Source organism: Chiloscyllium punctatum, chromosome 39 (assembly GCF_047496795.1).
Source record: "Chiloscyllium punctatum isolate Juve2018m chromosome 39, sChiPun1.3, whole genome shotgun sequence".
NCBI lineage: Eukaryota > Metazoa > Chordata > Chondrichthyes > Orectolobiformes > Hemiscylliidae > Chiloscyllium > Chiloscyllium punctatum.
In genome coordinates, this window is record NC_092777.1 from 21,814,542 (window position 1) to 22,102,899 (window position 288,358).

At 41.4% G+C, this 288,358-nt stretch overlaps 1 protein-coding gene across 3 annotated transcripts; it reads right to left on the reverse strand.

Moving 5' to 3' along the window:
* Nucleotides 1-32,374: 32,374 nt before the first annotated feature.
* myocd (myocardin) lies at nt 32,375-161,010 on the reverse strand. Of its 3 annotated transcripts, none has more exons than XM_072558304.1 (14): nt 160,272-161,010; nt 146,569-146,634; nt 115,628-115,683; nt 91,160-91,235; nt 88,838-88,999; nt 74,754-74,929; nt 67,560-67,691; nt 59,251-59,507; nt 57,201-57,354; nt 51,901-52,908; nt 49,126-49,218; nt 41,675-41,803; nt 41,008-41,083; nt 32,375-38,711 (listed from the first exon to the last, which is right to left on the reverse strand). In XM_072558304.1, exons 1-14 carry the CDS (start codon nt 160,324-160,326, stop codon nt 38,146-38,148), a joined length of 3,006 nt encoding a protein of 1,001 aa, XP_072414405.1. In that variant the 5' UTR covers nt 160,327-161,010; the 3' UTR covers nt 32,375-38,145. The 3 variants fall into 3 exon arrangements, with proteins under 3 accessions (XP_072414405.1, XP_072414404.1, XP_072414403.1); XM_072558303.1 differs by lacking the exon at nt 160,272-161,010 and adding an exon at nt 151,021-151,249 and having other exon boundaries at nt 41,008-41,062; XM_072558302.1 differs by lacking the exon at nt 160,272-161,010 and adding an exon at nt 151,021-151,249.
* Between the last annotated feature and the right edge of the window lie 127,348 nt (nt 161,011-288,358).

Below are 288,358 nucleotides of genomic sequence, written 5' to 3' on the forward strand. Positions count from 1 at the left end.
TGTGACTGGTTCATACTCATGAAGTTTCTGACTTATTGCTTAAAAGGCATAACTCACTGCAATGGATGAGGGAAATAAACTAGTTTTCTTCAGGCTGGAGATGTTTTATTCACTGCAGAGAAAAGGATAGCTCCTTCCTATCTGGACATCTGATGGTATTAAATATTCACACCTGCAAGCTGATAGCTGCCCAGGAGACAATCACATAGTTGTTGGCAGGTAGAAGGCCTTAGTCATCAATAATTGTTCACCAGTCCATAGACCAATCAGTGACTTTATGCCAGCCAAATATTTCTTCATACACAGACCTGGCTCCAGCTCACTTTAGTAACGTCCCCCACTGCTTAAGAAAACAGCAATGCAAACAGCACTTACAATGAGCATCAGCTAACTCGCTTTTAATAAGGAGGGCAAGCCTTTCCACAATCCTTGTTTTTTTAAAACAGTCTTTTTTCCCATTTCAGTCCATAATCAAAAATCCATAAAAATAAGATACAATCAATGCACCTTGTAGATCCATGACATGTAGTGTAATGCTGAGAGATTTTGTAATATCTATTTCAAATACATTAATATTGGAGAAAAATGTATTAATCTGCTCTCTAACCTGTACCACTCAATTTTGTATTGAAAATTGTGGCAGAATATTTTAGAAAATAACTGAGTTCACCGAGAGTATGATCAAAGAACCCAAGCAAAACTAGAGTCAGAAGGAATCCAGTGGAACACTTTCCGTTGATTGGAGTAATATCTGGCACAAAGGAATACAGTTGTGGTTGCTAATCATTTCAACCTCAGGACATTGCTACAGAGATTCTTCAGGGTAGAATTCTTCTAATCAAACTGTTCAGTGCTGGAGCAAAGTGGGACTAAAACAGGGACCTTCTGATTTAGAAGTGAGGACTTTACCACTGTATCACAAGAGCCCCTGAGTTCCTCAGGTTAGTGTCCTCAATGTAATCATCTTCAGTTGCCTCATTAATGATTTTCCCTCCATCATAAGCTTAGAATGTTTGCTAATGATGCCACAATATTCAGCACACTTTGCATGTCCTCAGCTACTGAAACTTTCCAAGTTCAAATCCAGCCAGACTTGAATAATATCCAGTTTTGGCTGACGAGTGGCAAGGAACATTTAAGTCACACAAATGCTACACAATGACCATCACCAACAAGAGAGAATCTAACAGCTGCTCCTTGACATTCAATGGCATTACCATTACTGAATCTCCCACTATCAACATCCTGGTGCTTTCATTAACTAGAAACTGAACTGGACTAATTAAATAAACACAATGGTTACAAAAGCACGGCAGAGGTGAGAAATCCCACAGCGTGTATTTCACCGTGTGACTCCTCACATCCTGTCTGCTATCCACAAGGCACAGATCAGTAGTCTTGTGGAATACTTTCCACTTGCCTGGATGAGTGCAGTGCCAACAAAGCTAAAGAATCTCGACACCATCCAGAACAAAGCAGCCACTTGATTGACGCTAGATCCAGAAACATTCACCTCCCCTCTACAACCAAACCACAGTAGCAGCAGTGTGTACTATTTATAGGATGAACTGCAAAAATTCACCAAGGGTCTTTTGACAGCACTGTCCACACCCATGGCCAGTAAGGTCCCCTTCAAACCACTCACCATCCTGACTTGGAAATATATTGCTATTCCTTCACTGAGGCAGCATCAAATGCCTGGTATTCCCCTTTTAATCCTCTTGAGGGTACACTTATGGTTCAAGAAGGCAGTTCACAACAGTCTTTCAAGAGCAGCAAGGGATGGGCGAGAAAAGCTGGTCCTGCCAGGGATACCCATATCCCATGAATGAATAAGAATGTTGCTGAAGCTTTTAGTCTTGCATAAATACAAAATGTTCAAATATTAAACAATCATAACAATAAATATTACAGAAAAAAAGGGTGCTGATTGTTTTAGATCTTACCATGAACAAAGTAGCAGGGAACAATAGGTTCCCAAACTCTGGGTAATTCTAAAAGTTCTCAAGTCTTCAATATATTCCTTTTATTTTGGAGAATGTTTCCTGTGTATGAATGTATGTAACTTCAGACTGTGACTGACTATCTTAAATTGATTGTTAGTGTAGCTACTGGCACATAGGATTGATCAGCAAGTGCGACCAGGTAGTGCAATCACAGGTAACAGGGGACAATTGTGTTTGGGTTTTGAAAGCGTAGGCTGATTGGGTACAAACTGTTTTTTGCCTATTATGAACAACAGAATGAACAATCTGTTGTTGGGTTGTGTGGCCTGAATGACTAGCATTGCACTGGCACTGAAATCCAATTTTGATGTTGCTCAATTACGTGGTACATTAAAACTCGCTGCGTACTGGCATTAGCTTCCTTTAATGGAAAATACAGCTCCAGTAGCTGCTGCATTGTGTCAGCGTGAATCAGTTTCTTTAACCTGTTGTTCAAATTTTAAGCAGAAGAACAAAATTAAGCAGAATAAGCAATATTCTGACCAATATTCGATGACTTCTTTGATAACTGACTGAATTGGAGATTTTTATTAACCAACGTAAAACATTATCCACCATGACAAACCAATATTAGAATTTGGAAATAACAGTCAGGACAAAACAATTTCAATGCTGTTGCTTTTCATTTCCTCTACGTCAATGAGTCCGATATTCCATGCTACCAATCTAGATGTGCCTGCTAAGATTTACTGCAAGATTATATATATTACAGTGAGTCATTCATATGTAACATTTATCTTCATGATATGAAACATCCTTTCCACAACTCTCCGCAAATGTTTGGTTTTATGGATGATTCGCTTTATTGGTTTAAACAGTTGCATATTTGAGGTACAGGTCAGATGAAAATTATGGTTTTGACAACTTTTTGATTAATGCATAGAGCTGCTAACCATATGAAGGAAAGCAGATAATAGTCTTATCCTCCATGCAAGGCACAAGCTATGTCTCATTGTGTTATGATCATATAAACAATCATCTTTAGTAATGTGCTCGTTCCAAAACATGACAAAGATCTAGTAATCCTGTATAAAACATACCATTGTGGTATGCATATAATGCTGCAAAATAGAGTCATAGAGTCATAGAGTCTTACAGCATGGAAACAGACCCTTCGGTCCAACCCGTCCATGCCGACCAGATATCCCAACCCAATCTAGTCCCACCTGCCAGCATCCGGCCCATATTCCTCCAAACCCTCCTATTCATATACCCATCCAAATGCCTCTTAAATGTTGCAATTGTACCAGCCTCCAGCACATCCTCTGGCAGCTCATTCCACGTACCACCCTCTGCGTGAAAAAGTTGCCCCTTAGGTCTCTTTTATATCTTTCCTCTCTCACCCTAAATATATGCCGCCTAGTTCTGGACTCCCCGACTCCAGGGAAAATAATACCATCATTTCATACTGTGCCCCAACACAGTGATTTTCAGTATAATTCATATGATAATTCACCTTCAGCTCATCTAGAGGCCCAAAAGATTTGCAATTGTACTTTTGAACTGGTGATTTTGAACAAAAAAGGACAACATTTTGTCCAATACTTCCATCAAATGATGATCAGAAAATAATACCTGCTGGGAATTGTAAATTGACTGCACATTGTCAATGCATTAACCAGAGTAAAAACTTTATATTCATTACGTGGCCCGTGTGACTGTCAACTTGTATCCCACGAAAGTTGGCAGTGACGGGTGTAGCAAGGGCTCTGGCAGCCACAAAACTAAATGAGTCCCCATTTAATGTTTAAACATCACATACTATAAGTGATAACAATCATTAGGCAATGATTATCAAGTCTCCAATCTAACACTAGGGTTTGGAAGACAGCTACAAACTGTGAGAGCTTCCCCTGAACTGATCTGTATCAGTTCAAAATAACATAAAAGTTCAGTTCCAAATGGTCTCTTGAAAAGCTGGAAATGAAACAATGCTTCAAGTATTCTGGAGGTTATTGCATTTTAGTATATTTTGAAAAATGACATTAATATTTTGTGCCACAGTACTATGCTTTACTCAGAATTCCCATATCATCATTTTATTTCAAATTAAACAATTTCCAAAATTATGTGACCATGCCCGTATGCTTCAAAATATTTTCTTTTCAAGATAGAAACATGCAAACAGAGCAACAAGAATAAGCCATTCAGTTCATCAAGCCTGACTTGCTACTCAACATGATCATGGCTGATCAAACATATCATTGTCTTTTACTCACCCCAACCTGATCCCTTAGGCCACTGGCAATTAGAAATCTGTTAATCCCTACCTTCAGCGTATTCAAATATCTTGAGCTTCTCCAGCCCTCTGTGGCAGAGAATTCCAAAGTTTCACAATTCTTCAAGTAAAATCATTTTTCCTTATCTTGAACCTTACTGGCATCCCCCCTACTTTTAAAGTGCACCACCCCCCTCACCTCCCCACTCCCCCGGCTTTTACCCACCCAGGGGAAGCCTCTTACCTGCATATCTGATTAGATTCCCGAAACAGGCCCTTCGGCCCAACAAGTCCACACTGACCCTCCGAACAGCAACCCACCCAGACCCGTTCCCCTACATTTACCCCTGACTAATGCACCTAACACTACAGGCAATTTAGCATGGCCAATTCACCTAACCTGCACATCTTTGGACTGTGGGAGGAAACTGGAGCACCCAGAGGAAACCCACACAGACACAGGGAGAATGTGCAACCTCCACACAGACAGTTTCCCGAGGTGGGAATTAAACCCAGGTCCCTGGCGCTGTGAGGCAGCAGTGCTAACCACTGAGCCACTGTGCCACCCCTAATATCTTTAAGTATTTTGTAAGTTTCAGTGAGAGCACCTCTCATTCTTCAAAATGCTACAGAATACAGGTCTAGCTTGTCCAATGGACTCTTCATTGGTCTTTTCTGCATCCTGAGAACAAACCTAGTGAACCTTCATTAAACCCCTTCTATGACCAAACTACACACGGAACTCAAAGTGCTATCTGACCAAACTCCTATATAATAGAAGCAATGCTTCACTATTTCTGTGCACCAATCCTCTTGCAATAAAGGCAAACTTTGTATTAGTTTTCCTAATAGCTTGCTGCATTTCCATGTTCGCCTTCAGTGACCTATCAACAGATATCTAGATCCCTTCATACATTTACACTTTCCAACCTATAACCAAATACTCTGCATATTTGTTCCTACAAATGGTTAACCTCACATTTTTTCACATTACATTCAATCTGCTATGTTATTTCCCATTCATTAAACCTGTTCAAATATTCTTGAATCTGCTTTACATCTCTCTCACAATAAATATTCCAGATTAGCTTTGAATCAGGTACAAAAATGAAAAAAGAGCTATCATCAATCGACTTATGCATAGCCAAAGAGCTTCAATGAATTTAAGATAAAGTTGTCTTGTGAATTGTAGATGGAAAATGTGGTGTTAATTTTAGTGATAACCCAGAAATAAAACTGTGCTTCAAATGTAAAATGTAAAATTTATGCAAAATATTTACAAATATTCATTTGGTAATGCAGAACCTGAATATTGCTGAATACAGAGATACTTTGCTTAAACTTTTAATTGTGCACTCATTAGGGCAAATACAAAAATTGGAATTTCAAAGGACCACAACAATTCATTAAGCAAGAGTGAAGGATGCTTACTGGCACAAAGTGCATGGCTGGGCTTAAGTTCGTATTGCTAATAGTGCCATCATTATCCAGATGTCAAAATTCCACATAGCTGCTTAGAGATTCCAGTTTTGATTGCTAAATTCCCGAGAAACAATTAATACATATTCTGTCTCTATCTCAAGGTGAAACAAATCTGATTTTGGGTCGTGAGGTAGGATTCTGGGTAATCCAAGATGGAGGACTGGAAGAAATGTGGCTGTAAGAGCTGCTCCTTTTTAAAGGTATTTTATGTGTTGGAGCTGATTTTCTTGAATTCCAGGGGCAGTATTTATTGTTTTATAAGCAGTTGCATTGTTTTGGAACCTTGGGGGGAAAAGGAGGAAGAGAGACAAGGATAGTGACCACATGGTTATTGAGAGAGAGAAAGAAACCTACACTGCATCTGCAGAGCTACTGCCTTTGCTGTTTGAGTTCAAGTATTTTGGGACATCAGATTGCATCTAAGAAAAATGAAAAAACAGCAAAATTCACAGCTAATCTTGGAGGAACCTGTATGGGACAGCTAACAGCACAGGAACAGATAAGTGCATAGTTTTTAATGTGTAACCTTGCTGCCTTTTTAAAATACTGAATAGAGTGAGTTCATTTTGCTTATATATGTTTTATAGAGATCTGTCTCTTGTTTAAAATTTTTAAATATAAGACATAGGTACTCGGTTAACCTGGAGCTGTTTTTTTTGGAGCAGTAAGACCAAGCTATTTTCTGGGTCTGCAGATTGGTAAAGTGCAAAAATCTTCCTGATATGCTGTTCCTGTCCGATGTGGGAAATTAGGGAGAGTTTCCATGTTACTGATGATTATGTCTGTTGGAATTGTCTTTGGTTGTGAATCCTGTCAGATTGCATGGATCGATTGGAGTGGCAGTTAGAGGCAATAAGGAATTTACAGAAGCTAGATGGTATTATAGATGAAAAAAGTTGCAGATACAGTCAGGTAGATGGGCTACCACCAGGAAAGGTAGTAGAGGCAGGCAGGTAGTGCAGGAGTCTAATGTGGTTATCCCCATCTCAAACAAATATGCTATTTTGGAAAATGTAGGGGTGATGGACTCTCAGGGGAATGTAGCACGAACAGCCAAGTTTCTAGTACTGAGATTGGCTGGAATGTAATGAAGGGCATTTCAGGTTCCAAGCGGTTGATTGTGATCAGGAACTCTCTAGTCAGATGTACAGACAGATGTTTCTGTAGCTGATAGCAAGAAATCCGAATGGTGTGTTACCTCCCTAGTGCCAGGATCAAGGATATCTCAGAGAGTGCAGAATATTCTCAAAGGGGAGTGGGACCAAAAGGAGGTTGTTGTACACATTGTAACTAACGACATATGATGAGATTCTGAATGGAGAATTTAGGAAATTATAAAGGAGGTCCTCGTAAGCAGTAATATCTGGATTACTCCCGGTGTTACAAGCTAGTGAGGGTATGAATAGAAAGATAGAGCAGATAGGGCTGAGGGGCTGGTGCAGGGGAGAAGGGTTGACATTTTTGGATCATTGAAATCTCCTCTGAGGTAGAAGTGACCTGTACAAGAAGGACGGATTGCACCTGAATTGGAAGGGGACTAATACACTGGCAGGGAGATTTGCTAGGACTGCTTGGGAGCATTTGAACTAGTAAGGTGGGGGTTGGAGGAGTGGGACCCAGGGAAATAGTGAGGAAAGACATTAAACTGCAACTGGTACAGTTGGGAAAAAGAACAGGTCAAACAGGCAGGAACAAAGCAAAGAACAAAGTAGGACTGATAAATTAAACTGAACTTATTTCAATGCAAGAGGCCAAACAGGGAAGGCAGATGAACTCAGGGCATGGTTAGGAACATGTGACTAGGATATTATAGCAATTACAGAGATGTGGCTCAGGAATGGACAGGACAGGCAGCTTAATGTTCCACGATACAAATGCTACAGGAAGGATAGAAAGGGAGGCAAGAGAGGTGGGGGAGAGATGTTTTTGATAAGGAGTAACATTACATCTGTACTGAGGGAGGATATTCCTGGGAATATGACCAGGGAAGTTATTTGGGGGGAACTGAGAAATAAGAAGGGGATGATCACCTTATTGGGATTGTGCTATAGACTCCCCAGTAGTCAGGAGGAAATTGTAAGGAGATCTCAGTAATCTGTAAAAATAATAGGGTGGTTATGGTAGGGGATTTTAACTTTCCAAACATAGACTGGGGCTGCCATAGAGTTAAGAATTTAGATGGTGAGGAATTTAAATATGTAGAAGAGAATTTTCTGATTTAGTACCTACTACAGAAGGTGCAAAACCTGACCTCCTCAGGGCAAGTGACTGAGCTATCAATGGGGGAGCACTTTGGGGCCTACGATCATAATTTTACAACAGTGATGGAAAAGGATAGACAGGATCTAAAAGTTAAAGTTCTAAATTAGAGTAAGGTCAATTTTGATGGTATTAGGCAAGAACTTTCAAAAGTTGATTGGAGGCAGATGTTTGCAGGTAAAGGGATGGCTGGAAAATGGGAAGTCTTCAAAAATGAGATTACGAGAGTCCAGAGACAATACGTTTCATTAGGCTGAAAGGCAAGGCTGGCAGATATAGGGAATGCTGGATGACTGGAGAAATTAAGGTTTTGGCTAAGGAAAAGAAGGAAGCATATGTCAGGTATAGACAGCAGAGATGGAATAAATCCTTAGAAGAACATAAAGGCAGTAGGAGTATACTTAAGAGGGAAATCAGGAAGGCAAAAAGGGGACATGAGATAACTTTGGCAAAAATGGTTCAGGAGAATTCAAAGGGATTTTATAAATACATTAAGGACAAAAGAGTAACTAGGGAGAGAGTAGTGCCCCTCAAAGATCAGCAAGGCAGCCTTTGTGTGGAGCCACAGGAGATGGGGGAGATACTAAATTAATATTTTGCATCAGTGTTTACTGCAAAGAAGGACATGTAAGATACAGAATGTGGGGAAATAGATGGTGACATCTTTAAAAATGTTCATATTACAGAGAAGGAGTTGTTGGATGTCTTAAATTTCATAAAGCTGGATAAATCCTGGGTACCGGATCAGGTGTATCCCAGAACTCTATGGGAAGCTAGGGAAGTGATCGTTGGGCCTCTTCTGAGATATTTGGATCATTGATGGTCACAGGTGAAATATTGGAGATTGGCTAACGTGGTGCCACTATTTAAGAAAGGTGGTGAGGAAAAGCCAGGGAACTATAGATCGGTGAGCTTGACTGTGGTGGAGAAAATCCTGAGGGACAGGATTTTCATGTATTTGGACAGGCAAGGACTTATTAGGGATAGTCAACATGGCTTTGTGTTGTGGGAAATCATGTCTTACAAACAAGACAGAGTTTTTTGAAAAAGTAATGTAGAGGTTTGATTTGGGCAGAGGAGTGGATGTGATCTATATGAACCTCAGTAAGGCATTCAACAAGGTTCCTCATGGCAGATTGGTTAGCAAGGTTATATCATATGGAATACAGGGAGAACTAGCCATTTGGATACAGAACTGGCTCAAAGGTAGAAGACAGAGGGTGGTGGTGGAAGGTTGCTTTTCAGACTGGAAGCCTGTGATCAGTGGTGTGCCAAAAGGATCAATGCTAAGTCCACTACTTTTCATCATTTGTATAAATGATTTGGACCTGAACATAGGAGGTATAGTTAGTAAGTTTGCATATGACACAAGAATTGGAGGTTTGGTGGACAGCGAAGAATGTTACCTCAGAGTACAACAGGATCTTGATCAGATGGGCCAATCATCTGGGAGATGGAGTTTAATTTAGATAAATGTTAGGTGCTACATTTTGGAAAGGGAAAACAGAGCAAGACTTATACACTTAATAGTAAGGTCCTGAGGAGTGTTGCTGAACATAGAGACCTTGGAGTGCAAGTTCATAGTTCCTTGAAAGTAGAGTCGCAGGTCAATAGGATAGTGAAGAAGGCATTTGGTATGCTTTCCTCTATTGGTCGGAGTATTGAGTATAGGAGTTGGAGGTCATGTTGTGGACATTGGTTAGGCCACGTTTGGAATTTTGTGTGCAATTATGGTCTTCCTCCTATAGGAAGGATGTTGTGCAACTTGAAAGGACTCAGAAAAGATTTACAAGGATGTTGCCAGGGTTGGAGGGTTTAAGCTATAGGGAGAGGGTGAATAGGCTGAGGTTGTTTTCCCTGGAGCATCGGAGGCTTCTAGAAGTTCATAAAATCATGAGGGACATGGATAGAGTAAATAGACAAGGTCTTTTCCTTGGGTTGGGGGTGTTCAGAACTCGAGGGCATTGGTTTAGGGTGAGAATGGAAAGATTTAAAAGAGACCTAAGGGGCAACTTTTCATGCAAAGGGTGGTACGGGTATGAAATGAGCTACCAGAGGAAGTGGTGGAGGCTGGTACAATTACAACATTTAAAAGGTATCTGGATGGGCATATGAATAGGAAAGATTTAGCGGGATATGGGCCAAATGCTGGCAAATGGGACTAGATTAATTTAGGATATCTGGTCGACATAGACAAGTCGGATTGAAGGGTTTTTTTTTCATGCTGTACATCTTTATGACTCGGTGACTGGAGCACTTTGTGATTCATGTTGACTGTAAATAGTTATTGATGAAGAGATCCAGCAATGCCTCTGGTGTGCTAGCACAGCCTTCAGCCACCTGAGGAAAAGGGTGTTTGAAAACAACAGCATGAGATCCAACACCAAGCTCATGTTTTACAGAGATCTGGTGGTTCCCAGTTTCCTCTGAACATTGACTGTCTACAATAAACACCTCAAGGCAATGAAACAGTACCATCAACTCTACCTCCGCAGGATCCTGCAAATCCACTGGGAAGAAAGACATACCAACACCAGCATCCTTGACCAGGTTAACATCTCCAGCATCGAGGCACTGACCACCCTTGGTTGGCTACGATGGCATCCACATGACCAACACAAGACTCCCCGAGCTGGTGCTCTACTCCCAGCTCCAAAACAGCAGCGAGCCCCAGGCTGGCAGAGGAAGCACTTCAGTGATATCCTCAAGGCCTCACTGGTAAAGTGGGGCATTCCCACAGACACCTGGGAATCACAGGCCCAAGACCTTTTAAGGTGGAACAGGAGCATCTGAGTAGGCGTCAAGCACCTGGAGCAGAATTCAGGTGAAAACAGCAAAAGGAGCGCTCTACCATCTCAACAACCCACCTCCTCCTTCCTGTGACCACCATCTGCCCCAAAGTTAACAGAGCCTGCGGTAGCCACATCAGTCTGTACAGCCATCTACAGACTCACCCTGAGAGTGGAAGACAGTCATCATTATCTGCGAGGGACCACTGATGATGGTAGATAGAAGACCATGACGTTAAGAAGTAAAATAGTCTAATTTTGCTTCCATCCCCATAACTTTAAAGCAAAACAAATCACTTAATCTGTATCTGCAACCTTTTTGACTGTGGAACCCCAGATATTCCTGGGGATTGGAGTACTGCAGCATTATGATTCAAATATTTGCTTTGACTGTTGCAACATGGAGATTAAGGAAGGGAGATTCTGGGTCCTTTTAGGAAATTCACATTAATCTCCAAATGGTCTTCCCACGTCCAAAGAAATACACGCTGCTATTTACAATTCATTACATGGAATTTCTCCCTCTGATTACCACTCCATGGACTGTAAATGCAAGATGTAAGGATCAGTAAAGTTCGACAGTCTATGATAAGTTAATGATTTTCTGTTGGGATATTGGTCGAGTGTTAAATTAGACCTCAAATTCTTGTGATGGAACTGAAAAATAACATTATTTCCAGGAAAACACGGGTATCACACTTTGAAATGCTTAGATCAATACCAATATCAGTGGCCAATTAAGGAGATTGTGTACTTTGACAATGTATGAGGCCCTAACCATACTTATGCATAAGTCATAATATTGATGGGGATAGTAAAGTAAATTGGATGAAAAATAGTTTTGAATCATTGAGTTTTACAGCACAGAAAGTAGCCTTTCATGTCCATACCAGTCATCAACCATTGATCTATTCTAGTCCTATTTTCCAGCACTTGGCCAATATCCTTGCATGCTGCGACACTTCAAGTGATCATTGAATGCTTCTGAAATGTTGTGATGGCTCCTGCCTCTACCATCCTTTCCATCAGTAAGTTCCAAACATGCTGGTGACAAAAAGTCTTCCTTAAGTCCCTCTAAACCTTTTGCCCTTTACCTTAAATCTATGCCCCTTCATCATTAATACCTCAACGAGGAGGAGAAGTTTCTTCCTCCATACATTATCCATGGCTCTCATAATTTTGTACACCTCAATGAAATCCTCTTCAGCCTTGTCTGCTCTAACGGAAACAACTCCAGTCTATTCAGCCTCTCTTCATAGATAAATTGCTCCATTATGGTGAATCTCCTCTGATACCCTTTCAAGTGCAAACGTGTTCTTGCTATCATGTGGCAATCAGAACTGCAAACAGTACTTGAGCTATGGCCTGGATAATGTCTTATACACCTCCATCATAACCTCCTGGCTCTTGTATTCAAAGCTTCTACTGAAAAAGGTAAGTATCCCATATGCAGAAGGCATATGGGATACTTACTCTGCATATGGGATTCTTTGGTGGGCGGCACGGTGGCACAGTGGTTAGCACTGCTGCCTCACAGCGCCAGAGACCTGGGTTCAATTCCCGCCTCAGGCGACTGACTGTGTGGAGTTTGCACATTCTCCCCGTGTCTGCTTGGGTTTCCTCCGGGTGCTCCGGTTTCCTCCCACGCTCCAAAGATGTGCAGGTCAGGTGAATTGGCCATGTTAAATTGTCCGTAGTGTTAGGTAAGGGGTAGATGTAGGGGTATGGGTGGGTTGCGCTTCGGTGGGGTGGTGTGGACTTGTTGGGCCAAAGGGCCTGTTTCCACACTGTAAGTAATCTAATCTAATCACCTTATCCACTTATCCTGCTCCCTTCAAGGATCTAAGGGTTTGCACACCAAGGTCCCCTAATCTTCTGGACTTCTTAGGGTCCTACTACTACCTTCTTCCCAAAATGCATCAACTCACAGTTTTCAGGATTAAATTCCATTTGCCATTATTCTTGCATCTGACCAGCCCATATGAACATAGGAACAGAAATACACCATTTAGACCCTTGAGCCTATCCTAACATTCAATAAGATCATGGCCTAACTGCATAAGCCTGTCTTGAGCCTATATCCCTGGATATCCTTGCTTAATTAAAAAAAATCGATCTCAGATTTAAATTTAACAATTACATTAGCATCAACAGCCATTTGGGGAAGAGAGTTCGGAACTTCTATTACCTTTTGAGAGTAGAATTCCTTTCTATCACCTCTCCTGGATGGTCTGGCTCTAATTCATAGACCAACTTCCGCAACCCCCCCACCCCCCCAGTTCTTAAATTATTTCCACTGGTTGAAGATTCATCTTTATTTACTCTATCTTTTCCTATTAATATTGTGAAGACCTTGATTAGATTACCCCTTAACTTTCTAAATGCTACAGAATAAAGGCCTAATTTGTCTAATCTCTCCTCACTATTTAACCCCTGAAGACCAGGTACCATCTTTGTAAACCCTCATTGAACTCCCTCCAAAATCAAAATATCCTTCCTAAGGTGTGACACCCACATTGGCTCATAATACTCTAAGTTTTGTCTAACTCATTGTATAAAGTCTGCATTCCAATATTTCACCTCTTTAGAAATGAAGGCCTGTTTTCCATTTGCTTTCCTGACTATATTCTGCACCTGTTTGTGGCATTTTGAAGAGTTATGCACCTGAACCCCCAAATCTTGCTGGACATCCACTGTATTTAACTTTGTTAAAAATACCCTGATCTATCATTTTTCAGTCTGTAATGGATAACCTTACACTCACTTATATTGATATCCATCTGCCACAGCTTTACCCATTCATCTAATCAATCACTATCCTCTTGTAATTCTATGCTGTCATCAATGCTATCTACAATACTATCCGATTTTATGTTCTTAGCAAACTTGGATATTTGACTTTTTATGTCATATCCAAGCTGTTAATGAATATCCATATAATCCTGCAGTCTAAGTGTTTCCTCCTTATTAATTATTACACCACCAATTTTCATGTCATTGCGAACTTACTGATCAAACCTGTTAGATTTGTGTAGACTACAGACAGTAAAGGACCCAGCACTGAATTCTGTGATGTACCATCAGACACAGGCTTCCAGTCACAAAAACAACCTTCAACCATCACCATCTGCCTCCTATTATTAAACCAGTTTTACATCCAACTTGCCAAATTACCCTGGATTCCATGGACTCTTAGCACTTCACCAGTTTCCCGTGAGAGCTTTTCAAAAGCTTTACTGCAGTACATGTAGGCTACATCCACTGCACTTCCCTCATTGATACATCTAGTCATCTCCTTGAAAAACTCAATCAAACCTGATGGTGCTCCCCAAACCCCCTCCCCCCTGCCAAGCCATGTTGATGATCCTTGAGTAATCATTGCATCTTCAAGTGGAGGTTAATTTTGTATAGTTCCTTGGTTTCTCTCTAAGATCTTTCTGAATAATGATACTTTATTAAATGTCTACTGTATACGTCTCCTGTGTCCAGAGAGGATTTAAAAATTAATGTCATGTCTCCAGCAATCTTCTCTCTTGCCTCCCACAGCAACCTCTCATCTGGGCCTGGAGACATATCCAATTTTATTCTCATTAGAAATTTAATAAATATTCCCTCTTAATTGCAGTATTTTCAAATATATCACAATCCTCTTCCCTGCTTTTGATCCCTATCATTTTTCTCTGTTGTGAACATAGATGTAAAACACTCATTGATGTCCTCCAGTTCAGTTTGCCACTTATATCTCAAAGACAGACTCTATTGTTTTCCTGGTCATTCTCTTTCCCCTAATATAATTATAAAATGCCTTTGGTTTTTGCCTTATTTTACCTTCCAGTGTTTTCTCATAATATTCTTGCATATGCCCTGATAAGCGCAAGATGAAAATGTTTGACAAAATTTGTCTTTTTATTAACAATGCTCAAGTAATTAATCAGCTCTTCCTAGTTCTATATCTTAATTCTTTTCTCTTTCCACGCAGTTTCATTGTATGGTTTCAGAACTGATAATTCCCTACATCTCATAAAGTATCCTTGCCTCTCTTTAATCATTTTAAAGTCTGTATCTGAGAGGTTTTGATTGTAACTATACATTTAACAGAAGTGACAGCTTCTGGAATAAGAGAGGATGTTGCAAATTGAATGATATAATGGTTCAGTATAAGAAAATAAAGACTAGTAGGGATCAATGATCTGAATTTGATTGGGCATGTGTTACCAGGACAGATACCCATGGGGCAATGCAGTGATTAAGTGTACATTTCTTAAATGGTTGCCTCATTTATTTTTGGCATGTGAATTTTATGTTCATCAAATGGGAAGGATTTGCAAGGATGTGGGCTTGGAGTAGGCCGGTGGGACTAGTTCTGTTTAGGATTATGATCGGCATGAACTGGTTGAATTAAAGGGTCTGTTTCTGTGCTGTATGACTCTATGTTCTGCACAACCAAAATGTCCTTATAGAGGCTTTTATAATCAAGAGGGACTTAGATAGGATAAATAGACAACATCTTTTCCCTGGGATGGGGGAGTCTGGAACTAGAGGGCATAGGTTTAGGGTAAAAGGGAAAAATTTTAAAGGGACCTAAGGGGCAACTTTTTCACACGGAGGGTGGTGCATGTATGGAATGAGCTGCCAGGGGAAGTGGTGGAAGATGGTACAATTCCAATACGAAAAAGATATTTGGATGGATATATGAACAGGAAGGGTTTAGAAGGATATGGGCTAAATGCTGGCAAATGGGACTAGATTAGGTTAGAATATCTGGTTGACGTGGATGAGTTGGACCAAAGGGTCTGTTTCCATGCTGTACATCTCAATGACTCTGTGACTGTTTGCAAATTTACTGGGTATCAGATGCAATGGAAAGTTGATAGGAAAGCTAGCTATCTGCAGGCTGAAACACCCAATAACAAATGTTTTGAAAGGGCCATCATTCAGCTGCCAAAATGTAAATTTGTAATTTCTAGACTTTTGTGTTTCATAAGCTCTGCACTTTTGTCATGATCAGTTGCTGCATCTTATAATAGTCCAAGTTACTCAGAGTAAAACTGAAGTTTATAACCAGGTACAAACTGCATTACTTTCCCTTGCTGTGGTGTGTGCAAATGAGTGCTGTTGGGACTCAGTGGGCTGATTGCAATGATGGAATTTGGGGAAGAGTTTTGATGGTAAAAATGCTTACCATCCATTTGTCTTGCTCCGTTTGTATGCTGCTGAAGTGCAGACAACAGCATGGAATTCAACTCCTTCAATTTGATATAAATCATAAACTAACCTCACACTTTAACCTGTGACTCATCATGAGCAACACCATGGGTGATCCAAAAGGAATATGATGGAATTAACTCGATATGAATGTAGCACTTGTCTGAGAGATCCAACATGATAGAGCTTCAGGCTGCTGTTTCATTAAATTAAGAGAGCTGTCTGTATCAACCTTTGTACATGCCACACTACAATTCCCCTTTCAAGACCAAAACAATTCAATTTTGGAATATAAACCATCGCTGTATCAAAAAAAAAACATCCATCAAAAAGTAGGAATGTTAAGACAGATTGTGGGATAGAGCCTGGAAATAGGGAACAGAGCCGAGAGATGCAGAGATCAAAGCTACAAGATAATAGAGCAATGCCGGGAATAAGAGTTCAAAGCTGGGATATTACAGATTTATTTTCAAAAAAACGGAAACAAAAGAACATATGAACAAAAAGAGAAAGACCACGCAGAATTCATTGGAAAGATGCACACAGAGCAGAATTTTATCTGTGTACGTTAGTACCAGTGATAATACACTGCATACTTCCATATCTTGTCAATCAGAAAAGTTTATTTAATTGAATGACATAAAAATTCAAGTTTCTAAGTATTCATTACATGGCTGTAATGAGTTTCCACTAGGTTGTTACACCAAGTGCTAAAAGTACTCGCATGTGGGACCACACAGACTGTTGTAACAAAAAGATCTTTAATTGGAGAAAACATTTTAAAATAAAATATTAAAATAGCATAAAGTCCAATTGAGAACCTCCAACATATGCTTTGGAAAACATTAAGTTATGAACAGCTGAAATACTGTGAAGCCAATATGTTTTTGACCATTTCTTGCTGATGTGAGCTTAAATTTAAAGGGGTACGTTTGTTCTCATGCAAACAACATGGTGTTTAGAATTAAATAAATGGATTAACAGCACAAATACAGGTCAATGAGTTCAATCTTACACCCCTTAGGGAGATATGGTCATAAGGAGATCAAATGGGAATTAGATGTTCAGGGACGTGTGACTTATTGAAAGGACCGAAAAGGGGAAGCCTGTTGGAACAGTTTGGTTAGAATGGGATGGAGTAACTATAATAGCAAGACATGATCTTGGTCTGGAATATGTAGAATTCGTATGTGAAGGTAAGAAATACAACAACATTAATAACTGGCAGACACCCTAACAGTAGCTATGCAGTTGAACAAAGAATAAATCAGGAAATAATGAAGGCATATGAAAAATCTGCAGGAAATTAATTGAGTGAGTGTAATCTTCTTTTGGATTGGGAAAATCAAATTGGCAAAGGTGGCCATGAAAAAGAATTCATAGACTCTATTTGGAAGATTTTCCTAGAACAATATATTTTGGATTCAATTAATGATCAGACTTTTTGAATATGGTAATATGTGTACTGAGGCAGGTTTAAGAAATGGTCTTAGGATAAAAGATCTCCAAGAGACCAGTGACCACAACATAGTAATATTTAGCATTCAGTTTGAGAGGAAGAAACATGAGTTGGAAACAGCTGTCCTCAGCTTAAATAAGGAATCAGGGCAGACTTAGCTGGAGTGGGTTAGGAAAGGTGTTCAGCAGAAAAGATGATTGAGGAACAATGGAAACATTTAGGGTAATAGCTCTTAGCAAAAATCCATTCCAGTGAGGAAGAGGGATTCTAAGATGGGAATAAACCAACCATGGTTAACTAGGGAAGTTAAAGATAGCATCAAATTGAAGAAAAACATATAAAATAGCAAAGATTAGTGGTAAGCCAATAGAATAGAATAAGAAACCAACAAAAGATGAACAAGAAAATAATAGAGAGAAAGCAAACTTAAATGGTAAACTTGCAAATAATATCAAGAGTTTCTTCAAACATGCAAAAGGGTAAAGAGAGATCCAAGTGGACAAAGGTTTCTCAGAAAATGAGGTTGGGAAATAATAATGGGAAACCAGAAAATGGCAGCAGAGTTGAAAATGTTTTCCATCAGTCTTCATTGTAGAAGCATTCCAAAATTACTAAATATTCAGGGGGCAAAAAAAGAGGAGAGGAAATAAATGCGGTGGCTACCACTAGAGAAAAGGACTGGGAAAGCCAACATAGCTAAAGACTGATAAGTCCCCTGGACCTAATGGGATGCATCCTAGGATATTAAAGGAAGTAGTTACAAATACAGAGATGCACTGGTAGTAATCTTCCAAGACTCCTTAGATTCTGGATAGTGCCAAGTGGATTGGAAACCTGCCAAGTATCACCTCTGTTCATGAGGGGAAGGAGACAATATATTATAGGCCAATTAATTTAACAACTGTTTGGGGAAAATATTAGAACCTGTTATAAAAGAGAAAATGTTGTGGCTCTGTTCGCCGAGCTGGAAATTTGTCTTGCAAACGTTTCGTCACCTGTCTAGGTGACATCCTCAGTGCTTGGGAGCCTCCTGTGAAGTGCTTCAGGTCGTAATGACACGACCAGCTATCCTTACTGGCCACACACACAGACGACAAGCAACATGAATTCGACTGGGACAACGCTACCATTATAGGGCAAGCCAAACAGAGAACAGCCAGGGAATTCCTAGAGGCATGGCACTCATCCACAGACTCTATCAACAAACACATCGACCTGGACCCAATATACCGGCCACTGCAGTGGACAGCTTGAACTGACAACCGGAAGTGGCAGAGACAGGCCACTGTAAATACCGGAGAAAACAGCACAGAAGCGCTTCACAGGAGGCTCCCAAGCACTGAGGATGTCACCTAGACAGGGGACGAAACGTTTGCAAGACAAATTCCCAACTCGGCGAACAGAGTCACAACAACGAGCACCCGAGCTACAAATCTTCTACCAAACTTTGAAAAGAGAAAATAGCAGAGCATTTAGAAATATGTAACATGATCAAGCAGAGTCAACATTGCTTCATGAAGAGAAACCAGGCCTGACAAATTTACTAGAAAATGTTGAGGAAATACCAAGCAGGATAAATAAAAGGGAAGCAGTGAACAAAATATATTTGGATTTTCAGAAGGTATTTGATAAGGTACCACACATTAAAATAAAATAAGAGCCCATGGTTTGGAAATAGCATACTAGCACAGATAGAGGGTTGGCTAACTAATAGCAGACAAAGAGTTGTGGTAAGGAAGGGGGATATTTTCAGAATAACAACTTGTAAGTAGTGGTGTGCCACTGGGATCAGCACTGAGACCCACAGTTGTTTACAATACACATTAATGACTTGGATAAGAAAAGTGAATATATTTTAGCTGAATTTGAGGAAGATACAAAAATAAGAGGAAGATACAAAAATAGGTGGGAAGGCAGGTGGAAAGAATGACACCAAGAGTCTGTAGAGGAATATTGACATTAAACTAATGGAGAAAAACCTGCAAGAGGGAATACAATGTTGGAAAATATGAGGTTATGCTCTATGGCAGGAATAACAAAGAAACCAAGCGTTATTTAAATCAAGACTGCTGAGAGCTGCAGCAGAGCGGGATTTGGGGTTCCTCATGCATAAATCACAAAAAGACAGCATCCAAGTTCAGCAGATAATAGGGAAGGCAAATGGATCATTGGCCTTTACTTCAAATGGAACAGAGTATAAAACTAGGGAGGTCTTGCTAAAACTGTACAAGGCACTAATTAGACCACATCTGGAATGTATAACACACACAATAACACTTTTCTCTGTATCTCAAAACATGTAACAACAATAAATCAAACTCAAACTCAATATAGTTTTGGTTCCTTTATCTAAGGAAACATATACCAGTATTGGAGGCAATCCAGAAAGGGGTCACTCAGTTGATCTTGGGTATGGAATGATTGTCTGATGAAAAAAGGTTGAGTAGGTTGGTCACGACTCATTAGTTTTTATAAGAATAAAAGGTGACCTTATTTAATAATACAAACTTCTCAGGGGAGTAATTCACATTGTGGATGCAGGGAGGTTGTTTGCCATTGTTGGGAGAGTTTGGGATCAGAAGGCATAATCTCAGAGTAAGAGACACCCAGTTAGGACAGAGGTGAGGAAGGATTTCATCTCCTAGAGGTAAATTTGTATAGAGCTGCCAGAGGGAGTGGTGGAGGCTGGTACAATTGCAACATTTTAAAGGCATTTGGATGGGTATATGAATAGGAAGGGTTTGGAGGTATATGAGCCGGGTGCTGGCAGGTGGGACTAGATTGGGTTGGGATATCTGGTCGGCATGGACGGGTTGGACCAAAGGGTCTGTTTCCATGTTGTACATCTCTATGACTCTATGACATGGGGTTGTAGAGGCTGAGTTGTTAAGTATTTTCAAGGCTGACATAAACAGATCAATAAAGAAGCAAAGGGAAAAACGGGGAAGTGAACTTGAGAATGATCAGATCAGTTGGGATCTGACTGAATGGCAGAGCAGTTTAAATGGGCTGAATGGCCTACTTCTGCTCTTACAACTTACAGTCTTATAGATTTTAGTCTTACATTATTAGAAACGATATAACAGGACGGAAGGTGGTGAAAAAGTTTTATGTCACTGCAGCATCCCACTGGCTGCAATATATTCTAACCGCAGCCAAGACAAGGCAGTCTTAAAAATTTCATATTTAAATATGGAACAAACCTAATCATCCAGGTGGCTACTGGTTAACAATATAGTATGTACATTCTGTGGCTCAACCTGGTCAAATTAGCTCTTCACAAGTATCTTTGGCAGGTCTCCTTTTTGCCTGACGTGACATTACTTAAAATGCAGCAATATAATTCACATCTGTTGGCTTTAAACTACTTTCAGCACATACTTATGGAAGTAGTTTAGAAGTGCCATAATGTGATGCTGACTGTGGTATATCTAAGTCAAACCCATATGAACCATGATTAACTGGGCCATATTGAAACTCACGTCCCAAAGAAAAATTTGAGTGGGAGCAGCGGCCGAGGAAAAGCGAACCCGGGAGACTACAGCTAAGGTAAGACAGTTTGTTTCAAAATTACTTACCTGTAGCGGGCAGCGGAAGTGAGGTTGGAGCGCATAGCTGGGCGGGAAGGTAAGTGATTATTATTTGAGTGGGTGTGTTCTAGACCCCAGGCCCTACTTTCGTAGGGCCTCCCTCCCACCCTCCTCCTCTAACCTAACTTTAAAGTCCACAGGTTATTGACTCAGTGTTCTTGTTTTTGGAGACAAAGTGTACAGTCATGGCAGCGCAGGCGGTGGAATGTTCCTCCTGCAGGATGTTTGAGGTAGGGGTGACCACTGATACTCCTGCCGACTTCGTCTGCAGGAAATGCAGTCAGATCCTGATCCTCATCGAACGAGTTAGGGAACTGGAACTGGAGCTGGATGAGCTGAGGATTATTCGAGAGGCTGAGACGGTGATCGATAGAAGCTACAGGGACATAGTTACGCCGGAGAACAGAGGTAGCTGGGTAACAGTTAGAGGTGGGAAGGGGAAGAAGCAAGCAGTGCAGGGTTCCCCTGTGGTCGTTCCCCTAAAAAATAAGTATACAGCTTTGGAAACTGTTGGGGGGGACAGCCTTGCAGGTGTAAGCTGCAGTGAAGGGGTCTGTGGCTCTGAGACTCAGAAGGGAAAGGGGGAGAAGAGGAGAGCGCTAGTTATAGGGGACTCTCTAGTTAGAGGGACGGACAGGCAGTTCTGTGGACATGGGCGAGACTCTCGGATGGTTTGTTGCCTCCCAGGTGCTAGGGTCCGAGACGTCTCGGACCGTGTCTTCAGAATACTTAAGGGGGAGGGTGTGCAGCCAGAAGTCGTGGTACACATTGGCACTAACGACATAGGTAGGAAGAGGGGTGGGGAGGTCATTCAAGAGCTCAAGGAGTTAGGCTGGAAGCTAAAAGCTAGGACAGACAGAGTCGTCATCTCTGGGTTGTTGCCGGTGCCACGTGACAGAGAGGCAAAGAATAGGGAGAGAGTGCAGTTGAACACGTGGCTGCAAGGATGGTGAAGGAGGGAGGGCTTCCAATATTTGGACAATTGGACTGCATTCTGGGAAGGTGGGACCTGTATAAACAGGACGGGTTGCACCTGAACCAGAAGGGCACCAATATCCTGGGGGGTAGGTTTGCTAGCACTCTTCGGGGGGGTTTAAACTAATTTGGCAGGGGGATGGGATCCGGACTTGTAGTCCAGCAAGTAAGCTAGCTGTGTGTCAGGATGCCCAAGACTGTAGGGAGGCTGTGGAGAAGGTAGCACTGACAGGGACTACTTGCGGACACAGAGATGGGCTCAAGTGCGTATACTTCAATGCAAGGAGTATCAGAAATAAGGTGGGTGAACTTAAGGCGTGGATCGGTACCTGGGACTATGATGTTGTGGCCATCACGGAAACATGGATAGATGAGGGACAGGAATGGCTATTGGAGGTTCCTGGTTATAGATATTTCAGTAAGATTAGGGAGGGTGGTAAAAAAGGAGGGGGGGTGGCATTGCTAATTAGAAATGGTATAACGGCTGCAGAAAGGAAGTTTGAGGGGGATCTGCCTCTGGAGGTAGTATGGGCAGAAGTCAGAAATAGGAAAGGTGCAGTCACCTTGTTGGGTGTTTATTATAGGCCCCCCAATAGCAGCAGAGATGTGGAGAAACAGATTGGGAAACAGATTTTGGAAAGGTGCAGAAGCCACAGGGTCGTAGTCATGGGCGACTTCAACTTCCCAAATATTGATTGGAAGCTCTTTAGATCAAGTAGATTGGATGGGGCGGTGTTTGTGCAGTGTGTCCAGGAAGCTTTTCTAACGCAGTATGTAGAGTGTCCAACCAGAGGGGAGGCCATATTGGATTTGGTACTCGGTAATGAACCGGGACAAGTGGTGGGCTTGTTAGTGGGTGAACATTTTGGTGATGGTGACCACAATTCTGTGACTTTCACCTTGGTTATGGAGAGAGATAGGTGCGCACAACAAGGAAGATTTTACAATTGGGGGAAGGGAAATTACGATGCTGTAAGACAGGATTTGAGGAGCATACGTTGGGAGCATAGGCTGTCAGGGAAGGATGTGGTGGAAATGTGGAACTTTTTCAAGGAGCAGGTACGACGTGTCCTTGATATGTATGTACCGATCAGGCAGGAAAGAAATGGTCGTGTGAGGGAGCCTTGGTTGACGAGGGAGGTTGAATGTCTAGTAAAGAGGAAGAAGGAGGCTTACATAAGGTTGAGGAAACAGGGTTCAGACAGAGCAGTGGAAGGATACAGGATAGCCAGAAGGGACCTGAAGAAAGGGATTAGGAGAGCTAAGAGAGGGCACGAAAAATCCTTGGCGGATAGGATCAAGGATAACCCCAAGGCATTCTATGCGTATGTGAGAAACCTGAGAATGACGAGAACGAGGGTAGGTCCGATCAAGGACAGTAGTGGGAGACTGTGTATTGAGTCGGAAGAGATAGGAGAGGTCTTGAACAAGTACTTCTCTTCAGTATTTACGAACGAGAGGGACCGTATTGTTGAAGACGAGAGTGTGAAACGGACTGATAAGCTAGAAGAGATACCTGTTAGGAAGGAAGATGTGTTGGACATTTTGAACAACTTGAGGATAGACAAGTCCCCCGGGCCTGACGGGATATATCCTAGGATTATGTGGGAAGCAAGAGAGGAAATTGCAGTACCGTTGGCAATGATCTTCTCGTCTTCACTGGCAACGGGGGTGGTACCAGGGGACTGGAGAGTAGCGAATGTTGTGCCCCTGTTCAAAAAAGGGAATAGGGATAACCCCGGGAATTACAGGCCAGTTAGTCTTACTTCTGTGGTAGGCAAAGTAATGGAAAGGGTACTGAGGGATAGGATTTACGAGTATCTGGAAAGACACTGCTTGATTAGGGACAGCCAGCACGGATTTGTGAAGGGTACGTCTTGCCTTACAAGTCTTATTGAATTCTTCGAGGAGGTGACCAAGCATGTGGATGAGGGTAGAGCAGTGGATGTAGTGTACATGGATTTTAGTAAGGCATTTGATAAGGTTCCCCATGGTAGGCTTATGCAGAAAGTCAGGAGGCATGGGATAGAGGGAAATTTGGCCAATTGGATAGAAAACTGGCTAACCGGTCGAAGGCAGAGAGTGGTGGTAGATGGTAAATATTCAGCCTGGAGCCCAGTTACAAGTGGAGTTCCGCAGGGATCAGTTCTGGGTCCTCTGCTGTTTGTAATTTTTATTAATGACTTAGATGAGGGAGTCGAAGGGTGGGTCAGTAAATTTGCAGATGATACGAAGATAGGTGGAGTTGTGGACAGTGAGGAGGGCTGTTGTCGGCTGCAGAGGGACTTAGATATGATGCAGAGCTGGGCTGAGGAGTGGCAGATGGAGTTCAACCCTGCCAAGTGTGAGGTTGTCCATTTTGGAAGAACAAATAAGAATGCGGAATACAGGGTTAATGGTAGGGTTCTTAGTCAGGTGGAGGAACAGAGGGATCTTGGGGTCTATGTACATAGTTCTTTGAAGGTTGCCACTCAGGTGGATAGAGTTTGTAAGAAGGCCTATGGAGTATTATCGTTCATTAGCAGAGGGATTGAATTCAAGAGTCGTGAAGTGATGTTGCAGCTGTACAGGACTTTGGTTAGGCCACAGTTGGAGTACTGTGTGCAGTTCTGGTCGCCTCACTTTAGGAAAGATGTGGAAGCTTTGGAGAGGGTGCAGAGAAGATTTACCAGGATGTTGCCTGGAATGGAGAGTAGGTCGTACGAGGATAGGTTGAGAGTTCTCGGCCTTTTCTCGTTGGAACGGCGAAGGATGAGGGGTGACTTGATAGAGGTTTATAAGATGATCAGAGGAATAGATAGAGTAGACAGTCAGAAACTTTTTCCCCGGGTACAACAGAGTGTTACAAGGGGACATAAATTTAACGTGAAGGGTGGAAGGTATAGGGGAGATGTCAGGGGTGGGTTCTTTACCCAGAGAGTGGTGGGGGCATGGAATGCGCTGCCCGTTGGAGTGGTAGAGTCAGAATCATTGGCGACCTTTAAGCGGCATTTGGATAGGTACATGGATGGGTGCTTAATCTAGGTTAGAAGTTCGGCACAACATCGTGGGCCGAAGGGCCTGTTCTGTGCTGTATTGTTCTATGTTCTATGTTCTATGACAGTGTGAGAAAACCTTCACCTTAATAATAACACCATTTCGTCTTTTAGGGTAAAATGTTTTTAATGGAAATCTGTTTAATGCTAAAGATTAATTCACACTTCGATATTATTTTGACTGATTGCGCAGAACTCATTCATTTTGTCTTGACGCCCACACAAAATGAATGCAAACTGGAACTTGTATGCTTTTTGAGAGCAAAAAGCAGCGCCAAATCTTACTAATCACCTCAAGCATCTTCATTGTAATCTATCCTCCAGTGCAACATCACAAAAGTGTTATCCATCATTTAATAGATTCCAGAGAGGTAACAAAGACCTGACCCTGTTCATTTTTAAAAGAAACTGGATGCACGGAACCTTGTTGGTACATTTTTCAGTTGTTGAATGTTTCATAATATCTTGTGAATAGCTGGGTGAATTTGATAATGTTATGGGTTAATAACATTTTACTGATGGAATAGTGTATGTGAAACAAGAAAGTATATTTAACTCACTCATAAACATACATAGATGGCCCTCAGTGTTATAATCTGCTGTTTGTTACTTTTCATTATATTAAGCATGTTTAAAGGAATTATTCATGTCTTTCCATGAGCCCTCATGTGTTATAATAAACTTATAAAGAAGGTTGGTGGACCATTGCCTTTGTCTGATATTTTATTGTGACAGTCTGTGCAAAGTATCTTACACTGCTTGATTGACTTTTCATCAATGCTATGCCACGTGATTAAGGCATAGTCCCGGTTAGAAGAAAATTACCGAATCATCCCAGGTAAAATTTCTTATCCGCACTTTTAAAACCAATTAGGGAGCAGCATCAAATTTCATGGTAGGGTGATGGAAGCAACTGTACTTTGAAGAGGAAATAGGTCACCTAGACAAGAAACACTTTTGGAAACACCGACAAATTCAACACTCACTTCAATAATGAAATTCTGATTTCTCTAGTTTGCTTGTGTGTTGTGCAAGGGGTTAGCATTTCACTCCCCTATCATTCATCACTGAAAGGAGACTCACTTTGCTTTGGAGATAGAAATCAATACAAGTTGCCTGCTACGTTTTTCTGTGCAGCTGCATTGTCTGATCGTTTGCCAATGACTTGATTAGTTGAACCAGATTTGTAGTTTTTTCTATTCAGGGGTCAATCAGAAAAGCAGCCCAAATCCTTAATTATTTCATATTATTTTCTTTTATCCCTCTATAATTCATGAAAAATTAAGTACCAATTAAATTAAAAATTAATATCAATATAGGTCTCACATATAAATGATAATTGAATTGTAAGTTACAATCAGCTCCTTTACAGTGGGCCAAACTGTGATTGAAATTTGTAACAGACTAAAAATCTGTAGTGCCAATTTTCAGTTGGGAGGGAGAACAATTTTTTAAAATTCTGTCAATGCATTGTCACAAATTCTACCTTATTCTGTTTGCAAGGATATAATGGCTGAAGCAACTCCATCCCTGCTGTTAGCAATATTTTCAAACCTGATCTTCTTGCACAGTTATTTGCTTGCTTCTGATGTAATTCTGAAGATATTCTAGTCACCCATTGCATTTGGGTCTATTTCCAGCTGCCTAGACTAGTCTTGCCACTGGACCAGGTTGGGCTGGGGCAGGAGAGTAAGGCGAGATATGCAGTACTCTCCCTCACTAAAATCCACTTCACCTTTAAGTTATGTATATTCTGATTCTGTCATCCATTATTTATCTGTCAGAAGATCAGTGGTAATGGATGAATGATGTAGCAATTGATGTATATCAACAGACAGCTGTAGCAATGAACCTGCAAACAGGAAGATCAGGTAAAAGAGATGTTTTACACTGGAGATAAGCAGAAGTGGATTTCAAAAGCCCCTGAGTGACTGAATAGCCCTTTTCTAAGGAATATTTTCCAATTGCCTTAATGGGTGCAGCTCCAACGACACTCAAGAAGCTTGGCATTGTCCAAGGCAAAGTGACCTGCTTGATAGGTACCCGATTCACCACCTTCAACATTCACTCCCTTCACAACTGACACACAGTGGCAGCAGTGCGTAAGAGCTACAAGATGCTATGCAATATCTCACCAAGGTTCATTTGGCTCTACCTTCCAAACCTTGTACTACCTAAGAGGACAAAGGCAGCATATGCTTGGGAACATCGCCATCCACTAGTTGCCTCAAAGCCACACACCATCCTGACTTGGAAATATTTTGCCATCCTCTCAGAGCCGCTGGGTCAAAGTCCAGGAGCTCCCTCCCAATGACATTGTGGTTCTATCTATATCAATGAACTATAGAAGTTCAATTGTTCACCACCACCTTCTTGTGAGTAATCAGGGCAATTTCACTGGCCAAATTATTCTTTTTTTGAAAAGCTCCAGCCCAGCTCTTATGGAGTCAAATGAAGAACTACACTTAGGAATATTGTTAAGAATTTTGTAGTCCTGGGAGAAGCCTCCCCAAAGTCACTGCACTGACGCAAATATAAAAATATATATTTGGTTACCTTCAAAAGCAAACATACATCAGATAAAGCACAAGAAGGAGAAGATCTGAGCCAGGACAGCCAAAACTAGATTGTCTCTGGCGTTCAGTCTTATGGTGACAAAACCATTCCTGGTGCAAATCAGTATTAGCTGAGCACACAATATCTGCTGGAAGAGACCAAATGTTGCATGGACCTGTTTTCCAATGATTGCTACAATTTTGGCCTTAGGAACAGGACAGAGAGAAGTGAGGCCATATATCAGCCTGCTCTGGGACAGTCCTCCCTCCCAGCCAAGGATTTCAATCTGAACCTATCAGCAGTGGCTAGGTTCACTTCTTTTAGTGAAACTCTCTCTCTCGGGCTGTCTATATTGACAATGGCACACATACAAAAGTTTTCAAAGAATGATTAGTGCAGCCAGAATACCAATATCAGTCTGGGAATGAAGAGAGGGATATAGGCCAAGTGAGGAGGTGGGACTAGTTTAGTTTGGGATTATAGTCAGCATGATCTGGTTGGACAGAAGGACCTGTTACTGTGTATGACTCTATAATTCCCTGGGTTGGCTGACAGAGCCTGTATTCTAAAAGCTCCACTTCTGAAAACAGCATTCTACATTTTTTCTGCATATGGGGGTGGAAAGGAGAGCTGATGTGGGCAGGGAAGATGGGGAAAAGTTGCAGTTTTCATATTGTGATTCACAGAAGTAACTGTACTTTAAAGTTCACTTCCTTCTGTCAAGTCTAGTCAGACAGGCTTTAGTCTTTTCAGAAGAAAAGTATAAAGTTGTCAAAGTTCTTTGGAGAAGGAGAGGACCAGTTTGGTTAGGTTTTGTTAAGAGTAGATATGATTGTTCATATATAATGGATAAACTTATTGGTACTATCAATCTGTCAAGTGAATCATCAACCTGTCAGGTTATTTTAAATCTCCTCATTTTTAATTTTTGTTTTGAGAAAGCTTTTATTTTCACAAAAGGTTATTGCAATATATTTCATGATCTGTTAACATAAAGCGGAGGAACTGTGACTGATACCACAACCTATCATTATCACAGCATGATGCACAGCAGTTCCCAGTTTTATTGAGAGCTACAAGTGCTTATGAAATAGGCTTGTGATACGATTACTTGTTACAATAACAGATTTTAATTTGTGAAAGGAAGTTAAACGTGGTCAATTAGTTTTATCCATGAGACTGCTTATTTTAAATAGTGAATTATTCATTACGAACTGAGGATGTTATCCTTTTTCATCACAGCATGCATCTGAGGTAAGGGCATAAGGATAAAGGGTGGGTGCAGGGACACATGGGTGGACAGGAGTTGGCATGGAAAGCATGGGGAGGGACAATGGGATTGGGTGGAGGTGAAGGGTTGTGAGGGAGCGAGAGCTGAAGGGATGTTTTCAAAAGCTGGGATGAAGTCCAATGGCATTGAGGCAGACCAATTGGACATCTTGCTTCCAGATCCAGAAGTCCCCAGGATCTGCTTCCCGAGGGAACACACCTGGCCCTAGTCATCACTCAGCTCCTGGAACAAAGTTCCAACTGTCTGGCGTGCTTTTTCCTGAGCCGGGTTTGCAGAACTAGAAATTCTCCTGACTCTGCGCTCCTGACATGGGAATAAATTCCAACCGTATTTCCATTTATTGGCATTTGGTTACAAATTAATCTAAGTACATTAAATATAAAAATGTTAGCAGGTAGATGTTTAAAGCATTTTCTTGAGATTCTTTTGCTTAACACCAGAATTAAAACAACAATGTAATGAAATGTGTTAACTCTCCCATTGAATTGAAAAGGATACACGCTATATGAAAACATGAACATGGTCACCTTTGACCGGAAGGATGAAAAGACAGAAGATATAGGCCTGAATTTCCACAAAGGTAGAAAGGTGAAAGACTTTTTATAGCATCCTTTCCAAAATGAAATTAAACACTTTTTAAATGTGGTCAAGGACCTACTAGGATTTGTTACCTCACACCTTATTGATGATGATATCCTGAGGACCTTCTGGTTCAAAGATAGGGACAATACAATTGTGCCACAATGCAGTGTGGTCACTATAGGCAGATGAAACATTTTGTGCGATGTAGGTTCCCACAGAGGCCAGTGAACCAGATAATCTGTTTCAGTTATGTTGGTTGATGAATAAATATTGGCTATAGGCCAATGGGAGATCTGCCTTGCTGTTCTTTGAAATAGTATGAGAGATTTTTTGCATCCACCTAAGAGAGCAGATGAGGTTTTTTTAAAATATTTAATTGATAAACTTAAATGAGAGACCTGAGAAGTGTATGTGAAATGTAACCAAATGAATTGATTGTATCTCTTCATCTCTCTTTACAGAAAACAAACACTGCGGTTAAGGATCTTGCTCTATTCTAAATAACTCAACTGTTATCAATAGAGGAGTTGCTGGAAGTTCAGATTGGTCTGGTTTTGGCTCTGGAATCTGACGGACAAATGTCAATCGTGTAGCTTACCAACAGCTGGAGAAGAAGGGAAGATATGACTCAAAATTATGATTTCCTGCTTAGGGATTCATCACGCTTTTGGTAGTGGGCAGTGTTTTTAACACTTTATTGCCACCCTTTAATTAATGCAAGGAAAGATTTACAGAATGACTTGCACGACCTTACCACGTTCTGAAGTGCATTGAGGTATTCATGCCATTGAATTACTTTGGCATGTAATCACTGTTGTTCGACATGAAACCATTCTAATTTATTCACAAAGTCCCAGCAAGGAAGTAGTTACAATGGCAGTGTATGCTCTGGTAGTAAACGTCCAAGCTTGTGGAAAAATGCCAGAGGATTGTAATGCCCTTATTCAAAAAGGGGAATGAGAAGCAAGTTAGCAATAGGCTAGTTAGCATAACATCTGTCATTGGGAAAATGTTAGAGTCTGTTAGAAAGGATCTAATATCAGAGTATTTAGAAAGAAATGATCCAGCAGGGTCAACATGGCTTTATAAAGGGCATATCATGCTTGACAAATTTATTATAGGTATCTGAGAAAGTACCAAGCAGGATAGATAAAGGAGCAATCAAAGTTGATGTAATATCCAAAAGGCATTTGATATGGTTCTGCAGATAAGGCTACTTAACACGATGCCAAAGTATTGGGGATAGCATGTTAGCACAGATAAAGGATTGGCTAACGAAGAGAAGGCAGAAAAGGGATCAGGGCTAGATCCACAATTACATACACCATACAGTAATGACTTGGACAAAAGTGAATGTACTGTAACCAAATTGGTTGATGACACAAAGAATAGGTGGGAAGACACGTGGTGAGGATGTGAGAGATTCTATCAAGGGATACAGACAGGTTAAGCCAGTCGACAAAAGAAAATAGAATATAATGTGGGAGAATGGAAGAGTTGAATGTTATTTTAATGGAGAAAGACTGCAGAGGGCTACAGCACAGAGGGATTCGGGGGTCCTCGTGAATGAATCACAAAAAAGCTAGCATTCAAGTTCAGCGGGATGGAAATATGGAGTACAAATAGAATGTTGCCTTTTATTTCAAATGGAATCATAGAATCCCCCACATGTGGAAGCAGGTCATTTAGCCCAGAGAGTTCACACTGAGCCTTGTGGAACATTCTACCCAAACTCCTATCCTCCCCCCGCCACCCCCCCATCCTCCACTCCCCCACCCCTATCCCCCACCACCACCTCCGTCCTTGTATTTCCCATCTTGTCTACACATGCCCAGATACCATGGCTAATCCACGTAGTTTGCACATCTTTGGATACCATGGCTAATTTACCTAACCTACACATCTTTGGACAGTGGGAGGAAACCAGAGCACCCAGAGGAAACCCATGCAGACATGGGGAGAATGTGCAAACTTTACATGGACCACTGCCCGAGGATGAAATTGAACCCAGGTCCCAGTGCAGTGAGGCAGCAGAGCTAACCACTGAGCCACTGCATTTTTAAAATTGTGAGGTCTTGCTAAAGTTGTCCAAGATACTAGTTAGACTACATCTGGACAACTGTGTGCAGTTTTTGGTCCCCTTATTTAAAGAAAAATATCCTGGCATATAAGGCAGTTCAGAGAAGTTTCACTGGTTGATCTGAGGTATAGAGGGATTGTTTATGAGCAGGGGTTGAGTTGGTTGGGCTTGTACTCATTGGAGTTTAGAAGAATTAGAGATGACCTTATTGAAACACATAAGATACTAATGTGGGGGCTTGACAAGTTAGATGAGGAAAAGTTGTTTCCTTTTTTTGACTGAGTCTAGGGCCAGCTGACATAACCTCAGAATAAGTGGTCATTCATTGAGGACAGATGAAGAGGATTCTTTCCATCAGAGTGTAGTAAACCTGTGGAATTATTTACCTGAGTAGGCTGTCAAGGCATTAGGAATAATGAAGATTGAGATATACAAATTTTTCATCAGCAAGGGAATCACCAGTTATGGGGAAAAGGCAGGAACGTGGAGTTGAGAATTATCAGTTCAGCCATGATCTTATTAAAAGGTGGAGTTGCTTCATGGGTCTACTTCTGCTCCTTTGTCACATGGTCTAAAAGATTGTGGTTTTGATGCCTTAAAAATAAAAGCAGGCTGATTGTGATAGTTTATTTATAACTATAAGCTTACAAAACAACTTTCTTTCTACTACACATCTCAGTTCATCGGATTCCATGGTCATGAGGTTCTTTGGAACAAACGTACATTTGTGCTCCATTTCTCCTGCTGTTTACTTTTAATGAAAGCAGACAACACTTGACCTAATGTCAACATGATCTTGGTTGAAGAAGGATCTCAAAAAGAAAAGGTAAGTAAAACTAAACATCGGTTGTGTCATGATATTCAATTTATTAAGAACACCCAGTTCAAAAACATTTTTTTTAATGTTTATGTAGCTTTTCTTTTAATATTTTGGCTTCTAAACTATTGCCGTTATATACACAAAGCAAAATTTCTGTTGTGTTAAATGGTACACCATGAGAAAATACATATATTTACAAAGTGCAAAAATAAGGCATATATGAATACAGAAAGAATTTAGCCCACAGGATTGGTCAAATGACTCTTTGAGGCAGTTTGATATGGTGGTCATCTTGTATTAATGGGCTGTTGCTCCCTACATTAGTCTTGATTGTCAACGTGAAACACTGTGCTCTAGATGGCTTTTCAGCAAGAATTTGAAAACCTGATCATACTTATTGAAGGCAGGTGCTGCTGTTAAGTTATGAAACAGGTTAAATCTTTCAATATCTAAAAGGAAATTCCCTTCGGTCTCATTTCACATGAAATCTTTTGTGGGATGTTTAACTCAAAAGGCAAGCAACACAACTTACACTTGCTTAAGTTCCGGAAGTTGGGAATTATTCATTTTATACAAAACATCTTGTAAGTTAACATGCCACCAGGTTATAGTTCAACAGGTTTATGTAAAATCACAAGCTTTCAGAGTGTTGCTCCTTTGTCAGGTGAAGGACAATGGAGGAGCACTCTGAAAGCTTGTGATTTTACATAAGTCTGCTGGACTATAACCTGGTGTCGTGTGACTTCTGACTTTGTCCACCCCAGCCCAACATCGGCATCTCCACATCAAGTTAACATGCTGCATCCTGTGCTTGGGGCCACCTAGGTATAAATCTCTTTGGTGTACAGCTGTACTGCATTACAAGAGGCAATCACAGATTTCAACAAGCCCTACAACTCTGAATCCTTATGCTCCTAGCCCTTTGTGAGAGGAACTCTGCAGAGACAAGCACATTAGAGAAAGGCCATTAATGTTATCAGCCTAGGAGCTGTGTAAGGAAAGCCAAAGGTAAAAGGTAAAGGATAGTAGGTAGCAGAAGAATAAAAAAAACTGTCACACTCTGACTTGTCCAATATAATTTTTCAGTATTTACTGCAAATAACTTTGTGAGCATTTTAAGATGCCCAGTAAAATTTAATGCACAAAAGGCAACTCTAGAAGTTGTAGTTGTGATTTTTGTACAAATTAGTTGTCCAATAAGAGGCAGATCCAGTTTCCCTAGCAGCTCAATTCCATTCTTGCACATAAAACCCCATGTAAATCTGTGACTTATCACTAGATTTGAAACCAATGGGCTTATTTTAAATCTTGGCTGTTTTGACCAGAGCAGTTTTGCTACAGATACTGGTCTGGACATATCGGGGTAGACTTTGGGCTTCTTTTTATCCCACGTGATGACTTCAGATTTGATATGTAAAATATTTAGTGAACAATTTCCCAGATAACAGTTTGGCTATACAGATTCGAAAGCTGGAATTCCGATCACACCTCTTTATCTTGATGCAATAAAAAGTAGCATGCAAGCTGCAATTTTACACAGGCAACATATTGTGCACTCTAATTGTCAATTCTGATTGGGTGATACTGATAAAATGTGTGCATAGAGGGCATCTAATAAGTGGCAGACTTTACAGGATTAAGGAAGGAAAAGATACCATGAGTCAAGCCATGATGCCCTGATGTAGTTCCTATGCACTATCTCTGAAATGGCACAAGCCTCTGGTATGATCAGCCAACACCAGGAAAAGTAATTAACCTTTGGATGGGTGCATAACTTCGTTTCAATTGAAGAGCCACCACAAATTATGGACAATGAAGTTCAGTGCCTTTATAAAATGATTGTATATTTTGTGCCTTTTATGAAGCAGAGCTGGATTAAGCTGCAACAGGAAGACAAGACATCAAGAATATTGTTGCAGGTACAGTCCCATTGAGGTTTTCTTGCTTGGTTCCAAAAGGTTTCACATCCTTTGCTCCTTGAGCTGAGGAACCAAGAAGGGGAGAGCGTGCTTAGTAAGGGATGGTGAGTGACAGTCTTGGCAATGTGATACCTGACTAAGGCTGATCAGCAGTATAACTGAATACTGTTGCTGTTTTACCAGGGATGTGGCTAGAAAGGGCAGGCTTTTTTTCTGATTGGAAGACTGCTCATTCAGCTCAAGTTGGATCTGCAACCAAATACTCAGTTCATTTGAGTCTGATTTGACTTATGTTGGGAAGCTTAATCATGCTTTTTGCTGGTAAGCTGTTTCAAATTGTTTTTTGTTTTAACTTGAGTAGTACCTCTATTAGGTTTGGCTTACCATAACCTCTATATAGGTTCTTTGAGCTGAAAGAAAAAGGGACAGGACCTTACAGGGTGAGATAATGCACAGCACATCAGAAATAGAAATTACTTATGTGGATTTCTGAATATGTTGGTTTGAAATAATGTAGCTAATATAAATATTTTACTTTAAAGAATCAATTAGTTGCTATCTTTTACTGCCAATTATGATTCCATTCATATTTTTTGAGGTGGCTCAACTCGCTCTTCTTACAACCATTTCTAAACAGTTTCTTTGAATACGTAGGCCTAGAATTTGCAGTAGCAATCACTGTGAAACAATCAGCGTAATTCCACTGAAACTCCCAGCAATTGCAGGGGTCTGCAAGTACACAGAATAATATGGAAATCCAGAATGTGCTGTCTGCAATAGTTTGCGTCACCAAATGTTGCCATTTTAACTGCAGTCAATGGAAATCCGTTGAATTAACAAGAAATTCCACAGGCTGTTGGCTTCATCGTAAAACTCTTATACCTTATTGAATGTAACTGTGTTTTTAATGGCATCATTTCATAACTAGTGCACACCAGAATCAGTGCCCTAAAAAACAGTTAGATTTTGGGGAATGTCAATATTTTCTATTCATATAAGCAATTCCTAGTTTATATTTTTTTCTTTTTGAAGCTTGTATTAGCTTCAATCTCAATTCATCATAATCATTTACTTTGCTTTCAGAAAACTTAACTCATAAAATATTAGGTGTGTTTAACTTCCTAGCCTACTGTAGGAGAATATTTCAACTGTATTGGCTATTTACTTTCTTGTTGACATCATTATAGTTTACACCAAGACATTCCCTGGTGCTAGATTTGAACTGTTGGCTGGAAAGGGAAGACCATGTCACAGACATCACTGGTTCTTGTGGGCAGCTTTCTTTGAAGTCAGTGGGGTATGCCCGCCCATAGAAGGGACCTCAAAACCCAGACCATAATTTGACATTTTTGCAGGTTTTTGCATGTTTAGTAAATTTGGATGGTCTGATGATTACCTACTTTGTTCCATTTGCTGAACAATTTTGATATTTCAGGATTTGGTTTTAATATAATAGAAGGGGTGGGGTGCCACCTTAAAAGAATGTTCTTTTGAAAAAGTGATTTGGTCAATATATTTCTAAACCGGAAAAGCATCATAATGGCAATGCACAAACAAATACATTGTAATGCTGGAGGTGAACAAATTTTGATTGTTGTATTCCTGACTAGGAGGTTACAGTAGGAGAACATGTGTTCTCAGTATTGCTGCTCAAGCCAAGACATTTCTTGATTTCAAAACTTCACCTGCCTATTTGTTTCTTAGTCTGTCGTCGCTCAGAAGATCAGCTTGCTGGCCTTTCAAATAGTGCAAAGATGTGCAGGTCAGGTGAATTGGCCATGCTAAATTGCCCATAGTATTAGATGCATTAGTCAGGGTTAAATATAGGGTAGGGGAATGAATTACTCTTCGGAGGGTCAGTGTGGACTTGTTGGGCTGAAGGGCCTGTTTTCATACTGTAGGGAATCTAATTTAAATGCCATGTGCCTCATCCAGTTTACAAGCAACCACTGTCATATCATAGAGTCACTGCTCACACAAGACAATGTATTAGCATTGGAATGGGATATACTATATGTAGATTAGAATGATCATTTATATCTTTACGGCATTATTGAATCAAAAGGCATTTCAAGAAATATTATTGATTAAGTGGGAGGAGAAATAACAAACTTGGACCGTGGAGTGCTGCTCTTGGGTTGATGTACATTTTAAGATGATTGTTTATCCCTTTCAATCATTCTGATTCCTGTCATCCATTCTTCAAAATGATCTGTACATTTTACTGACTGTTTGAAGGATACTGTGCACATCATCAGCAAAGAGGTAAACTAGATAATCATAAGGAATGACAGGTGAAAACATTGTGAGTATTAAGTACTCATTAACTGCATAATATCTTTACTTCTTAAAAAAATCCTTTTGAAAATATTGAACTAATTAGGGTGAATAGGGCAATATGAATTTTATATCAGCCACACAATGACTAGAAAGGGGTAACAAGCAAATCCTTTGACAAAGATCTTCCTCAAACTTCACAATACTGACCTGGCCAGGGATTTCTGAATGGTATGTTATTCCAAGCAAACAATGTGAAGCTTTTGTCATTTAGATATAATTGCAGAAAGGGATAATATAATATACAAAATAGTATGAAAATACTTTTTCTTTTCTGAGCACTTCCTTGCTTTGAATAAAAATTACCAAAAATAAACTATTTTCTTTACACTAAGACAAGGGTTGATGCAGGTGATGTCTATTTTCAATTCATTATTGTTCCCTTTCAAATTGATGTTTCATTTACTATTTTTTTCAGTTATGGGCCTCAAGATTACTTGTGGAAAATATAAAAAAATAGTTTTGTTGGTCAGTTCCCGAGTTAGTTGTAAAACAATTGCATATAATGCCAAGCCTGATGCTGGCTTGCTACTGTGCAATGAACTCAGGTTTAACATTTTCCTATGCTTGTAGGGAGTCACAACTTCAGCACAAATAATATTTTTTTTACCTTGGTTTTGTTTTCTTTACTTTACGTATAAAATGATTGCATAAATTGCCACGTTTGGCAAATTGATACCCTTTTTGGGGGTGTGGGCACAGGGGAGGAACAGGGGTTGACATGTTGCTTCATCAAATATCAAACATTACCTCTTTCCTCCAACACCCTCAAACACTACCAAGTCTATTAAAAAGCATCTGTAATGCAAAGCAATATGCTGCACAGTTTCATAAACTTAATAATTTTTGAAAATACTACCAAACATCTGCATGGAATGGCTTCTAACAATTTAACACCTAAAAAAAGTCTAAAACAAGGCAAACAGTGACAACTCCTCTACTGTTAACTGTGCAAAGTGAACCATAACATATTCACAATACAAATAATCAAATACTTGCATAAAGTAGTGTGATCTTGCAAATGCAGTTCAGAAAAGATGCCAGTATTGTAATACTTTTCAATACTCGGGACAGCAAATATTGCTTGTCTAGTAAAGAATCCTTTTCTCGATAAAAGTTATAAAAAGTCTTGCAAAAGATAAGGGCAAATGTAGACTATGTACAAAAGGTATAATGCAGATTGTGTGCACAAGGCCAGAATGAGAGTTGGCCAATATTCTCAGTCCTTTTAGACCTTTCCTGCCAATTCAGTCGGATTTAGACGTAGACTCTTTGGCAATGGATTTTATGTTCACTTTGCTTCCAGTAAAACATGGTGAACGCAGTTTATAAAGCTTTTAACTCTTTCAGTAACCTGGATATTACTACATGCAACAACCATATAATCATCTTATGGTTGATCAATTGGATCATTTCATTAACTTTACCTTTGCCAACATGACTTCTGTGATTGGTATACCTTAGCAGTATACTTGCATTTTACTTAACACCGCAATTCGAATGATGCCAAATGTACTTATAGTTTGTAGCCCACTCAGCCTATTACCATTGTAAATTTATGGTTGTGTTTAAGTTCAGGTCTGTAACATCCAGGAAGTCTGCGGAGAAGATACTTGGTGTGGTGGAGCCAGCAGGTCCAAAGCCGGCTGCTGAGCTAGGTGGTGTGAGATCCAACCAGTCCATGTTCTCTAAGGGAGTTTCTGTAAGACCTAGGTTCATAACATGGGCATGCGTGGGAGAAGGGGACATCTGGGTATCCATTGGTGACAGGGGATTCTCCAGGATATCTCGCGTGTTCAGCATGTCCTCTCGGGAGTTACCAGAAAAGCCCTCAGCCACGTTGTCGAGCTGGGAATCTTCACTGCCAATTTTCAGCAGTGCAAGATCATTGCCGCGATTCAAAGAGCTGCGGGAATTCATCAGGGCTTGTAGCTGACTGTCGCTGTTGCTGGTGCAATGGTCAAACGATAGCTGGGGAGGAGACATATGGCTAAAAGGACTTGATGAAGTCCTAGGCACAGATACAGTGGAAGTTCCTGATGATACTGTGATTTGAGGCAGTGATTTCTGAGCACAGTGATGATCATTTTTTGCATTAGGTGGCATTTCTGAAAAGGAGACAAGTTATAATAAGAAAATACACCAATAAATAAGGTTATTACTGATGGGAAAATATGAATCAGGAATGATAAGAAAATCAGAAAATTTGTTATTTTAGAAGAATGCTTTTGAGAGGGGCTAAAACTTCATACATAGTTGATTTTGTAAATAAACTTGAATATTAGATGGGCTATAACAGTTTCAAAGATTCACTGTTGAAATAAAATATGTTTCTTAAATAGCATGTACAATGCCTACAATTAGATAATTTTTCATGCCTTTATTCATACACAGAGCAGAATTTAGTACAGGCAGTGAATGGGTGAAGGTGGGGTAAATCCACTGTTGGAGAGCTGGTGAAAGTCCAGGGTGGGAAACATGATTGTGTTAAGTGCTAGTCAGTGATGGGCATTCCCTGGGATCAAGAGACACAGTGGCAGAAATCCCATCCCTGACACCTGCCAGCAATGCACTCACCAGAGGTTCACAATCAGGATCAGTGAAAGGCCCAGGATGCAGGTGGCCATGGGGGTTTTGGGGGAGGAGTGGGGTGTAGAATGGCGCATATGAGGAGGGAGTCCCAGGGTGGTGTGAAGAAAGTGCAGAAAGGTAGTTATCTGATCCTCTCCATCGTTCCTCCCTGATGTCCCCATCGTTTATTGAATAATGGATCTAAGGACTTTACAGATCTTGCAAATAAACATGCCAGAGTTTGCTTTCCACACTTTTCTGATGGTGACTGCCCTGCCTGTCACCAACAGTGAGGGGGACTGGGTACTTTAAGGGTGTCAGTTGTGCTGGGGCAGGAAGGCTGACTACGAACCTTGAGGGGCCCCAAACACCGCCATCCCAACTGCAAAAGGGCCACCCCAGGGAAGGGCGTTAAACTTCAGCCATGGCTGAGTATGATTGTAGTTTTTCACGACTGGCATAGACCAGAGTATAACTTAGCCTGTGCTTTTCAAGACATTATCTGATCCATTTTGTGGACGGGTGCACAGGCGTAACCTGCCAAAGCTTAATTAGAAGTTAATTGTTACAGAAAGTTGTGTAGATTGACAGTTGCCCATAACTCTTCATGGCAGGTCATTTAATCTTAAAATCCTGTAAGCAGAGAAGATGGCCGTTCAGTCCATCAAGGCAATGCAGCACCTATGATCTCCAATTTGTTTGATTTCTCTGCTGTTTCCCCAAAGATGAATAATTGTTTTTATTTCTTGTTGCATAGCCAAATTTCTTTGTGTGGTCAGAAAAATCAGCCGAAAATTACTGTTTAACCCATTTTCTCTTTAAAATGTTGTCTTAAAAGTGAGATGAATGGGCACTGGATGCTAGAATCTCTATGTAGATAAATAAATGCTTTGATAACATTATCATGGAAATAAATAATGAGTACAAGATAATTTGTAATTGCTAGATCTTTCAATCTTTCAGTCTGATCAGATTTCTTTACGGGTACTTTTGATAACATGCACCACTCTTGAGAATGTCTGCTAATGTGCTGTCAAGGGATAGTTGCTCCTAAAATATAGACTTGTCTAGGTACAAGATGCACTCTTCAGAAGAAGCAAAGCATCCTCTCCATTGTCAGTGATATTTGATTATTTTGTGATTCAAATCACAATGAATTTTTAGGTTTTTATAACTTCATTCATGGATGTGGGTGTCACTGGCTAGACCGGCATTGATTGCCCAGAAAGCAATTAAGAGTCCACCATATTGCTGTGGGTTTGGACGTAAATGCAGATAAGGATGGCAGACTTCCTTCCCGCAAAGGCGTTAGTGAACCAGATATTTTTAAAAAGAGAATTGACAGCGGTTGCATGGTTACCTTTAGACTTGTCTTTTATTTCAGATTTTTATTGAATTCAGAAGTTACCACCTGCTGTGATCGGATCCAAACTCATGCCCCCAAGAATATTAATGTGGCTGTGGATTACACTGCAGTGACATTACCGCCACACCAATTTCTCTTCCACTGAATTTATCGTGTACACCCACAATGAAGCGTGGCTCCGTAAACCTGCCCTGTCGAGTGTGCCACATTTAATGGGGTCCACAATAAAGGCGAGGAAATATTGCATACCATACTCATCTTTGTTTTAAATTAAGTTAAAGGAAGAAAAATTAATGATACCAGTTGCCTAATATCCAATTAGAAGCCATTAGCTTTTTTAAAAAAAATGAGCAATAGTGAATTTTGAAAAGATAAATTTGTCAGATTTTACAAAGGAAGAGAGCGAGAGCTTATGCTCAGTGACTGAATAATTTTAGAGTATCCATTATCAAGGTAACAATTCTCACCTCCACTCTCAATCAGCACGTCCAATAGATCGTCCATCTGGCTTCTAGACATTTGCTGCAGATATACAAGATTAAACTACATAAAGTAAGTCTCAACCAAAATGTATGTTTATAAACAATCGGCTGACTGTCACATATTGACCAGAATATAGATGTGATCAGTCCATTTTAAACAAGATTCATGGTCACACAACTTAATAGAAACTAAGGCTGCACAATTTACAAACCTTATAAAGCAACACTAAAGTACACAATAATCTAAAAGTAGTTTAAATAAAACTTTCATGCTATCACATGTATATTTTGAATGTCACAATTTTCATTTTACATATTTATAACTGACAAGTAAAATCTCAGTAGAAAAATCAATAGGATTTTCAAAATGCTGTTCTCAAAAACTGGGATAGTATCCTGGAACTGCTGCTAAGAAATGTCGATTAAAAGCAGCATGAAAATAATTAAAAGAATCAATAACAGTAAGCTATAGTTACATAACTATGCCTGCTACAGAATGAGTTGATACATGTACCATCCATTTAATGGATATGTAAATGTAGTTCATTGTCACATGAAATCTGTAGTTTGTATTTCATTTAAATAAAACAAGTTCAGCTTCCTACAAGCAAATGCTCAAACTACCTCATGATAATCTTTCATTATTTCTTACCTGTTTCACTGCATCTTCATAAGAAGGAGGTTGTTTGATCTTGTTAAGGGTTGAGTTTGAACTACAGAATGGAGTAGTATTGATGACAAACTTTTGGCCAAGTTGATTTGCAGAGTTGGGAGCATTCATCTAAATAAACAGACCCAACAGAAACATACTAAGATTATTAACGAGTACTAACAAGTCCTTCTATCTAAAAAAAAATTGAACTTATTTATTACTGGGGACATACCACATAGCAGCCAAACAGATTACCCAAGGAGGGTACTGCTTGTCTGTAGTACTTCAATCAGATATCCATTTCACCAAGTAGTGATTTGTCTCTCTATTATGCTGTTTATTCACTTATTGCCTGGATGCTAAATTCACCAATTCCTCAAATTTCTGAAAGTCATATTTCCAGCAAATCAAGTATTGGACAAAAGAAGAGTTTAAGGGTTCATCTTGTTTAGTTCAACTTTACGCAACTGGTTTAAAAAAAAACAAATTCTCGATAAAAATGGAGGATTGCAGCTTTGCTACTACATTTTTGCACTGTCATTTTAGCTTTAGGGAAATGTGCAAGTAATGAGAGTAAATCTGGAGTTTTAAACTGCTTTAAGACAGAACAGAAGGTAAGAAGAGTGATAGCAGATGGTGGGATGGGTGTAGTTGACAGGAGGTGGTATGGGAGGAGGTGGTTGGAATGATGGCGGTATGGGGGTGTTTCTTTGTGATTGAGATTACAATATGGTGATTTCTGATTTCTCGGGGTTGACACAGCAGCATGAATGATTACAGGGAACTCAGTTCCCCACATGAAATATACAAGTGGTAGATGCACACTTGATGGCATGCCTCATCAAATTCCAGTCTATGATGAATGCTGGTGCATTGTCTAGCATTGATGCATGAAAAATATACCAACTTACAGCTGACAAAGGAAATTCCATGTAATCCATTGCAGCTTCTCATTGGTATTCACAATGACACTCTTACAAATCACTTAAATATCTATCTCCTCAAATAAGAGAACAGATATTATTACTGTGAATTTTAACATGTCAAATGCATTGGTCTTAAAACTGCATGGTCATGAATAGTGTGTTAAGATTGGAGGGTAGCTATTTCCAACTCTACAGTGTGTTATAATCCCAGTTGTTGTTAGTATTGAAAGTTGGATGCCATATTGAAAACAGGCTTGCTTGATTCTAAGGTAAGTCGGTTTTTCACTCGGTGTTTATCTCACTTCTCTTCCACATCTCTTTTGGGCATGCCCACCATGAAGAATTCCTGCTCCTCTCTCCAACAGGATTTCCATTTCAATCTTTTTTTCTTGTTCACCATCATTAATTTCTCCTGTGGCTCCAGAGGCTTGACAAGGCACATACTAAAACCCGTTTTGTTCCTCTATGACTGCCTCTGGCTCGGACTCATCCCATGTAGATCCTAACTGAAGTTTCATCCTTTGTGATTTGAATCTATCCAGCATCATGGGTAACTCCGTGATGTTCAGCTGCTCTTGCTGCATCCTGAGATCCACACTCAGTGCCCTGCATTTTCAAATGTGTACTCTCGACGTCCCCCTCCATCAGTATCACATCTGTCCTGACCTTCCACTCTTTGATCTTGAACGTTTTGTCCTCAGAATAGGTCAGAGGTTTATCCCTTTGCACCCAAACCTTAATAAATATCAGGCACGACATGCTGGTGAACTGTGCTGTATGACTCTATGACTCTTCTTCTGTTGCCTTCGCCTCTGTATCCATTTCTTGGAACAAGAGTCCTCTCCGTGTGCCACAGACCCTTTCACCCACCTCCAACACTCTTCATCCACCTGGACCGCTCTCTATTGGTCATCTCAACTTCTCTGCCCTCTCACCCATTCCAACTTACACCCCCATGGACTGACTGCACTCTGTGCTGTCTAATCCAATCCTGTTATTAAGCCTGCTGAAAAGGGTGGTGCTGTTGTTGTCTGGTGGGCTGACCTCTACATTGCAGAGGCTGAGCTCCATCTCTCAGATGCCTCCTCCTATATCCCTGTGGACCATGACTCCACCATGGCACATCACAGTGTCCACAATGGTCACTAACCTCATTTCATCTGGCGGTCTCCCCATCCCCACTCCTCCCACTGCCTCCAAAGTCTTCCAACAGGTCGCTTCTACCTCCTTTACAAAATCCACAAACAGGAATGCCCGGGCAGGCCCACTGTTTCCACTTGCTCCTGCCCCACAGAACTAATCTCTTCCTACTCGATTCAGTTTTTCTCAGCTTGTCCAGATCCTTCCCAGTTACATCTGTAATTCCTCTGGTATTTCATGTCAGCTCCGAATTTTCAGCTTGAGGGCTCCAGCTGCCTCCTCTTTAACAAGGACGTGCAATCCCTTTCCACATCCATCCTCCCATCAGGATAGTCTCAGGGCTCTATGGTTCTTCCTGGAAAATAGGCCTGATCCATGACTACCCTCCTCTGTCTGACCGAGCTTGTCCTCACTCTGAACAATGTCTCTTTTGGCTCCTCTCACTTTCTTCAGGTCAAAGACGTGGCCATGGGTACCTGCATGGGCCCCAGTTAAGCCTGTCTCTTTGTGGGCTGCATGGAACATTCCTTAATCCAGTCCTACTCTGGCCCCTAAACACTATTCTTTCTCCGGATTATTGATGATATCATCAGTGCTTCTTCCCTCTATCATCCTGAATTGGAAAAGTTTTCCAACTTCGCTTCCAAATTCCACCCGCTCTCACCTTCTCCTGACTCTTCCCTTCCCTTTCTTGACACCTCAGTTTCCATTTCTGGGGATAAGCTGGCCACCAACATCCACTACATAACCAGTGACTCCAACAGTTACCTTAATTATATATCTTCACACCCTACTTCCTGTAAAGTCATTGTTCCATTCTCCCAGTTCTTGTGTCTCTGTCGCTTCTGTTCTGATGATGCTAACTTCGACAAGGAGGCCTCTGAAGTTCCCTAGCTGAGATTCCCCAGGACCGTAGTTGACAGAGCTGGGTCTGACCCATTTCTTGCACTTCTGCCCTCACCCCTCTCTTTCCTCCGGCAACAGTGATAGGTTCCCCCTTGTCTTCACCTACTGTCCCACCAGCATCCGCAATGAGAGTATCATTAGCCACCATTTCTACCACCTCCAGCAGGATGACACCACCCGACAGATATTCCCTTCCCTCTCCTGGTCAGCCTTCCACAGGAACTGTTCCTGATCCACTCTTCTTCACTCCCAGCATACCCCCACAGCCTCACGGCACCTTCCTCTGCAACCGTGGAATGGTGTAACACTTGCCCATTTACTTCCTCCCTCCTCAGTATCCAAAAGCTCAAACACACCTTCCAGGTGAAGCAATGCTTTACCTGCACTTCACTCAACCTGGTCTACTGCCATTCGCTACTCACACTGTGGTCTCCACTACATTAGGGAAACAAAGCGTAGACTGGCCGCTTTGCAGAAACCTACGTTCAGTCTGCAAAAAGGACTCTGAGATTCCAGCTGTCTGCCACTTCAACACATCACCTTATTCCCTGGCCAACATCTCCATCTCAGGTTTGCTGCCGTGCTCCAGTGAAGCTCGACACAAGCTGAAGCAACAGCACCTCATTTTCCGCCTGGGAACTCTACAGCCTTCTGGACTCAATATCGAGTTCAACAATTTTAGGGCTTGAGCTACCTTCTACCATGTCTTTACCCCAACCCGCATGGTCTGCCATTAAATACTACCCATTGTTAGCCACTAACTGTCCACATTAGCAGCCATTCATTCTCCTAGGCTGACTGTTATCCACTCCCTTGTCCAACTATTCTTCTCTCTCTTTGGGCTCTATTTCCACTTATTGTTTACACCTCACCCTATCTTCAGTATAAAAGCAAACTTTTTCCCAGCTAACTTCAGTTCTGAGGAACGTTCTCTGGACCCGAAAATTTAACTCTGATTTCTCTCTGCACATGCTGCCAGACCTGCCGAGATTTTCCAGCAACTCCTGTTTTTGTTGCTTGATCCTAACTTTGTTTTTATTAAAACTGCGGAGGCCAGATACTGAACACATGCACAAGAGACTGTCAGTTTACTTTTAGCAAAAAGAATAAAATATATTTTAAAAAAGAGATGTGTTAACTATATTATGTGAGGCAAAATAAAAGGTTGAAACAACTCATTACAGACATCAGAAAATAAATCCAATTAACTTTTTTAAAAACTCATTCATAGGATGATGGTGTCATAGCCAGGCCAGTACCTATTGCCTATCCCTAATCAACCAGAGGTCAGTTTAGAACATAGAACAGTACAGCACAGAACAGGCCCTTCAGCCCACGATGTTGTGCCAACCACTGATCCTCACGTATGCACCCTCAAATTTCTGTGACCATATGCATGTCTAGTAGTCTCTTAAATGTCCCCAATGACCTTGCTTCCACAACTGCTGCTGGCAACGCATTCCATGCTCTCACAACTCTCTGTGTAAAGAACCCGCCTCTGACATCCCCTCTATACTTTCCTCCAACCAGCTTAAAACTATGACTCCTGTGTTAGTCATTTCTGCCCTAGGAAATAGTCTCTGGCTATCGACTCTATCTATGCCTTTCATTATCTTGTATACCTCATTTAGGTCCTCTCTCCTCCTCCTTTTCTCCAATGAAAAAAGACCGAGCTCAGTCAACCTCTCTTCATGAGATAAGCCCTCCATTCCAGGCAGCATCCTGGTAAACCTCCTCTGAACCCTCTCCAAAGCATCCACATCTTTCCTATAATAGGGCGACCAGAACTGGACGCAGTATTCCAAGTGCGGTCTAACCAAAGTTTTATAGAGCTGCAACAAGATCTCATGACTCTTAAACTCAATCCACCTGTTAATGAAAGCCAAAACACCATATGCTTTCTTAACAACCCTGTCCTCTTGGGTGGCCATTTTAAAGGATCTATGTACCTGCATACCAAGATCCCTCTGTTCCTCCACATTGCCAAGAATCCTATCCTTAATCCTGTACTCAGCTTTCAAATTTGACCTTCCAAAATGCATCACCTCGCATTTATCCAGGTTGAACTCCATCTGCCACCTCTCAGCCCATCTCTGTATCCTTTCAATGTCCCGCTGCAGCCTACAACAGCCCACTATACTGTCAACGACACCTCCAACCTTTGTGTCGTCTGCAAACTTGCTAACCCATCCTTCAATCTCCTCATCCAAGTCATTAATAAAAATTTTAAACAGTAGAGGCCCAAGGACAGAGCCCTGTGGAACACCACTCACCACTGACTTCCAGGCAGAATATTTTCCTTCTACTACCACTCGCTGTCTTCTGTTGGCCAGCCAATTCTGTATCCAGACAGCTATGTTCCCCTGTATCCCATTCCTCCTGACCTTCTGAATGAGCCTACCATGGGGAACCTTATCAAATGCCTTGCTGAAATCCATATACACCACATCCACAACTCGACCCTCATCAACTTTTCTAGTCACATCCTCAAAGAACTCGATAAGGTTTGTGAGGCATGACCTGTCCCTCACAAAGCCGTGTTGACTGCATTTAATCAAGCTTAATGATTTCCAGATGGTCATAAATCTTATCCCTCAGAATCCTTTCTAACACCTGGCAGACGACAGACGGGAGACTGACTGGTCTGTAATTGATGGGGATTTCCTGATTTCCTTTCTTGAAGAGAGGAATTACATTTGCCTCTCTCCAGTCCTCAGGTATGACTCCAGTGGAGAGCGAGGATGCAAAGATCTTCGCAAGTGGTGAAGCAATTGCATTTCTCATTTCCCAAAGCAGCCGAGGACAAATCTGGTCTGGGCCTGGCGACTTGTAAATCTTAATGTTTGACAAAATTTTCAGCACATCAGCTTCCTCTATCCATGTTTATATAAATGATTTAGGTGAGAATATAGAAGGCATGGTTAGTAAGTTTGCAGATTACACCAAAATTGGTAGCAATGTAGACAGTTTTCTAAGATCACAAGGGATCTTGATCAAATGGGTTAATGGGCAGAAAAATGGTAGATACAGTTCAATCTTGATAAGTGTGAGGTATTGCACTTTGCTACAACAGTTAAGTTAGGGCTTGTACAATTAATGGTAGGGCCTTGAATAGTGTTGTAGAACAAAGGGACCTAGGGATGCAGGTACATAATTCTTTGACTTTTGCATCACATACAGAAAGGGTGGTTAAAAAGGCATTTGGCATGCTTGCCTTCATTGCTCAGTCCTTTGAGTATAGGAGTTGAGAAGTCATGTTGATGCTGTACCGGACATTGGTGAAGCCTCTTCTGAAATGCTGTGTCCAGTTCTAGTCACCCAGTTATAGGAAGGATATTATTAAGCTGGAAAAGGTTCAGAAGAGATTTACAAGGTATGAGTTATAAAGAAAGGCTGGATAGGCTGGGACGTTTTTCATTGGAACATAGAAGGTTGAGAGGCGACCTTCTCGAAGTTGATAAAATAATGAGAGGTATGGATCGAGTTAATGGTTTTTTGTCTTTTCCCTCAGATGGGGATTTCAAAACTAGGAGGCACATTTTTAAGCTGTGAGGAGAGATTTAAAAAAGCCATGGGGGCAATTTTTTTTTACACAGAGAGTGGTTTGTGTGTGGAATGAACTTCGTGAGGAAGTGGTAGGAGTGGGTACAATGACAATGTTTAAAAGACATTTGGATAAGTACATGAATAGGAAAGGTTTGGAGGGATATGTGCCAGAAGCAGGCAGGTGGGACTAATTTAGTTTGGGATTATGGTCAGCATGGTTTGCTTGGACTGAAGGGTCTGTTCCTATGTTATATGACTCTATAACATCGCTGTATCTCTGTGGTCTCACATAGGTCAGACTAGGTAAGAACAGCAGATTCATTCCCTTAAAGACATTAATGGGCCAGATGAGTTTTCCCAATGATCAACAATGGTTTCATGGTCATTGTTAGATGTTTAATTGAAGTCTATTCTTATTCAGTTCAAATTCCATTATCCGTGATAGCAGGAATCAAACCTTGGTCCCCCGAGCATTACCTGGGTCCCTGGATTAAGTCCACTAGTGATTATACCACTGGGCCGCCACCTCCCTAACATTACTCCTTTTATCCTATCCAAATCTTCGTAAATGGTTTGCACTGTTTCCACACTAAAGCTCCCTGCTCAGAATTGGTCTGTAATCAGTTTTGCTTTGGTGAATTTCTATGCAGTCACTAGATGCTTTTCTCTTCATCTGATGGTCTCTCCCATAGACTCTTAAAACAAACTGCAAACTAAGCTATTAATTTATTTTCAGAGCAACTGAAGAGTTCTCTAAACCCAATGTCAGGCAACCTTTTATTCTCTGGCATACACCACACACTGACGAATTCTTAGTTTGTCTCTGCATGCCATTGGGCCCCTCAGGGCCTATGGTATAAATTAATACTCAAGCTGATTTGCAAAGTACCCTAAAGTAGTTTCCTAGGAAATTAAGCCTTTAATTATAAGTACCTTTCGGAGTATCTGCTGTCGTATTATATGTTGTTGGAGCTGTTGGAATTGTGGACTGCCATTTTGGTGCTGAGGCTCCTGTCCCTTTGTGGCCTATAGTAAAAGGGATAGTGAAGACATTTAAAGTTATTCAAAAGTGATTCTTTAACCTGGCAGATTTTCCAACTTATCATTCTCAACAAATGGTAACATTTTCAAAAATCTATGCCAAAAATCTATAAAAAAAATGTAAAGCCAGTTGTTACAGTTGCTTCAGCTGTATTTATGGTTGCTTTTCTGCAATAATTTATTGGCATTGATATATGTGTTTTATGTAGAAGCTTATGTAATATAGAATCTGACCACAAGTACAAGCATTTGAATGATTACAACTTCGTTCCCAAATTATGCAAAGTGAAAAAACAATGATCACTCGATTTTACAGGTTCCAAGAACGTGTGCGATTTTGTTGATACATCAGGGGACTTGTCACCTGACGGAAGAGCTGCTGCAAGACTTTTACTGTCTCTTTCTCACCGATCAGGCAGAGGCGAGGCCATCAGCCTTCCTCTGGGATCAGGACCCCAGCAAAAGCAGCCGGCCAATGGGAAGCCACTTAAGGCTCAACAGCACCATGGAGGGGCTGTCGCTGACAGCACAAGTACGGCCCAACAATCCCAATGTCAAGGAGGAACTAGGACAAAGGGAAAGGATGTGCTGTGGAGTATGGGAGTTAATATCAGAAGCAGTAGGTCAAGCCTTTTAGGTGGTCTATGATTGTCCTCTTCAGGCCTTCGCGAGGTGCCACAATGGGATTGTGAGCATAAGCCTTTCTGTTCAGATTCTACTGGTGTTTTACGTATGTCATCATCCTACATAATTAAATGGTTTTCTCCTCAACGTCCATCCCACTGCTTAAGCTAACTACCAGAGTCTGTCTCTTATTATAATAAGCACCTTGAGCCTAGTATGCTTTTGCTATTATATAAGGGAGAAAGCTTTAGGAATAGCACTTGTCAAACTTCAGTCTCTCATTTAGATTAGATTAGATTAGATTACTTACAGTGTGGAAACAGGTCCTTTGACCCAACAAGTCCACACCAACCCTCCGAAGAGCAACCCACCCAGACATTTACCCCTTCACCTAACATTATAGGCCAATTCACCTAACCTGCACATCTTTGGACTGTGGGAGGAAAACAGAGCACCCGGAGTAAACCCACCCAGACACGGGGAGAATGTGCAAACTCCACACAGACACTTGCCTGAGGTGGGAATTGAACCTGGGCCTCTGGCGCTGTGAGGCAGCAGTGCTAACCACTGTGCCACCGTGTTTATACTGATTAATACAGGCAATACTGATTAATCCAAGTTGTAATCTGACACTACGTGCAGAGTAAAGCTCATTAAAAACAGAAAGAAATAGGATCAGCAATAGACCACACAGCTTCTCAGGACTGCTCTGCCAGGCAACACAAGCAATATTCATCTTTTACCGCAACTCTTTTTTTCTTCAACTAACCATGTCCCCCTGATGCCCACAGAGATCAAAACTATCCCAATCTTAAATTTACTCAATGTTGGAGCATTCACAACCCTACAGAGGAAGAGAATTCTAAAACCCTGAGTGCAGGTATCTCTACTCTTCTCAGTCATAAATTATTGACCTCTGAACCTGAGGCAGTACCCCTCTGGTACAGATTCCCAGCCTGGAGAAAGAACGTCTCAGAGCCTGCCCTGCCAAGTCCCTTCATTGTTGTGTTCTTTTCAATGAAGTCATCTCCCATGTTTCTAAACACCAGACAGTATAGGTCCAATTTTCTCAGCCTTTTATCATAGGACTATACTGTCATCTCAAGCATCAAATTAGTGACTCTTCACTGTTCTGCTTCCAAAGCAAATTACATCATTCCTTAGATAGGTTTCTCTCTCTCCACTTTGTCCCATCAAGCATTCCAAGGGCGGGTACAATATAGTGGATTTGAAGCAGAACTTCCTTTATGCTTTCCAACCAAACATGCATTAATTAGAGCATATTTTTCTTTATTCTTCTCCGTCCAGGATATGGGCATCACCACGAAGGTTTGATTCCCATGCCCAAAGTGCCCTTGAACTGAGTGACTTGCTAGGCCTTTTCAGAAGGTACTGAAGCAACTACATTTCTGTGAATCTGAGTCACATGCAGGCCATGACATGAAGGTGTCAGTGTTGGGCTAGGGTGGACAAGGTCAGAAGTCACACAACACCAGGTTATAGTCCAACAGGTTTATTTGAAGTCACAAGCTTTCGGAGCGCTGCTCCTTCATTAAACACTTCATCTGACGAAGGATCAGTACTCTGAAAGCTTGCGATTTCAAATGAACCCTCTCTAGCTTAATAATATCCTTCCAATAACAGGGAGACCAGAACTGGAGACAGTACTGCAGAAGGTGCCTCACCAACACCATGAACAACCTCAACACAATGTCATCTTTACTGAGGCTAGTTTTCAATTCTATATTTATTAAGTCAATTCAACTTATATCCCCTGAACAAGAGCCTTGGCCTGTGGTTTAATGGTATTACCATCTCCCTATCCTTGCAATTTATAAACTTCCTTTTGAATTGATGAGCCTACCTGAGTTTGTTGAAAAGCTTTATATGCTTTATGTGGTGACATTGTAGTTGATAATGGAAAATGGTTCATGGTTTTGGCCATGTTTATTTGCTAGGCCCCTGTGCGACATGTGGCAGGAACTGAGCCAACATTCCAAAACTACAAAATATCCTGCAATCCACAGCACAGTTGACCTTTACCTGCATCTTGAGTTGGCTGCTGCAAGTGGGAATGGACTGAAGCTGATGGGGTGAAACACTGCGGCCGTCTCCATTCTGGGGGGCGGGCGACACCGGCAGGAGGAAATGATTGTTGGGAGATGGGGGAAGGCTGGCATGCTGAGGGCTGCTGGTCAGGCCTCCCACTGGAGAATGCTGAGGGGAGCACTGTGGACTCAGAAATGGTGGGGACCTCACTGCACTGTGCTCTGCAGCTTCCACGCACGCCTGACTGGTCGCCATTCCCGATGGGGTACCGGATGTGTTCAAACTCTCTGTAGAACTGTTGCTGGATGTGGAGGAGATCATATTTCTGTCATTCACCTGCTGTGCTGCAAATGGGCAACTGGACATCAGGTTTTCCTGCTTAACAGCTGCACTGAAGAGTGCCTGGGAGGAACCCTGTGGGTCATGCTGATTATTCTGTTTCTGCTTCTGAAGCTGTATCTTCAGTTCCTCCACTTGCTTTTGCTCCATGTGCAGCTTCCAAGTCAGCTCGTCGATAACTTTCTGCTTCTCCATGAGCATTTTGTCCTTCTGGGTGTCAAAGCCGTCCAGTTCCACCTGGACGCTGCCTCCATTCATGCTACTCATCAGGCTGTCTTCGGCACTCAGGTGAACCGGGGAAGACACAGGCACGTCGCTGAAGGTGTCCGGTAAACCACTCAAGTCGGATCCGGTGACAGAGAGATCGGACGACGCCGGTGAAATGGGAGGCGTTGAACTGGTGCTGCCAAACTGGTAAAATCCATTCGGCAGCACCGTGGTCGCGGTCTGAGTCTGAAAGGTTGACAGCGTGGTCACGGGAGTCATCGGGAACGTCGCGGCCGTCATCTCGCCGACCGAACCCGTGGAGCTGGTGCTGGTACTGCTGGCCGGCAGGGGGCTGCCCTTCGGGTCTTGGAACGGTTTCAGCCGCTTCATGAGGGCAGTTTTCGTACCAGACACTGGGAGACCTCGTATTCTCAGCTGCTGCCTTAACTCTGAGACCTGCATGGTGAAGAAAGAAAGCCCAAATCATGCAGAGTTCATCCTAGACTGCATCAGTAACAAACAACTGTATCCACTAACCCTATTGATTGAGAAAATATATGATTTTGCTTTTCTGGCATGGAAAGGAAAGTACAAATATACACTTATAAAGAGTCTTTCAGATGCTAAAGGTGTTACAAGGCACTCCAGTAAGTTGTTTGGAATTGTAGTCACAGTATTGGTGTAGCACTGAGAGAAAAAAAGTGTTCATAAAGTGGTTAAAACTAACTTTTGGAAACTTTTCAAGCCGCTTTAATCAACTACTTTTGAAGTGAGTACACTCCTGTTTTCGTGGGAAAAGGTGACAGCAAATTTGGGCCTAGCCATGTACTGCAAACTGTAATAAGACAAACAACCGAATAATTTTATTTTGCAGTGAGAACACTCAGTTTCTCCAAAAATGTCATGGATCCTTTAATTCTCACTTGAAAGGCCAGGTAGAGCCTTCCTTTAGTCATTCAAAAAGATTTAGGTGGGTTCTGAATCCAGACAAGAAGTGATGCATTTTAATCAGTAAAAACGCACTTTTTTTTCTGAAGGGTACCCTTGGCAAGACATGCAAAAGTAGGACATGCGGCTTTTGCTCTGCAATTGTCCAAAATCATTGAATTTAATGTCGTAAGTAACATTACAATTGATACCTTGTACAGTTATACGGCATGTTTATGAATGGCCATATACAACCCAGACTTCATAACAAAAGGTCGACTGCACTGGAACGTTCAAAGAGATGTTTTGGAATTTTCAATAACTGATGTATGGTTGGCAACACTTCCAATTGTTCAAGGTCAATCCAATGACAATTGTGGTTCATATCATAGGGGGACCCCATTATAACAAAGCTGAGCTATCAGTGGGGTTATTACAAAGCTGAAAATAGACCTCCAACTATATTGAGATTGAACTGACCAATTTTGTCTCTGTAATGAACTATAATTCTTGTCAGTTAGATTTTCAGCACTGGGGTACACATTGCTTTTCTGGGACCAAGGTTGTACTTTGGATTTTTAAAAATAATCATTTGTATTTTAACTGTTGAGACACTTCTCGCCTCTGAATCTTGCTTTGCTTATATAAAAAGTTTATATTTGGAGAGGTGTGTTTGTATGGTTCCCCTGATAGCTTCATGACTAATTGCAATGCCCAGAGTATAAATGAGTCAGCAGGATTAATCCCTGCATGATACGGTGGCACTGTCAGTTTATTTACAGAGCAATATTTCTGTATTATCCAGTTTAGGATGCAATCCAATGCATACAATCCATATGCAGTAAGTTGCAGGAGCCTGCAGAGGGATCTCTTTCAGGGAAGGTGCAGTTCAGCATAGTCTAGTTGGAAGTTGCATGCTGTAAATTAAAGGGAATATTTAATAGGTTGCCAAAGGTTGCATTAATTATTGTTTCCATGAGGTTTGCATGATTTATTTCCAGGTCAGTTCTGTAAATAATTTACAATCACTGCCTTGGTTGAGTGGGCTGGATGAAAATGGCTGTCTAAGTACCGCTGAAAACTTTCTATGCAAAATGCCAGCAAAATCTTTATAACCTTCCCATTAAGAATACTTCTCAAGACAGTTTACTATTCTTTGTGGCCAAGAGTAACTTTAGCAATGTTGCAGTGAATGCCAAGCTTGTCAGTTGGATATAGACAAAAACATAGCTCATATTAATCAGTGTCACCAGGTTATGTCATTCATGCTCCTACTTTATTCTGGCTTGAGTGGTAAATACAAGTACATCAAGTCTGGCTAGCTAACCAGCTGTATAGGGGTGTAACTTTTATGTGATTCTATCATTGATATCCAAAGTAATACATAAAATGAGATGTAATGTACAGGTAAGCTCCAATGAAACAGAACGTAATTTTACGGAAGTGTAAATTCCTTGGCACAACAGCATCTTCGCTTATGCCATTCATTTACCAGGACAAACCAGTAATACTTGCAAATGAATGTACTGGTCATAGTGGAGCTCCACTTGGAAGTCTACAAGATGAGCCAGTATGTGTCATTCACCGGTTTTGCTGGTTTTTCCTTCCCGGTTGCTGGAGCCCACCAAAACAAAGCTTGTTAAAAAATGACTAAGACAACTCCAGTGTGCTATGTTTCCATTTAAACATAATGCGTATGTATGTCAAATATACAGAACTGAATCCCTTGTGGCACTTTTGATAGTTGAGGAAGCAGTTTGACTTGTTGTTGTGCTTTCCATTTAGAGGAACGTGTTAAGGAAGCAATGAATACAAAGCATTATAAAGACATGATCGGTGTTAATAGAGCAAATAAAGAAGACTTTTCCTCATGGTGAGAGTGGTGTAAATGTAGTAGCTTCTGATGTTATGAAATGTTTTAAACATATTACACAGAATTGTTTAAGGGGAGTTTTAGAGGGGCATAGTTGCAGTTTAGCAGCAAAATAAATTGTGATGTACAGCCTGGTATGTTGGTCCTCATCAAACAGTATAACCTCTGGCTAACTGAGAGATGATTGCTCATTGCAAAAGCTAAAAAAGAAAAACATTGGGAATCTCCACACAGAGAAAGAAAAGCAAACACTGCAATCAATGCATCACATTCTTACTGTGTGCAGGAAAACTGCTGGAGCATTAGTAAGCTCAACCACTTATACTTGGCTTTCCAAAGAACGTTTTTCATTCAGCAATGTTGCAGTGAATGCCAAGCTTGTCAGTTGGGTATAGACAAAAACATAATTGAAATAGCTCATATTAATCAATTAGTGTCACTAGGTTATGTCATTCATGCTCCTACAGTAACAGTGGTGTCAGTGTGGTACATCACTTTTGACTGTCAATCTGAATAACTACCTTTAACCCTGTCTCTCATGATTTCTCTTAAGTAGCTAGTGGCTATAATGTCTGCTGGTTGTTGTCTCACTGTTTATTTTCTAACCCTAGTCATGAGTCAAATTATTGAAAGGCTTCATAGAAGACCTTTTGCAAATCTAAATATACCTTTACTATCATCCTTACCTAGCCTTTCTGTTACTTCTTCAAAAAATTCTGTAAAGTTCGGAAATTATGATCTTGTCTTCTGAAATCAGTGATGATCACAGATCTGTGTTATATTTTCAACTTCCAAATATTTTTCCACTAAATGTTTAGGAAGGATTTTATTGTCTTTTCTACATAAACATGAAATCTAATTGCTTTAGAGCTCCCAGACCTCTTCTATTTCCCTTTTCAAATACAGGAATTATTTTAGCTGTCTGCCAGCCCTCTCGCATTATATACAAAAAACAACAAAAATCTACTACGTCTTAACTAACTTCCTTTAATGTCCATCATTGCAATCCATCCAGTCGTGTTCAGCTGTTCAGCTTTTCATTATTTATCTTTTGTTCTTATGTCATGACAACAGAAAGAGAGGTAATCATGTCCACCACATTAACCCCCTGGTAAGTATCAAGGTGAAATAATTAATTAATATTCCTGTGATTTGTCTGTTGCAATTACATAATTTTACAATAACTAGAACTTTTAGTTTATAAAATGTTCTGGGTGCTGTGATTTTAAATGTGTGGTATATGAAGTGAAGATTGATCTGGACAGCCTTTCAGAGAGGTCTCCACTTACAGATCAAGTGGCAAGTCTGCAAGGTGGTGAGAGTTGTTTACACCGAGTATCATAATGACCTCTCAGAATATCGCTTGTGGTAATGGGATGCTGGTCAGCATCTTGGAAGAGGGTTTGACTTTATAAACCAGGAGCCGGGCATGCAGAAGGGGGCTGACATCACTTGTGTAATCCCCCCACATGCTCCTACATTGTTCTGGCTTCAGTGGTAAACACAAATACACCAGGTCTAGCTAGCTAACCAGAAAAATAGGGGTGTAACTTATAAGTGATTCTGTCATTGATACCCAAATTAATATATAAAGTGAGATATAATGTACTTGTAAGCTGCAATGCTGGGTTTCTCCAGTCTCTTGATGGAACTGAAGTGGAGAATTTGCACAAATCCTTGTGAAATGGCACAATTGACCATTTTTAGCTGTTTATGTTATTTTCTAAGGTCTTCACTGCTATCACCTCCCATCTCATACCTCCACCTACTCCCTGTCCAAACACAATGGGGTGTCTTTGTGAACTTACAGACTGGGAAATTCGGCTTTGTTTGAACACTTTTTGCAGTCATAAGAAAATGAGATACCATCTTAACATAGTTGAAATGTATGTAAATTTTTAATTGCCAACAACCTAAAAGTTAACATTGTATATGGGATTGAACATACTTTTAAGTCATCCAGATTGGATGGAAGAGGTCCCAATTTCAAAGGAGAGCCACTGGTTTGACTGGACATTGCAGACTTCATTGGGGTCAAACTGCTGCTTGAGACAGTAGTCGTTGAAGTGCAAGTGTTTCGGGAAAGCTGCTCACCAGACTGCCTGTAAAAACATTCAAAGCATTCATTGCAGGCTTGACACCATCCAGGCCAAAGCACCGCCCCACCCCCACCCCCACCCCCACTCCACCATTCACCCTCTTAAACATTTCCTCCTTTCAACACTGACTCATGGTGATGGCAGTGCATGCAGTTACAAGATGTGCTGTAGTAATTTGCCAAACCTCCTCCTAAAGCACCTTCCAAAGGTGCATGGAAACATTACCATCTACAACTTCACTTCCTAGCCTCATATACATTATGATTTGGAACTGAATTTCTATTTCTGCATTGTTGCTGGGTCAAAATCCTGGAACTGCCTTCCTAACATTACAGTGGCACGTACCTACACTAAATGAGACATTCTTCAAGAACTGGCTCACCAATGTATTCTCAAGAGCAGTTAGGGATGGACAAACCACGTATCGCATACCTCATGAACTAATTAAAAAAAAGTTACTTTGCCAGTAGCCAGGCTATTTAATGTGCAAGTCAGGTGTGAAAATCAAATAAGGCCCATATATTAAAAAAAACTGCAGTTGTGACCCTATCTAACTGAAAGATAACATTGATGAACACCAGACATATTCTTGGTCTAGATTAGAGTGGGGCTGGAAAAGCACAGCAGGTCAGGCAGCATCTGAGGAACAGAAAAATCAATGTTTCGGGCAAAAGCCCTTCATCAGGAATGGTGGCCTCATTCCTGATGAAGGGCTTTTGCCCGAAACATTGATTTTCCTGCTCCTCAGATGCTGCCTGACCTGCTGTGCTTTTCCAGCCCCACTCTAATCTAGACTCTGATTTCCAGCATATGCAGTCTTCACTTTTGCCTAGCAGACATATTCTTGTCATCTGCGAGAGGGCTACTTTGATCTGGTTATCAAAAGGTTATAGTATACAAGAACTACCAAGATTCAACTATTGTTTTGCGAAATACTGAAGCGTTGGGACACGATGGAATCGAGTTACAACCAAAGCATCGACATGAAAGGTTCACTTGAAGACTCAACATCAGTTCAGGTACGTTGTGGTAGATTTTCAACTCAGTTCACAGGCATCAAACTGTCATTGTGGATGGCACTGAAAATCAAGCGCTTGCTATAAAGGGTGGCCAGAATGCTAGCTTTACATCCAGGTGGGAGGTTCAGAATCTGTCACTTTATTTCTGAAGGCGTGCATTTTAACATGCCGTGTCTTGCTAATGATCTATTTACTCTTTTTATTTCTGTCTGATTAATAACATGTCAATGAACATGCCCATTGTTCTTAACCTCAATTATATGTTTCATGTCCTACTAATTTCCAGTTTCACAATGACGTGGAATGTAAGATGGGAAGCTCTGCTTCAAAATATCACAGTCAAAGAGTAATTGTAAAGGCTACAATATCCTGCTTCTTTACTTGCTCTATATAGCATGCATAAAACTGTGAGAAACTGTGATCTACCAATGGAGACTGCAAAAAAGCTGAACTTTCTCAGTGACAGTAGACCAATAATTTTAAACTTCCTGATGAAGGACTTTTGCCCGAAACATCAATTTTTCTGCTCCTTGGATGCTGCCTGGCCCGCTGTGCTTTTCCAGCAGCTCTCTAATCTTGATTCTAATCTCCAGCATCTGCAGTACTCAACTTCACCCAATGTGTTCAATTCATTCACATGAGTTGTATGACCCTTTGATCTTTTCCTTATAAATTCTGTGTCTAAGGTCTTCCTCTCTCACTAACACCTGACAAAGGAGCAGCATTCCAAATGCTTGCATTTTCAAATAAACCCGTTGGACTATAACCAGATGTCATGTGATTTTTGACCTTACTTCAAAGCTAGTGAGATAGTGATGAGGAGAGCAAAGCTAAAAGCTCAAAAGACATTCAGCGATTTTCCAAGCTTCAGCCTACTCACTTGAGAGATGTGGCCAGAATGTTCTGATAATTATAATGATGCTGTTGATGGTGCTGCTGCTGGCTTAATATCTGCAGCTGGAGGAAGAGCTGTTGTTGCTGGAGCAGCCTGGCATAGGCTGAATCCATTGGAGGTGGGGATTTCTCTGGCTTTTGATCTGGTGGAATGTACTGGTGATACTTCAGTTTCTTCACCTTTGGTTTTGTATCCTTTGGCTTCTTGTGGCGCTGGTTTTTTCCATCGGGAGATAGTTTGGTCTAAATTTTATGGAAGAAATGAAAGGGAATATTTCAACTTTTTACATGTTAAGCCATGCAATAAGCAGATGCAAGAATATGAAATTCTGATTTATTCTTCCTGTTGCAAAAAAGAATCTGTTTCAGCTGTAGTTTGACGTGGAGATCTATGAATTCAATGTGACATTTGAGCATTTTACAATTTTCAGGTGGCAACAGTTTGAAGTCTATGACAGGTGAACACATGCCTCTCGATGTGATGGTAAAACATTTAAGACTACAAACAACTGGTTAGGATAAAATCGGATGTCTCAAAGAATGGTGCATCCGGGGTCTAGTGAATCTCATTGATAAATCCAATGATGAATTCACACTACAGGCTTAGCAATATTGTAACGCAGCTCTGTTTTTACTCCAAAATCTAAGCTTGCATTGAATAAACTGGGCTTTAAGGTCCAAATACATGGCAGGCTTAAACAGAATAAGTCTCATTCATCAGGCATTCTGCAGTCTCTTATTTTAAAAATCTGGTATCATGAAGGTGTAATTTATCACATCACCTTTTCTAAGCTTTTCAGACTATGCTACACCTTGATCTTTTATGTAAATTTCTTAATAACTTAAATGCAGATGCTCAAACAAAGCAAACATTTTTCAACAAATCCTATTTTCTTTTGGACCTAATTGTTGCGAAAGTCATTTTCCTTTTTTTTAAAAAAAAATCTTCACTTTGCCAGTATGCTTCATGCACAGATGTAATTCATGATAATTTTTGAAAGGAAAGTGATTTGGGTCAATTGAAAACAAAAAAAAACTTTCTGTTCTGAGAGATTGTGCTTGACAATGCAGTATTCTGGTACTTATAATCATACTCAAAAACCATTGTGAAGGGATTGAATGGAATGAAGTAACAGATGGGTGCCAACCCTGCAGGAGGTTCTAAAGAATAAAAAAAAGTCTGGTTATTATTAATAAATTTGAATCTGTTTTTCAACATTCCAACCCCAGCATGCAAAAGAATCCTCAAAGAATTAAAAATTGTATCAAAGATAAATTTTCAAAGCACAGCATCCTCAAACATTTTGCAACACACTGAAAAAATGCAGGACAGCCAATAAGCTGATATGATATGTGCGGTTGGTTGCAATGTGTTAATACAGCAGGATTATTGTTTGAAAAATAACATATCAAAACTTGCTACCTTGTGATGTTAAATTCTTTTGAAAGTAATTAGTGCTGGATTTTCTATCCAACCAAAAGTCTCTTGTTGTTCAACAATGCAGATGAATACACGGTACAGTACATTTTATTGTATGCATAAACTTTTGTTATGTACATAAGAGGTACAGTTAGTAAGTTTGCAGATGATACCAAAATTGGAGGTGTAGTGGACAGCGAAGAGGGTTACCTCAGATTAAAATAGGATCTGGACCAGATGGGCCAATGGGCTGAGAAGTGGCAGATGGAGTTTAATTCAGATAAATGTGAGGTGCTGCATTTTGGGAAAGCAAATCTTAGCAGGACTTATACACTTAATGGTAAGGTCCTAGGGTGTGTTGCTGAACAAAAGAGACCTTTAAGTGCAGGTTCATAGCTCCTTGAAAGTGGAGTCGCAGATAGATAGGATGGTGAGGAGGGTGTTTGATTTGTTTTCTTTTATTGGTCAGAGTAGTGAGTACAGGAATTGGGAGGTTGTGTTGCGGCTGTGTGGGACATTGGTTGGGCCACTGTTGGAGTGTTGCGTGCAGTTCTGGTCTCCTTCTTGTCAGGGAGGGTGTTGTGGAGCTTGGGGGGGTTTGGGGGAGATTTACGGGGGTGTTGCCAGGGTTGGAAGATCTGGGCTGCAGGGGGAGGCTGGGCGGGCTGGGGCTGTTTTCCCTGGAGCGTCGGAGGCTAAGGGGTGACCTTGCAGAGGTTTGCAGGGTTATGGGGGGCATGGATGGGATGGGTGGACGGAGTCTTTTCCCTGGGGTTGGGGAGTCCAGGGCTGGAGGGCGTGGGTTTGTGGAGGGGACCTAGGGGGCGGCTTTTTCATGCGGAGGATGGTGCGTGTGTGGGGTGGGCTGCCGGGGGGTGTGGTGGAGGCTGGTGCAGTTGCAACATTTGGGAGGCATTTGGATGGATGGATATATGGGTGGGGTGGGGGTTTGCGGGAGTGTGGGCCGAGTAATGGTGGGTGGGGCTGGATTGGGTTGAGGTGTCTGGTCGGCATGGATGGGTTGGACCGGGGGGTCTGTTTCCATGCTGTACATCTCTATGACTTAGATGTTAGTCACAGCACAGAAGCAGGCCATATGGCCAAGCAAGTCCATGCCAGTGTTTTGGGTCCACCAGTAACTCTTTTCTCCTTTCTTTGTCCACCATATTAGGAAATCCTCCTATTCTTTTCATCCTATGTATTTATCTAACTTTCACACAATTGCCACTATTCTAGTTATCTCAACTATTGCTTCTGGCAGTGAATTCTACTTTCTAAGTAGTCAGTGCATAACCAAATTTCTCCTGTGTGTCTACTGGTTTTAATATTGATTACCTTTAATATATGACCCCTAGTTCAGATCTACACTGGAAATGGAAACATCTTCGTTATGTCCACCTTAACAGAACAGTTAGAATATAAACAATTAGGTGGCAACTGGCAGATTGCAAAACTATTGGCTAAAGAAAACAGAGATTAGGAGTTTTTCTGGTGAGCAAAAGGTTGGAAGTGGTGTTTCATTATGTTTGGTTCTGACACCATGTTTACAATGAGGGTGTTTATCAGGTCACCCTCAAAAAGGGCTTATGCCCAAAATGTCGATTCTCCTGTTCCTTGGATGCTGCCTGACCTGCTGCGCTTTTCCAGCAACATATTTTCAGCACCCTCAAAAAGTCCCAGCCTGTTCAATTTTACGCAAAAACTTTAATTACTAGTTTCAAAATAATCGTGCTATTAAATATATTTTACATTTTCTCCAGTCCTTCTTGAGTTTTTTAAAAATGATATGGAGATCAGAACTATTTGGAGTCTTTCAAATGTAGTAAATCAAATTTCTATAGACATTTCATATTGCCAATTGTACACATATGTTGAAAATTTATGAATGGATTTCTGAGTTCTATTATCTTCCTTTGCTGTATTAGCTAACCTCTACCAATTAGTTGCCACCTGCAAACTTTGAGATTGTACTTTCAATTTGTTTCCAATTGACTATCCCAGAGTGCAGTGGATGCTGGGACATTAAATATGACATAGTACGATGTTTAATTAGTAATGGGTTGAAGGGTTTTGGAGACTGGCAGGAAAGTGGAGTTGAGGCCAATGAAAACAGCCATGATCATATTAAATGATGGAGCAGGCTCAAAAGGCTGAATTGCCTACTCCTGCTGTTAGTTCTTATATTCTTATGAATCCAAATTGTTAATGTAATTGATGAGTAACAGTAGTCTCAGTATCGAACCTTGTGATACATCACTTTTGACTGTCTGTCAATCTGAATAACTACCTTTAACTACCCTGTGTCTCATGATTTCTCTTAAGTAGCTATTGGCGATAATGTCTGCTGGTTGCTGTTTCACTGTTTATTTTCTAACCTTAGTCATAAGTTAAATTATTGAAAGGCTTTATAGAAGACCTTTTGCAAATCTAAATATACCTTTACTATGATCCTTACTCAGACTTTCTGTTACTTTTTCAAAAAATTCTGTGAAGTTCAGAAATTATGATCTTGTCTTCTGAAATCAGTGATGACCACAAATCTGTGTTATATTTTCAACTTCCAAATATTTTTCCACTAAATGTTTAGGAAGGATTTTATTGTCTTTTCTACATAAACATGAAATCTAATTGCTTTAGAGCTCCCAGACCTCTTCTATTTCCCTTTTCAAATACAGGAATTATTTTAGCTGTCTGCCAGCCCTCTCGCATTATATACAAAAAACAACAAAAATCTACCACGTCTTAACTAACTTCCTTTAATGTTCATCATTGCAATCCATCCAGTCGTGTTCAGCTGTTCAGCTTTTCATTATTTATCTTTTGTTCTTATGTCATGACAACAGAAAGAGAGGTAATCATGTCCACCACATTAACCCCCTGGTAAATATCAAGGTGAAATAATTAATTAATAGTCCTGTGATTTGTCTGTTGCAATTACACAATTTTACAATAACTAGAACTTTTAGTTTATAAAATGTTCTGGGTGCTGTGATTTTAAATGTGTGGTGTATGAAGTGAAGATTGATCTGGACAGCCTTTCAGAGAGGTCTCCACTTACAGATCAAGTGGCAAGTCTGCAAGGTGGTGAGAGTTGTTTACACCGAGTATCATAATGACCTCTCAGAATATCGCTTGTGGTAATGGGATGGTGGTCAGCATCTTGGAAGAGGGTTTGACTTTAAAGTATTAACCGGGAGCTGGGGATGCAGCAGGCGGCTGACATCACTTGCCTAATCTCCCCACATCAGAAAAGGTTTGAGGCACCTGGTAAATGAAGGAAGGCTTTAAAGCACCCATATACCATTCATATCAAAGGATAAGTTTAAAAATTACAGATAATTAATTTACATTTCTCTCTGGGAAGAGGCCATGTGTGAGACATTACTTTGGAAATGATTATGTGAGTTAACAATGTTTTGCTTAGATATATATCAACTGTTTTGGTCAAACTTGAGGAAGGCACTGAGAAACCCACAAGCAGGCCTATCAGGAATAAAAGATGTTTCTAATTTTGAGTCACGATGCAAGTTTACACATAAGGCCCATGTTCAAACTGGGGAATTCTAAATCCATGAGCTATCTAAGAAGGGCTGAGGATTTGCTGAGCACAATGCTTATAGGAGAAACGTTAGGACACTCTTCACTTTAGAAAGAAACTGGGAGTAGGAAAATATCCACAATGAAATGTTGTAAGCAGAGATAAACTCTAATTCAGTTCTGGGAGAATTCAGTAACTCCAATGTAAAAGTGGAGTTCTTGATTGAAATTAAAAGTAAATGGATATAGTTTAAAGTAGTTGTGTGATTCTTATTCGTTGTTAAAAGTTTTTCCTTTAAAATGTGATTCTTGTTGTATGGTCTTTTTAGTTAATAAGTGGGAATTCAAATGTTTCTTTTAAGAAGTTACTAATGTCTCTGGAGACTGTAACAATGTTATTATCTCTGTGTACATTCCTTGGTAACACTAAACCTGTAGTGAATTTTCTTTTAATACTTAACTCTATTGAATATTTGATTTTTTTTAATAGTGCTTGGTAATTGAATATTGTAGTTTCTCTTTGTTTTCCTGTTTCTGTTTTAACCTCTTCTTCATTTGTCCTATTTCTTTATTCATTTAACTCATAGTCAGTCATGACTAGTTAGATAATTCTTGTTTTTGATGGGATATATTTCTCCCAGAGTTGACTGATGATCACTTTAAATGTTTCCCATCATTATATTTCTCTCTTTCTTACTAAATCGTTAAAGTTTACTTTTCTAGTTCTATGCTCATCTCTTTAAAAATCAAGTGATTTTCAATTTATTGCCTTGATCTTAAAGTACATTTGTCCTCAATACTCTTTATCTTTGTGTTAATCGCCAGGACAAAATTGTAAAGGGTTTTAATAGAGTTGAAAGGTCATGCATATAAGATAGTAACCAAGAAAGTCAATGATAAACCCAGAAGAAATGTTTTTATGCAAACAGTGATAAAAGTGATGAAACTCAATACCACAGGGAATAGTTGATGTGAACAGTACAGATGCATTTGAGTGGAAATTGAGTGGATATTTGAGGGGATGGAGATGAATAGTAATAGTAATAGATTTAAATGATGAAAATGGGAAGAGTGGAGAATAAACACTACCATGGACAGGTTGGGCTGAATGGTAAGTTTCTCTGCCATATATTCTATGTTTGCTATGTAATCCTATGTAGGTGCACCGCTGCACTTCTCTTACCTGTTCACATTTCTCATCACTATGACTTTTTTTTGTTCGACTTTTTATGTGCCACATAACAAGAGTCTGTAAACATTGTCAAGTGTTTATGTCCTGCACCCTCTTTCGCTTCCTTTGGCAAATATTAAATCGTTTGTTTCAGATTTCCCTACCATTTACTTTTCTAGATGGTTAAGTGCAGCATGCTTCCAAGTCACAAAATGTTTCTTTTTAAACTTTTCATGATTCATGAAAAAGAATTATCAGGTATTTTTTTTTTGGGAAACAGGACGTGATAGAGAATGGAACCTTTGGAATCAACGCATTACATGCTTTTCAGATGCTGTTTCCATTGTGAGACTGTGCCTGGGAATGAATCAAATACCAATTATGCTTTTACAGGATACTGAGTCATGGCAGTGTGAATGCTAAAAGGATGTCTCTCCTTGTAGAATAAGAGTAGAACCAGGAGACCGAGTTTGAAATTATGCATAGCGCAGGGATGAGGAAAAATCCTCTCTCTCAGAGGATTATGTGTCTTTGGGGCATCCTTCTCCAGAGAATATGGCAAGTAGAATCACTGAATATTTTTGGGGAAGAGCTAGATTCTTGACTAACAAAGTACTCAAAGGTTATTTGGGATAGACAGAAATGGAGGAGGTGAAGCCACAGTCAGATCAAACATGATTCTTTTCAATAGTGGAAAAGGCCGGACTACTCCTGCTCTTATTTTACATGTTCCTATGTAAAGGATCACAGAATCCTCTGTTTGGAAGCAGGCCATTTGGCCCATCAAGTCCATACCGACTCTCCAAACAGCATCCTACCCAAACCCACTTCCCTATCCTATCCCTGTAACCCTGCACTTCCCATGACACAGTATTCACCCAGCCTTCACATTCATGGATGCTTTGGGCAATTTCACATTGCCAATCTTCCTAACCAGCATATCCTTGGACTGTGGGAGGAAACCCATACAGACACAGGGAAAACGTGCAAACTCCACACAGACAGGGTTGAATCGAACCAGTGTCCCTGGTATTGTCAGGCAGCAGTGCTAACCACTGAGCCACCATGCCACTCTGACAGGGATGAACTGAGATTTTGTGCCAAACACCTTTCACCTCCTAACAACAAAAAATTGCATTTTATACCTGTTCTCAGGCCCCAAGGTGTTCAGTGGAAATTTTGTATTGAAATAAAATTTGACAGCTGTATCAGGAGGGATTTTAACAAGAAAATGCAATTGACTCTATGGAGCAGCTGAACATAGAAAAGAAAGAAGGCAGGGAGATAAAAACATGGAGACGTTTCACAAGGCAGTTCCAGAGTTCAGGTTTTAGGGAGCTGAAGACACAGCTTCCATAAGCTCAGCAACTAAAATTACGGATGTATGAGAGGCCAAAACTGGAAAAAAAGCAGAGATTTGGAAGGTTATAGGGCTGGAAGATGTTACTAAGATTGGGAGTGACAAAGTCATGGAAGGATTTGAAAACGGCAGTGAAAATTTTAAAATCAATGTACTTCCAGACTGGAAGCTAATTTTGGTCAATGATTATTGCTGTGATGCGGAAATGGGATTTGATGCGAGTTTTGGATGACCTCAGGTTTACAGAGGGTGGCAGCTGGGATGCTGTCCTGGAGAAGTTGGAAGAGTGCTTTCTGGAACTTACAAAAGCATTGATAACAGATTTGGTTGCACATTATATTAACCCATACCAGCTTCATATCAACCGGAAACCAGGCCACTGACAGTCTAAACTTATGTAAGCAGTACAACCTGTGTCTGATTTTAATGGGAATTCCAACTTGGACCAATCCAAAATTTCAGGAAATCAAAAGACTGAACTGGGAAGGTCAAAAACCTACAGCAGTATGAATGACAGCAGATCTTGTGAAAGAAGAAACAAACATGTAAAAGCTGTGAAAATCTTTAACCCTCAGCGGAAGGGAACAGGAAGGCGAATATTTTTGTAACTATCCTGTCGCAAATAATTAAAAACATCATATTGACATTTTACTGAGTATATCTGTCTTTTACATCCTTTCCACACAATTACTCCATTGTAACATTACGGTTTTAATTTCCCATTGAAATATCTCATTAAAGTAAGTTTGATTGCTTTATCTATTATGCTCTGATGATAATTCTCATTGGAGATCGATCCAAACTTACTTTAACTATAGCTGGCACTGGTATTGGTGTGCTAATCTGCCCATTCAGCTGCTTTTGGCTTCCTGGCTGGTTGATCTGGTTGTTAGATGTAGTCCTGTTTAGATCACACTGCTGGGAGAGGTGAGGCAAATACTGTAAAAAATAACAGAAAAAATTACTTGGCTGCATGCTTTGTGGTTATTCCTCCATTTTCAGATTTGACTCTGATAATAATAATCTCTTTGGTTGTCCACATAATCCTTGAGCACGAGGAAAAGATGCTTTGATACTGCATCATTTTTAAAAATATGCTCTGATATATCACGTTTGCTGACACATGGGGTTGTTCCTTATTCTGGGGACAACTTGATATTTATCTAAGGAGTGAAGGATGATCAAATTTTTTTATCTTATACAGCCAAGTCTAAAACACTTTGAAGGCTAAATTAATCTTTAGCATTTCACAATGGAATCATTAGTCCATCATTAGTCAATGGAATGACTGATTCATCTTTTCGGCATCTCTGCTGCTGTTCTCCTCCACTAGTATTTCCTCAAACACTATGATGGATATCACCCTAACATCAAACTCCTCAATAGCCAACTGCTAAGGTATGGTTTATTACAATGCAATCAGCCCTATTTATTCAAATTTCTTCTTTACTAACAAAATAAAGCATTGTTACCATTGTAAAGGATTCTGAAAGTATCCCTGGTGAGGACAGCAAAGCTCAAATCTGAATAGAGTTTTGAACTAAGCACCAAGGGTGAAAATCTGCATTGACCTAGCACCTTACAACGACAGCTGTATGTTCCAAAGCACTTTACAGTTTACAAACCAATAAGATGATGGTAGCATCCAGTGACATACTTAATTTTTCAAATTTCCAGTTCTCTTGGCTGAGCTGACAAGTTGCTGCTGATAAATTACAACTGCACAATTAAATTTGTAATAGTTATCGTGGAGAAAAATGTGAAACAACATAAAAAAAGGAACGTTTCATAGTTTGAATTCAAATTGAGCTTTGCATATTGTGTGCTTGAGAGCTTGGTCGGCTCCTCAATCCTGGATCCACAAAACACAGACAAACATACATCAAGCTACAAATTCAAAATTATAAACGCATGAGTGAAAAATGTACACTGCTTTGAAGAGTTATTTTGATTGTTTTAAAATCTCAGTTGTGTGACCATAGCTCTACAAAAGACCATTTAGAGGATTATTATAAAGCCTGAATAGATCTTCATCAGTAATACCCCTAATGCTGCAGATGTGAACGGCATGTTGTTTTTAACAAACTCATAACACACGCACGATAAAGGCAGTTTCATTTTTCACCCAGTTCATTTCACCATTCCTGTCTTTAATCTCAGCTATTCGCTTTTTTAATTCATTTATTCTTTTCTTACATTTGTTCTCTCATGTACATTTTGGACAGAGGGTGAGGTATAGATGGAAGCACTTCATAGACATCAATCAATGCTGATTGACTTTTTAAAAAGCAATCCTTTTGAAAATCTTCATTCAAACCTTCCCAACTGATCTCCAGGAGTAACCCTGCACACAGACTTAAAACAAACAGGTTTCCTCTGCATTATTCGTAAGATAATCTTAAACTGTCAGTAAGGATTGAGAAGCAAAATCTCTTGAGAGATCCAAACAGCAAAGGGCTGGAAAATCATGACATTGACAAGTCATCCAGCAATCCATTTCTAAGACCTGTCGCTGTTCAAGTGGAGCCTGCTCTACATTCCTGGCAATTATATACTTATGACTGTTTGACAGTCATTTATAGCTGAAAACGTTTGCAACAAAACTGTGAGCTGCAAATGGTTTTTTGACCTTGCAAATACTTTTCAAACAGTCTTGCATTTGCCAAACTAAGAGTAAGCACATGTAATTGGACCTTTCAGATACATAGAGCTATCTATCAGATCAGATGGCTTCACTTAAATGTTCAGACACGTGAAACCAATAATAGTTTATCAGTCTCATGCCACAAACTACAATTGCTGGCACATTGACAATTGTGCCTGGAAAATCATCATGCCCACTGCCAAGTGCACCAGATATTGGTATGAAGAGCCAGAGCTGCTGCCAAGAAACTGTCACTTTCAGTTCGACAATCATTCAGCAAACACAGGACACAGTAATGATCATTGCTCCCACCTGCAGTGTAATATTAATTTACCAAATACAAAGAATATGGAGACAACATCGTATAGAGCTGACAGTAGATCAAAATTCATTTGATGGAGATTTTACACAAAGCTATGTAATGTCTCTGTGCCTAGGTTTCTGGACAATGTACATACAGATATTATTGTACGTATATATATCAGTTGAGTACATTATATACATGGACTCTATATACATAGAATATTTGTAAGTACAATACAAAATACAGTGCTCCAGCACAGGGAAATCAATATCTTAACTTGGATGCAAATGTTCAAATTTTGGCCTCTCTGTAACATTGAACAAATTCTGACCATTCCTCACATATATTTATATATTGTTCAACTCTGGAATGTGTAATATGTAATTGTAATGTATGCAATCCATACTGAGATTTGTTGACACAAGAATGCATTCTGTATGTGCACTTTCTAAGGTCATACAGTGGATTCACTGTTGGACTACAACCTGGTGTTGTGTGATTTTTAACTAAGGTCATATAAGATGACAGAAATTGCTATGACCTACTCATGGGCATTTCTATGATAGCAAGGATTTCAAAGGTCTGACAAGCTCTTGCAACGATAAATTATCAAACAAAATAATAGTTAATACATAATCTTGGAAAGAATTCAATCTCCCAAAATCAGAGAAAATATAACATGTTCCTTTACAACAAAACACTTTCAAAGCAGTTGATTACTACCCTATGTATTGATGACAATGGCTGTAATTCTTTGGTTAAAATACTGCAAGCACCCAGCACATGAAGTTTTTAGAGTGTCAAAACACTGTTGCAATTTGTTGAAGGAAGAGATTTCCCATGAGATCTGAATCATGCATAAATTGCTGGACAAATTGTGCTGCTACACTACCAGCCTTGTGAAAATTGCATCATGCCATGAACCTCTCCATGTGTTATGAAACTGGTCCATTTACACTGTTAAAATGAGTTGAATTTGTTGTGGAAATCTGGAACTGGTACTCAATATACAGGCCCTTATAATGGCTAACTTAATGGTTTTGCCATGACATTCCAACTCACTGGTCCAGAAGGGAACAATCAAAATCCTGTAATCCTATAGAAAACGGATTGGATTCCTGCCTTGATTCATTGAGACATAGTATTTTAGACCAGGGAGGATATGCTGGAACTGTATAAAAATTTGGTAAGACCACGGCTGGAGTATTATGTTCTCGAATCCACGTGATAGGAGAGATGTGATATCTCTACAAAAGATGCAAAGGTGATATGCCAGGATATTGCCTGGGCTGGAAAATTTCAGTTATAAGGAGAGATCGGACAGACTGGGGTTGGTTTCCATGGCACAGAGGAGACTGATGGGGGATATGATTGAGATGTATAAAATTATGAGGGACATAAACAGGGAGCAACTTCCCCTTGATGGAGGGATCATAGAACAGGAGTATAGATTCAGGGTAAGAGACAGGAGGTTTAGAGGGTATGTGAGGAAAATCTGTTTCACTCAGATGGTGGTGGGAATCTAGAATTCACTGTCTGTAAGGGCAGTAGAGGCAGAAAACCTCATAACATTTAATAAATATTTCGATGCCAAGGCATTCAAGACTGGGAAATGGGACAAGAAGATAGAGGTTCTTAAAATTTCAAAAAATGATTTCTTTGCAATTTTCCTCTCCGTCTCTTTTCATAATTTTGTTGTACAATTTTTATTTCCCTCTCTGTATTTCTCTTTTTGTATCAAATTTGGCTCTAATTCCTTCTACTTTCCTCACTGTATTTTCTATTTATTCCTCTCCATCACTGAATTGGTTTCGGGGGATAATCTTGTTCAAGTCGAAAAGGGTGGTGCTGGAAAAGCGTAACAGGTCAGACAGCATCCGAGGAGCAAGACAGTCAACATTTTGGGCATAAACCCTTCATCAGGATAATCTTGTTGTTCACTAAGATCCTAGATGCCTGTGTATTTCCAGAATTGCGTATTGGGAAAGGAAGAAAAATCTAACAAGTGGAATATTCCGTCAGATGACCTATTCCACTTACTCTTGCCTCTAATTGTTTCTTTTTTGCGATTATGTGAAACCCTTATAGCACATTTTATCAATAAAGTTATACATTATTCATAGAGTTTTACGATCCATTCATCCCTGCCTTCCCTTCTGTTTCAAAACCCAGTCATTACAATGAAGGTCCACAGGGCATTTACATCAACCTGCTGCTGTAATCCTGGAAGCAGACTGGTGCAACCTCTGGGAAAGTGACAGAAGTGTCAGTTTCCATTGTGGAAACCTGCTCTGAGACTCTCCCCTTAGAGCTATGAGAAAAGGTCCTCTTTGATACGTCAAGGGTTCACATCCTGGACTTGGATTATCCAAGGCGAAAGTGAAGACTGCAGATGCTGGAAGCCAGAATCTAGATTAGAGTGGTGCTGGAAAAGCACAGCAGGTCAGGCAGCATCTGAGGAGCAGGAAAATGGACGTTTCGGGCAAAAGCCCTTCATCAGCTTTACCCGAAACGTAGATTTTCCTGCTCCTCGGATGCTTCCTGACCTGCTGTGCTTTTCCAGCACCACTTTAATCTAAACCCTTCACAATATCCAAGTCAATACAGTGATTCATTGTATTAATTCACATACAGATTCATGATTCACTCTATGTTCTTTCCTCAACATCTTGGCTGGATCTGTCCTGAACTGAGGTCATCGGCCCTTCTGCACTGCTTAGTCATTTAAAAGAACTATCTGAAAAGTGAGTTTTGGCAGGCTTCTCAAAGTTTTCCACTAGATCAGTAGATAAGTACAAATATGTACAGTCCTTTGGTCCACCTTTCTTCCAGAAACATCCTACATTCCTTCCATTCCACTATCTATATTTCTTAAATAATTCAAAGGTTTTTCACTTGCTTTACTGTGAATTCCATTTTATGTGTGAAGAACAGTTTCCTGACTTCAGTCTTAAATTTATTAGTAATCATTAATTTATGAATAAAGATTCTATTTCAAGACTGCGAGAAATTATTCAGATAGGCAAAGCAAGAAAAATACATTTAATTTTAAATTTCAAGACATTCAAAGAAACAATTTATGATTTGAAGGAATAAGGCTTCACAGTTTTAGTTATTCCCTTTTTGGGTCAGAAATGGCATTGCAGAGACTCACATTAATGAATGTGAATTACTGTGGTGAACTTAATTCATTTTAGCCATTTCTTGAAACACATGGGGAGTTGATAACAAGATACCATTTTTGGGAGGTTAATTGCAATGCAGTACAAGTTGACATATTCTCACATTCAGTTGAAAATAACTACCTACATTTACCTTATCATACATTATTCTATATGCCCCTACAAGATCATTCAAGTTCAAATTTCTCTAAGATTTTTCATATGTCAGATATCAAGTACCTTGAATCATTGTTATGCTGCTTTTCTGAACTTCCTACAGCTACCTTGCTTGTCCTCTGGAATACAGAGACAAACAAGTATGGTCTGAAAAGAACACTGCTTAGTTATTGAACATGTCTTGTAGTCGACCGATTTGAAATACACAGCTCAGCATGCTATTTGCTTTAGCACTGCACAGAAACATGAACAAGAATAATCTTGCATTGAGATTTGCATTGAGACCGTGGTGTCCTTGGCGGTAGATTAATGAAAATTTTCTAAACACTGCAATTTGAATGCAAGGCTGTGACAATGAAGTGTATGCTCCTGTATGGCCATTTTAGTTCATCAGTATAGAAGTGGCATCTGAGACATTGGTAAGGTTATTTATTTGCTGTTGCCTTGATGACTGAATGGCCAGTTTTGAGGGCGTTATGAGTTGGCCATATTGTATTAACTAGAGTCAGTTTTTTAAAAAATCAGGTCAGGCAGATGTGGCACGCTCTCTTCTGGTGAACCATTGGGTTTCCAAGGCAACCTAGCTATTTGAATGGTTATTTTCTTCAGGTCAAATACTACAAGAGGCATGGAAAGCAATTCCACTACCTGTCAAAATGCAACCTGGCTGCTCAAATTTACTTCCATTAGAATTATTACCACACAACAAAACACTTTTGAAACATCAACCTGAATGTTCAAAGTAGTTACAAAACCCTCAGTAAGGAAACAGCCCAGGAAGAGATCATGGATTTGCTTCAGTTATAGAGTCATAGAGATGTACAGCACAGAAACAGAACCTTTGGTCTGACCCATCTATGGCAACCAGATATCCTAAATTAGTCTAGTCCCATTTGAGTTATAAAATCAGGTCTGTATCACCTCTTGATAATGGACACTGGAGCAATGTATATTTGTGCAAGCTTATATATAGATGCAAAACAGTGCTCATTCATCTAAATGTTGGCTAACTTCTGATGCTAATAAATGGCCAATTAAATCTCTGATGATACCAGGAACCACGGAAGGTGATGGCCTGGTGGTATTATTGCTAGACTATTAATTCAGAGTCCCCAGGGCTCCTGGGTTCCAATCTCATCATAGCAAATTATGGAGTTTGAATTCAATAAAAATCCAGAAATTAAGTGTCTAACGATGACCGGGAATCAATTGTCGGAAAAACCAATAAGACCTGCCGATATCCTTTAGGGAAGGAAACTACCATCCTTACCTAGTCTGGCCTCCACGTGACTCCAGACCCATAGCATGTGGTTTACTCTTAACCTGCCCTTTGGGCATAAATGAGAGCCTAGCCAGCGATGCCCTCATCCCGAGAATGAATAAATAATCAGAAGCAAGCTAAATTCAAACAAAAACTCTCTGTCTTTTTTAATCACTTAGAAACTTGAGCACATTGAAACTTTGCTTCACGCTACATGTGGTGACAATATTAGAATTTGCTACAAATGATTTGCTCAAATTCAGTCTGATTGATTTCAAATCTAACTTACAATCTCATTTACAAAACAGCAAAACTAAAATCTTTTCACACTGGCATCAAATATGAGTACAATTAATTTATTAAATTATCCATGGTATGAAAGGTACCAAGCAAATTTGTTGCAAACAGAGAAATAATCTTGATCCACTATTTCAGGCAAAAAGTGGTAACCTACCTGTATTGTAGTAGTTGCTAGTGGTGATGATGACTCTGTGAATTTTGGCTCAGATGGCGAACTCTCTGATCCCTGGGATTCTTGACTTCTGGGTTGCTCTGGAGACAGTGCATCATTGCTGCTATCCTCCTCAAAGGAAAATGTATCAGGGGCTTTTGGGAAATTAACTTGGCCAACTGTTGACAAAGGAAAAAAATCACAATGTCAGCCACTTGTTTGCACAATGTCAGATGCAGTTTGAATTTTTGATGTGTGTATTTTCTTTCGGGTTTCTAATGAACCAAGCAACAGCTTCTGAATGTAATAAAATGAAATACCTTGAGATATGCACTTAAAGGTGCCATTTAATTGTATTGACATCGAAGGCAAATTCAATAACAAAACTGAAAGGCCAATTCTATTATTTCTGGGGGCGGCAAGGTGGCTCAGCAGTTAGCACTGCTGCCTCACAGCTCCAGGGTACCAGGTTCGATTCCAGCCTCCAGGCGACTGTCTGTGTGGAGTTTGCACATTCTCACTGTGTCTGTGTAGGTTTCCTCCCACAATCCAAAGATGTGCTGGCCAGGTGAATTGGCTATGCTAAATTGCCCTTAGTGTTAGGTGCATTAGTCAGAGGGAAATGGGTCTGGGTGGGTTACTCTTTGGAGGGCTGCTGTGGACTGTTTGGGCTGAAGGGCCACTGTAGTGAATCTAATCCAAAAAATTATTATAATGATTTCCTTGTGGTCCCACTTAGTATGTAACAAACAGGATTGCCTAAAAACAGTGCAAAATAATGCATTAATTTCACAGTACATAATGTTTATAGAATCACCTTATTAAGTTATTGCCTTAGAGCACTCTGTCATCCACTGGTTTTAATGCGTCCATGAGGTTTTAATTTTATGGTTCAGTGTGGAGTCTCATTCTGAAATTACTGAGACTCCTGACCCATGTTACATGTCTCGACTTTGAGACAGGAAGTGAACTAGTCATTCAATGCTACCAAAGTTTGATGACATTTACACCCAATGTGGTATCACTTGTGCCAGTTTATTGAAAAGTAACTCATGGTTCTCAAAGTTGCTTTCCTTCTCTTTGGAACTGTATAGCATTTTTAAAAAATGAATGTGGGCAATTTATTTCACTTAAAAATGCTCACAGAGTTATTTAAGGATGTCAGCAATTAATGTACAGAAGCATACTAGAGATATATTTTCATATGAGGTCAGAAATGTATTCCTCACACACCCTTTTTTCCCCCTGCTTATGATTAAAGATGGTGTAAGGCACGTGGCATCAGCCTTTGTGTCCAATGCAGTAAGCTGATTTGTATACACAGCCTGATGCCAAAGTATATCATCCTGAGCTTGATGCGTGCTTTTCCAATTGTCCAACAATTATTTTAGTAGCGTGTGGGACTGCACTTGGCAGCCTCACTCTAATACTGAGAGGGGTTTTTTTTGAAAATACAAATACAATGGTATGTGCTGATGATAATTGTCATTTTACAATATTTAATAACAGATTTGAAACCAAAACAACACTCCTGATGCACAGTAAGAAACTTTAAATGAGAAAGTGTGACTGTAAATATTTATATGTAAATCTGATATGAACAAATATTGGATTATTTTCACAAATATTTGGTCTGAGGTCAGGAATGCTATACATTTTTACTCTTTCACCCGATATTAAGTATTTCCTCAGTCAATTCTCCACTCGGGACAGATCTTGTATGCCAGACAGTCAGCACTCTGTTGTTCACACAATTTGTTTGAACGTCTTCTGACATTCATTCAACGAACAAAGTTTGCTTCATTGAATCTATAAAAAGAATGACCTATGAACCACAAGGTGATATTTGTAAGAGACTTTTATTAGACATGGATTTCAATCTACTTTGTGGACAAGATAAAGCATTGTTAAAAACAAAATTAAACCCATTATAAAATAGAAAAAGTTGCCAAGCTCATAAGGCAACAGAATATATGTTTTCATAACAGAGGAGTTTTAAAGCTTTCTAAAATATCTTTGTGGAGACTAAGGAATGTGCACTGCTGTAATGGGACATCATTATTTTTAAGATAGATATATACAAAAGTGAACTCATGAAATGACTCATACTAAGTGTTATTACATGCCCTGCTTGTTGTCATTCACTCGCGCAGACAGCAGTGAATGGTCATGTCTATACAGACTTGACAAAATGCTTTTACTACAGAAAGAACACAATGTTCCTGTGGCAAAGACTGAATCATAGAATGAAGTCATTTGAAGGTTTCCTTTAGCCATGCTCTGTTACTATCAGAGTGCATAAATTGCTAGGAAGTTTTCCAAGATTATGGGATCACACTGACAATAGCTCTTGACCTCGGAGGTCTCCTGATAACTGAAGTGTTGAGAAATGGGACTATCTTGACATAGCCAGCTGTAGCTGTTGATGGGGGCAGAACATTAGGTAATGGAATGGACACTGTACCTTGCCATGTGATCTGACAAACAGCAATTCTGGCATTTATCATTCAGTCACACACTTAGTCAAATACAACAAAGGGAAAGCAACAGCACTTCAGTGAAGTTTGGAGGAGAGAAGTTTTTAATTCTGCCACATAACCATCCTGTCAGTATCTAACTGACTGTTGGTTTGTACAATATAATCAAAATGTTATCTGACACCTAAATGTCCTATGATAGCACCTTATGCCTTAGACAGATCTTCAGAAACAAGCAGTTTTTCAAACAGTTGTTCTTGTTGCAACAGTAGAAACTCTTCTATTAATACTAATAAATTATTAAATAAACCAAAAGAACCATTTACAGGCAGGAGAAAATATTTACTGATTGAAATACAACAAGAGGTTGTTATTGTGGTAAAGTGTGCATTGAGTATAGGATTTGGGTAGTCATAGTGTGGCTGCACAAGACAATGGTTAGACCACATCTGGAAAACTGTTCAATTCTGGTCTCCTTGCGATAGAAAGGATGTTGGTAAACCTGAAAGGGTTCAGAAAAGATTTACAAGGACGTTGCCAGGATTGGAGGCTTTGAGCTAAAGGAAAAGGCAGAATAGGCAGGGCTATTTTCCCTGGAGCGTCAGAGGCTAAGGGGCTAAAAAGTTTCTAAAATCATGAGGGGCATGATTTTATAATCAATACCTTTTCCCCAGGGTAGGGGAGTCCAGAACTAGACGGCATAGGTTTAGGGTAAGACGGGAAAGATTTAAAAGAGACCCAAGGAGCAACTTTTTCATGCAGAGAGTGGTATGTGTATGGAATGAGCTGCCAGAGGATGCGATGGAGGCTGGTCCACTTATAACACTTAAAAGTCATCTGGATGGGTATATGAATAGGAAAGGTTTGGAGGTATATGGGCCAAAAAATGCTAAATGGCACTGGTTAAATTGAGCTTATCTGGTTAATATGGATGAGTTAGACCCGAATAATCTGTTTCTGTACTATACATCTCTGTGACTCTAAAACAATTTGTGTTGTTTGTAAATCAAGTGCAACAACACTATGGCCTGTCTATTCATCTGTATCAAATTTTAAAATCTTCCTTTGAACACAGAATCAAAATACAATTTGTGACATGGTTTGGACATTGCACTGTGTCACAGACACAACAGTCCTTTGTTCGAACCTGCCCAAGACTAATGGATGAATAGTCTACTTAGTGGTTGGTTTGCCAACCCTCCAGGATAATCCTGGGCTCTCCAGGGATTTCAGATTGGTCTGAATATCTCTCAAGCAACTCAGAGAGGAACAGTAAATACAAGCATCACAAAAAAATGTTGTCTTCTCTTCTTCTGAGGTTATGAAGTGTCATAATTGGGGAAAATAGAAACTTGACTGAAGTTGGACAGTTGCAATTTGGAGATTGTGTGATGACAAATCCAAACAGAGTTGGGATGAACAGTATAAGAGATGGAAATGTGCCATTCAAGTGTAGGAAGAGGGCATGTTCCTGAGGTTATATCTGAAGTACATTATTGGTGCACAGGAGAATGAGCTCACTTAGGAATCTTTGGTGGACATCTGAAATGGAGAGTAGTTCATTCCCCATTATTAACATCCCTTAACTGTATAAGACTGTATATTTTATGGCCTTAGTACAATATTAATCTTTAAGAAAGAACAGAAATATTGGTCAGACTGCTGTAGACGCCCTATATTAGCTGGTTCACTGACACTTTGGAAGAGTGTCTTTTGTACGACTCATGCTTATCTGAAGCCCATTTCACCCCCGATGGCTTGTGCCTGCAACTCTGCAAATGACTGCGCTCCAATAACGCAAAGCAAACAGCATAGCAGATGGTCAACATGGCTTGGCAATACAAACGTGTAGACACATATGCTTTGGGTTTGTCACTGTCACTCTTATTTAAAGATGTCCTTTCACATGATTTATACATACTGGTGCATTACATGCTACAGAAAATATTGGACAGCAGTATTTATGGACTGATAATATAAAACAGAGGGCTCTCATTACAGACACTGACATCTAGAGGCATGCAGGCATACTTTGAGAAGCAAAAGGTCAAAGCTGTTAACTATAAGAAAACTGTGAGGCTCACTCCTGGGTTCCAATAGTAATATTATGGCAGCTATTGCATGGCTTTGAATACTTCTATCACTGCAGGAGGAACTTTACTTGTCTGTAAGATCGGTAATATCAATCTTCTAGTTTTCCTAGTCTGATACTTTGCCCCACTTTTACCCATTAATGCTTATTTTGATAATGGGGTCAAGCATTTGAGAACAAACTGGAGGCAACCTTCTTTTTCTTTATTCACTCATGGGATAGAAGTGTCTCTGGCTAAGCCAACATTCATTGCACATTCCTTATTGCTCTGGAGACAATAGTGGTGAGCTGCCTTCTTGAACTGCTGCATTCTTTGGGGTGTAGGCACACTCACAGTCTGGGATTTTGACTCACCAACAGCGAAGGAATGACAATATTAGTCCTAAAATCAGATCAATTACTAGAGTGCATCTTGTAGATGTTCTGCATTGCACCACTGGGTCTCTTTGGTTGAGAGGAATGAATGGGGAAGGTGGTGAGTATAGTGCCAATTAAGCGGGTCGCTTTGTGCTGGATAGTGTCTAGCTTCTTGAATGGTACTGGAGCTGCACCCACCCATGCAAGTGAAGAGTATTCAATCACACTCAGACTTGTGCCATGTTGACAGTAGCTAGGCACTGGGGATACAGGAGTGGAGTTCTTCACTGCAGAATTCCCAGTCTCCAACCCATTGTCACAGCCGCAACCTTTATATGGTTGGTCCAGTTAAGCTTTGGGTCAGTGATACCTCCTGGAAAGAACTGAGATATTTCATGCAAGAAATTCCCTTTCCCTCAATTTCTTCTTGCATAACATTCAGTGTTTTTGACTGAAGCATGAAATATCGACATGAGCAGCTCATTGCTGTCTCTTTCAGTTTAGGCAGTGAATGTTGGTGAGCTGTATAACATTGGGAATATTTACATTCAAGCTCAGTTTGTTCCCATGGAACATGCAAAGAATTGAACAGGGATCACTGCATTAGTGACCATGAAAGGCAATCTTCACTGATGTGTCCTCTTATAGTGCGATAAAGCATCCAGTTCTGATAACTTCTAGCATGTGAAGGATCAAACCTGTGAACCAGTAAGTGTGAACCAATAAGACCCCAAGAAATTAACTTACTCACTGAGTCACATGGGAGTTGCAGAACTTTGTTTAACTTTGAGAAGCAAGTTCGACTTATGTCAGCTAAATAAGGCACTGACGGTGATTACTTAGTATTACATAATTCAATTACTATTATCACATCTTTAAAATATTACAAACACTTAGTGAAAAATGCTCAATTAATCTCTGGCTCAGTAAACAAGAACCAGAGCTAATGATAAGTTAATGTTTTATTAAATCATGATAAACTAAATGGGATTGAAAATATCTCAATTGTCTATCAATGCTTCGTTGAGAAACAATCATCTATACGATGTGAAGGTGATGGGTGCCATACTTTGCCTATCTTCAGCTGAGCCAATGCATAAGTGTACTTTGCCACAGGAGCCTGTGAGTCTGTTGTAATCTTTCAACATAATGGATTCAGCCTCTGCGCTGGACTTTATCCTTCCAGGCTCTGTGCTGAAGGTGCTGACAAGGACCTGGGTATAAACAGCTTCTGATTCACCCTCCAGCTATGCACTGGATATCAGCAAACAGCCAGCTCCACATCTATCTGCTACCTCAAATTACAGTTCAATTCAAACATCATATCTTATAAACTTGGCAGTGACATGGACATTAGTTACGGTTAAAACTGTCCGTATTGTGAACCTTTTTAATTCTGGCTTGAGGATTAAGCCAGTGTAATTTATTCAGCCTCCTTGTGATTCATTGCAATCACAACTCAAGTATCCTGCACACAGTCTCTAGAATACAAATTATTTCATTCGTCCATGTGTTGTGGCATACTGACCAACAATGTAATAAATATTTTGAAGAGATCTTACCAGAGGCTCTTTGCATCTACTACTGTCACCTTCCATCAGTTAAAGAAACAATGAATTGATGAAATAATGAAAACAACATTGATCACCAACTGCATTCTTCAAAAGCCAACACCGAGCAATTTTCTATTCTCTTCAATGTCACTGACACTTGATTCCTTTAAGTATGCAAGCAAAATGGTCACTGCACAATAAAATAATTTCTTTATGGCCCCCTTATCTAATATTAGCCATATACATCATGGATGTTGCTCAAGAAGACTGCATAATTCCATGGATATAATAATGTCAGTGGGTCAGCAATAGGCTTGTAATGGTGAGAAAGAAAATGCAATCTCAAGAGGTAATGTAGTGGCTGGTTCAGGAATCTTGTTCCTCCACCAGTTTGAGGGCAGTACTGATAATCACTGTGGCCCTGTACAATTCTCAGTCCCTGCAAACCCATTTTTCCTCCTGGGACAGTCAGATCCTTTGCATGTAAAAGGTAACACTTACCCCTTCTCCATCACCAGCCCCTTATAATGCACATACAAGAGCGTGTTCATTTTAAACCATGCTCGAAAGTCAATCCTTTAACATGGAAGCTATTACAATGTTTTATAAAAGACAGAAATATATATGTGTACTTAAGGGCTTTTACCAGAAACATCAATTTTCCTGCTCCTCAGCTTCTGCCTGACCTGCTGTGCTTTTCCAGAATCACTCTAAGCTTGACTTCAAAAATACCCATATTGTGATTTGCAGAAAACCAACAACACACTACGATGTGATATAATATGGAATTGAAAATGGCTTTTTTGCTTAACAAATTAACCCCTACGCAACACAATGGTACAACACAGCTAACAATCCCGCACAAACTAAGACGATCTGTGCTTATTAACTTTAAAGAGCTGAAAATTGTGGAGTCTGAAGACCAGTGGATGTAGTGGTTAACCTTTATTTTATGGAGCATATCACTGAAAATGCACAGGGTAGAGCAAGATACAAATAATGACTCAAAAGCAAATGTCTCCAAAATACAGTATGTGCAAGATATGAAAACAGAACACAGGTGGCACGGTGGTTAGCACTGCTGCCTCACAGCGCCAGAGACCCAGGTTCAATTCCCACCTCAGGCAACTATCTGTGTGGAGTTTGCACATTCTCCCAGTGTCTGTGCGGGTTTCCTCCGGGTGCTCTGGTTTCCTCCCACAGTCCAAAAAATAGGTGAATTGGCCATGCTAAATTGCCTGTAGTGTTAGGTGAAGGGTAAATGTAGGGGAATGGGTCTGAGTGGGTTGCTGTTTGGAGGGTTGGTATGGACTTGTTGGGCCGAAGGGCCTGTTTTCACACTGTCAGTAATCTAATCTAATCTAATCAGAACACTGACATCCATTCATCACCACCAAACATGAATTGTAACCAGGGAAGAATTCCACATGAAAACCTGCAAGAGAAAAGATACAAGCTAACGTGACACCATCAGCAACCCCAAAGACCAATTTCCTTCAAAACAGATGAAACAAGAGGCTTGGGATGGAATTTTCCAGGTGATGTTGGGGCCTCATCTGTGCTGTGCATCCCATTGGGATGTGCTGTCAGCAATCTGGTTTTCCTTGAGCTCAATGAGCAGACAATTGCAGGCAAGGCACTTGTGGTTTTCTGAAAAGCCACCTGTACAGGTGGAAGTTTTAATAATGGTGCAGGATCAATCCAAATCCCTTCTACCGTGATGATTCAGAGATACAGAACTAAAAATCAAAACTGCACTTTTAAATGCCTGAGTTTTGCTGCTATAATGCAGAGCAGAGCAGTCCATTTGCTGGTATAGAGATCCACCTCTACATCTCAAATTGTTGATGGCAAAAGTCAAATAATCATGGGGAGGCTGCCATGTTGTGTTGGCAGTGGTATCTGATAGCTTGGGTCAACTACATTTGATGCCAATATCTATATAGATCTTGCTGTGACGTTATAGTGTATCCCAAGACATATAATTTGACACTACACAAAAATAAATTGTTTGTTCTGCTGTTCATACTTTGAATTCTGCCTAAACAGCTTTTGGGATAAGTTTAGAACAATAGCTAAAACAATAACATCCCCAGCTGAGGATGTGTAAGGCCTCAATTCCCCAAGTGTAAGTAAGTAACAGGCATGAGATGCAACTTCAGATTGTAGACCTATAAAAAATAAGGGGAAGTACTATGTGTGGTCCTTTATAAAAACGAACACACTCCACAGACATGTCTAATCACATGTTACCGTAACTGGGATTTCTACCCCTCAACAAGTAGGTGGGTTCAGGTTGGCTGGGAGGTTGAAATATTAAAAATATATTTCGCTTTCAACCGGCCAAATTCTGGCTTTCTTGAGATAGGAGAAAGGTCAGCAACCTCTAGATTATAATGATGCCGAGTACCTCATTGTTAAGCACTCCTTTCAATTAATTCTACATTTTCTAAATCTCAAGAAAGCCAGTGGGTCAAAGGATAGAGAAGTTAAATGCTTTTCCCATTCTCGATTCAGATGACTTGTTTAACCAACTTAGATTGATCAGACCCTTCCAATCTTTCTGTGATCTCTTGTGTCAGAATAGGGTGAATTTCCAAGGTATTTTCCCCAGGGTAGTGAAGACCAAATCTAAAGGGCCCAGGTTTAAGGTGAGAGGGAAAAGATATAAAAGGGACTTAAGGGACAACTTTTTCACGCAGAGGGTACTGTGTATATGGAATGGGTTGCCAGAGATGTGGTGGAGGCTGGTACATTTGCAACATTTAAAAGGCATCTGGATGGGTTTATGAATATAAAGGGTCTAGAGGGATATAGGCCAAATGCTGGCAAATGGGACTAGATTAATTAAGGGTATCTGGTCGGCATGGACGAGTTGAACTGAAGGGTCTATTTCAGTGTTGGACATCTCTATGACTCGGTGACCTCTTTAATTTGATCTGTCCCTGTCCTTCCTCAGCAGCTACCTCTCCTCTGAACCCTCTACACCCCTCCTCCGACCTTTCTGATCTCTCTCTCCCTCCTCTCAAACTCTGGTCATGACCTGATATTGAATGTCAACCCCTCAGCTCAATGGCATAACTGCATCTGGAAAACAAATGTTAGCATTCATTGTGCCCTGCACTAAATTAGGTGGGGCATGGAGGTAAAATCACTCCTTCGAGTTTCCCAAACTCCAATCAGCAGCATCTCGATTTCTCTCAACGATCCTATTCACTCACTGAAGATCCAGCCCACTTTCTGCTCCATCTTTAAGCCAAAACCTCCTGATGTCAGTCATATATTTGCCTATTAATAGATTCAACCCATGCCCCATCTCCCCACCCTTGAAAATTTGCTGGAATATTAAATAGGATTTATGATTCCCATTCACTGTTTTACATTTGTCTGTAAGATAATCTCTTAAATGATCTCATTCTCAGTTTTTGCTAGGAACTCAGTCCTTGTGCTATCCAGCAGCAGAAAACAGGGAAACTGAAAAATGAGATATACCGGTCCACGTCGTCAAAATAGAGTCATAGAGGTTTGACATCATGGAAGGAGATCCTTTAGCCCATTGTGTCTATGCTGGTCATTAAATATCCATCCATTCTAATTCCATTTTCCAGCACTTGGTTCATAGCCTGGTGGGTTATGGAGTTTCAAATGGATGACAGTCTCAGGTTATTGGTTCTTAACTGTTTTGACGTTCTCAGTTTTATGACCTAAACATGTTGTCTTGTGTCTTGATAACCAAATTCCATGGCCAGGATTTTCCACTTTGCAGCCTAAGTTTGGGGTGGCATGGGGGTGTTGGTGGGGTGTCTGTGTATGTTCAGTGGCAACAAACTCTCTGCAAAGCTACACCCTGCCCACACCAACAAGAAAGCTCACCAAATTGAACTCCAATTGCTGGCTCAAAGTTGATGATCCAGCTGTTCACTGAATCACAGGGCCCAACATTGAAGACCTGCTATTCTAAAAACTGCTGGACTTTGACTGGTCAATACCTTCTGGGTCCTAGAGATTGTTTGCTGAAACCTGGTCTTCATTGAATCCAAAGGTACAAAAGACAAGCCTTTTTCATTCTGGTCTGGCAAGATGATGTCATGGAGAGAGAGGAGTTGGGATGATTTGGAGGCCAGGGGAGGGGCTGACCTTCAGCGGCCCCTATCTTGCTGCATCCTTGAAATCCTTCCCCCTCCCCCATGATGGGGAAAATGGAGGCCTCCTTACTAACCCAGCCAGCATATTGCCCGGTTCCAATTGGGAAACCAGCCACTGCCTGCTGGAAAGGTGGGCAATTAGGCTAGTCATCTGTTGAAGCCCTTACATGGCTGTTAATTGACTATTTAAGGACTTTAACTGTTGGTGAATCAAGAAGATCCCAAATGGACCTTCTGGCCTTGCTCTAAATGCAGAGGTGGTCAGAACGGGCTGAGTTTCTCTCCAGGGCCAACTCACCCAACCTATTTGCCTTTGTTGCTACCTTACTCGCTATTTCTACGGAGGGGAGAACTGCACCCATCATAATTCATGACGTTACAAAAGATCTTTACCATAAATGAAATAAACTGAACAAGTAGTCACTGATGTGTATTTTCTTTACAAAATTGTCTTAAGGTAAATTTCTGAACCACACAGTTGTTACAGCACATATATAGCCACTTGGCCCATTGAGGTTGTACCAAATCTCTGAGTGAACAATTAACCTAGTAACCCTAACCTTAGTTTTGGTCCCTTTAATCCTGTTCATTCTTCTCTTTCAGGTTCCAGGCCTTTGATTTTTAAGACCTTGACTGAAACCCACACTCAGGCACAGGATTCCAGACCTTAACCACTTGCTGCATGAATTTTTGCTCCATGTAACTAATGCTTCTTTTGCCAATTAGTTTGAATCTGTATTGTCTCACTCTCAACCCTTTTACTAATGGGAATAGTTTTTTTCTCCATGTCTACTGTTCAATTTAAAGTTGACCTGGATTTGTGATTCTTGCAATAAAGTGGGCGCAGTTTTATTATCTTCCTTTCTTCTATTCTCTCATGAATACACTGACATATTCCTCCTCTCTCCAAGCCACTGAGTCTCCACTACTCCCTGAGGATGCTAACTTGCCCCAGACCTCCTGAGGGGGTGGGCTCTTCCTTTGACTTGATCCCATGAATACTCACACAAAATGGGCATTAATTGTTGCATTGAAACACAGTTCAGAATATTTAATTGTGGGAACCACCACTGTTAAAAACAATCAGGTCCCCAATGAACACCCATGTATATAGTACATACACCAAAGGATGTCAACCAGTAGCTACAATTTTGATTTTGTCCCTTTCCAGTCTGAGCACTGAGACCAACTCTTGTTTGCTCCCCTTGCTGGCAATGGTTCACTCATATCAGGGTAAAAACTAGGGCTGCAGATGCTGGAAACCAGATTCTAGATAAGAGGGGTGCTGGAAAAGCACAGCGGTTCAGGCAGCATCAGAGGAGCAGGGAAATCGACATTTTGGGCAAAAGCCCTTCATCAGGAATAGATGCAGAGTGCCTGCAGGGTGAAGAGATAAATAAGAGGAGGGTGGGTGTGGGGAGAAAGTAGCATAGAGTACAATAGGTGAATGGGGTGGGAATGGAGGCGATAAGTCAGGGAGAAGGTTGGGGGAAGGTAGCAAAGAGTACAGTGGGTGAATGGGGGTGGGGATGAAGGTGATAGGTCAGAGAGGAGGGTGCAGTGGATAGGTGGAAAGGAAAATAGGCAGGTAGGACATGTCATGGGGACAGTGCTGAGCTGCAAGTTTGGAGCTGGGGTGAGGTGGGGGAAGGGGAAATGAGGAAACTGGTGAAGTCCACATTGATGCCCTGGGGTTGAAGTGTTCCAAGGTAGAAGATGAGGCGTCCTTCCTCCAGGCATCGGGTGGTGAGGGAGCGGCAGTAAAAGAGCACCAAGACCTCCATGTCCTTGGCTGAGTGAGAGGGAAAGTTGAAATGTTGGGCCACGGGGCTGTGTGGTTGATTGGTGCGGGTGTCCCAGAGATGTTCCCTAAAGCGCTCTGCTAGGAGCCGTCCAGTCTCCCCAACATAGAGGAGACCACATCGAGAGCAATGGATACAATAAATGATATTGGCGGATGTGTAGGTGAAACTTTGATGGATGTGGAAAGCTCCTTTAGGACCTTAGATGGAGGTGAGGGAATAGGTGTGGGCACAGGTTTTGCAATTCCTGCGGTGGCAGGGGAAGGTGCCAAGACGGGAGGGTGGGTTGTTGGGGGGCGTGGACCTGACCAGGTAGTCATGGAGGGAATGGTCTTTGCGGAAGGTGGAAAGGGGTGGGGAGGGAAATATATCCCTGATGGTGGGGGCCAGTTGGAGGTGGCTGAAGGTTAGTAGGGTGGAAGGTGAGCACCGGGGGGTTCTGTCCTTGTTACGGTTGGAGGGATGGGGTCTGAGGGTGGAGGTGCGGGATGTGGACGAGTTGCGTTGGAGGGCATTTTTTACCACGTGGGAAGGGAAATGGAAATCTCTAAAGAAGGAGGCCATCTGGTGTGTTCTGTGGTGGAACTGGTCCTCCTGGGAGCAGATACAGCGGAGGCCATATCACTCATATCAAACTGGAGACCAAATCTAGTACCATCTTTAACATCTTGGTTCAGTAGCAATGATATATTTGTCATTAAGTCATCAATAAGAAATGACAGTTCTCCAACACGTCCTGCAACTTGCATGCTTTGGCATTTTCCAGATGTTATCGACATGAAATATGAAATCATGGATAATACTCTGATCATTGTTGAGTTTTTTCTTAGAAGTTCAGATAGAACAAATATCTAGTTCCAAGATTCCTTGTGTAGGCAAAATGTTGGAACTGGGTGCCAAAGTTATCACAAGACAATGGAAAAAAACAAATTTTGCCAAATTACACTCGCACATTACACCGTCAATGTGATTCAACTGGCACAAAATTACTGAATAGGTTAGATTAATGACAGCGGAACACATGTGGGTTAAGTGATGCTTCCATCATTTGATGAATTTTATATCAGGAAAAGCAAATTTATCATAAGATGTCTTCCAAATAACATTACAAGTTGCCAATCATAGGGGTTCCAGGAAAATTACTTCAGTGAACTTTTATGAGCGTGACAAAGGCAAAAGATAACGGTAAAAATAGTGCAAACGCAGTGCTAATGGAAAATTAAAACCGCTTTCATTGGGAAAACAATCCATTTTTTTAAAGAAAACCTTGTTGATCACATTTGCATTATATATCCACCAAAAAAAAACATAAATTGAGAGTTCCTAATGATCTCAGGTACCGGTTAAAGTTGGAAAATAGAAGTAGTGATGCTACTGAACATTTATTAAGAAAATTTCAGCAAGTGCCTGAAAAACAGCATCACTAGAGGCAACAGCTCTGTTAACTTCTCTTTTCATTTCCAAATTGCTGACAATATTGATAAAAAAAAATCAAGATCTCAGAGTTTGGGGCATAACTTTGTGAATTCTCACGCACAGCAGCAAACAAATCTGTTCACTTTAGCATGAATCTTACTGAATATAGAAGACACCAATGCATAAATCACGAATAGTAACTGGACAAATCCCAAACCAGGATCACGGGCGAACTTTATAAATACCATTGATTGCTTCTTTGACGGCTGAATCTACAGGAATTATGTTCTTCTTCACGAGTTCCAAGGGTCCAGGTCTTTGGGCTATCTTCTCATTAAGATCATCAGCCAGCCTCGCCCTCTTGAGTTTCATTTGAGTTGCTTGGAGTGTACCCTCTGCAGCAGTATCTATTGGACCAAAAGACAAATTTAGCAACAATCATTTGAGAAAAAAATGTCCATTTTATGCTGGCTTTAGGAAATTTCCACACAAGTAATCAATCTAAAGCAAACCTTGTATCTGAATGTATTACCAGTGGCGATTTCAGTTGCTCAGTGAAGTGCAGTTAGACAATTGTGTGAAAACATTGAGCTATTGCTAGGTCTGACCTACCAGCTTCTACACCCATTGTTAGTCAGGCTCCAACAGTTTAGCACTAGGATTGAAAACCCTCCAAGATTGTAAACAAGGTTTCAGGAATTTAAAACTAATATCAGGGAAACGGATGAGAAACCAAGGAGAAAAATCATCTTTGAATATTTCTATTTTCATAATAATTTGTAAGTTCATAAGGTACTGGGGCAGAACTAGGCCATTCAGCCCACCGAGTCTGCTCTGCTATTTGATCATGGCTGATATGCTCCTCACTCCCAATTTCTTACCTTCTCTTCATAACCCTTCAACCCAATACCAATTAAAAATCTGTCTAACTCGTCCTTAAATTTACTCACGGTCCCAGCATCCAGTGCACTTTAGGGTAGCGAATTCCAGAGATTCACAACCCTTTGGGAGAAGTAATTTCTTTTTAACTCTGTTTTAAATTTGCCACTCGTTATCCTAAAATGTGACCTTTAATCCTAGAATGCCCCACAAGAGGAAGCATCTGGTCCATGTCTATTTTATCCACACCTTTCATCATCTTGAACACCTCAATTTGATCTCCCCTCATTCTTCTAAATTCCAGAGAGTACAGGCCTACACTCTTCAATCTCTCTTCATATGACAAGCCCCACATCTCTGGGATCAATCTAGTGAACCTGCTCTGAACTGCCTCCAATGCTATTACATCTTTCCTCAAATAAGGAGACCAAAACTGTGCAGTTGTATTGCATTAGTTATAAAAGATATCACAGATGACGGGGATTTAAAAGAAAGGGTGATTTGTCTCAAAAGGCAGTTGGAATTGGTAGATCAGCCTCCTGGAATGTGTCCACTGACTAGTTAACAACTCTCTGTAATGCCACCCCTCAGACAATCCAAGTGTTAGAACGGATGAGGTTAACCTGCTCTTTGATTAATTCTCATTTCTTGGGCAAGTTGGTAGTGTAGTGGTAATGTCTCTAGACTAATAATCTAGGTGGATTAACAATTAGATGGAGATAGAGTCCAAGGAGAGAGGAGAACAGTTGGATAGAAAAAGGAGTGGATATTGAGCAGCTAATGGGGATTGTTAGTGGCTAACAATGAGTTGTGTGTAATAACAGACTGTGTGATAACAAGGCGGAAGTTAGAGTCAAGATTAGAGTGACCTGCTGTGCTTTTCCAGCACCACTCTAATTTTGTGTGATAACAAGGCCTGGTCTATGGACATGGGAGAGCTCAAATCCTAAAGTTATTGAACTCAATATTGATGCAGTGTTCCCAAGTGGAAAATGAGGTGCTGTTTTTCCAGCTTGTGCTGAGCTCCACTGGAGCACTGCAGCAACCCTGAGAAGAGATAATGGTCAGGGAATGGAATAGTGTGTTGAAGTGACAGGCAACTGGAAGCTCAGGGTCTCTTTTGCAGACAGAAGTCTTTTTAGGTGCTGGTTAACAGGTTGAGATGGTAGGCCCTGTTGGAATGGTGGCTATTAATGCACAGCTAACAGGTTTGCTGCTAAGTTAGAGTTCATTTGGCTATTTCAAGTTATCAGGCCCTCTGGCTTACGCATTGCCTATTCACACTCCAACTTATGCTTTAATGCTGCTAGCCATGTGAGAAATTGCCTGCTGTCCTTGGCAGACAGTGGCAGGTCTCTTTACTGTTGCTGCCTGCTTCTGCCCCTGTTGTTCCTGCTGAGTCCCCTCATGTCCAACAAGGGCATTTAATTTAAAACCAGCAATGTGTAATCAAACATTCGACGTGACCCAGAATTCAACTGGCAGTGCTCAACTCAATATTGATTTGTAAAACAAGCCCATGTTTTCAAAATAGCCAAGCCAGCAAAGATACTTTGACCCCCTCCCCACAATAAATACCCATCTACAATGTAACAGGAGATACATTACTTGGCATTTAACATTTTTGAGTTATATTCTGATGGATACTGTTACAAAACCTATAATGCTACAGAAGATTTGGTACTTGCCTTGTAGGATATGCATATTAACCAGATCTGCTTTCTCAGGTCTACTCCGTATCTTGTGTTTTAAGTAGTCTTCCGTCTGTAAATCAAAGAATGTTATTGAGTTTTAAGTTTAGAAAGTGCAGGCTCATTAAAACAAAATCACAAAGCATAATGTGGTATCAAATAGTCCAATCTATTGAAGAGTTTAGGAACATCTTTTGTTGAGTACTCAAAAGTACCCATCTGTATGAACAAAATGCAAGTCTTCGAAGAAGTTTGCAATTTAGCATTACAAACAGCTGAATTGCTGACTATATATTCATCTACATGTGTTCTTTTGAAGTGTACAATCATTTATACATATATCACATCATACCCTTATCACCTGACAGATTGTCCATGAACAAGCATTTGATTTAATGAAATACAGACTCCTTGGGCTTACGTTCAAATATTAACAGTTACTTGCTGGCGAGCTGTTTGGCAGACATGAAACCTTGCAGCTTGGGGAGTTGCAAATTGAACTTGAAAAAAGACTCTTTCGATCAATTTGAGATGACACAGCCTTTCATCATGGAAAAAGCAACCTATTTTTGTGCTTGGGCAAAGATGAGAGATTTGTGTCAGTACTCCAGGCAGAAATTAAACAAGCATAGACTTGTTGCAGCTAACAGTCCTCACTTTCTCCTTGTTGCAGCTAACATCAGCATGTGGTCTAACTGTGAATAACAGACTGTTGAATAGCAGGAGAAGTATCCTTCTGCCTCCTCATAGACTTTAAGTTCCTGGTAATTGGTGTGACCAGCAAAGGTGACATCAAGGACATCATCCTTCATTACTCATGTGTTCATGATGAAAAGCTTATGCTCGAAATGTCAATTCTCCCGCTCCTCAATGCTGCCTGACTGGCTGTGTTTTTCCAGCACCACACTCTTGGGCTCCATTCTAGCAGCCAATCAGAGTAGTCTTATCAGAAACCTGATTGTTGAACACATCTAAGGGTGAGAACACCCTACTTTCTCCATTTCATGGACACCACAAAGTGAATGAGATGGTAAAACTGTTACATGTCTTACCTAGACCACTCACTCTGAAAAAGCTGCTCAAGAAAATGGGTTCTTTAGAATTTAGACGGTTAAAGGGTGATCTGATCACAGTCTTCAAGATTTTAACATAAAACGACAAGGGAGATAAAAAGATAATCTGTTTCCACTAATTGAGGATTCTTGAACTGGGGGCATAGCCTGAGAATTAGGGCCAGACCATTCAGGAGGGATGTTAGGAAACACTTATACACAAAAGATGAGGAATGTTTGGAACTCTCTTCCACAAATGGCAGTGGATGCTGGATCAGTTGTTAATTTTAACTCTGAGACAGGGTAAATGCTTGTTAAGCAAAAGGTATTAAGAGGTATGGAGCAGGCTCAAGGGGTTGAGTGGGTTACTCCTGTTCCTCTGTATTTTCCCAGACCCTGAAGGATGTGGATAATGCCAAGTCAGTTGGTCGAACCTGGTGAGATTCTCAAAAAAAAAGATTCTCACATCGAGGGAAAAAAGTCTGATATCTGTAAGTAGGTTGTAAACACCAAGATGAGATACTCACTAGTGAGTGGCAAGAGGTCTATTTGCAGGAATTTCCATCTCGCCAAGACCTAATCTCACTATATTTTATAAAGTGCTTCCCATTCTCCTATGTTCCATAGAGAAACCAGACATCAACTGTTCCCTACACAAAAGTCAGGGCAAGTATGTGGCTGCTCTAGCTTTTGCTCCTTGGTCAATTGGGCCTCCAACTTGGTCATTTGGGCCTCCAATCATCAACACCTCAGGGCACGTTCTGTGGGCAGTGACTGGGGGAATGTGGAGGGGTTAATTGACACAAGCACCCTGACATCAATGGGGTGCACAACTGATTGGCATGGCTGTTATACACATCCGTGGTTGGGGCTGTGTGTTGATCCAAAGCAGCCTATTACTTCACCAGCCATCATGAGGCAGATGATAGGCCTCCTAAATTGGGATTTAATCCAATGTTTGGATTGGCCTGAGGTGGCCTTTCAATATAGTCCAGGCAGAGCGTGCTGCACAATCCTTGCACGTTATGCTTGGTAAAGGTGATGTGTTAGACACTGAGACAGTAACAGCAGTCTTCCGAGGAGGAAGACGAGGACAGTAAATAGGAAGAACATCACCTTTGCCATAACAGAGTGCTGCAGCATTGAGTGCAATGAGCCCAGTTAGAATTTAATTGCCACCCAGTTCAAAGGGATGTGAGAGTGATCACAGAATCCTTATGAGGCAGGCCATTTAGCCCATCAAGTCCATACTGACCCTCTAAAGAGCATCTCATCCACACCAATCATTCCCCACTCTATCCCTGTAACTCTGCATTTCACAAGGCTCATCCACATAACCTGCAAACCCCTGCACTATGGGCAAGTTAGCATGGCCAATCCATCTAACCTGCACATCTTTGGACTGTGGGAGGAAACCAGAGCACCTGGAGTAAATCCATGCAAACAGACAACATGCAAGCCCCGCACAGATAATCAACTGAGGCTGGAATTGAACCTAGTCCCTGGTGCTGTGAGGCAGCAGTGCTAACCACTGGGCCACCGTGCCACCCAATGATCATTCATGGTCAAATCATTGTTGTGCAAAAGGCAAGCAGCCCCTGTTTGTTTCCAGAGGCTAATGCAGATTTTTCTTTGTATTTTTCTTCTTTTCTGGTGTTGCTGAATAAAAGTGAACATTTCTGACTGTTTGAAGGTTTTGCCTTACATAGGGTTCTAACATGGTGTGGTACTTAGAAGGTTTAGCTTCACTCCTGTAGCTGTGGTTACAAGGTCAGTCTATCAAACATGGGCTATAAATAGCATTTCTGAATTTGATCTTGCCTTTGCAATGAAGTGTTCCTGTGCCAACTCCATGCCCTCAGAAGGTTTTTGGTTTCATTACAAATATGAGATAGTTCATAAGAGCTCACAGAGGGAAACCCTCCAGGAATCTCCACAAAATTGACATTTGTTGGTAAATTCAGTCCCATCTTTCGCTGAATGTTTCTGATTTCTATTGCATCGCTGACTTTTATTTGGTATTTCCAGACATGAGGCAGAATGGGCAATTTAGTGGCCAGAAGGTTTGCACATTGCTGTGTTGCCATCAAGAGCTACAGAACCACTGGTGAGACACTAGAAAATGCTCAGTAGCCATATATGATTTATCCGAAATGGTTCAAATGGTTAAATATAGATAAGCATTTGAATCATTGATTCATACAACAGAGTATAGTTGTTCGGCCCATTGTCATCAAACTGGCTCGTTTGTATTGCTATCCAATCACTCTCTGTTCCTGTGACAATCTTCCATAGACCTGCAAGTACTTTTCAGGATCTTCAAAAGTTGCCCCATGGCATAGAGCCATAAATAGATTTAAAGGTTTCTCATTATGATTACGACACAAAGGAAACTTGACATGAATATGATTCTGAGAAATCATGAATTGTGGTTGAGGACCAGTATTTGGGGAGGGAGCTTTACTGTCTAAACTATAATACAATTGGTCAAAATATTTGACTACACAACCAGTAAAGCATGACATGTTCTTTTGATGTTCATTCTGACCAGAACTTGCAATTTTAGACTATGTCTGACAAAGGGACATAGAGTCATACAGCATAAAAACAGATCCTTCGGTCCAACTCATCTATACTCGATATCCTAAACTGATATAGTCTCATTTGCCAGTACTTGGCCCATATCCCTCTAAACCCTTCCTATTCATATATCCATCCAGATGCCTTTTAAATGATGTAATTGCACCAGCCTCCACCACTTCCTCTGGTAGCTGGTTCCATACGCACACCACTCTCTGTGTGAAAGAGTTTCCCCTTAGGTCCCTTTTATGTCTTTCCCCTCTCACTTCAAACCTATATCTTCTCGTTCTGGACTCCCCAACCCTGGGAAAAAGACCTTGGCTAGTCACCCTAACCATGCCCCTCATGATTTTATAAACCTCCAGGGACAAGTACAAGAATGGTAATGCATTTTTTTTTTAATGACGACACTTGCAAATTCTGGTGGTATTCATTAGGACAATTTTCAAAATATAAGATTTGGAGTTACAACTTGGCTCATAAGATCAACCTGTTAAAAAATATATAGAGGAGGTGCTCTATTCAGGGTCACACATCTCCTTCTAGGTCAATTTAGCAACTTGAATGGGTTGAGACTGTGACTGTTCCAGAGTAAACTGGGGAAATCTTCCCATGGGTGAAACAACAGCCAATCAGTAGGAGGTGTTCAAAAATACTTTAATGTGATACAAAACCAATTGTACCCCTAACGCGTAAGAGCCTGTCATAAAGAAAATAACCAGGGATAACTGAACAGCTTACAGATGACACAAAACTAAAAGGAAAAACACACAATTGTAAAATAGCTCAGAGCTTTGTGAATGGGCGATTTATACGAACAACAAAGGATGACAAAAAAAAGGAGTTACAAAAATTAATCATGAAAGAAACATGCAAGTGATATCAAAGTCAACATGAAAATTCATTATTAGGTTGTAATAAGGAAAAGTGTGTGGTTAAGAGCAATGTGCTTCTTCAAGTTTAATAAATGGTGACAGGAAACGAAAATTTTTAAAATTATGGATATAATAAAGCAATTTTTTCCATTGATCATTACAGTGGAGAATGAGGCTATTATGTTTCAAGTAAGTTAATATTGAATCAGGAATGAGGACTCAGCAAAATTAACATAAGCAATTAGTAAAGAAACCAATGGCACAAAAGAGTTAGAAATTCTCAGGACTAGATGGTTTTCACCTTTGAGATTTAAAGAAAGTCGGTATGGATACTCCAAGAATGGTCTTCTAAAGTTCTTCAGATTCAGAATCTGTTCCTTTAGGCGGTAAAGTGCAAATAACACTCTGTTATTTAAGATTAAGGGTGAGAGAGGGCAACAGGGACATATAGGTCAAAGACAAATCTGAAAAGGAAACAAAACGTGACAGAAAAAGTCAATAGGTCTGGCAGCGTGTGCAGAGAGAAATAGAGTTAACATTGCAGATCAGGTGATCTTTCATGAGAACTTTAGCATTAATGAACTCATAATTCTAGGCTACTAATTTTAATAGTTATCAATTAATAATTCTAACTTCCACAAGTGGGAAATTGCTTTGCTCTACATTAAGGGTAAGATGACTCAATTAAAGTTTTCAGCTGATCAGGAAGAGCCAAAATTTGTGAAGTATTGATCCATTATAGGTTTTAGTTATCCTTTGTTTGCCCAATATTTGAAGAAGAAATCATACTTTAGGTTTGGAAGGATAAGATCTGGTTTGGTTATAACTTGCCATGCTGTTTGATAAGACTACCTTGACTGTTGTTCAGAGAAACACAAACTTGACACCGAAGGATACGAGTAGGAAAGTCTTACTGCAGGGTCCAGGTGAAACCACATCTGGAGTACAGTGAGCAGTTTTGGTCCCCTTACTTAAGGAAAGATATCATTTAATTGGAGGCAATTCAGAGAAGGTTCATGAGGATGATCCCTCGTACGGAGGGATTATCTTTGAGCAAAGATTAAACAGGTTGGGACTCAACTCACTGGAGTTTAGAGGAATGAGAGATCATTTGTTGAGAGTTGAGAGAGATAAATTTGTGATCAGTAGGGGAATCAAGAATTACAGGGAAAGAGCAACAAAATAAACATGAGGAATGCCAGATCAGCCATGATCCAGTTGAAAGGCAGAGCTGGTTTGATGGGTCAAATAGAGTACTCCTGTTCCTGTTTCTTATGGTCTTATGATCACTTTAGTGCAGCCATAGAGTTGACCCCACCTGAATACTTTGGTCCCTGGCTAATTAGTTCCTAGGTCTTTCAACCAACGCAACAAAAAAAAACATGGTCATGCCTAATGATCATAATTACATTCTTGAAGAGGTGACCAAATTTAGCAGAAAGTGAATGTCTAATATTCAATGGGTTTCTAAAGCTATTTCATAAGAGACATTTAAAGTTAAAGCTCATGGAATTGAAGGCAAATGATTGACCTGATCAGGAATGTGATTGAGCAGCAGGAGACAAGGAATAGAGATGACTGGCAGTAAGTAACCAGCAGCATTCCACAGGATTTTGTGTTACGACTTTAACAACTAGTTAATAACAATTTAGATAATGGTACAGGGCCACAAATCCAAGCGTGTTGATATCGCAAAGAAAGTTGACACTATAAGTAATGTCTGCAATGAGATACTGATGAATTAAGTGAATGAACAACATGGTGACCAATAGGTTTTGCTACAGGCAAAGGTGAGACTTTATTAGAATGATATCTGGCATCCTATATTAAATGGTGGACTGACAGTATACAAACTAGGTTTTACTTGCTGAAATTTAGAAGGTGATTTGATTGAAATGTTCAAGATGTGAAGAAGAAAAGAATAAAGGATAGAGCAAGTGGAAGTATTTCCCCCTGTTAGAAATCTAGGACCAGAGGAAATGGTTTAGGGGCACATATTTCAAAAGCTGCTTCCACCTACAAAGAGTGAGAAAATTCTGAATTCCTCCTTTGCAAACTGATGGTTGGTCAATCTCAAATTTAAAATCTAAGATTGCTAGATTTCTGCCAACCAGAAGTATTAAGGGATATAGGTCTATCAAGTCAGCATGAACGATGGAACAGATAGGTAAACAGCCTCTTCTGGGTCCTATGTTTTCCACCTCTTCTGAAAAGTAAATATTGTCATGTAAAATATTGTACATAGTAAAATTAATCCATACAAGACACTGTGGAAGAACAGATTTATGAGCCCATCCATGTCTTTGTAATACATATCATGTGTTAAATGGGTAACTACCAGCTGTTCTTTGGATGGGCTTAACATTTTAATTTCCTGCCTTAATTATTCATTTGAATTCTGCTTTGAAGATGATGGAAAAGTAACAATGTACTGAGGAAAATAGACCAATTACAACTGCAGATCAATGTTTGTCTTTATTTCATGTGTGATATATTTATGTTTAAAAATATTTGATGTTCCTGTTGCTTATGCAATAATACAACAGGGTCCGTAAACACTTAATATTAAGCTACACCATCTGATCTGAAGTTGTATAGGCAGTACATAATATTGGATTCAGTTAGTGTGCCCTTAAATTCGACTCTCATCCTAGAATTATACATTCACTTCATCATACCTCTACTGGCTGTTTGGTCTATCTAACTCATTCACTCTTCTCCTCCTATATCCCTACAAGTTATTCCCTTTGAAGTATTTATCTGATTCTGGTTAGGTGAAGAATACATTTATTCCTAATTTGTGATCATCGTTTTATGCACAAGACTGGACATTCTATCAATTTTCAGCCAAAACTTAATTGAGTGGAAAACAGCAAGATGGTGAACTAAGTTTCAAAAGCAATTCAGATAAATATTTGAAGCTGAATAACCTGTCGGGATATCGGGAGAGAAGAGCAGATGAATTAGATAGTTCTTTCAAACAGCTAGCAGAGGCATGATGCAGAGAGTCTATTATTCTAGGATGAGAGTCGATTTTAAGGTCACACTAATTAAATACAATATTATGTACTGCCTATACAACTTCAAATCAGATGGTGATGCTCAGTATTCAATATTCTATAGACCCTGTTGTGTTATTACAAAAACAACAAGAGCGTCAAATATTTTAAAATACAAATATAATCACACATGAACTGTAAGCAAACATTGATCTGCAGTTGTAATAGATCTATTTTCCTCAGTACATTGTTACTTTTCCATCATCTTCAAAGCACTATTCAAATGAATAATTAAGGCAGGAAATTAAAATGTTAAGCCCATCCAAAGAACAGCTGGTAGTTACCCATTTAACACATGATATGTATTACAATGACATGGATGGGACTTATGATATGGGCTCATAAATCTGTTCTTCCACAGTGTCTTACATGGATTAATTTTACAATGTACAATCCACTTATAATTATATCAAGATGCATTTGCCTTTTACAATATTTTGTGGTTTGTCATCAAATCACACAACTATACATTCCTATAAATGTATGAATTTGGAGCAGAAGTTGGCTATTCAGCCCCTCGTACCTACTCTGCCATTCCAAAAGATGACGGATCCATTGTTATTTTGAATTGCACATTGCCACCCAAGTCTGATAGATTTTTGTTAGGCAATGGAATGAAAAATTAACTATCCCTATCTTGAAACATTTGATGACCAAGCTTTTCCCACTTTGATGCAGAGTTCCAAACTTGCAAAACCCTCTGAAAAAGAAGTCTCATCTCTATCCTAAAAGGGTGATCAATATTTTTAAAAGAACATCCCCTAGTTCTGGACTCACCCACAGGAGGAAACATTGTTTCCACATCCACCTTGTCAAGACCATTCAGGATATTATATACTTCAATCAAGTTGGCCATCACAATGAAAGCAAGACCAGCCTGTCCAACCTTACTTTATAAGACAGCCCTCTCATTCCAGTGCTTAAAGCAGTAACCTCTGCTGAACCACAACCACTGCACTTACACGCTTTCTTCAATAAGGAGACCAAAAGGAGGGTGGCACGGTGGCTCAGTGGTTAGCACTGCAGCCTCACAGCACCAGCGACCTGGGTTTGATTCCTGCCTTGGGGAACTATTTGCGTGGAGTTTGCACAGTCTCCCAGTTTCCTACCACAATCTAAAGATGTGCAGGTCAGGTGGGTGGGCCATGCTAAATTGCTCATAATGTTAGGTGCATTAGTCAGAGGGAAATGGGTCTGGGTGGGTTACTTTTTGGAATGTCGGTGTGGACTTGTTGGGCCAAAGGGCCTGTTTCCACACGGTAGGGATTCCAATCTAAAACTGCATCCAACATGATCTAACCAGTGCCTGTAGAACTGATGCATATGCTCAATCTCCTCATAATAAAGGATAATTTTCCATTCATCTTCTTAATCTCCCACTGTACTGACATAACTAACATTTTGTGACATTTTTATCCATTCATGGGATGTGCACATTACTAGCTGGCATGTGCATTGCTGCCCTTGAGAAGGTGGTGGTGAACTGCCTTCTTGAACCACAGCAGACCATGTGCTGTAGGTAGACCCATTAGGGAGGGAATTCCCAGATCCTGACTCAGTAACGCTGAAGGAACAGTGGTATATTTCCCAATCAGGATGATGAGGGCTTGGACAGCAACTTGCAGGTGATGGTGTGCTAATTTGTCTACTGCCGTTGACCTTCCAGATAGTAGGTTTGGAAGGTGCTGTATAAGGAGCTTTAGTGAATTTCTGTATCATGTAGATGGTACACATTACTGCCACTGAGCATCAGTAGTGAATGATCATTCTGCAACTCAGAATTCTAGGAGAAAGGGAAGACTGCAGTTCCTCGAAATCAGAGGCGAAAATTGTGGTGCTGGAAAAGCACAGCAGGTCAAATAGCATCCAAGGAGCATAAGTCCTTCAGCAGGAATGTGGGATGGGGGCACTGAGAGATAAATAGGAAGGTGGGCATGGGGCTGGGGGAAGGTAGCTGGGAAGGCGATAGGTCGATGCATGTGGGGGGTGATGGTGATAGGTCGCAGGGGAGGGTGGAGTGGATGGGTGGGAAGCAAGATGGACAGGTGGGACAGGTCAAGGGGGCAGTGCCGATTAGTGGGTTGGATCTGGGATGAGGTAGAGTGAGGGGAGATGAGGAAACTAGTGAAATCGACTTTGATGCCGTGTGGTTGGAGGGTTCCGGGTGGAAAATGAGGTGTTCTTCCTCTAGGCGTTGGGTGGCTTGGATTTGGCAGTGGAGGAGGCCCAGGATTTGCATGTCCTTGGTGGAGTGGGAGAGGGAGTTGAAGTGGTCAGCCACAAGGCAGTGGGGTTGTTTGATGCATGTTCCCTGAAATATTCCATGAGTTGGCATCCTGTCTCCCCAGTGTAGAGGTGACCATTTTGAGAGCAATGGATACAGTAGATGAGATGGGTGGATGTGCAGGAAAATCTCTGCCCGATGTGAGAAGATCCTTTGGGGCCTTGGATGGTGGTAAGTAGGGAAGTGTGGGCATAGGTTTTACACTTCTTGCGGCGGCAAGGGAAGGTGCCGGCAGTGGAGGGTGGGTTGGTGGGCGGTGTGGACCTAACAACGGAGTCGCAGAGAGAATGATCTCTGCGAAACGCTGATGGGTGGGGAGGGAAATATATCTCTGGTGGTGAGGTCAGATTGTAGATGTCGGAATTGGTGGAGGATACTGCAATGCATCCAAAGATTATTGGAATGTAAGGTGTGGACCAGGGGGATTCTATGCTCCATTGATATAATTCATACAATGGGGTTCTCTGTTTTTGATTGTGCAGACTACTATATACTCCACATTGATCGAAGTCTTGAACAATCCATCAGTTTTAGTTCAGTGCAGATTTTAACTTGCGTGACACCTCAAGTTAGCTTGAGTTTGATTTTGCTATTATTTTTCATTAGCTACTGGAGAAAAACAAGAGATAAAAGATTTTCATTCATCAACATTCCAGTTGTGAAAAAGAAATGAGGGTGAGAAAAAATGTCAAGCCATTTCATTTTTAAGTGAAGGCTTTGTGTTACTTAAGTTGGTTCAATAAAGCACACATTTGCTAAGGTTCCCATCGCCTTTCCCCGACAATAAACATTAAATACAGCCATGGAAACAGTGTGCTCATTTCACAGATATGATGATTTCATTCTTCATATGAACTGTCCTCGTGATCTTTCCACTAGTGAATGCAATTTGTGACATGATCCATTATGAGAGCACTTAAGAATGCTAAAACACATTTCACCTTACTAACCTCACAACTACTAGTGAATGAGGTATTCTGACCGTCCGTCTACCCCCACCCCAACCAACCCCCTCAGCTTAGTAAAAGATATCTGCATAGGAATTCAACATTATGCCAAAAGGTGAAAGGGATATCTGTATTTCACCCCAAAGACATCTGACATCTATACTGCAAGGTATGTATTTTTGGGCAATCTGTCTTTCAAAAGGACACTCGTAGGGTAGAAGGAGTCAGAGAGAAACAGTGACTGCTGTTTTCTTTTGAGAAAAGTAGACTATAGGGGCTTAATTCACTCTTCAAAAGGTTGAAATCACAAAGATGTTAAAGGACAAGAGGCGAAATCAGATGCAGAGAGTTCTGATTTGAGGTCAATGGGCTCAACACATTACAGCTCAGAATATTTCTTTCTCTAATGCTGTGGTGTGGAACAGAATTTTAATGAAAATATTCCATGCTAAGTCACTTGGTTTGTCCAAAAATATTGTGCAGGGATATATTTTGAAATATACTGAAGGTGACAGACTGGCACACAGATTGAGATGATGTGCTATGACACAAAATGTTTCCTGTGTTACTGGTAATTAGAAATGAAGATTGTCTGGAAGGCAGCAGGCTAGGTTAAATTGTGGAAATTTGGGAATGAATGGATGTTGTGGGGGCTACCTTACCTTCAAAGGGAATCAAAATGAACTAAAAACAGGAGAAGTGCAATAAAAATCCAACAGATATTGAATCTATCACAAAGACGACCTGTATATGTGACACTAAAATGGATAGATGTGACAGATGCATACGAATTTCTGAGGTAGACCACCTGAATTTCTAAGTGGAGCACTTAAATTTGATTTGCATCATTTTACAATTTACAGAGCTCAGCAAGAGTCTTTTTTTTATCTCTCACGGTAAAATACATGGCTAATATTTTGCAGGTGACTAAATATTAGCATTACCCTGAGTGAGAAATAAGATCAGGTTCACTTGAAATCCTACTCTTTGTGTAAATTAGAAATGAAAAGCTAATGAATATTTGTAACTTAAGAGTAAGCAATTCTATGTCAGGGTGAATGGGACATCATCATATTAAATGTTTCTTAAGGAGCTTGTTAGTCCCCTTACTGTTCCCATCCATCACCAGTCATGTTATTGTCCAACCTGCAGGATTAAATCCATTCTAGAGGGATATTGTGCATACAGTAGAGTAAGATCGCAAAGGACTCTGTATCACCGTGTTTTTAAAGTGTTTTTGATGTGTCCATTCAGTTTGTTCATCTGTTATGAAACTTATTGCCTTCCTTTTAATGAGTATCTTACCAAATGTTAAACAGAACCAGGCTAGATCTTTTCTATCATTTGTACAAAGCAAGACACAGATCTTTTTCTCATTGGCAAATTGTAGGTTGCAGCATTACTGATGTCTGCCGCTTAAATTTTAACCAACATCTCTGATGATTCTCTTTCTACCCTTTCAGAAGAATAAAAGTGAAGTTAGTCAAATGTCCCTTTAAAGGGATACTGAAGCAAACGTTAAGTCTTTAAAGGAAATAAACAATGATTAAGTTAAAATTTTAGTCCCAGGAGTCATGATGCATTCCAGCCTTTGAAGTACCTACTGGTCAGTGAGACGTCAAGCATGTCAGTGGACACCTAATGATGTCTCTCCAGGCACATCCGAGAACGAGTGTAACCAGTGAAGACAGACAGGCGGCCAAGTCTAATAACGTCTTCCATGGCACACTGCCTGCGCTTAGCTTTCAGAGGCCCACCCAAGTGCAAGGGCACAAGAAGATCCTCTGACTTGCTTGCCCCTCTCTGTACACAGTGACAAAAGATTAAGAGTGTGTGGCTGAAGTTCAGCCAACATTTGAAGAGCAGCTCCTTAAGTTTGGGCTTTCTTCATTTGTAGTCTCAGTGCTGAATCAATCAAGCTGATAGCATCTTGAACAGCATATTCAAACAATCATTAAGCTGAATCGTTTCTCAAACACATGGACTGCAGCACTAACTTCATTCTGGGCATCAAGGGAATTATTCCATTTCAATCATGGACTCATAAATCAACTATCTTGCTCCAAATCCAATTATTCGATTCTGATGTTCTAGATGCTCCAAAAATTTTCTATCATTATAATTGTCAAAATTGTCAAAGTTTATACTATGAGTAATTATCTGTAATCAAATTGATCCTGGAAATGATTTCCACTTTCCAGTTAGATGCAACAATAAGCGATTGCTTTTACGCAATGACAGGTATAGTTTAGTTGGGAGTGTAATTTTCTTAGAATGGTGTGGGTTCAGTCTTAGCGATTTGAGCACAATATCTCAACTAACATTTTAATGAAATACTGAGGGTCAGCTGTACCTTTGGAGGTGCAACTTCTTAGTTGAGAGGGTCAATTGAGGCCCTGTTTGTTGTCTCAGGTGTCTGCAGATTGACACATTCTGAGGTCAAGAACTATGTGCTGAGAGATGCAATAAAACTTGGGACTGCTACTGCCAAGGCACAGTGGAGAAAGATCACCGTCTGAGGTCTTCCTGCTGAAGTTAAATGGGGGTCCATTCAGTTATAGGACCCCGGCCAGTGCCTCAAGTATATATAAATATAATCCTGTAATAGTAAGAGATGCCTTTGGTTTGTTTGGACAGTGCCAATCTCCAACATCTGATTGTTTCCTTGATATGCAACTGTACGGAACTGAACTGTGTTTGTGACTACGTATACTGTTATGATATTCTTACGAATAAAGTACGTTCTTGAAATAAAAAAGGTATTTGTAGAAGATCCCATTGCAATTATTCCCCAGTGACTTATCCAAAATATATCCTTAATCAACATCACTGAAACAGATTATCACATGGCTGTGTACAAATTAGTTGTGTTTCCTGCAGTACTACACTGAATGTACAATGCATTCACACTGAAGTGCTTTGCAATATCCTGATGTTATAACATACACAAAATAGTTATTCCCCTTTTCAATACTTACGTCCAAATTCACCTGGAAAGGACAATTAGGTGGGTAGGACATCAAAAAGATCTGAGAACTTTTTATCAAATGAGATCTATGCTGTCTGCCTTCAACATTTTCTCCTTTTTCAGCTTCTCAACATTTGCATTTTACTATCTTTTTAGTTCTTTAGAATTTTAAACTTAAGTCTTTCGATTGCTAGACAATTCACCATCAGCTCTACAAAATGTGTCTTACCTGAAGAATGGTGACTTTTGATTCCATTTTCTCAGGAAGGGAGTGCCACAAGCTTAATCCATCAACAAAAAAACAGCTATGGGGTACTCTATGCTACTTTCTCCCCACCCCCACCCTCCTCTAGCTTCTCTCTCCACGCTTCAGGCTCACTGCCTTTATTCCTGATGAAGGGCTTTTGCCCGAAACGACGATTTCGAAGCTACTTGGATGCTGCCTGAACTGCTGTGCTCTTCCAGCACCACTAATCCAGAAAAAGACAGCTATGCCTATCATAGCATTCAGTTGTTTCTTAAATACATTCTTGCCTGAAGAATCTGATTTGGAAGTCCATTTCACATTTCGAGCAATGTGTTAAGAAGTTTAGCTGTGATGGGAGAAACTAATACTTGGGAATAGAACTAATTATTTTTACCACTACATCAAATCTCTCAAAATCACAAGATGTCCTTTGGGATGTTTAACTATCTCCATTTAAGTAATATCAAACACCTTCAGTAAAAGCTTCTTACAATTTATAAGACAATTAAATCAATTATAATAATTTGGATCCTATCACAGAGTGCCATTTTCAATAATAGTATATATTGCAGTCCTTGATTTCTATGCGATAAACGTGCCTGGAAAATCCCAAGTATCTCAATAATATTAATAATTCAATCTTTAATCCAGCAAGACGTATCAGTATTAAATTTAGATTTCATACTAATCATTTTCACTGTTTCATGAAAAAAAGTGTTCACAATTAAAAATGTAACAAGTCTGCTACATACAGCTTTGAAATTCAAACCATTTCAAAATATTTAAAAATAACTGGAACTCATTTCCAAACACAGATCCACATCACATTGTGTCTTATGTTTCATTTTTTAATTTTTTGCAAAGTTGAACTGAATTGAAAAGAGTAATTGATGCAAACCAAATGTGGAAGATGATCCTAATTTCTTTGCACGTGTTATTTAATCATTCCACCTAAGTTCAGAATCACTCCTTATTCCAACCCTCGATTCACTCTCACCACAACACTTTATCCAAGTCTCTGCAATGGGTGAGTTCAAACCAATACCATATTACCAATGAGCAGCAATCTCCATTCATTATAATTACAGCTACCCAGAAACTTTTCAGGGACAGCCTAGCAGTAAGTTCCAGTGTTCCAAGAGTTTGTTCCAACACCATACACTAATCTGTGGTGTCTGAGCAGGTCAAGCTGCAACAAGGCTCTTCAATCACTTGGAGTGAAGGATCCTCACTCAAACAGCAAGTCTGGATAGTAGCAGAGGGAGATTATATTGGTAGAAGAGATGGGTTTTGAACCACCAGGTTTTCTGAAGATCTGTGATCTATTCCGTACACAGCTTTTATCTTTTGTCCTGATTATGTCCCCCACCCAGCAGTCAGTCTGTTTGACAGGTTGTAGTTAAGTAGGGAGCATTCGAGAGCAGGGAGTAAAGCTAGTTCAGTACTAACCATGATATAAGCAGTTTAATCCCAGTAGGGAATCAAACTTTTCACCTCAGGGACCTTTGTAAGGCTTGGGATTTTTTGATGGAAGTACTCCTGATCCAGAAATAGTGTTGCTAGGATACTTAAATTCTCAAGCCTAGGAAACCACACCATCCACTGAGTAACCTGTAAAGGAGGTTAAATTAGAGGACTTGCTGTATCCTACTTGGAAGAGGGTTTTTGGGCAAACCTTTGCCTCACCTCTGAAAAACCTAGAGTGGACTGGATGGGGTAGGGATTCAAATGATTGAAAATTTTAACATCTGACCTAATACCGACTCTCAGATTTTGATGTGTTAAGATTCTGTGGCCCTGCCCTACAGACTTTAAACCAGGAATTAAAAGCAAAAGAGTGTAAATTCAACTTAATTGATTGCAAAATTATATTGAGAAAACAAAATAAGAGAAGGGAAATAAAGATAAAATTGAGAGAGAGTGAAATAGAAGCAACAAAAAAATAGAAAAAGTATTAACAATATCCAATACTCAATACATTTTGAAGGAATGAGAGTTTACACTTATAAAATCAAATATTTGGTGCTTGATGACAATCCATATCTCTCTGGGCAAAAGCTCTATTTTTGTCACACTGTGTTTACACCATTAAATGAGCTAAAATCAGCCCAACTGGTTATTTGCTAATAAAATGAATGCAAGAGTACTAACATCTTTTCTTCCATATTTATGAGGTAACTGGCTAGTAAATATAGCAAGTTTACGTCATTGCAAGGATTTCATTATGGAAACTTTTGGTAATGTACTGCTAGAGCACAGCCTGTGGAGAATTAGGGAAGTCAGGACAGCAATGTTCTGATTTATGTGTTTAGTTGAGTATGGGAGGACACTGAAAGTTGCTGTACAATTTATTTCATGATAATGGTGAGTAATGGGAGCCTCAGCCATTATAATGCTGCAGTGTACATAGGACCAGTCATTTCTATCTGAACTTGTTTCACAGTTTTTGGTGTGCTAAAGAGGAGCTTTTGCCCAGAGAGACATACATTTCCTCAGATAAACTGACAGTAAAATCCTTTTACATAGAGTTCCTACATAGGGAAGTAGGTCATTTAGCCAATGAGGGTCAGCCATACTGACCCTCCAAAGAGAATCCCACCCAGACCCATTCCCGTAACCCTGCATTTCCCATGGCTAATCCATCTAGCCTACACATCTCTGTGACACTATGGGCAATTTAGCATGACCAATAGACCTAATCTGCATATCTTTGGACAGTGGGAGGAAACCAGAGCACCCAGAGGGAACCCACACAGACACAGGGAGAATGTGCAAACTCCACAGTCATCCTAGGCTGGAATTGAACCCAGGGTCCCTGGTACCGTGAAGCCACCGTGCCACACATAACATCATATAGGTAACAGTGCATTGATACCCCAGGCAGCAGGAAGGTGGTGGTGCAAATTGCACTGTTAGCAGCTTGTAGCCTTGTTTACCATGGAGAATCTATGCAGTTCTATTTCATGTTACTAGAAATAGTGCAATGCGAACAAATTACCCTTACCCTATTTTATATAGACTATCAAATTCTCAACAGTATAGTTCAACATTAATGGGCCCCTAGAATGTCTTGATGCAGATAGGAATCAAACTACAGGTTCTTCAAAAGACACAGATACTTTATCATTAATCCAACTTCAAACACACAGATGGAACTGTGTTTCCATTTCATGTTGTATTAGACTTTCTGGGAGTCTATGGGCCCAAATTCAGCTTAGTTACTTTGTCCACAATAGCTTTACTATCTGACTCAGGAAAACAATTGTTTTATCTTCAAAAGGTGAAGACAACCTTATAGCTCATCAGCTTTTATGTGGTCTTGACTCTAAATTTTACCAAAGATGACCTGGTGAATAATAGGGTTTCCTGATTAATTTTTCCGTGCAATTAGATATCACAAAATACATTGCCAAGATTTTAATGAGAAAAGGGCAAGGATTTTGGGTTCTGTTTTTCTCACTACTGAAAGGACAGACTAGTCCATACATTATTTTTAAGGCTCATCTTTGAACTGCGTCCCTATAGTTATTTTTGTATGTTGAATAAATCTGATTAAATAGGACAGCCTTTATAAATTTCTTTGGTACTGTACTATTACTTGCCTTTGGGGTGTGTGAGAAAAGTTGGCAGGCTTCCCAGAAATCTTACGTTAAGGATTTAGAGTTAAACTTTGCCATGCTCACTCATGCATGGGAGCGATTAACAATGCAGGTTTAATGTCATAAGGACGTTTATTGGAGGCTTGCCTTGAACACTAGGTGCAAAGTTATTGACGGTATTAGGCAAAAGTGAGGACTGCAGATGCTGGAAACCAGAGTCTAGATTAGAGTGGTGCTGGAAAAGCACAGCAGGTCAGGCAGCATCCGAGGGGCAGGAAAACAACATTTCGGGCAAAAGCCCTTCATCAGGAATGATTCCTGCTCCTCGGATACTTATTGACAGTATTGCAATTTGAGGAATTTGCAACACTGTTTGCACTGCAGTTAGGAAAAATTGCAATGTTGTTATGAGTACTGGGGCTAGGGTAGGCTACTGTCCTCTGATCTTGGGCATAGCTCTTAAAACTTCTACATTTATTATAATTGTCACAAAACCAGAGTAACAAAATTGTGTCATCATTGCTTACAGGAGAAATAGCCTCAAAAAAACCCCTTTTTTCTGAATCATATGGGAAGCAGGAATTGACATGTTTTATGCAGAGAATGTGGCAGAATGATAACATCATTGGAACAGCAATCCAGAAGTCCAGGCCAGATCCCTGGGGACCTGGGTTCAGATCCCTCCAAGTCAGAACATATAAGGCAGAAATGAGATTTTAAAGCAGGAATGGTGACCGTGAAATGAGCATAAAGGCTGGTTTATTAATCTCTTGACCCAGTTTGGGCTACATGTGACCCCAGAACTCTTAACTGCCCTCTGAAATGGCTGAGCAAGTCACTCAGTGCAACAAAGGCAGGTCGTGCTCATGATGCCCACACCTTATGAGAGAATAAATGATTGATCATGTTGCATTAGTGTGAAGAAGGCTTTGATTTTCTTTATTCTTGAATTCAAAATTCTCCAATTTTGAATGGAGTGATTTTGAAAATGGAGTGATTTTGAAAATGGAGTAATTTTGAAAATGCCTTTCCTCTGCCCTGACTCACTTCTCTGAATGAAATACTTTTTAGTTAACTTAGTTTTCTGAATAAACCTGAACTTAGTTTGATAATTGCTAATCTATCTGTGCTCTTTATGTGATCTGAAACTTTCACATATTGGCAGCTCAAAAATGAGTCTCTAAAGGGTATCAAGTTCACTCAACTCTTATCTGAATTGCCCAGTGACCATATGACTTGATATGCAAGGATGTCAACCATTATTTACGTTTTGACCCATAGCTCATCTTTCATATTTGGATGCAAAAACAAAGAACTAAAAGCAAATAAAGTGCATATTCATCTAATTAATGTACTGCTTTAACTTTTAAAAATTTTGAACAATCAAAAGTTTACTTTGCTGTGTTCCAACAATCAAAGGATCAGTGTCCACCATCAAAACTATCAAAGTGAGCAAATAAAGGAAACATGCAACATCCTTATCTGCACATTACTCTGTGAAAGGGAGAAGGATTTGATTGTAGTACAATGTAAATGTGATACATGTTAATGAGATGAGCAGCATTAGGTGGAAGATCAGGTTCAGAAAGGGTATGTGGTAATGATACAACAGCATGGATGGGCTGTACCATGTTGACTAAATTAAGTTGAAAATCACACAACTGCAGGTTATAGTCCAACAGGTTTTTGGAAGAACTAACTTTCAGAGCGTTTCTCCTTCATCAGCTAGCTGTGGAGCAGGATCATAGGACACAGAATTTATAGCAAAAGATTACGGTATCATGCAATTGAAGCAATATATTGAACAAACCTAGATTGCTATTAAGTCTTTCGTCTTTTAGTATGGGCTGCAGGTTTCTAAAAGATGAAAAACTTAACAGCAGTTTAGGTTTGTTCAATATATCACTTCAGTTGCATGACACTGTGATCTTTTGCCATAAATTCTGTGTCCTATGATCCTACTCCACAGCTACTTGATGAAGGGGCAGTGCTCAGAAAGCTAGTGCTTCCAAATAGACCAGTTGGACTATAACCTGGTAGCGAGTGATTTTTAACTTTGTCTACCCCAGTCCAACACTGGCACCTCCATATCATGACTAAATTAAGAGCCACTTGTTGGAACCATCAGACTGAAAGCATGCTTTATGAAATGGAAAAGATCATTGGTAGATCCCTTATGCCACAGAGTCATTCAGCACGGAAACAGACACTTGGGTCCAATTTGCCCATGTTGACCAAGTTTTCCAAACCAAACTAGTCCCATTTACCTGCATTTCGTCCATATCCTTCTAAATCTTTCCTACTCATATATCTGTCCAAATTTCTTTGAAATGTTGCAACTGTACCTGCATCTACGATTTCCTCTGGCAGCTCATTCCACCTATGAACCACCCATGTGTGAAAATGTTGCCCTCAGGTCCCTTTTAAATCTTTCTCCTCTCACCATAAAAATATGCTCTCTAATTTTGAAATCCACTACCTTAGAAGACCTTTACTATTCCCCTTATTTATGCCCCTCAATATTAAAAAAAAACTTCTATAAGGTCACCCCTTAACCTCCTACACTGCAGGGAAAAGGAAATCCCAGCCTTACAAGCCTCTCCTTGTAACTCCTCCCAACTCCTTTACTCAATGGTATTAGCAAAGAAAGCAAGTGTGCCAAATGCCTTCTTAACCATCCTGTCGACCTGTGACGCAACCTTCAAAAACTAAATACCTGAATCCTTAGGTCTCTTTGTTCAACAACACTCTCTGGGGCCCTACCATTAACTGAACGAGTCCATTCATTATCTTACCAAAATGCAACATCTTGCATTTATCCAAATTAAACTCCATCTGCCACTCCTCAGCCCATTGGCCCAATCGATCCCTTTGCAAACTTAGATAATCTTCTTCACTGTCCACTGGACGCCAATTTTGGCATCATCCGCAAACTTACTAACCCTGTCTCCTAAATTCTCATCCAAATCATTTCTATAAATCACAAACAACAGTGGACCCAGCATCGATCCGTGCAGAACACTGCTGGTCACAGGCCTCCAGTCCAAAAAACAACCCTCCACCACCACCCTCTGTCTCCAATTGACAAGCTCTCCCTGAATCCCATATGATCTCACTTTACTAATCAGTCTACCATGTGGAACTTTAAAAACATTTGATACAAGTTTTCACAAGTACCAAAACATGTTGCATTACAAAATGCATGCTGTTTAGAGGCACAGCTAACCACAAAAATCTAAATTGGAAGATAGATGTTTAATGGCAGAGCCAGGTGCATTTGGAGATAATCGCTTCACTGGAATCGATTTGAAGTGAGTTAATTGGGAATCTGTCAATGGATTAATGTTCTCTTTCTGACTGAGAAAATTTGTCTCAACCTGTTCAGTTTATCCTGATGGTTGCAGCTCCTGGCATCATTCTTAGAAACCATTTTTGAACTGTTTCCTTCCTCCATGTCTTGTTAGCATGGGTAACACAACAACTGAAAAGTATATATTACAATTTTGGATAAAAACAGCACATTTGAGTAGAAAGGCCAAGTCAATTCTGTCACCCAGCCTGCATTATAAAGCATATTTTAAAACACATGGCAATTTTGAATGGACTGATTTTGAAAATGTCTCACACCACCCCAGCCCTTTCCTCTGCCCTGACTCACTTCTCTGAATGAAATACTTTTTAGTTAACTTAGTTTTCTGAATAAACCTGAACTTAGTTTGATAATTTCTAATCTATCTGCGCTCTTTATGTGATCTGAAACTTTCACACATTGGCAGCTCAAAAATGAGTCTCTAAAGGCTATTGAGTTCATTCAACTCTTATCTGAATTGCCCAGTGACCATATGACTTGATATGCAAGGATGTCAACCATTATTTACGTTTTGACCCATAGCTCATCTTTCATATTTGGATGCAAAAACAAAGAACTAAAAGCAAATAAAGTGCATATTCATCTAATCAATGTACTGCTTTATTACTGAGTTCAGGTGATTTGAATCAGTCAAAATGTGATGAATTCAACAACACAATTTACTCATTAGATATTATCTTTCACAGCAAATAGTTTTCTGGTGCTGACATTTACCTCCAAGTGTCTTGCAGTAAGTTGCTTAAGTGTTGCCAGGTTATTACCATGACTCCTGACAGGTGAGCCTTACTCAGCTGACAGAAATCCCAAAGTAAACTTTGTGGGCTTGGTAGGAGGAGTCATTAATCTGATATATTCCTCATCACATTATTATAACTCACAAGTGCTGCACTTGCAACAAGGCCAAGTGCACCATTCCTGATGAAGAGCTTTTGCTCGAAACGTCAATTCTCCTGTTCCTTGGATGCTGCCTGACTGGCTGTGCTTTTCCAGCACCACACTCTCAACAAGGGCAAATGTTCATCTTTCCGAATGCTGCATTATCAAGGATTTAGTCAACACGGAAAAGTAAAGTCACCATAGTCCTCTCCAACTGCAATTAGAGAGAGACAGACAACTGGTGGACTTTTTTTAACCTGAGGGTCACCATCCCTCTGGTGAGTGGAGAGTTTCAGAAGGAGAATCCTTCATGGTAACCTCAACCAGTGTGGGAATTGAACCCAAGCTGTTGGCATCACTCTGAACAACAAACAAGCCAACTGAGTTTTCTTTCAAGAAAGAATAATGTTCTAATTTTCTTCAGAGAAAAATGCAGCTACCGCAGGGAAAGTGTGACACCGCTTAAGGATGCAAATTCAGACCGTGTTTCAAAATAATACTTTTTGACAGAGAGAACCATTTCTTGGCACAAATATTACATGACCTTTGGGATGTTGTAGCTCCACCAATTGAAGGCAGTCAAAACTGCAAGAGTGTCGCAAGATAATTTTGAATCCAAGTGCTTTGTCAGTAGATTTGAAAATGCTATGAAATAGGTGATCAGTGAAAGCTTACTGTACTAACAACAGACGTACACAGCTCCAGTGACAAACACATGTCAGCAAACAAAGCATCCGGACCACAAGACTGAAACGTCTGCTTCATAAAAGACAGATTTTTGGTAACAGCATAAAACACTATATGTGTCACCACACTGCATACAAATGTATGAGTCAAGAATAATTTGTGGGATACTGCAACAAAATGCCATAATTTAAATTATTTGGAGAGCAGGTAGATGAAAGAGCATTTATCATTTCACCTTTTATTTGTAGAACAGTAAAGATTGTCCATGCATACCTTTTTGTAAACAACAGCAGCTCAAGAAGCCAGCTCACCACCACCTTCTCGAGGGCAACAATAAAACAAGAAATGCTGGCATAGCCGGTGACACCCATATCCCTTGAATGGATAAAACAAAGACAGGCTCCCACTGCTGGTTTATCCTGCTATGTAATTGACTTGTCTTTGACAGTGCCTTTCTGTGACTTGTGTTCCATGTGATTCTGCACCAGTGAACTAAATGTTGGGGCTATTGATTGTATTGTTCTATGTTTCTGTCAAGAGTTGGTGTTCATGCTCTTTAATCAACTAACAGGATGCTCTCCCAGAAAATAAATCAATCATTGCTACCTTCTATTCTATCTGAGGGCAATGCATTCTTTGTATATAAGTCTCCCTCATGTAATTTAGTGGTTATATAATAAATTGATAATACACATAACAATAAAACCTGTCATTATTGTTCTTAATTGGATCATTTTATTGACTTATTTATGCATTTCAGTGGCTTATTCTTCAATCAATTTCTTGCAGTACATGTGCACCAGTGTTCAAATGTTTTGTACAAAAACAAATATATCCTTTCATAAAATATGCTGAACATTTTGATCAGTAAAGTTGAACTTCAACACGCACATCCCAGAATTCATTATTTGGTTTTGACTCATTGATCGCCTTATGAGAATTGATTTGAAATCACAGTTTTCTAGACAATTAATAGTCATTAATCTACATAATTAAATGGTGAATTTATAATCTCCAAAACAGTTTTAATATGGAATTGTGCATAGTCTCATGTCATGTTCCAAATACAATCCTTCTGTACATGACAGGACTGGGATAATACAACTTTGGAACTCATCTAATGTGACAACGTGATTGTTTCACAAATTGTGTTTTGTTTTAAACTGAGGACAAAAACTTAGTTTGAGTTGCTTTCTGCCCCTGCGACTCACTGAGAAATCTAACTGACAATTCAAAAGTAACTTCTTTACCCAAAGAGCAGTGAGAATGTGATAGTCTGGGACTTTCTTTCGCAGGAGCACAGGAGATTGAAGGGTGACCTTACAGAGGTTTATAAAATTATGAGGGACATAGAAAAGGTGAATAGCAAAGGTCTCTTCCCTTGGGTAGAGGAGTTCAAAACTAGACAGCATAATTTTAAGGTGAGAGGAGAAAGATTTATAAGGGATCTGAGGCGCACAGAGGGTGGTTTGTGTGTGGAATGAACTGCTGACAACATGGTAGATACAGTTACAACTTGGAAAATAATTTTGGACAGGTATATGAATAGGGAAGGTTTAGAGGGATATGGGCCAAACTCAGGCAAATGGGACTAGTTTTTTAGTTTTGGAAACTTGGTCAGCATGGAGGGTCTGTTTCCATGTTATATGACTCTAGGGGTTGAAATGAAAACTACAGATGCAGGTGAGGTGAAGTGAGACAAGCATGAATGGGAGAAGAAAATTGAGGGTTACTGTGATAAATTTAGACAAGGAAAGATGGCAGGATGCTTAAGCGAAGCCACAAAAGTCAGAGTGGACTCTAGAGGCAAACAGCTCTGTTTACAGCAGTGTATCATTGAGTCTTGTTGCATCATTCAAATACTGTTTGAATTAATACCATCCATAGTCAGGACTACATTTGCCATTCATATATTGCATACCTTTGCTCTTTCCAGGCTTTTCCTCTGCTCATGGAATGCAGCTGGACTCTTTAGTGCTGGAATAATAAACAAAACAAATCCAAATTGATCAGCAGGAAAATCAAGATCTCCAATTTCAGTTTACAAAATCACCCATAAGCATGTACTTCCTCTAGTCAATCTCACAGAATGCCATGTTCAGTTCCTTGATTCCACAAATTGCTCCACTGTGACAGAAACTGAAATTAAACTTGTTTCTAATATAATCACATATAATCAATACTAAATTATACTGTACTTGTAATCATAGCATCCTTCTATGAAGACAAAATCTATCCTTGGATATGTAGCGTACATTATGGTAGCATTAATGATTTCAGACTTATATTCACCTAAAATGCATTGTTCCATGTTTAATCAAAACCCTGAAATGAGCAACTTGCTGGAATTCATGCATAACTCACCTGTTGAAATTCATCCTGCAATACTTAACACAACTTTCAAGTCATTTAGGCACTGAAACTTTTATAAAAATAATGGTCTGCCTTTCCAAGATATTTATGTAGAGAAAGCATAAAAAAGTTTTGTCATCCAACACTGGTGTGAATCTCTGTGCTAAATGCTATGATTTAGCATGGCTCTAGGCTACTCTTCAAAGGAAATGCACCTCTCTAAAGAATAAGCTACTCCAAACATTGCTTTTGAAGAATTGGCTGATCTTAACTCATGGGTTGAAGGTTGAGGTTGAGGTCAAGTCGATGTCACATCCTGGCCCCCTTCATTGAACTCAGGTAGGTTTCTCAGGTCATGGAGTTATAAGACATCCTACAGAAGTCTGCTGTGAAATGAGCTAACATGAGCTGTGAATAGTTAGATTGATTATGATTTACAAATTCTCCATTCAACAATTACTCATGTTTTAACACTCAAATAAAGAACTGTATTTGAGAAAGTTCCTGATGCTTGCAAAACAGCATTAATTGTAGCTTTCCACAAAGATAATAGCAGCACATCCAGTGTATATTACTCATAACCCACAAAGGGAGGCACCTCCTCTCACACTCTGGTTTCTTTTTATGTAATAGTCCTTTGCTGGTATGATCTTTATCTGTTCACCTGTCAGCTGTCATGAAGAAGAAACTGAAATACAAAATTTTGACTGCAGCAAAGTTACCTCCACTGGATTTTTCTTTATTTCTGATAGTTCTCTTTCACATCTGATCAAGTGCTTTATGGAACTGCACTTGTTTATGTGTGTCACAAATCAGTAACACAAATGTTAATCATGATCATTTAAAAAGTGAAAATGACGATTGGTGGGCAAATAGAAATATGGCAGGACGTTGTAGTATGTAGAAGTTGTATTTTGCCCAGATCAGAGGTACGAGGAGGGGAGGCTGGCAGGAATTGCACTCATCCTTTTTTAGTTCACCAGCCAACTGCAGGTGCCACCTGAATTCCTGACAGGGAGCTTGTTGATTCTGGGAATGTGGATGATTGACCAGCCAGGGTGGTAAGCAGAAACTGTGGAGGAAAAGAGGCAGTTGGTGTGTGGTGGCCCTCAGCTCTTTGCCAATTTATTTTGTAGATGAAAGGAGTAGAAATATTCCTGGCGGCTCCACAACAACAACATCATGTATTTTTCTTGTGACTTTAATGCAAAGCAAGTGAAAAAGTTAGCTTCCTCCCCTTAAGAATCAATGGTCTGACTGCAAGGCACTTGAGAGTATTACATGTCACTTCCTGGGGGTGATGGTTGACAAAGTTTTAAAAAGGTCCTGACAGAAGTGTTTCATCCCTATCTGCATTGACAGAGGGATTCTGCCTGTTTCAGACTTTGGGCACTGACATCTATGTAGAAACCGTTGCCCACGTGCTAGTCAGCGTACTGCTCATTGACTCATCCTGCACTGACTCATGTGTAAAGTCATTATCAATTTGCATTTTATTGCACCTTTAACATATTAAAATGTCCTAAGATGATTCACAGTGTTGTATGTCTACTTTGCCTTTAAGAAAGTTCACCATTAAGTTCACCATGCGCTGTGTGCATTTAGTCTTGTGGCTCTGTGTGGGTCTGCAAGCTAAACATTTGGTTTGCTGTGATGCCTGCTTCATATCTTACAACGTGTTTTGCTGTTTTATATAAATGAACCAACAGAGTTAATCAACCTCTGATGAGTGACTGATATTAGACTATTACTATTAACATGATACACAAGAGTGTTATCAGACAAGATTTAAAATGAAGCAACATAAGGAGATATTGGAAAAGAAGATGAAAGATTTTCAGTAACATTTTAAGATGAAGGGAAGATATAAAGATGGAAGAGAAGGAAGGAAATTCCATATCACAAAGACACAATGTTAAAGTCAGTATGTTACAGGTTTATAGTGTCACTATATTCCAAATATCTAGAATTACTGTACAAGTGTGCAGTTGCTATCCTACAAGCATTCAATATTAGCACAGTACTTTGGAAGAATAGTAAAGCCATACGACAGGGCTCCCACATTGTGCTTGCACTGATTTCAGGACGACAGGGTGGCTCAGTGCTTAGCATTGCTGCCTCACAGCAAAAGGGACCCGAGTTTGATTCCATCCTCGGCGAATGTCTGTTTGGAGTTTGCACATTCTCGCTAACGCTGCATGGGTTTCCTCTGGATGGTCTGGTTTCCTCCCACAGTCCAAAGATATGCAGGTTAGGGGTGGATTAGGCCATGCTAAATTGCCGATTCTGTCCAGGGATGTGCAGACTAAGTGGGTTGTGCAGGGAAACGCAGAGTTACAGGGATAGGGTAGCAGGTGGGTCTGAGTGGGATGTTCTTCAGAGGATCAGGGTGGACCTGATGGGCCGAATGACCCGTTCTCACACAGTATGGTTTCTGTGATTCCTGAGGCTTCGTTAAGTACTCTGAATTTTTTTCGGGTGGGCATGGCTTCATCAATTGTTCACTCATGCCTGAGTCCAGCACGTCCAAACAGAGACTGTGAAAAAAAGTAGGTTAAGCCTTTTGTTTTCTGCCTCTTTTTTCATCAACATTCTCACGATGGATTTGGGGTCTGTGCGTTAAAATGGAAGGCGGTGGAATGGGGTACACTGAACTCTTTGCACTTTCCCTGCTCCAACTTAAGCTAACCCAGCCCACCCACTGAATAATTCCAACCCCAAACAGTCACCTGAGGGGGTCACACAAAGTCTGAGGCATTGAAATGGAGTCACATCGGGAAAAGGTTTGGAAAGCATCGCCCACAGAATGTTGATACATTAGATTAGATTTCCTACAGTATGGAAACAGGCCCTTCAGCCCAACAAGTCCACACCAACCCTCCGAAGAGCAGCCCACTCAGACCCATTCCCCCACCCTATACTTACCCCTGAGTAATGCACCTAACACTATAGCCAACTTGCCTGACCTGCAGGTCTTTGGATTGTGGGAGGAAACCGGAGCACCCGGAGGAAACCAGCACAGACATGGGGAAAATGTGCAAAATTCTACACAGACAATTGCCCGAGGGTGGGATCAAACCTGGGTTCCTGGCGCTGTGGGGCAGTAGTACTAACCACTGAGCCACTATGCAGTCCCAAAGGTAAGCAACGACAAATACAGTCCCTGCAACTGCAAATCTACCACTTGCAAACACCAATCCCATACCTGGTCAGGGATTGAATGCATGACCTTGGCTTTATTAGCACCATGCTCGAACCCTCTGAGCTAACCGACCAACTGATACTTTACAAGAATGTGATCATATGAATGGAGAATATAACCATACAATATTGTTACATATTACAACCAAATATCACTACATTACTCACAATGCCAGCACTATACTACAGTAGAATGGCAATATAATTCGAGGGGTGATAGATACAGGACTGATATCAGAGGTAGATTCTTTACTCAGAAAGTAGTAGGGGCATGGAATGCCCTGTGCAACAATAGAAGACTCGCCAACTTTAAGGGCATTTAAATGGTCACTGGATAAACATATGGATGATAATGGAATAGTGTATGTTAGATGGGCTTCAGATTCACAGGAGGCCAAAGGGCCTGTGCTGTATTGTAATGTTCTAATCTAATCTAATCTAATATCGCTAACCATACAAAGTAATATGAATATTTTGTTTCTTACAGATTCTTTTTTCTTGTAAAAACTAAAAGAACTGTAGATGCTGCAAATCAGAAACAAAAACAGAAATTGCTGAAAAAGCTCAGCAGGTCTAGCTGCATTTGTGAAGAAAAATTAGAGTTAACGTTTCGGGTTCAGTGATTTTTCCTCAGACCTCCTGAGCTTGTCCAGCAACTTCTGTTTTTGTTCCTTTTTTCTGTGTCAATTTGAATGTAGAACGGTTTGAGCATAGAAGTCAAGAGAATGTCTTACTTCAGCACCTCTTGTGCATGTCGGAAGTGGATATCAGAAAATGTGATACCTCCAAACTTTAATTTTCCATCTATCGATTTTAACAGCCCACTTTCCCTGCACTTGCTGCACTGTCCCTGCACTGTGACGGAACTGTTATGTTGCAAATTCCACTTCTAATATCATGACAAGATAAGAACAGCATGCAGCACTAAATGTTCGTAGGTCATTGTCAAGGCAAGAACAAACTGGGTCTCGGAAATGGCATGCTCAGATTTGAATTTGCTTGTCACAGATGTTCACGCATTGGAGCAGATCTTGATTGAGTCTAAACATGTTGCGACTGTACAGAACATTGGTTAGGCTACTTTTGGAATATTGTGTGCAATTCTGGTCTTTGTCAGATACGAAGGATACTGTGAAACTTGAAAGGGTTCAGAAAAGATTTACTAGGATGTTGCCAGGATTGGAGGGTTTGAACTAGAGGGAGAGGCTGAAAGGCTGGGGCTGTTTTCCCTGGAGTATTGGAGGCTGAAAGGTGACGTTATAGAGGGGCATGGGCAGAGTTAATAGACAAGGTCTTTTCCCTGGGTTGGGGGAGCTCAGAACTAGAGGGCATAGGTTTAGTATGAGAGGAGAGAAATTTAAAAGGGACCTAAAGGGCAACTTTTTCATACAAAGGGTGGGGTGTGTATGGAATGAGCTGACAGAGGAGTGGAGGAGGCTGGTTCAATTCCAACATTTAAAAGGCTTCAGGATGGATATATGAATAGGAAGAATTTAGTGGGATATGGACCACATGTTGGCAAATGAGACTAGAGTAATTTAGGATACCTGGTCAGCATGGATGAATAGGACTGAAGGGTTTGTTTCTGTGCTGTACACCTCTACGACTCCGACTCAACAGGGAAGTCAATGGCTATAAATATGTGGGAGATTAGGGTGCTAATTTTCAGTTCCGGATTATAAAATTTGGGGATGGGCATGAAAATGAGTGTCATTTCCTCTTGGAACAGGTTGGCTTTTGCCGTGTAATTACCTGGTTGTCAGCTCATTACATATGCATGCACAAAGTACATGGTGAATCTTGTGGTAGGGAATGGCAGGAAGTTGATAGTCATGGGGTCAGAGGTCCTGGTGCCATACCTCAGCAGTATCCAAATAGTCATGCATTCCCTCTAAGCAGGAGAATTACTTGGGCTCTCAGAATACACGCATGTTCAGCCTAGTATTCCGGTCCTTACCCCTATCAGCCTGCCTCTCTTCACCAGTGAAACCTCCATCCTTGGCGAGCTTCCTTGACTTATATCCATTACACTCCATCCTCCATCTCTCAGACACCAAGTGGACCCCATGCAATGTAGACTACAGCATCTCTCTCTTAATCGAGACATGGTACAGACTAACACTCCCATAAAAGTTCAAAAAAGCTTAAAAATACGAGGTAGACCATTTAGGACAGAGATGAGGAGAAACTTCTTCACCCAGAGAGTGGAGGCTGTGTGGAATGTTCTGCCCCAGAGGGCAGTGGAGGCCCAGTCACTGGATTCATTTAAGAAAGAGTTGGATAGAGCTCTCAAAGGTAGTGGAATCAAGGGTTATGGAGATAAGGCAGGAAGGGGATACTGATTAGGAATGATCAGCCATGATCATATTGAATGGCGGTGCAGGCTCGAAGGGCTGAATTGCCTACTCCTGCATCTATTGTCTATTGTCTATTGTCTAAAACCACCTCGCCTGCTAAAGGCCACTTCTACACAGTTAGGAATCTGAGGACATGTCCTACTCGCTCATAGAGAATTTAAAATTGTGAAGAGGAACTTCATCTTCTGAGTTAACTTTTTAATGAGCATACACGATATGTATGTAGGCTTCCTAACACTTGCTGTTTGGGAGCTTGACCTACCATTAACATTACAAGAAGTCATTTGCAAACTTTCCTCCCACTACTGGGAATCTGATTGTCAGCCAATCTCCCAATCAAGTTCTCTATCTGCCGTGTTTCTAGCTCCCTGGAATGGCATAAAATTCTGCCTGTAAAATGGGATATTGACACACAAAGATTATGCACCATCAAGATTTATCCCACTGTCTGTGACCTCTGAGTTTATTATTTTTTCTCTCTAACTAGATCCAGTTTGATTCACTTTCTGCACTAGAAATGCAATATTCCATGTTTCGGGCAAAAGCCCTTCATCAGGAATAAAGGCAGTGAGCCTGAAGCATGGAGAAATAAGCTAGAGGAGGGTGGGGGTGGGGAGAAAGTAGCATAGAGTACAATGGGTGAGTGGGGGAGGGGATGAAGGTGATAGGTCAAGGAGGAGAGGGTGGAGTGGCTAGGTGGAAAAGAAGATAGGCAGGTAGGACAAGTCCGGACAAGTCAAGGGGACAGTTACAACCGTAAAACCTGCGCCCACATCTCCTCCCTCACCTCTATCCAAGGCCCTAAAGGAGCCTTCCACATCCATCAAAGTTTTACTTGCACATCCACTAATATCATTTATTGTATTCGTTGCTCCCGATGCGGTCTCCTCTACATTGGGGAGACTGGGCGCCTCCTAGCAGAGCGCTTTAGGGAACATCTCCGGGACACCCGCACCAATCAACCACACCGCCCCGTGGCCCAACATTTCAACTCCCCCTCCCACTCTGCCTCGGACATGGAGGTCCTGGGCCTCCTTCACCGCCGCTCCCTCACCACCAGACGCCTGGAGGAAGAATGCCTCATCTTCTGCCTTGGAACACTTCAACCCCAGGGCATCAATGTGGACTTCAACAGTTTCCTCATTTCCCCTTCCCCCACCTCACCTTAGTTCTAAACTTCCAGCTCAGCAACTGTTCCCTTGACTTGTCCGGACTTGTCCTACCTGCCTATCTTCTTTTCCACCTATCCACTCCACCCTCTCCTCCTTGACCTATCACCTTCATCCCCTCCCCCACTCACCCATTGTACTCTATGCTACTTTCTCCCCACCCCCACCCTCCTCTAGCTTATCTCTCCATGCTTCAGGCTCACTGGCTTTATTCCTGATGAAGGGCTTTTGCCCGAAATGTCAATTTCAAAGCTACTTGGATGCTGCCTGAACTGCTGTGCTCTTCCAGCACCACTAATCCAGAATCTGGTTTCCAGCATCTGCAGTCATTGTTTTTACCATGCAATATTCCATGTTTATCAGAACCCTTAGAAACAGAAGTTTTCCATGCTTGTTTGATGTTCAGTGACTGTTAATACGCAGGAGCTATTTTGTAGATATTGAGGTTGCCCAAACAATGTTGAGCTGGATGATATCTGTGTGTGTGACATTGACCCGGGGTGGGGGGTGGAAGTGGTGGTTAAATCAGGATGAGAGTACCCAGAGTGTGGATATAAACATGGCACGAGACGACCACTGTCCACTGAACCTCTCAGAATTGTCAGACAGGACCTTTGCTTGATACAATGTTATGAACAGTCACAACATTGATTGCACAGAACTCAAATGTGATTGAAAACAGATACATGTAGTCAAATACAGGTTGTTCATGCAAGAAGATCAACTTTCAAATGATCCATACAATTTATACCACAGCAAAAGAAAGGTTGTCAATTGACTGATTAGCTGAGCCATTGCCACGGTGAACACAATAGGAAACTATAGGCTTCCTGAGTTCCTGGGTAATGTGATTCATTTGCAGTTATTAGACAAAATGTATCTTAAGTACTGGGGCACATTTTCTCCAGATAAAAAGAATATGTTGCAAACTTTTTGGAATTATGCAGGATCTCGGGCAGCCTTTAGTTCATTGTTGCTTTCTTCATGGCAATGCCTTGGTTAATTAGGGTTAACTTGCCAACTAATCAGTTAATTGTTCTAAAATGTTGACAACAGGGTGGTCTAGTGGTAATGTCACTGGGCTAATAATCCACAACCTCAGGCTTTAAGGTTCTTGGGGACTTGGGTTCAAACCCCAAGGCAGATGGTTAAAACCGAATTCTATTAAACCAAAAGGTATCTGAAATTAATAGTTAGCCAAATGATTACTGATGGACGTTTTGACCCATTCAGTTCACTAGTCTGCTTTAAGGAAGGAAATTTGTAATCCTTACTGGATCTGGCCTATACATACCTTCAGACAAACAGCTGGCACTTACTTGCACCCTGAAATGCGCTAGCGAGTTATTCAGTTCCAGGGTAATTAGGGATAGGCAATAAATGCTCAATTTGTCAGTGCTGCCTATACCCCATGAACAAAAGTGACATTTATTGAATCTGAAAAGTTCCAGAGATGTAGAGGAATGGATTGCAAAGATGATTCTGAATAGGAGCTAAAGCAACAGGATAGTTGTTATGGGGGACTTTAACTTTCCAATATTGACTGGAAACGCTATAGTTTGAGTACTTTATACAGGTCAGCTTTTGTCCAGAGTGTGCGAGAGGGTTTCCTAACACAGTATGTAGGCCAATAAGAGGCGAGGCCATGTTGGATTTGGTACTGGGTAATGAAACCGGCCAGGTGTTAGATTTGGAGGTAGGTGAGCACTTTGGTGATAGTGACCACAATTTGGTTACGTTTAGTTCAGCAATGGAAAGGGATAGGTATATACCACAGGGCAAGAGTTATAGCTGGGAGAAAGGCAATTATGATGATTTTAGGTGAGAGTTAGGATGCAGAGGATGGGGAAGGAAACTGCAGGGGATGGGCACAATTGAACTGTGGAGCTTGATAAAAAAAAGAACAGCTACTGCATGTCCTTGATTGGTATGTACCTGTCAGTCAGGGAAGAAGTGGTCGAGTGAAGGAACCGTGGTTTACTAAAGAAGTTGGATCTCTTATCAAGAGGAAGAAGGAGGCTTATGTAAAGATGAGATGTGATGGCTCAGTTGGAGCACTTGTAAGTTACAAGTTAGCCAGGAAGGACCTAATGAGAGAGCTAAGAAGAGCAAGGAGCAATATGAGAAGTCTTTGGCAAGTAGGATCAAGGAAAACCCTAAAGCTCCCTATGGGTATATCAGGAATAAAAGAATGACAAGAGTAAGGTTAGGGCCTGTCAAGGACAGTAGTGGGAAGTTGTGCATGGAGTCTGAGGAGATAGGAGGTGCAAAAAAAAATTTTTTCTTCATCAGTATTTCATTGGAAAAGAACAATATTGTCGAGGAGAATACTGAGATAGAGGCTGCTAGGCTAGACATGTTTAAGGTTCATAATGATAAAGAGGAGGTGTTAGCAATTCTGGAAAGTGTGAAAATAGGTAAGTCCCCTGGGCCAGATGAGAGTTATCCTAGCATTATCTGGGAAGCTAGGGAAGAGATTGCTGAGCCTTTGGCTTTGATCTTTATGTTGTCATTGTCTATAGGAATAGTGTCAGAAGACTTAAGGATACAAATATTGTCCCTTTATTCAAGAAGGGGAGTAGAGACAATCCTGGTAATTATAGACCAGTGAGTCTTACTTCGGTTGTGGGTAAAGTGTTGGAAAGGATTATTAGAGATAGGATTTATAATCATCTAGAAAGGAATAATTTGATTAGGGATAGTCAATAAGGTTTTGTAAAAGGTTGGTCGTGCCTCACAAGCCTTATTGAGTTCTTTGAGGTGACCAAACAAGTAGATGATGGTAAAACAATTGATGTGGTGCATATGAATTTCAGTAAAGTATTTGATAAGGCTCATCATGGTAAGCTATTGCACCAAAAGTGGAGGCATGGATTGAGGGTGATTTAGCGGTTTGAATAAGGAATTGGCTAGCTGAAAGAAGTCAGAGGGTGGTGGTTGATGGGAAATGTTCATTCTGGAGTTTAGTTACTAGTGGTGTATCGCAAGGATCTGTTTTGAGGCCACTGCTGTTTGTTATTTTTATAAATGACCTAGATGAGGGTGTAGAAGGGTGGGCTAGTAAATTTCCAGATGACACTAAGGTGGGTGGAGTTGAGGACCATGAGGAAGGATGTTGCAGGTTACAGAGGGACATAGATAAGCTGTAGAGCTAGGCTGAGAGGTGCAATTAGAATTCAACATGGAAAAGTGTGAGGTGATTTACTTTGGAAGGAGTAAAGGAATGCAGAGTGCTGGGCGAATGGTAAGATTTTTGGTAATGTGGATGAGCAGAGAGATCTTGGTTTCCATCCGCGTAGATCCCTGAAAGTGCCCAGGTTGATAAGGTTATTAAGAAGGCGTATGGTTTGTTAACTTTTATTGGTAGAGAGATTGAGTTTTGGAGACATGAGGTCCTATTGCAGCTGTACAAAACTCTGGTGCAGCTGCACTTGGAATATTACATATAGTTCTGGTTGCCACTTTATACAAAGGATGTCGAAGCATTGGAAAGGGTGCAGAGGAGATTTACCAGGATGTTGCCTGGAATGGAGGGAAGGTCTTATAAGGAAAGGCTGAAGGACTTGTGGCTGTTTTTGTTAGAGAAGAAGGAGGATGGGAGGTGACTTAATAGAGACATGCAAGATAATTAGAGGGTTAGTTCGGGTGGACAGTGAGAGCCTTTTTCCTTGGATGGTGATGGCTAGCACAAGGGGACATAGCTTTAAATTGAGGGGTAATAGATATAGGACAGATGTCAGAGGTAGCTTCTTTACTCAGATAATAATAAGGGCGTGGAATGTGCCTGCAACTGTAGTAAACGTGCTAACTTCAAGGGCATTTAAATGGTCATTGGATAAACAATTGGATGCTAATGGAGGTTAGATGGGCTTCAGATTGGTTTCACAGGTTGGCCCAACATCTAGGGCTGAAAGGGCTGAACTGCGCTGTAATGTTCTATGTTCTATGTTGTATGTTCTATGAATAGTCTAATTCACTATCTGGTGATGGCTCTGCAGAGAACAATACTCATTGAGATGTGAAAAGATTTGACAGCCACTGGAATTACATGTTATTATCCTATCAGCTCTGATTTCAGTATAAGATGGCCAGTCACTTTTTAGCACAGCTGCTATCTCTTGTCGATGTTAATGAAATAGTCTGCTGTATGTGCAGTTCTCACATCACAGCCCTTTTAAATGCTGTGATGGTTCACACCTCTACCACCCTTCAGGGCAGTGAGTTCAAAATAGCCACAATCCTCTTGGTGAAAAATCCTTTCTTAAATCCCCTCTAAACCTTCTAAACCCTACATTAAGTCTATGTCCCTTGGTATTGATCCTATTCTTAATGTTAATGTTATTCATTTTTAGGTACATATGCAAGGAAAGTGCACACTGGTAGGTATAATTTAAAATTTTAATGGAACAGTGGAACACTACAACATCGGGTCAGGCCCATCAAATATGCCTCCATCTTCTTATCTGACCTCCACATTGAGAATCATTGCAATCCCTTGCTTTCCATCAACATTTAAGCCTAGTTCTTTTTTAAAGTGCCCAACTACTTGCTAATATAAGCATACAGCTTCTGCTTCTGTAACATCTGATATTTGAAGTCAAGTCACCCTGAATGGTTTTATGCCAGGCATATGTCCAGTCCACTTGAATTATCTTTTTTGCTATTTCAGTATCATTTACTGCAGGGCAGCACGGCATGCTACTTGAGAACTTTCACTAAAAACCCTTCAGGATTTGATTCCTTTCTGGAGAGAGCAGCTGGATAAAAGTGGTCCGCACAGCAGTATGTAACTGAAATCATTAAGTTCTCACTCAGTGTTAAGGAACACAAGCAGCAGCTAATAGGAAACAGAAATAAATATATCCCAATAAATCCTGGTGGATTTTGTTCAATGAAATTTCTGCACCAGCTGTCTGTCCATTAGAAATAGCACTTATAAAAGTCCCAATCTCTTCAAGGTGTCTTATCTCAATTCCATGGCAGGACTAACGGATTAAGAGAGATGGGAGTTTAGAAGCTTGGGGAAGGGGATTATCACAGACACCTTTAAACTTCTGACAGGATTAGGCAGGAAGGATGTTCCCAGTGACTAGGAAGTCCAGCAACAGGAGCCACAGCCTATGGTTATGGGGTCAGCTGTGTAGGACTGAGATGAGGAATAAAGTTTTCACCCAGAGAGTGGTGAACCTGTGGAACTCTCCATCACAGAAAGTGGTTGAGGCCAAAACATTGAATGTTTTCAAGGAGTTAGATTTAACTCTTGGGAATAAAAGGATTAAAGGACATGGGGAGAAAGCAGTATCAGGGGACTGAGGTGGATAAGCAGCCATGATCATATTGAATGATGGAGTAGGTTTGAGGGACTGAATAGCCCAATCCTGTACCTATTTACTATGTTGCTTTGCTTCTATTTCATGGAAAAACAGTAATGCAAAAGTGGGCAGTGTCTTGATAATCTGTTGCTACATTGTGAGACTCTAGTCTCAAACTTTTTTCTAAGCAGATAATGAGCAGAGATTTCTCTTCACAAGAGAGAAAGCTGAGCTGAAGCACATTCTTGGTTGTTGCTGGACGTACTCAGGGACTAGTTTGGGAGGTTGATAAAACCTCAATTGAATGAGAAATGATGCACAGCATGATAAAACCAAAAGCTACAAAAGCAATTTTCAAACATAGGTGGAAAAGGAAGAAAGAAATGTGGTTAGACTAAGGATGAGTCAGCTTCCTCAGCTAAGTTTCAATTTCGCTTTGTTAACCCCTAATAGTCTACAGAGTTATTGAGAGAAAGCTTTTACAAATGCAACTTGCAAATTGATGCAAAAAGATAATAATGTTCCTGTGTTTAAGGGAGGTGGTGGCACAGGGGTAATGTCATTGGAGGTCTAATCCGGTATCCTAGGTTAATGTTCTCAGGACAGGGGTTTAAATACCACCCTAACAGATGATGAGTCTTGAATTCAATATAAAACGCTGGTCTAATTGTGATCATGTTTCCATTACCAATTATTATAAAAACTCATCTGGTCTGCTCCATATGTGACTCCAGACCCACAGCAGGTGGACCTTGCTAGATAATTAGATTGAGTTGCACAAAATCACGTTCAGTTCCTGGAGGTCATTTTTTCCTAAACATTTTTCTTTACAATCTTTAGAATACCAGAACCTGGTAAGGATTTTACCATGATGCTTTCACGCCCTGTCATGTTCAGCAAAGGTCAGATAATGGCCTTGACATTGTTAATGTGGATCTGTGTGGAGAGAATTTCTTCATTACATAATCAGTTATTAATTTTTTAAATTTTACAACGTATGTTTCTGGATATATAAGATACTAGTCCATTGTACATGAAGCACAATTCCTGCTGAACTATGTCTAAGGCAGCATGGTGGCTCAGTAGTTAGCATTGCTGCCTCACACCGCCAGAGGTCTGGGTTCGATTCCAGCCTTGGGGGACTGTCACAGGAGTTTGCAAGTTTGCCCGGTGTCTGCATGGGTTTCCTCTGGGTGCTGGTCTAGTCAGCAGCAGCCTATATCCCACCAAATAAAACAAAACATTGCAACGATTCCCTGAGCTCGTAATGCCAATACAGTGTTCACTATACTGTCTGAAGGGGAGGCTTTGTGGAGTCAGTGGAATTACATCTTATAATCATGGGACAATTGGGCAGAGACATTGTTTCAATGGTGCCTGGAGACCATCTGCCTTCTAGCAGACTTCTGCCCCTGCTCTCCTCATGGGGGAACAGAATGACAAGCCAAGCCCTATTGAAAAGAATATGGCCACCTAATATCTGAGAAATAATATCTGAGGAACAGAAGAAAAGCAAAAAGTATAAAAACAAATGTCAAAGTTTGGTGAAAAAGCATATTGGTAGAGGAAAATGAGTCAAGTTCCTCTGAGCTGTTTTTAAGTTTCTCTCCTTTACTCAAAAGAAAAATGATTGATTTATAATTGAAATTTAGTATAAAGAATTTATTTTATGGTGTGTTCCTGTTCTTTCTTTTCCCTTCTAATTTATTTTGATTAAATTTTCTGGGTGCTTTCCCCCATGTTCACTTTGACTTCATTTCTTTCAAATCTTTTGCAGAATTAATTTCTTCCACTTAGCTATCAGTGAAGAAACTTTTGCATTTGCCTGGCTCAATACCAACTCCAAATGCCCTCTGTTTCAGTCAAATACATGACCAAAATTTAACAATAATCCTGTCAAGTCATCAGACACACTTCTCTGATTTGAACTGAAAATAGCTCATGTCAAAAACTCTAACTCGTTGCAATTCTTTTTAATCATTTCACAGGATTACTTGCGAAGCCAGTGTTTAATGCCCATCCCTAATTGATTTGAGAAAGTTGAGATGAGCTACTTTCCTGAATCCTTATTGTTCACATGATATTGATTCACCCGGGATGTGACCAGGGAGCAATTTCTAAGATTTGAATGCAGTGACATTGAAGGAACAAAGGCATGGTTCTCTGTCAGGATGTTGAGTGGCTTGCAGGGAATTGTTTATACTTCTGTTGCTGTTGTCCTTCTATGTGGTAGAGGTTGCGGGTTTGGAAGATACTGTCAAAGGAGTCATGGTGAGTTGCTGAATCTTGTAGATGGTACACAATAGTGCCAATGTGTGCTGATAGAGAGAGCAAATATTTAAAGGTGGTGGTTGAGGTGCCAGTCAGCTGTGCTGCTGTACCATTGTGCTGAGCCTTCTGAGTGTTATTGGTGCTATGCTCATCCAGTCCCTGAATATCATGTCTGGCTGAGACAACTTGTTTACACCTTGCAAAGTGCTATACAGAACACCTAAAGACAGATTGATATTTTCTAAATTAAAATTCATGATTGTCATCGCTTTAGTCCTTAAAGAGGAAAGGTTCTTGTTTGAAAAAATCTCCTGTAATAAATATTTACTCCTATGAGAGCAAACAGACTAATTTTCTTGCACATTGATTTCAAACTCAAAATGTTAACACTGCAGAACAAGCTGTTTCAGTTACACCACAGCAATGTACAGGCAATACAATATCCCCTGCTATAGATATGTTCCTGTCAAAGCCCTGTCCATTCATAAAACAGACAATGAAATTTTACAGAGAGTTTTAATGAAAACCAATTAACTTCATGTATTTTGGAGATCTCAACTGCCCTTCAGTTTGAAAAATCATATAGTCATGTTGCCTCATTAGCCATCTACACTTGGTCTGAACAGCTCTTTAGCATTACACTGTAGTATTTCAGGAAGCAATATAAGAAAGTAGGTAAACATTTATGAATGAATGTTTCTGCTTCCCTGCACATGTGTGGGGTCACAGTGATTTAGTAAACAGATTGCAGGACTAAAAGTTCATTGTTGGTAACTGATACAGAAGCATCATTTAAATTTGTCTTGTAAACGTGACAATCTCAACGATGGCTTGTTTTCCTTTTTTTATTTATTGTCAGTTACTTTGCTTTCTATTTCCACATCTTCAAATCCACACATGTTCCCTTACTGAGTCCAATGTGCAGATATTCCTCTTGAAGCTACAGAGAGGAGGAGGGTGGTCTCGACCTTTCTACATGTCCTCTGGGCATCTGTTACGCACTTTCAGTTCCAACATGCTACGACGGGAAATTCTTTGTGTGGCAGTTTCAGAGCTGACTTCATCGTTCTGTACAGCACTTTTTGAATGTGAACGTTTGAACACGTTTCGAGGTTGAGTTTCACATTTGCAGTTTAAAATTACAGGCAGACACCTTAAATACGACACCAGACCACTGCAGCTCCAAAGGTTTCACAAGACTTAAAATGAACTCTTATAAGGGATTCGTCTGAGCAATGGGAGGCTACAAAAGATAAAATTCGAAGCTGCATCTCATACCACTTGAGTTGATTGCAGCAGAGACTGTAATATCACAATTAAAAGTATATAAGTTAGCTCTTATATACTTATCACCAACCTGAGCTACAAATCTTCTCAAAATCAACATCACAATTATTTTAAAGTGAGAAACACTATGAAGCTATTTAAAAGAATTTTAAAATATAACTCTTAAAAATTATTTTGAGTAGTTAATTTCTCCAATGGTTTTACTGGTAGAAGCAAGATTTGATCCTGAGTGAGGTGTACGGATGAGAGATACTGACTTTAGTGGTCTTTGTGAGCCAAGTTTGTGATCTCAGTTGGAATGCAGAGTTGTGTGCTACCCAGCATTTAAGATATATTAGTTTACTTTCTCATATCAAACCACTGTATTGTTTGTTTATGGGATGTGGGATCAGTGGCAAGACATTGATTTATTGGCCAACCTTAGTTGGTCTTCAGAACATAAGGATGGGAGACCCTGTCAGGAATTACAGCAGTTCCTGAAGTGTGCTATACCCATAGGGCAGGAGTTTTAGGGTATTGGTCCAGTGAGAGTGAAGGACCAGTAATATTGGTTCAATTAGATCGTGTGTGACTCAGAGGGAAGCGTGCATATAATAATATTCTCATGCATTGGCTATTCTGAAGAAAAGCCATTGCACTTGAAATGTTAATTCTCTCGACATAGGTGCTACCAAGCCTTCTGAGCTTCTCCAGCAATTTCTGTTTTTGTTTCAGACTACCGGCATCCCCGGATCTTTGTTTTATTATATTGGCTTTCCTTGTTCTTCTTGGGTGTAGAAGTTCCAGATTGAGAAGGTCCTATCAAAGGAGGTTTCACACATTGCTGTGATACAGATAAGGGAGATGGTGTAGAGGTAGGATTACTGGATAAGCAATCCAGAACCTTAGGCTAATACTCTGGGGTCACTGGTGCAAAACCCAGGAAATTTGAATAAAGTTGATTGATTTAACAAACTCTGGAATTGCTAGATTTGAAAACAATGCTCATTCACTCAAATGTACTTTTATTGAATGTATCATCTTGTGTGTTGTGTGGCACTATCTCTATGCTAAATGGCACAGATTCAAAGCAGATAAAATAGCTCAGAACTGGTGCAGTGGATCATGAATATGGCAGAATCAAATTCAATGACAACCTATAACCTCATAGTCTGGCAAATACTTCCGTTCACCTTTTCAGAGGCAATTAAAGATGGGCAACAAATGCTGGCCTTGTCCGTGCTGCCAACATCCCATGAAAGAAAAGATGCTGTGAAACTTAAAAGGGTTCAGAAAAGATTTACAAGGATGTTGCCAGGGTTGGAGGATTTGAGCTGTCGGGAGAGATTGACTAGGCTAGGGCTGTTTTCCCTGGAGCGTTGGAGGCTGAGAGGTGACCTTATAGAGGTTTGCAAAATTATGAGGGGCATGGATAGGGTAAATAGACAAAGTCTTTTCCCTGGGGTCGGGGAGTCCAAAACTAGAGTGCGTAGGTTTAGGGTGAGAGGGGAAAGATATAAAAGAGACCTAGGGGGCAACCTTTTCACAGAGGGTGGTACATGTATGGAATGAGCTGCCAGAGGAAGTGGTGGAGGCTGGTACAATTGCAACATTTAAGTGGCATTTAGATGGGGATATGAATAGGAAGGGTTTGGAGGGATATGGGCTGGGTGCTGGCAGGTGGGACTAGATTGGGTTAGACAATAGACAATAGACAATAGATGCAGGAGTAGGCCATTCAGCCCTTCGAGCCTGCACCGCCATTCAATATGATCATGGCTGATCATTCCCAATCAGTATCCTGTTCCAGCCTTATCTCCATAACCCTTGACTCCACTATCTTTAAGAGCTCTATCCAATTCTTTCTTAAATGAATCCAGAGACTGGGCCTCCACTGCCCTCTGGGGCAGAGCATTCCACACAGCCACCACTCTCTGGGTGAAGTAGTTTCTCCTCATCTCTGTCCTAAATGGTCTACCCCGTATTTTTAAGTTGTGTCCTCTGGTTCGGCACTCCCCCATCAGCGGAAATATGTTTCCTCCTGCCAGAGTGTCCAATCCTTTCATAATCCTATACGTTTCAATCAGATCCCCTCTCAGTCTTCTAAACTCAAGGGTATACAAGCCCAGTCACTTCAGTCTTTCCGTGTAAGGCAATCCTGCCATTCCAGGAATTGACCTCGTGAACCTACGCTGCACTCCCTCAATAGCCAGAATATCTAGTCGGATATCTAGTTAGGATATCTAGTCGGCATGGAAGGGTCTGTTTCCATGCTGTACATCTCTATGATTCTATGACTCTATAAAAAGCTAGACACAGATGTCACTGTATAATATTGGTGCAATTTGGGACAATACTTTGTTGTCATGATGACAGAAAATGTGGATTATTAATCTATAAATGGTTGATTTAACTCTGTAAATGGTTAACTTGAAAGCCTTGAACATTTGAGTTGAGAGAAAAAACAATTAGGAAATGAGCTGGCCCACCTAAAAAATGGTTGCCAAAGTCACCTCACCTGAAAGTAGCCAGACTCTCAGGACTATGCAAAGAAATGAATAATCATTTGTTTGGAGACAGGGCAGTCTGCTCAAAAGTGCAAAGCCATCTTCTAAGGTGGAAGTGAGAAAATAAACGAATCGAAAATTGTAAAAATAGGTATTGCTGGAACAAACACTTAAATATGAAACTTGTTACACAATTGGGATGTCTGAATAAACCTGCATTTATATTAAAGGATCACACAGGAGAACTCAGACAATGGACCATTAAAATTCTTGTGAGATGCATGATTTATAACAAATCTGTGGTTTTTGCTACAGTGACTTTCAGAAACATGGAGTAAAATCTAGAATAGTAACTCACTCCCTCTGATCAGAAAAAAAACCCTCTCGGTTAATGTTCTGGGGATTTGGGTTCAAATCTCACCATGGGGAAATCTGAATTCAATAAGGAAAAATCTGGAATAAAACCTGAACCCAGTGGCGACCATATAACTGCTATTGATTTATGTAAAAACCCATCTCGTTCACTAATGTCCTGTAGAGAAGGAAATCTTCAGTCCTTACCCAGCCTGGTTGACATGTGACCCCAGGCCGACAGCAATGCAGTTAATGCTGAGCTGAAAATGTGTTGCTGGAAAAGCGCAGCAGGTCAGGCACCATCCAAGGAGCAGGAGAATCGACGTTTCGGGCATGAGCCCTTCTTCAGGAATAAATGCAGACCTTGACAATGCAGCCAAAATCCCATGAATGAATAAAAAAAGTACAAAATAAAGAAGACACATATAGGACATGGGGGGAGGACAGAGACGTTGCAACAGAAATGGAGAACAGGCATAATGCAGTCAGTTTCCAAAGTCATTAATTTCAATATTGAGACCTCGAGATTGTAAATTGCCTCATTGGAAAATGAACCAAGATTTTTTCAATAACTGTAACACTCAAAGAGTACCGAAAGGGGAGATTCCATGGCAGCTGCAGTACATTGGTCTCTGCCTCCTGCACATTGGAGGCACCAATCTATTCAAGTAAGACTGGTGTGGAGTTAGCCCTTGTGTATTGGGTGAGGGGCTGATCATCAGAGTGCAGCCCAGCAGGGTAAAGTCATAGGTCTCAGAATTAAATGGACAGCAGCAACACAGATAAAAAATTGGCTGAATGACAGAAAGCAGAATAACGGTTAATAGATATTTTAAAGGCTGGAGGAAAGTTTGTAATGGACTTCCCCAGGATCAGTATCAAGAGCCTTACTTTTTCTGACGATCTCAATCTTGGTGGATTAAACGCAAACTTTTGGATAATATTCTTAGGATCCCAGCTGATATTATTACTGGATTATTCAAATCCCACACTGAAATCTGGCTTGATAGGTTAGTCTGATCTTAGAGTAGGATAAAAGGCTGGCACAACATCGAGGGTGAAAGGGCCTGTACTGTGCTGTACTGTTCTATGTTCAATTCCTATAACTAATTACTTCCAAGGAACCAGCTAAACATAAATTGGCTTCAGGCTAAAAAGCTTTCTACTTCAAAGACAACCAAACAATTTCTTTATGTTTTTTATCTTCCTTTGTATTGGACTGTGTTTCCTTTTATCATTGTACCTGTATATGTGTAAACTCAAGTGACCACATCGAGCTCAATGCTTGGGGCCACGTTTTTTAAAATTATTTTTCTTGGGATTAAGAGGTAATATATTTGCTCTTTCTTTGACTTTCGTTGGTCACTACAAAACACATTTGATGATATTTTCAATTAGGTATAGTCTCACGCAAAATAAAAGTTAAACCTTTGTTATGACCAACTGGGGAGGTTGACCAGAGGGGAGTCAGCTCACACTTTCACACTTCGTCATACCATTGCAGATTCTGGTCAGAAAAGGACTAATCCTCTTGTGATTCTCTCCTCCATCAAACCTTCTTTTCTAGTTCACACATGAAGAAGTATTAATGGATGGGGTTGTGGAGGGCTAATGGAACCTCTGGAATCATATCCCAACCTCAGTGTCATACGAAAGGAATCAAGAAAACGAAATAATTAGGGGAAAATATATCAATCAATTCCATATGTAATATAGTCTGAACTTTTCCTTTCAGAAAATACTATAGCGACTTTGTATTCATAACAGATTGATTCAGCATTTACTAATGGGTGTACAGTACAATTTCGAGTGAATTACTGATACATTGCATGTACAATTTGATATGTCTAGTGACACCAGTGATCCAGTGGTGAATGCTAATCTGTATTGAGGGAATTTCTTGCATTAAATAATCAGTTATTACTTCTTTAAAATTTTGTAAAATATATTCTTGGACATATTAGATACTAATCCATTGTATAAGAAGCGCAATTCCTGTAGTAGTATTGTAAAAGATGAAAAGTCACAAAAACTATAAATCGCTGATGTTTATCCACTATGCAAATATATGCATAATTTAATGGTGATTTTTAAAAACTAAAAAGTCTACTTTGTTTAACACATTTTTTCTCTTAACTGATACACTTTATCATTATTTTGTTTTTATGTAAGGTATTTATCACTATTTGATTAAATACATTTGAGAAATTTTAATTTTAGCGTGCACATTCTGTGTAACATAGGTTTCCTTTCAGTCTTGCCATTCTAGAGAAGGGCTTCAGCTAGTTGAATGAAAGACACATTCCAGTCCCTTAGAAATCTACTCGGAGAAAGTGAGGACTGCAAATGCTGGAGATCAGAGTCAAAGCGCGTGGCGCTGGAAAAGCACAGCAGGTCAGGCAAGCATCTGAAGAGCAGAAGAGCCAATGTTTCAAGCATAAGCCCTTCATCGGGAATGTGGAGGAAGCCCAAAAGGGCTGACAGACAAATGGGAGGGGGTGGGTGGAAAGTAGATAAGAAGGCAATAAGTTGATGAAGGTGGGGGGGAGGGTGATGGCAATAGGTCGGAATGGAGGGTGGAGAGGATAGGTGGGAAGGAAGCTGGACATGAAACCATTTTAATTTCATACACTGTGACTGGAATTTGAAAAGAAGTCAGATGCTCTATGACCTTTATAGATGTGCAATGCAACAAGTACTCTACAAGATGCCAGTTAGATGCTTTAAATTAATGGCTGACACCACAAATGCTCATCTCCGTTTACACTATAATTTTTAAATAGACACAGTCAAAGTGATTCTTTGTTGGATCCGCATGCGTTATTCACAAACTGGATGTGACATTTAACTTCTATTACTGACATTTAACTTTGAAATGATTATTTTGCTATTGTACCTTGCTGGATAATTAGGTTGTGTTGCACAAAATCATGTTCAGTTCCTGGAGGTCATTTTTTCCTAAATATTTTTCTTTACAATCTTTAAGGATTTTGTCATGATCCTTTCATGCCCTGTTATGTTCAGCAAAGTTCAGATATTAGCCTTGACATTGTTAATGTGGATCCGAGTGGAGAGAATTTCTGCATTACATAATCAGTTATTAGTTCTTTAAATTTTACAACGTATGTTCCTGGATATATGAGATGCTAGCCCATTGTACACGAAGCACAATTCCTGTTGAACTATGTCTAAGGCAGCATGGTGGCTCAGTGGTTAGCACTGCTGCCTCACAGTGCCAGAGGTCTGGGTTCGATTCCAGCCTTGGGGGAGTGCCACAGGAGTTTGCATGTCCTCCTGGTGTCTGTGCGGGTTACCTCTGGGTGCTCCAATTTCCTCCCATAGTCCAAAAGTGTGCAGGTTAGGTGGACTGGCCATGGGAACTTGCCCATAGTGACCAGGGATATGCAGGCTAAGTAGATTATCACTGAGAAATGCAGGGTAACAGGGATGGGGATGGGGATGGGGATGGGGATGGGGATGGGGATGGGGGGTGGTGGGGAGGGTGGTTGGATGCTCTTTGCAGGGGCAGTATGGACTCAATGGGCCGAATAACCTGCCTCCACACAGTATGGATTCTGAGTGCCTACAGACTGAGTAAACACCTTCTTTGTCACACACAGCAAAGAATAATTCTAATTACAAAAGATGAGAAGCCATAAAAAACTTTTTAAAAATTAAATATATACATTTCTACATCTAAGATGGTAACTCAGTATTTCCACTTAATGCAGATATTGCCATCTGTCATATTATCAAGCACCCAGTTTCAATTATTTATCAATCTGTCCTGTGATGACACCCAATGAAGCCATAACAGTCTACTTGTACATGACTTTAAATCCGCGAATCCTTAAGCCATTTTGAATCTCAAATTCGAGGAGTCACATGTATTTCAAGGCCACTGCAAAATCTACTTTATTGCTTTCAGTTACTTCAGGGACATGCCCCTAATCCAGAAGCTCTTAGGGAGTCTGCTGGAGCTGCCACTTGAATTCAGTTTTTAAAAAGGTTTTGTTTATGTGCTCATGGAAGCTGAGCATCGCAGGCTTACGGCAGCATTTATTGGCCACTTCGGAGTGCCTCAGAGAAGCTGGTGGTGAGCTGCCTTTTTGAATTGTTGTAGGATGTAAGGGCACAGTGCTGTTAGAAAGGGACTTCCAGGATTTGTCCCAGCAACAACGAACGAAAGTTTTGTCGTTCCAAGTCAGGATGGAGTGAGACTTGGTGTAGAACTTGGATCTGATGATTTTCCCATGCACCTGCTTTCCCTGTCCTCCTCTGTATTACAGAACATACTGTTTTGAAGATACTGTTGAAGGGTCCTATGTTTGTTGCATCTTGCGGATGTGCATTTATGTTATTTAGTTTCTGCTTGACGAGGGGACCATGCAGCTTAGCAATATAAACTCTGCACTAAATCTTTTACTTATTATGCTCCATATCTGTTCCTTTACATCTAACATGTGGAGTTGATGAAATTTATTGATTCTCAGCATATCATCTTTCCTATTGACCTCTTCACCCTGTGTCAACGTCAACTTATAAATATCCAGGCTACTAAATCTGGCCTGAGCAAAAGTTACTGTGGATTATGGAAGCATTTTTCAGCTCCAAATTCAGCTTTCTCTGCTGTTTTTAGAGAAGAATCATTATTTACTATTGGCTAATATTAACTCAAAATCCATTGAATTAGGATTAAAATCTCTTAATCAGTTTGTTCAAATTATATACACACACACACGCACATTCTAAATGAACATGTGGCTCTGGTTAGAACCAATTGGTCCTCCAGCTCTATCTGCTGGTAGGGACCATCAGTCCCAGTGGCAGCTCAATAGTCTTGGGTGGGGGAGGGGGGTAGTGTTGGCATGGTGCAGTGAACATGGAATTTACTGCTGTGCCAGCCAGGGTCCTTAGGTAAGTCTGTTTGATGATTAAAAAACAATGATTGGAAATGGATGATTGAAGCCAGGAAGGAAAGTGACTTATTTCACAGTCATGTCATTTCATATCCTAAAGCCTGGCCATCCCTTCTATGCTTGATGACCAACATTGACCTCTGATCTACAACATAAAAGTGTTCAAATCTCCCTGTTCTCACTGCAATATCGGTTAATGCCTCTGGCCTGCCAAGGTCTCAATATTCCTACAATTCTGGATTGTTGAGATTTCTAGCATTCAATATGAGTTGTCAGTTGTCTTGGTCCTACAAGCATTGAAATACTTGTCTAAACCTCTTCAACCCCTCACCTTCGTTATGATGCTCTTTGAGATGTACCTCCTTGGTCAAGCTTTTGCTCACCTGCCATATTATCAGTTCATGTGGCTCAGTGTCAGATTCACTACAATAATGCTCTTGTGTAGTGCTTTAAAGATGTAATACTCCCTTAAGGGTTCTATATAACTGAAAGCTGTTGTTGAATGAGATCAAATTTTGATATTATTCAGCTTTTATGCCAGAATAATGCCTTGCTTTATTTCTGTATGTCATTGCTAAGGGTAGGTAGAAGTTACTGGCATCTTGGCCTTAGGTATAGTGCTGGTGATAGCTCATTAATATTAAGAGATTCACTTCTGTGTTACAATTGTAATATCATGTGAAAATTGGAGTACATTCAGAATAGCTACCTCGATTCGTTTCATTTCAGAAGCACTACACATTGGAATGATAATGATACTGATAATTCTCCATGCTTTGCTTCTGACATGGACTGATTTCAGTGCCCATAAATATGTAGATATGGGAAGGAAGTGAATGTTACTATGAGGAAGTAGTTGGGGACACATCTTCTGCATATGAACTCATTTAAATGCAATTCTTAAAGCTCCATTACCTAGCATGCGACAAATATTTTTGTGATTAATTATGTATTTGCCTTGAAGTAATGTTTTCTTATCTGCTGCATCTGAATTAATAAATTGCTGTGTAAACATAGATTGATTCTGAATTTTCATTGTGAAAATAATATGGTTCCCATGCTTTCCTTTTATAGCCAGCAACTAATAACCCTTCCCATCAACATGAAGTTAGCCATTATATTTCTTGCTTTTTGCTTTACAAAGACGAAAAGTAATTAGATTAGATTAGATTAGATTACTTACAGTGTGGAAACAGGCCCTTCGGCCCAACAAGTCCACACCGCCCCGCTGAAGCGCAACCCACCCATACCCCTACATTTACCCCTTACCTAACACTACGGGCAATTTAGCATGGCCAATTCACCTGACCTGCACATCTTTGGACTGTGGGAGGAAACCGGAGCACCCGGAGGAAACCCACGCAGACACGGGGAGAACATGCAGACTCCACACAGTCAGTCACCTGAGGCGGGAATTGAACCCGGGTCTATTCGGCATTCTAAAAGAAAATCAGGAAGAGAACCACTGAAATTCGTCATCCTAAGGTCCTACTTTAAGGGATATACCATCCGGAAATAAATCACCTTGTTTTCATGATTGCTGAGGAAGAGTTGTGGAATCTCCTACCTAACAACACTGTCACAAGCATTAAGACCGCAGCAGTTCAAAAACTTAGCTTCAAGGCACCTTCTCAGAATGAGTAGGAATCGATAGTAAAAGCAACCAACTAGTCAATGTTAACTGATACACAGACGATGGGAAGTGATTGATTAAGTGTCTTGAGTCCATAAAAAGATGGACTTATCAGTCATGGGAATGACATTTTGCTATCATTTTGAAAGCTTTCATTAAAGATTTGTTGTTACAGTGCCTCTTTAAATGGTTGTCAATTAGTTCATTTAGTTTTCAAAACAGTACATCTGTGGTATTGTGTGTTAGTAAGTAAGAGGTAGCCATATATAATGCTGTATTCTTTACGTATGTTATCAAGGAAATGATTTATGTCAACAGTGTGGTGCTGGAAAAGCACAGCGGGTCAGGCATCATCCGAAGAGAGCAGGAAAATCAACGTTTCGGGCAAAAGCCCTTCATCAGGAATGATAAATGTTGTCATTTCTGATGAAGGGTTTTTGCTCAAAACATCAATTTGCCTGCTCCTTGGATGCTGCCTGACCCGCTGTGCTTTTCCAGCCAGAACACCCTTGACTCTAATCTCCGGCATCTGCAGTACTCACTTTTGCCAATGAAATGATTTATGTCTAATTTCAATGTACACTACCTGGCTTGAGACCCAACAAACAACCAGCATTGTCCACGTATCAAAAATTTTAAAAATGACAAAAATCTTTTTTTTCCTGAAAATTTTTTTTATAGATAGAAATATTTGTCTGATTTTTGTTTCTTGGTTTTCCCTCACTAACTTATATCCAGGCTTTCAAAATAAGATGTATAATGTTGAAAAAGAAAAAAACACATTCCCCACACATAAAGCATTCCGTTTCTTTTTGTACCAAAGTACCTTCAATTACACTCTGACTTGGAAACCTTAGCATCTCTGGATTTGTTGTTAATAGATTTGTCAGAGCTACAGTTAAATTGATTAACAACTAAACTCCTCCCAGTCATTTTGAGTACACCACAAACCAAGTGTGTACAATTTGGAGCATGTTTAGCATGCATCAGTCAGATCCAGAGCAAAAAGAAACCTTGGGTTTTAACACAATCTGTGGGCTTGTTTCTCCAAATGACTTGAAAAGTAACTGGAGAGTGAATATGACAAGCTTTTCACTGTTTAGCTTTTTATTTCAGAAAGGGATGCTGCCCCAGTTAAAGTGACAGGTGGTGTCTACAAAAGTAAAGCATGGGAACTATATTATTTTTACCATGCTAGTTCAGAACCAATCCATGTTCACACAGCAATTTCTTAATCCAGATGCAGCAAATAAGAAAATATTGACTCAAGAAAAATACATAATTAAATATAAAAATATTTGCATCATTCTGGAAGCAGGTGCTTCAGATACTGTATTTGAACTATTTCATATATACACAATGTGTCCCCTACTACTTTCTTATTGTAATAATCACTCTCTTTTGATAACAACATACTTTGATTCATGCTGAATGATTCTACATCAGATCCCTCATTATATTTAAGAGTTTGAATTTCCATCATACATGCACATTTCTATGCTTTATTTGAAGTATATTTCTTCAATAAAGGAAGGAAATTACCCTCAAAGAGATTTCAAAATATGCTCATCACAGCAATTAAACCAAGTTACCCTAAGCATGCAGACAAGATCAAACAACACCGTGAATGTCAAAGATTGATACAGTATATAGTTACAAGGTTAAAAGTTTTTGTCATTCCAAAGAAAAACCTCTGACTCTGTGAACACTGCCAAGGAAGATCTGCTAACAAGATACTTTAAAGAGAAAACTAAGTATAAATATTCAAAGTTATTTGCATTTTTCTAAAACAAACTGAATGAGCAGAATCCACTTTAAAATGATTGCTACGTAAATGTGTTGACAATTAATATATATCAAGAAAGCTAAACTTAAATTTTAAGATGTGAGCATTGATGAGATTTATTGTCTAACTCTGGTTTCGCTGAGAAAGTGGTGATACAACAGAGTGAATTTCTGGCAACTTCAGAGCGCTGTTAACAGTCAACCAGGTTAGTATGGGACTAGAATCACACATGAACCAGACTACGTAAAAGCAACAAGATTTCCTTCACAATATTGTTGGGTTTTTATGACAACATTAACATTGTGGTCACTTTTTTTTTTAGTTTCAGATTTATTTTAAAAGAAGTGAACTTCTCAAGTTGTCTGGATTACTAGATCATGTTTCTGCAATATTGATTCAGTGATGTAAGTACGATGCTAATGCAAACAAGTAACACAACACACAGAGTCTTTTAGGGGTCTGAGCATTGTAGGCTAAGATTGGATGTTGTGGCAGAAGTCTAGTGAGGACCTTCTCAACACGAAGATCATCTTGCGCCATCCTTTACTCTTTCCACAAGCAGGGTGGAGAAATTCTCACTGAACAGTGCTAAGTTGCAATTGGTTGGTGATTAATGCTTGTCAAGGTCAATATTGATGGCCCTACTTCTGATTGTGGTCGTACCAAATACATTCATCAAAGTAGACATTGGAAAAACCCATTATGGAAATTCCAGCAGGTGCTTGGCAGGGTTGTACCCCACATCCATGGATATTGGCATCGTACATGTGACATGGCAGATCTCGGATCCAGTACAGGACACTTGTGATTCAATGTTTTACTTTGGATGCAATGACAATTAGCATTGAAATGCTGCAGCAAGGCCACTGTGTGCTAAGGGGCAATGCAACTAGCGCATTGTCTGAAGCAGGCTGCATCTCTGGACCCTTCACACACTGTCATAGCACTCACCCAATCTGAGGATACCTGGATGTTCACAGCATCCATGCTTTACAAAGCCATGCCTTGCCGTTTTTTGCTTTGCCCCTTCAGATACAAGATACAAGGTTCACATTATTGCGATCTCGCTATTCTCTTCAGAGCAGTCAGAAAGCTTATTACAGTTATTAGAAAGCCTCAGTCAAGTCTAAGGGGCATTGGCTTCTTTCAGAAATCCTGATAAGTTACTCAAGGGCAGCCTGCGATACCAATCCAGGGCCTACATGGGGTGGTTTAAATCAAGATTCTCTCTGTATTAGGAGCTGAATGTCAAGCAGCCCACCTCCCAGTTTGTCTTCCTCCATTCGACCGAGGTCGCTTTAACTCGAGTGGCAACCTCATTCCAAACTGGCATGATCTGGAGTCATGGCTTCTACTGCTGGTGCTGGGGAGGAAATCCCACCTCTGCCCCACACTGTCCAGCAGGAGCTGAACTCCAACCCCATTTACAAAGTGGGGTACTGACATGCCCCACTCCCTCATTTACCATGGCCGGGACACATGTCAGGAACAGCGCAGTGCAGCCCTGTACTGACACAGCTTGTCCAAGTGCACAACAGACTTTTAAAGATGGCGCCTGTGCTAGGGATGATGGTCAATTCTGGGATACCTTGTGGGTGCCGAATTCTGGGAACACTGTGCGGTAAGGTGGAGCAGAAATCGGACGTAATACATGTTGTTGGAATGGAAATGGCAAATTAACGGATGTGTATGATAAGATTTGGTGAGAAAACATGCTTTGTGACAAGAATCTCTCCAAGAAACCCGATACGACTTGTACATTTACTGAAAAAAGGTAAGATTTAACCGAATGGGTTTGAAATGCTGTAGAAATTTCCATAAATATGCCCCAGTTATGGATGTTTACATAATTAATCCTTCGATTGTTCAGAATCTCAAGATACTACAGTATTTTTGGATATGAACATATTAATCAGAAGGAGTAAGCGACTAGGCCCGTCGAACCTACTCTGTAATTCAATAACATCATGGTTGATCTTATCGAAGCCCTCAATTCCACATTCCTGGCTCAACTGCAATACTCTTTGACTCCCTTGGTAGTCAAGAATCCATCTACCTCAAATTACTCCATTTCCTACCGTCTCTGTGGGAGAAAGGTCCAAAGACTCATGACCCTCAGAGAAAAGCATTTGTCATCATCTCCAGGGAAACATTCTCTCACCAGCCACCATGTTACGCTCCCTCGGTATTTTATATCTCTCAGTAAGATCATCTTTTGTTATCGCTAGCTGCCTAAGATGACCCTAAATTGTTAGAAACTCAGGTTTGGAGAAATTGAAGACAGGGGTTGGGGGGAGTCATATAGATGTACAGCATGGCAACAGACCCTTCGGTTCAACTCATCCATGCTGACCATATATCTCAATCCAATCTAGGCCTATTTGCCAGCACCTGACCCATATCCCTCCAAACCCTTCCTATTCATATACCCATCCAAATGCCTTTTAAATGTTGTAATCATACTAGCCTCCACCACTTCCTCTGGCAGCTCATTCCACACACGCACCACTCTCTGCGTGAAAAAGTTGTCTCTTCAGTCTCTTTTAATTCTTTTCCCTCTCACCCTAAACCTATGCCCTCTAGTTCTGGACTCCCCAGCCCCAGGGAAGAGACTTTGTCTATTTATCCTATCCATGCCCCTCAAGATTTTATTGACCTTAATAATTCAAAGGTTGGTGGGGTGGAAGGTGAGGACCAAGGGGGTTCTGTCCTTATTGCAATTGGAGGGATGGGGTTCAAGGGTGGAGGTGCGGGAAGTGGAGGAGATGTGCTGGAGGACATTGTTGACCACGTGGGAGGGGAAATTGCATTCTTTGAAGAAGGAAGCCATCTGGGATGTTCTATGGTGGAATTGGTCCTCTTGGGAAAGTCAGGCTTCACAAATAGAGACTGAGGGCTAAATTTTCTCAGGCCCTGAATGATGGGAGCATTCAGTTGGGGAAATATGGTGGGAATGGAAAATTGAGATAGTTAACAACAAGGAAAAAAATCTGACCATGGTCTGGAGGTGGGTACGATAGCAGAGTCTGAGTGAGTGAGAGGCTTGAAAGAGGTTTTCTACACACTAGATGGGGAGAAACTATTTCTGCTCATAAAAAAATCCATAGTTACAGTCAGGAATGGAAGTGCGTGAAAGCAAATCATGTTGTGGCATTTAAGTGGGCATTTCAGTGGATTACTTAAATAATAACAATGGACAAAGGTATGGGAAAAGGCAAAAACAATTGGCAATAACTCAAAATGCTCAGTGGGCCAGTACATGCTCAGAAGTTGGTGGGCTTCTTCTATGCTGCAACAACTCAATAATTCTGTTATTCCAGGATGCACATAAAAGAATACCACAAGCTTCAGCATTGAATCACTGTAATCACCTGGCAAGATAATGTTCGATAAAGTAGAGCTGCTGTGAAACAGAAAATACCAGGGTACCAAATATGTGTCTCTCTTCATTTAATTTTCCTTTAGCTTTTACCACCCTCCACCCTACCCCAAGCAATTAATTTGATTTAATGCATATTAGTGCAAAATACAGCTGAAGGGATTTAAAACAGCTAAAGTTTTGTTTTGGTTCACAAATTACATCTATATTTCAATCACTTCAAAGAGGTTACCTTTTCCTGTTTACATCATAACAGATAGTAGTGGCTTCTTGCTTGATTTTAATTTAAACAAAATCAATTTAAAGTAATTACATGCTCATATATGTGGATAAACTAATGTGTTCTGTGTACTTACGGGGCATGATGCCTTGGTCTGCTAGCTGCTCACGGGTTCGGCGTTGCTGGAGTCGGAGTTGGAGAACTGTGACAAAAACAAAATTTGCAGCGATCAGGAAGCAAGCATTCATCATTGACCATGGTAGCTGAATGTAGTTTGGTTCTGATAAGGAGGTTCATGGTAGTTGTTTGAGATCTGCCAAGCAGATAGTAGGGCACTTTAGGAGTACACTGAAAGATAACCTGCAACTTGCATATCTATTCCCACTAAAATAGTTACTCCTTTTACAGTATGGTCTCTGGAAAAAAGATTCAGCTTTGAAGAATGTATCTCACATTTTTTTTAAGTAACAGTACATTTTTTTCACAGAACATTATCTTTATATTTAAATTATTTGACCCTTATCTCCTGCTTGTATAACATATGTTTAATATACAAAATGATTACATTGCATTGCTACCTATCCTTGAATTTTGTGGCTTTTACTTAAGGAACTTGAATGCATAGCATTACAGTGTGCTAACAAGCCTCCACTGAGGTTTGGGTGGCATAAATATGCTGGAACAACAAAACAAAGATCAAACACTTTTTAAACCACGAGATATGTTGCTGCCTTGGAACTGTCAAGACCTATGTGGGAATACAGTCTGTGTTGCTTACAGAAAGATAATCAACTCCCATTGTTGTTGAGCCAGGCAAAGGATGTGGAGGAAAGCAGACTACTGCCTAATGGTCAAATACTGTGGGAAAGCAATCAGATTGAGGGTGTCAAGACTCTGGGACTGGGAGCTGGTTGGATCAATGGAAGCAGTCCTGCTAACAGCCCCACATGGAGGGATGGGTGCTGCTGTGGCGACCAGCAGAATACGAGGGAGCTCTGAAGGTGGAATCACTCTCTGAAGATGTTGGGACATTTTGAAATTAAACATGGCCGTAGTTGTCAGGCCATCACTGTGGAGGGGAGCTTTGAGGCAGAAGATCCTCAGTGTGTATGGTTGAGAGAGGGAGGTGGGATAATGAGTCTTCTCTAGCTGCTAGGAGGTCACCTCTTGAGAAATACTCCTTTTTGCCTAAGATTGGCATGCAATCTCCCACCAAGCAGCCAGTTAAATGTCACTAAGTGGGGATTTCATTGCTCATCCACTCAGGGAATATCTGCCAGGGGGGAGATCGTGTCAGGGAGCTCATCCAAAATGATATTTTTAAAATTCTCCTGCCACCCATCCATGCATAGTCGTTATGATTCATCATATTCTCTCCTCTCTGCCAGAAAGGTTCCACTAGAGGAAAGGTAACCAGGATCCCTGGTGATCACAATTACTATCAATGGTAATCAGTGTGTGCCTAACATAAGGTACATTTGCAATGGAGAAAATTAGCTTTTATCACTGTTATCTATTTCTTTGTCAATGTTGTAGGCAAGGTCTCATCCTTTCAGCACCATTTCTTGTCCATTTCAGTTGTCACTGACTGATTGCATGATTATGCATACAAATGACTGACCACTGAGAAAGAATGCCATTGAAATTTCCAAGTTCAATCTGTTCTTGCAGAAAGGCTTTTTTTTAAAAAAAGGAATGAAACATTAAACACTTATCACTTACATATTTTAATAAATGGATTAAATATTGATGCAAAAGCAAAATACAGTGGATGCTGACCAACTGAAATAAGAACAGAAAATGCTGGAAAACCTCAGCAGATTCAACAGCATCTGTGCAGGAATTGTGCTGATTCACTGCAGCTCTGACCAACTTTTAAGAAGTAAAACCAAGACTCAATTCTGTGCAATGCTTCAACCTTTGAGTTCAGAGAGGTATCCCATTATCTGTACTTCTTAAAGAGTACATCACTGAATTTTATTGCCTGCAGGTCATTTCAGACAGTTGCAAGGGATTACCTAAAGCTGCATTTATTCAGCAAGAAGCGTTTGTTTGGTGCAATGGTAATGTCCCAACTTCTCAGCGTGGAAGCCTGGGTTCAAGTCACATCTGCTCCAGAGGTGTGCAATACCATTTCTGGACAGGATGATTAAAAAGTAGCGTTATTCAGCAAGGTGTTCCTTATGTTCTAGACATTTCTGTGTTTCAGGGATAGAGTCATAGAGATGTACAGCATGGAAACAGACCATTCGGTCCAACCCGTCCACGCCGATCAGATATCCCAACCCAATCTAGTCCCACCTGCCAACACCCGGCCCATATCCCTCCAAACCCTTCCTATTCATATACCCATCCAAATGCCTCTGAAATGTTGCAATTATACCAGCCTCCACCACATCCTCTGGCAGCTCATTCCATACACATACCACCCTCTGTGTGAAAAAGTTGCCCCTTAGGTCTCTTTTATATCTTTCCCCTCTCACCCTAAACCTATGCCCTCTAGCGGCACGGTGGCACAGTGGTTAGCACTGCTGCCTCACAGCGCCTGAGACCCGGGTTCAATTCCCGCCTCAGGCGACTGACTGTGTGGAGTTTGCACGTTCTCCCCGTGTCTGCGTGGGTTTCCTCCGGGTGCTCCGGTTTCCTCCCACACTCCAAAGATGTGCAGGTCAGGTGAATTGGCCATGCTAAATTGTCCGTAGTGTGAGGTAAGGGGTAGATGTAGATGTAGATGTAGATGTAGGGGTATGGGTGGGTTACGCTTCGGCGGGGCGGTGTGGACTTGTTGGGCCGAAGGGCCTGTTTCCACACTGTAAGTAATCTAATCTAATCTAATCTAATCTAGTTCTGGACTCCCCGACCCCAGGGAAAAGACTTTGTCCATTTATCCTATCCATGCCCCTCATAATTTTGTAAACCTCTATAAGGTCACCCCTCAGTCTCCAACGCTGCAGGGAAAACAGCCCCAGTCTGTTCAGCCTCTCCCTGTAGCTCAAATCCTCCAACCCTGGCAACATCCTTGTAAATCTTTTCTGAACCCTTTCAAGTTTCACAACATCTTTCCAATAGGAAGTAGATTTTATATCTGATGCATATGTATGTGCGTTGTTCTTTCGTTTGTAGAAAATGCATGAGAGCAAATCCACAAAATCAATGTGAAGAGGAATCTGATTCATGTTGATGCGTGGGAGAATTAACAATATTTCAATTCAGTTAATATGTAAATGAAGTCACGGGTTCTGATGCTGCACTGAAGAAGTGCTGAAAATAACTTTTTTAAAAAATGAAGCATTAAAGTGAGTGCTGTCGTTATATGCGATTACAGCTCAAACAGAGCAAGGAGTACTCCCAATATCTTGGCAAATGTTTCCTTTTCAACTGATGTCACCAGCTAACTGTTCTTGATGATAGTTTGTTAGATGCAAAAATAGTCACTGTTACGGCAAGCATTTCAATAGTAGCTATGTGACAATTTTTTTGCCTTGTGTGAAATACTTTTAGTATCCTGAGAGATGTGATAAGGCACTACACTAATGTACGTTTTCTTTCACTAGATCGCCATATCTTAGCAATATTCCCTCTAGTGGATGCGCAGGAACCAACAACTTACTCAAATAGAAGATTCCAATGTTAGATGTAGTTGCAGTGCCGCACTTATCAGGTGACATCAAGATGTTCACTTTAAAAAAAACCTAAAATTCTAGAATGTAAATCTCCCATTTCCTCTTCTTGTTGCTAGTTTATAAGACTGTCATCGAATCAGTGTTAACTCCCGATACTCAAACATAACCTGAAATTTCAGAAAAGGACTATTTAAGTATTATTTAGGAACTAATCTGTGGTATCCGTGACAAACAGCTGCACAAAGTTGGAAGACAAACAAAAAGCACACCCTTACAAATATATGGTTAAAAAAACAGGATGCATAGTTATAAACAAGCCTTTTTAAACAGGATCACGGCAGTGTGTGGTCCCGGTGCTGAATGTAAAGTGGAACAGAGAGAGAGAGAGAAAAAGTGAACACTGAGAGGTCAAATCCTTACACCCCAAAGATAATTCACCATCACAATGTGCAGCATCTTATACTGTCACATTAAAACTCTCTTTGAGAGTTTGTGTGGTGTGTACCTGACAGACTCTGTGCCGGACATTGCGGACATGTTAATAACTAAAGTTAGAAATGTATTTAATTGAGGTAGCTTTGCACTGATCATACACATTTCCGTTGTCGAAAACAGAATATGTCACAGGTTTCAGGGTTGTGATTTCTTTTTGTTTTAAAACAAGGTAGGTACACACTTAACGTACACAAACCTAAGGGGTGAATTCAAAACCGGCAGCCGCCTGTATCCTATTTGTTACTGAACCAACAACGCCCAATAACAGAAGCCATAACTTGTCTAGTGACTAATGACTGCTGAGTTCAGCAATAGCTTAAACAGTGCACATCTTTACAGTACAGTTTAATGTCGTTGCTTCTCTTTGAAAGGGAGAAGCTTCGAGCTTGGGATGGGGGTGAGGGGTGGGGAGGTGCAGAAGGTGAGGTGAGGGCGGGTAAGCAAAGTAAAAAAAAGAACGATCAGCAAACCTCCTTTTAATTCCTGGGAGATGAAATAGGAGTGTGCATGACAGCTGTCATCCCGGTTTCCATTGACTTTGCAAGGCGTAATCCCTGACTCCTGCCTTTCTGCGTTGTAGACCATGTTTAAATCCTCAAACGGTACTAAGCGCCCCACAAGCTCCTGATTTCAGACAGATACCCACTAACTGTCCCCATACTTCAGTGTTTCCTTCGGAAACCAAAATGAATGGGCAGGGAACACAGTTCAGATTGTGAGATCACACACTCAGCACACCCTCTGGTGCTGCTGCAGATAAAGCTTCTGACATTCGTGTTGGAACCTGCATTAAATATTTCCTCACAGGTCCCGGCTGTTCTGTAGGCCACAAAGCTGAACTGATAAATTCAAATCTTTGGGGAACCTACATTAAAAATAGAAGCCTCTCAAAGGCAAGCTGCTATAGTTAAACCTCAGGCTGAAGTGCTGAGGCCCCTCTGACCCAGCCACCGCAATCCAACGAGATGATTTCTACACAACTGATCAAATTAAACTGGCAAAAATAGCATCTCCAGTTGTCGTACTGTGAATGTATCTGCCAGGCACTTGCACCCTTGGCTGAACGTTGTAAGCAACTTGTTTGCCCGGCGAAGAACTCTGAACAAATTCCACACGTCTGTTGCCTTTGTTATTGCATTGTTTGATATTCCTGTGATAAATGTTCGTCGAGATTGTTTGCCTGATAGATGTTTGCCTGAAAGACTTTTTTTTCCCCCAAAATGCAAACTTTCAGTGGGTGCTTTACAAAATTAACATGCCTTCCTTGCTCCCCTTGCAGTCAATGGAATTAAATAACAGGCAGGGCATGCCAATGGGCACTTAATATGACACTGTGCCATTTAGGTGTCTTAAAGTCCATCTATTTATTTATGCCCCTCTGCCAATTTGCATGCATCCTGCCCGTGAAACAAAACTGCTCTTTGGAGTAATCTACACTAGGAGAATATGGCCATCGTAAGTAGAGAGCTTTTCTGTGCACTTGTTAATGAACACGCGATAAAGGTTACGTCTGTGATTCTGATATCACCATTCTGGGATTTATAGCAATAGTAATAGTTGTGGTTAAAAGCTATTAAATCTAGTCCTGATCCTTTAAAATGTCAAATAGTTGGATTTATTAACACTTGTCTTGGCTAATCTTGATTTTTCCATTCTGTCAGTTTTTTTAATGTTAATCTTTTTAAGATTCCCCAATTCCTTCTGAAATGCTGAGTCTTGGGACTTTTTCAATGTCATCATAAGGTGTGTCTAAAAATGAAGGGATTGCCTCTACGAGAGAAGTTTAAAAACCTCAGGCCTAATTCTCTGCAGTTTTAAAGATTAATAGCTGATGCATTTAAGGGGTGCAGAATTCGTACAGGGCTCCATGGTAGACGCTGACATGGTAGACACAGGAAAGATGTTTCCCATTACAATACCATGGAACACAGAATAAGGGCAGGCAATTTTGGACCGACACAAGAAGGAATTTCTTCACTCAGAGGGTGGTGAATCTTTGAAATGTTCTACTCCAGAGTGATGTGAAGTTTCCATCATACAGGATATTTAATATTGGGATGAAAAGACCAGAACCAGAAATTACAGGTTAAGGCTACAGGGTAGTCAATTGAGGGCTGGGATGAGGAGAAATTTCTACACTGAGAGAGTGGTGATCCTGTGGAATTGTCTCCCACAGAAAACAGTTGAGACCAAAACATTGAATGTTTTCAAGAAGGAGTTAGATACAGCACTTATTGCTAAAAGGGTCAAAGGGCATGGGGAGAAAGGGAAACATGTTTCTGAGTTGGATGATCAGCTATGATCATATTGAATGGTGGAATAGGTCCAAAGGCTGAATGACCCACTTCTGGTCATATTTTCTATGTTTTACAAATGTTTACATTTTTAAAACAGTAAGGAATAAGAAGATACTGCAGGCAAATGCTGCTGTTGGAAGAGCAGCTTTGAGCTCATTGAAAGGCAGAGTGAGCACAAAGGGCCAAATGACCTACTGTTCAGCTTATTTCTTAAGCCCTGACTTCTGTCCTCTTTCCAGCTGTCTATGTGAAAGCTTTCTTTCACCTCTGAATCCCCATCAGGATTCAGCTGAAGACAAGGGAGGGCAAGCATTATAACTGTCACTCAGCTTGTTACCCTCATGTATTGAAGACTGAGAGGGTGACCTGACCAAGGTGTTTAAAACATTAGACAGTTTTGATGAGGCCAAATGGATTAGACAGAGAAGCTTGAACAAGTGTACATAATCTTGAACTTAGGATGGAAGTTAGGAAGCACTTAGAGTCATTGAAGTCAATTTCTTTCAAGGGTGGCATGGTGTCTTAGTGGTTAGCAATAAGTACAATATCTAACTCCTCCTTGAAAACATTCAATGTTTTGGCCTCATAGTGCCAAGGACCTGAGTTCGATCCCCGCCTTGGGTGACTGTCTGTGTAGAGTTTGTACATTCTTCCTGTGTCTGCGTGGGTTTCCTCTGGGTGCTCTGGTTTCCTCTCACAATCCAAAAATGTGTGGGTCAGGTGAATTGGCCATGCTAAATTGCCCATTGAGTTAGGTGCATTAGTCAGGGGTAAATATAAGGTAGGGGATTGGGTCTGGATGGGTTACCCTTTGGAGGGTCTGTGTGGACTTGCTGGGCTGAATGGCTTGTGTCCATACTGCAGGGAATCTAATCTAAACTAAGTCAGACAGTTCTCTTCTCCCAAAAGATATGAACACATGAGTGCAATAACTGGGAGGTTTCATGACTGAGATCATTAGATTTTGTTTGGTATTGGATGTGGATCGAAAGGCAGATAAATAGTGTTGGGCCCAAATCAGTATGATTTAACTGAATAACAGAACCGACTCAAGATGTTGAATGGCTTACCATTATACCTGTGTTCCTATATATTACAGATCTTACATTTAATGAGTTACCTAAATACTCAGCACTGAGACTTGTGTTTTTAAACTTATGAAGTGAAACTGAATATTTCAGAGAAACAAGTACTGTGCTAACCATTTATTTAGGAACATCTCCTAAACTGGAGGTTCAGAAAATTCCTAAGAGTCTCTCTCTCTTTTTCTTGTGAGAGTTTTATTCTGCATCCGACTCATTGAACATAACTGACAGGCAGCACTTCATGCTGACAGTGAGCATAAAGTAAATGGGTGGTCCAATCCCAACACTTGCTTCAATAAGCATGAAGATACCAGAAAACTTTTTTAAAAAGTTATTCTGAAAACCCCAAACTTTGCAACTATCTAACAACTGTGGTGTCCATGTGAAGTAATCAGTGTTCGGATTGAAGTGTAAATGCCAACTGAACTTTGGAATGAGACAATGCATCAGCAATCCTATCCACCAATAGTAAATGCAAATCATACAACCACATTTTGTGGGGTTGCCATGATGGATCTTGACCATAACATATTTGCCACATTCGAAAAACAGCCACCATAGTCATACCATGATGGTGCTTTTCAAATGTTCTCTTCATTTGCTGGTTGTAAATTATAAAGAATGTTATCAGGCAGTCACTTATTGATAGCAGACAGAAAGAAAAAAAAAAGCAAAAATTGACAATGAACGTGATTGGTATACAGTTTTTTCCCTGCACCATTAGAATTTTTAGTAATTATTTTTTGAAAAGCATGGTATTCTGGATCCCAGAATCCACAGATGGCTGGGTTTTGAAATATTTCAAATGAGTACAGGCTTGGTTGTTTAACTAACAGCAAGCAGCTGTCAAGAAAACCTGCTGTTACAGCTCATCCTGATAGTTACCGTTTCAACCTTCCTGTGTATCTCTTCTTTTGAAATTAACAGTTTGGGCTGTTTATTAACACACTAGGTTTTAAATAAAACTGTGGCTACAATTATGACAGCCACAACTGCATTCAAAAAAATTAAATTGTGCACAAGCATGGTGGGATACACAGCATTATAGGGTGTGAGATCTTATGACAGGCTCAGCTTTAAAGCAATCGGTTTCCATTCTGTTCAGTTTTTGCTATGAAGCTGTTTTTTAACATTCCCATTTTGTTTATACCTGCCTGAGCTCACCCAACCACACACAATCTGAGAGGTGGAGTCAGACTCAGGTGCCTAAGGAATTTTCATCTTTGGTTGAACACTTAAGTTTACTTCCACTAATGAGCCATACAGTAAACTGTAGATTTCCATTGCTGGTCACTTTTCTGATGTATGAGGCATCATCCATCTGTCAGTTTATAATATTCTTGCTTCGAAGAACAAGGAGTATAAAAGTTACTCTCCAGAGAAGTGAGCACCAAATTGAGGCTGACAGTCTGGTGTAGTTGAAACATAAAAAAAACCAGTCAATGAGGTCAGAGTAGGGAAAAGTAATGAAGAAACATAAGCGAAAGTTCTTTATCTGAATGCCCATGGCATTTGCAACAAATGGATGAATTGATAACCTTGTACATAGAGGAGAAGATAGCTAGTACAGTATGGGTTGCAATGTGACTCCATGATTAGGACGTGAATATTCAAAGGTATGCCTATTAACGAGGGATGCGATCAGTATAGTAGTGAGAAATTACCTTGGTATGGACAATCAGTTTGACTGCATGACTAATACAGTTTTCCTCTGACATTCTGAATAATTCCTGTGTTATGAGGCAAAATAATTATTTTGTGCCATGAGATCATCTAACTTGTAATCCCATCACATCACACCCAAATTACACTAGAATTTGCCATCTAAATGAAAACTAAACCATCCACTTGCAAACAATTGCAACATAGTGGGACTATGTGCTTATTGTGGGAAGGCAAGACTCAAAGTAGTTATCATTCTTCTGTGTATGACAAGCTGAAAAGTCTGACAGTATCCACCTTTAGAGCTACCACACACAATAAAACAACTATGTGGAAAGGTATTGAATGGAATCCAGTACATGAGAAATATATCCCAGTAAAATGGAGACATGGGGGAAAGGAAATAGATGATGAACACTGCATTCTTTTTAATGCCAATATTATGGGAAGGATCCTGTCTGATATAAGACCCAATGAACGCAATTCTGTTATTGTCATGCCAGGAAACCATCTTCAGTTCTATAGCAAGGGTCTGACCCATGCAATTTTCTCTGCAAAGCCTGTTATTTGTCCATGCCTTCTAAAATTCATCATCCTTCCTAATGATAGAAGGGTGTGATTATTAAAAAAAAAGCTGTTGAACCTTTCTTTTGTTTTGTGCAATGTATAAATATCCTTAAATACTTACAAATGAGATTCAAGTTGAATAGGTTACCCCATTGTGCTTTCATCTCTACCATCTGGATTCAAAATCAAGAACACTGATAGGCTAACAGCATCACTCTATATATTGTAAAATGACCAACAGATGACATTGGGTAGATTCAGCCAAGCTTCTAATTGGCATGAGGCCCCAGGTAAAGTACTAACCTGTCTTTCTCAACATACTGATTGATGTGCAGTAACTTAATTTTGTGTTTTTAAGCTTTTTCTACTTTTGGATTTCAGGTATTCAATCAATGGAAACAAATGTTATCTCCTTTTGTACCAATGGTGCCGTTTACAATGTTTTTTGATTGCCCCAGAACCTGTTAATGTGACACGTGTGTAAGGGAATATTTATAGCCATCATCTGCTAAAGTGCATTCAGATGTACAGGGATGAATGAATCTGCCATTTGGCACACCTGGCTGTGCAGCAAAATTCAAAATACATTGTGCCCTTTTTTTGAAAACTGAAGAAAGAAGCATTCAAATTGTTTCAATTGTCTCAGCTCTTTAAATCACCGACCTTCCAAGTGAGCTTTAATTGCCAGGCTAGATATGAAGCTCCTTCCAATGCAATGACATCCCAATTTTAAATCCCCAGGGGTGTCGACACTTTCCACTAACTGCACAGTACTACAAGGTAAAGCAGTGTAAGGCAATGAACGTAGAATCTTCCACAAAACACCACTGAGCCAAGAATACAGTGAGTGAAAATGCAGTATGATCTGACAAATTCAAGCACTGAAAGATGGAAGAGGGTTAATAAGATAGCCATCAATTCCAATTAAACTGATACTTGAATGAATTCCAGTGCTGTTTACATAAGTAACACCCTGAGTATTAAAGTCTCAGTCAAACTACCTTTATGATAGGCAGTTTAGGATCAGCTGCTCATTAGTGTAACAAAATTTAGATCACAGACCTATGCCAACAGGTGTTGTCAGGTGTTCCACATATCATCATATTAACATCTGTACTGACTGGAAAGATTAATGATATTAGGGAGTTACAGTTGAACTGCTTTGTACAGCAACGACATTATTACATTCTGATGTCACCCTGGTAACTGTGCACCAATAATAAATTCTAATTTCCATAGGTAATTATACTTGAGATTAATGTCACATTTAAGTTGAATGGCGTTGTTAACGAAAACTAGATTAAAAGAGATTTTCTAGAAAAGTACTATAAATGAGCTGATTAGTTTCAAAGACAGCAAAACTGTTTACGTTAAGCTTGCATGTGAAGTTAAATACACTCGACAAAGCATTTATGTTGTCAAATTAACATAAATTCTGATATTGTAGTATTCAAACCTCATCATATATTTAAGGATTATACATGGAATTTGACATGACACTATACACAATTTCATATCAGAAATGTTTCAAAGATTATTACTTCACTATTTAATTGTTGATCTCAATGTCTATTAATTGTCCAGGGCTTTGTGATTTCAAATTAATTCTCATAATGGAATCAATGGGTTGGGGACAAACAAGCGATGCTTTGAGGTGAAGTTCAACGTTACTGATAAAAAAATGCTTTTTGAAATAATGCACTGTGTTTTTGTTCCAATCATTTTAAGAGGTTACTGCTGGCATATATACATTAGGAAACTGATTTAAGAAGCAACTGAATTTCATAAATAAGCCAATAGAATAACTCAATTAATCTTGAAATATAATGGTGAGTGGCCATCCCATTGCTTTATAAACTGACCATACTTTCAATAAAATGAGTATACAAAGAATGGCTGCCCTGAGACAGAAAGGGACAATGATTGATCTGTTTTCTGGTAGAGTTTCCCAGCCAATGACTTAAAATCACATAAATGACAGCCTAGAATTTAGTTCACCGATGCAGGACCATGTAGCACAGATCACAGAAGTGTGCTGTTGAAGACAAGTATCCAGAATGAAACAAAAGAATGTACATAGATGAGTTGTACTGTTCTATGATTCAAAAACCAAAAAGATAAAAATTCTTTCATCTACCTGCTGTATAAATACTTTAAACTGTATTTTTTGTTGCACTATCCCACTGTTTACTCTTGTGCTGCTTGTGTGCACTGTGGTGGCACTTGTAGTTTTTGACAGTTTACCAAGTTTTTACTGTTTCTTTACTAAGAAAGCTGCATGGTTGTATTCAAAGTTTTGATTTCAGGATCAAATGTGCATCATAAGTATTATTGCAAAAGGAAAATTTGACACTAATTTCTTTTCCAGTGGAAACTCCTATTTGGTGATTATGTTCTGGCTTCCTTGTACTCACTTAGCAGTAAAATAGGGCACATTTCCTTTATCTAAATGCCTTACTTCCTATCAGTGCTGCATAGTGTTAATCTTAAAATGTTTATATCTTTTAAAAAAGTTAATACTTTCAATACTTTTTCAAAATTGAAAAAAGTCAATTGTTTCTGAAATCAGAATCATGAATGAAATATGCAATGTCAGTTATAATTTGTTTCAGGAAGGTGGCAGTGTTGTCACAATGTTGAAGAGTTAGACATTTATAAATTTAATGTAGAGTTCAAACAATAAACTAATGTTGTACAACATTTGTATAATCTAGTGATTCTTGAACATAATAGTCTATTGGCATTTTGAATTATGGCAAAAAAAATGCTAAATAGATTAACAGTTGTATTTTAGTTAATTGACCTAGGTCCTCATAAACAAACAATAGCATGGTGTAATTTCTTAAATAATGAGATTTCAATTGTTCAGTTCTGAAGAAAAAAACAAGTATATTTGGATATGCATAATCATGTGTGAAATGTGTGGCTTTATAATTACTGAATTTATAACAAGTGTGCAAACCCATTTACCTCCAATGTAACATTGCTTATGAGTAAACAGTTAAACTGTACAAGTTATATTATAAATCCAATGCACAGCCATGATTAAATTTACATCCACTTGTGTATTAACAAATTCTAATAGAAAAAGGGATAAACAAGAAATTCTGACACTATGGGCTGGTTTTATTAGTAGAAAAAGAATGAACGAGGGCCATTCAAAGCCAGAGTTACAGTTGGATGTCATTGCAGCAATGGTAAATTGGTTTTCAAGGACACATTAGGAATCTTGTAGGCTTCATTCTGTTCTATCCGTGCTCTGTCAACAGACACATTGAGAGAATCCCTTGTACTGGCTAAAAAAACATCTCAGGTGCTTTCAATTCAGATTTGGCTTTAATCAAGCAAAGAGATAAGAGGCTCATGAGGAGTGGTGGTAGTGTCCCTACCTCTGAATTAAGAGGCCTGGGTTCAAGTCCCACCTGTTCCAGATGTGCGTAATAACATCCCTGAAGTGGTAGCTTAGAAAACAGCTTTTTAAAAAAATCAAACTAACAGCAATAATTACTCTGAAGTAGGAGAGAAAACAGTTACTTCTCTCTTTAGACCTTGGCAAATACACACACCATCGATCTTCATCTTGTTTTACAGCTGGCTTTGGACAGGTAAACAAGTCGTCTTATAGAAAATGTGACAGTTATAAATATCTCAAAGCCCTCATGGCCACCTATCTGCTGCACTGTGGAAAGATCCACACAACATCAGCATCTAACATTACAAGTAGCCGATTGGTATCAACAGGTTATGTACTTAATTTTTTTTAACAATCCCTGCAGGTTGGATGTGACTATAGCCGTGAATGTTCTGTCGAGCAAAGTCTCAAGCTGTTAGAATTATAGCGAAATGAGAGAAGTTGTCAGAAACCTAAGAAAATGCAACAAAGTTTCTGATCAATAAATAACGTCCCTATATCAGGTTAAAGCGTTATAGTTTCTACATAAAGTAATATATCATGTCTTCGTTGTAATTAAAGTTAAAAATCACACCAGGGTATAGTCCAACAAGTCTGATCGTTGTAATCAACTTCTAAATGAAGAAGTTTGAAAATGACATACGGTCACGTTTAACCCTTTAGCAAAAATACTTCGTCATACGACAAGTTTGTCTTACCTGACCTGAACTTGCTTCGGATCAACAGTGAATGTTCCGAGCCCAACAGTGTCATGTTGATAGTTACAATTCCAGTGATTTCGGCCAAGATCAGTTGAAGCTAATAATTTCTCACACCATGAATTAATTCAGAAAGGAAGGTGGAAGTTAAAAAAAAAATAAGGCAACTGGTCACACTGCAATCGAGAAGTAAGAATTCGTCCAGAAAATAAAGAAGTTCCTTCTCTCTCACACATGGACGTGCAACTACCTCGTTTCTGTGCTCTTGCAGCAGGGGTAGCTGTGTGCAGCAAGAAACTTGTGAAAAGGTTTTTTGGTCCCATGCACCCTCCCCTTCGGAGAGCAGACAGCAACTGGTCACACTGCACGGCGCTGGGAAGGGCTAATTAATGTGCACTCAGCTCAGACCCTCCTACTGCAGAGCCTTTGACTATCATCATCGTCATCATCATCACCAACAGCAGCAGCAGCACCAGCACCGCGGAGATTTTTGGCTCCGAGGGAGCCAGCGCTAGCGGCAATCGGTTAAAGGCTGCGGAGCTTTAGCGATCATGGAGTGTGCCCGGTACCGGCTCGTCACCTCGAGGACGGGAGGTTGCCTCTGTTGTCCCGGACAAGCCTCGTACTCTGTGCTGAAGCCCGGAGCTGATCAGCAGTTGTCACAATTAGAAAGCGGGTTGTCCCTGTGCGTGGGGAGGCTGCAGCCTGTGGGACAACCCCAGCGACAGAGTAACGAGGAAGTAACTCAGATATTGCGCCAGTGAATAACTCGGCTGGCTCCGATCGCTAAATTTAGGAGTTGGAGATCACGGGTTTGGCTTCATAATCTAGCATGCTAAGAAACTTCAAATTAATGCCGATTCCCCCCCCCCCCAAAAAAAACTTGACAAAGGCAGCCTTCGCGTATAAACTGCGTGAGCTGCCCCCCACCACCAAAACACTGAAACAACAGCAAAATACAATATAATTACTGTAACTGTCGGTGCTTTTCGCTGCTTCCTCTTTATGTAATTATTATACTTATTCATATTGCGAATTACTTATTTTTAAAAAAGGTAGAGTTTGCTCATATAAAACTTAGTTTTCCATTCCTTAAATTCCATTTTCTTTAATGATAGTACTGTAAATAAACTCTGGTCACGTTGAAACGCTGGTCATGTTAAACTTAGTTTACCATTCCTCAAGTTGCACTTTTCAAAATGACAATACGATGAACAACTCATGATAATAAACTCTGGTCAGATTGCAACACTGGTCATATTAAACGTAGCATTTTCAACTCCTTAAGTTAATACTGTACTATATATAACACATGATATGTTCTCTGGTTAGATTGAAAACGCGAGGGGGCGTCCTATCTGGCTATTTCTTTCCCTTCTGTCGTTCCTATAGCCAGGTCCCTTGCGGGTTTTGTGTTTGGGAGACAACAGCTGGGGAATGTGTCAAAAACTACTGCGACTCTCCGCCAGCCTCCCATCCAGGACAGAAACAGGTGACCCTACTCATTCATCAAAGGGACGCACACCGCTGTCTGAACACAGCGAACAGCACCAGGACTCTGGGGACAGGGAGGACGGTGTGTTTAAATACCGCCCCACCGAACGGGTACGGGACAGCAAGCAAAAACCAACGGGCAGACAAGCAGTTGCTCTCGGCAGTTCCAGCTTGCTGAAGGATTCGCCAGAGATTCCTTCCCCCCCCCCCAATTACCTGCACCGAGGCAGCCAGAGATTACACACCATGAAACATAACTTGAACTTTAAGGTTAAATATTATTTGCTTTATTACAAGGGTGAAATTATATATACTTTTAGGTTTAGGTAATTATGTACATGCCCATGTATTTTAGTAGTGAGTATACATAGTGTAATGCTCAAAGCCCAATAATATTGAGATAGTGGGGGAATGAATCGACTGTCCCACTGCAGTGGGAATAGGAATCGGTTTGGGCAAACCCTTGTTGCCCTTGTCTTGCCGTCTGTGTCTCAGGGTCAGGGTGAGGTGAAGCGAGGTTCTCCAGAGCAGGAATCCAGTTCTGCTCTGCTCCACACTCACTTACACCCCGGTTTACACTCAGACTGCACTACAACTGCCTTTGGCTCTGAGCCAACTGGGAAATGTCCCGCGTCCCGTTAACACTGCGAACTGCAACAGGGGAGATGGAGAGGTCTGTCCTCCCAGTGGGAAACGCACCCACATTTCATATTGCCCGGGAAGGAGCCTTTGGCCGCATATCAAAACGATTTTTAAAAAAAACAAAATAAAAAATGCGTGATAATATTCAGTTGCTGGACGAAGTTGTAGTTTAGCGGTCGGTGAGAGAGCGGGTTTTCCTTAGGGCCACACATCAGTGCAGGTTCCTGCTGTATTAGTCAGCTCTGCAGTGATCTACAGCCCAGTCTGGCCAAGTCCATCATTCATAACAATAGAATCCCCACAGTGCAGGAAAAGGCCATTCGTCCCATCGAGGCTACAGGGGTCCCTCCGAAAAGCACCCCACCCTCGCCCCATAACCCGACAACTCCCATTATTAACCCACCGACCTTGCACACCACCAGGCAATTTAGCATGTCCGATCCACTTAATCCACACACGTTATGGCAGGAAACTCACACAGAGGGAGAACATGCAAACTCCACACAGTCACCCAAGGTTGGAATTGAACCAGGGTCCCTGCACTGTGAGGCAGCAGTGACTGATTGTGACCAACGAGATCAATGAACGAATCCCTACTTCAAGATCTTCATTCCCCCTTCACCATCTCAAGGACAAAAAGTCAAGTCTACCCTCCCAACTCCCTGCCCATTAATGCGCTGTTTCAAAACGGGCACACTGCACGATCAACGAATCCTTGGTGACTGAATTTCCGGGACAAATCTTAAGGGTTGTCACAGACTGTTTGATTTGAAGTTTTCCAGGACAGTGCTGGTACCTCACGGCAAAAAAAAAGTCACGAGGCCATTTGCATATTATTCATCAAGTGTTTTAGTCAACCTGTTTGGACATACACGTTGAAGGAGGCGAAACGAGCTTGGGCGTTCTACCGCAGAGATAGGAACTCCGTCGCTGCACGACAACATCAGCAATAAAAATAATGGACTGCGCTAAACTTGTAACAGAATGGGAGTCAATTGCTTGGAAGGCAGCTGAGCTTTATTTTTTTCTCTCTTTTTCGTTGTTCTAATGGAGGAGTGGGAGATTGTTCATCTGGACAGTGCAGAATCACCCAGTTTGGTGATTAACAGATTGTTAGCTTTCCAAAGGACATGTGGTGTGACCAGTGGTGGGCACTTGGATCATGTCAAACCAAAGTTGTCAACAAGGGTGGCATGGTGGCTCAGTGGTTAGTACTGCTGCCTCACAGCGCTAAGGACCCAGGTTTGATTCCTGCCTTGGGCGACTATTCGTGTGGATTTTCCACATTCTCCCTGTGTGTGCCTGGTTTTCCTCCAGGTGCTCTGGTTTCCTTCCACAATCCAAAGATGTGCAGGCTCTATTGGCTGTGCTAAATTGCCCAGAGTGTTAGCTTTGTTAGTCAGGAGTAAATTTCACGTAGGGGAATGGGTCTGAGTGGGTTACTCTTCAGAGGGTCAGTGTGGACTTGTTGGGTCGAAGGGTTGTTTCCGTACTGAGGTAATCTAATTATAATAATAGACCTAGATAGTCACGATGCCATACTGAAGAGGTTGGAATTGGGTGAGGTTATGCTATTGTAAAGGGACGCTGGAGACTTCTTGCAACTAGCTCTGTGCCTCATGTCTATGATGGTGCAAGTACCTTGTTTTTGCCCAACGCTGACTTGCTCTGTTATCATTTTTTGCAAACAGTAGAGACCCAACTGATGAAAATAAATTAATGATCAAAATCTGTTTCAAAAATAGGCACCAAAATGTATCAATAGAGACCAATAACCTTTAAGAAGAAATTCAAATCACCAGTGGATGGCATAATAGATCACATGACAAGATTAAAAGTTTAAAACTTTTACTCTAACACAAACTAAGAGCAACATTGACTAAACTATTTCAGTAGACAGCTTGACAATGAAAATCTCTCTCTACTATTATTCTTACTTGTCTCTTACTTGGACACTTCATTCTTAAGGAACAAGTCCAATGTGATTCTTTTCTTTCCCATCTGGGTAACTTGTATGTCTTGAGCTGACTTGCAGAATATTTTTAACCCTGGACATCACTTCATCACCAAACAAAGCTAGGAAAACCTTTCAGCTTCATTTAAACTGGCACATTCTCTTGAATTCAAGTGTGAACATGCATCTATATTAGAGAATACAACAGAGAACTACTGTTTCCATCTCTTTGCTCTCTCTCCCTCTCAAAGCCCAACTTCATGGCAACATGAATCATATGGATAATGTATCAAATTAGAAGTAGAACATAGAACAATACAGCACAGAACAGCCCTTTGGCCCTCGATGTTGCGCCGGCCTGTGAACTATTCTCAGCATGTCCGCCCTATACAATCCCAAAATCATCCATGTGCTTATCTAAGGATTGTTTAAATCTCCCTAATGTGGCTGAGTTGACTACATTAGCAGGTAGGGCATTCCACGCCCATACCAGTCTCTGCATAAAGAACTGCCTCTGACATCTGTCTTAAATCTATCACCCCTCAATTTGTAGTTATGCCCCCTCATACACACTGACGTCATCATCCTAGGAAAAAGACTTTCACTGCCTACCCTATCTAACCCTCTGATAATCTTGTATGTCTCTATCAAATCCCCTCTTAGCCTTCTTCTTGCCAATGAGAACAGGTTCAAGTCTCTCAGCCTTTCCTCATAAGACCTTCCCTCCAGACCAGGCAACATCCTGGTAACTCTCCTCTGCACCTTTTCCAATGCTTCCACATCCTTCCCGAAATATGGGGACCAGAACTGTATACAATATTCCAGGTGTGGCCACACCAGCGTTTGGTATAGTTGTATGGTGTTAAATAGCTATCCTCTATACATAGACTCATAGAATCATACAGCACAGAAGCAGATCCTTTGCTCCAACACATCCACACCAAGTTTCCCAAACTAAACTAGTCCAACCTTAGAGGAATATGATTGGTCCAAATTCCTCTAAGCCTTTCTTCTTCAGATACCTTTCCAAATGTCAAAAGATTATTAAAGTAGACAACATCCACTGCTCTGCCATCATCTGTCTTTTTGGTCATGATCTCAAAAAACACAATCAAGTTTGTGAGACAGCACAAATCCATGCTGACTGCCCCTAATCATTCCCTGCCTTTCCAAATGTACATAAATCCAATCTTGCAGAATCCCCTCCAACAATGTACCTACCACTGATGTCAGACTCACTGGTCTACAGTTCCCAAGCTTCTTTCTTACAGTTTTTCTTAATGTGGAGGTGCAGTGTTGGACTATGGTGGACAAAGTTAAAAATCACACAATACCAGGTTATAGTGCAACAGTTTTATTTGGAAGCACTAGCTTTCGGACTGCTGCTCCTTCATCAGGTAGCTGTGGGATAGGGCCATACGACACAGAATTTATAGCAAAGAACTTAGAAATGTGATGTCTGTGTCAATATGCGCGATCTTCCTTGCTATAAAGTCTGTGTCTTATGGTCCTGCTCCATAACTACCTGATGAAGGAGCAGCACTCCAAAAGCTAGTGCTTCCAAATAAACCTGTTGGACTGTAACCTGGTGTTGTGTGATTTTTAGCTTTTCTTAAGTGAAGGCACAACATTAGCTACCCTCCAGTCCTCTAGCACCTCACCCATTCCCATAGATGATTCAAATATCTCTGCCTGGAGCCCCACAATTTCTTCTCTAGTTTTGCACACCTTGTAAATCCTTGAAATTTAATAGACAGTCTAAAGTATAACTTTCTTAGAGAATCTTAAAATCCAGTGTGGAAGCAGGCTCTTTGGCCCAACAAGTCTACACCGACCCTCTGAAAAGCATGGTACCCAGATTCATCCCCCATCCTGCCCCTGTAACTCTGCTTTCATGGCTAATGCACCTAACCTATACGTTCCTGAAAACTATGAGTAATTTAGCATGGCCAATCCACCTAACTTATATATCTTTGGACTGTGGGAGGAAACCCATACAGACACAGGGACAACATGCAAACTCCTCTCAGACAGTTGCCCGAGGGTGGAATCAAACCTGGGTCACTGGCACTGTGAGGCAGCAGTGCTAACCAATGAGCCACTGTGCTGCCTATGTTCACAAAATGTGAAATTCCTAATATCTCCCTGGTACTAGGAGACTAAGAGTATCTCCAAAACCAGCACAGCTGCTCTGGTCATTAGTTATGGGTAAGAATGTACTGCATCTTCTTTCCAATAAGACAAAGTAGACCTATTTTAGTCAAGAACAATCAGGTTTGTTGTCAGCAGCACTCTGAACGGTTCACATAATTGCCTTTATTCCTCGATATTATCTCAAACTGAAGGCTCTGTTCCAATATATAACAATCTTATAAAACTATACATTTGCAATAGTTAAAAGACTTTAAGAATGGTTTTGCCAAATAAAAATGCTGTCCTACTTAGCTCTTGATAGTTCAGACAGAAGGTATACATCACTAACGAGGAGTAAGCTAGACAGACTAGACAAGTTTCATTTCAATGGGTTAGCAGCGGAGGACTACCAATTGTAATCTTCACCCAGGTGAGAACAGTTTCTCATCCCATATTATTGAGTCTTGAAGTAGACCCCACAGAGAAATAATTGGGCTTTATTGTGTGGTACTTCACTCACAAATAAATAACATGTCACTGCTTGGACTCTGGTCTCAAGAATGGTCACTTGTTTTAAGTGGGTGAGTGACACTGCTGTCTGCAGAACTCTATCCCATGCAAGAATCACGAGCAAAAGGAAGGGGAGAAAGCTGGAGGGAAAACTGGATGTGGAGAAACAATGCTGTTATATTTGATTTGATTTATTGTAGTCAAGTATACTGAAGTACAGTGAAAAGCTTTGTTTGCGAGCAGTATAGGCAGACCACAGCAAGCAAGGGCAGACAGATCATTGGATGCTTAAACAGAGCAAGGTTTACAGGTACTTAGAATTTACGTTTAAAAGTGTGGAACGGTTTTAAGAAATGTTAGACCAGCTGAAGGGACCTTGCAAGGAGTCGCCTAGTAATGGCGCCATCTTGAATCGAAAAAAAAGGAAAACATGGAGCATTTAAAGGACAGGGCATGATAAAGTTATACGTGAAAGGTAGAAATATGGAAATGTGAAATGAAGTACACCAGTTAGTTAATTTTGATGCCAATGGAGATGAAACTCCTGAAAGTGCATGTAACATAAGATGCAGTGCCTTCTGGCCAATGCAAATTGTTCAATTGTATAGACTGTCTGTCCATCTCACAATCATGGGAATAAGTTTGCCCATTTACTATCAGTAATTTATGACCACTAAGAACTGGTTTGAGGCTATTATATCCTCACAGTAGGTTTTACTTGCACACAGATATCAAAGATCAGTGTCTAGGCCACAGTATTGGTTAGGTCCTGGACTCTCATTTTATTTTTAAGGAGAGTATGTGTAAAAGTAGAATTTATTTGAAAATAGTGAGTGACATTTGACCATTGAATTCCTGGACATTTTGGTGCTCCTTGATGCAAAATTACAGGTACCTTTAAATCACTGACTTTGTGCTGGGTGACCACAAATGTCTGCACTACACTTCTGTACAAGTGGAATCCTACAAACTAAAACTGTTAGCCAAATCCCCTTCTTAGAACTGAGAAAATAATGTGTACCTCTCCATTAACAATTGCTATGCTTTCAGATGACCTGTGTAACAGAAGCCCTTATATTTTCAAACACACACAATAGGCGCTGGACAGGAACCAAGGAAGTGCTGAATTTGAGCCAGAAGAGACACTTAATCTGTGACAACAGCTGCTGCCAGTGTGGGACTAAAGTTAACACATGTACAGTAAGAAGAATGCAAGTAATGCTCTAATATCTATAGGTTTGACTGTTTCATAGCAGAAATGGACACTGGAGGAAGACAGTAAAACTGGCGACATTTTAGAACATGATCTGTTAAATTCCTAAAGTGAACAAGCTGCAATGTGGTTGTTAGTTTGTCCATGACAGTAAACTACTCACAGCATGCACTAACCTGCTTATTATTTGTACTACTATGGGCTATGTCACAACAACTTTGAAATGATGTTCAGAACACTGGAAATGACTGCCTATTCATATTACATGCTGGTTCAATGGCATGGAAGACTTAAGATGTTTATTCTGCACTCTTATTTTTAGATTAGATTAGATTCCCTACAGTGTGGAAACAGGCCCCTCAGCCCAACAACTTCACACCAACCCTCCGAAGAGCGACCCACCCAGCCTCATTTCCCTCTAACTAATGCACCTAACACTATGGGCTATTTAACATGGCCAATTCACCTGAACTGCACATCTTTGGAGTGTGGGAGAAAACTGGAGCACCCGGAGGAAACCCACATAGACACGAGGAGAATGTGCAAACTCGACACTGGAGTCGAACCTGGGACCCTTGTGCTGTGAGGCAGCAGTGCTATCCACTGAGCCACCGTGTCACCCAATTCTTTAAAAATAATAGCCAATGCCTTTTCAGATTCAATCAGAAAAATGGCATGATTTTTCTAAGGGAGGATTCGGGATTTAGTGGAAAGAAAGTTAGTTCTGCAATACATTTCCAAATGAAATTAGAAGCAATCAAAAAAGAGATGGAAGATTGAGTTTAAGCTGTTGCACATTACTTTTGAGAAATAGTTCAACCATGAGGTTGATGAGGTTCATCAACTACCTACTCCTGTTACCTACTCCTGTTCCTGTGAAATGGATATTTTCCCATTGATGGCAGTGCTAGTATTGTGTGATTGAAGTTTGGATATAACATAACATAGATGCACAGAAAAACACCTTCTTCTCTCCTATAGAAACTTGAAATAAGTATGTCTACCATTGAGTTAACTGCAGCATTGTGCGGGATTGGTAGAAGCCTCAAAAACTCAGTCTGCAGAGCCTGTGCCTGTCTTCACATTGTGATAATTAACAAATTTAACTGGATCAGGATGGAAGACAGATGGTGCAATGGGCTGGGACTGACCTTTCACCTCCAACAATGGGACTTGCCTCTAGTTCAAGCTGACAGGAGCAAATTATCTCAGCCAGGTGCAAGACTTCAATGTGGCATGGTGTTACTGGTGGCTATAAGTACTAAACCTAAAAATAAAAATTCCCATAACTCGGGACAAATTGACGTTAAGTTTTCAATCTTATTCAAACATTCCAGGAAGATATCTTGCCAAGTGAAAAGCGGTTCTGGTAAAACGGATGGTACCCTTCTGAGAATGGAATGAGAGAAAAGAGCAACATTTGTAGCAAATGAGAACTGATGTAGAGTGAAACTCCAATGACGGGAGTTTGCCACTGGACTTTGCCACTGGACTTTGAGTGGTTCTTGGGTATTGAAAGGGGAGGCTAATTTGCTCTTTATGCCACCACATTGCGCTTGATATCAAGTTCCATTTCAGTGACCATGCAATGATGGAAAGACCACTAAAGAGAAACAGAGCACCTAAATAAAACATAGCATTCGTTATTTCCTTGAGGGCAGTAAAAGGAGATGATGAATCTTGCAAATGCATTTCTGTATTTTATAGCCTTGGTGTACAATGTTGTAGGGACTGACAACAAAAAGGAAAAATCTAAATTAGAAGCTTCAATCAATTGTGTAGACAAGCAGGAGGCCGGAAGAACACAGCAAGCCAGGATTCCAGCATCTGCAGTTTTTTTTTGTCTCAAGCAACTGCTTGCCTGCTGTAGGATAAGTTCAACAGCACCTGCCTGGAGTTGCTGCATGTCTTGAAATTCATTCCACTTGAAGTAAGTAATCTATCAATATGAAACAGCATCAGAATATTGAGTATAGCAGTTGGGAGGTCATGTTGCGGCTGTACAAGACATTGGTTTGGCCACTTTTGGAGTACTGTGTGCAATTCTGTGTTCCGTGCTATAGGAAGGATGTTGTCAAACTTGTAAGGGCTCAGAAAAGATTTACAAGAATATTGCCAGGGTTGCAGGGTTTGAGCTATCGGGAGAGGCAGAATAGGCTAGGGCTGTTTTCCCTGATGGGTGACCTTCTGGAGTTGATAAAACATGAGGGGCATGAGTAGGGTAAATAGACAAGGTCCTTAAGGGACATTTATACAATTATTAGGGACATTTAAGTGACTCTTGGATAGGCACATGGATGATAGTAAAATGAACGGTATGTACGTTATGAGAAAGTGAGGACTGCAGGTGCTCGAGATCAGAGTTGAAAAGTGTGGTGTTGGAAGAGCAAAGCAGGTCAGGTAGCACCCGAGCAGCAGGAGAGTCGATGCTTCAGGCATAAGCCCTTCATCACGAGTGTGGGGGAGGGAAGGGGGCTGAGAGATAAATAAGAGGATGAGGGTTGTGTTCGGGGGGGGAAGGTAGCTGGAAACGCGACACGTAGATGCAGGTAGGGGGTGAAGGTGATAGGTCTGAGTGGAGGGTGGAGCAGATAGATGGTAAGGAAGATGGACTGGTGGGACAGATCAAGAGAGCAGTGCTGATTGGACGGTTGCTTCTAGGATGAGGTGGGGGCAGGGGAATTAAATAAACTGGTGAAATTGATATTGATGCTGTGTAGTTGGAGGGTCCCAAGGCAGAAGATGAGGCACTCTTCCTCCAGGCGTCGGGTGGCTTGGATTTGGCGGTGGAGGAGGCCCAGGACTTGTGTCTCCTTGGTGGGGTGGGAGGGGGAGTTGAAATGGTTAGCCACAGGGTGGTGGGGTTGTTTGGTGTTTGTGTCCCAGAGATGTTCCCCAAAATGTTCCGCGAGTTGGCATTCTATCTCCCTGATGTAGAGGAGTCCACACCAAGAGCAGAGGACACAGTAGATGAGGTGGGTGGATGTGCAGGAAAATCTCTGCTGGATGTGAAACGATCCTTTGGGACCTTGGATGGAGGTGGGGTGGGGGGGGAGGTGTGGGTGCAGGTTTTACACCACTTGCCGTGGCAGGAGAAGGTTCCGGGAGTGGAGGGTGGGTTGGTGGGGGGCATGGACCTAACGAGGGAGTCACAGAGGAAATGTTCTCTGTGGAATGCTGATAGGGGTGGAGAGCGAAATGCATCTCTGATGGTGGGGTCTGATTGTAGGTAGTGGAAATGACACAGGATAATGCACTGTATCTGGACATTAGTGGGGTGGAAGGTGAGGACTAAGGGGGTTCTATCTTTGTTGGGGTTTGAGGGGTAGGGTTCAAGGACAGAAGTATGGGAAGTGGAGGAGATGTGCTGGAGAGCATTGTTGACCACGTGGGAGGGGAAACTGCAGTCCATGAAGTTGGAGGCCATCTGGAATGTCCCGGAGTGGCATTTTTCATCCTGGGAGCAGATATGGCGGAGGTGGAGGAATTGGGAGTAAGGGAGAGCATTTTTACAGGAGTGGGGTTGGCAGGAGGTGGACTCCTGGTAGCTGTTGGAGTCGTTGGGTTTGAAGTAGATGTCCATGCTGAGTTGGTCACCAGATTTGGAGACTGAGAGGTCCAGGTCTGGGAGGGAAGTGTCTGAGATGGTTCAGGTGATCTTGAGGTCAGGGTGGAAAGGGTTCATGAAGGTGATGAATTATTCAACATCCTCGTGGGAGCATGAGGTGATGCTGATACAGTCATCATTGTAGTTTCGTTTGATCTTAGAGTAGGATAAAAGAGCAACACAACATCAAGGAGCGAAGGCCTGTACAGTGCTGTGCTGTTCTATGTCTTTTCCCTTGGGTGGGGGAGTCCAGAACTGGAGGGAATAGGTTTAGGGTGAGAAGGGAAAGGTATAAAAGGGACCTAAGGGGCAACTTTTTCACGCAGAGGGTGGTACATGTATGGAATGAGCTGCCAGAGGAACTGGTGGAGGCTGGTACAATTACAGCATTTAAATGGCATCAGGATGGGTATTTGAATAGGAAGGGTCCAAAGGGATTTGGGCCAAGTGCTGGCAAATGGGACTAGATTAGGGTAGGATATCTGGTTGGTATAGACGGGTTGGACCAAAGGGTCTATTCCCATGCTGTACATCTCTATGACTCTATGTAAATACAATACAAGGGATTCCCTTAAACTATACATTTCTCTGTGTAAAGGACAGTCAATTTGCATCACTAATTTTTTTTCCCCTGGTTGTCAGCTGCAACATAACGATTTCTAATCGCAGACTCTTTTTTCTAAATATGTATTCAGCTGATATAATTAAAAAGGTTTTGATCCCCATAGTGTGACATACATTATTCAGTAATAATAAATACTTCAAAGTAGATAATATTAATGATATTTAAAGTTTGCAGGTTCCAAAAACTTTGGAATAATGTAGTGCAAAACATATAAATTCCAGAGCCAGTCTAACATTGTGTAATTATCTGTGGCATTACATATTCATCTTTTTTGTCCATTTCTGCAAGAGCTTTAATTAGAAGCAGACATACACAGACACACAAACTACAGTTACAGGGGAAGGCCGGCTGTAGACAGAGATTTTTAAATTCTGTGCCAGATAAGCACATTGGGTTAGGTAATCCACACTAATGAAATCCTCGCTGGATCTGAATTAAATAAAGTGTCAAACTACCTTCCTAATTTAATATGAATTTAATCCAAATTAAACAACTTTGAAATATCCTCCAATATTTAATTCAGATCAGATTAAATTTAAGAAGTCTCAAATCTAAAAGCTTAATAAAGAATTAAGTGGATTTCCCCTGTGCACTGTGTGAATATTCATTAAGCAAAGCATACATAATGTATATTGTGTGCACTTAGTGCTTTAATGGTAGTATATATTTTCAATTAAATAAATGTCATGTTCTACTTTTAATGAATTTCATTTCATTTTACTCAGGATTTGCATTAAAGGGAACACTACTATGGACTGTTGCTTTGTAGTCAAGAGTTGCATATCTTTAAAAATATCATGTTGTTGAAGCTTTTTCATCTTGCCCGCATAGGACAAGTGCAAAAATGTCAAATTTCATACAAACGTAACAGTTTGTACCATGGAGTCATAGAGTCATAGAGATGTACAGCATGGAAACAGACCCTTTGGTCCAACCTGTCCATGCCGACCAGCTATCCCAACCCAATCTAGTCCCACCTGCCAGCACCTGGCCCATATCCCTCCAAACCCTTCCTATTCATATACCCATCCAAATGCCTCTTAAATGTTGCAATTGTACCAGCCTCCACCACATCCTCTGGCAGCTCATTCCATACCGATAGCACTCTCTGTGTGAAAAAGTTGCCCCTTATATATCTTTCTCCTCTCACCTTAAACCTATGCCCTCTAGTTCTGAACTCCCTGACCCCAAAGAAAAGACTTTGCCTATTTACCTTATCCATGCCTCTCATAATTTTGTAAACCTCTATAAGGTCACCCTCAACTTTTGACGCTCCAGGGAAAACAGCCCCAGCCTGTTCAGCCTCTCCCTATAGCTCAAATCCTCCAAACCTGGCAACATCTTTGTAAATCTTTTCTGAACCCTTTCAAGTTTCACAACATCTTTCCGATAGGAAGGAGACCAGAATTGCACACAATATTCCAACAGTGGCCTAACCAATATCCTGTATAGCCATAACATGATCTCCCAACTCCTGTACTCAATATTCTGACCAATAAAGGAAAGCATACCAAACGCCTTCTTCACTATCCTATCTACCTGCGACTCCACTTTCAAGGAGCTATGAACCTACACTCCAAGGTCTCTTTGTACAGCAACATTCCCTAAGATCTTACCATTAAGTGTATATGTCCTGCTAAGATTTGCTTTCCCAAAATGCAGCACCTCACATTTATCTGAATTAAACTCCATCTGCCATTTCTCAGCCCAATGGTCAAGATCCTGTTGTAATCTGAGGTAACACTCTTCGCTGTCCACTACACCTCCAAATTTGGTGTCATGTGCAAACTTACTAACTGCACCTCTTATGCTCACGTCCAAATCATTTATGTAAATGACAAAAAGTAGAAGACCCAGCACCGATCCTTGTGGCACTCCACTGGTCACAGGCCTCCAGTCTGAAAAACAACCCTCCACCATTACCCTCTGTCTTCTACCTTTGAGCCAATTCTGTATCCAAATGGCTAGCTCTCCTTGTATTCCCTGAGATTTAACCTTGCTAATCAGTCTCCCATAGGGAACCTTGTAGAACGCCTTACTGAACTCCATATAGATCACATCTACTGCTCTGCCCTCATCAATCCACTTTGTTACTTCTTCAAAAACCTCAATCAAGTTTGTGAGACATGATTTCCTACGCACAAAGTCATCTTAACTATCTCTAATCAGTCCTTGCCTTTCCAAATACATATACATCCTGTCCCTCAGGATTCCCTCCAACAACTTGACCACCACTGAGGTCAGGCTCACCGGTTATAGTTCCCTGGCTTGTCCTTACCACCCTTCTTAAACAGTGGCACCACGTTTGCCAACCTTCAGTCTTCCGGCACCTCACCTGTGACTATCGATGCTACAAGTATCTCAGCGAGAGGCCCAGCAATCACTTCTCGAGCTTCCCACAGAGTTCTCGGGTACACCTGATCAGGTCCTGGGGATTTATCCACCTTTACCCGTTTCAAGACATTCAGCACTTCCTCCTCTGTAATCTGGACATTTTGCAAGGTGTCACCATCTATCTCCCCACAGTCTATGTCTTCCATATCCTTTTCCACAGTAAATACTGATGCAAAATATTCATTTAGTATCTCCCCCATTTTCTTTGGCTCCTCACAAAGGCCACCTTGCTGATCTTTGAGGGGCCCAATTCTCTCCTTAGTTACCCTTTTGTCCTTGATGTATTTGTAAAAACCCTTTGTATTCTCCTTAATTTTATTTGCCATAGCTATCTCATGTCCCCATTTTGCACCCCTGATTTCCCTCTTAAGTATACTCCTACTTCCTTTCTACTCTTCTGAGGATTCACTCGATCTATCCTGTCCATACATTACATATGCTTCCTTCTTTTTCTTAACCAAACCCTCAATTTCTTTAGTCATCCAGCATTCCCGATACCTTCCAGCCTTTCCTTTCACACTAACAGGAATATACTTTCTCTGGATTCTTGTTATCTCATTTCTGAAGGCTTCCCATTTTCCAGCCATCCCTTTACCTGTGAACATCTGCCCACAATCAGCTTTCGAAAGTTCTTGCCTAATACCATCAAAATTGGCCTTTCTCCAATTTCGAACTTCAACTTTTAGATCTGGTCTATCCTTTTCCATCACTATTTTAAATCAAATAGAATTATGGTCGCTGGCCCCAAAGTGCTCCCCCACTGACGCCTCAGTCACCTTCCCTGCCTTATTTCCCAAGAGTACATCAAGTTTTGTAGCTTCTCTAGTTGGTACATCCACATACTGAATCAGCAAATTGCCTTGTACACATTTAACAAATTCTTCTCCATCTAAACCTGTAACACTATGGCAGTCCCAGTCGATGTTTGGAAAGTTAAAATCCCCTACCATAACCACCCTATTACTCTTACAGATAGCTGAGATCTCCTTACAAGTTTGTTTCTCAATTTCCCTCTGACTACTGGGGGGTCTATAATACAATCCCAATAAGGTGATCATCCCTTTCTTATTTCTCAATTCCACCCAAATAACTTCCCTGGATGTATTTCCAGGAATATCCTCCCTCAGCACAGCTGTAATGCTATCCCTTATCAAAAACGCCACTCCCCCTCCTCTCTTGCCTCTCTTTCAATCCTTCCTGCAGCATTTGTATCCTGGAACATTAAGCTGCCAGTCCTGAGCCATGTTTCCATAATTGCTATGATATGCCAGTTCCATGTTCCTAACCATGCCCTGAGTTCATCTGCCTTCTCTGTTAGACCCCTTGCATTGAAATAAATGCAGTTTAATTTATTAGTCCTACCTTGTCCCTGCCTGCCCTGACTGCTTGACTCACTTCTGTTCTCAACTGTACCGGTCTCAGATTGATCTCTTTCCTCACTATCCCCCTGGGTCCCACCACCCCCACCTTACTAGCTTAAATCTTCCCAAGCAGCTCTAGCAAATTTCCCTGCCAGCATATTACTCCACTTCCAATTTCGGTGTAATCTGTCCTTCTTGTACAGGTCACTTCTACCCCAAAAGAGATTCCAATGATCCAAAAATGTGAATCCTTCTCTCATACACCAGCTCCTCAGCCATGCATTCATCTGCTCTGTCCTCCTATTCCTGCCCTCACTAGCTCGTAGCACTGGGAGTAATCCAGATATTACTACTCTTGAGGACCTCCTTTTTAAATTTCTGCCTAATTCTCTGTAATCTCCCTTCAGAATCTCAACCTTTTCCCTTCCTATATCGTTGGTTCCAATGTGGACACTGACCTCTTGCTGGCTCCTCTCCTCTGTGAGAACATTCTGCACCCTCTCTGAGACATCCTTGATCCCGGCACCAGGGAAACAACACACCATTCTGCTTTTTCGCTGCTGACCACAGTAGTCTGTATCTCGGATTACAGAATCCCCTAACACAATTGATCTCTTGGAAGCCAACATACCCCTTGTTGCATTAGAGTCAGTCTCAAAACCAGAAACCTGGCTGTTCGTGCTACGTTCCCCTGAGAATCCATCATCCCCTACATTTTCCAAAACAGCATACCTGTTTGAAATGGGTATATCCACAAAAGACTCCTGCACTAGATGCCTACCTCTGTTACCTTTCCTGGAGTTAACCCATCTATGTGACTGTATCTGAGACTTTCCCCCCTTCCCATAACTGCCATCCATCAAATACTGTTGCTGTTGCAAATTCCTCATTGCTTCTATCTGTCTCTCCAACCGATCCACTCGATCTGATAAGATTCGCATCCAACAACATTTATGGCAGATATAATCCACAGTAACCCTTAAACTCTCTTTAAACTCCCACATCTGACAAGAAGTACATATCACTGTACTAAAGGCCATATTTGCTCCTTCACAATCTACAGACCCAGAAACTAACACCGTCTTATTCCTCTACAAAAACACTGCCCAGGTTAAATTAATAGTTATGGCTTATATTTTAAGTTTAATTTAGAGACATATCTCTAAAACATATAATCAAGAAAGAACCCACTCTACTCACTACTGTAGCCTTTCTATTGGACACACTTAAAACAATGATTAACTTTTCTGATTCTGTGCTGTGAACTTCACCCAAACAGGTTCCTCCAAGATTAGTTGTGAATTTCACTGTTTGTTAATTTTCCCAGACGCATTCGGATGTTCAGCGATACATGAATTCAAAACAGCAAAAAAAATTGTACAGGTTTTTTTTCTCTCTCTCTCTCTCCCTCCTGCACTGTCCTCACCTTTGTCCGTTCTTCTCCCTTTTAAAACTGCTGTTGTTTTGACTTTTTTTTCCAAAGTTCCAAAACAATGCAACAGCATATAAAACAGTAATTGCTACTCCTGGAATTTGAGGAAATCACCTCCAACACCTAAAATACCTCAAAAAAGGAGCAGCTGTTACAGCCAGAAATTATTCCCATCCTCCATCTTGGATTACCCAGAATCCTCTCCCTAAATTGACACTGAGCTTGCAGTTAGACTACAGTCCCCACGGTGTGGAAACAGGCCCTTCGGCCCAACCAGTCCACACCGACCCTGCAAAGAGTAACTCTTGCTAATGCACCTAACACTATGGGCAAGTTTGCATGGGCAATTCACCTGACCTGCACATCTTTGCACTGTGGGAGGAAACCCACGCAGACACAGGGAGAATGTGCAAACTCTAAACAGACAGTTCTCGGAGGCTGGAATCGAACCTGGGACCCTGGTGCTGTGAGGCAACAGTGCTAACCACTGAGCCACTATGCCGCTCTTAAATGTTAGATATGATTCCACAATTGTTTGGCACTTGATGTACAATCCATAATGCTTGAATAGCTACCTTAACCTGTTGAGCTTGTAACATGGCTCATTTACACTTTTAGATTAGATTGCCTACAGTGTGGAAACAGGCCCTTCGGCCCAACTAGTCCACACCTACCCCCCGAAGAGTAACCCACCCAGACCCATTCCCCCTAACTAATGCACCTAACTCTACGGACAATTTAGCATGACCAATTCACCTGACCTGCACATCTTTGGAGTGTGGGAGGAAACCGGAGCACCCGGAGGAAACAGTGTGAGGCAGCAGTGCTAACCACTGAACCACACGCCACTCTTACTGTTACCAGTAAAGCAAGTTTTCAGTCTTTATCTTCTCTCCAACACTTATGCCCAGATCAAAATTCAATTAGAACGTCTCCTATTCTGAGGTATTTCTTTATCAGGATGTCACAACTGTCAAATACTTCGACCAGCTCAACACTGTGGTTTATGACCCACTGCTTTGATTGGGGAATTTCTTTAAACCTGACAGTTTATGCAGGATTGGAAGTAACACAGGATGCTTTTAATCCAGTCCCTGAGCCAGCCTCCCCACATCAATATGGTTTGAAAATTATTGATTTATTCTAACTGATCACTGTGCGCTGGGGATAGAAAAAAGACAAAGGAATAAATCACAGGTACCACGCATGACAAGGTACTGAATGCGGGCTGTTTAAGGCGGGCTGTTTACAGACATGGGGAACAGCTTAAGCATTTCACAGTCTTACCACCTAATGTTTGGGAAAGGAATTTATTTGCTGTTGGAATTCTTAAAGTGGCCATAGTGACATATTCAGAACAAAGCGGTCGATACTCAGTTTTAACGTTTTGCTGCACACTAATGTCTCTTATTTCCACTTGATGGGGAACAGAGAAGTTCAAAATAAAATGAAATTCAGATCCACAAGATGGCTCTCAAAAAAGATTTGCACATGGGCACTGCCCTCTGGGGGTTATACAACTGGTAACAGTGTGATAATTTGCAGCAACACAAAAAGCTTTCATGTCAGTTTGCTCTGAAGTTACAGTGGCATATGAACATATGGATGGAAATATTTGTTTTTATATTAAGGGAATCATATACCACACATAGTCAATGAATGGATACCCAGAAACAATTTGAAATTAAGATTCAGCTGAATATAGATAGTGCTAACATTTTAGGTTATGATGGGAATGTATTCCTGTAATCCCTTATTACAAACTGTCGGCTGTGGTTCAGCTGGCAGAATTCTCGCTTCTAAATCAAAAGGCTTTGTGTTGAAGTCTCACTCCAGACAACTGATCACAAAATCTAGGTTGATGCTCTAATGCAGTACCTAGAGAGTGCTGCACGGCCAGAGGGCCACATTTGGGATAACATGTTGCATCAAGATCCTGTGTGTTCTGTAAGCTGGATGCAGAAGATTCCATGGCACCAGGTGAAGAAGAGCAGATGAGTTGAGCCTGTATCTTAGCTGATATTTATCCCTCAAATTGCTGTTTGCGGGATCTTGCTCTGTGCAAATCAGCAACCACATATAGAATACAACTGTGATTACACTTCCAAAATACGGCTGGCCTGAGTCTGCAGGCTAACTGGGCAGTCACAGAATTCCCAGAGTGTGGAAGCAGGTCATTTGGCCTATTGAGTCCGCAACCAAACCCATCCCATAGCTAACTCACCTAGCCTGCACACTATGGTCTATTTAGCATGGCCAATTCACCTGATCTGCACAGCTTTGGACTGTGGGAGGAAACAGAAGCACCTGGAGCAAACCCATGCAGACACGGGGAGAATGTGCAAACTCCACACAGTCACGCAGTGCTGGCAAATCTGAGCCTCTGGAGCCGTGAGGCAGCAGACCTAACCACTGAACGACCATACTGGCCTAGACGGCTGGGGTGACAGGCTTTGAGGGGAGGTGCTAAATTCAGCATTTCAAATGCTGAGTAAATATATCTTCTCATTTTTCTCTATATTGAATGAGTTGAGGGAGTGGGGATTCTAAAGTCATACTTCACCTAATGCATTAAAAACCTTTGGGTGGGCTCCATTCCAAAGTACTTTACATCCTAAGAATGTGAGAGGTACTACTGTTTATGCATGAAAGCTTTTTTTTCTACCATATCACTCCAGGAGAGTTATTTCAATAAAATTTTATTTAATTTCTCAATTATTGGGGAAATTCAACACACACTTTCACAGGAGGAGTTATAACAAGATGAAGTGTTAATGTGACAGCCTATTCTCTGTTGTGATTTGGAGATGCCGGTGTTGGACTGGGGTGTACAAAGTTAAAAATCACACAGCACCAGGTTATAGTCCAAAAGGTTTAATTGGAAGCACTAGCTTTCAGAGCTCTGCTCCTTCATCAGGTGGTTATGGACGTCAGATGGTGATAGTCATTTACACCAGGAGAGCTGAATTGAACCATTCCCTTTCAATAACTTTGATGGCTTTCTCTTTTATTTGAAGAGCCCCAAAAGCAATGATTAATATTTATGCTTGGTCACTAATGGTGCTCAGTGATTGAGGTCATGGAAATCCATCCAATAAATCTGTCATTTAATTTTCTCTTATTCTCTTGCAGCAACACAACGAGACAGAAACTGAACTTGATTGCTCCCATATGACAGGCTCAATTTTAGAACTGGCCATCATGCACTCTGACAATGTCTCAAAAACACATACAATCTGAAATCAGTCTAGATACTTTCTAGATGGTTGGAATGGTCATCTAAAAGAGCCTTCAATCCTTTACATCTGTTAATGAGGGTCTAATGCCTGTTGAGCACACTTCAGGAAATCAGAAGCACTCCTAGTCATTCTAAATACGTTACCAAGTAAGTAAGTTTTATTTTAATTAATGTGGAACTATCTACATATTTTTGGTTTTTTGGTTAGAACCTAGATCTGATCTATTGGTTGTGGGGTTGCTTAGCTCTGTCTATCACTTATGTGGTTTGGCGTGCAAGTAGTCCTGTTTTGTGGCTTCACTGGGTTGACACCCCATCTTCATGTAGGCCTGGTACTGTTCCTGGCATATCCTCCTGCACACTCCAATGAACCAGGGTTGATCCCCTGGCTTGATGGTAATGGTTGAGTGGGGGATATGAAGTCACTGATTGCAATGGAGTACAATTTTTCTACTGTTGATAGCCTGCAGTACCTCACGGAGGCCCAATCTTGAGTTGCTAGATCTGTTTAAAGTCTGTCCCATTTAGCATGTTGATGATGCGACACAATAGAAGGGAGCTTATTCTCAATGTGAAGGTGGAACTTCATCTGCATAAGATCTGTGTGGTGGTCACTCTTACTGATACTGTCATGGACAGATACACCAGGAGCTGACAGATTAATAAGGATGAGGTCAAGTATGTTTTTCCCCTTTTGTTGGTTTCCTCAACACCCACTGCAGACCCAGTCTAGCGGTTATGTCCTTTAGGACCCAAGCAGCTCTATCTGTAATACTGCTACTGAGCCACACTTGTTGGTCGATATTGAAATCCGCCACCCAGAGTACATTTTGCATAATGACACCCTCAGTGCATGCTCCAAATGTTGTTCAACATGGAGGAGTGCTGATTCATCAGCTGAGGAAGCATGGTAGGTGGTAATCAGCAGTAGGTCTCCTTACCCATATTTAGCATGAAGCCATGAGACTTCATGGGGTCCACAGTCATTGTTGAAGAGTCTCAGAGCAACTACCTCCTGACGGTAAACCCCTGTGCTGCCATATCCAGTGATGATGATGCTGGGACATTGTCTGTAAGGTATGATTCCTTGAGTATGACTATGTCAGGCTGTTACTTGACGAGTCTCAGACAACTCTCCCAATGTTGGCGCTAGCCCCCAAATGCTAATAAGGAGGCTGATGCAGGCTCGAAATAGCTGTTTTTGCCATTGTCTCTTCGAGTGCCAAGGTTACTGGCAACTGGTATGTCTGGTTTCATTTCTTTGTTGATAGTACCTAGCAGTGATATACATGAATGACTTGCGAAGGCCATTTCAAAGGGCAGTTCAGAGTTAACCACATTGCTGTGGCTCTGGAGTCGTTTGTAGGCCAGATCAGGTAAGGATGGAAGATTTCCTTCCCTGAAAGATGTTAGTAAACCAGTTGGGTTTTTCTGACAATCAACTTATGTGCAGAAGTCATTAATGGCACTGGGAGGGAAAGGGAGCAATTACAGTAACCTAGGCTTTTTTAGTAGTGACAGAGAGTACAGAAGCAGAGAGGTTATGCTGAACTTGTGTAAGGCACTGATTAAACTTCAGTTGGAGCAGTATGTACAGTTCTACATCACCCCACTTTAAGGAGGATGTGAATACAACGGAGAAAGTGTAATAGAGATTTATGAGAATGCTTCAAGGGATGAGGGACATCAGTAATGTGGATAGATTGGGGAAGTCGGGATTGTTTTCCCTCAAGAAGAGAAGGTTATGAGGAGATTTGAGTAAAGATTTCAGAATCATGAGAGCTCTGGACAGATTTGACAGAGAGAAACTGTTCCTAAAGATCAAAAACTAGAGGACAAAGATTTAAAGTGATTTTTAAAGAAGTTGGACTAGTTGAACCGAAGGGTCTGTTTTCATGCTGTATGGTTCTATGACTCTAAGTTTATGTGAGTAGTTTGTGTTTGGAACATACTGCCAGTGAGTGAAATGGAGGCAGTTTCAATTGAGGCATTCAACAGGTCGTTGGATGATGATTAAAATAGAAACAGTATGCAGGATTATGGAGAAACTGTGAGTGAATAGCCCCCAATTATGACACTTATTCAGAGAGCTAGTACAGCTATGATGGGCTGAATGGTTTTCATTTGCACCGTAACAATTCTGCGTCACCAGCAAGACATGATTTTGCATTTTTTTTGTTTAAAAAAGTGTGAGGGGATCTCTTTCACATTCATTTGGATTTTAAAGTCTCATCAGAAAGAAGCTCTGACCGTGCAGCACTCACACTGCAATGCAGTGAAGTGAAATACTATTCGAGACAGTTCAACGTTCAGTTGGATCGACCAGCAGAATCTGTTTAATGCAAGAGACAATCACCATCTAAACAGCATCTTGTATTTTGTCTTGACAGCTGTGAAGCAACAGTTCAAAGCTCTCCATGAACTCAGAAAATGACCTTTGAAACAGTAGCCAAGCCATCTTGCTAATGAATAAACACTCTCCTCCCCACCTGTTGTAAAGATCTAGGCAGCCTTCAGTGGAACAGCAAGAGCTGAAAGCTAAAGTCCTCCACATTTTTTCAAGTGAGGCTGTCTGGAGAGCGAGACATGATTCATTTGTTGTTTTGTTGTTTGCAGTACAGGGGCATCGGGGATTTACTTGGCATTGCAATTTGGGAAGTCAAAATGACCTTGGTGTGAACAAAGCAGTTGGGATCGAATTGAAATCTTGAACATATTGTTGATTATCAACAGCTGCTCTGTTCATGATGAGTGTAGAAATGAAGAAAATGTTGAAGCATTGGTTTGATTTCTGTGTATTCAAGTAATATTTGGAACTTATCAGACAAACACATAAACTTGTCCTGCACTGTGGTTTTGCAGAATTTTTCAAATTCCATTTTATTTGCAGTCTTTTAGCATAAGCTTAAATCCTAATTTTGTTGCTTTCATTGGCACTCACTCGCTGATGAGTACGATTGTCTACCCAGGAAATTCTATCTCACTGGTCATAGATTCTGAGTGTCCTTCTGTCAATGATGAGCCCAAGCCTACAGCACATCTCAGACATTACATTTGATAGTTGTTTCCTGGAGGTGGAATTGGTCCTTGGATTCCAGATCGCCAAGGAGAAATCCGAATTGGCTGCTAACTTAAAGCTTTACCCAAACTTTCCATTTGTATGTGCTATGTGCTTAATTCCAATTATCTAGAGTATTTGCATTTTTAACACAGGATGTGACTTTCAAATATTGGTGATATTGAATGTAGAAGATGATCAGTTTGATGTTACTCCTTTGCTACACCACAACAGTGACAAAACTCAAAATTTTGTCATGGCTTTATAATATGCGACAGTCACCTTTCTGATGGAATGTAATTGGTTATTGTGGAATATGAAGTGGCCTCAATCACCACAGTCAGTCTGATTCCCTTTCTAAGACATGATAGCACATTATCAGGTTGGATGCAGGAAGAATGTTCCCAATGTTGGGGAAGTCCTGAACTAGGGGTCACAGTCTAAGAATAAGGAGTAAGCCATTCAGGACTAAAATGAGGACGAATTTCTTCACTCAGAGAGTTGTGAACCTGTAGAATTCTCTCCCACAGGAAGTTGTTGGGGCCAGTTCATTAGATTTATTCAAAATGGAGCTGGACATGGACCTTGTGGCTAAAAAGATCAAGGGTTATGGGGCGAGGGTGGGAATGCAATACCGAGATTGTATGGTCAGCCATGATCGGATTGAACGGTGGAGCAGGCTAAAAGGGTCGATGGGCCGAAAGGCCTGCTCCTGCACCTATTTTCGTTATTTCTATGTACTCAGGCTGGCATTAAAATGCAGTGGTGAGGAATTGCTGACTCATTACAAGTACCATCTTTTCGGCAAGACATTAAACTGGATTTCAAAAGTTTGTTTGGTCAGGTGAGCCATTGAGTTTGATCAATGTCTATGATGTAAATTAGTTTCTGAGTGAATAGAGGTGATTGTACCTGAGATTCTTTCTATTGACCTTCAGAGTACAATAGCCTTTTGGAGATTGTTTTCCTAGATTCAATGTCACTTTAACTTGATTTGAAATTAAAAAAACTTGGAAGTAATTTCTCAGTGCAGGAAAGATATAAATGGTGTGGTGACAAGATGGCTACAAATTTGCAGTAATACTGTTGCTGGCATTTACCAATTTAAACCTCTATAGCCCCATGGCTACTATTCAAAGTTCAAGTTATTTTTCTGCTCTGCTGGTATCTGTCCCTGGACTCAAGGGTCCTCTGAAATGGCTTTGTCAGCCACTCAATCATACAAAACCATGATAGAAAAGTCAAACAAGGAAAGCAGTAGACACACCACCTAGCATTGACTGAGACACTTGAAACACCAATCGCATAAAGTCAACCCAACAAAGTCCTCCTGACTAAGATATGAGGATGTGTGTTTAAATGTGGAAAGCATCCCACAGAGTAGTCGAGCAGCAATCTGACACAGTCATGCTCACAGGATCATACCTGACAATGTACAAGACACCACCATCATGATTCCTGGGTATGTCCTGTACATACAGCAGGGGGAACCCAGCAGAAGAGGAAGTGAAATGGAGAGTTGCCTTGGGAATTCTCATTACTGATTCTATGTCGCATAAAAATTCATGGCATCTGGTCAAACTTGGACTAGGACATTTCCCACTGCTCATCAATTGCCTCTCCACCCGAGCTGATAAATCAGTCATCCTCCAAGTTGAACACTTTTTGGAGGAAGCACTGAATGTGGCAAAAGCAGAGAATGTCCACTGGGTTGTAGACTTTAATGTCCATCACCAAGAATGGCTCAGTTTTTGGCAACTACGCAACACTAATACTATAGCCACAAACCAATACAGACTGAGCCAGCTAGGACCTGAAGGATTATAACTGCTCAGCTGGATTGTGGCTAGTGGTGAGAGAACCAATAGGGATTCAAACATAAAGCTGAAAGAACTGCAGATGCTGGAAATCAGAAACAAAAATGAAAATTGCTGGAAAAGCTCAAAAGGTCTGACAGCATCTGTGGAGAGAAATCAGAGTTAACACTTCAGGTCCAGTGACCCTACTTTAAAGGTCTTCTTCTAGGAAAATGTTGGTTCTAATGCTCTGTAACAATTCTGCGATCCTGAGATCATGAAGGGAATATAGTGGCTACAAAAGCAAGTTGATGATTGAGAATTTTGAGGCAAGGAACTCCTCTCTTGACTCTCAGAACATGTCCATTATCTGCAAGACACAAGTCAGGAGTGTGTTGGAATACTCTCTACTTAGCTGGCTGAGCACAGCTCAAACAACACTCAAAAAAGATCGATACCTTCCAGACAAAGTAGTTGCTTGCTCCACCTACCACCAATGTGCATTGGCAGTAATGTATACCATCTACAAGTTGCATGACAACAACTCACGAAGCTTTGTTTGAAGACACCTTCCAAATCCATGATGTCCACCATCTCGCAGATTCATGACTAGAACATTAGTCTCCAAGTCACACATCATCTTGACCTTGAAACAGTCATTCCGTCACTGTTGCTGGGTCAACATCCTGGAATTCCCTTCGTAGCAGCATTGTGGGTGTTACTACCTTCCCTGGAATTCAATAAGCTCACCCCCATCTTCTCTCGGGCAAACAGCCACGACTAGCAAATGACACTCAAAAGATGTCCGAAAGTGTTTTACAGCTAATTAAGCACTTTTGTTTCGAATTGTGATTATTTATAACATACCTTTAAAAATACAGAGGCTGTTCAAGATGCTTTATGCTGAGGAGAAGGTAGCGATTGAAGGACAATCAGATAAAGCATGAATAAGGATGTATGAGGAGATTTATTTCAATCACAGTTTGGAGAGGAAGGGATAATGGTTGACAATAATCATAAGAACATGAAACCCATAAAAAATCGGAATGAAGTACATCATTCAGCCTCTCAAGCCTGCATCTACATTCAGTAGGATCATGGTGATCAGACATTTCCTGTGTTTTCCACATAACTTTCGATTCCCCAACTGATCAAAAATCTATCTTTCTAGCTCAGCCTTAAAAATACACAAGGACTCCGCTCCCAAAGCTCTCTGTGGAAAGAAGTTCCACAGACTCTCAATCCACTGAGAAAAGAAATTCCTCATCATCTCAGTCTTAAACTGGCCCTTCTTAATTCTGATACTATGCTCGCTGGTCCTAGGAGGCGAAACATCCCCTCAGCCCCTTAAGAATCCCTCATGTTTCAATGAGATCACCTCTCATTCTTCCAAACTCCAATGAGTAGAGCCCCAAACTGTCTAACCTTTGCTCACAATTTGATCTCTCCATACCGGGGATCATTCTAGTGAACTTTCTCTGAGGTGTCTCCAATGAATATCTATCTTTAAATAAGATGACAGAAACTGCTCATAGTACTCCAGATGTGATCTCACCAACACCTTGTACAATTGCAATAAGATTTCCCTACTCTTATACTCTGGCTCCCTTGAGACAAGAGAGAGTTATAGAGGGGGTGGGAAAGGGATTATCAAAATGCAGAGGACTCTGCTCCTTATGGTACAGAATGCATTGCACAGCAGGCCCAAAGTAGAACAGTAGGTGGGATTGTGCTAGACCTTTCCACAGTATTTGCAGTATTTATAAACCACGTGAAAAGTTTACTGAAGTAAATAAGTATGTGTCACTACATCAGAGCCACAGACAGAAGATCGTGCTGCCAAGTTGTGGTTTGTTTTTAGTGATTTCAGATGCCATTTCAGGAGGCTTCATGGGACTATCCCCCAACATGGATCTCCTTCAAGGGAGAAGAAAAGGAAGGAGGAAATATTCCTTCAAGTTTATAGGTGAGACCATGATAGCATTTGATTTCAATATGAAGTCTTCATATGTAGAAGTTATCCACTGAAATGACTTACCCTTTAAATCCAAGTACTGACAAGTATTTTTAAGGGAGAGGTATCAACTTAAAATATTCATGGTAAAGTAAGAAAAGAAACTGGCAAGGACCGACCAGTGTTCTACCAGAGAACTGACTGGGCTCAGATCCTAGAGAGGTTGAGCTTAAACCCCCAACCACATGATCAACAAATGAAATGAGTTAATTCATCAATCTTCATCTGTGCTTCATAAAATAAAGCTTGAAACCATTCTTGTGGTCATATCGACCTCTGGATAAAAACATAAGGCCTCTTTAAAAATCCTTCTTTTCTGAGGTTCTAGTCCTCTAATAGGGGTTCCCCACAGCCCAATCACCAGCAACTCACCCATGATTTTCCTGTCATCCTCAATTGGCTGGATGGCTAGTTTGTGAATTAGAATGATGCCAACAGCACGCGTTCAATTCCTGCACTGACTGTAGTCATCGTGAATGTTTTGGCTTCACAAACTGTCCTTTTGCCTGTCCTCAGGTTATGCTCACCACTAGTCATCTCTCTCTTTCTCTCTCTCTCTCTCTCTAATGAGACAGCAGCCCTGTGATCCTATGGGACTAAAGTGACTTTCACTTTCAATCCATTCAAAATTACAACAGTAATTGAGGTCTTAGAAAATTCAACTCTTTGTGTTTATCAGCTTCCCTTTAAATTCTGTGGGCTAGCTTTTTACATGAACATTTCATTATTTTTGAATAAGAGAACACTGGAGAATTTAAGGATCTTTTTTGATCCAATTTTAACGTCCTGAAACTGTTAAATTACTGTACTGAAAGAATGCTTACTTTGCATCAGAATGAATTCAAGCAAACTGATGATTAACAATATACACCGTCTAACAGTGGGTTAATTTAGCTTGATGGACTATATCTCATACTGATTTAATTAACATGAAACAGAACCACTCCCAAATATCTTGGACATTCATTTCAACACCTCATATTGTAGTCGGTGCAATGCTTGGTCAGCCTGACATCTGCCGATGATATTCTCTTTTGTGTTTTAAATAAAATCATCAGTGATGGTACCATCCACGCCAGTGTCAGATTCATCACTGAGGCCATGGGGTAACTTTCAATTCTGGCTCATTTTTTACTTGTGCAGCATGTCAGAAATTTCTATATTATTAGCGTTGTTTATACAAATGCTGCGATCTACCGATTATTTTCCTTATCCACTCTTCGCATCAACAGAAATGCATTTCTTCAAGTTGACAGCTGTTTGTTTATTTAATTTTCCTTTCTCTCAGTTCCTTCGTCAGTTCTCTGAAGGCATCGGCTCACTTGATCGTGCAGTGTTCCCACACATCTGTTTGGGCTTTGCTTGCATGCCACTTCTTTGTATGAAAGCCACAAATGGTTGGTCGGTTATCAATGACAGAGTGCATCACTTCTGAATCTGACATTCACTGCTGGTCATAGAGCAGCAGTTGGCTCATCTTTTCCACAGTGGATAGAGAGGAGCTGGAGAAAGCACAGCAGATCAAGCAGCATCGGAGAAGGAGAGTTGATGTTTCAGGTCGGAACCTTCATCACCATCCTGGATTGATTGCAGGAAACCTATTGAGAACCAGCTAAGGATAGTATCTCTCTTTACAACACAAGATTTGAACCTGGGAGACATATCAACCTGTGTGAAACTATTATTGCACTGATCAAAATATGTACTCAATGAGTCTTGGAGGAAGAGTGTTTTGATCTTGCAAAGGTTGATCAATTTTAAGATTATTCTGTAAATAAATGCTCATTGAAGTTTGTAAACTTGGGCTCCAGTTCTATCCTTAACCAACAGTTCTTCCTGTGACAGGCTTGAAGGTGGGATGTGGCATTTCATTCGGCAAGACTGTGGTCTCATTGAGAAGTTGGGCTCCCACTTGTTGAATGGAGAGCCAGCAACGTCAGTGTCAGTCCCTGTAAATGGTCAAACAAAACAGCTCCAGAATTGACCTGACAGTAGGCAAGGCTAATTGCATTTATTCATGTTGAGAGAGGATCGCAGAGATTCTGCTGGTGTAGTGGTAGGGTCCCTGCCTCTGAGCCAGGAAGCCCAGATTCAAGTCCCGCCTGCTCCAGATGTGTGTAAACATCCCTCTGAAAAGACTGGTTCTAACACAGAAATTGTCAGAGAATCTTGAGTAAGGGAGGGATATGTAAAGCAAAGTATTCGAAATGTCTTGGAGAGGAAATTTCCTGGGTTTTAACATAATTGTATCAGCCTGTATTCTGCGGACTTAATTGCGAATATAAATTAAGTAGATGATAATTAGATTCCCCACAGTATAGAAACAGGCCCTTCAGCCTAACAAGTACACACCAACCCTCTGAAGACTAACCCACCAACACCTATTTCCCTCTGACTAATGCATCTAACACTTGGGGCGATTTAGATGGCCAATTCACTTAACCTGCACATCTTAGGATTGTGGGAGGAAACTGGAACACCCAGAGAAAACCCACACAGACACGGGGAGAATGTGCAAACTCCACACAGACAGTCGTCCGAGGCTGGAATTGAAACCCAGGTCCCTGGCACTGTGAGGCAGCAGTGCTAACCACTGAGCCACTGAGCCACCCACAATGAAAGTGCCAGCGTGAACCTATGTTACAGACGTAGAAAACAAAGCAGGAGTAAATCATTGTGCTGTCTAAGCCTGCTGTGTCATTAAATATGATCATGGCTGATCATCCAACTCAGTCCCCTGTTCCCACTTTCTCTCCATTTCCTATGATCCTTTTAGCCTTAAGAACTACATCGAACCCCTTCTTGAAAACATACAGTGTTTTGGTTTCAGCTGCTTTCTATGGCAGAGAATTCCACAAGCTCACCACTTTCTAGGTGACGAATTGTGAAAATATTCGGGCGGGGTTCTTGGATTTGGTGGTGGGTTTACAAAAAAAAAGTGATGAATTCTTTATTACACTCCTCCTGGTGGGTAATTTGTTAATTGAGTGCTTTTTTAAAATGATGTTGGGTCTAATTTTAAAACAAAATAGTGCTGAGTTCCCACCCAGTAGAGAGTGGGCTATTGGTCAGGGAGAGGTTTCAGGAGGAAAGGTGGAAACTGACGTTTGCAGTCAATGACGGATCCACAATCAAACCTTTGTAAATCTTAAGTCTAAGTCAATACATGGTACTGGCCTGTTAATCAGGCATAGGATCAGTGCTGTTTCTTTTCAGGAAAGCTCATTGCATCACAAGCCAATCAGATGGTGGCAAGGTCTCTGATGGCAACAAGAGCTGATACAGAAGTTTCATCTACGGAGAACCGTTGCCCAATCAGAGGCCAGCAAACCTGTGCTCAGCAGTGTCACTGGAGAGGCTGTGGCCTTTACAAAATGAACACTCAAAACAAAACTTGCTGGAGAAACTCAGCAGGTCTAGCACCATCTGTGGAGAGAGAAACAAGGAGTTAATGTTTCGAGGCCAGTGACCCTTCTGCAGAACCAAACCAGAAGGGTCACTGGACTCGAAACGTTAACTCTGCTTTCTGTCCACAGACGCTGCCAGACCTGCTGGGTTTCTCCAGCAAATTCTCTTTCTGTTTGCTTCAGATCTCCAGCATCTGCAGTTCTTTGTTTTATCATAGGAAGAATACTTACTGGATTCCCAGAATCATAGAGTGTCGCAGGCCACAGGTAAATCATGGGTGCGGGGGAAAGGGAGGAGACAGTGAGGTGTGATTCAAGGTATTAGGGACATGGGAGATGGGTCTGATGAATCAGTACCAAGGGCGGGGGCACATCTCTCAATGGGTGCCCCTCTCTGGTACCTAGGTTCCTGATATCCTTGAGTGAGGGATCACTCCCACCTTCCCAGAGATGGCAAGCTGTCGAACATGCTTTGACATGGTGACAGGGCAAATCTGCATTCAGCTAATCCCAGTGCAGCAGGGTTGGTTCCTTATGTGGTCTTTAATGGGGAGGGCTTTACTTGGCTGCAGGATGGGAAGGGTGATTGCAGCCCTTCTTACTCACAACTTGATTCAGGGTGGAGGTGGGAAGGAAGCACGATTCAGGTATGTCACCATCCCACTAATTAAATGTCTATCCCAGCTCCAAGCTTACTATGAGACAGCAGAAAGCTCTACCAAGGCCAGCAGAGGATAAAGGCAAAGGCTCTAAAGAAGACTTTTAAAAAGTGCTATTCCAAAGGACAATGTGGAAAATGACAGAAAACAAATGCAAAGTGACATAATAAAACTATGCTCTGATGTTTTCAGTATCTGAACCAGATGACCAGTAGAAGAACTATGTTGTTACGTGGACACTTGTACCTTTCTTACCAAGAGGGAATAAGGTCAGGCCTTGAAGGTGATGCTTCCTACAAGATTCAGGGAAAGCTTGTTGAGTGGATACAAAATTAACATGATGGTAGGAGGTGAGGGTGGTGGTGGAAGATTGTTATACGGACTGAAGGCATGTAACCAGCAGTGTGCCGCAGGGGTCGGTGCTGGGTCCACTGTGGTTTGTCATTTATATAAATGATTTAGATGATAATGTAGGAGGCATGGTTCGTAAGTTTGTAGATGACACCAGAATTCGTGGTATAATTAACAGTCAAGAAGGTCAGTGAAGATTACTAAGGGCTATTGATCAATTGGGTGAATGAGCCAAGGAGTGGCAATTGGTTTTTAATTTGGATAAATGCGAGGCATTGCATTCTGGTAAGACAAATAAGGGCAGGATTTCGACAGTTAATGGTAGGGCTCTGGGGAGTGATGTCAAACAGAGGCTCCTCGTGGTTCAGGCATATGGTTTTTTGAATTTTGAATCACAGGCAGACGGATGGTTAAGAAGGCATTTGGCATGCTTGGCTTCATTGCTCAGACCACTGAGTATAGGAATTGGGTCCATCATGTTGAGGTTCTACAGGATGTTGGTAAGGCAACTTTTGGAGCACTGTTACAGGTCTGCTATGGGAAGGTCATTATTAGATTGGAGAGGATGCAGAAAAGATTTACAAGCATGTTCCGAAGACTGAGTTAAAAGGATAGGTTAGATAGGCGGGACTTTTTCACTGGAGCTTTGGAGGTCGAGGGGTGACCTTATTGAGAATGATCAAATCATGTGGGGCATGGATAAGGAGAATAGCAGAGGTCTTTTCTCTAGAGTTATGGATTTCAAAACTAGAGGACATAATTTTAAGATGAGAGGAGAAATATTCAAAAGGGACCTGGGGGGCAACTTTTTGACACAGAAGGTGGTTTGTATGTGAAATGAACTGCTGGAGGAAGTGGTAGATATAGTTACAACATTTCAAAGACATTTGGACAGGTACATGAATAGGAAAGGTTTCCATGGATATCGGTCAAACACAGGTAAATGGGACTAGTTTAGTTTGGGAAACTTGGTTGGCATGCACAAGTTGGACCGAAGAGTTTGTTTCCATGCTGTTTGCCCCTATGACTCTAAGTAACATCTTAAGTTCAAAATGTTGTAATATCCAGGACTTAGATTTGGAAACAACCATCTTTACAATGAGCTGGCATACTGTTTTCAGATGGCTACAAAAGTGACCAGACCTACACAATAGCTGAGGTTTCTAGTAATCTCTGACATGTAATAACAGGAGACAAGATAATAAAAGAAGGAACATTGGAAACAGAAATTGCTGGAGAAAGTCAACAAGTCTGACAGCATCTGTCAAAGAAACAGGGTTAACATTCGAGTCCAGTGACCCCTAGAGTGGTCAAGAAGGCATATGGCATGCTTGCTTTCATTGGATAGGGTATTGAGTATAAGAGCTGGCAGGTCATATTAAGATTGTACACGACATTGGTTCGGCCACATTTAGAATACTGAGCATAGTTCTGGTCGCCACATTACCAAAAGGATGTGGATGCTTTGGAGACGGTGCAGAGAAGGTTTACGAGGATGTTGCCTGGTATGGAAGGTGCTAGCTATGATGAGAGATTGAGGAGGTTAGGTTTGTTTTCATTTGAAAAAGGGAGATTGAGGGGGGGACTTGATTGAGGTTTACAAAATCATGAAGAGTATAGACAGGATGGTCTGTGTGATCTTGCATTTGCTGATGGTGTTGCTGCAGTATATTGACGGTTTCACTCAACTTCTGTGACTTTGGATTTATCAATTAGGTGTGGTCAATTGTTGATTAACAAACCCTTACAATAAATTGAGGATGTGACTAGGTAATAGCCAGCAGGCCTTTTGACAAAGCCAGTAAAGCTATTGTTTTCCATTGATGTCTTCACCTTCTGTTATAGGCATAGAGGCATCAGAAAATATGACAATGTTTGCTGCCTTTTTTTATGTTCATGTGTAGAACTTGGGCATCGCTGGCTGGCCAACATTGATAGCCTGTCCCTATTTTCCCTGGAGAAGGTGGCGGTGGTGAGCTGCCTTCTTGAATTGCTGCAGTCCACCTGCTGTGGGATGACTCACAATGCTGAGAGGGAGGGAATTCCAGGATTTTGACCCAATGACTGTGAAGGAACGGCGGTATATTTCAAAGCCAGGCTGGTGAGTGGCTTGGAGGGGAACTTGCAGGTGGTGATATTCCCAAGTATCTGCTACCCTTGTCCTTCTAGATGGAAGTGGTCTTGGGTTTGAAGGTGTTGTCAAAGGATCTTTGGTGAATTTCTACAGCGCATTTTGTAGATAGTATACACTGCTGCTACTGAGCGCTGGTGGTGGAGGGATTGATTGCTTGTAGATGCGGTGCCAATCAGGCAGGTTGCTTTGTCCTGGATCGTGTCAAGCTTCTTGAGTGTTGTTGGAGCTGCACCCATCCAGGCAAGTTGGGAATATTCCATCACACTCCTGACTTGTGCCTTGTAGGTGGTGGATAGACTTTGGGGTGTCGGGAGGTGAGTTACTCGTTGCAGAGTCCCTAGTCTCTGACCTGCTCTTGTCGTTACAGTATTTATGTAGTGAGTCCAGTTGATCCCAAGGATATTGACAGTGGGGGATTCAGTAATACCATTGAATGTCAAAGGACCGTGGTTAGACTGTCTCTTATTGGTGATGGTCATTGTCTGGCATTTGTGTGGCGCGAATGTTACTTGCCACTTGTCGGCCCGAGCCTGAATATTATCCAGATCTTGTATCTAAGCACAGACTGCTTCAGTATCTGAGGAGTCCTGAATGGTGCTGAACACTGTGCAATCATTGGCGAACATCCCCACTTCTGACCTTATGACAGAGGGAAGGTCATTGATGAAGCAGCTGAAGATTTTTGGGACAGGACACTACCCTGAGGGATTCCTGCAGAGATGTCCTGGAACTAAGATGACTGACCCTCCACAACCACAACCATCTTCCTTTGTGCCAGGCATAACTCTAACCAGCAGAGTGCTTGCCCCCGATACCCATTGACTCCAGTTTTGCCAGTGCTCCTTGATGCCATACTCAGTCAAATGTTGTCTTGATGTAAAGGGCGGTCACTCTCATCTCCCCTCTCAAATTCAGCTCTTTTGTCCATGTTTGAACCAAGGCTGTAGTGAGATCAGGAGCTGAGTGACCCTGGTGAAATCCAAACTGGGAGTCAATGAGCATGTTATTGCTGAGCAGGTGCTGCTTGGTAGCACTGTTGATGAACCCATCCACAGATAATGAAGAGGAGGGTGATTGGGTGGTAATTGGCCGGGTTGGATTTGTCCTGCTTTTTGTGTACAGGACATATCTGGGCAATTTTCCACATTGTTGAGTAAATGCCAGTGTTCTAACTGTATTAGAAAAGTTTGGCTAGGGGAGCGCCATGTTCTGGAGCACGTGCCTTCAGCAGTAGTGCTGGAATGTTATCAGGATCAAGATTAGAGTAGTGCTGGAAAAGCACAGCAGGTCAGGCAGCATCCGAGGAACAGGAAAATCAATTTTTCCAGCACTACTCTAATCTTGACTCTAATCTCCAGCATCTGCAGTACCTACTTTCACCGGAATGTTGTCAGGGCCCATTGCCTTTGTAGTATCCAGTGCCTCCAGCCATTTCCTGATATCACTTGGAGTGAATCAAATTGGCTGGAGACTGATATCTGTGATGCTGGGGACCACTAGAGGAGCCTGAGATAGATCATCCACTCAGCACTTCTGACTGAAGATTGTTGTGAATATATCAGCCTTATCTTTTGAACTGATGTGCTGGGCTCCTCCATCATTGAGGATTGGGATATTTGTGGAGTCTCTTCCCTCCAGTGAGTTGTTTAATTGACCACCACTAATCATGACTGGATATGGAAGGACGGTGGAGCTTAGATCTGATCCGTTGGTTGTGGGATCGCTTAGCTCTATCACTTGCTGTTTATGCCATTTGGCATGCAAGTAGACCTGTTTGGTACCATCACCAGGTCGATACCTCATTTTTAGGTATGCCTGATGCTGCTCCTGGCATATCCTCTAGCACACTCCATTGAACCAGAGTTGATCCCCTGGCTTGATGGTAATGGTTGAGTGAGGGATATGCCAGGTCATGAGGTTGGAAATTGTGCTGCTGTTAATGGCCCACAGTGCCTCATGGATGCCCTGTCTTGAGCTGCTAGATTGGTTCAAAGTCTGTCCCATGTTTAACACGGTGATAGTGTCACACAACACAATGGAGTTATTCTCAATGTGAAGGCGGGACTTTGTCTCCACGAGGACAGTGTGGTGGTCACTTTTACCGACACTGTCATGGTCAGATCCTTCTGCAGCCAGCAGATTAGTAAGGATGAGGTCAATTATGCTTATTTCCTCTTGTTGGTTCCTTCACCACCTGCCGCAGACCCAGTCTGGCAGTTATATCCTTTAGGACCTGACCAGCTTGATCAGTAATGCTGCTGCTGAGCTACTCTTGGTGATGGACATTGAAATTCCCCACTCCCCCCCCCCAGAGTACATTTTGCCTCCTTGCCATCCTCAGTCTGTCCTCCAAATGTTGCTCAGCATGGAGTATTGATTCATTAGCCGAAGGAGGACGGTACGTGGTAACCTGTAAGAGGTCTTTCTGCCCTGGTTTAACCTGAAACCATGAGACTTCATGGGGTCTGGAGTTGATGTCAAGGACTCCCAGGGCAACTCCTTCCTGACTGCGTACCACTGTGCCGCCACCTGTGCTGGGCCTGTCCTGCCAGTGGGACAGGACATATCCAGGGATGGCAATGGTGGTGTCTAGGGTGTTATCAGTAAGCTATGATTCCATAAGGATGCCTACGTCAGGCTGTTGCTTGACTAGTCTGTGAGGCAGCTCTCCCAATTTCAGCACTAGCCCCCAGATATTGGTAAGGAGGACTTTGCATGGTTGACAGGGCTGTTTGTGTTTTTGCCGTTGTCTTTTCCAGTTCCAAGATCGAAACCAGGTGGTCTGTCCTGTTTCATTTCTTTGTTGTGACTTTCTAGCGATTGATACAACTGAGTGCCTTGCTAGGCCATTTCAGATGGCATTTGAGAATCAACCACATTGCTGTTGCTCTGAAGTCACATGTAGGCCAGTCCAGAACATTATTTTGGGTTTCTGGATTAATAGTTGAGCGATAATACCAGTAGGCCATTGTCTCCCTTATTAAAAGAAGCCAAGTATAATTAGATCAGTGAGTGGCGCTGAGGAGAGAAACTTGTTTGAAAAATGGACTTGCAAGTTTCCTGTTCTCAATTAAAATCTACTGCATTCCTAAATATCCACTGTTACTTAAATAGACCATGTTGCCAAATGACGGCATATCTGTAACATTCAGTTTACTGTAAACTTGAAGTTTTAATTCTGAACATTGTTTTGAGTATACAACCAAACAAAAAACACATTGAATGATTTTTCATTTAAATCTTGAAGTACCTCCAAATGTATTCTTAGTAAAGACCTCATAAACAGATGCACTATCCGGTCTCCTGTAGTGCTAATTATGGTGAGTCAGAACTCTGGACATGTCGTGCAGCAGCTAATCTCCATGCCATTACCTTACAGAGACTAAATAAGTCACATTCCATTCTTATTAAATTATATTCTCAGACTTGTATTGGCATTTGGAGATGGAATTTCACAACTTTGTTTCGTATTCTGTGAATGAGTGGTCTTTGTTTTTTGTGAATTCCTTTACCATGTATCTGATCTTCATTGCTTGTCAAGTCTCACATTCAAAACAAAGCAAGCTATACCAAACCGAGGGTCGATAGCTGGCATTTAGTAGTGCTTTGGGAGTAAAATGAGGTTTCATTGTTTTGGGGAGTGATCCTGCCTGTTGGGGAACGATCCAGGGAATTGGCACAACTGGGTGTAAGCATTTTTTATTCATTTACAAGGTATCACTGACTAAGTCAGCGTTTATTGCCCATCCCTAATTGCCCAGAAGACAGTTAAGAGTCAAACACATTGCTGTGAGTTTGGAGTCACATTTAGGCCAGCCCAGGGAGGAAGGTAGTTTCCTTCCTGAAAGAACATCAATGAACCAGGTGGGTTCTCCTGACAATTGACAATTATTTCATAGTCATCATTAGACTCTTAATTCCAGATTTTTAAAAAAAATAGGAATTCAAATTCCACCATCTGCCATAATGGGACCTTAGTCCTTAGAACATTACTTGGGTCTTTGGATAAACAGTCCAGCGATAATACCACTAGGCTGTTCCCTCCAGTAAAATGGATAGCCCCCAAAAAATAGGCATGAGGGTTGCCATGTCTAATCACCCACAGTTATTGATTGTTATTCAAACCTGGCAAGCTCATGCTGTCTTCTCATTTGAACGATTTCTGTGTCCAACTCGTGCTAACCAGGTTGATCAGCAGCAGGAGCCAAGAATGGTGATGGCTAATGCCACTTAGAGTGAACCTTACTGCTTAAAGGCAAGGTACACTATAACTGGAGATAGTGTTGGGAGGGTTTAAACACTCTGAAAGTGCTGTAATTCAATGTAACCTGGGGAAAAAATGCCATTACATGGAAGAGAATGGGCTCCAGGTTATTCAGACACAGCACTGGAGATCCTGGTGGAAGAAATGGAAAGGAGGATTAATGTTCTCTGTCTTTAGGGATGAAGAGGGCCTCTAGACAGACAGACAGACACACAGACAGACACACACACACACACATACACACACACACACACACAGCACTAAGAGCAGATAGCTGTGGAACTCAACGATAGAAGTCAAACCATTAGGACACAGCTTGATTTGTGCAAACAACAGGGGTCAAAATGATATATTTTTGAGGGTCATTTTTTGATTTTCAAGGCTACTTTCTGATTTCAAAGAATCATTTTCATTCTCAGACATTTCTTTCTCAAACAATGCAGTCATATAGGTAACATTGATGTATTGGTATTAATATTTTTTTAGGTTTCCTCCATTAGAAGAGACAGCATAATTACTAGAGTCATAGAGTCATAGAAATGTACGGCATGAAAACAGACCCTTCGGTCCAACCCATCCATGCCGTTCAGATATCCGAACCCAATCTAGTCCCACCTGCCAGCACCCAGCCCATATTCCTCCAAACCCTTCCTATTCATATACACATCCAAATGCCTCTTAAATGTTGCAATTGTACCAGCCTCCACCACTTCCTCTGGCAGCTCATTCCATACATGTACCACCCTCTGTGTGAAAAAGTTGCCCCGTAGGTCTTTTTTGTAACTTTCCCCTCTCACCCTAAACCTATGCCCTCTAGTTCCGGACTCCCCGATCCCAGGGAAAAGACTTTGCCTATTTATCCCATCCAAGCCCCACACACACACACACACACACACACAAAATTCTCTGCCCGTACTCTCCTTCCCGCAGCTCAGGCCTAGCACAGAAAATTAAGTTGCGTGTCAAAAATGATCAGTTTTCCTTCATAATAAATGGCTCTGACCCATTATATTGAATTGAAACAGGCATTGTGCATACATGTTCTGTCTGCCTACAAATAACAGAGCCCTATGAAATAATATATTTTGCTTCCAGTACCAAATCAAAATGACATTCCTAATTTGATTTGATTTATTATTGTCACATATACGTCGGTACAGTAAAAAGTTTTGTTTTGCATGCAGATCATACCAGAGAAAGTGCAAAAGGATAATAGATCAGAGGGAGAAGGCGCAGAAAGAGCGAGATGAGCATTAAATTTAAAACTTGAGATGTCCATTCAGAAGTGTGAGAACAGCAAGAAGAAACTGTTCTTGAATTTGTTGGTTTGGGTGTTTAAGCTTTTGTATTTTCTGCCTGACAGAAGAGGGTGGAAGAGAGTATAACCAGGGTGGGAGCAATCTTTGATGATGTTGGCTGCTTTCCTGAAGCAGCGGGAAGTGTAGATGGAATCAATGGATGGAAGCTTGGCTTGGGCGATGGACTTGGCTGTGTTCACAACTCTCTGCAATTTGGTTTTTAGTGAAATTTCTCAAACACTCAGTTTTCCATATCATCCGCCGACATTTCCACCACCTACAAATGGACCCCACCACCAAGGATATATTTCCCTCCCCACCCCTATCGGCTTTCCGCAAAGACCATTCCCTCCGTGACTATCAGATCAGGACCACGCCCCCCAACCAGCCACCCTCCCCTCCTGGCACCCTCCCCTGCCACCGCATGAAATGCAAAACCTGCGCCCACACCTCCCCCCTCACCCACATCCAAGGTCCCAAGGGAACCTTCCATATCCGTCAAAGTTTCACCTGCATCCACAAATGTAATTTATTCTATCTGTTGCTCCTGATGCAGTCCCCTTTACATTGGGGAGAGTGAATGCCTTCTCGCAGAGTGCTTCAGGGAACATCTCCAGGCCACCAGAACCAATCAACCCCACCACCCTGTGGCCGAACATTTCAACTCCCCCTCCACATCTGCCGAGGACTTGCAGGTCCTGGGCCTCCTCAACCGCCACTCCCTCATCACCCGATGCCTGGAGGAAGAACACTTCATCCACTGCCTCGGAATACTTCAACCCCAGGGCATCAATGTGGACTTCATCAGTTTCCTCATTTCCCCTCCCCATTACTCCAGCTCCAACCTGCCAGCTCAGCACCATCCTCATGACCTGTCCTACCTGCCAATCTTCCTTCCCACCTATCCGCTCCACCCTCCTCTCTGACCTATCACCTCCATCCCCACCTCCATCCACCTACTGTACTCTTAACTACTTTCTCCCCAGCCCCACCCTCTCCCATTTATCTCTCCACCCGGAGCCTCCCAGCCTCAGTCCTGATGAAGGGCTTTTGCCTGAAACGTCGATTTTCCTTCTCCTCGGATGCTGCCTGACCTGTTAATACTTTTCCAGCACCACTCTAATCTTGACTCTTTACCAAACAAATGTTGACCAATTGCAAAATCCCATTCAATTTAGACACAGAGTTGCAAGCACAATCTGGTTGTGTATGGGAGTAACTTTCTTGTTACAAACAACCAAAAGGACATGCTATTTGTTATGATTCACCAGTCTTTGGGATGCCTGGCCTATGTACCTGATATCACAAGCACATACAGAACATCATTTTCACTTGACAGTTAATGGATGCCACTCCAATTGTTCCTGCATAGCAGCAGCATGAAAGAACTAGCTTCACCTGGTGCTCAAATATCTGAGCAACCTTACCTCTCAGGATAATCCCAGGTAGACTGGGCACTGTTTAGCTATTCAAGACATCAGCTTTTCAAGAACTTGTGTGACAGACAGTGAGAAATGATCGGATCAGCCTCCGACCTGCAGAATGGCTTTGCTCCATCCATTTCAGAATTATGTGTTGTTGAACAGAGGGACCGAGGTGTGCAGGTTCATAGTTCCTTGAAAGTAGCATTGCAGGTAGGCAGGTGAAGATGATGCTTGGCACACTAGCATTCATTGGTCAGAGCACTGAACAGAGGAGCTGGATGACTGTATAAGACATTGGTGGGGCCACTTTTGAAAGACTGCATACAATTCTGATCACCTTAGTTGGGAATACCACAGCCTCTAACCACTCGAGAATGTCTTGGCCATGGATTTCATGACATAGGTCAATAGGGTGAGAATCTGCCTGCTATTAGTTCCCGCTATTCCTGAAAGGAAATGAGCAGGTAGGAAACAAACAAATCAGTATCAATCTGCAGGTTTATTTCTCAGAGAGAAAATGAACAGGTGGAATTTCTTCAGCATAAAAATCAACGTCCCCTTACAAGACCACAGGAAGCCACGCCTGAAGTGAAGAAAGAATAATGTTTAAATTTTTAGCTGCATTTAACAAGTCTTTTAAATTAAAAGTGATATACTTCCTCTGCAGTAAAATCTGGTTTGTGTGTGAATGCACAGCAGTACAAAAAGGCATGAAAACACACAGCTAGTCTGTCACTTGCCTGACACAATACAATCTTACCTACAGTGCTAAAATAAATGTTGTTCAAGTTAACACTCCCTGAACTCCTCCATCAGATTTCTGGTGGTTTTTAAATTCCCTTGGTGTGGGTTGCAGGGAATTATACTTAAGATGAAAGATAAGAAAGGAAAGGCCTGGTATGCTTTAATGACAAGTAATCATTGTCTAAAACGACCATTTCATTTCAAGGTAATCTATTTCTATACAACTGGAACTAATCTGCCTGTTTTTACTTTGTGGTCACATGAGTCAGACAGGACCAAAAGCAGTGTGGGGCTCGACAGAGGAAAGCAGAGGCAGGAGATGGGTAAATTCATCAGAAAGTATCAATCTTCAGAATCAATATTCCACAGTGTTGTATTGAAAGAGTATAAACTTAATGCCTTACTTTGATGATTTTATACATTATCACATTGTCTGTGAATGGGTGGTCTAACATGTTCCACTCTATTCACTTGACAGGAAGTCACAAAGAAATATAGTTCAAAAGCATTTTTGCACTCAGTGTAAGTTACATCAGAATCCTGTTGGAAAGTGTGAACTGCCTCATGCTTTTGTTGCTCCTAACGTGGTCGCTGGCTGGAATAGCAGAAGTCATGAATAAACTTTACAGAATATTACCACAATTCCAATGATACACATCTAGGGCAAACTGATACGAGTTCAGCTGATGAGTTACCAAGAAGCAATCTGGTTAGAGATTGAATTATTCCTTAAGGTTTTGTCTCTGTACACCCAAGAATGAGTTTACATTGCAGTATCAGGATTGCTGCAAAGCAGTTTTGTAAAGGTTATAGGATGACTGTTTACTGACCTGATTACTGTTATCCATAAAACCAATTGTTTGTTTGGCTATTTCAAGGAAAGGAACCTGAGGGACAACTTTTTTTCACAGAGTGGTACGTAAATGGAATGAACTGCCAGAGGAAATGGTAGATGCAGGTAGTGTTAGAACATTTGAAAGACCTTTGTACAGGAATGTGAATACCAAACATTTAGAGGCATATGGGACAAATGCAAGCAAATGGGACTAACTTAGTTTAGGAAAACTGGTTGGCTATGACAATTTGGACCCATGGGTCTGTTTCCATGCTGTATGACTCTATGACTGATGAACAATCAGTTTGAGTTCTCTCCCCTTCTCGTTATTCTGTTGATTTTTCTCCAAAACTGTGCTTACCTTGTTAATTGGAAATGCCAGACAGCACATTCTACTTTCTTGTCTATTTTGCTACTGGCCAGTGGACCAAAGTGTATACTTGAGATTCACAGGAAGGGATGATCTCCTGTCTCATAATTTCCCTCTTCCTCAACCTTCATCACGCGCTAGTCTGACTTCCTTCTTCTCCAGAGACAACTGACACTGAGCCAGCATTTGGGCAGCTGTGGTTGGCAACGTGATATTGAATGCTGCTGCTTAGATCTACGGGTCAGATGCTATTATAAAATGCTGCAGCAGAAGAGGAGTTACTGTGCCTGTGCCACAGTCTGAACCCCCAGCTGTAGGAGCTGTCCAGCAGTGAAATTCTGGCCTTCTCTACTTCTTGGACAATCCCTCAGAATTGACATGCTTCCACTCCATTTCCATAGGTTCCAAGATTTAAAAAGTGTGGTGCTGGAAAAGCACAGTCTGTCAGGCAGCATCTGATCTCCAGCATCTGCAGTCCTCACTTTCTCCATAGGTTCCAAGATGCCTGACAAGCCCAATGCACAACTTGCAGACTCTACAAGGTAAGTGATGCTCAAACAATTAGGTAGATTGGCTATTTGGAGATTTGCACCCTTCCCCCAATGCCCCAATTTCACGTCTACATGATATGCTTTCTTTATGTGTATGGTGCCTTGTAGGCTAAACCTTTGTTGTTTGATCTGTCACAAGCCAGGAACCCCAGGGCCTAGCAACCTCAGAGCAGCTATTTCCACGCAGACCATTTGAATTGGGAGTACTGAGTCAAAATAAGTCTGAACAACAAAGTTGACTTCTCATCCTTTCTCAATGCCATTCAGTTTCTGGCAGCTGATGGGCATGAAGAGGTGGATCAATCTGACATGCCCTCTTCTGCTGTCCCCTTCTTTCCTACCTGTGGTTGCGGGCCTGTCTGTGATCTTCGTAGCAGAATCAGCAGTTCATTCGTTGCTTGCATTTTTACATGAGGTGAATCAATATTTGCAAAGTAGCTGACACCAAAATTGGAAGTGTAGTGGACAGCGAAGAGGGTTACCTCGGAGTACAATGGGAAGATGATCAGATGGGTCAATGGGCTGAAGAGTGGCAGATAGAGTGTAATTTAGATATATGCAAGGTGCTGTATTTTGGAAAAGCAAATCAGAGCAGAACTTATAAGCTTAATGGTAAGGTCCTGGGGAGTGTTGCTGAACAAAGAGACCATGGAGTGCAGGTTCATAGGTCCTTGAAAGTAGAGTTGGAGGTAGATAGGATAGTGAAGGCAGGGTTTGGTATGCTTTCCTTTATTCATCAGAGCAGTAAGTACAGGAGTTGGGAGGTTATGTTGCGAGCTGTACAGGACATTGGTTAGGCCACTTTTGGAATGTTGCATGTAATTCTGGTCTCCTTTCGATTGGAAAGATGTTGTGAAACTTGAAAGTGTTCAGAAAAGATTTACAAGGATGTTGCCAAGGTTGGAGAATTTGAGCTATAGGGAGAGGCTGAACAGGCTGGGGCTGTTTTTCCTGGAGTGTCAGAGGCTGAGGGGTGACCTTAAAGAGGTTTATAAAATCATGAGGTGCATGGATAGGATAAATAGACAAAGTCTTTTCCCTGGGGTGGGGGAGTCCAGAACTAGAGGGCATAGGTTTAGGGTGAGAGGGGAAAGATGTAAAAGAGATGTAAGGGGCAACTTTTTCATGCAGAGGGTGGTGCATATATGGAATGAGCTGCCAGAGGAAGTGGTGGAGGCTAGTACAATTAAAGCATTTAAAAGGCATCTGAATGGGTATATGAATGGGAAGGGTTTGGAGGGATTTGGGCCAAGTGCTGGCAAATGGGACTAGATTAGGTTAGAATATCTGGTCAGCATGGACAAGCTGGACCAAAGGGTCTGTTTCCATGCAGTACGTCTCTATGACTCTAAGACATTGTAAATGGCATCTTGCAAAATTAGCTATACTTGTACACTTTTAAAATGTTTCTGTTTGCCATTCACTATTTATTTGCTTAATTAGGTTTTTTTTCAAGTTGCCAGAGGTATTTGTTAAAATGTAAAGTATGGGAGCCTTTAAATTGGGTGGAGCTGCTTAAATGATCACTATTTGCCAATCCAAACTATTCTGTGGGCATTGAACATGATCTTGCATCTTGACCTTTGAAAAAATACATCTCTAGCAGTGGCTCAACAGCACTGTAAACCCAACAACTGTAATTGGTGCTGGATGTTCCATGCCTGCAGTTATGAAAAAAAAACATGTCTGAGCAATTGCAGAGGCAAACCTGCTGAAAAACATCATCAATCCATGATTGTATTAGTCAACACAGCATGCCAGATACAGACATTTGTGGTACTGCATGCTTTTGTTCAAAGGTTGCATGTTCTTTAAAAAACTGTGTAATATATTTGGATTTGCCTGGTTTCACATAATCTACTGGAAAGAGAAAAGAACTGGGAAAAGCATAGTTCAGGGGACTTGATGTCATACATCTGCAAGACTTAGAATAGCATCATCCTTGTTTCGATTTAATCTGTTCAAGCATGCTTCTACTACACTGCATGTGGACATGAGAATAGTTAAAAAGCAAACACTAAATTACTTGTGTTAATAATAATTGGCATTGAGTTTAATAATTTAACACTAGCATTCAGTGAACCTATTAACCTAGACTTTAATTAACATGAATTAAGTCTTAATAGCTCACTCTTAACCGTATATTTGCCGATATAACTATTCTTCATCTTGCTTTTATATATGCACAGTTTGGTACTGCTGTCTGATGAAAATTAACTAAAAATAGGAGACAGCAGATACACTTCCAAATCCATTCTTTTATATATATTTTTAAAAACTACAGCCAAGCATTGCATTATCTACTTTTGGTTTGATTCGTTATTAATTGACTGACGCATGTTCTATGGTGTGATTTTGTGTGTTTGACTGGATTCCCAGCAGCTATTGCTGAAAGGAAAATCAGAACCCAATATTAGGTCAGGCACTCTTAGACAATCAGGGTGTAAGGCACATCAGAGAATCAGCAAGTTCTGAAATCAACTGCAATTCCAGGCTTCATTATAGCATCTGGGGCAGCATGGTGGCACAGTGGTTAGCGCTGCTGCCTTACAGCACCGGAGACCCAGGTTCAATTCCTACCTCAGGCAACTGTCTGTGTGGAGTTTGCACATTTTCCCCGTGTCTGTGTGGGTTTCCTCTGGGTGCTCCGGTTTCCTCCCACAGTCCAAAAATGTGCAGGTTAGGTGAATTGGCCATACTAAATTGCCCGTAGTGTCAGGTGTAGGGGAATGGGTCTGTGTGGATTGCTCTTCAGAGTGTCGGTGTGGACTTGTTGGGCCGAAGAGCCTGCTTCCACAATGTAAGTTATGTAATCAATAAATACAAACAGAAGCAAACCATACACCTTACCAGGAGTAAGACAGATCTTTGGAAAAGAATGGTTAAATAAGAATGGTTTGAGGTGGCTCAAAAGATCAAAACTCTGATAATGTTGAAGATTCACACTTCAACCTTCACTTTTCTTTCCTCTTCAAGTTTTCATCTAACAATGATGTAATTCCAAGACTTTGTGCTCACGTTTTCTTAGTTTCATGAGAAATGCAATCCCCTCTGTCTCAAGTTCTAAATCCATGAATTTTACTGCCTTAAAATGACAAGGACAGCAGATACATGGGAACACCATTACATTGCTCTCCAAGCCACATACCAACATGACTTAGAAGTGCATTACCATTTCTTCAGCATTGTGAGGTCAACATCCTGGAACTCTGTTCCTAACAACAATGTAGGTGTTCCGACACCCCAAGGACTGCAGCAATTTAAGAATACAGTTTGCCTCCTTCGGGAAAATTAGGGATGCGCACTAGATGCTAACCATGCCAGTGATGCCCACAAACCCCTGAATTAAAACTTTATTTTAACAAAATGACTGAAGGTTTGGTGGAACTGTTAAAACTTTTAAGGGTATCGACATTTTTCCTTGTGTTGCTTTGCAGTGTGAAACCAGTGGTGTCAGGCAGTTACAATGTATTCAGATCCATTGTCAATGAACTTATTTATTAATTGCTGTGCACAATGTAGGGCTGATTTGCTACAGGCTATTTTGCATCACCATCTAAAACAAATTTCCCTTCCATTAGTTTTCTGCAAGTATTCTCCCAATTGTCCACAATAATTCTAATAGAAGATCCACAGAAATGGCATAAACAGCAACAGCACCAGTTCTCTGCTGCTTACGCAGATCTTTTATTGAAGTTATGGATAACAATTGGGAAAGTGTCTATGAAGATCAACCTGCACGTCATTACAATATCTAACAGCGGCGGTCACCTCAAGCATTGAATAATGCTCGCTGGTATTTCTTGAATCAGATTCAGAAGTCTAGAAAAGGTGGTCTCATAGGACAAGCCTTATAAAGATATTTTGTCAACTGCAATAATATTCCAATGTCCAAAGAGATGACATGTTTGTGTAATGAACAAAGATAATCCACATATTCATTTCTATGCTGATGTTTTGGCTCTGCACTTCAAAATCTAATGAATACCCGTTACATGGCAGGTTAGACAGAAAAAAATAAATTCATCCATTTTTTATATAAACTAGTGGAGCTGACTTGTGTATAAGGCACAGAATAACTGACATGTCAGCACATTCTCCTATTTTCCTGCTCTAGGTGTATTATAAACTAATCAAAAATGAAATCTACAGACGAGATTTTATAAACATACCGCACAATTCTAATAAAATTGTGTTTAGATTCTACAAAAATTTTGATGTTTTTACAAGATCTCCCTGTTACCATCATAAAGCTTAGCATTCTAATTAAAATTACCAAAATAACCAAGGAACAGCAGAAGAATGAGACAGTCCATCAACATTTTAATGATATTTGCCATGTGTCCCTTTCTGGATTTATGCACATAACTTCTCAGGACTGCACAAGCTCATTAGAAAAAGCTATCTCCGCCATTAGCTCACATAAATGTTAGCAATGTGCACCGAACTTGAGCTTCAACTTTCAGTCGCGATGACAAAATATAATTTAAATGGCAAATTTACTGAAAAAAATTACTGAATGAGCCTTGGTGCTGGAAGTATCTAAAAGGGTCACCATAAAACAAGGGCATCAGCAACAAAATGGCATAAATTTTAAGTGTTTGCAGTATTCTCCAACAATGGTGAAGTTTTGACTTCACAGACCGAGAGCTAGGTTTGCTGTGTTCATTTTTGCTGATTTTCTTGCAGAACCTCTGGTAAAGTTCAGATAACCATGGCTCGTCACAAATTGCTGGGTCGAAGGTCAATTCTTAGATTGTCAGTTGGAGGTTGCAGATCTAAGGCTGTCTTTCTGTTCCTTTCTTCTTTTTAAAGTAGAAACAGGATTGTTTTATACTTACAAACAAACAAACAATGTGGAGCATGCCATCATAAAATATGAATGGTGCAAGTTACACTTGAATAAAATTATAAATAGCTGTTTGTGTAGTTAGTGAATCTTGTGGTGCAGTGGGAGGCATCCCTGTGTGATTTGGAAACTCTGGGTTTTGTGTCTCCCTTGAAGACTTGATAACCAAGGAACGTGCATTCAAAATACTGTGAAGCAGGTTGAGTAGCAATCTGAAAACACTTCCCAAATATCCCAATGTCAGGAAGAAAGAGTCAGAGAGATTCTCGGTCAGATATGAGATGGAAAGAAAAATGAAGCTTCCAATATCAGCTCCAGACTGCAAGAAGTATATAAAAGAACACATTGTCACAGCAACTTGCAGTTTTTGAGGTAAATGTAACAACCTTACCATCTCACATACGCTGTATCCAGATTCTGGATTAGTGGTGCTGGAAGAGCACAGCAGTTCAGGAAGCATCCAAGGAGCTTCGAAATCGACGTTTCGGGCAAAAGCCCTTCATCAGGAATAAAGTCAGTGAGCCTGAAGCGTGGAGAGATAAGCTAGAGGAGGGTGGGGGTGGGGAGAAAGTAGCATAGAGTACAATGGGTGAGTGGGGAGGGGATGAAGGTGATAGGTCAGGGAGGAGAGGGTGGAGTGGATAGGTGGAAAAGGGGATAGGCAGGTAGGACAAGTCCGGACAAATCATGGGGACAGTGCTGAGCTGGAAGTTTGGAATTAGGGTGAGGTGGGGGAAGGGGAAATGAGGAAACTGTTGAAGTCCACAGTGATGCCCTGGGGTTGAAGTGTTCCGAGGCGGAAGATGAGGCGTTCTTCCTCCAGGCATCTGGTGGTGAGGGAGCGGCGGTGAAGGAGGCCCAGGACCTCCATGTCCTCGGCAGAGTGGGAGGGGGAGTTGAAATGTTAGGCCACGGTGCGGTGTGGTTGATTGGTGCAGGTGTCCCGGAGATGTTCCCTAAAGCGCTCTGCTAGGAGGCGTCCAGTCTCCCCAATGTAGAGGAGACCGCATCGGGAGCAATGGATACAATAAATGATATTAGTGGATGTGCAAGTAAAACTTTGATGGATGTGGAAGGCTCCTTTAGGCCCTTGGATAGAGGAGGTGTGGGCACAGGTTTTATAGTTCCTGCGGTGGCAGGGTAAAGTGCCAGGATGGGAGGGTGGGTTGTAGGGGGGCGTGGACCTGACCAGGTAGTCACAGAGGGAACGGTCTTTGCGGAAGGCAGAAAGGGGTGGGGAGGGAAATATATTCCTGGTGGCGGGGTCTGTTTGGAGATGGCGGAGATGGCGGAAATGTCGGCGGATGATTTTGTTTATGCGAAGGTTGGTAGGGTCAAAGGTGAGCACCAGGGGCGTTCTGTCCTTGTTACGGTTGGAGGGGTGGGGTCTGAGGGCGGAGGTGCGGGATGTGGACGAGATGCGTTGGAGGGCATCTTTAACCACGTGGGAAGGGAAATTGCGGTCTCTAAAGAAGGAGGCCATCTGGTGTGTTCTGTGGTGGAGCTGGTCCTACTGGGAGCAGATATGGCGGAGGCGGCTACCTGGATTACACCTCTTCCCACCCTACCTCTTGCAAAAATGCCATCCCGTATTCCCAATTCCTCCGCCGTATCTACTCCCAGGAGGACCAGCTCCACCACAGAACACACCAGATGGCCTCCTTCTTTAGAGACCGCAATTTCCCTTCCCACGTGGTTAAAGATGCCCTCCAACTCATCTCGTCCACATCCCGCACCTCCGCCCTCAGGCCACACCCCACCAACCGTAACAAGGACAGAACGCCTCTGCTGCTCACCTTCGACCCTACCAACCTTCGCATAAACAAAATCATCCGCCGACATTTCCGCCACCTCCAAACAGACCCCACCACCAGGAATATATTTCCCTCCCCACCACTTTCCGCCTTCCGCAAAGACCATTCCCTCCGTGACTACCTGGTCAGGTCCACGTCCCCCTACAACCCACCCTCCCATCCTGGCACTTTACCCTGCCACCGCAGGCACTGTAAAACCTGCGCCCACACCTCCTCCCTCACCTCTATCCAAGGGCCTAAAGGAGCCTTCCACATCCATCAAAGTTTTACTTGCACATCCACTAATATCATTTATTGTATCCATTGCTCCTGATGCGGTCTCCTCTACATTGGGGAGACTGGACGCCTCCTAGCAGAGCGCTTTAGGGAACATCTCCGGGACACCTGCACCAATCAACCACACCGCCCCGTGGCCCAACATTTCAACTCCCCCTCCCACTCTGCTGAGGACATGGTGGTCTTGGGCCTCCTTCACAGCCGCTCCCTCACCACCAGACGCCTGGAGGAAGAACGCCTCATTTTCCGCCTCGGAACACTTCAACCCCAGGGCATCAATGTGGACTTCAACAGTTTCCTCATTTCCCCTTCCCCCACCTCACCCTAGTTCCAAACTTCCAGCTCAGTAACTGTCCCCATGACTTGTCTGGACCTGTCCTACCCGCCTATCCTCTTTTTCACCTATCCACTCCACCCTCTCCTCCTTGACCTATCACCTTCATCCCTTCCCCACTCACCCATTGTACTCTATGCTACTTTCTCCCCACCCCCACCCTCCTCTAGCTTATCTCTCCACGCTTCAGGCTCACTGACTTTATTCCTGATGAAGGGCTTTTGCCCAAAACGTCGATTTCGAAGCTCCTTGGATGCTACCTGAACTGTTGTGCTCTTCCAGCACCAGTAATCCAGAATCTGGTTTCCAGCATCTGCAGTCATTGTTTTTACCTCATATGCTGTATCCAGCCTTGCAGTTTGTTGGCTATTGTATTCTGGCAGCACAACATTTAATTTCCAGCTCCCTTTTTTTGTGAAAGAGGGTGTCATGTAGGCAAATGTGAGGTGTGGCATTTTGGATAGCCAAATCAGGGCAGGACTTATACACTAAATGGTAAAGTCCTGGGAGTGTTGCTGAACAAAGAGACCTTTGCAGATACGTAATTCCTTGAAGGTGGAGTCTCAGGTAGATAGGATAGTGAAGGCGGCTTTTGGTTTGCTTGCCTTTACTGGTCAGTACATTGAGTATAGGAGTTGGAGGTCATGCTGCAGTTGTACAGGACATTGGTTAGGCCACACTTGAAATACTGCATGCAATTCTGGTCTCCCTGTTATAGGTAGGATGTTATGAAACTTGAAAGGATTCAGAAAAGATTTACAAGGACATTGCCAGGATTGGAGGTATGAGCTATAGGGAGAGGCTGAATCGGCTGGGGCTATTTTCCCTGGAGCATCAGAGGCTGAGGGGTGACCTTACAGAGGTTTATAAAATCATGAGGGGCATGAATAGGATAAATAGACAAGGTCTTTTCCCCATGGAGGGCACAAGTTTACAGTGAGAGAGGGAAGATTTAAAAGGGAGCTAAGGGGCTACTTTTCCATGCAGATGGTGGTACGTGTATGGAATGAGCTGCAGGAAGAAATGGTGGAGGCTGGTACAATTACAATATTTAAAAGGCAACAAGATGGACATATGAAAAGGAAGAGTTTAGAGGCTAATGGGCAAATGGGACTAGATTAATTTAGGATGTATGGTTGGCATGGATGAGTTAGACCGAAGGGTCTGTTTCCATGCTGTATATCTATGACTCTATGAGCTGCACATTGGCCAATGCATCTGTCAATCTTACTACAAGAAATAGCACAGAAATTATATTCATTTTTGGAGAGTGAAGAAAAAATCTTGAAGGGTCAGTGAGATAACACTATTAGAATACTGTGTTGGTACATCTTCTAGCATTCAGTCCCAGGTAGACTCTCACAGCATGGAAACAGACCCTTTGGTACACACCGACCATAATCCCAAACTAAAGTTATCCCACCTGTCTGCGTTTCCCTCCAAACATTTCTTATTCATGCACTTATGTAACTGTCTTTTAAATGTTATAACTGTGCCCATGTTCACCACTTCCTCTGGAAGTTCATTCCACACATGAACCACTGTCAGTGGAAAAAAAGTGCCCCCACGTCTTTTTTAAAGCTTTCTCCTCTCACCTTAAAGATATGTACTCTAAACTTGAAACCCCCCATCATAGGAAAAGACACCTGTCACTCACCTTATCCATACCCCTCATGATTTTATAAACCTCTACAATGTCACTCTCTACCTCCTATACGGCAATGAAAAGAGTCCCAGCCTATCCAGCCTCTCCTTATATTCCTGGCAAAACTCTGGTAAATCTGAACCCTCTAGCTTAATAATATCCTTTCCATAACAGGGAGACCAGAACTGGACTTAGATCTTTGCATTGTGCTCAAATGACTCGATTTCTAGATATTTGAACGTCAGGATGATAGTATCAGTGTGGGTCCCTCACTTGGCAGCACCTTCTCCTGTGCATCTGAAGACTGTGGGATCAAGACCTACTTGAGAGACTTGAGCATACAAATCTAGGTGGAAACTCCACTGAAGTACAGAGAAACCACTCTACTATGGGAGATGCCATCTTTTATATAAAGTGTTAAACAAATCTCTAGACTCTCAGGTAGGCTTACAAAGATCCTATTGCATTATGCAGTTGAACAGCAGAGAAATTATGCCTGGCATCTCAGTCAATATTGTCCAAACAACAACACAGAAACATTATCATTTTGTAGGAGATAGCTATGGACAAATTGGCTATTACGATAACAGTGACTAAACTTCAGGAGTACTTCATTTGCTGTTACCTATCTAGAATTATACAACCCTTACAGTGTGGAAACAGGCTATTTGGCCCATCACGTTCACACCGACCTTCCAAAGAAAACCATCCAGATCCACCCTATCCCTGAAACCCTGCATTTCCCACAGCTAGTCCACCTAACCTACACATCCCTGGGCACTATAAACACTTTTCCATTGCCAATCCACCTAACTTGCATAGTTTTGGACTCTGTGAGGAAACCCACACAGATACGGGGAAGAACGTGTAACCTCCATATGGACAGTCCCCCGAGGATGGATATAACCTGGGTTCCTGGCGTTGTGAGGCATCAGCGCTAAGCACCGAGCCAGCATGCCGCCCTTAATCACTGAGCCACTGTGCCACCTTTGTTATGATATGAAGTTCTGAAAGGCACTGTATAAATGCAAGTCTTCCTTTCTTCAAGTTACATATTGAAACGGTAAGAATTCTGATCTGTACTCTGTTCAATTATAGCCAATAAGAATTAGAACTGTCTGACACAGACTGCAGAAGTGGATGTTTTGCAATTAGGAACAAGTGTGGGAGACCACTTGAGATTGCTGCCTGACAAGGAAAACAAAACATACCTCCTATATCATGGCAATGATATTGTCACTGTGTTTTCCTTCAAGACTTCCCTTTTAAAAAGTACTTTGCAAATTACTTCCCCAGGGTATTGCTCCCTGTCGACTTTGTACAATTATTAATTGCTGTGTTTTGAATGAAATGGAGAACACTGTCTTTGTTCTTCAATATTTCATATGTTTGAAAGCCAAACAGAAATCGGGCCAGGCCCAAGGTGACGTCTAGTCTGATCCATTATAAAAGGCAGTCTGATATATAGTGGTGTGAATGTTCCCTATTTTCTTCATTTATCAAACCAAAATAGGAGTCCCAGTGAGTGGCAGTACATGTCCTGAAACATTGACTCTCTTGCTCCTTAGATGTTGCCTGACCTGCTGTGCCTTTTCCAGTGCCACACTTTAGCCACTGACTCTCTAGCATCTGCAATCCTCACCTTCTTCTATTACATGTCTGGAACTCCTGGACCATTAATATTAATATTGCAGCATTTAATTAATGATCTTCCTTGAGTATATTGACTTTGGATTGGAACTGGATGATTGAGTTGACAGCACATACTTATAGTGATTGCCGTTGGATCAGCCGTATTGTTTATACATTGAATCAGTGAGCGTTTTAAAGCTGCAGAACGTGAGGAAACAGTTGGTGCTGGTGAAAGCAGGAATGTTGATCAGATGGCAAGCCGAGTTCTCTACTCTCGAGGTCAGTTTGAGCAATTTGGGAAGAATAGTTCAGGTTTTCAAATTTTGGGCCTCAGACATTTTGAAGGAAATGATATTGGAGTAAAATTCCATGAGCATCTCTGAGACAGTTTCAGACTCTGATGATTTGTGCACATTGCAGAGGTTACAGAAGACTGCAATTGCCTCTCTGTCTGAAGACTGTGAGACAAGGAGCATCAAGAGGTGAAGTGGGAGTGAAAATGGAGTCATGTAAGAGTTGCTAATTATTGGTGGGGCTTACACAGTAGCACACAAATTAATGCATATGCTACCATGATCATATTTCAACAAGTCATAGAGTCATCAGCACAAAAACAGATCATCGCTCCAATGTACCCATGCATTGTATAATTAGTTTCCCAAACTAAACTTAGTCCCATTTGCCTCCATTTGGCCTATATCCCTCTCAACCTTTCTTATTCATGTACCTATCTGATTGTCTTCTAAATGTTGTAATTGTAACTACATCCACCATTGCCTCTGACAGTTCATTCCACATACGAACCACACTCTGTGAGAAAAGGTTGCCTCTCAGGTCCCTTTTAAATCTTTTAAATTATGGCCTCTCATTTTGAGCTCCCCAACTCTAGGGAAAAAACCTTTCCAATCACCTTATATATGTTCCTCTTGACTTTATAAACCTTTTAAACTCACTCCTCAACCTCCTGTGCTCCAGTGAAAAAGTCTCAGCTTATCCAGTCTCTCCTTATAACTCAAACCCTCCAAATATTTAATTTCACTAGAAAAAAATTACACATGATGGTTTAACATATTGGCTTGAAATGTTTTATGCTTTCAATTTTACTGAACGTGTTAAAGCAATTGTATTAACTAAACTTCCAATTGAAATAATGAATAAAGGTATTTCAAATGAACCACTCAAACGTAATTGATTTATCCAGGCCAACGTCTTGGAAGACTTAGGTGAATAAGAGAGGCTTTCCAATTTCCAATACCTAGTCATAATTAAAAAAATCACACAACACCAGGTTATTGTCCAACAGGTTTTGCTATAAATTCTGTGTCTTACAATCTTATACTCTACAACCACCTGATGAAGGAGCAGTGCTCCGACAGTGAGTGCTTCCAAATAAACTTGTTGGACGATAACCTGGTGTTGTGTGATTTTTAACTGTGCACACCGCAGTCCAACACTGGCACCTCCAAATCATGCCAAGTTATAATGGTGCTCTTCAATATACAAGTATATATATATATACACATGATCGAACTGTTCTTTCACCATTAACGGATCAATATTCCCTGCCTCGAATCACTGTAGAAGCACTATCAGCACAAAGATTGCAATATGTTCATAATCTCTAATTATACAATCTCAGGGGAAGTAGGGTAATAAATCTTTAATCCTTATTTCAAAACTGGGAAAAAATAGATTATAACAAAGAAAATTATCGCAGGCAAAATAATCTATTCACTTTGTAAAATTTTATGTTACTTTCTAAAATAGTTTAAGTTAACATTTCTGTTAATAAAACTACTTAACTGCTAGGAATATCTCATTTCCATGTGAATGAATGCAAGAATTCCAAAAGCCATTCAATTCAGGAAGCTGGACTTTTCCCTCAGATCTGGTGGCAACCTCTAAATTCAAATTTACATTTCAGTCAATGACCACACATGTTTACAACTTCAATGTAAACAAGGCCTGCGGCTATTTTTGACCCAGTAGCTAATTGCCTCTCTGTTTGACAGTTGATGAGATAAAACAGCTTCTTACACCTTGAGTTAACTGTTTACCCACACCCCCCTTTTGATAAAAGATAATTTGCTCCATTTGCTGAGTTACAATTTAGAGTTTCAAGTGCCTCCCATCTTGGGACACAGCTTCTGATATCCATTTGACAGGTGTCAGCTGTTTCTAAACATTCCATCCTGAGGTAATGTAGGTTAGGGTCTAGCCATGTAAAACATCCGAAAGGTTGTTCAGAGAAAATTCCAATTCCTGTGGATAAACACAGGTTAGTGTAACTTTACAATGTGCAGGAATCAGTGCCATAATCTGTTTATCTTATTTTTCTCATCCCTAATGGCATATGAGGTAGACAAAACATCTATTTAGTCTGTTTCCATGGCTAGAATTTTCCGGAACAGGCTACTATCCCATCAATGGAGGTTGTAACTTGGTGGTGGAGCCAGTCCTCACCAAACATGGCTTATCAGGAGATACGGCTCCTCTTTCTGCTTGCTACATGCACATCAGAAGGGTCCACAGGTTGATAATGTGAATGTTGTTGTGAATGCAACTTCTGTAACCCATAAGTCCTGGAGTGGGATTTGAACCTTGTGCTTCCTGTTCAGAGGCAGGGACACTAGCCATTGTTACGTAATTGCCTTTGGTTGTCTACCTAAACTCTTGAGTCCCTCAATCAGAGGCTCAACCCTGAGGAGGAAGGAAATCTTGATTCATTCATTTATGAACACAGAGGAACCTTGATTATCCGAACGATGCAGGTGAGGAGTATTTTGTTCGGATAATCGAATGTTCAGATAACTGAAGGTTGGATAACACTATTTAGCCAAACATTGGGACCTTGCGATCTTGACAGATAATCCGAGATTCAGACAATCGAATGCCAGATAATCAAGGTTGCTCTGTAATCCTAAGGTCCCCTTACTGGGGTGTCTAACTGTTGCTTAAATGATTCCAGATTTTTGCTTCCAGTACTCTACCTGGAAGTCAATTCCATGTAACAACATATGAAGAACCAATTTCTGGAAACTTTTCCTAAATTTCCCTTCTTAGTAGCCCTGAACTTGAATTTAATGTCACATTCCAGGATTACGTTTTCCATTCCCTTCCATTCTTTTCCATTATTTCATGCACAATTTAAAGTTTACTCCTCAGATATCTCTTTTTAAATTTGAAAAGCACATGCTTCTAATTTCCTTCACAACACACATAAGTGAACCACAAAATGTTCCCTGCGCTGTTCCCAGCAATGGAATGCCTCTTTTGTTTCTCAAATATTAGAACTGCATAGAAGTTTTCAAGTGTGATCTCACCAAAGTACTCCACCACTTGACTGCTTTGTGAGGTAGATCAGAATGATCACGTTTTGGTGATTGCAGCTTGGCATTACTTACACATTTTGATCAATAACTCCATTAAGTATTCCAGGGCTGGTTCAATTTACCCTCTCTCCCAACCCCATTTGTGGCATGATGGCTCAATGGTTAGCACTGCTGCCTCACAGTGCCAGAGACCCGGGTTTGATTCCTGCCTCGGACGACTGTCCGCATGGAGTTTGCACATTCCCCCTGTACCTGTGTGGTTTTCCTCAGGGTGCCAGTTTCCTCACACAGTCCACAGATGTGCAGGTTACCCTACATTTCCAATGGCTAATGCAGCTAACAAGAATAGGATGACGAGTTGGGTCTAGGTGGGATGCTCTTTGGAGGGTCAGTGTGAACTCAATGGGCTGAATAGCCTGCTTCCATACTGTAGGGATTCTATGAAAGAGGTAGCATGTCACTAATTCTTCCTTTCAATGTAGAATTTTTGCATGGTATTTGTATGCTTTAAATTTAATTTATCATTGTTTGATCCAACAACACAGAATTTCTCAGTTTGTCTAAAATTGGCCACGTGAGCACAAAAACATGAAGGAACTTTATGTTTTTCAAGTTTTAAGTTTTCCAATGATAGAAAGGTAGAGAGCAAAGTATGTTGTGAAAAAGACATAACAAGGTCACAGACTGATGTAGATAAGTTGTGTGCACATCTGGCAGATAGAGGGTAATGTGGGAAATGTGAAGTTGTTCACTTTGACAGGAGAAATAAAAAAGATGAATATTATCTAACTTAAGAATGATTGCAGAATTCCAAGCTGCAGAAGGATCAAGGTGTTCTGAGGTGAGTCAGTGGTGAGTTAGAATGCAGTGACAGCAAATCACTCAAATAAGGCTAACAGAAAGCTATCCATTATTTAGAGAGGTATTGAACAAAAAAGTGAAGATATTCTGATTCAGTTATGCTTCATCTTCTTTGGCAATACAATGTGGTCAAGGATGACTGGCTTCCCCACTAAAAGTCCTACGCTGAGTGATGAGTCCAATGCATGTCCTCAGTCTCTGTTACAGGTGGGGCAGGAAGTGGTTCGGGAAATAGGAGAGTGGAATGCCCAAATTGCAACACGCTGCTTTCTCTGCTGAAGCTGGACTTCAGCTTGCTATCGTCAGTGGGATTCAAGGTATAAAGATCCTTCCCCTCCACTTTGGGTGCCCTTGGGCCAGGGTTTCCCAGGTGTCAATGAGGTCTCTGCATTTTTGGGACAGCTTTGAGGATATCCTTAAAATGTTTCCTCTGCTCTCCTGGTGCTCTGTCGCCATGTTGACGCTCCAAGTAAAATGCTTCCTCTGGGAGACTCGTGTCAGGCATGTCTATGAGGTGGCTATTCCAGCAGACCTGACTGAGCACGATCAATGCTTCAAAGTTGGGAATATGTTGGTCTGATCATGCAGTCAGAGTTATACAGCACAGAAACTCAATCCTTCGGTCAAATTTGCCCATGCCAGTCAGATATCGTAAACTGATCTAGTCCTATTTGCCTGGATTTGGCCCATATCCCTCATAATCATTCCTATTCGTGTACCTATGCAGACGCCTTTTAAATTTTATGATTGTACCTACCTCCACCACCTCCTCTCGCAGCATGCTCCATACCGTCTGTGTGAAAAAGTTGCCCCTCTGGTCCCTTTTAAACCTTTCCCCTGTCACCTTCAAGAACACTAAGCTTGGTGAGCTTATCCTTTCAATGAATTTGCAGGATCTTGTTGAGGCAACAATGTTGGCACTTCAGGTGAGGTACCTGCTGTACTTATTCCATCTCTCTTGGGGCGTACAGGGTGACAGTGGGAGTGGGGGGGGGGTGAGGGAAGCATGTGCAGGAGGAAGCATCATCTGCATCCTGTAGTTAGACAGTGAAGGAAGACTGGATCAGGTAATGTGAGGTTGAACACTTTCCTGCTTGTTCTGTAAGTTTGCTGAGGTCCATCAAGCAGCTTGCGTAAGGAGAGTTGGAGACCTTCAGCAAGGAGGATTGGGAAGATCTTCATTATGATGACACAGCCTTGCTTCAGTCCAGTTCAAAGGTGAGTTGCATCAGCCTCCTGACTGATCATAATCCTCTTGACTAGGTCAGGGACTGCTCCCCTTAAACATTCACAGGTGGAAGCACGTGCAGTATGTATTGCTGCCTATGCTGCTGTCACATGTTTTATGTGTGACATTGACTTAGCACAGTGACATATGCTAAAATGTCTACCCCCTTGATTGTTCAGTGCTTACATGCATGATAAGGTGCCTGGCTTTCCATCTTGGTTAAATGACAAGGTCAGGAAGAGATGCTGTGAGTGCTTAAGTAAGTGCAAAGTGAGTGCATGCTAAGAAAGAGAGCTAAGAGTCATGGGATATACCCTGTTTCGATGCATGGGATAGGTGCCTGTCCCTCCATGCAAACAGTCTTGCGGTTGCATTGCAATGTGAGGTGTTAGTGAGCTTTGAAGTGCCATAGTGAAGCACTGAGCTGTAGTGTGGGTTATTCTGAGCTGTGCCTGGTGATGGACAGAAGGTGTAGGCAGTTGACACCCACGGAGTCTGCCTTGGGGTGTTGGGGAATGCTGGCTAACATGAAGGCTCAGGGAATTAGTACTCTTCAAGTAACTACCCTGGCTTTAAGTCAGGAATTGAAACTATCTAGTTTCTCACCTGTATCTGGGAGAATAGCAAACTGCAAATAAATGAGGCAATATTCGCAAATAATAGGACACATGCGCCTCCAAATAGGCCCCTTATATCTACTTGTGAGATTCTCATATTGCCACTGAAACCTGACGGGGATAATCAAACTGCTTTTCTCAATGTTGGAAATCTGTTTTTCATTCTCATGCATTGTCCCAACGTTTTCCCAAAGCTGTTTCGGACTCTGGGCAAGTTCAGCCCAGCATAATTGTATGTAATTGTATGAGTAAATATCTCTGTATAATTGTTAAAAAGTCCTATTCTGTTATTGGGTTTATAGATTGTGGATAAGGGGAATACAAAGAAACTGGAAGAGATTAAAATAAATCATGAATGAGCTGCCAGAGGATGTGGTGGAGGCTGGTACAATTGCAACATTTAAAAGGCATTTGGATGGGTATATGAATAGGAAGGGTTGGAGGGATATGGACCAGGTGCTGGAAGGTGGGACTAGATTGGGTTGGGATATCTGGTCGGCATGGACAGGTTGGACCGAAGGGTCTGTTTCCATGCTGTACATCTCTATGACTCTATGAATAAAGGAGAGAGATGTCAACAGTTGAGTTGCCTTATTGAATGTAAAGACGGTGGTGAGCTTTTAAGTACGACACAAGTCCACATTTATCTTCTCATACAGTCCTGCTTTCAGGATCATTCCCATATCAGGAACCAGGTTTAAGACTACAGCCACACACAATTCAAGTATATCCTCGATTGGCAATGTCAGTGCCAATAAATCATTGATACTCATACAAAGATAGAGTTTCAAAAGCTGAATCTTTAGCTAAAAAGGTACATTTCCATGAATTTGTGATTGGCCTCCTTCTGCATTGCAACAATTTGTACTTGTTTTATGATTTATATTTTCGATGAGTCAGAATTCACACTCCCATCAGCTTATCATGGCAGAGTTACTGGATCACAGAATGTTTCTGCCAACCCCGCCCCTGCAAAACTAGCGTCAAAGAAGCCAAAAAAAATTTAACATTGAAGTTTTATTTAAATTTATGTGAAATTTTGGTCAGGTGTGGCACCACAACATTTTCTTTCTTCTCATAAGTCAGGTACACTATCCAGGGCTGGCTTTGGAACCTGCAGGTTTCTAATTTCTTTGCTTGTGTCAGCACAAAGTTTGGGACAAATCCTGCAGGAACTGAGAATTCACCCTGAAGATTTTCACAACATATTTCGCAGTTTTAGCTTACAACTGCAGCCACATGAGGGGTGCACATTTATTCTTAGGCATCTGCCTTAACTGTGCAGAGAACATCCTCTAATCTCTAACATTCTTGTTCTTCATCTTGAATTCTCTTGCTGATGCACAAATCGGCAACTTGAAGTTTAAGCTGGGTGGACAATCAGCTGTTCCTTCTTGATGTATGAGAAGACGGGTTATGCTGGGAATACAGTGTGCACAGCAGTAAGTTGGGAGTCTTGACAGCACTGGATGATGTGTACAGACACCAGGAGCTGAACAAACGCCTTCAATCATGAGAGATCCTAAGATGTAGGAGCAGAACCAGGCCATTTGGCCCATTGAATTTGCTCCACCATTCATAGCTGATCTGACCATTCTCAACTCTATTTTCCTGCCTTCACTCCATAATCCTTGATTCACCTACTGATTAAAAATCTACTTCAGCCTCAAATATACGTAACCAGCCCGATTGGATAGCTCTCTGTGGTAAAGAATTCCACAGACTCATTACCCTCTGAGAGGCGAAATTCGTCCTTTTCTCTATCTTAAGTGGGTGACCGCTTATTCTGAGTTTATGTGCAGTGATCCTATACCTTTCCACAAATACAATTACTATTTTATATTTCTATCAATGAGTAGGTTTGTACCAGTGCAAGTTTGACTTCAGGGTGGCAAGTATAAGGAGTTGGTCTTAGGGTTCAACTTTAACATGAAGTCAACCATTACTCAAGTATATAAGGTCAGTGGAACAGAATTAGTCATTACGTTTAATCAGTGGATCTGGTTTTGAAGATCCATCAAGTATGTTATTAGGCAACTGCTTGTTACGCGCAATACCGTATTGCTCAGTTGTGGACTACGTCTGCTTTGATTCACAACCAAATATTAGAATATTAACTTCTTAGCTGCTCACTTCAGCTGAGTCAGTGACTGATCGCCATATTCATTCACATCAAAAGAGCCATGGTGTGTGCACTCACTGACATCACAGTGATGTGAGGCAGATCTGAATACCAGCAAGTCATCAGAAATTTACAACGTTCATGAATAATATCAAAATTGTATACATAGTCTAGGAAAATATACAGTTAGGAGACGATTAAGACATTAAGCTGGAGCTCTGGTCAAATTTTGAGACACTTTTATGCTGTGGAATGTATCCATTGGAGGAAAAAGGGTTGAGACAGCTCAAAGTTACAACTTTCAACAGCTGTCAAGTATCAATGCATCTCCCCTGTCTGGGCTCGATGGGAGGGATTGCTTCCAGAGATGAAACAAGTGTATTGTAAACAGATAACTACTCCTACTCTTCCTCTCTGGCAACTGCAGTGCTGATGTTGTTTACTGAGGCTCACATTTTTAACTATATGCACTTTGCATATGGTTTCTTCTGGCAGTCATGTATATATCTTACCCGTAAGTATTCACACTGAGGAGCATAGTGATTTGTGGATGTATTGGGCTTGGGGGAGCAGCACAGAGTGGGGGTTAGTAACTGACAGTTCATTGACGTCAATGGAATAGAAAATAGACAAGATGCAAAATGGGCAGCTGATTCAATATTCTACTCCCGCCCAGGGTCCTCACAGCACACTTCTGGTCTTTGAATAACTAAAGAACCTGTGTTGATTCCTTGTTCCCAATTCTCTGGACGGAGAGATTTAATTTTTCATCTCGGAAATCCAGACAAGTAATCCAGCATCCCGGACTTACTCCTGGGTTACATGTGTTCAAATCCTACCCACAGCAGCCGATGGAATTCAATTGCAATTCGTAAATGTGGTATATAAAACTAGTGCCAGTGACAGTGACCATGGCAACGAGCAAGAATTGTTGCAAAAACCCATCTGTTTAGGAAAGGAAATCCATCATACTTACCCAAGACGTGTTACCACAGCAATGGACTCAGGTCTAAAATGTCACCTGAAAGGAGCCACCTAGTTCATGGGTGATCAGGGATGGACAATAATCATTATCTTTGCTATTGAAGCCCAAACCCATGATAGAAGAATGAATTTAAAAAACTCGCCACCTTTTCCCAGTATTGCTGATGAGGTAACAGGATGTAAATTACAGGATCAAATTGTTTTTACTGCCTAGTTTGTTTTGGGAGGCCAGCGCTCCAGGGAAACAAGTATAACCTACAGTCTGTTTTGATATAATGGGATAGTTCCATTCCCATGCAATCTTGTATTATAGGAAAATTGTGTAATGGCAGCACCATTTAAAACAGTGGAACTGGAGTCATGTTATAGCCAATACAGGTAAGGAAAGTTTCCATTCTGCAAATAATGGTCTAAATTCACCAATCGCGTCATAGCCAATTTCCATTGAAGAAACCCATGTTATAGCAGAACCGACTGTATAACCAGTGCCGACTCATGGTGAAGGCATCTTCTGCATTCAGGGCAGAGTCATGGAGTTTGAGCCCAATATGAGAGTCAGTGGCATTGGCAGCAACTGCATTGGTGAGGCCCAGCGAGGACACATGGTGGAGGCAGTGTCAGTGGAGGCCGGATGGCACTGCAGAGTGGTGACTCTTGTTTCGGTGGCGTAGTGAGGGGACTCATGGCTGACCGCTGATTAACCATAGCTGAGCACTTTGAACTTTATTTCTTTACTTGGTCATTTTTAATGCCTTTATATTCTATGTTTTGGTTTAGTTTACACGGTTTTAAGATGGCGTCGGATAGCGATGACACCATACAATACTTTCCACTGTATTTTGTAACAAAATACACATGACAATAAATTCAAGAAGTACCAGGAATCCTTGCAGCTACCTTCAATCAGCATTTTACTCACAGAGGCTCACTCCAACCTAAACTAGCATAATCACAACGCTGAGTGGAATCTTATAAAGATCTGAGTGACTTGGACTCTAGAGAGATTCATGGCACAATCAACAAGAAATCCAATGACGCACATCTCAATGTTGGGAGCATCTCCACCATAAACGTTTTGCTGAGCAGTGTTACATATACCTCTCTCGGCAGCAGCATTAATGGGGATTATTACATGTTAAATGCCTTGTTAACAGACCAACTGGCATCATTAATATTCAACTTCCTATCTTTCCGCATGCTGCAAAAAGTAAGATTTCGGGAAAACCCAATGAAGAAACCACTGCAGATACCTGGCAAAAACAATATGCTTCTATCTCCAAAGGTTCTGCAAGTTGGACACCAACATCGTACGGGATGCTCCATGGGCACCGGCCACATGTATTGCTCATCCACAAACATTGACACACAACATGCCAGTCTCGAAGAACCCTCGTGGCATCGGCAGGACACCACTGTACTTCAATACCGCACCAGCATATATCAGTGCAATCCTGCAAGGACACTGGATGTTCAGGGACACATGCTCAAGGTCAGCATCAGATTCCATCTCTGGGCTCTTCACTTGCTGTCATAGCTGTCACTCACTGTGAGCCTACCTGGGATGACTGCAGTATCCCTGCCTCTCCTTTCCTTTATGCACATTTCCCCCTCAGTCAGAGATACCAGCCTTACATTACTGCTGTATTGCCAAGCCATTTAGTGGAGACTCAAAGCCAAGAAGCTTGTCATAATTGTCAGCAGGCCTCAGTCATGGGGTAAGCCTTTGCTTATAGGATCCCAGCGCAGCCTTCAATACCAGCCAGGGCTTGGACATGGTCAGTCAGACATTTGGAGTGGTCAGAGTAAGGATGCTCTCTACTTATGGGGTGAGGATCCATACATAGGGCAGCCCACCACCCGTGCTGACTCTCTCTTTCCTACAGGGGCTGTTTTCCTCCAGTAGTGAGTGAGAGAGTGGGTGGTATAACGGGGACAAAAGTGCGAGGCTCAACTGTTGCTGTTGTAGCAGGTGGGGAGGTTTCCCAAATGAGTGAGTCGACAATGCAAAGGGCATGGGGTTTTTTGTGGTGTCTGGGTTGGCGTGGGTGGTAGTGAATAAAGCAGGCAATAGTAAGAACAGTAGATCATGGGAAGTGGGTACAGAAACAGAAATATAGCGTGAGATCTCAGAGAGAAAATAGTGGCACTTAGCCTGACAGGGTGGCGAAGGTCATTGTCTACAATACTGGGCATTGCTCCAGATGGCTGAGACTGCCATTGTGGCCAGGCGGGCATGGTCTGGAGTCATGGCTCCTCTGCTGATCTTGGGTGAACAGAATGCCCCACCTCTGCACTACCCTATTCAGCAGGATCTCCAGGTCCTTGCCCACAGAGCCAAGCAATAAATGTCCTTTCTCTGCCATGTCTGGGGCAACTGTTAGGAATTGTGCAGGGCAGCGCCAGACTGGCAGTGCTTGCCCAGGTGCACAATGTGCTTTTAAAAATGGGTGCCAGGAAGGCTGGTGAGTTCTGGAATATCCCGTCAGTGGCGGGTTGTTTTGGGAACAGTGTATGGTAAGATGGGACTGGAATCTAATGTGAGGCATGCCATAGGAGCTGAGTTGGTACTTAAAGAGACGAGTATGGTAAAATACGGCAATGGAACTTGACAGATCTCACGGAAAAATATCCTCCAAAACACATGACACAATTTGCTCTTAGCCACAAAAAAACCCATAAGGTTCAGCCCAGTGAGTTTACCCTCTTGCTGATGCTTTCGGGGTGGGGAAGAAATGGATGGTCCACTCACTATCTGCCCCATTGTGTGCACAGTTAGATCCCCATGAGAAATTGGGTCAACCTCGCACGAAAATAAGCTTTGGACTGCATCACATCAGAAACTGCCAATGACCCTGATTAAAACTTTTTTTCTCAATACAATTTACAAAACAAACTGGATTCTGCTTTATTCAATACTTTCTGTAATGTTATGAATACTAAAATCTCCCCATAAAAGACCAATGTTGCATAAAAGATCTGTCCACACACTTCTCTTCAACACAATCAGTAATTTCCCTCTTGACATTTGAACTTTATTCAAATAATCAAATAATATGAAGAAGAAAGAAGATTAAAAAAAGCTTGCCTGTATATTTGCCTTATTACATCTCTCAGGACTTCCCAAAGCACTTCATACACAATGAATTATATTTTGAAATGTTATGTCTGAAGATATAAAAGCTGTCTACATTGTATATGCATGATGTAAATATATCACTGTATTTGCTCTGCCCTTTTTAACATTTTCAAAAGAGCAGAATTGTGCACTAATTAACCAGTTAGTACACTTTATGATGAACCCGTCTCTTGGAGTTTGCAAGTGTTCACACATAGCTTTCTTGGGAACCCAAAGACATGTAGGTCAGGGTTCAAGCTGATGGGATTAGAATGTCTTACTTTGAAGACTGAGTACTGTGGAAGCTCTGGAAAAATTCCAGGGTTTGGGGTTGCAACACTTTCTGCTAAATCTCAGCATAAATTCTGTGATCTTCATTCAAAATGAACAGAATAGCAAAAAGGCTACTGGGTCAACGAGCCAATCATGGAGTTAAGGGCAGCACAAAACCCAGGGCTAAGCAAATAGTTTTTTCCTACTTTCACCAATGGACATTCCACAACTTATTCGATAGCCATTTTGATGGTTCTGAAGGAAATATAGGATTAGTTTAGACATCGCAACTTTAATTATTTGGCATGTAGGTGCATTGATCAGAAATTTAATGACAGTGTTTGAGTCCACTGAAAATTGTGGAGGAATTACTTAGCAAATAGTTTCAAATTAGATCTGAAGTTCAAAACTATTCAAATATCACGTCATAACAATTGCACCACATCCAGTAAGCTATTTTGGATAATTATGCTTTGGTTCATATTCTTAGCGAGATGGTGGTAATCCATAAGCCAGTTTATGCTCTTGATTATGTTACTGATGGCGTTTGTGATGTCCATATTTATCTGGATTGTTAAAATGGTCATTGTGAGAGCGAAAGTTAATAATTCAGATTTCACAACCAAAAATAACCATCAGTGATAAAAGAATCAGCTGCTTGCTCTAATCTCTCCCTCAAGACAACTCGGCCTACACTCCTTAAAGGGTCTATTGATTACGTACCAAGTACTGGAGGCAGTATGCAAGAGAGAAGACAAAAGAAATTACACTTCGTGTCTTTTTAAAGACATAGGATGGAGTCGAGCAATGTGAGCCACGACTGGATTTGTGGCAGAATCCGACGAGAGGTCATGCAAGACTGATCTCAATGTTTGGAGCGCCTTGCTGCATCTTCTATGCTTCCGTCAAGCGTGAGGTGAATTTCTCACTGTGCAGCAGTGAATTGCCAATGAAGGGAGATGACAGCTTGTTAACTGTCTTACTGATGCCATAAATTGCCTATTTAATAGTCAGCTTCCTGTCTTACCAAATGCACCAAACAATCTAGATGTTGAGTTTTCTTCAAGCAGAGTCAATACTGGGCAAATTCAGCTCACCGTATACTTGAAAGGACCTCCATATTAATCACTGGGTACAAACATCTCAGCACACTCTCCATGGTTACCGTCATAATGCACCCCATGTCACTGGCAGGTGACATGCACAAGCCTCTAAAAACCCTCATGGCACATATCTGATCCACTTGTAGGGCACTTCTGCACTTCACACTGTACTTTAGGCTGACCAGGTAACCCTCATCATAACACTGCAGCAAAGGCACTGTGTGCTCAGGGTCAATCACCCAGCTCTGGACCAGGCTGTACCTCCAGGCTGTTTGTTCACTGTCCTAGCAATCACACAACTGTGCCTAGCTTGAAGCTCACTGTTTTGGTGCTTTGCCTTGCCTTACCTTACCCTTTGTACACTTTGTGTCCTCAGCCACAGAGACTGGGCTAATAGTACCGCTGACACAAAGCCAGGAGGTTTGTCATAGTTGGCAGTTGGCCTCAGTCAAGTCAACAGAGATAGCCCTCTCTCAGTGGGTTAAGACACAGTAAGGAAAGGGCAGCCTTTGTTACCAGTCCAGAGGCTTGTTCAGGGTCAGTCAGGCGCTAAGGGAGGTCAGAGTTAGGATACTCTCCATTTAAGGGGTGAGGAGCCGAACACTGGTCGGCCCACCACCCGACTTGACTCTTCCTGGCCTACTGGGGCTACATTCCTCCTGGAATGAGAGAGAGGCAGGTGTTATGGGAGATAGGCACAATTGTTACTGTTTGTGTGGGTGGTGAGGTGTCCTGAGTGAGTGAGTAGGCAGCACAGAGGGTATGCAGGGTTAGTGATATTGGGAGTTGGGTTACAGGCAATCAAGCAATAATGAGAGTGACAGAACATTAGCCTTTGGTGGGAGGAAGAGCCCAGAAGCAGAGGCAGACTATGTATGAAGCAGCAGAGAGATGATGGTGGCACACCCCCGAGCAGAGTGTTCAAGGTTACTGGTTGTCTTTCTGTAATGCTGGGTATTCCTTCAGATGGCTGATAGCTGAGAATGCATTGGTCCAGGGGGCAACCTTGGACCAGGAAGGTATGGCCTAGTGTCATGGCCCCCACTGCTGGTCTTGTTGGAAGGGGAAATCCTGCATCTACACCACCCCGTCCACTAGACTTCCAGGTCCCTGCCCCATAAACCAGGCCACATGCATTCCTTCTCTGTCATGTCAGCAGCAAATGTCAGGAACTATGCAGGACAGCTTGGGACTGACTGTGCTTGTCCAGATACACGACAGACTTTTAAAGATGGCACAGGTGCAAGGGATGCTGGTCTCTTGGCAAATGTCTGGTGAGTGATGGGTTGTTCTGGAAACGGTGCATGGTACAATGGGGATAGGGTCAGACATCAGAGATGCTGTAAAGGCGAGATAGTTAACTAAGATATGGTGAGAAATCTTGCTCAGCCCCACCATGAGAATCTCTCCAAAACTTAGCGCAATTTGCACTTGATCAAAAAAAAACATACGATTCTGCTTATAGGACTATTATTTTAAATTCCTCAGCAAACAATATTTTATGTCACACTCAGAAATGGATGGTAGCTTTTCTTTGCCTTTTCAATGCAGTTACACTATTTTCTTTAATACCAATTTAAGTCATCAGCTCCAATGGAAACAAAAACAAAAAATTGCAAAGGATGTAAATATTGTCTCTATGAATTCAGAACATTTTAAATGTTGCTGAAGTGTTGTCATTTCTGAAATTTAGGACGTGGATTTAGCATGTGGATAACAAGCCTCACGAAATGCAGTGATAAGGGCTAGATAATCTGTTTTAGCTAATGAAGGTCAAATATTGCTGGAGTCCTGGAAGAACATCTCTTTTCTTTCTCAAAGTGAAGCCATGTCATGTTTCTTGGCCACTTTAATTCAGCCAGCCAACACGCTTTGGCTCAACGTTTCACTGAAAGACAGCTCTTTGACAGTGCTGATTTGGAGGTGCCGGTGTTGGACTGGGGTGTACAAAGTTAAAAATCACACAACAACAGGTTGGACTATAACCTGGTGTTGTGTGATTTTTTTAACTTTGACGGTGCAGCACATTCAAGACTGCCTTCGGGGTGTCAGGCTCGACTTGATGTTCAAATCAGTGGACTGGGATGTGCGAATCCTACCACTGACCACAGCTGAAACTGCGTTTTGTTGCCCAGTACGTTATCTGTAAAATTCTTCCTACAAATAAATTAAATGCAACATTACATCAAATAGGAAAAGTTCAACTATGATTCCCAAAGAATACCAAAGCACTTTCCATCGAATCATGGCCAAGTTACACATTATTGGGTCCCACATGTCATCTAACAACATTCTAAAAGAATGCAAGCCCAAATTTAAACGAGCAATACTTTGCACAAATAAGAACTTATTGAGAAGAGAAATCGACCAGCTCAAATATCTGCAAATGCAATAAAATTTGCTTGGTTTTCCTGACTATTAAAATATCATATATAATTGAAAGGGTTATGGTTTCCTTCCTTATAAGTACATCATGTGTTTAACCGGGGAACACGGGGATTTTAAGTGGAGTGGGCTCATACTCTGTTGTAATATGCATCCCACCACAGGGAGTACGAAACCACAGTGGTTTTAACAACAGGCTTCTTTAAATGCTGTCCCTCCACTTCCCACTCAGCGTGTCCTGGAGTAGAGAGTTTAGGGGATTGTGGTGGTGAGGTGTGTGAAGAGGAGATTGACTTCCCTTACGGAACTAGGACAGGAGTATTCCGGCTGCTAAATGTCCCAAAGGGAGTTTTCCCCTTCATTCATGAGATGCAAATGTAGCTGGCTAGACCAGCATTAATTGTCCTTTCACTCTTGAGAGATGATGGTTTGCTGCTGTTTTGAACTGCTGCAGTTCATCTAGTATAGGGATACCTCAGTGAAGCGGGGAAGGGAGTTGGATTTTGATCCAGCGATACTAAAAAGAATGGCAATACATTTCCACATCAGGACAGTGAGTGGCTCACAGTGGAACTTGTGGTATGGTATTTCTAAACATCTTTGGCTTTACCCTCAATGGTAGAGTTCGTGTGTTTGGATGATTTTGTTGAAAGAATCTTGGCAAGTTACTGCAATGCATCTTTCAGCTGACACACAGTGTTGCAGTTGTGCATGGCTGGTGGAAGAAGGGATTGTTTCATGTTGAGGATAGGGTGCTGATCAAGTGGGTTGTTTTATCCTGGATGGTATGAAACTTCAGAGTATGATTGGAGATGCATTTATCCAGGCAAATGGGAACCGCCCCTTTACACTCCTGATTTGTACCTTAAAATTACCACTGGTAACTTTAGACCAGTGAGCCTTACTTCGGTTGTGGGTAAAGTGTTGGGAAAGTTTATAAGAGATAGGATTCACAATAATCTAGAAAGGAAACATTGATTAGGGATAGTCAACACAGTTTTGTGAAGGGTAAATTGTGCCTGCTAAACCTTACTGAGATCTTTGAGAAGGTGACCAAACAGGTGGATGAGGGTAAAGCGGTTGATGTGGTGTATATGGATTTCAGCAAGGCATTTGATAAGGTTCCCCATGGTAGGCTATTGCATAAAATACGGGGGCATGGGATTGAGGGTGATTTAGCGGTTTAGATAAGAAATTGGTGAGCTAAAAGAATACAGAGGGTGATGGTTGATGGGAGATGTTCATCCTGGAGTTCAGTTACTAGTAGGGTACTGCAAGGATCTGTTTTGGGGTCACTGCTGTTTGTCATTTTTATAAATGACCAGGATGAGGGCGTAGAAAGCTGCGTTAGTAAATTTGCAGATGACACTAAAGTCGGTAGAGTTGTGGATAGTGCCAAAGATGCTGTGGGTTACAAAGGGACATAGATAAGCTACAGAGCTGAGCTGAGAGGTGGCAAATAGAGTATAATGCAGAAAAGTGTGAGGTAATTCACTTTGGAAGGAGCAACAGGAATAAAGAGTACTGGGCTAATGGTAAGATTCTTGGTAGTGTAGATGAGCAGAGAGATCTCAGTATCTATGCACTGAGATAGATGGTACATAGGAAAGTTGCCACCCAGGTTGATATGATTGTTAAGAAGGCTTTTATTGGTAGAGGGATTGAGTTTCAGAGCCATGAGGTCATGTTGCAGCTGTTCAAAACTCTGGTGCGGCCGGACTTGAAGTATTCTGGTCACCGCATTATAGGAAGGATGTGGAAGGTTTGGAAAGGGTTCAGAGGAGACTTACTACGATGTTGCCTGGTATGGAGGAAAGGTCTTATGTGGAAAGGCAGACTAACTTGAGGCTGTTTTCATTAGACAGAAGAAGGTTGAGACATGACTTAATTGAGAGATATAAGATAATCAAAGGGTTAGATCGGGTGGATAGTGAGAGCCTTTTTCCTCGGATGGTGATGGCTCACGCGAGGGGACATAGCTTTAAATTGAGAGGTGACAGTTATAGGACAGATGTCAGAGGTAGTTTCTTTACTCAAGAGAGTAGTAGGGGTGTGGGACACCCTGCCTGCAACAGTAGTAGACTTGCCAAATTTAAGGCATTTGAATGGTCATTGGATAAACATATGGATGAAAATGAAATAGTATATGTTAGATGGGCTTCAGATTGGTTCCACAGGTCAGCATAACATTGAGAGCTGAAGGGCCTGTACTGCACAGTAAAGCTCTGTGTTCTATGTTCTAAATAATGGACAGGTATGGAAAGCCAATCTGCTCTAGTCTATGAGGAAAAGTGTGGAAACTTCCCTCTTCAGGCCCTGGTTAAAATGCCATTTTATCACAGTCAGAGTTTTTATAGGCACTGAGCGTATAAAAGGACCCTGATATATTTTTATTAACACCTACATCAAGGACAATTTTGCATATGTTCTATCATTCTGATATGGTATCAGTGTGGATTTTGAAACAATGGTCTCAATTATTTAGAAATGATCTCACTTCTTATTAAGAATAATAATAGAATCATAGATGAATAAATCCACAAAGGATCTATCCTTGGTCTCACCTAACCCTCACACATATTGCACTTTAATGGCATAATCTAAACACGAGGAACTGGTTTCCAGTTGTAGCCGGATAATCCCCAGCTGGTCCTCTTCACCACCTCTCTTGATCATTCCACTGGGTTTTTATTGTCAGACTACTTATCTGGATCTCTAATTTTGGATGAGCCACATTTTCCTCCAGCTAATCATTAGCAAGACCAAAGTCATTATAATCATCCCTGGCGACAAACTCCAAACTCATGCCATTGATTCCATTCCCCTTCCCAGCCTTTGTTTTTGACTGATCTATTGTCAACAATCTCCGAATCAGAGTTGGTCCTGATTTTGATTTTCTAACCCCAGACTCTCTCAAGTTCGAAGATTGTTGACTCCCATTTCTGTAGTATTGCCTGTGTTAGCCTGTCTACTCTGAAACACATGTACGTGGCTTCGTTAACTGCCAATATGGCAACTCAGTGCCCTCTTGGCTGCCCTCCAATCCTTCACACTCCATTAACTCCAGCTCAATGAAAACTCTGTGCCAGGATCTTATCCTGTACCCTGCTAAGTTTACCTATCACCACTCATCCCAATAACCGCCATGGCTCTTGGTTCCCTTGAGGAACCTAAGACTCATAAATTTGGAATTCCCTGCTTAAACCTCTCCTTTCCTCTTTAAAACCAGCCACCCTCTTTGAACCAGTAGGTGCTGACCCTGCTTCACAATCTCTGTCGTTAGTAATTGAATGACTTCTGAATATGCTTCTGTGAAAGGCCTGTGGGGCATTTTTCTCTAATACATGCATAAGATTATTGAAGGGAAAAACAAAAAGTCTGGTGGTTGAATTATGTGTACCTTGTCACATTTTTCTTGAGCTATGATGTTGTCATTGCTTAAACTCTGTATACTGAAGTGATTCTGTTCATCAAAAGTGCTCCTCAGTAAAACGTTAAAAACCCATGACATTCTGCACACCAGCTGTTCTCTCCACATTGGTCCATGTTTTCATACCTACACCCCAACAGCTGGGAGACAGTGAAGCTGCAGTGCAAATGGAAGGAGAACGTGAAATAACAGGCTGGATTAACAGCAGAGCACAGTGAAGTAGAGTTTAAGTGTACACAGTGACCTTAAACTCTATCCACGGCACAGCCCAGTGCTGGTATTTCTCAAAGGCAAAGAAAAATGGAAATATTAACAGTTTGGAATGAAATAAAGAAATTATGGCCAGGGACCAGCTAATTGCTGAAAAAAAAATACTTTCAGACTCATTTGGAAATTGTTCTTTGTTGGCAATCTCAAATAAACATTGGCACGGAGAGACAAGTTTTCAATTAATATTTCTTACCGGGAAAATGAGCAGCCAAGCTGCGCAAGATTGGGAGAGAGATTATCCAATTAATACAGAGAGCTCACCCAATGAAGTCTTCAGAGGGAGCAAATGCAAAACCTTGCTCTGCCAGGGCCCGTGTACAGTGCAGCCTGACAGGACAACAACCAGGCATTGGCCAGACAGTTCCCTGCACCTTTCATTCATTGCTACAGCTTGGTGTTTGACAGGATGTTATCCTTCACTGTAATCATTAGTGTTTACATTCAGCTGCAATTTAACCCCTCGACCTGATCTTATCCAGAAAACCATGGGAATTAGAAGAGAGATCTAAAAGCATAAGGCATTCTGATGAACTGCAACATCTAAACCTTCCCATTGACAAGAGCCCAGCAAAACGTAGACAAGGAATTTACTCTGTAAATTAATTTTTAAAAAAATTTGATTGATTTCAATAGAAAATGCACTTTTAATTCTGAGAATGGATTGCAGGTGACGGCTGTAACAAATGTCAGCGTTTTACCTGCAGCCTCATTAAAGCTGAGCACTAATTTCTTGACTTCCACTATCACCAACTGACACATCTACAGCACAAGTAGGATCAACCGTCTGACAACAGCACAATATTTTCAGATTCCTACAACGGCTAATACAAACAGAGGGAAAGCAATTTGAGAATTAATATCCCTTGTTACCAGGCTTCTTGTAACCACAATTAACACTGCCTGATTCTGAAATTGGCCAAAAGGAGAGGGCATTTATACAAATGTTTAAAGGCAAGAAATTCGCCTTTAAACATTTTAATTTGCTTGCAATCAGTGTAACGCATGCAACATAACCGATAAACACAAAGGAGGAAAAGCAATATTAGTATCCCATTTTTTTGACAGATCCTGTCATTCTTGCTACATCCCTCCACTTGCTATAATGGTCTCCTTTCGTTGTGGCCTAAAGTACAGATGGGAACAGAGCTGCATTACCACAGCCCTGACTCATCTTTTACAATCTCTTCCTGTGCAGCTTGAAAAGGCTGCCTCTGTAGTCAGAGTCAGTTTCTGGTAGCAGCCTTTCCCGTGAGTTGCAATGCCATCTACGCAATCATCAGGGGCCCAATGGCAGACTTTAATCACTGGTCGATTCCTTGCCAAAAACTCTTTCCCTATTGCATGAGGTTCTCCTGCCTGCTTCTCTGCACCACCAGCCTAGCGACAGTCAACAGATATCAGAGGGAAAAAAAAACGAGCCTAGAGAGGCTGACGCTCTGCTGTCCCCACTGGGCTGGAGTTTGTACACGTCACCAGTGAGATGGCACAGGACAAAAGTTGAGAAGATTGAAAGCACGCCACGATTGAGGAAACGCAGTGAGAATCAATGGTGCAAGCACGTGTTGGATTCCAATGTCACCCTCAGCATACACACAGGAGGACAGCAGGATGATATGATGCACGTATGATAATCAGCAACTGGGGGATCTCCCCATGCACAGCAAGTCGAATGCAGCATGTGGCTGTATTAATGTGGCTTTAGGCACTGAGACCTTGCTCTGTTCAGTTTAGTTCTGCAAAAGGTGATACTCCTCTCTCAAGTCGCTGAAGCCCATCACTTAAAAGATATTTATAATTTTAAACCAAGCCATAAACTTGCTGAGATGGATTATGCAAGGGCAGGTGATGTAACGTGAGGGAAAGTTGTAAGTTGCTGATTGGAATTTTCACAGGAAACTCGTTACAATTAAGCGTTGAGTTATGGTGTGACTGAACAACTGAGGCACTCAAGGAGGAGTACCAGTTCAGTGCGGTTTCCATACTTCATTTAGAAACAGAATTTGGCCCTTGGTCCTCAGGGCAATCATAACATGACAAGCTGCTTAGCTTTGTGTCTGTGCTAAATGGCAAGGCAAGACAGACGTACTGTGAGCCTCTAACTACTGAGGTGGGTAAGCACAAAAAAGGCATGGCAAGACAAAGATGCTATGAGCATTCAAATAGGTGCAAAGTAAGTAAGCAGTATGAGAATAAGCAACATAGTCTTTGATTGAATTCATCAGATGGGTGCCTGTTTAGATTAGATTAGATTACTTACAGTGTGGAAACAGGCCCTTCGGCCCAACAAGTCCACACCGAAGCGCAACCCACCCATACCCCTACATTTACCACTTTTTACCTAACACTAGGGGCAATTTAGCATGGCCAATTCACCTGACCTGCACATCTTTCGACTGTGGGAGGAAACCGGAGCACCCGGAGGAAACCCACGCAGACACGGGGAGAATGTGCAAACTCCACACAATCAGTCGCCCGAGGCAGGAATTGAACCCAGGTCTCTAGCACTGTGAGGCAGCAGTGCTAACCTCTGTGCCACCCTGTTCTTGCATGCAAAGTGACCAGCCATCAGCAATACAATGATAGGTGTCAGGGCTTTCCAGACTCCAATCCTGAAGTGCTGAACAGTATTATAGGTGGGTTGTAGATGTGCAATGGGGATGCAGTTAGGTTGGTATGTGTCTGGCGCAAATCTCTGTGGATGGTAAGTGAAGGGTTGGATGGTTGCTGGAGGGAGGAGGTGGTGTAGGTTTTTACTCTAACATTCATGTCAGGAGTAGGGAGAGTAGGAATCATTAATGTTAAGATTTGGTAATTATAGCATGTTAATACAGGCAAATGGATGTCTCTCACTATTCAAAACTTGGTTGGAGAGTTGTGCCTTTTTATTTGACGTCAAGAAAATCGATTCTGCTGATCTCCCCCAATGTTCCCAAGTGACTTACCAATGTCTACGTTGTTCAGTGACTGAGAATATTCCACTGAATGCACTTAAACAACGTTATTCATTTACTCCCAAATGAACCAGTTATATATAGTAGAGAAAGTCTGTTGATATCACATCTTGTCTCACATCTGGTCCAGTCAGTTGCTCAAGTAGATCATAATTGTATAGCACAAATTGTAAGACTCACTGTCAAAGTGGATAGAAAAACTTACACACACCTTCACTACAGAACCTTGTGTTTCAAAGCAGAACAAAGCCTTCATGTTGAATTGTTTTCATTAGCATTTCTTCTCCCATCCATTCTTTCCCAAAGTGATTGATTTTATTTTTGCAATGTCACTCCACAGTGTCACTTTCAATGGCTTGTCCCATTTACCATTCTTTAGTTGGGGTGGGTAGCGAGAGGATTTCAAATTGCCTGCTCTTGGTCACAGCCTAGCAAATGTGGGTGTGCTTGATATATGGACTAAGGAGAAGGCTGAGTGGCCAACATTAATTTATCTGCCTTATGATACTGCAAAGGGTCAAACTCAAGTCAGGATTATCTATGCCATTTCAAGGTAACCAATGGCATGGAGTCTAAAGGTCAACACTTTGGAGAAAGGTGAGAAAGTTGGCTTAAAGACATATACTTCTAACAAATACAAATAATATGAAGGAAGATTAACAGAATATGTCAGCATGATGATTTACTGTTTCAGAGATATGCATCTTTTTGCAACTTCTGAACATCATTAAGCACTGAGCAGTCAATGCGGTGTAGTCACTTGTGTAAAATAGGAAATATGAGCACCAAACTGTGCACAAGATCTCACAAACAGCAATGTGATAATGATTAGATCATCTGTTTTAATGATATCAGTTAAGGGATAAATATAGTCGGGGATAATGAGGATAGCTCCTTTACTCTTGCTCAAAATAGTGGAATGTGATCTTCCACCTGAGAGAGCAGCCGTGCTTTAATGATTCATCAAAGGATTGCACCTCTGACTCTGCAGCTGTCCCACTGTATGCATTGCCATTTTGGCCTGAATTATTTGCTTATGGTTGAGTGGGTGCAAGTTAGTCCAGAGGTGTGAATGCTGCCATTGAGTTATAGCTGGCACATGAGCCGTGGGCCTACTTGAGGTGTTAGAGATCAGCACTGGTCAGGTAGTTCCTCAAAAATAAAAAAAGAGTGGAAAAGTTTGAGTACCTGAGCTCATTGCAACAAAATTCTGATCAATGGGTAAAAGTAGCAGATTAACAAGAGGCTATAAGAAAATTTGTAAGTGATTCAATGTGTTCAAAAGAGAGACAGAAACAGACAGATCTTTATGCCAGGCTAAGGGAGTCCAAAACTGGAGGGCATAGGTTGAGGATGAGAGGGGAAAGATATAAAAGGGAACTAAGGAGCAACATTTTCACACAGAGGTGTACAGAATGAACTGCCAGAGGATGTGGTGGAGGCTGGTACAATAACAACATTTAAAAGGCATCTGGATGGGGAAATGAACAGGAAGGGTTTGGAAGGATATGGGTCAAATGCTTGCAAAGGCGACTAAATTAATTTAGGATATCTGGTCAGCATGGAAGAGTTGAACTAAAGGCGTCAGTTTCCGTGCTGTATATACCTATGACTCAATCTGCAAAATAAGATGGAAATGAAAACGAATCTATAAAAATTATCTTATTGCAATTATTCACTCCTTTTCATAAGTTTAGTATTCCATGTCAGAGCAGTCCAGATTTGTCTAAGTGATTTATGAAGATCTGATGTTCTTGCTTTCTCCTACATCTTCGTGGATTGAACGTAACCAGATCAGATTCTTGACCTGTTTGACGTTTGCTATCATCTTACAATCACTTGTCCCCGCTACAAGAGTCGTTGGACTCTGCACCAATGAACTGAGGTAACAGTAGACCTTCGATGACAGGTCTTGCTCAGCATGCAGAACATATACAGCCAGCACAAAGTAATGGATTCAGATCTGCTTTAAAAAATCAATTTCATAATGTTATTTCAATTGTGCAGCAACTATAAAAATACTGGTAAAAGGATAAATCTGATCCAATTAGTGAGTAAGAAATTTATTTACGGTCACATCAGCTCTTGGCATAGAATAGCAGATGGCCTTTAGATCTCCTATTTCATTGCTTAGATTCAATTACAGGTTGCCCTTGTGAGACCCCATTGCACTATTTACAAGTATTAGTCACAGCAAAACACTGACTAGTATTTAAGTTGCGATAATAAGGTTACAACTGTTTTTATTATTTCATCGCAGTTATCTTGTACTTGTTTGCGTTGAAAGGTTGCCATCATTTCAAACATTATCAATGTGCACTGAGCTTAATTTTGAGGGACGCGGAAGCGTGCAATCCTCCCATAGACACAGAGGAAACAACTGCCTTCTGTATTGCTGAACTGCTCACAGAAATATTCAACTCCCTTCCATCGGCAGCTTGGAAATTGGAGGGAAGGTCATTGAAGGAAACTGTTCCTAACATGGAGACTATCACCAAACATAAGGGCTCATTCTACAATTACACGTTTAGTCATTAAAGCCAAAAACCAATGGGCAAAACTGCAATGGAGTTCTCCCAATTTCCTGCTACCACTCAAGAGATAGACCATAATTGGCCACTTTTCTGGGATTTCAGTCGATATTTCACCAAATATATGGCTTCTTTGGGAGTGCTGCCAAGGTCCCCAAGCCCCAGAAAATCAGATCAGCACCATTTGCAATGTGTAAATTGTTTTAGAAATGGGCATCCTGAGATGACCCAAAGAAAGCCTGATTATTAAGAAGCAGCAGTGGACTAGCCTCCTTTGGACACCTTGAGTGTGCCGTTTTCTACATGAATGCACAGGGCAGTATATTGAAGCCCCAACAAGCTCCAAGTCAGTTCAGAGCTGGAATGGGGACAGGAACAGCTTAATGACTGGTGTGAGCTACTTTATCTCTAATGCTTCACTGGCTTTGGACAGTGGGCCGTCTCCACTGAAGGTCCATGGTAATCATGCAAGGGCCATAAGCAGATAGACTGATATAATGGGATATCCAAGGAAATAGTTCCCAGCAAGGGCAGTGGGGAGGGATGGGGAAAGTGCAGTGAGAGGGTGGGATATAGGATGAAAATGTTTGATGGAGAGAGGATGAAGGATGTGGAACACAGACCAATGAGACCCAAAAGTTTGTTGTTGGTTCAGGAGGAGCAATCCTGCTCTCCTGTATTGTAAGGAAACAGTAACAAAAACAGCATCTACTCACCCATTGTCAGATTGAAAGGCTTTAGAATACATTCAAAGCAACAGCTTTCGAAAGTAAAGTTGCACTTAACAGCATTAATGCAGTCTGTAGAGAGTATCAAAGAACCTTCAGTGTCACTTATTCTTCTATAGAGCATGTAACAATTTGGGTGAAGTATGGGCTCCATACTTTTTTGGAGTAATAATGAAATCCTTAAGGACCAGACTAAACCTTGCAGCTCCATGAACTCACTCTGCCTTACATTTAGGTTCAGTACCTGATCTGCACCGTAACTCCTGTCCTTATCCTTATTTGAACAAAAATCTATCAACCTCATTTTTGAAATTTTCAAATGAATATGGCAAGTGTATCATATTTCCTGGACCCTTCACATACTGCTTCCTGACATTAACCCTGAATTGGTGATGCCTGACTTTAAGCATATGTTCCTTTGTAAGGAATTCAACTCCTCTCACCATCACAGTGAATTGTTTCTCCCTGTATCGCTAATCAAATTCTTTCACTTGCACTCGCTGGTAAATGCCATCATTGACCCACTGAGGTTTGCTGACTCAGTGTGACTACACCTCCTCATAAGGAGTCAAGGTGGAGCTGTGTCACTGTGCGTGTATATCTCATGCCCGTCTACCCTCCCCAACTACCATGAACCAATAAATTTGGCAATTCCATTCCTGGGAAATTGTTTACCCAGTTTATGCATTCAGCTATCTTGGAAGAGGGCGAATTAAATTTGTACTTACAGTTTCTTTAGAGGGTCAAACTGCTCCTTTATCCTACAGAGAGAGAGCAGAGCTCCCAGTAGCGTCCCAACTGCACCTATGTGAGGGAAGGAATGCTTGATCTTATCCTGTGTCCTTATCACTTATAATGCATGGCCTACTGACTGAGCTGGCGTGGTATTGGGAATACTGCACTGGGAGTCACCCAGAGTACTACTGGCTTTCCAGGACTGACTGGGGTTCTGAAAATCAATGAAACCTGTGAGTTGCCCACATGGAGTCTCTCAAACTTAAATATAATATCCCTTTTACTTACTAATTACAAAAGTATTGAAGATGGGGGTAGAATTACTGCTGTATTGAGCATTATGGTTTGAGGCCATATAATAGAACCAGATTTCAAACATTCATAGAATCCCTTTTGAGCAAAAAGAGACCATTTGGACCATCAATTCTGTACTGGCCTCTGACGAGCATCCCAGCTGGACCCAGTACCCCCAGTAACCATGCATTTCCCATACCTAATTGTCCCTGAGCACTACGGGACAATTACGCATGAATAATCCACCTAACCTACACATCTTTGGACTGTGGGAGGAAACCCACATAGACACGAGGAGAACGTACAAACTCTACACAGAGGGTAGATTGAACCAGATCCCTGGCACAGTGAGGCACTGTGCTGCCCTGATTTGGTCACCTGCAGGTCCTGGTGGAAATATCTGCAGGAAATTCAGGAACTTAAAATCAGAATCTGGCTTTCAGAGTGAACAGTGTGTGAATGATTTGTTATTGACTTTGTAGAGAGTGGTAGGGGCTATATTGTTATGTATATTCAAGGAGGAGACAGATTTTCTATTGGTAAGAGTATTATAGGGATTAAACAGGAAACTGGATGATCAGTTCCGCTATGGTCTCATTGAATGGCAAAGAAGACTCAACAGGCTGAATGGTGTACTTTTGCTCCCATATCTTACGGTCCTGTTTTCTGTCTGTCAGCAGTGGTAAATAAATCCTGTTTTGCCTTTGATGACTAGCAAATTAGAACAACTTTTCCATGCAATTTTTTTGCAGGCAATTTTAAATTCACTGACACAAAACCAGAAACTGCTGGAAAAGCTCAGCAGGTTTGGCAGCATCTCTGCGATGAAATCAGAGTTAATATTTCAGGTCCAGTGATCCTTCCTCAGAAACAATTTCCAGCAACTTCAGTTTTAGAACATAGAACAATACAGCGCAGAACAGGCCCTTCGGCCCTCAATGTTGCACCGACCTGTGAACTAATCTAAGCCCATTCCCCTACACTATCCCATCATCATCCATGTGCTTATCCAAGGATTGTTTAAATCTCCCTAATGTGGCTGAGTTAACTACAGCCCTTACCACTCTCTGAGTGAAGAACCTGCCTCTGACATCTGTCTTAAATTCATCACCCCTCAATTTGTAGTTATGCCCCCTAGACACCACCATTCTAGGAAAGAGATTTTCACTGTCTACCCTATCTAATCCTCTGATGTCTGTCTCTATCAAAGCCCCTCTTAGCCTTCTTCTTTCCAATGAGAACAGACCCAAGTCTCTCAGCCTTTCCTCATAAGAGCTTCCCTCCAGACCAGGCAACATCCTGGCAAATCTCTTCTGCACCTTTTCCAATGCTTCCACATCCTTCCTGTAATGCGGCAACTAGAACTGTACACAATATTCCAAATGCGGCTGGACTGTATCGTTGCGGCTTCAGTATTTGCAGTACTTACAATTTTTATTTAACTTAATGATCCCATTGGCTGCAATGACATTTACAATTGCCAAAGAAAACAAAGCATCTAGACAATTTCTGAAAAGGTAATGGATATTGACACCAATGTATCTATCACCAACAAAATATCTTTATGGCAATGTTCAGGGTGGAGAATGGATAGGAATTGGTGAAAGAAGTGACATTCAGTGTAAGAGACATCTAACATACTTGATTCACAAAAGCAAGTATTTTCATTTAAATAATAGATACAATTTGGGTTCTTTAACTTTAAACTCAAAGTATCATTTGGCTGCCTTAAACTGAACAAGGTTACAGATGAAAATCTGCTTCTAATTCTTGTTCACAATCTGCTCCTTGTTGAATGTGTTGATGCACGACATACACTGTTTTTTTTACATAATAATGAATGTATATATACAAAAATATACATATTCAATTAAAATTGAAAACTGAAATTCCCCAAGGCTATCAAACTTGGAACAGCTCCTAATAAAACGTGAGGACAAACATACAGTTCTCATCACAAAACATCTCAGAAAGCTAAAACAAAATGCTAAACAAAATATTTTGTTCACATTACCTTTTAAGATCTACTTTCTCTTCTGGAATCTTAAACTTAAAAGACTATGAACTAAGTAGATCTTTATCATTACAATAATTCCTAAGAGTTTTGAAAAAGTGAATGGAGCAGATGCCTTTTTCAAGAAAAATGAAATGATAATGTATCTTAATTGAGGAAGCTATGATGGTTTTTTTTTAGGGAAAACACCGGAGTGGCCAGTGACAAGCAGTGCCCTTCACATCAAAGGGCAGTGCTGTGTGATCAACACTCCTGTTTTTTTTCTTTTGAATCTCCTGGTTGTATTTTTTTTGCAATCTCCTGTGTTTTTTTCCCACACTACCGCCTAACTGCAGTAGTGCTTATTTTTTCCCCAGCCCCCATGGTGTGTGTGTGCAGTGTGAGACACAGTGAGAGACACAAGGTGCACGAATCTTTATTCAATTTCCACCACCAGGAACATATGAAAAACACCCAAGTGGCCAGTGACAAGCACTGCCCCTCACATCAAAGGGCAATGCTGTGTGATCAAACAGTGAAGGGGAGGGTAGGGACTAAATCAAAATAGAGTTGGACGGGGAAATAATACACTCCACTCCCTGCGGCGCCCACCTCTCCCTGAACAACTCCAGGGTGTTGGTGGACACCGCGTGCTCCTTCTCCAAGGACACCCGGGCCCTAATGTAACTGCGGAAGAGGGGCAGGCAGTCGGCCCTAACGACCCCCTCCACCGCCCGCTGCCTGGACCTGTTGATGGCCAGTTTTGGCCAGTCCCAGGAGCAGACCCACGAGGAGGTCTTCAGACCTGCCCTCCCTCCTCCGTACCGGGTGCCCGAAGATCAGGAGCGTGGGACTAAAGTGCAACCAAAAGCAGAGGAGGAGGTTTTTGAGAAAATTAAAAGGGGATGCAAACGCCCACACCCAATATATACATGGTCCACGGACTCCACAGCGCCACAGAACAAGCAGTTGGGCTGGGAGTCCATGAACCACCGCAATCTGCAGTTGCAGGGGACTGCTGCGTGCAGCACCCTCCACCCCAGATCCCCGATTGAAAGGGGGAGGACTCCCGTGTAGAGAGACCTCCACTGGGGATCCCCACCGCCCGGTGGCAAATGGGCACGCCAAGGCGTGTCCGGACGGTGGATGAGGGAGAAGAGGTGGACGGTGTGCAGCAGCAGTCGATACAGGGCCTTCCTTTTTATATCCCTGGAAGGGAAAAAAATTAAAATTCCGGAGGCGGCTCAGGTTGTGGGGCACAGGCTCCCGCGGGAAGTATGGGACCTTGGGGCCAATGTGAAATTCCGTCCGGGCTGGGGTGAGCGCGGACGGGATCCCACTGCACACCTGAGCGTCCTCCAATTGGTGCACTATGTCGGGTCCGAGCACCGCCGTTTTAAGGCGTCGGATGGCGGTGGCCACGTACCGGACGTCTACCGCTTCCCTGCTTGCTATGTCCTGCGGCAGCATCCAGCCCAGGCCCCTGGCACCCAGCACGTCCCCGACCCTGGTCACCCTCGCTGCCACGGCCCTTCCCTCCGACAGCCACTCGAACCCGCGAGTACGGAGGTGCGGATTCCTGAGCAACGGCTCCCTGACGACAGCCGCTACTCCAGCCGGAGGGTAAGCGCGACGCGATTCGACCATGTTCCAGACAGTGATCCGGTCCTGGTAAAAGACAGGCAGCGCCTTGAGGGCGACCTCCAAACCGTCATGGTCGACGAACAGGAGCTACGTGTCGTAGTTGAGGTTACACACCTGGCGGAAAAAATACGTCGCCAGGGCGCACCACCTAGGAGGAGGCTTGACGTAAAGGTATCGCCACAAGGTCTGAAGGCGGAAATTCGCGACCTGGGTGCGGACGCACACCAGCGACTGACCGCCCTCCTCAATAGGGAGACTCAGAACCTGTGCGGTGACCCAGTGCATCTTTCTGTCCCAGAAGAAGTCGACCAACGTTCTCTGGATGTCAGCGACAAAGCCAGGAGGAGGGACCAAAGTGACCAGCCGGTACCACAGCATGGCGGCCACCAGCTGGTTTATGACCAGCACTCGACTCCTGTAAGATAGCACTCGGAGCAGTCCTGTCCAGCGGCCGAGGCGAGCCGAGACTTTGGCCTCCAGCTCCTGCCAGTTGGCCGGCCAGGATTCCTCAGCCGGGCTGAGATAGACCCCCAGGTAGAGGAGATGGGTGGTACTCCAGCTGAACCCCCGTAACTCCTCCGGCAGAGAGTCCACTCGCCACGGACTGACTAGTAGTCCGGAACATTTGGCCCAGTTGATCCTGGCGGAAGACGCTGCCGAGTACACGGCCTGGCATCCTCCCCAGGTCAGCCAGGTCGGTGAAAGTGAGGAGCACGTCGTCGGTGTAGGCCGAGAGGACCACCCTTGTGCCCGCGCCGCGCAGAACCAGCCCCAACAACCTCCTCCGCAAGAGGCGCAGGAAAGGCTCCACACACAGGGAATACAGCTGGCCGGACAGGGGGCAGCCTTGACGCACTCCTCTCCCGAAGCAAAGGGGCGCCGTCAGGGACCTGTTAACTTTAACCAGACACTCTGTGGCGGCGTACAAAAGTCGGATCCGGGCGACGAACCGCGTCCCGAACCCGAATGCCCGCAGAGTCCCGAGCAGGTACTCATGATCGACCCTGTCGAACGCCTTCTCCTGGTCGAGAGACAGGAAGGCGCTCAGCAGACCAGCCCGTCGACAGAAATGGATCAGGTCCCGGACCAGGTGGACGTTGTCGTGTATCCTCCGGCCCGGGACAGTGTAGGACTGGTCCGGGTGAATCATATGGGCCAGCACGGAAGCCAGGCGAGAAGACAACACCCTGGCGAAGATTTTGTAGTCCGTGCTGAGGAGGGAGACCGGAAACCAGTTTTTCAAAGAACGAAGGTCCCCTTTCTTTGGCAGCAGGACGATGACCGCCCTGCGCCAAGAAAGGGGCAGCTGTCCAGCATTTAGACACTCCCCCAGGACCTGTGCGTAGTCGCTCCCCAGGACGTCCCAGAACGCCCTGAAGAACTCCACAGTCAGCCCGTCCAGCCCCGGGGTTTTGCCCCTCGAGAGCCGGTCGAGGGCGCCGGTCAGCTCCTCTAAAGTGACGGGAGCGTCGAGCCTTCCGGCGTCCTCCGGGCCGAGCTGCGGCAGGTCCTCCCACAGAACTCTGCGAGCATCCTCGCTGGACGGATCCGGAGAGAACAGAGCCGTGTAATAGTTTCGGACGTGGGCCCTGACGCCCTCCGGATCCGAGACGAGGGACCCGTCGTCGGCCAGCAGCACAAGGAGCTGCTGACGGGTGCCGCGCCTTTTTTCCAGCGAGTAGAAGAAGGGGGAGCGGCGGTCCAGGTCCTGGAGGAGCTGGATCTGAGACCTCACGTACGTGCCCCGAGCCCCGACGAGCTGCAGGTCCCGGAGCGCGGCCTTCTTCTCTTTGTACGCCCCACGCAGGGCCGGGTCCACATCGGGCTGACCGAGGCGTGACTCCAGGTCGAGCATCTCCCTCTCCAACTCCCGGATCCTGGATTTCCGCCTCTTGGTCGACCCCCTCGCGTACTCCTGACAGAAGACGCGGACGTGAGCCTTGCCCACGTCCCACCATAGCCTCAGGGAGGGGAAGCTTCCCCGCTTCCTTCTCCAGCCGGCCCAGAAACGACGAAATGAGTCCCGGAACCGCTCGTCCTCCAGCAGCAGGTTGTTAAAGTGCCAGTACGCGGAGCCGAGCCTGGCGCCGAACGGAAGGAGTTCCGCCCACACCAGGTGATGGTCTGTGCATGACACCTGCCGTGTGGAGGCCTTCGGAAAACAGGAGGCGTACGCCCGCGAAACGTACAGGCGGTCGATTCTGGACGCTCCGACCCCAGGCCTCACAAAGGTGAAGGCGATGGAGTTGGGATGGAGATTCCGCCAGACGTCCACCAGGTCAAAGGATTTGACCAAGTCCCCCAACCTCCTCCCCGACGCCCAACCAGTGCGGGCACCGCTGTGGTCCCTGCTCTCGAGGACGCAGTTAAAATCTCCCCCGAGGACAACGCACTGGTTCTCGTCAATGGAGGCGAGGTGAGTGGACACTTCTTCAAAGAAGCTCGCTTGCCTCAGCTGGCTAGGGGAGCGTAGACGTTCACCAAGTGAAGCACCGTGCCCCCCAGCTGAACCGTCAGGTGAAGCAAACGGCCTGGCACCGGCTCCCTGACCCCCAAGATCTCCGGCTGAAAATGCGGGGCCAACAGGATAGCCACCCTGCCAGATCTGCGGGTGAGGTGACTCATGTAGACCTCCCCTCGCCACTCCAGGAGCCAGGTGGCTTCGTCTCCCGGGGACACTCATGTTTCTATCTGGCAGCCAGGGGTCCCTGACTGGACCAGATTTTAGTGAGGGAGAGAAACTGAAGGAAAAAAAGCATTTGTTGGGCAATGGTGTTGTGGCATGTGTGGGACTGAAGACAGTGCTGAGTCTGTGGCATTTATTACCACAGGGAAAAGTTAAGGTCAAACTTTGTCTGATTTCAAGAAGAAATTGGATATTGTATTTGGGGCTAAAGGAATCAAAGAATGTGGGGTAAAGCTGAACAGGCTTTGGTGTTATATAATGAGCCAGGATCAGAAAGCATGGTAGAGGAGGTGTGAAGGGCAAAATGGCCTACTCCTGCTCGTAGGTTCCATGTTTCTATAAGAACAGGAGTGTGATCAAGTAGAAAAAGTATTGGGGTGATATAACATAAGAGGGCCAAGCAGGAGGAAATAAATGTCAATGACCACCTTAGCACAAGGAGATTGCCCAAGTTGGTTTGGAGGGAGGAATACATACATAGAAGTCAATGCGTCAGCTGATAAGTGAGTCAAGTTTGCTAATGTACGTACATTGTTAGTGGACAAACTGGATTGTTCTTCAACAAAAATGCTCAGTAATCAACAAACAATTGGCACCAATTCTTGTAATTACTCATGAAGGGCTTTTGTCCAAAACGTCAATTTTCCTGCTCTTCAGATGCTGTCTGACCTGCTGTGCTTTTCCAGCATCACTCTAATCTTGACACCAATTCTTGTAAACTTATCTGGTTCTCCTCATCAGAGCCTGCAGTCCATAGTGAACGCATTGACAGGAGGATGTACAAATATTGGTCTCCTGTCTGACGTGGATATTATTAGAGCAGCATGTTTCTGGATTTGGACATCGAAGGATTCATGGTTCATTCTTTTAAGTCCACCGGAGAGAAAAGACTTAAGAATGTAAGAAATAGGCGCTGGAGGCCATTCATATCTTCAAGACTGTCTCGCCATTTCGTAAAATCATGGCTTAATCTTCGCTCCTCAGCTCTCAACGTTTTGATAATATAAAAATCTGTCTTTAGCTACTTTCAGTGATCTAGCCTCCACAACTCTTGGGGTACAGAATTCTAGGCATTCACTACTCTGTCAAAGAAGAAATTCCTTCATATCTCAGTTTTAAATGAGAGTCCTTTTATTCTGTCATAATGTCCCTTAGTTGCACTCACAGTGGAAATATCTTCTCAACTTCTTCCCTGTCATGTCGCCTCAATAAGATCACCCCTCACGGAGACCAGAACTGTACACAGTACTTCACGTGTAGCATCACCAACACCCTGAACAATTGGAACAAGGCTCCTTTGTTTTTCAACTCCAACTCTCTGGCAAAGGCTAAAGTTTCATTTATCTTCTTAACCAGTTGATGCACCTGCATGCTCACTTTTTGTGTTTCATACGGAAAAACAGCCTGATCCCTCTGTGTTGAACTTTTCTAGACCTCTCTCTATTGAAATAATAGTCTGCCATTTCATTCTTCCTACTAAAATGCATGACTTCACACTTTCTTGCACTAAACCTAACCTGTGAAGTTTTTGCCCACTCACTCAACCTACCGAGATTCCATTGCAGATTCCTTATATCCTCATCACAACATGCCCTCCCACCTTTTTTTTGAATCAGCAGAAAATTTGGAAACAATACACTAGGCCCCTGCCTCCCACTCCCTCCAAATCATGAACACAGACAGTAATTATCTGAGGCCCTATGACAGATCCTTGTTGCATTCCAGCCTGAAAGAGGGTCATTCATCTCAATTCTCTGTCATCTGTATGTTAACCAATTCTCAACCCATGCTAATACATAACGCCCAGCACAGAAAGCTCCTATCTTGTGCAATAACCTTTAATGTGATACCTTACTGCATGTAACCTGGAAATCCAAATCCACCACATCAACCATTTCCTCTTAATCAACTCTGCTTGTTATACCCTCAAAAAACTCTAACAAATTTATCAAACATGATTTCCCTTTCGCAAAACCATATGCACTGATTGTACTCAGCTTTTCTAAGTGTTCCTATTTAGTAAGAGTCTAACATTTTCCCCACAGAAGGTGTTAGACTAACAGGCCTCTAGTTTCCTGAGTTCTGTCTTTCTCTCTTCTTGAACGGGGGTGTCACATTAGCAGTTCTCCAATCTACTGGAGCCCTTCTGGAATCCATAGAGTTCTAGAATCTTTTCACCAATGCCTCCACTATCTCTGCAGTCATTTTTTAATACCTCTTGGATGCAGGTCATCAGGTCCTGGTGATTTATCTGCCTCCAGTCCCATTAGCTTGTCAAATACTTTGTCCCTCATGATACAGGCTGTTACAAAAACCTTTCCTCATCTTAGTATGTTCCTTTCCTGACATATTTGGAATGTTTACAGTACCCTCCACAATGAAGACCAATGAAAACATTCATTTAATTTATCTCCCATTTCACTGTTATACTTTATCCATTACCCAGCCATATCCTTCAGAGCTCCCAGTCACATTAACAACTTTTTTTTAATACCCACAGAAGCTCTTGCTGTTCGATTTTATATATCTTGCCAATTTGCTTTCATAATCGATTTTCTCCTTTTTTAGTTGTGCACATTTTGCTCCTAAAAATTATCCCAATCCTCCGGCCTACCACTGGTTTATGCCACATTACATGTCTTGATTTTTGCTTGGGAACTTTCCTTGTCTGTCTTTGTAAACCATGAATCACTTTCCTTTTCATTAAGACCTTTTTTGACCAGAATAAAGTTTTGCTGAGTTTTACAAAACACATGGTTAAATGTCTGCTCATCGTCTGACATTCTTTTTAGTCCATTCTCCATGACAATTCTTTCCTCGTCCCACTGTATTTGCCCTTTTCAGAGGACACAGGCTTGAGACTGGAGTTACTTTTCCTCAAACTGAATTTGAAATTCAACCGTGTTGTGATCACTTTCCCCTTAACTATCTGGTCCTTTGTTAATCCCACCTCATTACACATGACTAGATCTAAAGTAACCTGTTACCAGTATGTTGTGCAACACACTGCTAGACAAACAAGCATACGCCATGCTGCCTGCTTTACAGTGATGTTGATCTGCTTAACACTCCTCCCAAGTCTCAGACTAATATCTGGAGATGAGATCTCCCGCACCAGAATGGTGGAGTGCCAGCTGAGATGATTGTGTTCAATTCTCTGCATTAAAACTTGAACTCAAACAATTGACTCAGAACTTACTATTACCTACATGAATTAACTGCATGATGAAACAGATGGATCTACACAGGATATAAAAATAATTTTAAAAGTAGATCTTTATGTCAGGTCTCTGCACTGATCTGTATGTGTGCACTCGAGGGAGTTAAATGTACCTGTTGTTCCCTAATCTGTCCCATCCCGTCACTTGAATCATAACCTCTCCTGCAGTCTTTCATATAATCACCAATGACCATGTAACACAAGCCTCAAAGCAGAGCCCCATAAAATGAGGAAAAGCACCTTTTTGCAAGCAAGGCAGCCTGTAGCCATCGCAGTCTGCATGAGGTGCTTAACTGTCAGATATCAAAATGTTTACTTTGTTCCTTTTTTAAAATATACAGTTTTTAACGAACTACTCCACTTAAGAGGAGTGTTTACCTTCATGTACTCATTTTCAGATTAATTCATAACAGTGAAAACAGCCTTGACAAGAGCAGCTTTACTTAACTGCATTTCTTTTCTTGGTGATCCCTAGTTATACGTAAGCAACTCTACTGGATAGTGCATCTCCAGCACAAACATTTCTGGAAATATGTCCATGTAGGTGAGGTACAGTCCAGAGGAGTAAAGGAAATTTGGCTGTTGTTACCCTTAAGCAACATTTTTGCTTTTATTTCGTAATGCACAACTATGAAAAAATTAAAAATACCATTTCTGTTCTAAAAATATAGCACTGAGGCATCTCCTAAAAAAAGGCGAGTGACGGTAGTGCATAAAACATGTTTTATATTAGCCCTGTGGATTTGAAAATATTCAAGTGGTCTTCTGTGCACAATAACAGCTCAATTATGAAAGTGGAAGAATGTTCTTTACTGAACTAGACTAACACATCACTACATATTTTCTTGAAAGGGTCCAGCAGAATGCAGAAAATGAAAGGGAACAGTTCAGGTATGAGAATGAATATATGGTGGCAGCTCAGTAAAACATAGACTGAAATAACTGATAATTTGAAGGAATGCAACAAGGGGGCAGTCTAACAATTAAATGCAGATGAGCTGATTTGTTTGAAAATGAAAGTGAACCAATTCCCATGCGACAAAGTAACATTGCACACTGTAAAAAGGAAGAAATACAAACCTGAAGAAAAAACAAAAGTGAAATATGAGCTGAATATTTATTTTAAAATTGCCTGATCTCCATAAAGCTCTAAGCCAATTACTTCTTTATCCAAGTATCAACATTACACATATGGAACTGTTTGTGGTTCAGCTATTTGGGTTTATAAACCTGGAACACATTTTAACATTATGGCTGTTGTACATTAATGCAAAATGCTCTTTTGAAATCGGGAACTGGCAGATAATTAAAGTATGGCCAAATGCTGATCTCAGTAGCTTCCCAAAAGCTGGATCAAGATTCAATTTTCAATGAGTTAGTGCCGGGCTGCTGAGCTTCAGATGATTGCTTTGACTTGTCATTTATGACTCTTACTGACAGAAATTGTGGGTTTACTCCTAATTAAATATTCACCGCCAGCTCCTTTTTCAACAATGTGACTCCGGTGCAGCTGTTTTAAGGGCTGCAGTCGCAAAGGCACAATTATTTATGTACCGCTGATCCCTGAGATGTCTGGAACCTGATCCGAGCTCTCCCCAAACTAGTGGTAACCAGGCCGGGATTGGGATGGGGTTGGGGCAGGAGTTGGTAGGTAGGTGCATAGACAGGGGGTGGTGGCTAGACTGAAAACACTTGCCTCGAGTTTTCCCATCCCTAACTGAATGACCAGCCTTTAAATTGCAGACAACCGACTTTCAATTACTTGTATTAAACACATGGATTTAACCTTAAAAATGAAATGAAATGAAAGAAAAAAAAAATCAAGAGTTCCATTGTATTTAAACACTTAAGCTGGTCTATTCTGTGCTCGAGTGCATTAAGGGAGCAAAAAACTGATGGAAAATGAGAGTTTGCAGATTGGATTGAACCTATTGACTTGATTTCTTATTATCACATGTACCGAGGTACAGTGCAAAGTTTTGTTTTGCGTGCAGTGCAGGCATAACATAGAAAGTGCATTAAGATAATAGAACGGAGGAAAGCATGCAATGTTACGGATGCAGAGAAGATGCACAGGAGTGAGGTCAACATTAAGTTTAAAATTTGAGAGATCCATTCAGAAATCTAATAACAGTGGGGAAGAAGCTGTTCTGGAATGTATTCACACGTGTATACAAAGGTTTATATCTACTGCCAACGGAAGAGGGTAACGTGAGTATAGCTGGGGGGGGTGGGGGGGGGGTGGCAGAGGGGAGATCATGTTGGTTATTTTCCCAAGGTAGTGGGAAGTATAGATGGAGTCAATAGATGGACTAGGCTGCGTCCACAACTCTGTAGTTTCTCGCAGTCTTTGGAAGAACAGTTGCCAAACCATGCTGCGTTGCATCCTGATAGAATGCTTTCCATGGTGCAGCTATAAAAATTGCTCAGAGTCCTTGCGGACATGCCCGAATTTCCTTAGCTTCCTGAGGAAGTAAGATGTTATTGCACTTTCTTGACCATTGCGTCAACATGGGTGGGCCTGGACAGATTGTTGGTGATTATCACACCCAGGAAATTGATGCTCTCGACCATCTTCACCTCAGCACCATTGATCCAGACAGGGGCATGCCCTCCACTCTGCTTCCTGAACTCAGTGACCAGCTCCTTCACTTTTCTGACATTGATGGACAGATTGTTGCCTTTACACTGTGCCATTAGGCACTCAATCGCTTTCCTGTATTCTGCCTCGACGTTATTTGAGATCCGACCTACAACGGTGGTGTCAACAGCTAATTTGTAAATGGAGTTGAGGTAGAATTTGGCCACACAGTCAGGAGTGTGTAAGCAGTATACCAGGGGGCTGAGTACGCAGCTTTGCTGGGCACCCATTTTGAGGATTATGGGTTTGTCACTTATTCAAGGAATCACAAATTTGCAGTCCCCCACATAATTTAGAATAAGCAAGATAGTAATACGAAAGTGATGTAAGTTATATGAGTGTTTTGAAGTCCAGAAATGGTAGCTGGTTGCAGGGAGGCAAGTGCTTGGCTTTAGCTCCACAAGCTGTTGTTTTGAGTCACAGAGTCATACATCACAGAAACAGGCCCTTTGGTCCAACTCGTCCATTCCTACCAACATCCCCAATTTGACCTAGTCCCATTTGCTAGCATTTCACCCATATCTCTCTGAACCCTTCCTATTCGTATACCCATCCCAGTGCTTTTTAAATGTTGTAATTGTACCAGCCTCCACCACTTCCTCTGGCAGCTCATTCCATACATGCACCATCCTTTGAGTGAAAATGTAATCCCTCAGGTCCTTTTTAAATCTTTCCCCTCTCACCTTAAACCTATGTAGTCTACTGTTGGACTCTCATACCCTGGGGAAAAAAGACTTTGGATATTCACCCTATCCATGCCCCTCATGATTTTATAAACCTCTATAAGGTCAGCCGCCGACGGTCCAGGGATTTCTGGAGAGGTTCGAGACTAGTCAGATAAAGAACAATGGACCAAAGTCAGGGTTGGCAATGCACATCTCAATCAAATAATTATTCATTATTAGAGATTAGAAGAAAGCAAAAGTAATCATCTGTCCATGAAAAATGGTTGACTTGTCCTAATCACCCCTCATGAAAACTTCTGTGCTTTCATGTGTCTTTCAGCAGATTAGCTAACTGTGGGAAAGCTGGAAGGTGGTGGATAGGATGGCAACTGGAATGTTCAACGATGGCTTGAGCCATCATGAAGTTTCGGACAGATTTGATTGGCCCTCTCCTGTCTGTCAGTTTGTAAGATTGTATGAAAGATAATAAATTACAGTACCATAGTAAACAGAAGAATGTAGGCAATAGATTTAGAACCAATGAATGAAATGGACGATCATCAAACAAAGACAAAACATGAAACAAGGAATCCTTTACGATTCTTTTTCCCCAAATGTTGGTTGTCTCTTTTTCTATGTCTTCTATCACTAATAGGGTCAGTGAGCGAAGACTATTGTGAGAAATTTGTTATCTATATGATTGGACCGTTCAGGCAATACAGATGTACTGGGGCTGACACAGACAGACATACTGGGGCTGACACAGACAGACGTACTGGGGCTGACACAGACAGACATACTGGGGCTGACACAGACAGACGTAATGGAGCTGACACAGACAGACGTAATGGAGCTGACACAGACAGACATACTGGGGCTGACACAGACAGACATACTGGGACTGATACAGACAGACATACTGGGGCTGACACAGACAGACATACTGGGGCTGACACAGACAGACATACTGGGGCTGATGCAGATAGATGTACTGGGGCTGATACAGACAGATGTACTGGGGCTGACACAGACAGACATACTGGGGCTGATACAGACAGATGTACTGGGGCTGACACAGACAGATGTACTGGGGCTGACACAGACAGACATACTGGGGCTGATACAGACAGACGTACTGGGGCTGACACAGACAGACGTACTGGGGCTGACACAGACAGATGTACTGGGGCTAATACAGACAGATGTACTGGGGCTGATACAGACAGATGTACTGGGGCTGATGCAGATAGATGTACTGGGGCTGATACAGACAGATGTACTGGGGCTCATACAGACAGATGTACTGGGGCTCATACAGACAGACGTACTGGGGCTGATACAGACAGACGTACTGGGGCTGACACAGACAGATGTACTGGGGCTAATACAGACAGATGTACTGGGGCTAATACAGACAGACGTACTGGGGCTGACACAGACAGACATACTGGGACTGATACAGACAGATGTACTGGGACTGATGCAGATAGATGTACTGGGGCTGATGCAGATAGATGTACTGGGGCTGATACAGACAGATGTACTGGGGCTGATACAGACAGATGTACTGGGGCTGATACAGACAGATGTACTGGGACTGATACAGACAGATGTACTGGGACTGATACAGACAGATGTACTGGGACTGATACAGACAGATGTACTGGGACTGATACAGACAGACATACTGGGACTGATACAGACAGACGTACTGGGGCTGACACAGACAGACGTACCTGGGCTGATACAGACAGACGTACTGGGGCTGATACACACAGACGTAATGGAGTTGATACAGACAGACATACTGGGGATGATATAGACAGATATAATGGGACTGATACAGCCAGATGTGATGGGTTTGATGTGATGGGACTGATCCACACTGTAGGGAATCTAATCTAATCTGATGCTGACAGAGGTGCTGAAAAGATGAAACTCTTGAACCAAGGCAAAACAGATTGCTAAACTGAGCAATAAAACTTTCAAGCACTCATTGATGCACAATAAATATCCAAATTACAATGCTACCACGTCAAATTTATGTAGTAACAAACAGTAAAGTTTAAAATAAAGAACCATGTTTTTAAAAATAGATGAGATAAAATACAAGCAAACACGTTCAGATATCTTTTCATGTGAAGTACAATGCAATAAAATACAACGTCATATATACTCCAGTAATGAAGGTCTTAATTCCCATTTCCTACCAGTTCCCTGTCTAGGATGACTGCTCGACCATTTTGCATTCCAGCCACGCTAAGCGTATTTTTGTATTGCACAGTCTTATTAAATAAGGCTAAAAAATCACACAACACCAGGTTATAGTCCAACAGGTTTAATTGGAAGCACACTAGCTTTCGGGGCGTCGCTCCTTCATCAGGTAGTAGCACTACCACCTGATGAAGGAGTGACTCTCCGAAAGCTAGTGTGCTTCCAATTAAACCTGTTGGACTATAACCTGGTGTTGTGTGATTTTTAACTTTGTACACCCCAGTCCAACACCAGCATCTCCAAATCATTAAATAAGGGTAAATTTGCACAATGGAATTAGACTGAATTTTGTTCTTTATTCACTTGTGGGACATGGGTATCACTGGCTCTTAGCATTTCTTGCTCATTCTTGGTTGCCCTTGAGAAGATGGTAACAAGCTGTCTTCTAGAACTGCTGCAGTCCACATGCTTTGGGTTGACTCACAATGTTTTTAGGGAGGGAGCTCCAGGGTTTTGACCTAGCGACAGTGAAGCAAGGGCAATGATTTCCAAGTCAGGCTGATGAGTGGCTTGGATGGAATCTGTAGGCGGTGGTGTTTCCATGTATCTGCTAGCCTTCTTTTTCTAGATGGAAGTGGTCATGGGTTTGGAAGGTGCTATCTGAGGATCTTTGGTAAATTACTGCAGTGTATTTTGCAGATAATACACATTGCTACTACTGAGCATCGGTGGTGGAGGGAATGGATGCTTGTGAATGTCGTGCCAATTAGGTTGTTTGCTTTGTCCTGGATGGTGTCAAACTCCTTGATAGTTATTGAAGCTGCACTCATACAGGCAAGTGGGGAATATTCCATCACACTCCTGATTTGTGCCTTGTGGACAGGCTTTGGGGAGGCAGGAGGTGAGTTATTCACTGCAGTATTCCTAGCCTGTGATCTGCTCTTTCAGGACCACAACATTTATATGGCTAACTTAGTTCAGCTTCTGGCCAATGGTAAACCCCAGGATGTTGATAGTGGGGAATTCCACTGGCAAAGCTCATTTGACACAGGATCCTTAAAGAAAGTAAACAGGAGAGACTGTTAACAGGAGAGCCGTCTGGCCTGGATTTGAACTCAGTTCCAAAGATGAAAGGTCACTGTTGAAGACGGTGGACTACCCAGTCTCCCCTTTTCTGCATGTATCCCTGTACATACAACTGACCATAAAACTTTCTCTTATAGCATGCATTAAATGTAACTTTCTTACTAAATGACTATTGCACTATATTGGTACCTGTATAGGGCTGTGTTCATCCACAAACAGTAATGCACTCATTTGGATAAATTCTGGATAAGTTTCATTTTAATGAGAGCGGATAAGTCAACAACAAAAATAGTAAAAACTACGTCCAACTAATTACTTGATTTCTTAAAATTGTAACACCGTTTTCGTGCTGTGAAGCTAAATCCTTTGCAACAATACCTGCTGTGTAATTTATCTGGCCAAGAATAAAAACAACCATATAAAAGTATGGATCATAAAGGGACTTGTTCAAACACATTTTTTATATGGATCCCAAAGCAAAGCGGATAAAGTGGATCCAGTGCAATTAAGAGTTTGCAGGCACTCCAAAGCACAGTATGTTGAGAGTATGTGGCACTAAGACACTACACATGCCAGTATGTGTTTACATTCAAACTGGAGAGGTTTAAATAAACATGGGTTTCCACCAAATACTTTGTGCCTGCAGGATGATTATTTAATAAACACTGGCCAGTCATTACAATATTTACCTAATAGTTCATGGTTCTTATTCTAAAATCTTTCTTTTTCTGTTGCATTAATTTCCTGTTTCTGACATTTGCAACATTTTAAACATTGCCAGGAAATATAGCTGGTACGTGGAAACCAAACAAAACTCGTGTCTGTTTTGCCTCCTAATTTTAGCACTAATGAAAGGAAACATTTATTGTCAAGTAAAAGAAGTGACTGTCTCAAACTCTTAGTAACACAGAAAGTTATTGCATTGTTACATTGATGTGACACATGAAAGCAAAGCATTTGTATTCTAAATGGAGGTTAAAAGAGCCATTTTTACCTAAGGTTATGAACGAGAAATGCTTAAAGAGAGATCACAGTCACATACCTGCACATTTATATTTTCTATTTCAGAAATTTGAAAGAAAATACAATAATTATTAGATGATGGTGATGGATGAACCAAAGTTGAGAAGAAAAAAATTGTTTTTATTTGAAAAGTTAAGCAAAATTTATTCTGTATGTACACTGAAACTGAAAGAAGCAAGAGAGGTAAAAGCACATATCAATGTGTTGGGGACACAAAGCTTGGATTTAATATGTATTAGGAGCTTACATGTAATGGTGATAAGGAGACCGATATGTTCAACTGTGTCCAAGAAGACATCATTTTGAGTATTAGCTGGTGGGATGAATCTTGATATCAACTCAATGAAGAATAAAAAAAGTGTAAGAGCATTTATGATGCTGCATTTGGATTTTCAATGGAGCAAGATACATAATTAATTCTTGAGTTAAATGATTCTAGTGAATTAGATTAAGGTTATTAAACTCTACAGCTGAAAGAGACAGGATGGTGAATGGTAGATTAGAGATGGGTCAGGCAACGATTTTAGAAACCCTATGTAGTAATGTTGAAAATAGAAAACATTGTTCTGCCACTTAACAATGAGTGAATTAAGAACAGATCTAAAGATCAGCATGGTCTTATTCAACAGTCAACCCTAGTCTTAGCCATACTACAAGGAAGAGGAAAGAACTACAACAAAATTCACTGCCCATGCCAAAGCCTTCTTTATTTAGTTTGACAAGTGTACCTTTGCTATTTAATGCCCACGAATAGATGTCCTGAAGAGGAATATTTGAAGAATCAATTTGCTGCATAATTTATAATTTTTGACAACAGTGTTATTATTTTTGTGGCAGTGTGTTTCACAAAGAAATATGATTCAGTTGCATGGAATGTATTTTCAGCTGTAAATAACTTAGTTCAGTTTGTACTGATTCTAATGGATTATGTTGTGTTGAGATGGCACTGTTGTCTATTACATCCTTGAGGGAAACGGAAGGATATGTTGGAGAAAGCAGGAAAAATCCAGAAGGATTTGTGGAGAAAAGGTATTCTGAAAACACAGCACGGTTAAATTTGTAGTGTTGCTACAGCTCTCAATGAAACCATTAATGAGAATGATTAAAACAAATCTGTCCATGATGAAGAGTAGTTGATAATGTAGCATAGATGGAAGATTTAATAAGGACTTTATAGTTTTGCCTCTATTTTGAATGGGCAAGTGTATTTCTTCTCATTGTGAAATTGGTTATGAATAGCTACCAATTTTAAAATTAGTGAATCTGTGGGATTAGGAAGCTTTTCTTGTTGTAACAAATTGCTGGAATTTTAGCAGAGAGGGTCAATATGAAGTAGAGGAAGATAAAGGACAGGGGAGAGTGCAAACCAGTGAGATTAGTTTTGGACTGCACCCACCTCTCTGCTGGAAACCTCCACAATTGTAAGTAAATAATACAAGAAGTTTCATAGGAAATGTGTGATAGCACATGCTTTACACAAGATATATGCAATTAGCACGGTCCCATAATTTATCAGATTTTACTGAATGTACTGGTTCCCTGCTATTTGTAGTCTTAATCTAAAAAAAGGCTTCAACTATTGTATGTTGATCGACCTGTATAAAGGTTTCCCAACAAACTTTACTAATATCTGCTCTTTAACATTATTTCCTGACATTGGCACTGGCAGGGCATGGTAAGGAAGTTAATATCATTCAAGAAACCGTAAAAGGCATTTGAAAAGAACAGAATTGAATAGAATCCCTGCAATGTGGAAACAGGTCATTCGGCCTGAGAAGTCCACACTGATCTTTTGGAGATCATGCCACCCCAGACCCATCCCCTTCCCCTATAAACCTGCATTTTCCACGACTAACCTACACATCCCTGAACACAATTTAGCATGGGCAATCCATCTAACCTACACATCTTTGGACTGTGGGAGGAAACCGGAGCACCCAACAGAAACCCATGCAGACATAAGGAGAATGTGACTGTATTTCAATTATATTTTCAAAACTAACAGTAACAAGTGTATTCTGTGTTTGCCATTAAAAAAAACTTTTACTTTTGGTGTTTTTGGATTTCCTGCAAATCTTTGGTGGCTCATGGAAGACTGGGGGAAGAGGTAACTTAATCTGAGATTCAGGAATCATCATTGTTCTCTTGCACATTGAGTTTCCTGTATAAAGTAGGCAGAAAAAGTAAAGAAAATATGTCTTAAAACAACTTAACTAGATGCTTTACAGTCTGGGGATAGGTTTGTACTAGAGCTCCCTAGGGATTAGCTTTGGGAAAGTTACTTTTCATGACTTACAGGCAGTACCTGGATTACGAATGGGTTTCATTCTTGAGTACACATGTAAGTTGACTTACATGCAAGACAGAACACGATACAGTGCAATCTAAAATAGTCATAAGTACGTGCAAACATTTGCATAAATTATCCTTAAAGTTATCCTTAAAATTAATATTAATACACATGGCATGGGATTTCATTTGTAAGTCAGTAACTGCCCGTATGTGAGCTAGGTGTACAATTTCAAAATTTGCAAATGATTTGAAACCTGAAAACATCATGAACTGTGAGGAGCATAGTGTAGAACTTTCAGAGGACATAGGTGGTGTGGGCATATAGATGGCAGATGGAGTTCAGTGCAGAGAAGTATGAGGTGATATATTTTGTTCGGTAAATACACTGAAACAAAAGAGAATAGAGTGTGACACTAAAGGGGTGCAGGAGCAGAAGGACAAGAGCGTGTTGTGCAAAAATACTTATAAGTGGAAAGACACAGAGCTGTTTATAAAACACACAATACTTTTGGCTTTATACCTGTCAAAGGGGCAATGCTCCGAAAGCTTGTGATTTCAAATTAAGTCTGACTTCTGACTTTATAATTGAGGGCACAGAGTTCAAAAGTGAGGTCATTTATACAAGACAATAGTTTGGCGTCGGCTGTAGCATTGTGTCCAGTTCTGGACACCGCACTGGATCAAGGATCGAGGAAGAGGTTTACACAAATAATTTCAGGGATGAGGGATTTCTGACCCTTTGCAGAATTTGGGACTGTTTTCCTTGGAGAAGTGAAAGTGATCTGATTGAATGGTTAAAGTTAACAGGGGTCTGGAAACAGCAAATAATATGAAAACATTCTCATTCACACAAGGACCAAGAGTGAGAGGGCATGGATTAAAATGTAATTAGCAAACAACAACGGGAAATGACGTGAGGAATTGTTTTCACATCACAAGCAGTTAAGGTCTGGAAAGCAATGTTTGAGAGTGTGGCAAAAGCAGGTAAGTCAGAGCTTTTGAAAATGAATTAGATAGCTACTTGGAAAGGAACAAAGTGCAAGTTACAGGAGATGGCAGTAAATGAGATATTCATTTGAGGAATCAGCATGGACATGCTGGGCCGAATGACCTCCCTTTACAGTAGCAACTCTGTGATTCTGAAAACTGTAAAGAAAGAAATTGTGTTATTGTGCATTTCACATTCAAAGTGCTTGACAGTCAATTTATTCCGTTTGAAATGTAGGATTTGTTATATGGCCATGAACTTGCACCCAATAAACTCTCAATTTAATTGCCATTAATTTTGTTTAGTGTAGACCAGGATACTAGGTGAATGCCACTACCTCTGTTTTCTTCACATAGTGGCATCAGATCTTTTAGATTTAGGCGGCCAGAACCCAGGTGCAACATCTCATCTTAAATGTAACACCCTGGTAATGCAGCTCTCACTTGGTACGACATTGATGTATCATCTAGAAGTTCAAGTTCCTTGGTAGAGGTTGGCAGTCTAACTTCTGGTTCTGAGACTGAATTGTGATCATTGAGCCAAACTCTCATGTAGCTTATAATCGTATCATCCAAAAACATATCTTTCTCAACATAAGTAAGTGTGCCCTTGGGAATAAACAGCCATTGCAAACTCCAGCATCACTTAAACTTCTTGTTTCAAAATTCTGGCAAACCAAGAAGGAAAGTGCACTGGATATGAATTTATATTCAAGCATGAATCATTTATTTAAGCCACAAAATAACATCATTGAAGCAGTGCCATTTGTTTGCTATAGATTTTGGGCCAATATTCAGGAATAAAAAGGCTTTCAACCTACTACTGCTGTAGGGAACAGCTTAACAGCGTGAAACTTGCCACATTACATTGTGAAGCAATACTGCATAAATCAAAACATTAGTTAACAATTGGGGGCACACCTCTCGCCTATCAATTCCACTGAAGTCAGAATTGATTAACACTCCAAAGGCGAAGAGTGTTAACAGAGGTTGTTCTGGAATTCATTCGAGAGTGGTTCAAACAGGATGAGATTGCAAGTGTATACAGACATGCAAATGCCTTTGTCAATTCAAAATATATGACTAAACTTTACTGAGAGGCACGTTTGATAGAGGTGGCTTTTGAAATCATTCAAAAAGCAGTCATGATGTGATAAGAGAAAGAAATACACAGACATGCAAATCCCACTGTAAATTCAAAATCCATTAGGTGAATTAATTGGACTCAAGCTTTATTTTGATTGAATTCAAAATGCATACTTAAATAAACAAGAGCCCGACCAAAATACTTTCAACCTTCTGCAATCAGTGGAACGTTATCAGCTATCAAGCCTTAATTGGAAATTTGGTGATGTTAGGTGAAGCCATCCTTAACTACTTAGCCAGTGAATCATCGCAATAGATTTGGGTTTTTTTCAACGCATGTAGTTCATGTCCAGATGCCAAGAGGTCAAGAATCTGGGTTTCTGAAATCGGGCTAGCAGGAGAATGGCAGCTGGAAATAGGTCGCTATTAATGTTGGAGGATATAACATATGACATATATTACTGATGCTACAAGACAGGTTACTCAATGAATCTCTGAGTAAAATGCACAATTTGAGAGTCTATTTCGTGACTGTAGACTTGCTTCATAGACAAGGGGACCTTGGATCTCACACCTATAAATTCAGCTCAGAGATGATGTGGTTAGGAGATATTATAAGTAGAGTTTGGGCCTAATGTGGGTTCTATTACTCCAGTCACAAGATGATTTTAAAGTAAATACTGTACATCTCCCTGAAATACATTTGTCACAAAAGTGTAGTAATGGTTTATATTTTGTTTAAAAAAAAGCTAATCTAGCCACAAAATTGTCACAAAGAGTCTGACCAGATGTCTCCCAGGAGACACTCTTGTGGATTGAACTAGCATTGGGGCCAGACTGTACCATCTCAAGTGGAAATCAGAAAATAACTTTCTCAAATTTAATGAACATTTTCAAGGGGAAACAGAAACCTATTGAAAGTGGTTCCCCTCAAGGTGTAAATAGCTCTTCCTATCTCACCAGCAAACTGATAGGAAAAGATACACGCTGAGAGAGAGAGTTGAAAATAATTATTCCTTTGGATAGATAGAAGATGGGTAAATGTCCTAGATCTAGGCTGAACTAATACCTAACACGGAAGCAAGATTGGACAGCTTTGCGATAACAGCCATTTTAAATTTTGATCTGTGGAAAGGTCTTGCGATCAGAAACCATTTTGTGCAGAGACAATGAAAGAAACACCTCGAGGAAGTCACTGCTTCTGAAGAGGGAGACGCGAGGATGAGATCCAGCAATGCTTCAGTGAACCATGCTGCAGACAGCCACAAAGTGCAGTGCCATAAAAGTAAAACAAAGGAGTTTTCATTCAGCACCAAATCCTGCTCTGATCAGTCCACTTGGAGGAGCAACTTCCAGTTATTTGATTTGATTTATTATTGTCATATGTACCGAGATACAGAGAAAGGTATTGTTTTGTGTGCTAAATAGTCAAATCATACCTTACACAAATTAATCAGGGTAATAGAACAGAATGCAGGACTGTAGTGTTACAATGCACAGAAGGTGCAGAGAAAGATTAACTCCGACATGTGAGAGGTCTGTTCATAAGTCTGATAATGGCAGAGAAGAAGCATCTCAGCTACTGAATCTGACACTGAAATTTTTACCCCTTCATTTCAAAAGGAGAATCTTTATCTAAGCCAGTCTTGGAGTGAGACTAAATACTGATCTCATTTCAGTCTCCATACGTAACTTCTACTTATTTACATTAAATCGTCCTATCTCCAGTTTATCACTTTTTAACTTAATAACCTACAACATTATTTGTGAGATAAACTAACCTTCTAACATGATTTAACCACAAAGTTGTGCCGCTGGTAAATTTTAAAATATAGAGTGATACCGTATGGAAACAGACCCTTCAGACCAATTCATTTGCGCCAACCAGACAGCCCAATCTGACACTGTCCCATTTGTCAGCAATTGGCCCATATTCTTTTAAACCCTTCCTATTCATATACACATCAAGTTACCTTTTAATTGTGTAAATGTACCCAACTCTGCCACCTCGTCTGGCAACTTGTTCCATACACACACTATTCTCTACATGAGAAAGTTACCCCACAGATCCTTTTCAAATCTTTCTCCTCTCACCTTAAACCTGGTCTAGTTTTGGACTCCCCCACACCCTAAGAAAAAAAATATCTTTGCTATTCACCCTATCCATGCCCCTCATGATTTTATAAAATCCCTATAAGGTCGTCCCTCAGCTTCCAATGCTCCAGGGAAGAAAACCCTAGCCTATTCAGCCTCTCTCTATAGTACAAATCCTCCAGTCCAGGCAATATCTTTGAAAATCTTTTCTGTACCCTCTCAAGTTTAACAATATCCTTCCTATAGAATTGAATGTAGTATTCCAAAAATAGCCTGTACAACCCCAAAGTGATATCCAACTGCTATACTCAATGCACTGACCAATAAAGGCAAGCTTGCCAAATGCCTTCTTCACCACCCTGTCTACCTGCAACTCCACTTTCAAAGAACTGTGCACTCTTTGTTCAGCAACATTCCCCAGGACCTTACCATTAATTGTATAAGCTATTCCCTGATTTGCCCTTTGAAAATGCAACACCTCAGATTTATCTAAATTAAACTTCATCTGCCACTCCTTGGCCTATTGGCCCATCTAATCAAGGTTTAGATTAGATTAGATTAGATTACTTACAGTGTGGAAACAGGCCCTTCGGCCCAACAAGTCCACACCGCCCCGCCGAAGCGTAACCCACCCATACCCCTACATCTACATCTACACCTTACCTAACACTACAGGCAATTTAGCATGACCAATTCACCTGACCTGCACATCTTTGGACTGTGGGAGGAAACCGGAGCACCCGGAGGAAACCCACGCAGACACGGGGAGAACGTGCAAACCCCACACAGTCAGTCGCCTGAGGCGGGAATTGAACCCGGGTCTCTGGCGCTGTGAGGCAGCAGTGCTAACCACTGTGCCACCGTGTCGCCCGTGTTCTGTTGTACTCGGAGGTAGCCATCTTCACTGTCCATTACACCACCTAGTTTAGTGTCATCTGCAAATTTACTAACCATATCTCCTGCAATGACATCCCAATCATTGATATAAATAGCATAAAGCAGTGGACCCAACACCGATCCTTGTGGCACAGCACTGGTCACACGCCTCCAGTGTGAAAAGCAACCCTCCACCATCACCATCTGTCTCCTACGTTCAAGCCCATTTTGGCTAGATCCCCCTGGATCCCATGAGATCTAACCTTACTAACCGGTCCAATGTGTGGAACGTTGTCAAACTCTTTGCAGAGAGCCAACTGGACAATGTCTGTAACTCTGTCTTCTTCAATCTTCTTTGCTACCTTTTCAAAAACTCAGTCAAGTTAGTGAGACATGAAAGCCATGCTGACTATCCTTAATCAGTCCTTCCCTTTCCAAATGCACGTAAATCCTGTTCCTCAGAATCCCTCCAACAACACAACCACCCCTGATGTAGGCTCACCAGCTTACAGTTCCCTTGCAGACTTTCTGAGATAATGGCACCATATGAGCCAACTTCCTTATAAAGCTATAAAGGAACTCTGTATGAGCTTCTACAAGCTCGTGGCTCACGGAGGAATCTGTGGACATGCCTAGTGTGGGTTGTAACACATTGTTGTTTATTCAGAAAATGGCACCATTGTTTGATGGTAAAAACTTGCCATGGACTTCAAATTCTATGATGACATGAATTTGCGGTCTTTTAAAATTGAAGCCAAATGTATCCTAATTGCATTACATAAAATCAGTTCACAGTATGCTAATCTGTAACAGAAAGTTTTGGCAACTAATTTCTGAAAATCACTGCTTTTGAAAGGACCACATGATTAATGAAGAAAAGAAAGGCTGCTCATGCCCCTTAAATTATAAGTGGCTCAATATAACACATTGCATAGATTTGTAATTGTCACGACTGGATCCTGGATGAGCTTCCCTTAGTGACTATGAATACCCCAAATCCATAGATGAGAAGGGATAAGCTGGCCATTTCCTTCATTCACCTGCCCCCTTGGCTGGTTACAAGGTTAACTTAGAAAGGACATTCCCGATGAAGGGCTTATGCCCAAAAAGTCGATTCTCCTGCTCCTCGGATGCTACCTGACCTGCTGTGCTTTTCCAGCACCACACTTCTCAACTCTGACTCTCCAGCATCTGCAGTCCTCACTTTCTCTTAACTTAAAAATGATCCTTCCTTCTGGATGCGTTTCTTCCAGACCGAATGAATTTAGGTTTGAAAGGTATCAAATTTACCAGGCTTTCTTCAATTTCCAGATGAGTGTGTTCATTAGTTACCAAATGTGAAAGGAAAGATTCATGCAACACATGACACTAGAACATGAGATAAAAGTTAATAATCAGTGTCTCTGGGTCATTTGTGAAGAGTAGAGAGTGCAACATTGATAGTTGAACAGTTGTTTGTAGGATTCTTGGATTGTGAAAGTTAGTTGAAATCTTTCTGTTTCTTCTCATGGTGATTTGTTGGTAGCACTCACAGCTAAAGAGTCTGTCTTGTTCTGTTCCCTTCTGACTGGCTTGCTGCCTAGTTGGCTTCTAGCACTCAGAGTGAGAGACTCCTTTTACCTAAATGCTGGGGTGACTACGACGTGGTTCCTTAAGTGACCTTCACAGCATACTAGTGTCAAAATCCAGGCTACTACACACAGTGTCGCGGTTCACTCATGCACCTTCTTCTAACAGCAAACATAGAGCAGGATTGCAGTTGGTTTTTAATCCCTTTTTTTGCATAGGTAGACAAGATAGTGAAGGAGGAGTTTGGCACACTTGCCTTCACCGGTTAGAAAGCATTGAGTATAGGGTTGGGACATCATGTTACAGCTCTATATGAATTGGTAAGGCCATATTTGGAGTACTGCAAACCATTCTTTTTACCTACTATTGGAAGGATGTTATTAAACTAGAAAGGGTGCAAAAAAGGTTTGCAAGGATATTTTTGAATTGGAGACCTTGCATTATAAAGAGAGGTTGGATAGTCTGAGACTTTTTTTCCTGGAGCATAGGAAGCAGAGCGGTGTCCTTACGGAATTTTATAAAAACATGAGGTGCTTAGGTAAGGTGAATAGTAAAAGTCTTTTTTCCAGGTTAAGAGAGTCCAAAACTAGACGATATACGTTCAAGGTGAGAGGGGAAAGATTTAAAAGGGACCTGAGGGGCAAATTTTCCACACATGAAATAAGCTGCCAGAGGAAGTGGTAGAGGCTGGTACAAATGCAACATTTAAAAGACCTTTGGACTGGCACATTGATAGGAAGGGTTAAGAGGGATGTGGGCCAAATGCAGGCAAATGGGACTAGTTCAGTTTAGGAAATCAGGTCACCATGGATGAGTTGGGCCAGCAGGGTATCCATTCTGTATGACTATGACTCTATGCACAGTACTGGAAAGAGAAATGTTTGCAAGAGGTGACTTTCTGCTAAGAGGATGGAACTAGTTAGCCCTGCCATTACTTCTTTCTGTTACATCTCTCTCTCTCTCTGTCTGAAGTTTACCACAGGTATCACATTCCATGGCTGTGCCAAATGACTTACCAGACAGCAATAACTTACATTGGCAAATGTTTTTCTGTTTGCAATAGTTCTCTATTTAAAAAAACACACATATTTTGAAATTATGTTAAAAATGTCCAGAGCACTTCAGGTTTCTGCTCTGTCCTGTTGATTTGAACACTGATGGCAAAATCAAATTGGCAAAGGGAAATCATTTTTGACATTTAGGTACAAATATTTTTACATGGTAGAAATGCATGGGCAGCATCACAATCGATATCCCACCTTCAAAGCGATTAAAGTGTCCTTGTAGATCTAAATCTCTCACTTTCTTGAAAATATTTTCAAATTTAATAATCAAAGCACTGACTTCAGATGTCTGAAGGAAAAGGTGGAGAGGGAGGGATGGTAGTGGAGAAGGATAAACTTTATTAGTGATATGCATCGAAACAGCTTGAATTGGAATTTTAAGGGAATGAAAACAATTGCTAAGAAGAAACAAACTATCATCCAGTTCTGACTTTACAAAGAACCACGTAAACAATTGGCTGAACCTCAAATACTTTTAACTTTAATAATCACAACTAGATTTTCCATATTATTGAAACCAGATCAGATGCAAAGGGTTGGCACAGATAACCAAAAACACTGTATGTTACCAAACGTGTAGGTCATGTGATTAACTAGATTCGTAATCTAAGGCCAAGACTTGTAACAACCTGCTCATATCAGAAGACTGTGAGAAATTTATTAAAAGGTACATCAGGATTTGTGGAATTGATTGTTTTTGTTAAAGGGATAATGCGCTAAACTTTTTATTTCTGGACAACAAGTAACCAGGAATCTTTTAGACCAGGACAATTTTGAAAGTGGTATTATGAATCATGCTGCACTGTATCTAACACGGTATCTACACTGTTTTGCTATAACATCTGGCATTGCAACATTAAAGAATGCACTTATTTATGTCCATTAATTTTGTTGTTCTGATCATGAACTGAAGTGATTAAAATTTGATTGTGGAAACTGATTGAACTAACATTTTCCTGAATAACTAAAAATAAATATCACTAAGCTCATGGCATTTCACCAGCACTTACCTGGACATGTTCTGCAATTACTCTGTGCAAAAAAAAAATTCTCTGTAGTTTAAATGCTAACATTTGTGCTTTCAAACATCTGATAATCCACATTTGTTATTTTTTAAAGTTCGATCTTATCCACTTTAAGGAATCGACACTTTCTACCTTGTGCATAGTGGAAGGAAGAAATTGAAAACTTGCACCTGTTTCAGCCTGTGCTTGCAGAGTTTTTAAAACTTTTCAGAAATTGACAATGCTATGATTTGACCAAATGATTGGCTTTTACTTTCTCACAAAGCTCTTAGAGATGCAAATTATTTAATAAGTTTAGTCTCCCTGGTCACCAAATTAACCAGATTTGCAACTTAAACCTTTACTGCTTTCACAGAAGTAAAACCACAACTTCTGGGTTGAACCACAAATATGCAACTTAATAGAGCTTCAGAAAATTATAGGCAATGTTTTAACATACACAAGTCCTAATCATGATCTTCAATCATGAATGTGCTTTACCATGTGGTGAGCAGGTTTCATTGCACACAGATTATTTTAATCAAATCTGACCCAACTCATTGTACTCAACACAGGTCTAGGGATCTGTGAGGACTAGTCACACTCACTAAATTCAGAGTTAGCGTGCAAGGAAATTCATTCAATTGGATGTCTGGAAAATTTGAGTCTTCTGTCCAGTTTGGGTTATTGGTTTGCTGTAACGTCTCTTCACTTTCTTTTGAGGTAATGTTTCATTCAGCATTATCAGTCGTACTCTGGAGAATACAGACTTTAAATTCAAATTCGATGCAGCTCAGCAATGCTGCCTGAAGGTAATGCTGATCCTGCAATGTTCTGTCAGCTCCCAAGTGGGCCTGATTCCAGATTCCACACCTGGCTGTCAGATGAAAAACACTGCAATGTGCCAATGGAAGGAAGAGGCTGCTCACAGGTTAGGCAAACGGAGGCAGATTATAGATCTGCAGGGGCAGTCATATATGATGGAGGATAGGTAAGAAGGTGGAGTTAAAATCAGCCAGGATTTCACTGAATGACAGACCAGGCTCAGAGATCGAATGGTCTACACCTTCTCTGATTTCTTATAATCTTACAATCTTAACACTTTTCCATACGGCTAAGACAAGCATTCCAAAATTCCCTTCCCCCATAATAAAAATCTGCTTAATGAGCTGAAAGAGGTCCGATAACATTCATTACACTTCAAAGACTTTATGCTGTGGAATAAATGGTGCCATGATGGTTGCCAATAAACAACCATACAAGACACTAAAGTTCAGAGAACTAAATTCAATTGATTGTGCACCACTCTGATAAAGATTGTTTTAGATTCTTAGGTGGCTTGTGGGTGATACTGGTAGTGGCCACATGTGTCACCCATCCCTGGATGCATCTGAACAGATTGTTTCTGGTGGACATTTCAGAAACCAATTAAGAGTCAGCATTGTTGTGGGTCTGGAGACATTTAGGCCAGACCTGGGAAGAATGGCAGATTTTCTCGCTTAAATGACATTAGTGAACCATATGGGTTTTAAAAGTGGTCACTATTAGGTTAGGTTTTAATTCCAGACTTTATTGTATTCAAACTTCACCATCTGCCTTGATGGCATCTGAACTCAATTCCCAGGGTATTTGCCTGGATCTCGAGATTACTATTTCCAATGAGACTATGCCATTGCCCGCCACCCCCCCCTCCACCCCCGTAAGTTTGATTTGTAATTCTGTGAACTTCAATCAAAAGTAGTGGGTGGAACACAAAAGAATCTTTTTTCGATCAGACATTACCAAGGACACTTTGATAGAAGTGTCATTCAGAAACTCTAATGAGGTGAAACTTGTCAACAGCAGGAGTGCGAATCCAGTATATGGTGAACAGGCAATCACTTGTTTGGTTGTGTTTGATCTTCTTTCCACTGAAGTTCACAGAACAATGGGTCAAACTCTGATTGGAGACTTGTTCTCTAGTTTCCCCATCCCTTATTGTTAGGTTTGAAATTAAAATCCTTTACAACATTTTTGAAGTCAATTGAAAATAAAAACTGACTCAGTGAAAAATTTGCTGAATCACCACAAGACCATTTTGCTCTCCTGGCAAACAGCAATTGAAAATCATAGAGATTTAGTTTCTGACTTGATTTATTACTGTCATGTGTACCGAGGTTAAGTGAAAAGTGTTGTCTTATGTGGTCTACAAGCAGATCGTATTGTACAAGTGGATCAGGGTTATAGAACAGAGTGCGGGATACAGTGTTACAGCTGCCGAGAAGGTGCAGAGACAGAACTCTCAAATGCCCTCTGAAATGGTCTAGCAAGCCACTCAGTTCAAGGGCAGCTAGGGACGGGCAATAATTGCTGGCCAGCCAATGATACCCACCACTCACAAGGGAATAAAATAAAAGAAGCTCAAGCAATTCTATGAGCTGAGTTTCAAGGTCTGACCGCTGCCTATCCTATTCCTATTGGTGGTCCCTTGCAGATGAGGATGACTCTCTCCCACTCTCTGTAGGCGGTTGTACAAACCGATGCAACTACCACAGGCTCTGTTACACTTGGAGCAGGTGTGGTCACAGGAAGGGCTGCGTGGGCCGTTGGTGTGGAAATGCGCTCCTCTTGCTGTTTTCGCTCGGCTTCCACTTTTACCTGACAGCAGGTCTCGCGATGCTCAACGTCTTCCCAGATGCTCCTCCTCCACTTGGGGCCATATCGGGCCAGTGATTCCCAGGTGTCTGTCATGACAGTGTTCAAAGTAGGTTATAGGGCTTCAGTCCAGCAATCTTTCTTCTCAAAGATGACTGGGATTGCTACCCCAGAACGGTTGTCATTGGGACAGCATGGTGGCTCAGTGGTTAGCACTGCTGCATCACAGAACCAGGGACCCAGGTATGATTCCAGCCTCGGTGACTGACTGTGTGGAGTTTGCACATTCTCCCCGTATCTGCGTGGGCTTCCTCCGGGTGCTCCGGTTTCCTCCTACAGTCCAAAGATAGTGTGAGGTGCATTAGTTAGAAGGAAATGGGCCTGGGTGGGTTACTGTTCGGAGTGTTGGTGTGGACTTGTTGGGCCAAATGGCCTGATTCCACACTGTAGGGAATCGAATCTAACACCCCATAAATTCTAATAGCAAGAAGCTCGAAACAGAAGTGATCCTGCAGGTGTTGGAAGCAAGTATTCATTGTTTCTTCTGTAGGAATCAAATTTGTTTGAGGACAGAATTTTTGAAATCCTTATTCTACTTTCTTTATTTTGAAAGCATTTATAGAGTCTGCCAAATGATGCTCAGTTGGTACCACTCTTCCCTCTGAGATAAAGCTCCAGGCTCAAGTTCCATTTCACAACAATGAAGGCTGACATTCGAAAACTGAATGTGTACAATGTTATTATAAGTGCTGTATTTACTTATAGGGACTAATGTACTGGCAGGGAGATTTGCTGGAGCTGCTCAGGAGGATTTAAACTAGTAAGGTGGGGTGGGATCCAGGGAGATAGTGAGGAAAAAGGCCAATCTGAGACTGATACAGTTGAGAACAGAAGCGAGTCAAACAGTCAGGGCAGGCAGGGACAAGGTAGGACTGATACATTAAACTGCATGTATTTCAATGCAAGGGACCGAACAGGGAAGGCAGATGAACTCAGGGCATGGTTAGGAACATGGTACTGGGATATCATAGCAATGACGGAAACATGGCTCAGGGATGGGCAGGACTGGTAGCTTAATGTTCCAGGATACAAATGCTACAGAAAGGATAGAAAGGGAGGCAAGAGAGGAGGGGGAGTGGCATTTTTGATAAGGGATAGCATTACAGCTGTGCTGAGGGAGGATATTCCTGGAAATACATCCAGGGAAGTTATTTGGGTGGAACTGAGAAATAAGAAAGGGATGATCACCTTATTGGGATTGTATAAGTTTTAAAATAATGATGGAACATATATAAAAGTTGAAGTTCTAAATTGGAGAAAGGCCAATCTTGACGGCATTAGGCAAGAACTTTCGAAAGCTGATCGGGGGCAGATGTTCGCAGGTAAAGGTAGGGCTGGAAAATGGGAAGCCTTCAGAAATGAGATAATGAGAATCCAGAGAAAGTATATTCCTATCAGGGTGAAAGGAAAGGCTGGAAGGTATAGGGAATGCTGGATGACTAAAGAAATTGAGGGTTTGGTTAAGAAAAAGAAGGAAGCATATGTAAGGTATAGACAGGATAGATCGAGTGAATCCTTAGAAGAGTATAAAGGCAGTAGGGGTATACTTAAGAGAGAAATCAGGAGGGCAAAAAGGGGACATGAGATAGGTTTGGCAAATAGAATTAAGGAGAATCCAAAGAGTTTTTACAAATATGCTAAGGACAAAAGGGCAACTAGGGAGAGTATAGGGCCCCTCAAAGATCAGCAAGGTGGCCTTTGTGTGGAGCCACAGAAAATAAGGGAGATACTAAACGAGTATTTTGCATCAGTATTTACTGTGGAAAAGGATATGGAAGACATAGACTGTGGGGAGATAGATGGTGACACCTTGCAAAATGTCCAGATTACAGAGGAGGAAGTGCTGGATGCCTTGAAATGCATAAAAGTGGATAAATCCCCAGGACCTGATCAGGTGTACCAGAGAACTCTGTGAGAAGCTAGAAAAGTGATTGCTGGGCCTTTGGCTGAGATATTTGTATCATCGATAGTCACAGGTGAGGCCGGAAGATTGGAGATTGGCTAATGTGGTGCCACTGTTTAAAGGGTGGTAAGGATAAGGACAGGGAACTATAGACCAGTGAGCCTGACATGGTGGTGGGCAAGTTGTTGGAGGGAATCCTGAGGGACAGGATGTACATGTATTTGAATAGGCAAGGACTGATTAGGGATAGTCAACATGGCTTTGTGCATGGGAAATCATGTCTCACAAACTTGATTGAGTTTTTTGAGGAAGTAACAAAGAGGATTGATGAGGGCAGAGCAGTAGATGTGATCTATATGGATTTCAGTAAGGCATTCGACAAGGTCCCCCATGGGAGATTGATTAGTAAGGTTAGATCTCACGGAATACAGGGAGAACTAGCCATTTGGATTCAGAACTGGCTCAAAGGTAGAAGACAGAGGGTGGTGGTGGAGGGTTGTTTTTCAGACTGGAGGCCTGTGACTAGTGGAATGCCACAAGGATCGGTGCTGGGTCCTCTACATTTTGTCATTTACATAAATGATTTGGATGTGAGCATAAGAGGTACAGTTAGTAAGTTTGCAGATGACACCAAAATTGGAGGTGTAGTGGACAGTGAAGAGGGTTACCTCAGATTACAACAGGATCTGGACCAGATGGGCCAATGGGCTGAGAAGTGGCAGATGGAGTTTAATTCAGATAAATGCGAGGTGCTACATTTTGGGAAAGCAAATCTTAGCAGGACATATACACTTAATGGTAAGGTCCTAGGGAGTGTTGCTGAACAAAGAGACCTTAGAGTGCAGTTCATAGCTCCTTGAAAGTGGAGTTGCAGGTAGATAGGATAGTGAAGAAGGCATTTGGTATGCTTTCCTTTATTGGTCAGAGTATTGAGTACAGGAGTTGTGAGGTCATGTTGCGGCTATACAGGACATTGGTTAGGCCACTGTTGGAATATTGCGTGCAATTCTGGTCTCCTTCCTATCGGAAAGATGTTGCGAAACTTGAAAGGGTTCAGAAAAGATTTACAAGGATGTTGCCAGGGTTAAAGGATTTGAACTATAGGGAGAGGCTGAACAGGCTGGGGCTGTTTTCCCTGGAGCGTTGGAGACTGAGGGGTGACCTTATAGAGGTTTCAAAATTATGAGGGGCATGGATAGGGTAAATAAACAAAGTATTTTCCCTGGGGTCGGGGAGTCCAGAACTAGAGGGAATGGGTTTAGGTGAGAGGGGAAAGATATAAAAGAGACCTAAGGGGCAACTTTTTCACACAGAGGGTGGTACGTGTATGGAATGAGCTGCCAGAGGAAGTGGTGGAGGCTGGTACAACTGCAACATTTAAAAGGATGGGTATATGAATAGGAAGGGTTTGGAGGGATATGGGCCGGGTGCTGGCTGGTGGGACTAGATTGGTTTGGGATATCTGGTTGGCATGGATGGGTTGGACCAAAAGGGAATGTTTCCATGCTGTACATCTCTATGACTCTATGATTTCCTGATCAGCCATGAATAATTTCATGGAGGGTCAGAAGAAACGTTGGATGGACTGTGCAAATATCCTGTCTGTGGTGGTTTTGCCAAATTTATGGGTTTTTTTTGGAACATCCCCTGCAGGTATTCCTTGTGTAGGTCTCCTGTGAGCTGTAACCTCCAGCTCTGAGACTGTGCAGACTATGATAAAACTAACAGTGTCCACAAAACTAATCCCTTAGCAGCTTTTTTTTCTGGATGACAGGAGAGTTGATTTGACTCACACACATGTGGCATTACTCGCTGGATGTCACATTGTTGTTACAGTGTTAGTGTGCACATAGGTATTTTCCCCCAGAGACCTCAATCAACGAATAGCATCAATTTGACATAAATGCTGCATTTCATTAACAACAAAATAATACAACCCTGTGCCTTATCCATATTCGAATGAACAAGCTTTGAGCAGGAGAAAACAGTCCCACTGCTCCGAACCCTGTCTTTTGTAAGCCTTTGCCTGTCTCAACGTAGGCCTCAATGCCACTCCAGTATGGCTGAAGGACAACTATAGAACTTTGGGAAGCGAGATTGCAGATGATCTTGCAGATTGACTTCATGCAGTTCTGGTCCTAGAAGGCTCACCTTTGAACTGCACCTTCTCAGCGTGGCCTGGTTGGCAGTCAACAACAAGAGCATGGGCATTGTAGCACTGCTCAAAGGGTGACTGCTGTCCTCCTGCCAGAGAACAACAGGGATGTACTCCATTGGGCAGTTGATACTGGCCTGGGGTGTTACTGTATCAATCCTAGTCATCTTTCAGATGAAGGATTGTTGACTGGATCCCCATAATTTACTATTAACACTGCTATATGCTGCCATGATGGCAGCAGTCAGACCTTGAAGCTGAGCTTGTAGAGAGTTGCTTGAGCTTCTTATTTTTAATTCACTTGTGGGACATGGGAATTGTTGGCTGGCTAGTATTTATTGGCCACCTTGAGCTACCCTTGAACTAAGTGGCTTGCTAGGCCATTTCAAAGGGCAGTTAAGAGGGCATCACTGTGGGTCTGGAGTCACACGTAGGCCAGACCAGGTGAGGATGGCAGATTTCCTTCCCTGAAGGACATTAGTGTGTCACATGGGATTTTCTGACAATGGCTTCATTAGTAGATTATTAATACCAGATATATTTGTTTTTAATTGAATTCAAATTCCATCAATTGCCATGACGTGATTGGAACCCGGATCTCCAGAACATGAGGTGAGTTTATGGATTAATAGTCCAGGAGGATGTAATACCACTAGGCCATCCCTCACTGAGGAATATTGACCTTGCTCTCATGAAAGCTTTTCACGCTTGGATCCACGCAGGAAGTGGAAAGGATAGACTTCAAACTCTAAACAAAGCCCTGTGCCAGGTTGATACCAGACTCCTGCATGTCCCTCGTTATTCCGCATGGAGTTTCTGACAGACCCTAAAACTTTAATCATGCATAACCAGAAGTCGCCTTCCATGATTCACACTCAAAGTGCTCTCTCAGTCTTTGAATGCCTACAGTGCAGAGACAGGCCATTTGGCCCATCAAGTCCACACTGACCCTCCAAACAGTAACCCACCCAGACCCATTCCCCTGAACTGATATTTCCTCTGACTAATGCTCCTTGTCTGCACATCCCTGAACACTATGGGCAATTTAGCATGGCCAATTCACCTGACCTGCACATCTTTGAACTGTGGGAGGAAACCGAAGCACTGAGAAAATACCCATGCAGGCACGGGGAGAACTGTCCACACATACAGTCGCCCGAGGCTGGAATTGAACCTGGGTCCCTGGTGTTGCAAGGCAGCAGTGCTAACCTCTGAGACACTGCACTGTCTTATTCTAGAATCCCGTATACAACCTTCCCCTCTAGCAGCTTGGTCCCTGTGCTTCTCCTCAACCCCGCCCTGATCGCAGGCTTCTCTTGCCCTATATCTCACCCTATGCAGATCTCTGCCCTCTAAATGACATGCACTGTCAGAATCTAAGCTGGAGGCTGGTAGTTTGACAGTAAAGCTGTTACTTTCTCATTGCTGCCTCCAGCTGCCCACCTTTTACCCTCTGCTTGAACAAGACTTTGAGTATCAAAAAGGCAAAAAGACCTGCAGATCAAGTGGCTTGCATGGGTGGATAGTTGACAGTTGAGCAAGTTGTGAGATGTGGGTGTGATGCTTAACGCTATACTATGCCTGTGAGGGTGAGGAACAATTGTGAATGTTGAGTAAGTGTTACAATTTATCAAGGTTGGTGATTTGATCGGGCAAGGCCACTGTCTCACCTGGTGGAATATGATGTTTGAAGGGAAATTCAGTTTACCTTGAACATCACGGAAGATCACTGAATGAAGGCCCAATGTGGTCAACCTCTGCCTTTTTTGTGCCATGACTAAATGTTCTCACTGCCTTCACACAGTTAATATCAAAGGTCTCCTGGATCTCTATGGATAGAGGACTTTTGTCCTCTCTCCACCTGCACCACAAAGCCTCAGAGATCCTTGGAGCTGTACTCTCTCTGCTGTGCCATAATTCACTTTACTTCTTCCAGTTTTGAGCTCCTGAAGTGTACAGTCACAGAGGAGTGGGTTTAGCAAAACTGCAGTCACTGAAGAATGGATAGAGCAAACTACCAGGCAGCTCAAGGTTATTGTACTATTTGCATTAGAGGCATTAGGCATGAATTTATGCTGTATCTTGATGCACCCTTCCGTTTGCATGCTATTGAATTTGAGTGACTCTTAATTATGGTACATTATGCCACAGACTACATGGAAGCACATTAAATCCTACTGCCTGTTTAATAAAGGAGTGAATACCACACTTCCAGGCTATAACCAGGCTAGTCTAAAACTGACAATAAGGTTTTCGTTATGTGTACAGTAAAGGAGTAAGACCATAAGACATACGAGTAAAGATTAGACCATTAAGGCCAATGAGTATGTTCTGCTATTCAATCATGGCTGATACGTTTCTCAACCTCATTCTCCCGCTTTTTCCCTGTAAGCTTTGATCCCTTTGACAATCATAAACCTATCTATTTCCATCTTGTTTCCGTGCTAAAGCACAGCATGTGTGTTTTCACAGCCATTGTGAATTGTTTAGTTGAAAAACAGCTATTTATGTCCCTACATTTGGAATACACATAATTCCTGGACCGAATGACCTATTATGGTTAGTTCATAATTCAAGGCATAGAAATAAAGACTAAGCGTTAATTTTTAAATTGAAAATTAATCATTTAACACTAACGGTGCAATTAAACTGTGGGGATGGTGGAAGCTCTAGAAGGTGGGAAATAAGCCAATATCGTCTGCCTGCAACAAAGTGTTATCCACAACTTATTGATACCATCTTGAGCAGTACCACACAAATATATTGAAATGCACAGATGCGACCACAAATGTTGAAGGAAAACAAAAGTGATGTACACATAATTTTAGTAACATATTTCTGCATCGACAGAATTTATTGCGAACAAAATAAATCAGAGTGCCAAGTATTTATAGATGAGTTAACACCTCAAGTACATGCTTAGAGACAATGCAAAATATCTTTTATTAACCAGTGTGACTAAAGGATTTTCAATGAATGACATGATGAAGGTAGGAATCCCCATTCTCTTTCTGCAGTCTGCTGGCCTCTACCTTCTGGTGAAATTGAAGAATGTCATCAATAAAAAGGCATCCAGAGGTGGATATTAGAAACTACCTACTTTATTTTATCAGATGCTATCAGTATCAATGCTATGGTTTCTTTACAAAGCCATTACAGAACTGAACCTTAAGCCACAGCTTAAACCTCAAAACTCAGATGTCCCTGTGCTTTTAACATACAAGCTTGGTTCAAATTTTTGTGAAGGCATCTTTTCAGAAAATAGTTATCTATTCTTCATTTCAACTGAACTCCGTTAATACAGCAACAATGGAGAGTCCTGTGTCATTCTGTTCATGATATTCAGAGGACCACAGGTGAGGGTCTCAGTTCTAAAACAGGAGGCTCATTACTACTGTCAGGGGGAATTTTGTGTTCAAGGATACACTGCAGGCATTTTCATAAGCTTTACTTTTCACGATGCCTGCAGTCAATACCAGCAACTTGGTCAAAACTTGGAAAACACCTGTTACCTCAGCACAAACTTACAACAATATATTGTTAGCTAGCTGCCATACTTGCTTTTATCTGACCTTATCCACTTCGGGGTCAGCATGGCCAACTGCAAGCCAAATGCACACACTCAGCTACCACAGCTGCCGTCCCCATCTATAAATATCCAATTGCACTTTCATGATTCCAAGTATTTTTTTTCCAAAGGACTGCAGCCCAGTATTTGGCAAAAGGTCATAACTGACAGCCCTGAACAACTGTTGTTCAAGAACTCTGTCTGTTCTGATGCAAGAGCTATGATATGTCAGCAAGCAGGACAAAAATTCAAGCACTTTGAAAAATTTGCCCGGATGACGCTTACCCTGACCATTGTGCATGAACTGGAACTTATTCACCCGTTTGAGGAAATGATATTACAGCAGGTTGAATGACATAAATCGAACATGATTGAGTTCATTAAACTGAAAACCCATGTCAGATACAGTATGGCTCTTCAGTAAGTGTTTCATAGTTGATGTAAACTGAGCCAGTGTGACATCATTGGTGAATTGGAGGCAAGTATGGAAACCAACACTGGGTTTTCAATTAAAGATCCAGAAAATCCAGTCTTTCTTAACCAACAGTTCAAAAAAATGAGGAGTAGGCACAGAACCGAGAAATTAGATGAAGCAATAAATCTGAGACTTCAACAAAATATATGCAGCAGAAACCCCAGGGAGTTGGCATCAATGACCTTGAACATTGTGTCTCTGACGATTCTGGCCAAATCGTCCCACAAAGAATTTCACTCACTAAAAATCTAATCATGCTCTTTTCTCTGGTCCCAAAATCCAATATTGGATTCAATAAGTTAAAGCTGTGAAAAAACAAACCATAGTTCTGCCTACAAACAAAATGATTTCTAAATAGCCTATGACCTAATATTTTTGAAGTCAGTGAATACAGGATGATCTTTCACACCTATTACGTTGTATGGAACTTTGGTAGCTTGTTGTATACAAAAAAAACCTACTTTGAAGTTGTTTGAAACTAAATCTTCTATCCTATTGTTTCAGTTTATAGTTAGAGAGTTTTTATAGCACAGAAATAGGCCCTTCAGCCCATCATGTCCGTGCTGGAGATTAAACAGCCATCGATTCCAATCTCATAGTCCAGCACTTATATGCTATGGCACTTCAAGTGCTCATCTAAATGCTTCAATGTCTTAAGTGTGCTCAGGGTCCACCACCCTTTACGGCAGAGACGTCCAGCTACACACAACCTCTGGATGAAAATGGCTTCTTCAAATCCCCTCCAAACCACACGCATCTTATCTTAAAACTGTGTCCCAAAGGAGTAAACGATCTCCCTATCTATCCTGTCTATGCCACTCAGAACTTTGTACATTTCAAGCGGGTCCCAGCTCAGCCTTCTCTTCTCTAAGTAAAACAGTTTAGTCTCTCTTGATGATCAGCTGCACTTAATACAGCGTATGCAGCAAAATATGAAAAACGTAGAAAAACCAGATTCATAAATCAAGTTTTATTTACAAACCTGGAGGAGAAATTCACGATGTGATGTCTCACATTGCACCACTGTTAGCTACACTTCAGGTTTCAAAAAGTACAGTCTCCATCAGAAAATGTCTCCTCTCAACACTGCCTCTCACTGAGTGACTTTATTTTAAAGTAAGTTTTGTCACTTTTCAAGAAGATCACACCACATGCAATGCAAGGCTGAAAGATTTCCAGCTGGCAGACAGTTAATCTGAACAGCACATGGCTTACCCGTTTAAATCCTTTTTATTTGTTCATGGTATTTGGGATCACTGCATAGCCCATCTTTAATTGTTTGGAGAAGGTGATGGGGAGCTGCCTTCTTGAAGCACTGCAGTTGTTGGGATGTAGGGACACTTCCAGTACTGGTGGGAATAGATTTCCAGAATTCTGACCCAGCAACTATGAAGGAACAGTGACATAGCTCCATGGACGGCACGGTGGCATAGTGGTTAGCACTGCTGCCTCACAGCACCAGAGACCCAGGTTCAATTCCTGCCTTGGGCGACTGTCTGTGTGGAGTTTGCACGTTCTCCCCGTGTCTGCGTGGGTTTCCTCCGGGTGCTCCGGTTTCCTCCCATAGTCCAAAGATGTACAGGTCAGGTGAATTGGCCATGCTAAATTGCCCGTTGTGTTAGGTAAGGGGTAAATGTATGGGTGGGTTGCGCTTCGGCGGGGCGGTGTGGACTTGTTGGGCCGAAGGGCCTGTTTCCACACTGTAAGTAATCGAATCTAAATGTCAGGCCGATGTGTGGTTGGAAGGGAACTTGTGGGTGGTGATACTCCCATGCATCTGTTGTTCTTGTCTTTCTAGGTGGGTAGAGGTCACAGGTTAGAAAGGTGGGTTGGTGAGTTATTGCAGTGATAATGTAGGTGGCACACACTGTGCTGATGGTGAAGGCAGTGAATGTTGGAAGTGGTGAATGTGGTGCCTATCCAATGGGATGATTTTTCTGGATGATGTTGAGCTACTTGAGTGTTGTTGGAGATGCACTCATCCAGGCAAATGGGGAGTATTCTAATATACAAGGCACAACTGAGGAGTGTATGTTGGACAAGCTTTGGAAGACAAAAGATGAATTAACCACCATAGGATTCCTAGCGTCTGACTTGCTCTTGTAGTTGCAGTATTTAAACGACTAGTTTAATTTAGTTTCTGGTCAATGGTAATCCCCAGGATGTTGACAGTGCGGAATTCAGTGATGGTAATGCTACGGGGTGACAGTTAGATTCTCTCTTGTCAGAAATAGTCAGTGTCTGGCACTTGTGCTGCACAAATGTTACTTGTCACCTGTCAGTCCAAGCTGTGACACTGTCCAGGTTTTGTTGCATAAGGACACAAACTGCTTCAATATCTGAGGACACGCAAATGGTGCTGAACTTTATACATTCATCTGTGTTCACTCTAACTTCTATTAGCTATCTCCTCTCTTGCCAGCTATTAATGGGACAGTGACCATGAAGAACTCTGCAACTTCTGATCCCCTGGGTCAGCAGCAAATAGAAATGGAGCTGAAAATACAAAGACACAACCTGTCCCAAATTGTTGGATAGCCATCACACCTCATCACTGAAATATGTATATAAATTGCCTGGAAGTTATTATAGCAATGAATTACAGCTTTTTGGCTTTTATATAAAGTTCAATGTAACTGTTTAAATAAATAAAACAATGTTTTTGGCAGCTAAAGACTGCACTTAAGCCTTTATAGGTGTACCTGATACTCTAACAGAATGCCAGCTTAGTTCTTCCAGTGTGCATTACATACAAAAGTGCCAAGACTTAACCCAAAGCTTCATTACTTCTTCAATTAACATGGATGGAAGGCAACTCCTATTGCACAGAATTCATTTTAGTTTGTAAACTCCCTTACGCAACATATTACTCAGTCTGCAATAATTCTTCATTTTTCCTTGAAAGATAAGGTTAAGAACTGATTAAAATGACATTTATAAATGCTTTGGAAGTGAGAGTATCCAACCAGTATAAAATGCTCATATATGCCCATTTACCAGAGGAAAAAACTGAAGATCGCAACTAACTCTGTACTAATGGGTTACCAATGTATGTATAGACAGGATTCCAATGTCTGTGCTTATAGGTTCACCTTGTGTTTCATTTGCACACATTTAGTAAAATTTAATACTTTACCCAAAGCAAGGTTTGCATTATTTGACAGGATGGGAAAGTGAGGTGTGCTGGCCCTGCCCACTTTCAGACTACTCTCCATTCTCCCCTATCACTGTTAATCAAGCTCTGGGCAGAAAACATGGAGGATTAACAGCCTACTGAGAGAGGCTGTTTCAGTCACAGGCTCCCATTGGGAAAGGGTGATCTCACAGGATTCATTCTTGCCCTTGCTGTCAACTTCCAACTGACTGGCAAACCCATCCTTTCGACCTCTATCCCAGACACATGCATCTCTATCCAGGTATCCATTCTCCTGTAAGTCTGAGTGAAATGTCAGTAGGGACCAGCCCTTCCCAATGGCTCTGCCAGCACTGGAATGCTGCTATCTTCTGATGGCTGGCAGCACTTGGAGGGGTGGGGTTTTCAATGTACGTGATTCAAATCGAATATGAGGCTCAATGCTATCCTGGGATGTGCCAGGATAGCATTGTGCTTGCAATTGGCAACAGTTCTGAAGAAGAGTCATTCCATATTGGAAACATTAACTCTGTTTCTCTGTCCACAAGTGGAGCCAGACCTGCTGAGTTTCTCTAGCGTTCTTTGGGTTTATTTCAACATGTAGTTGCAACTGGCCTCCCAGAGAGAAGCAACATATGGGATTTGGACTAATTCTCCAATTGTCCCAAATATGAAATTGCACTTTTAATCACTGATAACAGCCACCTTTATTACTTATTTTCCGCGATGGTTGATCCAGGCGTTTTGCAAGTTTAGATACAACATTTATAGCTGTGGCATCACATTCAACTGTGCAATTTATTGAATGTTTCTTCATCCTTTATATTTAAGGTATTAGATTTCCTGGTTTCATTTGATAGTTTGGAAATGCACCTCCTCAGTACATCAGCAATCCTGAATTGGTGAATTCAATGTTTACTAACGGACAATACTTTTTCGGAACAGCCAAATCCAAGCTTATCAATATCACAGCAGAAAAAAATAATTTGAAGATTATAACAGTCACCTTTAATTAACTAATTGACTTTAATTGACTAATTCTGCTTATTTAAAACATGAACATTTAGTTGTATGAAAATATGATGAGATACAATATTTATATTGTAAGGTTCTAGGGAGTGTTGCTGAACAAAGAGACCGTGGAGTCTCAGATAGATAGGATAGTGAAGAAGGCATTAGTATGTTTTCTTTTATTGGTCAGAGTACTGAGTACAGGAGTTGGGAGGTCATGTTACAGCTGTACAGGACTTTGGTTAGGCCACTGTTGAAATATTGCGTGCAATCCTGGTCTCCTTCCTATCGGAAAGATGTTCTGAAACTTGAAAAGATTTACGAGGATATTACCAGGGTTGGAGGATGTGAGCTATAGGGAGAGTCTGGGGCTGTTTTCCCTGGAGCATCTGAGGCTGAGGGGTGACCTTACAGAGGTCTGTAAAATCATGAGGGGCATGGACAGGATAAATAGACAAAATCTTTTCCCTGGGGTGGGGGAGCCCAGAACTAGAGGACATCGGTTTAGGGTGAGAGGGGAAAGATATAAATGAGACCTAAGGGGCAACTTTTTCACGCAGAGGGTGGTACGTGTATGGAATGAGCTGCCAGAGGAAGTGGTGGAGGCTAGTACAATTGCAACATTTAAAAGGCATTTGGATGGGTATATGAATAGGAAGGGTTTGGAAGGATATGGGCTGGGTGCTGGCAGGTGGGATTAGATTGGGTTGGGATATCTGGTTGGCATGGACGGGTTGGACTGAAGGATCTATTTCCTTGCCTTATGATGTGAATTAAATTTCTTGAATGCCAGTTTGGTAATTTTTAACAAAACTATTTTTTAAGAAACTAACTTTTAACAAACTCATCTGAGAAAAGACATTTTTGCTATTGAGGGAATCCAGTGAAAGTTCAGCAGATGATTCCTGGGATGGCAGGGCTGACAAGGATGAGAGAGTGCATTGACTGGGCTTGTTTTCACTGGAATTTAGAAGGATGAGGGATCATATGAAATTCTGATGGGACTCGACAGGCTAGATGCAGGAAGAATGTTTTCAGTGTTGGGGAAGTCCAGAACCACAACAGTCTAAGAATAAAGGGCATGCCATTCAGGACTGAGATAAGGAAGAACTTCTTCGCACAGAGAGTTGTGAACCTCTGGAATTCTCTCCCACTGGAAACTGTTGGGGCCAGTTCATTAGGCATATTCAAGAGGAAGCTGGACATGGCCCCTGTGGCTCAAGGGATCAAGGTATATATAGAGAAAGCAGCAGTGGAATACTGAGATGCATGAGCAGCCATGATCATATTGAATGGTGAGGCAGGCTTGAAGGGCTGAATAGTCTGTACCTGCACCTACTTTCAATGTTTTCCACTATATACATCAAATGGCTTTTGATATTGGACTGTATGTGGCTTGCAGACTACAAGTGCAGCCCTAGTGATTTTATTCAAGTTTACATTATCTAATAGCTACCTCTTGCATTTTTTTTCTGAACAGCATTTCTCCCTCGCATTGTGGAACTTGGGCCTTTACCTACATTTCTCAATAATAACCACTTTTAAGTAATATTTCAAATTATTACAGCAGTACCTTTTTTCAAAAAAAAAAGGAAACCCAAACTTCATTTTTTTCTCTCCACCAAGTTCAAGAGGAACACCAGCTGTTAGCTGCCCCAGCCCCAAACATGAGTGTCTGGAATGGAGGGAAAGAAATGAGACATATCAAAATAAAGAGACTGCATGTCATTTTTTCCCTGTCTTACCTAATCCACTTATAAACCACTAAAACCTTTGTTTCTGGTCAAAAAGCCTCTTTGTTTAAAATGCTCCAACCTGGTCAAAAACAAATTGCATTTTTCGAAGTTTATTTCAATACAGCAATGATTCCACTGCATTAAAAAATTATTCACTCTTTTATCATCAATTTCATTTTAGCTGACTTGCTTCTAAAAACATGCAGTTTCTCAATTAGATTGGAGAAGTGAATTTTGTAGGTTTTGTATCAACGCACATTCACGATATACCAGCTGTTCCATTTAGTAATTACTCTTACTTTGCATTTTCACTGGACTGCCTAGAAACAATTATGGCAAAATTCTATTCCCCGTACAGTTTTTTTTAAATCAACTTTCTACTCTACCTTAGTTTTACTATGAAGACGCGAGCTTATGTAGAAACTTCAGGGTTATCCATGTATTTACAATAAGTTACATAGCTTTAACAAAGTGCAAATAGCACTGGCATAAGGCATTAGATATTTCTGCCAATCTATGATGAAGATCTTGCCCACATCATGACCAACATTCCAAAAAAGAGAAAACCAGAGAGCATGAGGAGAACTCATAGTGAGGTGAAGGGAGATGTGGTTAGAGCATTAAGTATTTCAGACTAATTCCAAGACGTCTGACCAGCTTTTCGAATGCACATCCTGGCAGCTACTTGAGAGACCTGGATGGGGAATGAAATCATTCAATTTTTGACAAGAGCAATGCATGTCCATTTGAGTTCAAAACAACATGCGAGTACTAATGAGTCACAGCATGGTACTGGTGCCATCTCCTGGTTCTCTGCTTAATGCTCACTAAAAATCAGCAAAACTCTGTGCTCGCTGCTTAATCAGACTAGAAACTGCATTCAAAGTTCTTCTAATGAATTGATGCAAAAAATCTTAATGAAAGAATACTGCTTCCCACTCGTCAATTTTTGCTTGTCAAGTGACATTTGTTTATATTTCAGGGCTCCCCCTGTCCCATTTGTTTTCCTGTCTTGAGCAGTGCACAGCAGGAAGGCAGAGTAGGTAGGCATTGCAAATGGGGAATGAAATGACCAGCCCTCAAAATGAGTCAAGTGGAGATTGTCATTAAAAAATGCCAACTGCTCTGAGCTTGGCAGTTCTACCCAGCAACACAGATGAAGTCAGGCACTCAACAGATCAAAAATAAGCTTTCTGTACATTGGCTACTCAGTACTGCTGCACTTTAGTTCAAAAGATGTTCAAAAACATTAAGCATTTCAATTAGAATTCCTGTCAAATCTGCTTCCTCAATTCCAAGAGTATGAACACTCTTATTGATAAAACAAACACATCTACCAACCAAATAACATACAGGGCAGAATCTTACAAAAGGACTATGGAAAACCTTGTGGAAGAATCGGGTGATTAGAAGTCCAGTGAGATACATTTCAATGTCAAGATCATCTCCATCCATCTTTTATGGTTTTCACAAGCAGCGTGACGCGATTCGCGCCAGGAACACGTTCCCAAGTGATGGTGACTAATGCATGTTGATGCCCTTGTTGATGCCCTGTTCACCTTATCAGCAGTTCGATTGCGATCTTACCAACAAACTAGACGTCAGGAAAACCTGACATGGAAACCACAGCGGTTTGAGTCTGCCAGTTGAGTTTGCCACTTTCTCCACATGACCTCTCAGTTGGACATTGGGCACCGTTCATTCGCACTCCAGATTCACAGACATTAGCATCTGACATGGCAGCCTCTAAAAACCGTCAGGATATATCTTCGATTAACTTAGGGGATGCTGGTGTACTTCAGTTCTGCATTGGCTGCTATTGTTGCAAAGCTGCAGCAGGAGCACACACAAGGATTGGCCCAGGTTCCATCTCCAGCTTCTTTGCTCACTGTGGTAGTGCTCACTTACTTCAATGCTCTCAGCATCCTTGCCCTGTGTTGCCCTTTCACACTTTGCTCCTTCAGTCAAAGATACCAGACTCATATTACATGCCATTTAGTGCAGACACAAAACCAGGAAATGTGTTGTAGCTCATGCCTCAGTCCAGTCAAAGGGAATAGCTTTACCTCAGGGAACCCCAACACAGGTCAGTCTCTAATATCTCTAGATGATCCATTTTGCCAATCATCCTGTTCCCTGTTCATTAGAAGGAAATGTTTATAGCAAGTAGGTTGTGGGGAAGTGCAGCCGTACAAGCTACAGGAGACAGAGAGTCAATAGGGGATATTGGTTGACAACTCATTGTTGAAAG

Coding starts and splice junctions, on each gene's coding strand:
- myocd (XM_072558302.1), bottom strand. CDS start 151,135: ATGGTCTACAACGCAGAAAGGCAGGAGTCAGGGATTACGCCTTGCAAA. Junction 52,909..57,200: donor CCAATCTGGATGACTTAAAA/GTATGTTCAATC, acceptor TTCACCATGCAG/GTCTCAGAGTTAAGGCAGCA. Junction 41,804..49,125: donor GACAGCAGATACTCCGAAAG/GTACTTATAATT, acceptor CTGTTTATTTAG/ATGAATGCTCCCAACTCTGC.